Below are 245,956 nucleotides of genomic sequence, written 5' to 3'. Positions count from 1 at the left end.
ACGTTTGTATTCCTTTTTGCCTGTTTCACTTACTGCATTTTTATATTTTCTCCTTTCATCAATTAAATTCAATATTTCTTCTGTTACCCAAGGATTTCTACTAGCCCTCGTCTTTTTACCTACTTGATCCTCTGCTGCCTTCACTACTTCATCCCTCAAAGCTACCCATTCTTCTTCTACTGTATTTATTTCCCCCATTCCTGTCAATTGCTCCCTTATGCTCTCCCTGAATCTCTGTACAACCTCTGGTTCCTTTAGTTTATCCAGGTCCCATCTCCTTAAATTCCCACCTTTTTGCAGTTTCTTCAGTTTTAATCTACAGGTCATAACCAATAGATGGTGGTCAGAGTCCACATCTGCCCCTGGAAATGTCTTACAATTTAAAACCTGGTTCCTAAATCTCTGTCTTACCATTATATAATCTATCTGATACCTTTTAGTATCTCCAGGGTTCTTCCATGTATACAACCTTCTTTCATGATTCGTAAACCAAGTGTTAGTTATGATTATGTTGTGCTCTGTGCAAAATTCGACCAGGCGGCTTCCTCTTTCATTTCTGTCCCTCAATCCATATTCACCTACTATGTTTCCTTCTCTCCCTTTTCCTACACTCGAATTCCAGTCACCCATGACTATTAAATTTTCGTCTCCCTTCACAATCTGAATAATTTCTTTTATTTCATCATACATTTCTTCAATTTCTTCGTTATCTGCAGAGCTAGTTGGCATATAAACTTGTACTACTGTAGTAGGCGTGGGCTTCGTATCTATCTTGGCCACAATAATGTGTTCACTATGCTGTTTGTAGTAGCTTACCCGCATTCCTATTTTCCTATTCATTATTAAACCTACTCCTGCATTACCCCTATTTGATTTTGTGTTTATAACCCTGTAGTCACCTGACCAGAAGTCTTGTTCCTCCTGCCACCGAACTTCACTAATTCCCACTATATCTAACTTCAACCTATCCATTTCCCTTTTTAAATTTTCTAACCTATCTGCCCGATTAAGGGATCTGACATTCCACGCTCCGATCCGTAGAACGCCAGTTTTCTTTCTCCTGATAACGACATCCTCTTGAGTAGTCCCCGCCCGGAGATCCGAATGGGGGACTATTTTACCTCCGGAATATTTTACCCAAGAGGACGCCATCATCATGTAATCATACAGTAAAGCTGCATGCCCTCGGGAAAAATTACGGCTGTAGTTTCCCCTTGCTTTCAGCCGTTCGCAGTACCAGCACAGCAAGGCCGTTTTGGTTGTTGTTACAAGGCCAGATCAGTCAATCATCCAGACTGTTGCCCTTGCAACTACTGAAAAGGCTGCTGCCCCTCTTCAGGAACCACACGTTTGTCTGGCCTCTCAACAGATACCCCTCCGTTGTGGTTGCACCTACGGTACGGCTATCTGTATCGCTGAGGCACGCAAGCCTCCCCACCAACGGCAAGGTCCATGGTTCATTGACGATAACTATAACAAAACATACAACCAAAAGAATACATTTCTGCTATTTTTTTTTAACTGTTTATAATGAAAAGACATAAACAAACACGCTAGGCTCTTACATTGCTAGTAAGAGCCAAACCTGTTTGATGAGATATTTCCATTAAAATAAAACATTACTGATTATTTCTTTAATTATTCCATTATTATTAATTTTAAGTATATTAATCAAATTATTTCCTACCAAAATGTTCTGTTCTCTTTCCTTTCAGGATTTTGGCAATAGGGCCACTTTTAGACACTTAGCATTTGCATTTTGATTTAGAAGATGTACTGTTAACTTGATATTTTAAGACAAGCATTCAGCTGTTATGCTAGATTTTGGACCTGAAGTATGCCACCACCCCAAACACATTCTAGAATGTAGCCGAAAAAATTTACAATTATGGAAATTTCCAAGCTGCATTGGAGCAATAGCCGACCATAATTGCAGACTTAAATGTCCACTGCATAGTGGATTAAGTTATTTCAACTGCCTGAAATACTCTTCTGTAGTTTCAGTGGATATTGTCGATGCTGATAAAAAGTTCAGGTTATTGATGTAGGTGCTAGAGGAAAACAAAGTGATGGAGGACTTTTTACAGCCAGTTGGCTGCATCTACCCAGAAAAGCTTACCAAAAAGCAATATTTCAGCACCACACATTCTCATCAGAGATGAAGTCTCACCATTGAAACCGTGCCTTCTGCATGTATTTCCAGCAAAACATATAATGGCATATCAAGAAAACTTAAATACTAATCTATCAAAAACTAGATAAACAATTAAATGTGCTATTGGGATCTTACAGAAAAGATGAAAATTTTTAGGAACTTGTTGAGAAATACCAGATGTGTCAGAAATAAACAATCTTGTACAAACGACTTGAGTATTGCACAGTATTATAAGCTTTTTGAAAATTTTATGACTGGTTTGATAAAATTATATTTTTCATGTATAACGGCACTATATTTTTGTATATATTAACATTGCAGACTATACAGGGTGAAACGAAATTCGTGCACTTGGTCTTTGCACTATGATTCCTCAGATGCCAGTGACAAAAAAATGTCTCTCTCAAAATTTCCTCCAGCGAGCACATTTGGCAGAAAAAGGACATTAAAGAGTGGCAATCTGGCAACACTGTAACCACATGTATGGTAACTACCTCTACCAGCTCATATTGGTTGTGCTGTACAGTTGGTGCAGCAGTAGGTCGAGGGTTCGATCCCGGGTTGAGGTATATGTTTTTTATTTCGTAAATATAGTCCAGCTGGTACAGTATCTGGTATATTAGTCATCAACAGCGATTGCAGCAGGTCTTCTAGAAAACATTTGCACTTACATACTACAATCGTAGAAATGGAAGGTCAGCTTTGAAGCCCTTTCCACATCATGGGCATGAATTCATTCTCACCACTTCATTTACTAGATGCGAAACCAGTTTTCTTTGTACCCTTCTCCAATGATCCCTTAGATTAGTACTAACTACTATTCTTGCCTTCTTGAGGTCCATTACATTTCATTAGGGCCAGTAGGACTAGCAACATGCTTTGAAAATAATGTCCAAACTCAGTTACTATTAGTATGTGTTATCACTATGGTCCAATTAATTATACCTTTCAACATTGAGTCTGGTAACTGCATGCTGTTCAGTACGTATGTCAATGCATTATTATTATTATTATTATTATTATTATTGATGAGATTGTGGAAACATCACTTCTGTTACCATTAGGGAAACAGTGTAATTCGAATCTGAACATTTCACAATTAGCAGTGTTGAGATGAATCGTGCAGAACAATATCTGTCAGAGGCATAATGCATGTTAGGTGCAACATTGTACAGGAGTGATGACGTGTTTATACTGCATGCGCTGTCCACCAGACAGAGAGTAGTTGCGAGTGGAGTAACGCACCTGTGACAGACTCCAATGTACATGCGTACACGCATTGAATTTTCTCATTGTAAATCTCTAAACCAGTGTGGCAGACATATGGCATGCACAAATGATGAGTATGTTGATATGTTTCTGTTCCTTGGTGCATCTGATAACCGGGCTGGTGTTCCAACTTGTAAATACGCTGCTAGATATCCTCATCGATGCCATCCGGATAAATATGTGTTTCGTCATCTGGAGCTGCACCTTCAGGAGTCAGGTTCTCTTCTTCCACAATCGCGTGACAGAGGTCTTCCACAGACCCACTGTACTCCAGCTACTGAGGAAGCTATTCTGGAGGTCATACACCAAGAACCTCAGCAAAGTACACGTAGTGTAGCAAGACAGCTGTGTGTCTTGCAACACGAGGTCATTAACGTGCTGCACTACCATGGGCTGCACCCCTATTATTATTCTTTCATGCAACACCTGTATTCTGCAGATCGCCATCAGCGGTTGAAATTCTGTGAATGTTTCCAACAACAACAGGAAGCCAACGATGACTTCGGGAAAACTGTAAATATGGTCAGATGAACCAGCATTCGCTCGTGAGGGTGTCTTCAATATGCGCAATGCCTGCCATTGGTGTGAGGTTAACCTGTATGTCACTCATGACCGTCGCTAGCAAGTTTTCTTTGGTATCAACGTCTGGGCCGGAATATTGGACAACAGGTGTTTATGCCCCTACTTGTTGTCTGACCGGTTGACTGCACGAAAGTATCATGCATTTCTCTCAAACTATCTGCCTGATGCACTGGAAGATATTCCACTACATGTTCTGCAGAGGATATGGTTCCAATTTGAAGGTGCATCTCCACACTCTGGAATTAATGTGTGACAGTATTTGAACACAACATTTCTAGGGAAATGGCTCGGACATGGAGGTCCAATTGTATGGCCAGCTCTTTCACCTGACCTAAATTCCCTGGATTTCTTCCTGTGGGGACACCTGAAAGTGCACTTGTACTCTACTCCACCGACGAATGTGGAAGACTTGGTAGCGCGTATTCAATGCTGTTCTTGTTACTGTGGATGCAGCTTTGCTGTGAAGGGTCCAGAGCTGTGTGATCTGGTGGGTTGTGCAGTGTTTGGACATGCAGGGAGGTCACTTTGAGCATCTATTGTTCTGAGGACAATGTGTTCTGTTGTGAAAGTCATGCGGTCATTAATATGGACATTACTATTGTCACTGGTTGCTAATGTACAACGTCTGAGCACTCATATTATATGTAGTATAAATGACAAGTAGATGTTGTGTTATTGCACTGTGCTATCATCTTTAGCATCTTGAAACTGATAATGTTTTTGTAGTTATTCTGCCCTGTAACAGGTCATTTGTTTCAACTGTCTGTTTCTTATCAGTCTAGCCATGTATTTCTAATGTTGAGCATTACAAAATGTTGTAAATTTAGGATACATGTGAACTGAGAAACAGTGTATATTACAGTAGGAAATGTCAGAATGAAATTAGCATATCAAAAAAGTGCACTCCAGCTCAGGATCGAACCCTCGACCTCCTGCATGCTAACCCAAAATGCTGTCCACTGCACCAACTATACAGCAGAACTAGTGTGAGGTGACATAGGTAGTTACTGTACATGTGGTTACAGTGTTGCCAGATTGCCACTCTTTAACATCCTTTTTCTGCTGGATGTACTTGCCGGACAAAATTTTGTGACAGACATTTTTTTAACGCTGGCATGCGAGGAGTCGCACTGCGAAGCCCGAGTGTGCGAATTTCGCTTTATCCTGTGTGTCACATTTCCATGAAGAGACTGCAAATGAACTGAAAAGTTCACTGTATCCCATTCCAGATCAATGTCGAAGGTCATCCATAGAAGCAGTGGATATAACGAATAAATTTGTGACCTACTTTAATCAACAGCTATTATTGTTTGGTAATTATTGGTGACATAATTTAATGTTAAATTAATATTTTTGCTAGCTATTAGTTGAAGTATATCTTATCCAACTTTGGTAGGTAATAATAAAAAAATGATTCATGAATGAATGAAAATATATTCATGAATGAATGAAAATACGAAATATGAATGAAATTCAAACTGGTTAAAATAATAAGTTAACCTTACCTGAAAAGTTTATTGTATGTCCTATTTCTCCACTTGGTTTCTTTGTCACAAAATTATTTTATGAAATCATTATGTCTGTCATTCTACAAACATAGCCTGGATTGAACTTCCAAGCTCAAACTCTCACACTCAAGGTCTGTCAATTTTCTCCTCTGTGTCATCCATATGGCACGAGAACTTCTAAAGAACTCAAAAAGACTGAACGTAAGCAAATATTACTGTCTGCACTGGAGATCAAGCAGTAATATGTCTTGCCCGTCTATTATATTTATGATCAACGTAAATGTGTTGTGTCATACCGTTAATTTTCTGATTGATGTTTGTGAACTACAAAAGGCATGGTCTGAAGAGGGTGGTACTGAGGTGAGAAACGTTTTGAAGTGGATAAATGGACCTGGAAAGGGCTGCTAGTTTTACTGGAATATATCAAGGCAGATTTCCTGACCTCAAGCTGCAGGCATATATTTCAAATCCCATGTATTGTTACAAATGTGAATTCCATAGGCATATTGCTCTCATGTGTAGTTGCGGTAGATCAGCCCATGAAAAAGGAATCGCATGCTCACAACTCTGTCAGTGTGAACTGCTGTGGAAACCAGGCTGTGTGGACCTGTGCATGCTCTGTGTTTCTTGAAGACAAAAAAGTGGAACCAATCAAGGTAACAAAAGTGGCTGCACTGTGCTAATTAAAAAAAAGCAAGAAATTGCAGTCTCTTATAGTGCAAAGTTAAAGAAATATCATAGTATCAAAGCATAAAAATGTCTTATACAACATATTATGTGTAAGGTGTGCCCCAATGACCTGATCATTTATGAATAATTGATTAGAATTGTCCAAAAACCTTTTTTATGTAGTTCTGCCTGTTTATTAAGACCCTGTGCAAAAATTTAAGTGTCCTGCTAATGTCCTATTTCATACAATTCTTCTTCAGAAAATGAGATTAAATGAAGGTGTACAGTTCTCACTCTGACCTACAAACTTCCTGTGCCATACATTAAAACTGTTATAAATCCTATGTGTAAAGTATTCATTCATTCATTCATTTATTTATTCACTCACTTACATACCATGTTCTTTAAGTCCCCATGAAGGAGAGCACACTTCAGGGATTTGGAATGAGTTTAATTATACACTGACAGAGCAACTACTCCAAGCAACTTCTATGAAGACAAAATAATTTTATCATCTAATTACTTGAAGGAAAAGTGCTCCTGTGGCACTACTCTGTTGCTGCTCTTGCCAACTACTTCATATTAAGCATTCTTATAATTTTACTGATTGAAACATATTTTGCAGCATATTCTATTTAACCATTAAATGGTAAAAATTATTTCTAAGTAAACTGATTAAAATATAATAGAGGGAAACATTCCACATGGGAAAAATATATCTAAAAACAAAGATGATGTGACTTACCAAAAGAAAGCGCTGGCAGGTCGATAGACACACAAACAAACTCAAACTTACACACAAAATTCAAGCTTTCGCAACCAACGGTTGCTTCGTCAGAAAAGAGGGAAGGAGAGGGAAAGACGAAAGGATGTGGGTTTTAAGGGAGAGGGTAAGGAGTCATTCCAATCCCGGGAGCGGAAAGACTCACCTTAGGGGGAAAAAAGGACGGGTATACACTCGCGCGCGCACACACACACATCCATCCACACATATACAGACACAAGCAGACATATTCAAAGGCAAAGAGTTTGGGCAGAGATGTCAGTCGAGGTGGAAGTGCAGAGGCAAAGATGTTGTTGAATGACAGGTGAGGTATGAGTGGCGTCAACTTGAAATTAGCGGAGATTGAGGCCTGGTGGATAACAGGAAGAGAGGATATACTGAAGGGCAAGTTCCCATCTCCGGAGTTCGGATAGGTAGGTGTTAGTGGGAAGTATCCAGATAACCCGGACAGTGTAACACTGTGCCAAGATGTGCTGGCTGTGCACCAAGGCATGTTTAGCCACAGGGTGATCCTCATTACCAACAAACACTATCTGCTTGTGTCCATTCATGCGAATGGACAGTGTGTTGCTGGTCATTCCCACATAGAATGCGGCACAGTGTAGGCAGGTCAGTTGGTAAATCACGTGGGTGCTTTCACACGTGGCTCTGCCTTTGATCGTGTACACCTTCCGGGTTACAGGACTGGAGTAGGTGGTGGTGGGAGGGTGCATTGGACAGGTTTTACACCGGGGGCGGTTACAAGGGTGGAGCCAGAGGGTAAGGAAGGTGGTTTGGGGATTTCATAGGGATGAACTAAGAGGTTATGAAGGTTAGGTGGACGGCGGAAAAACACTCTTGGTGGAGTGGGGAGGATTTCATGAAGGATGGATCTCATTTCAGGGCAGGATTTGAGGAAGTCGTACCCCTGCTGGAGAGTCACATTCAGAGTCTGATCCAGTCCCAGAAAGTATCCTGTCACAAGTGGGGCACTTTTGTGGTTCTTCTGTGGGAGGTTCAGCGTTTGAGGGGATGAGGAAGTGGCTCTGGTTATTTGCTTCTGTACCAGGTCGGGAGTGTAGTTGCGGGATGCGAAAGCTGTTATCAGGTTGTTGGTGTAATGGTTCAGGGATTCCGGACTGGAGCAGATTCGTTTGCCACGAAGACCTTGGCTGTAGGGAAGGGACCGTTTGATGTGGAATGGGTGGCAGCTGTCATAATTGATGTACTATTGCTTGTTGGTGGGTTTGATGTGGACGGACGTGTGAAGCTGGCCATTGGACAGATGGAGGTCAACGTCAAGGAAAGTGGCATAGGATTTGGAGTACGACCAGGTGAATCTGATGGAACCAAAGGAGTTGAGGTTGGAGAGGAAATTCTGGAGTTCTTCTTCACTGTGAGTCCAGATCATGAAGATGTCATCAATAAATCTGTACCAAACTTTGGGATGGCAGGCCTGGGTAACCAAGAAAGCTTCCTCTAAGCGACCCATGAATAGGTTGGCGTACGAGGGAGCCATCCTGGTACCCATGGTTGTTCCCTTTAATTGTTGGTATGTCTGGCCTTCAAAAGTGAAGAAGTTGTGGGTCAGGATGAGGCTGGCTAAGGTAATGAGGAAAGAGGTTTTAGGTAGGGTGGCAGGTGATCGGTGTGAAAGGAAGTGCTCCATCGCAGCGAGGCCCTGGACGTGCAGAATATTTGTGTATAAGGAAGTGGCATCAATGGTTACAAGGATGGTTTCCAGGGGTAACAGATTGGGTAAGGATTCCAGGCGTTCGAGAAAGTGGTTGGTGTCTTTGATGAAGGATGGGAGACTACATGTAATGGGTTGAAGGTGTTGATCTACGTAGGCAGAGATACGTTCTGTGGGGGCTTGGTAACCAGCTACAATGGGGCGGCCGGGATGCTTGGGTTTGTGAATTTTAGGAAGAAGGTAGAAGGTAGGGGTGCGGGGTGTCGGTGGGGTCAGGAGGTTGATGGAGTCAGGTGAAAGGTTTTGTAGGGGGCCTAAGGTTCTGAGGATTCCTTGAAGCTCCGCCTGGACATCAGGAATGGGATTACCTTGGAAAACTTTGTATGTGGTGTTGTCTGAAAGCTGACGCAGTCCCTCAGCCACATAATCCCGACGATCAAGTACCACGATAGTGGAACCCTTGTCCGCCGGAAGAATGACGATGGATCGGTCAGCCTTCAGATCACGGATAGCCTGGGCTTCAGCAGTGGTGATGTTGGGAGTAGGATTAAGGTTTTTTAAGAAGGATTGAGAGGCAAGGCTGGAAGTCAGAAATTCCTGGAAGGTTTGGAGAGGGTGATTTTGAGGAAGAGGAGGTGGGTCCCGCTGTGACGGAGGACGGAACTGTTCCAGACAGGGTTCAATTTGGATAGTGTCTTGGGAAGTTGGATCATTAGGAGTAGGATTAGGATCATTTTTCTTCGTGGCAAAGTGATATTTCCAGCAGAGAGTATGAGTGTAGGACAGTAAATCTTTGACGAGGGCTGTTTGGTTGAATCTGGGAGTGGGGCTGAAGGTGAGGCCTTTGGATAGGACAGAGGTTTCGGATTGGGAGAGAGGATTGGAGGAAAGGTTAACTACTGAATTAGGGTTTTGTGGTTCCAGATTATGTTGACTGGAATTTTGGCGTTTTGGAGGGAGTGGAGCTGGAAGTGGGAGATTGAGTAGATGGGAGAGACTGGGTTTGTGTGCAATGAGAGGAGGTTGAAGTTTGCTGGAAAGGTTGTGAAGGGTGAGTGAGTTGCCTTTCCGGAGGTGGGAAACCAGGAGATTGGATAGTTTTTTGAGGTGGAGGGTGGCATGCTGTTCTAATTTACGGTTGGCCTGTAGGAGGATGCTCTGAACAGCCGGTGTGGATGTGGGAGAGGAAAGATTAAGGACTTTTATTAAGGATAGGAGTTGACAGGTGTGTTCATTGGCTGAGTTGATGTGTAGGTGAAGGATTAGGTGGGTGAGGGCAGTGGATTGTTCAGTGTGGAACTGGTATAGGGACTGATGGAAAGAAGGGTTGCAGCCAGAGATGGGAACTTTAAGTGTGAGGCCTTTGGGGGTAATGCCAAATGTCAGACAAGCGTGAGAAAATAAAATATGGGAGCGTAATCTGGCTAGGGCGAAGGCATGTTTGCGGAGGGAATGTAAATAAAACTTAATGGGGTCGTTGTGGGGGTGTTGTGAGGGTGACATGGTATTAGAAGGTGGAAAGTGTAACATGAGGCTGAAATGAAAATGAAAATAAAAGTATATGGGGAGAGATAAAGGTGAACTAGAAAGTAACTGGAGATCTGGTGTGAAAAAAGGCGAAAAAGTGTTGATTAAAGCCTGGCTATGTTGATCCTGTGGTGAACTTGGGTTGGTAGACAACGATGTGTACAAAGGTTAGGTGGTTGTGTTGCCGCCAAAACACGTTAAAGGGTGGAGAAATTTGGGAAGCGCTTAATAACTTCTTCACTCAATAGTCAGCTTCTTCATGTAAAAACATTTTTGCACTACACCTGTTGTAAATTAACCTATTCTTTTTTATAATGTACAGGTACTGAAGCCTTGTATATTCTGTGTGACAAAATGCCCCTCATACAATGGGCAGATTTTTTTTGCAACAGTTTTCTTTAACCAAAATTAGATCTATTACTTAATAACACACTGTGTGGCATTCACTACTTGTAATGTAGCTAACATTTTTTCTATTTCAATAGCTGAATCTAGATACTCCAATAATTTGTAGGAAGTACAACTAATGAAGTATTTTGTTTTTATTCTGAGTGGGCAGAGATACCCATTTCTTGATTTATGTAGGAAGGAGATGATGTGGTTGGCAGGAGAGCCAACACCGTGTTACTAGAGGAGGCCGAAAGGCACGCGTTTTAGCTCACGCAGGCTGGCGTGAGGTCTGGAACAGGACAAGGAAATTAGAATTTAGAAAAAAGGACGTAGCTGGTGGAATACTTAAATTTAATCCATTAATGGTGAACGTCGCTCTTGACGGTACATTTTCTCAGTATCAATAGTAACTGGTAATGGCGCCTTGCTAGGTTGTAGCAAATGACGTAGCTGAAGGCTATGCTAACTATCGTCTCGGCAAATGAGAGCGTATTATTTTGTCAGTGAACCATTGCTAGCAAAGTCGCTTGTACAACTGGGCGATTGCTAGGAAGTCTCTCTAGACCTGCCGTGTGGCGGCGCTCGGTCTGCAATCACTGATAGTGGCGACACGCGGGTCTGACGTATACTAACGGACCGCGGCCGATTTAAAGGCTACCACCTAGCAAGTGTGGTGTCTGGCGGTGACACCACAGGAGATTTTTGAATATATTTCCACTTGAGTTTTTAAGAACCCTAGCCAAGGAGGCAAAATCTACATGAAAATTATTTTTGTGTCTTACATTGTAATAATATATCACAGTACATATGAAGCTGATTTTTATTGTCAGTGAGTGTAAGAATACCAACCTCCTTAAAAAGGCTTTTGCAAGATACGGTTATTTACTTTACATCATATTCTTGCTCACTTCTGCCAAATAAGCAAATGCTGTTCATTTACTTTATGTGCAACAACTCCCAAGATACATCTACATCTATATAGATACTCCACAAACCACTGCATGGCGCGTGACAGAGAGTACCCTGCTGCACAACTAGACATTTCCTGTCCCGTTCCACTTGTAAATACAGCGAGTATAAAATGACTGTCTGTCTGCCTCCATATGATATCTAATTTCTCATATCATACCTCTGTGGTCTTATGTACAATGTATGTTGGCAGCAGTAGAATCATTTGGCAGTCAGTTTCAAACACTGGTTCTCTAAATTTTCTCAATAGCATTCTTTGAAAAGATGCTGCCTTCACTCCAGGATTCCCATTTAATTCCCAAAGCATCTCTGTAACACTTGTTCGAACATACCAGTAATAAATCTAGCAGCCCATCTCTGAATTGTTTCAATGTCTACCTTTAATCCAACCTGGTATGGATGTCAAACACTCGAGCCATACTTAAGAACAGGTCGCACCAGCATCCTATACGCAATCTTCTTCACAAATGAATCACACATTCACAAAATTCCCCTATTAAACCAAAACCATTCACCTTCCCTATTGCAGTCTCACAAGCTCATTCCATTTCATATCGCTTTGAATCGTTACACCCAGGTATTTATATGGTCTGACTGTGTCAAGCAGGACACTACTAATGCTACATCTGAATAGTGTGGGTTTGTTTTTTCTACTCGTCTGCATTAACTTACATTTTTCCACATTTAGAGCTGGCTGCTGTTCATCACACCAACTTGAAATTTTGTCTATTTTGTATCCTCCTATAGGCACTCAACTTTGACCACTTACTGTATGTGACAGCATCATCAACAAACAACCGCAGACTGCCTCCCACCCTATCTGCCATATCATTTCTGTAGATAGAGAACAACAGCCGTCCTGTTGCACCTCCCTGTGGCACTCCTTATAACACATTTGTCTCTGATGAACACTCACCATCGAGGACAACATATTGGGTTCTACAACTTAAATCTTTGAACCACTCACACATCTGTGAACCTATTCCATACAGTCTTACCTTTGTTAACAGCCTGCAATGGGGCACTGTATCAAACGCTTTCTGGAAATCTAGAAATATCAAATCTACCTGTTGCCTTTCATCCATGATTCACATTATAACATGTGAGGAAATGGTCAGCTGAGTTTTGCATGAGCAGTCCTTTTAAAAACCATGCTGATTTGTGGACATTAGCTTCTCAGTCCCACGAAAATTTATTATATTTGAACTAGGAATATGATTCTGCAGCAAACTGAAATTAGGGATATTGGTCTGTAATTTTGTTGGTCTGTTCTTTTACTCTTTTTACATGTAGGAGTAATCTGTGGTTTTTTCCAGTCACTTGGGACTTTGTGCTGGGTGATGGATTCACTATAAATGCAACCTAGGTAAGGGGCCAGTACTGTAGAGTGCTCTTTGTAAAACTGAGTTGGGATTCCGTCCAGACCTGGTGACTTATTTTCAACACTTTCAGTTGTTTCTCTACACCAGGGATGCTTATCACTATGTTGTCCATGTAGAAATCTGTCCAATTGTATGTTTGTGCATTTCTCCTGTGTGACAATTTCTTGAATGCAAAATTTAAAACTTAGGCTTTTGGTTTGCTATCTTCAACTGCTACACCAGATTGGTCAACAAGGGACTGGATGGAAGCCTTAGACCCACTTATCCATTTTACATAGGACCAGAATTTTCTTGGGTTCTCTGCCAGATCGTTTGCTAAGAAATGGCAGTGGTAGTAGTTGTATGCTTCGCATATACTTCTTTTCACAGATGCATGGATCTCTGCTGACCTTTACTTACTGTCATTTGGCATTCTCTTTTGAATCGAGAGTGCAGATAATTCCATATGACAATTAGGACTGAAAATATGCAAAATAGACCAATGCTTTTGTCTTTAGATCAATACAATGAAAGCTGCTTCTAAGGGCCAAATATACTAAACTTAGTTTATTGATTAATTTATCCATGTTTAACTCCAGTTTGACTTATTACCTAACTGGATTGCAAGGAATTTTAGTGTGTTCCATTTGATATATCACAATTACTGTGTACTTCTGTTGTTACCAGATCATTACTGCTTGTTTCAAATCTCATACTAAGAGTCTTTGTGAGAGTAAGACTTAAACTGTTAGCTGTGAACCACTTGTAAGCCTGTTCAGCAATCATCTGAGCGGTCTCTTAAGTTTGGGCTTGGCTCTTGATCTGATCTTTAAAGTCGCAGGAAGATCATTTGTGATGACTAAGAACAGGAGTGATCACATTACAAATTCTCAAGGGACCTCACTTGTTATGTTCCACATTCAAAAGTTTGCTTCATGGCTATGACACTATCTGTCAATGAGACCTTTGCTTTCTGTTGTGAAGGTAATACCTCATCCATGTTAAGGAATTGCCATTAACGCCATAGCATTTTAGACTGCCATGAAGAATTTTATGATCTACACAATCTTAAGTTTTGCCAAGGTTACAAAATATACTATCAGGATAATTTCTCTAGTTTAGTTCTGCCAGGGTGTCATTTGTGAGGTCATGCATGGTTTTCTCTGTAGAGCGTCCATTATGCAAGACTAACTGACAGGAGCTAACAAATTCTGCTCAGTTAAATGAGCCACTATTCTATCAAAGATCATGTTCTCAAACACTTTTGAAAAGACTTGCAGGAGTGAAGTAGGTCTATAATAAGAGGTGGTCTGCATACCTCTAATTTTATAGATGGGCGTTCCTACAGAATTTTTAAGTGTGTCAGGAAATATGCCCTGAGACAGAGATTAGTACCATGTATAGCTTTGTGGAAATCCTATCAAGTCAGCACAAAGTTTAATATGCTGCTAGAAACACCACCATACTTTTTGTGGCCTGATAAAATTTGTAATCTCCTCAGGAGCTGTATCTTTGAAATTAATGCCTGTTGTTGGTACAAGCAATATCTACACAAATAAATGCAATGTATCTATATTTATTTGTTTATTACTTGTGCAATACTTGCTGCCACTGTGAGGAAGTAATCATATTTGTGGACCAAAGATTTGAATGTGCCAACATTTAATCAGAGCTTTTTTCTGATTGTTTAATTTCATTTGGGTTGCCATTTTTGTTGCTTATGTAACAATATTCCAATTTTTATCCGTCTGTTTTTCTTTTTTAATTTCTCTTGTTATTTTTCGAGTATACTGCAGGAGTTTTGCTGCTTTTGTAAAAGACTACAGGATTTTATGATTCTGACCATATGGAGTTTCAGCTCTTGATTACAGCTTGTACTCTGAATTAGGCGGAGCTCTTTCTTCCCAGAACAAGACACTTTAATCCCAGGAGTTACCCATCTCTTTTCTGTGCTTCTGTTTGATTTTAACCATATTTGTTTTGGTTAAATCAAGACTCAAATTGTTCTAAAAAGAGGTAAATTTTCAACTTCATTGTGTACTTTATACATTAGTCTCTCTGTAAACACTTTGATTATGACATTGTTTATAATTTTGTGATATGATCCTTTACTTCTGTGATCCATACTTGACTGGTCAGTACATTTTATTTTTAACATATGACCATAAGGTCAGATAAACCATTGGCTTTTGCGTGTAGAGCTAAGTCACTGCAGTTTGTTGCTGTCGCCCAAAAACAAATCCTCAATGGCTGTTTCACCATGCCCTTCAATCCTTATAGACAATTTTGCTGTTGCAAATAATCTAAAGCTGGACATAAACATCAATACTACCTGACATTGAAGTCTTCTCAAACAATGTTTCTCCAATTAAGCCAGCATAGCCTTGTTAAAACTTCCTCTAGGTGCTTTGTGAAACTTAATTTACATGCTGGTTTTGGTCTTTGAACCCACAGATTATAAAATTGTGTACTTTCTAATTCACTATTGTTGGACAGCATTCAAAGAGCTATTTAGCACAATATTCATTTATCTAAAGGTTGGGACTTGAACATTTTTTCCATATATATATAGCCACACCCCCTTTCTTCATATTGGTTCTACAATAGTATGATATAACTTTGTAGCCATCAGTATGACCTATTGAAATTCTGTGATTTTTATGTGATGTTTTGATATGCAGAAGTCTTGCTGAAAGCTCAACTATCCTTCCATTTTGCTTTATGGCTATGAGAACTCCATTCTTTTTAGCAATGAGGCACCTGATGTGTGATGGAAGATACTAAATGCATTTCCTTTAATATCTGTGACACTGTTCAAGCTACAACATTTTTTTAGTAGCTATCTCTACTGGATCTGTATTTATTCTGTAGCTCTGTCTTTTGAGTTAGTTTACCCTAAACTGCTCTATGGAACACATCTGACATCACTGGAATAGGATAGGTACATATTTAGTTACACTGGGTGCTTCTGCCAATTAGCAGTGGAAGTAATCTCTCACCTAACCCATTCAGATGCAGACCACACTATGTAAGATGTAGCCAAGTGAGGGGCAATATGTCAGTCACATCCCAGAATGAGCATCCCTCGTCTCCAAGTGGTTTCCCAAGCTCTGCATTTAATACATTCCACATGTGCCACACAGTGTGATGGGAGAGTGGAGTGCTGTTTGTTTGTTTCTTTCTTTCTTTCTTTTTTATAGAGTTGGTTGTGCTGAAACAATCTTTTTTTATTCACTTCTTCATTCAGCATGAACTCTGAGCCAGAAGTCAGAACATGACCCAGCTCAACCAGTGCAGTGTTGACAGAGTTGGCATGAACTTCATTGTGGATGGAAGACAAGTGGAAGGCATGAGCAGTTTTGTTCTATAACAGAGATCTGAATAACTGATGTGCTCTATTAAATGTTTTTACTTCCTTCTCACTTAGACCAACAACACAACTGGCTGGCAACATTCACATTTAAAGCACACTTACTAAAACAAGCAACTAAACAACAATTTAAATATTTCATTAGAAATTTGTTGACTGATCACAATTAATTAAAACACTCAAATAAATAAATAAAATGCTTGCATCAATAAATATTAAACATCACAGCAGACAATGCAATTCAAATTGTTATCATACAGTTGGTAATTAATAATATTTGCGTAATTTGTGTATGCCGCCTCACACGAACGCAACCACCAAGTGATACTGATTAATGCACAGGATAACTGGTCAGCAGAGCTTACAATTGACAAACATCATCCACAGCAGAGTTGCTGACATAAGACAGATATTACTTTACGCCCAGTTGATAGTAATGGGTACTGTGAATTAGTAGACACACTTAGTGGCTACTTCTAAGCTACACCCAAGGTGACTCTTAACCTAGGGTAATCATTCAGTGTATGTAAACTTTGATGATGTTAGCATCACTTACAAATAAGGCAGTAGCCATTGGTCATACAATATTACTTAAACTATTGGCCATAACTCTCTTATCCTCCGATGGTGTTAGCCGTAGCTTATCTAAGTTTTGAGTATTCACCAGGAAAATAACCTCTTAATGACCACACAAACTTTAATATGGTCAGTTGTAACAATAGAATACAAGAATACAGCTGTAGCCTCACTAGTAGCTAGCACACTAATGCTGATTTATCACTGGTAGAATTAGAACAGCTTTCACTGTAGTGGTTTGCTGTTAACAGCTTAAGGTATCCACTGGGCAAAATGGATGAAACACAATAAACATACATTGTTCCTTACATCCAGTCTTTAATACTTGACAGTAATCAACACGTAATGCCAAACACACAACAGCAACATTGAAGCTAAACAATGATCAACACAAACCAGCAATTTATATTAGATAAGCACACAAATGTGCAATCAGAACCTATGTAAGAGACACCATCAACAAGATGAAATAAAGTTCATATAATACAATCAACCAAAACTCAATGCTCACTACCATACAGCTTTAGTTAACCGAACATCCTCAGACAATCCAAACAGGAACACACCTGGCCAAGTGACAATTTAAACAACACTGTTGTAGCTGATTTAATTACGACAAAGTCATTCAATTACAGTTGCTTACACACTAAACAGCACAATAAATCAGGTTCCACAAACTAAGATCTCTATATGTAATTAACAGCACAAAACATAAGACAGATAACATATTGGTAACTGATCCTCCATGTGATTCACATGTGAAAAGAAAATGTAAATGTCCCAGATCACCAACAACATGTCATTGAAGAAAGCTCGCAAGCGAGCCAGAACCGATTTTTCTCAATCTGATACCATATTGACTAAGAACACACACATGCACCGATTCACTGCAACCCCATGTGAAAGTCAACTTGTCAGTCCACAGAGCTGGAAGAAAACTCTAAATTATAGCTGGTAGAATGTGACCGACTCCATCCAGTGCTTTCACAACTTGCAAGTGAGTAAACACACCACTGGACAGTTGAAAAACTGACTCAACACTTCCAGGAGGATACTGAGTAGTCTGTAACTCCACTCTCCTACAGACAATAAACACCTGTCACATCAATATCTACATACACCACTCTCACCTCAGCGATTCAAGGAGTAAACCATCTATTATCACAACCACTATTGATGCACAGACTGGTGGTGAGTTCTGCTCTACTCCCCATCCATGAGAGGGTAGATCTTGTCTCTGGCATGCTACAAGTCTAAACTGTTATGGCCTGGTGTACATTTCCCCAGAAAATGATACCGCACTTCAGTATTAAATGTACACGAGCAAAGTATACAGCCCTAACTGTTTCTGCACTAGTATTGTTGCAGAGAATTCTTACTACATAACTCATTTTTGTTAGTTTTGAATTTAGGGCTGTGATATGAGTGCTCCATTTAAGATTTTTCTGGATATGAATCCCAAAAAAATTCAAGTTTCACTGACAGCACTAATGTTTTGGTTATCTATACATATTACAGGTTGTGCCGGATTTTTATTTTGATCAGTGTGGAAATTCATGAGTACCGTTTTTTGGGGATTAACTATTAGCCTGTTTCTGGTAAACCATTCAGACACTCCTTTTGTAATATCTTGTGCAGATGCAGTAAGTTTTTCTTCTTTATTCCCTTCAATCAATAGACTGATTTCGCACATCTCTTACACCATACCATTCAAGCTTCCTCCCAAGTATAGAATGATCAATCACATCAAAAGCATTTGTTAGGTCCAAGAATAAACGTGAGATATATCTGTGTTTGTCCACTGCATTTAAGACATGGTTTATCAGAATGAAAGTGGCAGTTTCAATTGATCGCTGTGGTTTGAAGCCATGTTGTCATCCAGAAATAATATTATTCATGTCGAAGAATGTAATTAGTTTTGAAACAAACACTTTTTCAATAATTTTCAAAAACCCTGACAATAGAGACACAGGCCTATAGTTACCCATACATTGATGATCACCTTTTTTTATATAGGGGTATTACTTTTGCCATTTTCAGTTGCTGATGGAAGACACCACATGATAAGGATGAATTGCATATGTCCAATAAAGGCAAAAGTATTTGTCTTGCTGTATATTTTTATAATATAATCTGGAATATCATCAATACCAGTTGTATACTTACTTTCAGTGAATTAATGGTATGTAGGAGCTCTGTTGGGCTTATTGGACGGAGGAACATGGATATATTATATATTTCAATAGATGAAAGTTCTTTCCATATTGTATTAGGTGGATTTCCAAATTTTTCCTTCACTTCTTTTCCAGCAACAGTTGCATAATAAGAATTGAAACTGTTTGCAACTGCCCTAGGGTCAGTGACATTCTTGCCATCATGTGATATCACAATATACTTGTGAGTTGTCTTCTTCCCTGTAAGATCCTGCACAGCTTTCCACATGGACTTAGTTTTATTGGATGACATCATAATATATTTGTCATTTCCCTTAATTTTTGCCTCTTTTATGACACGTTTCAAAACCAGCTTGTATTTTTTGAAATAATTAATAAATTCTGGACTGCTGTGAGTTTTTGACTGCAGAAAAAGTTCCTGCTTCCTTTTACAAGATACTCTAATGTCTGGTGTAATCCAGTTTTTGAATCTATCTGTGGTTTTGGAAATCACATTCCTTTGGGAAAAGCTATGTCAAAGTTATACTTGAAAATGTTCCATCTTTTTGTTGGTAATAGAGGTATCATATACTTCTCTCCAAGATAGTTCGCTGATTAGCTACTGGAAGTATTCAATATTTTTCCTACTATAAATCCTTTTATGGATAACATTTTCTATACTGGTCGAAATGTGATTTACAGGTATGGTCAGTAATTGCGAAAGGCGGTCACTGTAGCCAGTATCAAAGTTTTCTGATGTACACTTGTCCATGTTTACACATACCTCATGAAGGAGAGTGACACTAGTTTTGGTTACATGTGTTGGAGAGCTAACAGTCAAACAACAGAGACTGCAGTTTATTGGTAGAATACTGGACAGTCAGTCTAGAAATGATATTGCTTACAAATCACTTGTGTGAGCCATTCTTGAATATAACTCAAGTGTGTGGACCTGTACCAGATAGGACTAACAGAGATGGTATTGAATGTATACAGAGAAGGGCAGCATGAATGGTTACAGGTTTGTTTACTCCATGGGAGAGAGTCAAGACAGGCATAAATTTCAGTGAGAAAGTCTATTAACAAAGTTTCTACACACACACACACACACACACACACACACACATACACACAGGCATTCAATCAATCATTCCTCCCACACCCCTTACGTGAATGGAACAGGGAGGAACCCTAATAACTGGTACAATGAGGTGTACCCTCTGCCATACACTTCACGGTGGTTTGCGGAGTATATATGTAGATATAGAATTATCTGACATAAATGTATATGTATGTTCTAAGCCAAAAACTGGCATACCGTGAAGAAATTATGCGAATGGAATTGGATTTGGTAGATGTGATGTACCGGTACATGTATAGACTATCAAATGACTACAGTTTCAGAAAAAATTAGGTGGTTAATTCAAGAAAAAGAGCTTCACAAATTGAGCAAAGCAATAATACATTGGTTCACCTCTCGTCTTTACGCAAGCAGTTTTTCGGCTTGGCACTGATTGATACAGTTATTGGATGTCTTTCTAATGGATATCGTGCCAGATTCTGCCCAGTTGGTGCGTTAGATTGTCAAAATCACAAGGTGGTTGGAGGGCTGTGCCCATAATGCTCCAAACGTTCACAATTTGGGAGAGATCTGGCGACCTTAGTGGTCAAGACAGGATTTGGCAAGCATGAAGACAAGCAATGGATCTCTCGCCATGTGCAGGCGGGCATTATGTTGCTGAAATGTAAGTCCAGGGTGGCTTGTCATGAGGGGCAATAAAACGGATCGTAGAATATCGCCGACGTACCGCTGTGCTATGAGGATGCCACAAGTGACAACCAAAGGGGTCCTGTTATGAAAAGAAATGGCACCGTATGCTCCATAATGTTGGGCCATATGGCAGGCAACAGTCAGGTTGGTATCCCGCTGCTGTCCAGTGCGTCTCCAGACAATATTCACTGGTGATTGGAGCTAATTTTGAAGTGTGACTCATCACTGAAGGTAAGTCTACTCCAGTCAACCAGAGTCCAGGCCTAAGACGTGTCCGGAGATGCTCTATACAGTGGCGGAATTCCAACCTGACTGTCGCCAGCCATATGGGCTGATGTTCTGGGTTGCCATTTTTTTCATAGCAGGACACCTTTGGTTGTAATCTGCAGCACCTTTACAGCACAGTGGTACGTCGACAATATTATGTGTCCCACTTTGTTGCCCTTCATGGCATTCCATCCTGGGCTTACATTTCAGTATGATAATGATTGCCCGCAAACGTCTTCATGCTAGCCAACCCTACCTGAGCCAACAAGGCCAGATCCTTCCCAAATTGAGAAAGTTTGGAGCATTATGGGTAGCGCCTGCCAGCCATCTCGGGATTTTGATGATCTAACTCACCAAATGAGCAGAATTTGATACGATATCGCGCAGGGCTACATCCAACAATATCAAGCAATTACAGGCCGAATAACTGCTTGCATAAGGGCGAGAAGTGGTCCAACGCTTTACCAATGGGTAATTTGTAAAGCTCTTTCTCTTGAATAAATCATCCAGTTTTTCTGAAATTGTTGTCATATGTTTGTCTGTACATCACATCTATCGATTTCCGTGCCATTAGGATAATACCTTCGTGGAGCATCGTAATTTTTTCTTTTTCTTTTAGAGTACATTTGTCAATGAATACCGGTAACCAATTGTGTGCGTTATAACAACACCTATTTTGCAAGGAGTGCTAACAGTTGGTTTGGCTGATGAAATACTGAATACAAATGAATCCTGTGATCAAACACGTGCCTGTGTTAAAACTATATTTTCTGCAACGAAAATTGCTGCTTTACCTGTTGACATTCTGAGCTCAAGGCATTACATACATGCCTTTCGTTCTACAAAAGATTATTTAGTGGAGAAGTACCAGAAACTTTTTCAACTAATAATAGCTATGACGAAAGACAGAACGAGCTCTACTTCCAAACAGCAGTTTAGTTCTCTTTGGCACTGTTTGTGGCGAACTGCCACAACCAGTTATGAGGAAAATCCAAACTGTAATGTATGTCAGTACAATGCAAGCAGCTACACTCAGTATTTCTGATTTATCAAAAGAGGAGAAAACGAAGAAAAATAAAAAGCCGGAAAAACACCCAAAAATTTGTGGCGACGGCGTGTGAAGAGGTGTTTACCACATTGCAACGACATCTTAACATGGAGGAGTGACACAAACGACTACTGTGAATCATCAATACAACTGTTAAATACGTTGTAGTGTTGCACTGTAAAGCTTTTAATATGTGCACGTTAGAATATTTTATCGCGAAGTCCTTTGAAGCATACCACAAGAAAAGGTTGATTCATTTTTCCAATGGGAGAGCGAGAAATCTTACGTTAACACCTGAAAAGATTTACAAACTAAGTAACAATATTAAAAATATTACACATTAGGATGACAATAGTTACTTTGTCAAAGAGAAGACTAATCTGTACGTTGTTCACTCCTCCGTGGTTGTTGATTGTGAAATGTAAATAACTCAGCGCTGTAGGAAAAAAAAAGGGGGGGGGGGGGGGGGGTACTGTACTTACCACATCGCTACATTCATATGATCCAGATCTTAAACAGTTTGCAAAATACGCTCTGAGTGACTAATTTTCAGCGTCATTCTTCAAAAATATAAGGAGTGAATCAAGTGTAAATAATGAAAGCAGCCAAGCTGACTCTATTATACCAGCTGAAGCACCAGATACATTTCAACTTCCAATAAATCGAGAAGAAAGAATCATATCTATCAGTAGTGAAAACTTTAAAGATGCTGCTCAAAATATCAAAACTCTTTAGAGGGGAGTAACTGATATTGTCAAGGCTTTTGTAGCCACTTATTGACAAGATTCATGATGGCTTCCGTCTCGGGTTCTTCGGTCGACATTGGTGTGATGATTTTTCTGATCTTTTGCAGTACGAATGGCTGGTATTATCAAAGCTTTCTTCACGGGAGATAAAACATTTAGAAAGCGCTCTGAGGAACAGTGGGTACGCCATTAGTTACATAAGAAGTGTTACGGAATCAAACACTCGGCGAAATAACACATCGGGACAAAAAAAGAAGTCGAGTACGGCCTTTTATAAGCCAACAAAGAAGGTCTCAGATCGGCAAAGGAGAAAACGGACCCACTTGCAATGTCGGGGATATACCGCATACCATGTACATGTGGAAAAGTCTGGACGATCAACCAATAGCATGAACACCGAACACAAGCAGCATTGCGGCTTGGGACAAATGGAGAAATCGGCAGTGGCAGAGCATGCGCTGTCTAAAACCAACCACGTAACAAAATTCGCTGAATGGAAGTTCTTGCTGTCGAGAAGAGCAGCTACACCCGCTTGTTCAGGGAAGCTATAGAAATCCACAAAAATGCAATAACTTCAACAAGAAATGATGAAGCCTCAAGGTGAATGATCCTGGATTCCCATTCTGCAACGAACGGTTGTTGTGGGCAGCAGGGGAGAATCACAGCAGTTACAGCCACGAAAAGCCCTTGGACATTGGTACCCCAGGTACATACAATCTGTCGCCACAAGCTCGACTCCAGTTCACCATCAGTAGTGGAGGCTAAAGATGTGACAATGCCGGCCACTCATGCTGGCGAAATGTCAGAAAATTTTCAAACCAAAATTAGCCGATGAACCAGAGACAGAAACCAACAGGCCACTGGTCAATCACTGGTATGTTGGAAAGAAATTCAAATGCTGAACATACAAAAATTCTCACAAACTTTGGATATGGTTTGTAGAAGCTGCAGTCTCCAATTAGTATGTATTAAACCAGGGACCTAGAAACGACAGAAAGGCTTCATCCCGCCGTAGCCCTCAGTGGTTCACAACCCCACAGCAGTCCACCCACCCCACCGCCGCTCCACACCGAACCCAGGGTTAATGTGCGGTTCGGCCCTCAGTGGATTCCCCTGGGAACATCTCATACCAGACGAGTGTAACTCCAAATGTCTGCATGGTAGAATAATTATGGTGTACGCGTACATGGAAATGGTGTTTGCACAGAAATCGCCGACACAGTGTAACTGAGGCGGATAAGGGTAACCAGTCCGCATTTGCAGAGGTAGATGGCAAACCGCCTTAAAAACCATCCACAGGTTGGCCGGCACATCGGACCTCGACACTAATCTGCCGAGCGGTTTCGTGCCAGGGACCGGCACGCCTTCCCGCTCGGGAAGCAACGCCATTAGGTATTATATCATTTACTGTCGGAAAAAAAGACAACTGGCGAAGATCTCGAAAAATAAATGTGCAACCTGCATCACTCGCTCAGGAAGGATTCAGTCAGGACGCTCAGCCAAGTTGAACTGCTGAAAAGAAAACTTGTTCACAAAATTGCATCATATATTCATGATAACGAACCTCCTGCCAAAAATGATTGTTTTATGTAAATACATTTTTATCTGTACCTAGTTATGTTGACTGCCTCACATAATGTATACATCTTTGAATATAATTTTATTTTTGTTTTATATATAAGGTGTACAACTTTGCTTCCGCCGTTTTTTCCCCAACATTTGAGGCTTTAATGACACAAATTGGTTACACATGTAGCATTCAAAGTATTTTCCATCGCTGGCCACTACTTTTTCCCATCTTTCGAGCAGTGTACGTATCCCGCGTCGAAAAAATTGTTCATCTTTTGAAGCGATCCACGAATCGATCCTATTTGTGACTTCTTCATGAGATCGGAAGTGTTGGTCAGCCAGGCCATGTGCCATTGATCTAAACATGTGATAGTCAGAGGGAGCAATGTCTGGAGAATATGGCGGGTGGGGTAGAACTTCCCATTTTAACGTCCCCAAGTACGTTTAGACCTTTTTTGCAATGTGGGTGCGAGCGTTGTCGTGCTGCAAAGTCACTTTATCGTGCCTCTCGCTGTATTGCGGCCGTCTGTCTTTTAATGCTCTGCTGTAACGCATTAATTGCGTTCGATAACGAGCACCTGTGATTGTTTCACTTGGTTTTAACACTTCTTAGCACACGACGCCGAGCTAGCCCCACCAAATGCAGAACATGATCTTGGAGCCGTGAATATTCGGTTTGGCCGTCGACGTGGAAGCATGGCCGGGATATCTTCATGATTTTTTGCGTTTAGGTTTATCATAATGAACCCATTTTTCGTCCCCAGTCACAATGCAAAGCCGAAGTCCCTTCCGTTTTTTGCCTCTGAAGCAACTGTTCACAAACACACAAACGCCGTTCAACGTCTTCACTCAACAATGTCTCCAATTCTGCATCTTCGAAAACATTCTTTCTTCCATCACTATGCCGGTCTTCGACATTAAAATCAGCGTTCTTGGAGCGCTGAAACCACTCACGACACGTTCTTTCAGTAATAGCGTCCTTACCATACGTAGGGGGAGAGTGGGTACAGTGAGACATTAGTTTTATCTCTGGAATTTTGGTGTCATTTGTTGGTACCTACTGTGAATGTTGTAACAATTATTATTTAGTCTATGGATTTCCATGTTCCGTACTTGACGTTGATGTTGTGATTTCCTTGCTGATATATTTGTGCTGAGAGGTAAGAAAAGTATCTTTTTGCTAAATTTACGTAGCTGGTTTCTGTGTAGACCAGTGGTATTTTCAAATCATTTAATTAGTCACTCAAAACTATGGTTTTTCCAAGACATATAAATCCCCTTCATTGAAATGTTGCTTTAAGATGAACGTGTTTGGAGCCGTTTTGATAAAAGTTTGCAACTGGGAGGCATGAATAATGAGGGTACAGTGGGACATGTCTCACTGTTCCCAGTGTTTGTTCATAGCGTCTGACAATGCATCTAAACTGAAAGGCTTATCCTTTCAAACAGTTAGTCGATACGTTAAGAAATATGGTGAGAATAACACTTCAAACATGTGTCCCAACTATTCAGTGAACCGCATTTTTCCACCAGAATTGGAGCTTAGTTTGTTTGAGTATCTAGTTGTGTGTTCTAAAATGTTTTATGGACTTACTATGAACGACTGACACACATTAGCTTATGAATTAGATATTAAAAATAACATTGTTTTACCCAAAACATGGACTGAAAGTGAGAAAGCATCTATTGACTGGATGAAAGATTTTCGCCAGAGATTCCCTCAACTGTCTCTTCGAACCCCTGAAGGATGCAGCTTATCTAGAGCTACACGCTTTAACAAATTTAATGTGTCAAATTTCCTTGATAAACTGAAGAAGTGATCAAACATCATCCAAATTTTGCTGATGTATCACATATTTTCAATCTTGATGAAACTGGAACAACAACGATGCAGAAGTCACAGAAGATTTTGGCCTTAAAGGGTATGAAACAAGTTAACAAGGCAACCAGTGCAGAACGTGGAACACTGGTTACGACATGTTGTGTTATAAATGCTCTCTGTAACAGCCTACCCCCTGTAATGATATTTCCATGTCTGAATTTTAAAGATCATATGATATTAGGAGCACCTGCTGGCACATTAGGTCTTGCCGTTAAAGGAGGCTGGATGAACTCAGAATGTTTTGCGAAGATCATTCATCACTTCATTAAAGTTCTCTGCCAACTCCAAAGCAAATCCATCTTTGTTACTGATGGATAATCATGAGAGCTACTTCTCAATAGAGGCAATAGATCTGTGCATAGAGAATGGGATAACGATTCTGACAATTCCACCTCATTGCACCAATAAACAGCAGCCTCTTTATGTCAGTGTCATGAAACCTTTCCATAGAGTTTATGATGCTGCTGTAGACGCATGTATGATGTCTCATCCCGGTGAAACATTTTCAATTTACAATGTTGCTCACTGCGTGGGGATAGCATATCCCCGAGGAATGGCTCCTGTCAATATCATTACCAGATCTACGAAGACAGTAATATTTCCTTTAGATCGCCATGTGTTCAATGAGGATGATTTTCTTCCATCCTCTGTTACTGACAGACCTCTAAATGAAAGCCTGGAAACATACATATCACCCGAAAAAGACCTTAAACCTGAAACTGTTGTGGGACACCCATCACAAAGTGAAGCACAGTCTATGGCATCCAGTTCTTCACAATCACACGGAAAATCTGCACCAATGTCTAATCTCTCTCCAGAAGACATACGAGGTTTTCCAAAGGCAAAACCAAGAAAAAGGAATAACAATGATTGCGACCGACGCACCAGAAAGGAATGAACTACAAATGAAAAGGAAACGAAAATACATTAAGGGACCTAAAGCAAAGCGAGCTTTATTCCTAGTTGATGAAACTGATGCTGACGAAAGTGAATTAGTTTTGCAAGATTCTCCAGATGATGAGGCCTTTGATCAGACACAACTGAATGGTTTCCGAGATAGAACAGTTTCAATATCACTTTTGCACGTTTCTCTTGAATAACTCGAAAACCGCACCCTCCGGCGAAAACGTGCCGTAGTACAAAATTAAACTATATTACGTTCCCCACAAAAATAGTCCTATTCATTTTTTCTCTAGAATTAATAGTTTGAGCGAAGAGAGCGTGAGAATGTTGAAAAACTCGCTCGACGCACAATGCGTTGTAGCTTACGTAATTTTTGTAGGTCAATTTGGGGTAGCATATTGAGGTAGCAAGTTGAGACGAACAGTTTGATACGGGACACTTGTGGTCTATCACGTCGGGAAACTATCTCAAATCTGTATCTCGGAAACCATTCGGAATAGGGCATACATCCATATGAAGTTTTTTGTTCAGAATCCCTAATACTATCACCCCTCAAAGCATGTACCTTTCCTCCTGACTCACAGTATATATTATCTGCATTTATCGTAAATTAACTCTGTCTCCGAGTTTGGTAACAATTGTAATTAATCTCAAAACTTTTAGGAAACTAGTAATTCTACCATAGGTTTCTGTGTAGCCTTAATATAAATCTGGTCATGTGTATTTGCTTCAGTTCTTATACGGAATTAGCAACTTTTTAGCTCAACAGATTAAATGATAATCAGTGGGCTTAGTTTAAAGTTGTTTGTTCACCGCTTTATAATACATTGCTTCAGCCAAAATGCAGCGTCACTGTGAATGCCTGTTTCGAACACAGGAAGAGTCGATTGACATTCGTAAGCAGCTGGAAATCGCCCTGACTGCTGCCAAACGATTGGCAGCTGCTGTGAATCGGTATGCTGGAAGATCTACCAAGAGTCGTTTACCTGTGATACCAGTACCAGGGATACCTCAAATACTATCCTGTCCTGTGGATCCTGTCTCCTCTGCAGAATGTACAGGTTATGTCATTGCTCGTCCACTTGACTGCATGTAGCACGTCAGTGGTAGATCTAGGCATCCTGTACAGGGTGGATGAGGAACAAGGACTCGGGTGTTCCCGTAACCAACAAGTCTGAGGGGCCGTCTTTTACTGAAACTGAAACTGGGTCGGTGGGACTCACTTCGCCTATTTTGAGGAAACCCGTTTTGGCCAGACTCAAGAGGAGGAAAACATGAAAGGGTAGATGTCTATTAATCGTCAGCAGTTGAACTGTATGGCTAATTATTTTGCCCCTTAGCGAAATGGCAGCAAGGGACAGGAATGGACAACAGGTGTACTCTTTGTGTATGCCTGGGAGCTTCATTCAACATGTTGAAGAGGATATTCCAGCAGCCATTGACGGAACAAGATGCAACCAACTGCAGATTGTAGCACACATTGCAACAAATGGTGCCTGTCGTCTGGGCTCTGAGGTCATACTTGGGTCAATCTGACGACTGGCAGAGAAAGTTGAGAAGGCCAGCCTTGTGCATGGCGTTTCAACGAAGCTCACAATTTGTACCATTGCTCCTAGAACTGATCATGGGCCTTTGGTGGTGATTCAAGTGGAAGGACTGAAACAGAGACTTCGAAGGTTCTGTGACAAGCTAGGCAGCAACTTCCTCGACTTGCGACATAAGAGTTGAGAACTGTAGGGTTGCCCTAAATGGGACAGGTGTGCACTGCACATCAGAGGCTGCTGCTTAGGTAGCTGATTATGTGTGGGGTGCACACAAGGTTTTTTTTAGATTAGGCCAATCTCCATCCAATCCAGATAATGAAAGCTGTAGGAAACCCTGAAATATCAGTGCAAGATCAAAAGAAATGCCACCCACAGGTGAGAGTATTCAAATTCTAATGGTAAACTGCCAGAGCATTCGTAACAACGTGACAGAGTGTGAAACTCTCCTGAAAAGCAATGAAGCTCACATAATACTGGGTACAGGAATCTGGTTGAAAACTGAAAATGATAGCAGTGAGATTTTTGGGGAAAATTTGAATGTATATCAAAAGGTTAGGCAAATGGAAAATGGAGGTGGTGCATTTGTCACAGTAGACAAAAAACCCAAATCAGCCGAGATGGAAATTGAAGCTGCATGTTAGATTGTTTGGGAAAGACTCAGTATCAAGGGTGAGCATAAAATGGCAACTGGATTCTTCCGTCGGCCACCAGTCTCATCTCCTGATGTAACCGAAAACATTAGAGAAAACATCAGTTCATTTATATGTAAGTTCCTCAATCACACTGTAACCCTCGGTGGAGATTTTAGTCATCCAATAGTTAACTGGGAAAATTGCAGTTTTGTTAGTGATGAGCATGGTAAGACATCCTGTGAAACTTCACTTAATGCCTTCTCTGAAACTACCTAGAACAGATAGTTAGGAACCCCACTCATGAGGGAAATATGTTGGAGCTTATGGCAACAAATAGACCCGACCTCTTTGAGGACGTCCACATCGAAACTGGTATAAGTGACCATGATGCAGTTGTGAGAACAATGATTACCAAAATGCAAAGGACAACTAAAATAAGCAGAAAGATATATACGTTCAGTAACCTAGATAAGAAAATCAGTAGTGTCATATCTCAACGAGGAGTTTAAAACTTTCAACATAGGGCAGGAGCATGTAGAGAAACTATAGATCAAGTTTTAAAGAATAGCTGATAATGAACTGAATAGATATGCACCCAGTAGAACAGTTCATAATGGGAGGGAACCTCCATGTATTACGATCACTTCTAAAGAAGCAGAGATTACTGCATAATACAAGTAAAACAAAGCGTAGGACTGTAGAAAGAGAGATGCTGTATGAAACGTGTTTGACTGTCACGAGAACAATGCGTGATGCCTTCAATTACTACCGTAGCAGAGTATTATCAAACGATATTTCACAAAACCAAAGAAATTCTACTCGTTAGTGGCACCAAAGTTAGTATGCAGCCCCTAGCAAATGAGACAAGAACTGAAATTGAGGATAGCAAAGAAAAAGGTGAAATCCTTAACTACGTTCTCGAATCTCCCTTTATGAAGGAAAACCCAGGAGAATAGCCCCAGTTTAATCCTCGTACCACTGAAAAAATGAATGAAGTAAATATTCGTGTCTGTGGTGTCGAGAAACAGCTGAAATCATTAAATTTGAACAAAGCTCCAGGGCCCAATGGAATCCCTGTTAGATTTTATACTGAATCTGTGGCTGAGTTAGTCCCTCATCTAACTACAGGGTGATTTTTTCCGCCATGTAGAAACAGGATACGGAACAAAAAAGGACTAATGAAATTATGTCCGGAAATACATGGTTTCCATACTAGAGACCATTTGAAGGGCTTATTTCAATAGTGGTACAAGTCCATTACCTCCACTTTTCTGCCTGTAATGCTTCTGTAACTAATGATCCAAACAAATAGAAAGAAAGGTTCATCTCTAGCAAGAAGCCATATGCTTGAATATTTCTGGTATCTCAATTGATGATTTTTCAGCGCCCATTTAACTTTAGGACTCTGTATCTCACAATGAACAAAAATGGACTTGTACCACTATTGAAAGAAGCCCTTCATTTATTCAGTCACACTTCGTTACAGAGACTGTGGTCTAATCTGCACTGTACCATGCAGCCACAGTTACAGTATTCATGTTATCCTCATAGAGGGTGTGTTCGGACACCACACTCAGAGGAAAATGTGATTAACAATGTGGAAAACGACCGCCGTGTCAGTACTAGGCAGTTGGCCCACCAGTACAGGGTAAGCCAGATGACTGTATGGGACGTTCCCTATGACCATTGTTATTACCCTTATCATTTACCTAACAGGCCAAAATTATTGACGTTTCTTGTGGAGGACGTTGCCTCCCCTGCTGGAAGAAGTGTTATTGATGATTCGAAGGGTTATGTGGCTGTTACATGATGGTATTCCAGCCCACTTCACCATTAACGTCCAGACACATCTCAATCATGTCTTCCCTGGTCGATACATCGGACAAGGGGGTCCGGTTGCATGGTCTGCTCATTCGCGAGTTCTGAACGCGTGTGATTTCTGGTTAAGGACCATCTGAAAAGTATCGTGTATGCAGAGCCCATTCCTAGATGTGGAGACAATGGAGTAGCATATTAATGCTGCCTTTGACACTGTTCCGATGCAGCTTGGCCATGTGAACATGTGAGACAGAACACGCTATGGCGCGTATACGCATGCGTTAGGGCACATGGAAACTATTTTCTACATATACTGTAGCTGTGGGTGCGCGTATTAGACTGCAGTCTCTGTAACAATGTATGATTGAATAAATGGTCTCTAGCATGGAAACCATATGTTCAGTAGACCTTTTTTGTCCCGTACGTTCTCATCGTCAATCCATAGAGTTGGTACACGGTGGAAAATGTCACCCTGTATAATCAATTGTAGATCCGTTTCACGAAAAGACCATTCCCAGTTCTTGGGAGAAAAAGTTCAGGTCACACCCATTTAAAGGAAGGGCATTAGGAGTGATCCACAAAACTGCAGTCCAATATCCGTGACATCGATTTGTTGCAGAATCTTAGAACATATTCTGAGCTCGAACGTAATGACATATCTTGGACAGAATCATCTCCTCAATGCCAACCAGCATGGATTCCGAAAACATCAGTCAGGTTAAATCCAACTTTCACTTTTCTCACATCACACGCTGAAAGCTTTGGATCAAGGCAGTCAGATAGATGCAGAATTTCTCGATTTCCAAAAAGCATTTGACTCAGTACCACACCTACGCTTATTGTCAAGTAGATTTGTGACTGGACTGAGGACTTTTTGGTAGGGACATCGCAGCATATTATCTTGGATGGAGAGTCATTATCAGATGTAGATGTAACAACAGGTGTGACCCAGGGAAGAGTGCTTGGGCCCTTGCTGTTCATGTTGTATATTGATGACTTTGCAGACAGTATTAATAACAACCTCAGAATTTTTGCAGATGTTGAAGTTGCCTCTAATGAAGAACTATCTCAAAGAAGCTGCATAAATATTCAGTTAGATCTCGATAAGATCTCAGAGCGGTGCAAAGGTCATGCTTTAAATATTCAGAAATGTGAAATCGTGCACTTCACAAAACGAAAAAAAACGTAGTATCCTATGACTATAATATCAATGAGTCACTGTTGGAATCGGCCAACTGATACAAGTACCTGGATGTAACACTTCGTAAAGATATGAAATGGAATGATCACATAGGTTCAGTCGTGGGTAAAGTAGGTGGTAGACTTCGGTTTAGTGGTAGAATACTGGGTCATTGTAATCAGTCCACAAAAGAGATTGCTTACAAACCACTCCTGCGAGTCCTTCTAGAATATTGCTCCATTGCGTGGGATGCATACCAAATAAGACTAATGGGGGATACTGAATTTACACAGAGAAGGGCAGCATGAATGGTCGCATGTTTGTTTGATCCGTGGGAGAGTGTCACAGAGATACTGAAGGAACTGAACTGGAAGACTATTGAAGGTAGGCGTAAACTACACCGAGAAAGCCTATTAACAAAGTTTCAAGAACCGACTTTATATGATGACTGCAGCAATATACTACAATCCCCTATGTATCGCTCACATAGTTATCGTGAGGAAGATTAGAATCATTGCTGTACACACAGAGGCATTCAAACAATCATTCTTCTCGCGCTCTTTACGTGAATGGAATGGGAAGAAACCCTAATAATTGGTACAATGGGCTGTACCCTCTGCCATGCGCCTCACGGTGGTTTGCAGAGTATGGATGTAGATGTAGATATGTCAAGGGATTGGATCTCCTTCGCCCTGACATTAAGCTGGTAGTTGCCTGGAAATCCCCTCCGAAAACCCGTAACAGACCGGTGTGCGGTATTGTGTTATTAGCATATGTGGTTGTTGGTACAGTTTGACATCAGGTGGGCAGAACAGTTCGACAACAGCAAAATGGAGTTGTGATTGGTGTTATCAACAGGAAAGTGAGTCTACTTTACCAGATGTGGATCACTGTGAATTATACCGTACAAGTAGACATTACCATTTCATCACAAACAATCCATTGGTTTTGATAAATTTTCTGGGCGCGTAGTCACTGATCTACGGTAGTTGCACAGAAAACATAGGCACAACAGGTGGCAACACAAAGAATATTAACTGTATGAAAACATTATTAGACTAGTGGAATGCAATTCATTCTGCTGACATCAGTATAGGTTGGATACATTTCCGATATGGCGTTTTTAGATCATCAGAAACGAATCTGTAACAAGCTTCTGGAATATTTGTCGTGTCGTGGAGCCAACGATTCAGGTTTTTCCTGAAAATCTTGAGCTTGTGGAAAGTAAAGCAGATCCGGGCCTCTTATATCGAGAAGACTGCAACGACAAGTTGATGGTAGTTTTGTATGTAGATAATGGATTAATATATGCAGTAAGAAGGACATTAAAGTTTTTCTAAGGAAAATTCGAGATGAGTTTAAGATTACTGTTGAGGCTAGGATGTTTCTTAAATATTAACGTTATATATCAGGAGAATAGATCAGTAGATACTAATCAAGAAATTTATGCTAAAGACATTCTTCGACAGTTTAACTTAACAAAGGCAAATCCTGCTTCAAATCCAATCGGGCAGTATCAACAGCCAAATGATGATAAATCAAGCAACCATGACAGCCTGTACATATGCAGTGAATGGTCTGCAAAAGTTCTGTAGGTGCTGCTTCTTTAGTAGTGGGAAATGCTAAAGGTTGAATATTGAAGCCTTCCAGTCCAATTACAGTGGAGATAGTGGGTTGTTTTTCCACCTGCAAATATTTTCTCTGGGAATGCTGTCGAGCAGCAAAGAGGTGATGTAGAATGAGGTCTTTGATATTTATTTTTCCAAAGATTTGATAGCGAAGCGCATTTAATGGCTTTGTTTCATTTTCGCAATATAGGACTGCTATGAACTTTTATCCAACTTCATAGATCTCATCAGCAGCAGTACATGAATTCCTGAATGTCTCTGCTGCTTTCATTAAATGGCTTTCGTCCCCAATGACTTGAAGAATTCCAGTTTTCCTTTTCCAAAAAAACGACGAAGTCGTTCCGCAACCACTTCAGGCATGTTAGAATAGAATGTTGTCTTTCGTTACTTCAGACAACTTGAAATGTCTGTAGGCTACGTCGCATTGTTTGCCTTTGCCTCGTTTCAGTAGAAAAATGTCGGGGGACAATGAGGCTGAAGTGGCGTCCTCAGCAGTTTGCTTAATATTGAAGTGGTCACACTCAAATTGTGCAGTCAGTAAAAAAATGACGTGCTGTTTATTTTGTTCGTTCGACAGAAACAAATCTTTTGCCATACTTAATGACGTTGTACCATTAAAGGTGATTGTTAGTGCAGTTCTTTTGGTGGCTCTGCGCTGCCGCTCAGCTGGTTTTGTTCTCCTATCACGTGTTAACTCAGGGTATCCATCACACACAATCGTTATCTTTCTGCATACCAACGCTTGGTGTAAGCTACAGACTTTGTAATTATGAAAGAAAATAGTTATTTTGCCTCCCATGCCACACTATGCGCCGCGCGGTATTAGCCGAGCGGTCTGGGGCGCTGCAGTCATGGACTGTGCGGCCGGCCCCGGCGGAGGTTCGAGTCCTCCCTCGGGCATGGGTGTGTGTGTTTGTCCTTAGGATAATTTAGGTTACGTAGTGTGTAAGTTTAGGGACTGATGACCTTAGCAGTTAAGTCCCATAGGATTTCACACACATTTGAACATTTGAACCGCACCATGCAGTATAAATCCCCCATCTACAACGAACTCAGCCTTTTGGAAATCAACTGAGTCTTTGAAGACATAAGACACTTTGAAAATCAGTTTTTTTTTCTTATCTACGTAGGCAGGGAATGAATGTGCTGAAAAGTAAACGAACAAGAGTGAACGTCTGAAGTAACCAGTCAACTGAAAGTTGAAAGTAGATGATAGTCATTAACCATGTGATTCTCATATAATTTAATAATGGTGATATGTACTTAACAGCTAGATTTTTTTGTCACTTTCTCTGGCTTTTTGAAAACACATTTTCATGCTCTACAACTCTTCGCCTATAAAATTTTTTTGTCATGCTGACCAATTCTCAGATGCTGTATGTTTTATAGCAACGAAACGAGTGTTTTTCTAAAACCGTGAAAAACTGCCGTTTTTTGGCGTTGCGCTTCCATAGGAAAATTTAATTGTGTAGCAAAGTTTTGGTACTTCGTCCATGCAGAATTTAGTGCTCTACATTTTTGGAAAACTTAGCGTTTTCGATTAAACACTTGGTTTTAGATAGATTGAAAAAAAGAACAGAAAAAGTCCAAAATTTTGGTGTTTTCTTTTCATCAAATCTGAAACCCCACTCAAAAATTGGGAAAAATTCAGATTATTCATATCAGACGCCTACTTGAGTGATTAAAACAGGTTCCAGAATGCCTATAATTTTTGGAAGGCAACTCCCTTTTTGGAGTTAATTTTAACAGCCTGTTTGGCGATCTCGCGAATTATCAAGCGAGCGCCTACCGCAGTGCCTGTTCGTGCGCTCGGAATTGCTATCGCACGAAGTGCGCCTATTGTTTTCGGCGTTGCCCCGACTTATTCCAGCAAATCTAACGTATCAATCGCAACAGAAACTCATCAACAACATAATTAGGAACGACCAGCCTTTCAGAATTTTTGAAACTTCAGTGGGCGACATTTCCTAATACCAATATTTCTCCTTGTTTAAGGGGAGCCGGAGGTGCCTATGCTGCCCATGTTAAAATCACTAAGTTTGAGGAACATTTATGAATAAACTACCAAATAGAAAAATTTGAATTTTTTTACATATACAGTGGTTTAGTATTGCAGTTATGACAGAGGGATTTTGGAGTATCTTTTCTAGTTTTCTTCCAATTATTTTTTTTATTAATGAGCTAAATTTTTTTACAAATAATTGCTTTATAATTAAACTGAAATGAAACTACTGAACATATTGCCAAATGGCTGTGTTACAATGTAAGTTTGACCACTAGGAGTGCTGTATAAAAATTTCATCTCTCTAGCTTGAGTGGATTTTGAGAAAATGTTTCTTATATTCGAAACATTCTAATTTACGGGAAATGGCTATCAAAGTTTCTCAATACATTCCTGCAGTATAGGATGGATTATCGGGGTCTTCTTCTTCATCATCATCCAAAAGCTTCCTCTTCTGTCTTCTTTTCTGGCCTGTTGTTCCATCATACTTCATATGCCTTTCTCTTCTTTCTGCTCCCCTTATCCTTTCTCTGTCAATATTTCTTAGTGCTCGTACAGTGTTCACCCCAGCTGTAAATCCTAATGCCTTCAGAACTTCACACTTCACACTGTTCCCTTGGTTGTAGGTTGCTATTGCATCATAAATGCCAAAGTGCAGTGTTTTTATGCTTACAAACACCCTTTTAGGAATCACTTTCCAAACCAAATTGTTTACGCTTTCATTAGGATTCTGCGTCCTTCCGTGTTGACATTTGTGTAACAATTCTGGCTGTGCTAAGTCATGAAAAATTGGTTTTATTGTTCCCTCCTGATTCTTGTACATACTGCATATTACCCGCTTTACACAAGAAGTATAATACTACCAACAACACCGAGCGAGGTGGCGCAGTGGTTAGCACACTGGACTCGCATTCGGGAGGACGACGGTTCAATCCCGCGTCCGGCCATCCTGATTTAGGTTTTCCGTGATTTCCCAAAATCGCTCCAGGCACGTGTCGGGATGGGTCCTTTGAAAGGGCACGGCCGACTTCCTTCCCTAATCCGATGACCTCGCTGTATGGTCTCTTCCCCCAAACAATCCAATCCAATCCAATCCACTACCAACAACAGGCGCAACACTGAACTAATTCGAAACGGTAAACATCAAAGAGACGATGTTCCGCGCTCTTATTCATTGTAGTATCGCAACGTGGTATTAGTGTTAATTTTCTTTTCCCTACGTTCTTCCTCTTCTTATATACACGGTTACTAAAACGTGGCATCGTAACCAGAACAAAAGTGTACGACAATATTACATGGAGCAAGATGTTCGAAATTCTGAGGAAAATAGGAGTAAGCTGTAAGGAAATACGGGTAATATTTGTCACAGAAAACAATGTAGCCAACCCTTGCACACTCGCTGTATGTGTAACATAAGGCGCTGTATGCGTAACAGGCCGAGAAAATCCCAAGCAGTTCGCCAGGAAGTCATCACGAGAGGGTGTTAGATGCATTCAGCGGCCGCCCATTTCCTCTGCAGGCGTGGGGGAAAATGGTAATAACTCCACTTCTAGGGCGAGTAGAACAATAACTCAAAGTTTCCATTAAAGAGGAATGTTCCAATTAATTTTCGGTAGCAAAAAAAAAACGTATTTTTTTGGATTTGACCACCTCCGGCTCCCCTTAAGTACTTTCGCCGCGCGGGATTAGCCGAGCGGTCTCGGGCGCTGCAGTCATAAACTGTGCGGCTGGTCCCGGCGGAGGTTCGAGTCCTCCCTCTGGCATAGGTGTGTGTGTGTTTGTCCTTAGGATAATTTAGATTAAGTAGTGTGTAAGCTTCGGGGCTGATGACCTTAGCAGTTAAGTCCCATAAGTTTTCAAACAAATTTGAACATTTAAGTACTTTCCAAAATAAGCACGGAGAGTGCTTTCCTTACTTTGATATGTGGCAGGATTAAACACTTCCTTTCGTAATAGTTCTTGATGGCCCTTTGACCAGTATTTAAGTCAAAAACGCACTCTGGAAGTCATCCTACAGTAAAAATTTTTCCGACACTTCAGCAACACATAAGGCGGAATTTTCGTGCACGGCCACGAATTTGATTTTTTTCGTGTCATTCCAGCCATTAGGTATGACACCTCTAAATTATTTTGTGAACACAACTGGTAGTATATAACGGCTTTCTGGGGAAAAAGTTGCAAATTATCGCTGTCGCAGCACGTTTTCCCCCATTAAATATGTATTAATACGTGTCACTGCCCCTATAAAATGTGGTGCAGTGGTTGATCCAACTTGAGTGTGTCCAATAGCACTGTCACTTGTTTCGGGTACCGTGATTGGGTATGCTAGACTCATCGTCAGGATCTAACAGGGACGCGCCAGTTTTAGTTTTATGTTATTTTTTGTCTATTATTTCATGATGAATGGATTTGATTTTTCTTATTTAAACTCCTCATACAATCATCGTGGTTAACATTAATTTTCTATAATCGCTTTGCTAAAACTTTGGAAACGCACACCTTCGTGTCCTGTTAAGTGCTTACGGAGTGTTATTCCGAATTCAGTACTAACTCGTTTTCTCTGTTTTTCGGTCCACGGCACAGTAGGAGCTTGCTCTAGTGAGGAGAATTTTTCCTCAGTATTTGTTTGCTTTTAGAAGAAGGGCATTTCTCTACCAGACTGCGTTGAAAATATTGTATTTGCGCCACTTTGTATTTGTTGAGGCTGTGCAGCCCCCCCACCCCTCCCATCCCCCCCCTCCTCCACCACCACCCCCAGAAGAGTAACAAATTGTACGCTTTAATAAGTGGTCCACTGGGACATTTGCTTTGGCACTGAAGAAACTTTCTCACCAAGCTTTCCTTCGATATCTTAGTCCATCTCGGTCAAAATATTGTCCATTCACTTAGACAAATCTTCAACAGTTGCGTTGATTTTGATCTGCTCTTTAGCAAACAGATTTCAGCAATGACGTGATCATTTTTTTTTTAATTTTCTACCTTTTCAGATACAGAATCTATTGAATCAATTTTGACCCGAGAGTCTTCTTCAGCAGAATCTACTGTATTTACTTTTTTCGCTTACTCTTTGCCAATGCCGTCTATTGCGTCAACTTTCTCCGCAATTGGGGGTTGTTCATGAGACATACTGTGGACTCCTAAGTTTTCTAAAGATACCAGTCATTTCCTGTTCAATAATCTGTTGAGTTATAAACTCACAGAAGAAAATGGAAATATTCGTTACACCACAAAATTATTGAAAATGATCACTCTTGTGTATATAAAGTAACTGGCGAGCGTAAATGCAATGTTAGTTGCATGCAATAATGGCTAATCAAATTTAGAAAACCAATCTTATAGCGCTGCAGGCAAGTTACGTTCACGCTACATACTCTAAATAATTCACTTAAACTTACGGAAAAAATGCAAATTACTATTGAGGCTAAATTTCGGCACGCTATAGGTATTTCCAGATATTAATATAGCTAGAAGAGAATGACTGTTGATAGTACTCAGTACAGAATCGGATTGTGTGAAGTTCAGGAAAATTTTGCATGTCGGATCCAGGCGAATAGATTTGTCGATATATATATATATATATATATATATATATATATATATATATATATATATATTCATCTGCATCCGCAATCTACATGTAACAAAATTCACAACAAAAGAATGAAATATGTATAAGACAAATAACTGAATTTACATTAATATTAAACTATTGACTGTACGTCGTTGGAAATGGAGATCGCCGCGCGGGGTTAGCCGAGCGGTCTTATGCGCTGCAGTCATAGGCTGTGCGACTGGTCCCGGCAGAGGTTCGAGTCCTCCCTCGGGCATGGGTGTGTGTGTTTGTCCTTAGGATAATTTAGGTTAAGTAGTGTGTAAGCTTAGGGACTGATGACCTTAGCAGTTAAGTCCCATAAGATTTCCCACACATTTGAACATTTTTGAAATGGAGATCCAACGTTTACACGATGTCGCCAATTTTCATATATCGATAAAAAGATTTTGTAAACGTCACTAGTTGTGCGCTGGACACCAAGTACGAGATACGAAAACAATTATTTTATCTCTAATCTTCCGTCACTGTTCGGCAAATGACTCTGCGAACATAAATTTGTAAAAGAGTAGTAGATGTTTTGAAATGAATGAAGAGACTTGTTCTTTAATTATTTTTGAGCACTGCATATATTTATTTCCAACACGCACTCAGTACATTCTGATATGATTTTAACTAATACTTGATATAGCACAGTAATATTTCATTAAACTATGCTTTCTTAAAATGGCGGCTAAATGGGGAGCTCTGAGCTTTCCGAAAAAGCTTGTAGCTTATTTGACAAACGAACTAGAACTAATTTTTGATACTGTCTCCGTATCCGGAGAGAGGAAGACAATTGAAATTCCAGAGAGTAAAAACGTAGATCGCTGCCTTGTTAAAATTCGTAGAGAACAACGTACTTAAAATATATCGTAAGGAAAATGTACTGTCTCTGCTGGAGGCGTTAAAAGCGTTAAAATGAGATGTTACACGGTGTTACGGTATGGGCAGTGTTTTTCGTAGTTTTGGTGTGGTTCCCTTATTGCGACCAACGGCGTCCAACGACTTCTCTGGTTTCGGCTCTTGAGGAAGGATGGGCTGCCATTCATCCACAGATATCTAGGCTTCCCATTGCAAGTGTCGCGAACAGAGTTCAAGCCTTCATAAAGGCGAAGGGTGGACGCATCACTTACTAATGTCCACTGATAGGTTTCCAGCTACTTTTGATCAGAAGGTGTATGAGTGAACAGCTTTCGGATTTCCAGCCGATGGTAATGTTAAAATACTGCGACGTTTCCAAGAGTGTCGTATTCGTCATCTTCTGGCGAACACTTTGTCGCGGTATTTCAACACTGGCATCTCCCTGGAAACTGAGATCTTTCCATCAATAGTATACGAAAAAAAGTTTACATTCACATGTAACGTATATTTAGACATTTTGTAGTGCTACTTTTTAGTTACAGTATGAATGGTAGGATACAGATGAATTAAATGTTGGCTTGTGAACAGTTACGGCTACACTTTTCTGACGTTTGAAAACAGATAAGAATTTTATACTTTTACACCTGTATTGCTCTTATTCTTTGTATGAATTCCAGAAAACAGTTTCGTTTTTCTTCTACGTACAAATGTAGATTACATTTCTCGCAAACTGGTGATGGACTTCCCTTGCAGTTCGGCGTTTTGCGTTATGACTTTTCTCTGACACAAATGCCCAATGTCCTACATTGCCCTGGCGAATAACTTTGCTCTGAAAGTTATTAATACAAATACAGTTCTAAATAACGCTACAAGACGAATCCAGCGGTAGGACTGCTCGATATAGTACCCCTATTTGTTGACACTTAACCAACATCATTATGAGTGTCACTAGAGGAGGCACTCAGGAAACCACTCATCTTTACCGCCTGTCACACGAGAGGAGGCACTTCTCTTCTTCCCGTAGGACACTGCAGGACTGGCTTTCCAGAAAAATAAGCTTTCTCGTGGATGCATAAGCTGAAAAATATATATGTTGGCGTAATTTATTGAATTAGGAAAATCGAATCGCTTGGCAACAGCCTCCATACCTTGCGTAGCAGGCTCAGTTTGTAAATTCCTGTATTCAGTTTAGCTGGTAATGTCAAAGGCTTTATCTATATCCACTGATGAAAAAAAATCACAACACCAATACGAAATTGTACGACGTAAACAAAAGATGGTACGCGTGTTTCTACGTCTGAAAGATGATGTCTATTCAAATTTCGCGCGAGTCGCATACGAGTGGCGCTAGTAGTTCTACAAGAATGCGAATAGGTTTGCTCTAAATACATGGTCTAATGATCGTGGTCATTAGCTACCTTTGAGACTGGGCGTGGTGAGCTGATGTTAGTCAATACTGCCTTTAAGGCGACAAAGACGCCATTATCACCACCTCACTGAGTTTGAACGAGGTCGTGTAATAGGACTACAAGCTGGATCTGCCTTTTGCGATATTGCAGAAAGACCTGGCCGGGACGTAGCCAGCGCATGTGATTGCTGATAGTGGTGGTAACTATAGTCGCAAGAAGACCGGGCTCTGGTTGGCCACTTGGCACAATCGATGGGGAGACCACCGTATTCGGCGTATGGCTCTGGGGCATCGTAAGGCATATGCAGCAGCAGCAATAACAGCAGCAGTTGGCACCACAATGACACAACGAACTGTTACAAATCGATTATTTCAAAGATAGCTTCGAGCCAAACACCCTGTAGCGAGCATTCCGTTGACCCCAAACCACCTCCAAGTGCGACTTTAGTGGTGACAAGCGAAAGCTCATTCGTGGTCAGGACTGAGGTCTGTTATGTTTTCTGATGAAAGATGGTTTTGTCTCAGTGTCAGTGATGACAATATGTTTTGGTTAGAGCGAGGGCTGTTGAGGGCCTGGAACCAACTACCTGCGTGCTAGATACACTGGATCTACACCTGGAGCTCTGGTCTGAGGTGCGATGTCGCATGGCAGCAAGAGCACTCTCGTGATTGTCCTACGCACCCTGACTGAAAATTTTTACGTCAGTCTGGTGATTCGACCTGTTGTGCTGCGATTCATGAACAGCATTCCAGGCGGTGTTTTAGAACAGGATAACGCTCGCTGACGTATCGCTGTTGTAACCCAAAATGCTCTACATAGTGTCGACATGTTGCCTTGGTCTGCTCGTTCGCCAGATATGTCTCCGATCGAGCACATATGGGACGTCATCGGACAATTCCAGCGTCATACACAAACAGCAATAATCGCCCCTGTATTGACCGACCAAGTGCAAAAGGCACGGAGCTCATCACACAAACTAACATGTAGCACCTATACAACACGATGCATGCACATTCGCTTGCTTGCATTCAACAAACTGACGTTTATGGTACCAGCATCTCACATTTTCAATGGTGTATCTCACACTTAAATCAATCAGTGATCTTGAAGTGTTAATCATTTATATATGTATATATTACCTTACTAATGTATTTCCGAAAATGCATTATTCTACATTATCTGTTTTTCGCTGTTGCAATTTCTTTTCAATCGGTGTATTGTAAGTTCACTAGAGCTGCAACAAATTTGTTCACGCTAGACTAAAATCAGAAAACTCAACTGCTGAAGTGCTACAAATCCGCGACGTGTTCAGCTGCGGGAAAATGCTTCTCGCTATACAGAAGCTACTGGTAGTGTTACAAAATTGTCGAGCTCTTCCATAGAGGGTTAATAGAGGGAGAGTACGATTTCCTTATGGATGTCAGTGAATTAAGGACGAAGGGGTGAAGTTTGTTCAAGAAAAGATGTTTAAAAATATTTGTCACGCCATTTAATGAGTGCGAAATATTTATAATACATCCATCTAGATCAGGCACAGAGTGAAAAAAAAATGCGAAGCGAAAACTGGTCCATCATTGTTACACTCCAACGTTTTGGAGACTTTGTATGGCTAGAAAACTTTTAATGAGAAAAGACACATTGTTAATACTGCACATGAATTAGCGAATATTTTGTTAGCAGCCATTGACTGTTTACCAAAGCCTTTGACGTTAACAGCGAGAGGAGATATAGCAATTTGCAAATTGAGGCCGGCTGCGGTGGACGAGCGGTTATAGGCGCATCAGTCCGGAACCGCGCGACTGCTACGGTCGCAGGTTCGAATCCTGCCTCGGGCATGGATGTGTGTGATGTCCTTAGGTTAGTTAGGTTTAACTAGTTCTAAGTTCTAGGGGACTGATGACCTCAGATGTTAAGTCCCATAGTGCTCAGAGCCATTTGAACCTTTTTTTTTTTTTTTTTTTTTTTTTTTTGCAAATTGAGCCTGCTACGCGAGGTAAGAGGCTGTTGCCAGACCGTTCGATCTTCCGAATGTAATGAATATACACAGCGCGCAGCACGCCAGCTTGCGAGGCTGATGAGCCAGACGCGGAATAATGGCCGTTAGTCTGGTAAACCGGCGAGCCTGTGTGTGGGTTTCAGGCGGGTTTTACGCTCTTTTAGCATATGCAAGGCTGCCCCCACATCTCCGCCTCAGAAAATACCATCCACAAACAGTTAAAGTACGATTACATACTGAACAAATTTTGTACGATTCGTAGAGAGATAGTGCAAACGACTTCCCTCTCTTAGGTTGACTGACAACTGTGGCGATGGGCATTCGGTCTCATTGTTAAAACAAAAAATTAATTTGCCAAAACAGCGGACCTCATAAGATGGGATAAACACTAGGAATGAGAGAGTAAATACAATGCTGAGCCAAAACATTACGACCACTGTTTAATAGCGTGTTGGTCCACCTTCGGAATGTAATACAGCAGTTATCCTACGTCGCATGGATTCGACGGGTCGTGGTGATTTTCCAAGGTACCGGTTGGTTATAATTAAAGTGCAGCTACTCACGGGTGAGGCTGATGTGGCACCTGGAAGAGGAAGGTGTACTGTCCTGGTGGAAGTTACTGACGAGGTTGCTGTTGCTGTAACTGAAGTGCAGCACGAGCTCCGTGCAATGCTGCCGCTCGTGCAGTGTCACGTAAATTGTCCATCCCATGGTCAATAGTATGGCAAGTTTTGCGGACTGTTGGACACTAGTACTCGTACAAGAGCCAAACGGTGCAGCGACTGTAACCTTATGATTCATTACAACGCTCTGAATTTGCTCTTCGTTTCCTGCCACGGATTGAAGTTGATGACATCTGGCCGGCCAACATTCTATACACTGACAAGGCACAATTTACACTACAAGGTACTGTGAATGCACAGCACTGCCCAATTTGGAGTACAGTTAAACCGCATGTTGTGCGCTCACCGTATGTGACGTGTCGTGAGGATTCTCAAGCACCGTTATATTCGGTCCGTTCTTCTTTGAAGAGAATTCACCCGGAGGGCCTGTCAGGTGTACCGAGACCTCCTTGTACAGCACAGGACGCCTGCTTTGGAAGAGGGCAGCTGAGTGGAAACCACTGTTTTAGGCAAGATGGGGCAACACGTTTTGTCGGTCACCCAGTGGAAAATCTGCTTCATGCAACCTTCCACGAACGTGTTATTTCTAGAGGTTTTCCAGGTGCATGGCCTGCGAGATCAGCTGATCTGAATCTATTTGACTTTTGCAATTTGCATGAAAATGCTGTGAGACGACGCGGCCATTTGGATGCGTTTTTAATAACTTGACCACACTTTTATTTTTCCACGACCTTACGCTTTTCGACTTTCCACCATTTTCAAAGTCAGTGTTATATCAGCCATATAAAATTGTTCACTGGATCACGAGACAAGTGCACAGTTGTCTCGTGATTGAGAATGTTGACGTGATAAAATGTATCTAATGAACAGTTTTATGTGACTGACATAACACTGCATTTGAAAATGACGGAAAGTCGAAACGCGTAAGGTTGTTGAAAAATAAAAGTGTGGTTAAGACATAAGAAAAGTTATTAAAAGTGCATATGACTTTTGGCTCTGGGGATATCTAAAAGAATGAATTTGCCAGCAACACGTTCGGCATCTACCTGATCTGACGGCCAGTATACAGGAACACGTTCCTCAGATTCCACCAGAACTATCGCGAGCAACTGTTGATCAAGCTGTTTTGCGGATGCAGCATCTCGTAGACGTCTCCGGTGCTCATATTGAACAAACTGTGTAAGTGGTGGTTTATACAGGGTGGTCCATTGATCATGACCGGGCCAAATATTTCAAGAAATAAGCGTCAAACGGAAAAACTATAAAGAACGAAACTTGTCTAGCTTGAGGGTGAAACCAGATGGCGCTATGGTTGGCCCGCTAGATGGCGCTGCCATAGGTCAAACGGATATCAACTGCGTTTTTTAAAATAGGAACCCCCATTTTTATTACATATTCGTCTAGTACGTAAAGAAATATGAATGTTTTAGTTGGACAACTTTTTCGCTTTGTGATAGGTGGCGCTGTAATAGTCACAAACATATGTCTCACAAGTTTAGACGAACAGTTGGTAACAGGTAGGTTTTTTAAATTAAAATACAGAACGTAGGTACGTTTGAACATTTTATTTCGGTTGTTCCAATGTGATACATGTACCTTTGTGAACTTATCATTTCTGAGAACGCATGCTGTTACAGCGTGATTACCTGTAACTACCACATTAATGCAATAAATGCTCAATATGATGTCCGTCAATCTCAGTGCATTTGGCAATACGTGTAACGACATTCCTCTCAACAGCGAGTAGTTCGCCTTCCGTAATGTTCGCACATGCATTGACAATGCGCTGGCGCATGTTGTCAGGCGTTGTTGGTGGATCACGATAGCAAATATCCTTCAACTTTCCCCACAGAAATAAATCCATGGTGCTTCGACGACCAATCCACCTGTTATGAAATATGCTATTCAAGACGGCTTCTACCGCATGCGAGCTATGTGCCAGACATCCATAATGTTGGAAGTACATCGCCATTCTGTCATGTAGTGAAACATCTTGTAGTAACATCGGTAGAACATTACGTAGGAATTCAGCATACATCGCACCATTTAGATTGCTATCGATAAAATGGGGGCCAATTATCCTTCCTCCCATAATGCAGGACCATACATTAACCCGCCAAGGTCGCTGATGTTCCACTTGTCGCAGCCATCGTGCATTTTTCGTTGCCCAGTAGCGCATATTATGCCGATTTACGTTACCGCTGTTGGTGAATGACGCTCCGTCGCTAAATAGAACGCGTGCAAAAAATCTGTCATCGTCCCGTAATTTCTCTTGTGTCCAGTGGCTGAACTGTACACGACGTTCAAAGTCGTCGCCATGCAATTCCTGGTGCACAGAAATATGGAACGGGTGCAGTCGATGTTGATGTAGCATTCTCAACACCGACGTGTTTGCGATTCCCGATTCTCGCGCAGTTTGTCTGCTACTGATGTGCGGATTAGCCGCGACAGCAGCTAAAACACCTACTTGGGCATCATCATTCGTTGCAGGTCGTGGTTGACGTTTCACATGTGGCTGAACACTTCCTGTTTCCTTAAATAACGTAACTATCCGGCGAACGGTCCGGACACTTGGACGGTGTCGTCCAGGATACCGAGCAGCATACATAGCACACGCCCGTTGGGCATTTTGATCACAATAGCCATACATCAACACGATATCGACCTTTTCCGCAATTGGTAAACGGTCCATTTTGACACGGGTAACGTATCACGAAGCAAATACTGTCCGCACTGGTGGAATGTTACGTGATACCACGTACTTATAGGTTTGTGACTATTACAGCGCCATCTATCACAAAGCGAAAAAAGTGGTCCAACTAAAACATTCATATTTCTTTACGTACTACACGAATATGTAATAAAAATGGGGGTTCCTATTTGAAAAAACGCAGTTGATATCCGTTTGACCTACGGCAGCGCTTTCTAGCGGGCCAACCACAGCGCCATCTGGTTTCCCCCTTCAAGCTAGACGAGTTTCGTTCTTGTAGTTTTTTCGTTTGATGCCTATTTCGTGAGATATTTGGTCCGGTCGCTATCAATGGACCACCCTGTAGTAAAATCAACATTGCGCTTTTCTCATTTGTTTGACCTATTTTGCCCACATCCCGTCCCTAATCCACTACACATGGAAACGTCTCTATACAATTTTCTTGCATTCACAGCTTCAGTTTTGCATCTGCTGGCCAAAATTGTAATTAATTTTTTTTCCAGCAAGTGCTTTCAATTAGACGCCACTTCGGCGCCATGCACGCCCTCTTCCTGCCCAAAAAATCCTACCGGGGAAAAGGGACATGCTGTTTCAAAAGTGGAGTCTATCGTAAATGCAGATAAAAAAATGACAAGGTCTGACCAGGATTCGACCCCGTGACCTTTCGGTTTTCGGGCTCGCACTTTGACGCCAGAGGACCGAGCCCGATGTAGTGAGATGCGGTATAGCGGATTCCGTGGTTTCCGCGGACGGGCGGTGGCCAGACGACGGCGGGTAGGGAGCCGGCCCGCTGCAGACGGCATAAAGCTGCACGCAGCGCAGCGGCTTTCACTTCTGTGCGCGCAGCGGCGGCAGCAGGGTCCACACCGCAACACAGCACGCAGCTACAGGTGAGGCTCGCGCCGCGTGCGCTCGTCCTAGAGTGACCTTTGTCCTACCCGTGTGAAGAACTTGTCTCAGAATAGGACCTCAACGTGCCTGCAAATTTCTGTATTCTACTGGGTGAAAGTTTCCACATTCAAAATTAACGTACGGGTTTCAAGATTTTGTAGCATTTATTACACTCAACATAAAGTTATAAACAATACATCAAATGAAAGAGCAACTCATACGTTTTTGTTTGTAGACTTATTCACAGAAGGAAGAGTATAGAACGACCAAGAGTGAGTGAAGAACCTGTTGAACGAATGAGAGTCTATCACGCGCAGCCCCAAGAAATCAATTGGGAAGGCTAGTCGTGAATTAGCAATTCCAGTGACGTGTATGTGGAGACTTTTAAGGAGATGCTTATAACTACGTCTTTATCGCTAGCAGTTGTTACGAGCTCTAAAGCCTACAGACTACGCTTTATGTGCCAACTTTGGAAACGAAATGTTTCTGCATGTCGATGAAAATTTTTCTCAACATGTCATTTTCAGTGATGGATCGATATTTCACCGAAGTGGAAATCTGAACACACACAATGTTTGCATCTATGGTCAGCAAATCGTCATGAAATGATACAGTTGCAACGAGACAAACCTGAAGTGAAACAGCATTGATGCAAACGTTACTCCAGACGCGCTGATCAAAGCTTGGGAAGAAGTCGCCTAATGACTTGATGTGTTCATATTGAACAGTTGTAAGAAAAACTGTTTGAGTTGCTCTTTCCTTTGTTGTTTTATTTATAATTGTAAGCTGGACGTAATAAACGCTAATAAACGCTACAAAGTCTTCAAGTCCACGTACTGAATTTTGAAACACACTTTAGTCTGAGAAGTCTGTGCTTTTGTATTAATGTTGTTGCGGTCTTCAGTCTGAAGACTTGTTTAATGCAGCTCTCCACGCCACTCTGTAAGCCTACTGTGCACAACTTTCTTCATTTCCGAATAACTACTGCAACCTACATCTATCTGAATCTGCTTACAGTATTCAAGCCTATGTTCCCTCCCACCGTCCCCCCCCCCCCCCCCCCTCCAAGCACTTACCTTCATTACCAAAACGACTTTTCCTTGATGCTGCAAGATGTGCCCTATCAAGCGATTCCTTCTTTTAGTCAAGTTGTGCTATAAATTTCTTATTTCCCCAGTTCGATTCAGTACCTCCTCATTAGTTACTCTAACTACCCATGTTTCTGTGGCACCACACTTCAATTGCACGAGGTGTGTACTTTGCTAGTGTCGGAAGCTGCACGCGCGAATGACAGACGGCGCATCGAGCAGCCGTGTGTGTCCCGCACGTGGGATGCGCCCGCAAATTCGGCAATCACTACGGTCGATGGATGCCGCGCCGCGCGCACGCTCGGCGCCGCCGTCGAGGCGCTCACCGTTGCGGAAGGACATGCTATGCGTCATTTGTGAGACGATTTCAGTCGAAAATTTCGATTCACTTCAAAAGTTCTAAACTGCTTATAGTCTGCCGTATAAAGCTACACTCCAAACAAATACCTTCATAAAAGGATTCTTGACATCTGAATTTATATTCGATGTTGACAAATTCCTCTTTAAAAATGTCTTTTCTCGATATAACCAGTTTGCATTTGATATACTTTCTACTTTGGCTATCATCAATTATTTTATTGCCCGAACAGCAAAACTCATCCGCCACTTTTGATGTCTCGTTTTGTAATCTAATTCCCTGATTTAATTCGACTACATGCACACTCCTAACTTGTGTATAGGTTACTACCGACTTTTTCAACTGTAATGGAACTATTATTAAGAACAAACTCGTTTCGCTTTATTCTAAAGCATCTTCAGTGATCACTGTAACAATGTGGTTTTTTCTCTTACAGTTTTGTTTGTTAGGATCATGAACAGTTTGGATGCTTTTGCTTACTGCTACAAAAACAGTTTTAATAGTTTTATTTCTTACCATTACTCACAGATTTTTTGTTGTGAGTAACGGTAAGAATTGAAACTTTTTGTAATAGTAATTAAAGCAGCCTAACTGTTCATGATCCTAACAAATTAAATTCTAAGAGAGAAAAAAAAACACATTGTTACAGTGACTGCTGAAGATGCTGTAGAATAAAGTGAAATGCGTTCGGTCTTAACAAGACTTTCATTATAGTTGTACAATATGGTAATTATCTTATACAACATTTACCATACTCTTTGTTTTACTTTTGCTGATATTCATCTTGCTATCCTCGTTCAAGATGTTACCTATTCCGCTCAACTGTCTGCTCTTTCAAGTCCATTGCCACTCTGACAGAATTACGATGTTGTCGGTAAACCTCAGCGTTTCTGTTTCTTCTCGATACCTTAATTCCTTTTCCAAATGGCTCCTTAGTTTCCTTCACTGCTTGCTCAATGTACATATTAAATAACATTGGGTCATGCCGGAACCCTGTTTCACTCTGTGATCAATTACTGCTTCCCTTCGATGTCCTTCTGCTCTTTATCAATACTACTTTAAAAATTTCATAGGTTGTAGTCCATTCCACATCGTCAAAAGCTTTTTCTATAAATGCAAGTTTACGTTTCATCGGCCTTTCTTCTAAGATAAGATGCAGGGTTAATATTGCCTCGTGTGTTCCTACATATCTGCGGAATGCAAACTGTTCTTCCCCAAGGTTGGCTTCTACCAGATTTCCCACTCTTCTGCCAATAATTCGTGTCAATATTTTGCACCCATGGCTTCACTGATGGTCCGGTACTATTCACATCAAAAGATATCCGCTAAATTTCGATTACACTATAACTCACACAAATCTAAATCCTTACGGATTACAATTAGAAATAACTTAAAATGGAATGATCACGTTGATAATGTTGTGGGGAAAGCAAACCAAAGGCTGCAATTTATTGGCAGAACACTTAGAAAGTGCAACAGGACTGCTAAAGAAGCTGCTTACACTACGCTTGTCCGCCATCTTCTGGAGTATTGCTGTGCGGTGTGGAATCCGCATCAAGTGGGACTGACGGATGACATCGAAAAAGTTCGAAGAAGAACAGCTCGTTTTGTATTATCATGAAATACAGGAGAGAGTGCAGTGAATATCATACATACATGGAATGGAGTGGTAGTCATTAAAACAAAGGCGTATTTCGTCGCGGCAGCATCTTCTTGTGAAATGTCAATAACCATCTTTCTCGTTCTATTGCGAAAATTTTCTATTGGCACCAACCTACGTAGCGAGAAATGACCATCATGATAAAATACGGTAAATCAGAGCTCCCACAGAAAAATGTAAGTGCTCGTTTTTCCCGTGCGCCATTCGAGAGTGGAACGGTAAGGAAGTAGCTTGAAGGTGGTTCGGTGAACCTTCTGTCAGGTAGGTGTCTGCGCCTGCTTCCTTTGGAACTGCAGTTATTACATTCTTCTTACAATCTGAGGAAATTTTCTCTGTCTAATGTATTATGCAAACTCGGTGGAAAAGTTATGCCGTAATTGGCTCTACCTAGGATCTCAATAATTCTGAGAGAATGTCATGTAAATGTCATCTACTCCATGGGCCTTGTTTCGACTTACATCTCTCAGTGATTTTGTATCAATATCAGTGTAGATTTAATGAGTACTTGTTTTGTTCACTTGTAATTATCGTCAATCGTGGCATATCTGAGAAAATACTATCAGCTTTCTGCAAGAGGCGTCTGCTTTGTTTACACCACTTCATTTTACGAATTGCAACATAGTATCTAATTTACCGATTACTACTACCTCTCATAGTGTTGCTTCACATGACGGCCGAACGTAAGAGTAACACATTATAAATTTTTGATTAGCTTGTCAACATCCGGATCATACTATAGTTCTGAAATTATACAAAAGAGCCCTCATAATTTTTGTGCTCTAAGTTTTGAAACATTTAATTTTGTTCGCTGTCCAGAAATCCGAAACATCCGATATAATAAGCGAGAGTAAAATCAGAAAGTATATTAACTTTCGCGTCCTACTGACACTTTGTGGCCTTCACATAATAATCTGGCAAGAAACTTTATATGAGGCTACACTTACAACGGATCCGCAGCTTTCCGGTGGCGACAAATGAATGGAAACTAACACCAAAACTACAATGGAAGTTACGGTTACCTGGCATGGTCAAGCAGTGCAGGAAGCGATCTATGAATTTGCACTGTAAAGCAGGGATGGCTAGAGGACAAATGTAAGGATGTAGAGGCATATCTCACTAGGAGTAAGATAGATACTGCTACAGGAAAGTTAAATAGACCTTTGGAGGAAAGAGAACCACTTGTATGAATATCAAGAGCTCAGATGGAAACCCAGTTCTAAGCAAAGAAGGGAAAGCAGATAGGCGGAACGGGTATATAGAGGGTCTATACAAGGGCGATGAATAGGAGGACAATATTATGGAAATGGAAGAGGATGTAGATGAAGATGAAATGGGAGATATGATCCTGCATGAAGAGTTTGACAGAGCACTGAAAGACCTAAGTCGAAACAAGGCCCCGGGAGTAGACAACATTCCATTAGAACTACTGATAGCCTTGGGAGAGCCAGCCCAGAAAAAATTCTACCATCTAGTGAGCAAGGTGTATGATACAGGCGAAAAACCCTCAGGCTTCAAGAAGAAATTAATAATTCCAATCCCAAAGAAAGCAGGTGTTGACAGATGTGAAAATTACCAAACTATCAGTTTAATAAGTCACAGCTGCAAAATACGAACACGAACTCCTTACAGACGAATGGAAAAACTGGCAGAAGTCGACCTCGAAAAATGTTCAGATGTGTGTGAAATCTTATGCGACTTAACTGCTAAGGTCATCAGTCCCTAAGCTTACACACTCCTTAATCTAAATTATCCTAAGGACAAACACACACACCCATGCCCGAGGGAGGACTCGAACCTCCGCCGGGATCAGCCCCACAGTCCATGACTGCAGCGCCTAAGACCGCTCGACTAATCCCGCGCGGCAGCCGACCTCGGCGAAGACCAGTTTGGATTCCGCAGAAATGTTGGAACACGTGAGGCAATACTGACCCTTCGACTTATCTTAGAAGATAGATTAAGAAAAGGCAAACTTACGTTTCTAGCATTTGTAGACTTAGAGTAAGCTTTTGACAATGTTGACTGGAATACTTTCTATCAAATTCTGACGGTGGCAGGGGTAAAATACAGGGAGCGAAAGGCTGTTTACAATTTGTACAGAAACCAGATAGCCGTTATAAGAGTCGAAGGACATGAAAGGGAAGCAGTGGTTGGGAAGGGAGTGAGACAGGGTTGTAGCCTATTCCCGATGTTATTCAATCTGTATATTGAGCAAGCAGTAAAAAAATTTGGAGTAGGAATTAAAATCCATGGAGAAGAAATAAAAACGTTGAGGTTCGCCAATGACATTGTAATTCTGTCAGAGACAACAAAGGACCTGGAAGAGCTGTTGAACGCAATGGACAGTGTCTTGAAAGGAGGATATAAGATGAAAATCAACAAAAGCAAAAAGAGGATAATGGAATGCAGTCGAATTAAATTGGCTGATGCTGAGGGAATGAGACACTTGCCGTAGTAAACGAGTTTTGCTATTTGGGGAGCAAAATAACTGATGATGGTCGAAGTAGAGAGGATATAAAATGTAGACTGGCAATTGCAAGGAAAGCGTTTCTGAAGAAGAGAAATTTGTTAACATCGGGTATAGATTTAAGTGTCAGGAAGTCGTTTCTGAAAGTATTTGTATGGAACGTAGACATGCATGGAAGTGAAACGTGGACGATAAATAGTTTAGACAAGAAGAGAATGGAAGCCTTCGAAATGTGGTGCTACAGAAGAATGGTGAAGATTGGATGGACAAATCACATAACTAATGAGGAGGGTATTGAATAGAATTGGGGAGAAGAGAAATTTGTGGCACAACTTGACTAGATGAAAGGATCGGTTGGTAGGACCTGTTCTGAGGTGCCAAGGGATCACCAATTTAGTTCTGGAGGGCAGCGTGGAGGGTAAAAATCGTAGAGGGAGACCAAGAGATGAATGCATAAGCAGAGGGAGAGGGATGTAGGTTGCAGTAGGTACTGGGAGATGAAGAAGCTTGCTCAGGATAGAGTAGCATGGAGAGCTGCATCAAACCAGTCTCTGGATTGAAGACCGCAACAACAACAGCAACAATCTTTGTGTGAAAACCAACTTATTTGCGGAGCTCGCAATATTAACACAATTACTAGACTGATAGTTTCGGGAATATGTGTTCACATCTTCAGATCTATATAAAGAAAACATGTCGAGGTTACAGGACTACATCCACATAAAAAATGTAGTGGGCCACACACAACAGCTCAACGACAAAAATTATATATCCATAAAACCGAGCAGCGGTAGCTACATCATACAATACAAATTTCACTTATTAGAGGTATTCATTATTATATTTTGACTTTGGATTGTGTTCGTCCATATGAGCGAAATTTTGTGAAAGTTATTATTTTATTCCGAAAGTGACAGCACTGTTTAACCATTGCATCATGTAGCTGCCACTGTCCGGTGTTATGGGTACGCAATTTTTGTCATTGAGCTGTTGTGTATGCCCTCCTAAATATTTATATAGCAGTAACCCTGTAACCTCGGCATGTTTTTCTTTTATAGTACTGAAGATGGCAATACATTTTGCCGAAACTATTAATCCAGTAACTGTGTTAATATAGCGATCTTGACAAATAAATCCGTTTTCAGAAGGAGACTACAGTACGATGTAAATGCCTACAGTGGAAACGGAAGCCCGATATGACAACAACAGATGACGCCCGGTTATACGGATCAACCAGTTGACGCACTAAAAATGTTTATTTCCAGTCCGATATTTCAACCCGACAAAACACAATGATGGCGAAAATTGACAGCAAGCTTTTGATTGGTCCTGTGAGGAATGAGCCTCGCCTGTGAGACTAGTGGATCAAAGACAACAGTAATCTGGACATTAAACCTGACTTGTAAAAATCTATTTGGGAGGAACTATTAGTAAAATGTAAACATCGATCACAATATTTTTAAAAATATTTAATGTAACAGTCCCAGTTGCAATCAGTCAAACTCGATGACTAGTTTCGACCACATTCAGTGATCATCTGCAGATCTAAAAGTTAAATTAAGTAAAACATTAATAAACAACTACTTCATTAGGTAACATAGAGTGAAAATATTTAAAATCTAACATTCCTAAAATGGAACCTGAATAAGTTGTTAATATAGATCGACAATATTTAAAATCTGAAATTTTTAAAATTGTGCCTAATTAATGATGTGTCGTGAAAAGTCAAAATTTTGTAAAAATAACATAGTCACACACTACAACAAAAGGGACAGCACCACGGTACACTTCCGACTTGGAAGGTTGGAGGGGGGAGAGGAAAAGCACTGACACTTTGCAGTTTTAAAATGTAACAAAGAAGCAATTTAGACAGTGTGCCTAATATTAGTGCATGAGGCATCTTGTTAACATTCTTAATTAAACCAACACATATATCGAAACATTGCTACTTGTGTACGTCGCGCTCTGTGTGCCCCCCGGCCATGTTGCCACTCAGCTACGCTATCAGCAACGTGCGGCTGTAGCAAGTCTGGAGAGCTGCCGCTAACTGAACCGTCTGATTACAGCGTCAGATTTCTTAAAATATGCGGAATTATTGACGTCACAATGCAAATTGTGTGTTTTATCTGATTATTGATGATGTCCATATATTTCAATTTCTTCCAAGATGTACAAATAAACTTCCTTAGGTGCTGTGTGTGTGTGTGTGTGTGTGTGTGTGTGTGTGTGTGTGTGTGTGTGTGTAAAATTCGAAGATCTGTCTTTATTGGCCATTACCGACTGTGAAGTTCGGTGGCAGGAGGAACAAGACTTCTGGTCAGGTGACTACAGGGTTATAAACACAAAATCAAATAGGGGTAATGCAGGAGTAGGTTTAATAATGAATAGGAAAATAGGAATGCGGGTAAGCTACTACAAACAGCACAGTGAACGCATTATTGTGGCCAAGATAGATACGAAGCCCACACCTACTACAGTAGTACAAGTTTATATGCCAACTAGCTCTGCAGATGACGAAGAAATTGAAGAAATGTATGATGAAATAAAAGAAATTATTCAGATTGTGAAGGGAGACGAAAATTTAATAGTCATGGGTGACTGGAATTCGAGTGTAGGAAAAGGGAGAGAAGGAAACATAGTAGGTGAATATGGATTGGGGGACAGAAATGAAAGAGGAAGCCGCCTGGTAAAATTTTGCACAGAGCACAACATAATCGTAACTAACACTTGGTTTAAGAATCATGAAAGAGGGTTGTATACATGGAAGAACCCTGGAGATACTAAAAGGTATCAGATAGATTATATAATGGTAAGACAGAGATTTAGGAACCAGGTTTTAAATTGTAAGACATTTCCAGGGGCAGGTGTGGACTCTGACCACAATCTATTGGTTATGACCTGTAGATTAAAACTAAAGAAACTGCAAAAAGGTGGGAATTTAAGGAGATGGGACCTGGATAAACTAAAAGAACCAGAGGTTGTACAGAGATTCAGGGAGAGCATAAGGGAGCAATTGACAGGAATGGGGGAAATAAATACAGTAGAAGAAGAATGGGTAGCTTTGAGGGATGAAGTAGTGAAGGCAGCAGAGGATCAAGTAGGTAAAAAGACGAGGGCTAGTAGAAATCCTTGGGTAACAGAAGAAATATTGAATTTAATTGATGAAAGGAGAAAATATAAAAATGCAGTAAGTGAAACAGGCAAAAAGGAATACAAACGTCTCAAAAATGAGATCGACAGGAAGTGCAAAATGGCTAAGCAGGGATGGCTAGAGGACAAATGTAAGGATGTAGAGGCCTATCTCACTAGGGGTAAGATAGATACCGCCTACAGGAAAATTAAAGAGACCTTTGGAGATAAGAGAACGACTTGTATGAATATCAAGAGCTCAGATGGAAACCCAGTTCTAAGCAAAGAAGGGAAAGCAGAAAGGTGGAAGGAGTATATAGAGGGTCTATACAAGGGCGATGTACTTAAGGACAATATTATGGAAATGGAAGAGGATGTAGATGAAGATGAAATGGGAGATACGATACTGCGTGAAGAGTTTGACAGAGCACTGAAAGACCTGAGTCGAAACAAGGCCCCCGGAGTAGACAATATTCCATTGGAACTACTTACGGCCGTGGGAGAGCCAGTCCTGACAAAACTCTACCATCTGGTGAGCAAGATGTATGAAACAGGCGAAATACCCTCAGACTTCAAGAAGAATATAATAATTTCAATCCCAAAGAAAGCAGGTGTTGACAGATGTGAAAATTACCGAACTATCAGCTTAATAAGTCACAGCTGCAAAATACTAACACGAATTCTTTACAGACGAATGGAAAAACTAGTAGAAGCCAACCTCGGGGAAGATCAGTTTGGATTCCGTAGAAACACTGGAACACGTGAGGCAATACTGACCTTACGACTTATCTTAGAAGAAAGATTAAGGAAAGGCAAACCTACGTTTCTAGCATTTGTAGACTTAGAGAAAGCTTTTGACAATGTTGACTGGAATACTCTCTTTCAAATTCTAAAGGTGGCAGGGGTAAAATTCAGGGAGCGAAAGGCTATTTACAATTTGTACAGAAACCAGATGGCAGTTATAAGAGTCGAGGGACATGAAAGGGAAACAGTGGTTGGGAAGGGAGTAAGACAGGGTTGTAGCCTCTCCCCGATGTTGTTCAATCTGTATATTGAGCAAGCAGTAAAGGAAACAAAAGAAAAATTCGGAGTAGGTATTAAAATTCATGGAGAAGAAATAAAAACTTTGAGGTTCGCCGATGATATTGTAATTCTGTCAGAGACAGCAAATGACTTGGAAGAGCAGTTGAATGGAATGGACAGTGTCTTGAAAGGAGGATATAAGATGAACATCAATAAAAGCAAAACAAGGATAATGGAATGTAGTCTAATTAAGTCGGGTGATGCTGAGGGAATTAGATTAGGAAATGAGGCACTTAAAGTAGTAAAGGAGTTTTGCTATTTGGGGAGCAAAATAACTGATGATGGTCGAAGTAGAGAGGATATAAAATGTAGGCTGGCAATGGCAAGGAAAGCGTTTCTGAAGAAGAGAAATTTGTTAACATCCAGTATTGATTTAAGTGTCAGGAAGTCATTTCTGAAAGTATTCGTATGGAGTGTAGCCATGTATGGAAGTGAAACATGGACGATAAATAGTTTGGACAAGAAGAGAATAGAAGCTTTCGAAATGTGGTGCTACAGAAGAATGCTGAAGATTAGATGGGTAGATCACATAACTAATGAGGAAGTATTGAATAGGATTGGGGAGAAGAGAAGTTTGTGGCACAACTTGACCAGAAGAAGGGATCGGTTGGTAGGACATGTTCTGAGGCATCAAGGGATCACCAATTTAGTATTGGAGGGCAGCGTGGAGGGTAAAAATCGTAGGGGGAGACCAAGAGATGAATACACTAAGCAGATTCAGAAGGATGTAGGTTGCAGTAGGTACTGGGAGATGAAAAAGCTTGCACAGGATAGAGTAGCATGGAGAGCTGCATCAAACCAGTCTCAGGACTGAAGACCACAACAACAACAACCGACTGTTTAGTTTCAGTTAGATGATCTGGAAATACTACCTGCTTATTACGTATTGAAGTGCGTTCTTTAATTGAATTTTCTCATTTTCAGAGCACTGAAGCAGCGATCTGTTCGACTTGATAAAAAGCATTCGCAGCCCGGATCGCATAAAATATTTTGTATTGTACTTATTATGCCCTTATTATATTTATACGCCTTTTAAAGTGAATTTCCACTGTTTAGAATATGTACAGCTTGTGTGTACTGTGTTTTTGTGATGTAACAAGCTTCTGTGAGAAATATATGTATGGACATGGCCTTTTGCACAAGGTGCTTTATGTTTTCAAATATTTTAGTTATGACACATTTTTTGTAATGTACTGACTTTTATCCATTTGACAACTTGGTGTTAGGTTCAACGTAAAAGGAACACGTTTCACAACAAAAAGATTTTTAAGACCTGAAGATGACAGCAAACTCTGTCGAAGACTGTTGTCATAAAATAAAGAAACATTATGTTCAATAGGAAATTTAACTTTTGAATGATAAGCACTAAACTTGGAGTCATCGTCATTGACTTAATTTACATTCCCTTTTAACATTACAATGCAATCGACATGTTGATAATAGAGTATTATTTTCTTAGCTAACTTAGGGTTTTCATCGAAAAATTTCTGTCCTATATGGTCCACAAAAAATTCAGCCATGGTACTAGCGAGCCCGTTAGCCATTGCTAAACCTTCTGATTGGTGATAAATTTTACGGGTAAAAGTGAAATAATCACAATCCAGCGTTAGTTCTAACAACTCTACTAAATACATCGTTTCCCCTACAGATACTTTTTATGTATCAGTAAACTGTTTGTAATTAAATCTGGGGATTCACTGATTGGCAAATTTGTATACAAGTTCACTACCTCAAGTGCCACAAGCAGTGCCTCTGCTGGTATTGCAATATGTCTAACGCTACCAGCAAAGTCGTAAGTTTTCTTAATACTAAATTTTTAATTGAACGTGTGGAAAGCTTTTAATTTTCGCACCAAATAACTGTCAATAGGTCCATTAGGACTCCATTATGTGTTGGAGACTAGCCCCCTGGCCTTGTCTTGCTTGCCCAGCTTAACCTATTCTCGAGCGATAGATATTTTCGGGTTCATAACAAGGAAACCTTAGAAAATTAGACTTTTGAATTTTACTATTCAAATCAATAAGAAGTTTCGCTTTAGGATCCTTATTTACTTCTTTTATTCCAGCGTTTGCGAAAAACTGCAGTTAGATATGTAGCTGTTTTCACTCATAATGACTGGTGTTTCCTTTATCAGCCTTTATGACTAATGCTTTATGCTATTTTAATTTCTTATTCAAACACGTTATTGTTCTCGTATCATGATTTTGACCTATGTCTGCATTTGTTTTTGAATTGCTTTAGTAATTTTATTAGCGATCACGTTTTTTAAGCTACAGGAAGCTTTGCCACATGATTTTCGCATTTCATCTCAGCTACAATTTGCTTTCTAGTTGCTTAATGTAGGCTGTGAATTATATTCAAATCGTTTTGAGAGATGGTAAATATCATTAGCGAGCGTAATGTCTGTTACATTACCAAATTTATCGTAGAACTTACGCACATTCTATGGGACACCATTTCTCATACCTTTACCTCTTGCAGATTTAAGATATTTTTCGGGAGCCATGCCTGATATAGCTTGCCATTTCTCCGTATCGTTGTAGTTCCTTCGTTCTCTGCTGGAAAACAAAGATTTCACAACACCTCCACTTGCAGTATATCACAAGTTCAAGATCACGTAAATTTTATATCTCCAGGCTGATTTTGAGTTACTATCGGCTCGTACATTAAATGTGACACGCAAAATCTGTTCTCGGGCACGCAGCTGGGTCCGTCTCGTGGGGCAGTGTTTGGGTGACGTAGCTCGTAGCTTGTGCGGAATTGCATACTGATCAGTTTCAAGACGGAACCCATGTCTGGAAATTCGTGACTGGGGTTCTTTGGGGCGTCAAAGTTAGAAAATTATTCGGATATGATGATACATATGGTGTTCGACATTTCTTTAAGAAACTCAACAAAAGCGTCATATCGTGTAGTGAAATACAAAATTAGTTCAAAATTGTGACCTCCGTCTTGATTACTATGTGCACAACGTCGATATAGGTGCTCTCCGGTCAAGTTGGAGGTCAAAACTATGAACTTATTTTGTAATGCACTGCATGATGTGACACTCTTGTTGAGTTACTTAACGAAATGTTGAACACCATAACCATCACAATGTCCATACCGTTTTCTGGTTTTAACTCACCAAAGGGCAGAAACTCTGAATTTCAGGACATGAGTTCTGTCTTGAAAATTGTCAGTTTACCATTCTGCTGCACGCACTGACGGTACCGCAGGCGCAACCCGTACGTCCGCTTAACACTAATGGCTGACGGGCTGCATAACTCACTAAACACGGTTCGAATAAGTTTTGACGCCACCGTTCTCAGACTTCAACCCCTCACAGCACCTAAACTGCTCATTTCCAGACATGAGCTTCCTCTTGAAAAATGGCCATTTAGCCGTCCTGCGCAACGTACGAAACGTTGTCGGTGTTTTACTGATGTACGCTGTATGCTCTTTGATTTTGGAAGTACAGTGTGGTGTGAACCCTCATGTGTTGCCCCTATTACTCCACAAAGATAGTTCCTGAGTCCGTAAGGCATCAACAGCGGCTGCGGGAAGACTGTAACGAACAGGTGGGCAACCAGCCATATCGCGGACATGTTCATCGAAGTAAATGTCAAGCGAGCGAGCACGCCTGGAGTAGGAGTGGTTCCTTTCGTTCATCAAAGAAGGCTTTGCACTTTCCACATCACCCATGACATCGGGCATTACCCTGCTGTAAAATGCCACGTAGGGTTGCCTGAAAGGAGGTGTAGCTCTTCGCGCTTCAAAACCTCTCCAGTGTAGCGGTTGCTGTTAATGTTACTATCAATTGATAAGTGTCACATATTGTAAAAATTCATGATGAAACTTTCAGTTGCCATTTATTTTGACGAATCGCAACTATTTTCGGTCAACGACCATTATCAAGCTTAGGTGTCATAAACGGCAGGAAATTTATACCATAATTTGAACATATTGCATCCAGTGAGGCTCCAAATCGTAACAATTAACTTTGGCCGCTACGCCAATCAGCTGTGCCATCTGCAGATTGAAGAAAAGAAGTGTGAAAGGAGTTTAAGAAACTTCCTGGCAGATTTAAAGTGTGCTGGACTGGGATTCACACGTGGAACCTTACCTGCCGCCCGGAGTGACCGAGCGGTTTAGGGCGCCATGCACGGATTGCGCGGCCCCTCCCGCTGGAGGTTCGATTCCTCCCTCGGGCATGTGTGTGTGTGTGTGTGTGTGTGTGTGTGTGTGTGTGTGTGTGTGTGTTGTTCTTAGTACAAGTTAGATTAAGTAGTGTGTAAATCTAGGGACCGATGACCTCAGCAGTTTGGACCTTTAGGAATTCACACATATTTTTTGAACCTTACGTTTCGGGGACAGTGCCCTCAATGACTGAGCTACACAGGCACGCAACATTGCTTCACTTACACTAGTACCTCTCCCTTACTTTACAGTCTCCACAGAAGTTCTCATACATACTTTGCTAGCCTAGCACTCCACAAAGAAAGAGTATTGTCGAAAAATGTTTTAGCCAAACCCGAGAGAATTGTTTCCAGCGAGAATCTTTCTCTCTACAGCCGATTGTGCGCAGTTTTGAAGAAAATCGAGGACAGGTCGTGACTCGTGTCTGCATAGATCAGAGAGTAAGAGCATTGCCAGCAAATGGTAACATTCTGGGTTTGAGCCACGGTCCTCTATACAGTTTAAATCTGCTAGGAAGTCTGCTGCGGCGTAAAAGAATTATTCAGGAAGTTTATACCTGACGTCCCGTCGACGATGAGGTGATTAAGACGGCCCACGGGCTTTTGTTGGTAAAATGTGGGAGAGGAAACGGGTTGCCCTTTCAAGGGATCAATCTCTACATCACCTTGCGATTTAAGGAAAACACAGAAAACCTAAATCTGAGGGCTGGATACGGAGTTGAACCACATACATAATTACATACGTCATGCTTGCATTTTCGCAAAAAATCTACGCTAATGGAATTCCTAAAAAATAATTTTTCTGTATAAGAGAGGTTTAACTTACACTTTACATACTATTTGAATGACTGAAACATAAATGAGCAAAGGAGGCTACTCACGTGGAAATGATCCAATTCGACATCTACCTTGCATTTTTTCCCGCAGGAAGAATTCGCCGAAAGAAATGCACTGCCAAAATTTTAGCTCCAAAACGGACTGCAAGTGCTTTTCTTTTATAAGTTATTAACTTCTGCCGCGCGAGGAACCGCTTATAAGAGCGCCTTGTACAGCCCTTCCTGCCTAACGCACGAGTCGGTGAATAAGCAGCCGCAACGGTGACAAGAGAATGTAGCGCCACGTAGCATGAAGTCCAAAGTGCACACTTGGAAATTTTAAGCACTTAAACAGTACCAAAAATGTCTCAAATCGCTAATTTTCGAATAATTTGCAATTCATTTTGACGGCTAAGCTGTTGCAGATGTAATTGTTACGCAAGTGATTAGAGAATCAAGGCATTGTATGATTTTATATTACGGACGACTTCCATGAATCGGGGCTTTAATTTGTTGACATGAAATATTTTGTAACAATACCTGCAATACAATTTTTATGATAATTTTTGAATAACATAAATATTACTAACAGTGGAAAAGTTCCTTGTTTGTTGCCTCCAGTCGTCACGAAAATGCGAAGTGTCTATTGGATGACGAAAACAAACACTTTCCTCACACCAGGTACACCTGATAAAAGAAATTTATTACACTCAGACACTTTGCTGTAATTATTAGTGTATTTAAAAAAAACTTGGATGGAGAAAGAAATGGGCTTGGCCATTCTGCATATAGTGCTCCATACCAGGCATACTTGATCAGACTCGTAACACGTCGTGATGCAAACTGACAATGCACAAGTTTAACAATATTATCGAAAATTATATATGTCTAATAATTTTCTGAAAGCTGCTTTACACTACGGAAACATTTCTTTATCGAAAGGCTGAAACGTGGTATTGGTTCCGAGTAGAATACGAATTATATTAAGTTTCCTCGATGTTCTTCTAAAGACAGAGGCGCCGTTATGTCCAGCCAAGAGTCCAACAAAAGTAATGAATTTATTTCCGCAACTCGAAAGAGGACGTTCAGACTGCAATACTGAAAATTATATAAAGCTGCGGGAGCATTAATCCATTGATATCACTGGCATTGTTGTATACGAATGTGTTAAAGCATTCATCGACTGCACAAGCGATTCTGTCCTTTTTTCGCTCTAAATGATAAAATGCGATTTGCACATAGATCTTGCAAGAAACCAGACTGATTGTCTTTGTACACAGCATTTTAAGGGATAACAAGAAGCTTTATCTTCAAATTAGCGAAATTTCTATATCGTATTACCTATTAATGATATCTCTGCACATTTACTTTAAGTAAACTTCGTTATTTTGCGACTTCCTTCTCCGTATCATTTCCGGAATCTGTGTAAACAGGGGGACAGTTCCGCAGATCTCCCTCAGTATATACTACGCTCTTCGTATTTGTTCTTTGCAAGGTCTAAAACATTTTTGGTTTCACATTACTTTGAAACTCTGGAACCTGCACTCATTTGTATGGTTTTAACTAGGGCAATGTTTAAGATGAGTCAAGCAGAGCATTGCTTTAAGTTCTTCGTCTAGTTGCTCTCTGGCTTCTCGTAAACCTTCATTAAATAAATTGTCTTCAGAACTCTTGGTCATAGATTGTATTGCAATGTTTTTTACCCATTGCTTTAAGTTCTTCGCCTAGTAGCTCTCTGGCTTCTCGTAAACCTTCATTAAATAGATTGGTCATAGAACTGCTAATTATTATGGGTATTAAGTGATTTGCGTATTATAGTGAATACTAAATGTGAACAAGTGCAACAGAAAGACTATCAACGAAAACTGAAATTCGCTTTACAAATTACGATCGCGTCGTGCCGTGTTATCTGTTTACCAACGTGCCGACAACCAAGGATACGCACAGCAGTGTTGTGCATGCGCTGTCTGCTACAAGAATGGTGGGGTTGTACGTTTCTCCATCCATCTAGCGAGCTACGAATATGGCCATTTTCAGCATTTTTTTAATACTTGGAATGTATCTTAGCAGCTAAAATTTTGACATTGTGTTTCTTTCGGTGTGTTCGTCCCATATAAAAAAATTCAGAGCATAGTTCGACATGTCGGATTGGACCACGTCCTTCTCAGACATAACAGAAACGCGAAATACCTGCAGGTCACGCTAGATGGACCGCTTAATGACAAATAACATCTATTAAGAACAATTGCCATAATCATCACACAAGACGTGTTAACACACAGCTCAGCCATACCATTCGTCTTATAACAGGTGCAAGCAGACACTCATCTGCTTTCTGGCAACCCGTACTTAGTCACGTACCATCTCCATTTCTGCGGCGGGAAAGTGCACTACTACGGGAGTACAAAAAACTACTGAAAAATCCTCCCCTCCTCCCCCCACCCCACCCCCACCCCCATCCCGTGTTCGAATAGACATTACAAGGAAGGCTTCGCCGTCATCATCCACCCCTGAAAACTACAAGGACCTTACTTTTCAAGGGCTTTAGTACTATTGATTGCTGGAGATGCACATGGCAGATTAATGTTATGACGGAACAAATTATACCGTGCATATCAACCAAGTCACCTGGCTTTGAATTTTACTCAAGAACTGACTGTGTCTTAACCCAGTTAAAACCAACGCTGGCAGGTGTGCCGATACTCTGTCCATGTAGAAGAAAACGATTACTTCAAGCTGTGACTTGTGCTGAAAAGCAGACTGTTCTTCATGTAGTTTAAAATGTCTTCTGAGATCTTTCCCTGACGAGCCAACAGAGTTACTGGTAATGACTGAGGGATCAATAGACTACATTCGTGGCCTAGATATTAGTTTGTAATCTGAGATAAATGTAAATATTAGTTTTTAGTGTTGTAACCATACGCCAAACAAATAAATTATGTGATTTCGTAGTCAGACTGATAGCGAATGTTTAGACAGTAAATTCATTTTATCGTAACCATGTCTGGGTCCTGCTAACCGCGATTGACGGAAATACTTGTCTCACTATGTCTAAGCAAAACAATTATTGTAGATGTCATTGGGGAAACAAAACTTCTCAATCATTGCTTTATTATTATTTTTAATTTAGTAGCTTTCGTTACGTGCCCACATAGCCATATCAACTATAGAATTTCAGTTACGACGATGCGAAAGTAAAGACGACAGAACACCTTGTCACCGAGCGGAGAAAAATCTCTGACCCGGCCGGGAATCTGAGGCCCCTTCACTTAGAAATCCGCCACGCTGCCCACCCAGCTACCGGGGCGGACCATTTACGTGCTTTCTTCTTCGTCCTGGACACTAAATCAGATTAACTGCAAACAAACAAAATAGTTTTAACATTGCTGTGAATCGCTTCGTGAAAGAAGGTGGTTGTCAAATTAATAACATAATCTGAAGGACATTTTCTTTCTATATTTGTTCTTGTTTCAATGCACAATACACAAATATTTAAAGTCACACATTTGCAAAAATAGTTAGCTTGCCTGCTTAATTTTCTGCTGCAAATCGCCGGGAAAACTGAATAAACTCTATACAGCCACGTCTTTTAAAGCTGCATATCAGCTCCTGGTCGTAGCATGTAAATCATCGTTACAAATTATGCTGTTTCAACTGAATCCAGTAATCCCTGTGTATTGCGTGTACACATTTCTACAGTTCTGTGCGTGAATGTGGAAACCGAAACTGGAACGTTTCTTAGTGGTGTTATTTGCATTTGTCGAATATAATTTTCTTTAAATTATATTGCGCACATAACTCTTTTATAGAACTGAATGCCGCTTCCTGTCCTGCATCGATTACTGCATCCGTATGCAACACAATTCTTAAAAGTGCTGGTTCAAAACATAAGACACAGAACCACTTGCAAGGTGCATCCATGATCACAATGAACAATTCTGAATGCCTCTCTCCAGTATGGCGGCTGTGTGATGTTTTTGTAGGCAGATAGGCCTTTGCGCTGTCTCTTTAGTTTAGTGCTGGGCTCAGTGGGACAGCATTATATGGAAGAACTGCCACTCAGCACGCCGTCAGTGGCTTTCATGCGTCCAATACAGCCTTGGGTACGTGTATACTGGAGCTCTGGTAAACGGTAGGGGCGTCGAAGAGAGCAGCGTGGCAGCAACTAAAACAAAGTTGCCTATTAACTTTTATGAGGCGTTCGTTACGGAGCTCTGATAACAACTTGGAGCTCAGTAGCGAGCACTGCACTTAAAGGAGGCAGTAATAATACGAGTCTTCTTCTCTCTTCAAACCGGGCGCCATAGCGCAGTGGTTGGCACACAGGGCTCACATTCGGGAGGACGACGATTCCAACCCTCGTCCGGCCATCCAGATTGACATTCTCCGTAATTTCTGTAAATCGCTACTTTGAATCACTTCGATGGTTCCATTGAAAGGGCACGGCCGATGTGATGTACACGTGCTGAAAAACAAATAATTGCAATTCAGAAAAAATTGGAGGAGTTGTTCAAGAGAAAGAGCTCCACAAATTGAGCAAGTGAACAACGTGTTGATCCATCTCTGGCTATTAAGCAGGCAGTTATTAGGCTTGGCATTGATTGACAGAGTTGCTCGATGCTTGCAGACCGATATTATGTCAAATTCTGTCGAACTGGCGTGTTAGATATCAAAATCTCGGGGTGGTTCGCGGTTTCTGTCCATAATGCTTTAAATGTTCTCAGTGATGGAGACATCTGGCGACGTTCCTGGCCGAGTCTAGGTTTGGCGAGGACGAAGACAAGCAGTAGACACTGTTGCCATGTACCGGCGAGCTTTATCTTGCTGAAGTGTAAGTCCACCGTGGCTAGCCATGATGGGTAACAAAATGGGGCGTAGAATATCGTCAACGTACCGCTGTGCTGTAAGGGTGTCGTGGCTGAAAACCAAAGGGGTCCTACTATGAAATGAAGTGGAACCCCAGACCATCACTCCTGCTTGTCGGGCTGTATTATTGATTTGCACAGTTTGAGAAACTCTTTTTCTTGAGTAAATCATCCATTTTTCCTGAAAGTGTAATCATTTGTTTGTGTGCACATGTACATCATATATACCGATTTTCGTTCCATTCGAATAATTCCTTCCTGGTGCATCTTTTGTTTGTATTAGAATGTATTCCGATCATGTGCTCCATCTCTAACGACCTCGATGTCGACGGTTGTTAGATCATAATTTTCACTACTTTCGATCTTCAAATACTACTTGTTATTATTTAACTGAAAGTGTGCAAAGGAGTGGGAATGTGTCGCCCACGCTATTAATTCTGGAAAGTATACGTATGGGCAACTTCAGCATATTTCTAGCGATTTACGGAAACAACCTACAAAATACGCGGAATATATGCGAATTAAAATAGAAAGCTTCGATTACAAACTGCCAGAACTTTCGAATAAATTCCGAAAGCAATGGAAGGCCCATCTTAAAAGAGGAGTATTTAGTGGATAAGAGTCAGATAAAGATATACAGGGTGTTTCAAAGTCTTTGCGACAAATTCTAGGAGTGATATATCACACCATGGAAAACAACTTTTGTTGAGACAAAATGTTTTCTGACGCTTCCCAGCCATGTTAGCCGTCCTCTGGTATTCGCCGGCTATGGGACGATGAGATTTCACCGAACTAGCATGGTCTACACAGCAGGTATGCTGCATAATACCTATTGCAGTAAACTGATGGTGATTTTCAACAAGAAAACCGCAAGAATGAGTGTCTCTAAGAGAAGAAAGATATTTCAGAAGCGAATCAGGAAGTTCAGCTGTGTCCGACCTACCGCCTTTCACGCACAGCAAATGACTGGATGATAGACAACACACATTGCATAAGAGATTGTCTATGCCCTGCGGCCTCTCAGGAGCGTAACCAGTCTTAACCGACACCTGCCGTCGTCGGGAAGTGCCAGCGGACATTTTATCTCCAGCAAAAGTTGTTCTCCGCGATGTAATATATCATCTCTAAACATTTGTTGCAAGGACTTTGAAACATACCGTGTAATTAGTTTACTATTACAAAAACATTTTAGAAAAATAAAGTAATAAAAAGACTCGCCAAAACTGAAACAGTTACCTGGTTTTAAACGATTTGCTTTTTTAAATAATTATTTTTCAACAAAAGAATAATGGAACGTAAACAAACGCTCAACACATGCAACTTCTCAACACCTGACTCAGTTGTGCTTCACTTGACCTGAACCTCTTTTTATGAATTCATTTCACGTGAATCTAATAAGTTCATGTGACTTTCAGCATCATCATAGTCATTTGCAATCGATTTATTCCACTGATGAAATCATCAAATTGTAGCCATGTAGATACTATCAAGCCAGACATTGTGGGTTTCAAAAACTGTTCAGCTGGTTTCGTTGCCTTCATTCTGTGTTCAGTTTTATCTTGAAATGAAAATGTTTGGAAGTGCGACATTTTCGTCTGGTATAATTTTCTCTTCCTGTCCCACATGCAGTAATGCTTCGCGTGCAACTGCTTTCGTCGAGTGTTTTTGCGACTCTCTAGTGGAGGTTGAAGGTCGTTGGGAAGGCGCTGTACCGTTACTTCGTTCCTCCAACGACATTTCTCTTTCGGTTTTATTATCCTTGTCTCTTTTGTCCTGCAGTTCATTGTTGAATTACTTATGAAAGGTACATTGAGTCTGATTCCCTTCGACAAAAAAGCATCTAGACTTTCAAAGTGTGAACTGGTGCTTTTTCAAACAAATACTGTTGAAGTACTACTGTTCACCTCTATAGTCAGTCATCACCACATTTCGGATTTGGAATAGAAGCCAGGTGGTCCTAAATGTATCATCTACTACAGTTGCTGAAAAGCGAAACTGTGCGGTTAGGGTATGCATTCAATTTAACTGCCACTTCATTCCAGAATTTGTCCAAATGGGACCTAGGTGACGACCTTTGTCTTTCTGGCAAAGCGAAGAAAAGTCAAGCAGGGACTACCGGTGCTGTTTCGCTGCTCAGTTGCTATTCCTGGCTCAGACCGACTAACCAATACAAAGACTGCTATTGGGATGCTGATTACACTTTTCGCCCCTTCGTCGCTGGTGTCTTCATTGCAGCTCCAATATCAACGTACTCTTATTAAATTTGCGGGTTTTGTACACTGAAAACCGATCTATGGCAAGTGTGTCATCAACCCAGCCCGCGGCAAACGACGCCGAACCCTCATCACAGTTAGATCTACAACTATATCTACATCTGTACTACGCAAGTCATCTTACGGTGAGTGGCAGGCGAATGCTGCCCGAGAAGGACAACTGTCGCCAAGCTTCCGAGCTTCCGTATGAGCTCTTTGTAATTTCACTGACATTTCCGTCGTAATCATTTCGTGAGATCTATGTGGAGAGACGTGACGTGATCTTGGAAAGTACGCTTCATAATTTTAACAGAAAACCTACGTGTGTTGCACAACGCCTCACTTTTAGCTTCTGCTACAGGAGTTTGTTAAGCATCTCCGTTAACACTCTCGCTCACTAAACGATCGTGTGCCGAAACGCGCGGCTCTGTTTCGCTCTTCTGTATTAATCGAATACGGTAAGAGTTCCAGACTCACAACCAATACTCGACACTCGGTCGGATGAGTGTTCTATAAGTCACTTCTATCAAGGATTATTTACGTTTCCTTAACGTCCTTCCAACGAATCTCAGTCAGCAGTTTTATATCATTCCACTTTAGGTCGATTCAGACTGTTACGCCTAGGTATTTTACGGTTTTACTGCTTCTAGTAGTTTATAACCAATACTGTAATCGAACAGAATCGGATGGCTGCCTACACCTGTTTACACACAGTATATTAGTTGTATTTACATTCAGGAGTAAATGCCAGTCCTTGCAGCAATCGTCAGTCCTCTGCATGTCTTCTCGCATTTTACTGCGGTCTTTTGGCGTTGTAAACTTTCTATAGACAACAGCATCCTTCTCGAACAGCCTTGTCTAGTTTCCGGCGTTATCCGCTAAATCGCATATTGTAAACAGTCACAGCCTGTAGTACTCACGAATTTACTTATATTACTTTTCCATTTGTCGAATTCGTCCTGTTAAAAACGTCGGTTCTGTCTGCAAAGATGTTCTAAATCAAGTCACAAATCTGGTACTATAATAAGATCGTATTTTGTTCAGTGAACGACATTATGGAACTGTGCTGAACACCTTCCGGAATTCAATGAACCCATGTCGCTGTGACTTCCCTTCGACACGCCGTTGTCTGCGGCACTCTGAATGACGTGGACCAACAGGACGAACTGAGTTTCGTTCTGTAAACAAGGCACAGTGCGTATCACATGGTGCAATAGACTGACGTCAGCATGTAGGTCTACGGCTATGTACATTTGTATGACAGTTCCTGAAAAAGGCAATGATCTGTATTTCTTCCCCACTCCTTTGCTACGACACAAGGTAGTAGATCTGCTGGGCCAAGTCAACACTGTGGACGAAGCTGTGCGATCAGTGAGCGCAAGGTGGCAATCCAGTACCTTCTCGCCACGTACAGCCTGTTACTCAATCCACTGGTCTCACAAGCACCGCTGTCAAAAAAGCGCAACATGTGCGAGGTGCAACGTCACGGTATGCCAAACTCGTTTTTCGCGGGCCACCCATTCTACATCTACGCAGATATTCTGCAAGTGCCTGGCAGAGGTTTCATCGAACCACTTTCTCTGTAATTCTCTATTATTCCACTCTCGAATAGCACACGGAAGAAACGAACACCTATATATTTAGGCGTGAGCTCTGATTTCCCTTATTATGATAATCATATCTCTCAATGTAGGTCGGCGTCAACACTATATTTTCGCATTCGGTGGAGAAAGTTGGTGACTAAAATTTTGTGAGAAGATTCCGCCGCAACGAAAAACGCCTTCTTTTTAATGGCGTCCACCCAAATTCTGTATCATGTCCGTGACAATCTCTCCCCTATTTCGTGATAATACAAAACGTGCTGCCCCTCGTTGAGCTTTCTCGCTGTACCCTGTTAATCCTATCTGTTAAGGATCCCAGACCACGCAGGAGTTCTCCAAGGGAACAATATATTTTCGCATTCGGTGGAGAAAGTTGGTGACTGAAATTTCGTGAGAAGATTCCACCGCAACGGAAAACCCCTTTGTTTTAATGGCGTCCACCCCAAATCCTGTATCATGTCAGTGACACTCTTTCCCCTGTTTCGCGATAATACAAAACGTGCTGCTCTTCGTTGACCTTTCTCGCTGTACCCCGTTAATCCTATCTGTTAAGGATCCCAGACCGCGCAGGAGTTCTTCAAAAGAAGACGGACAAGCGTAGTGTAGACAGTCTCTTTAGTAGATCTGTTACATTTTTTAAGTGTTTTGTCATTAAAACGCAGTCTTTGGTTTGTCTTCCTCCACAACATTTTCGACGTGTTCTTTCTGTTTCAATTGTTGGTAATTGTAATTCCTAGGTATTTAGATGAATTTAAGGCTTATAGATTAGACTGATTTATGGTGTAACCGAAGTTTAACGTATTCCTTTTAGCACTCACATGGATGACCTCGCACTTTTCATTATTTATGATCAGTTGCCAATTTTGGCACCATTCAGATATCCTTTCTAAATCGTTTTGCAATTTGTTTTGATCTTCTGATGACTTGACTAGTCGATAAACGATAGCATCATCTGCAAACAACCTAAGACGGCTGCTCAGACTGTCTCCTAAATCATCGTTATCGATAAGAAACAGCAAAGGGCCTATATCACTACCTTGGGGAACGCTAGAAATCACTTCTGTTTTAATCGATGACATTCCGTCATTTGCTACGAACTGTGACCTCTCTGACAGGAAATCACGAATCCGGTCACACAACTGAGGCGATATTCCATTAGCACGCAATCTGATTACAAGCCGCTTGTGTGATGCAGTGTCAAGAGCCTTTTAGAAATCTAAATATACGGAATAAGTTTGAGATTCCTTATGAATAGCACTCAGCACTTCGTGTGGACTCGTTCGAACTCACTCGTATACTTGGAGTTGCTTTTTTATGTTTGCGCTTCGTCTGACGGCTCTTCGTTACCTCATATGTAACACTAACCTTCCCAGTCACAGCGGAGCAACGTACATCCCATCTTTCTGCCATATTAATCATTTATTTGTGGTACATTGTTTCACATATCTTTCTAGTTCCGATTGAATTGGGTCGTAATTATAGGTCTACCTACTGTTGACGGCAATCTTTTGTGGAAATTTGAAACGTGTTCTGTGCTCACGTATTATGACGTTTTTGGTGAACGAAAATCTCCTCTTCAAAAACTAACACGGATTCTGCAAACGGAGATCCTGCGGATCTCAGCTCGCTCTGTTCCTCCAGGAGATCCACAGCGCAGTGGACAACGGCGCTCACGTTGATGCCGTGTTCCTTGACTTCAGGAACGCATATGACACCGTTCCGCACTGTCATTCACTGAAACAAGTAGGGGCTTACCGAATATCAGACAAGATCTGCGACTGGATTTAAGATTTACTTGCTGATAGAATTCAACACGTCGCTCTCAACGGAACAAAACCAACAGATGTAAAGGTAATTTCGGGGCTACCCCATGGAGTGTGATAGGATCGATACAGTTTATAAGTATACAGATGACGTAGCAGAATGCGTCAAAAGCTCTTTAACAGTGTTGGCAGATGATGCGGTAGTCTACAAATAGTTATCAACGCCAAAAGACAGTAACGATCTGCAGAAGGACCTCCAGAGGATTGATGAATGGTGTAGGGTCTGGCAGTCCCCCTGAACGGAAATAAATGTAACATCTTGCACATACACAGATAAAGAAAGTGCACTATTGATGAGAAACTGATGGAACCAGAATACCACCATAAAATATCTGGGATTAACTATCCGGAGCGACTTTAAGTGGAGTGACCACATCAAACGAATAGTAGGAAAAGCAGATGCAAGGCTGAGATTCGTGAGAACAATCATAATAAAATGTATCTCATCCACTAAAGAAGTTGCTTACAAGGCGCTTGTGCGACCCATTCTTCAGTATTGTTCTCCAATCTCGGAGCTTCACCAGGTAGGATTGATAGAAAAGATTCAGAAGAGTGCCTCATTTCGTCACGGGATCATTTAGTCGGCACGAGACGTCGTAGAGGTGTTCAATGAAGTCCAGTGGCAGACGCTACAGGAGAGGTATTGTGGCTCACAAAGATATTTACCATTGAAATTTACAGAGTACATTCCGGGAAGAGTCGGACAACATATTACTTCCTCCTACATACGTCTCGCGAAATGACCACAACGAGAAAATTCGAAACAATAGAGCTAATGCAGTGGCTTACCGACAATCCTTCGCACGCGTCATTCGTGAATGGAACAGGGAGGGTGGGATCAGCTACTGGTAGTATAACTACTCTCCCCGACACACTGTCAGGGGGTTTTCGGAGTACTGGTGCAGATGTAGATGTATTTACTGTCCACCGAAGTACTCGCCATTTTTTGTTACAAACTCGCTGCGATACCCCGAGCCACTTATGAAATATTAAGAGTCTCCATATTACGTGGAAAACGCGGTGATCTACCAGGAACACACACATGTGTGCTTGTCTCACTGGGTAGATATTTCTGCAAGTGTCTCCTGAAGCGATATGCCTGATGTTTAGCATACCGGTCATTTAAGATGATCATATGTGATTTCACTACAGAGGCGTGTCGAAACAACTCAGTCGCCGAAAGTATCTAATATCTCGCAATATGCATATCATGATCACCCAAATGCGGCAACTTTTTATCCAGAAGCAAAATAAAAAGAAAATGTATCAAGTAAATGATCTATAGTTATCTGGGGGGACATTAACCAACACGATTTTCTTCCTTCTTTGTTCATTAAGAAGACATAAACAGCAGTATGTCTTTCTTAAATAGTACTCTGCCTCAAGTCCTATTCAGAAACGTATCACAGTCCCATTCATGTAATCATGACGTTATTAAGTACGAAACAGAACACTTACATGGATTGTTCCTGTACTAGTACATCGTTAACAGGAGTAACGAAACTTGTCCACTAACTGGAGTTGACAGTAAATGGAAACAAAGAAAATGCACACTGGTAGTCAGTCAATAGTTTCCATTTGAAGGTTTGTGTGAATACAATGTACGCCAACAAAAGGAAGATAGGAATGATACTCATCTATGGAGAATATCAGTTAGCAGAACAGTAACTGCTGTTTTTCTTATTTACAATATGGGTACATGTATTACAGTACTTAAGTGTTGTTAAAATATATGTTGTTACGGTACAGTCAGTCAATATTGGCTTGATTTTTTTCTTTTTTTTTGACAAAAAATCTCTTCAGGTAGTCAAGACAAATGGGGCACCCTATAGTACTTCTGAGCAAAATCGGAATCTTCATAGTCTTTCAGGCAAGTAATTGTAATTTAATGCCAACAGTGCGGCGCTCTTCAACCTCGGGCATCAGCGTGTCGAAAAAGCTTTGTACCGTAAGGAGGGGAGGTTTGCGTGCCTCAGCAATACAGATAGCCGTACCGTAGGTGCAACCACAGCGGAGGGGTATCTGTTGAGAGGCCAGACAAACATGTGGTTCCTGAAGAGGGGCAGCAGCCTTTTCAGTAGTTGCAGGGGCAACAGTCTGGATGATTGACTGATCTGGCCTTGTAACAATAACCAAAACGGCTTTGCTGTGCTGGTACTGCGAATGGCTGAAAGCAAGGGGAAACTACGGCCGTAATTTTTTCCCAAGGGCAATCAGCTTTACTGTATGGATAAATGATGATAGCGTCCTCTTGGGTAAAATATTCCAAAGGTAAAATAGTCCCCCATTCTGATCTCCGGCCGGGGACTACTCAGCAGGACGTTGTTATCAGGAGAAAGAAAACTGGCGTTCTACGGATCGGACCGTGGAATGTCAGATCCCTTAATCGGGCAGGTAGGTTAGAAAATTTAAAAAGGGAAGTGGATAGATTAAAGTTAGATATAGTGGGAATTAGTGAAGTTCAGTGGCAGGAGGAACAAGACTTCTGGTCAGGTGAATACAGGGCTATAAATACAAAATCAAATAGGGGTAATGCAGGAGAAGGTTTAATAATGAGTAGGACAATAGTACAAGTTTATATGCCAACTTTCTCAGCAGATGATAAAGAGATTGAAGACATGTATGAAGAGATTTAAAAAAAAAATATTCAGATAGTTAAAGGAGACGAAAAGTTAATTGTGATGGGGGACTGGAATTCGTTAATAGGGAAAGGAAGAGAAGGGAAAATAGTACGTGAATACGGATTGGGAGAAAGGATCGAAAGAAGAAGCCCGCTGGTAGAATTTTGCATAGAGTATTATTTGATCATGGATGACAATTGGTTTAAGAACCATGAAAGAAAAGCTGTATACGTGAAACAGACCTGCAGACACCGGAAGGTTTCAGATTGATTATATAATGGTTGGACAGAGATTTAGGGACCAGATTTTAAATTGTAAGAGATTTCCAGGGTTAGATGTGAACTCTGACCACAATCTATTGGTTATGAACTGTAGATTAAAACTGAAGAAATTGCAAAAAGGGGGAAATTGAGGAGATGGGACCTGGATAAACTGAAAGAACCAGAGGTTGTAGAGAGCTTCAGGGAGAGCATTAGGGAACGACTGACAAAAATGGGGAAAGAAATACGGCAGAAGAAGAATGGGTAGCTTTGAGAGATGAAATACTGAAGGTAGCAGAGGATCAAGTAGGTAAAAAGACGAGGGCTACTAGAAATCCTTGGGTAACAGAAGAGATATTGAATGTAACTGATGAAAGGAGAAAATACAAAAATTAAGTAAATGAAACAGGCAGAAAGGAATACAAACGTCTCAAAAATGAGATCCACAGGAAGCGCAAAATGTCTAAGCAGGGATGGCTAGAGGACAACTGTAAGGATGTAGAGGCACATATCACTAGGGGTAAGATAGATACTGCCTACAGGAATATTAAAGAGACCTTTGTAGAAAAGAGGACGACTTGCATGAATATCAAGAGCACAGATGGAAACCCAGTACTAAGCAAAGAAGGGAAAGCAGAAAGGTGGAGCGAGTATATAGAGGGTCTATACAAGGGCGATGTACTTGAGGACAATATTATACAAATGGAAGAGGATGTAGATGAAGATGAAATGGGAGATATGATACTGCGTGAAGAGTTTGACAGAGCACTAAAATATCTAAGTCGAACAAGTCCCCGGGACTAGACAACATTCCATTAGAACTACTGATAGCCTTGGGAGAGCCAACCCTGACAAAACTCTACCATCTGGTAAGCAAGATCTATGAGACAGGTGAAATACCCTCAGACTTCACGCAGAAATTAATAATTCCAACCCCAAAGAAAGCAGGGGTTGACAGATGTGAAAATTACCGAACTATCAGTTTAATAAGCCACTGCTGCAAAATACTGACACGAATTCTTTACAGACGAATGGAAAAACTGGTAGAAGCCGACCTCGGGGAATATCAGTTTGGATTCCGCAGAAATGTTGGAACACGTGAGGGAATACTGACCCTAAGACTTATCTTAGAAAATAGATTGAGGAAAGGCAAACCTACGTTTCTAGCATTTGCAGACTCAGAGAAAGCTTTTGACAATGTTGAGTGGAGTACTCTCTTTCAAATTCTGAAGGTGGCAGGGGTAAAATACAGGGAGCAAAAGGCTATTTACAATTTGTACAGAAAGCAGATGGCAGTTACAAGAGTTGAGGGGCATGAAAGGGAAGCAGTGGTTGGGAAGGGAGTGAGACAGGGTTGTAGCCCATCTCCGATGTTATTCAATTTGTATATTGAGCAAGCAGTAAAGGAAACAACAGAAAAATACGGAGTAGGTATTAAAATCCATGGAGAAGAAATAAAAACTTTGAGGTTCGCCGATGACATTGTAATTCTGTCAGAGACGGCAAAGGACGTGGAAGAGCAGTTGAACGGGATGGACAATGTCTTGAAAGGAGGATATAAGATGAACATCAATAAAAGCAAAACGAGGATAATGGAATGTAGTCCAATTAAATCGGGTGATGCTGACGGAATTAGATTAGAAAATGAGACACTTAAAGTAGTGAAGGAGCTTTGCTATTTGGGGAGCAAAATAACTGATGATGGTCGAAGTAGAGAGGATATAAAATGTAGACTGGCAATGGCAAGGAAAGCGTTTCTGAAGAAGAGATATTTGTTAACATCGAGTTTAGATTTAAATGTCAGGAAGTCGTTTCTGAAAGTATTTGTATGGAGTGTAGCCATGCATGGAAGTGAAATGTGAACGATAAATAATTTAGACAAGAAGAGAATAGAAGCTTTCAAAATGTGGTGCTACAGAAGAATGCCGAAGATTAGATGGGTAGGTCACATAACTAATGAGGAGGTATTGAATAGAATTGGGGAGAAGAGAAATTTGTGGCACAACTTGACGAGAAGGAGGGATCGGTTGGTAGGGCATATTCTGAGGCATCAAGGGATCACCAATTTAGTACTGGAGGGCGGCGTGGAGGGTAAAAATCGTAGAGGGAGACCATGGGATGAGTACACTAAACAGATTCAGAAGGAGGTACTGGGAGATGAAGAAGCTTGCACAGGATATAGTAGCATGGAGAGCTGCATCAAACCAGTCTCTGGACTGAAGACCACAACAACAACAACCTTAAGGAACCGTACCTTGTAATTCGTGTGTGTTAAATTCCGTTCTACATTTAAGGAGGAAGGGGGGGGGGGCGTATAGAGTGCTGCGCGACCCACTTGGGAACACTACGGTAACGGTTTCCACCTTGTCAAATACGTTCCATGGCTCCGCGACTTGCCGGAAGCGCGTGTTTGTAGAAAGTGTTTACGGGGCGGGCGACGGCTTCTGAGACTCTCCGTTTCCACTTCGAGAGCGACTAAATCGTAGGCTACTCGAGTAGGCTAGAGCAGGATTTCCCAAACTGTGTTCCGCGGGAAGTGAAAGAGTACTCAGCGAAACACTATTATTAGCACGGAGTTATTTTTTACATTTTGCGTCACTAACTATTTTTTTAAATTTTTTATGACTTCTGTGTTATTAGTTAAAATTTAAAATTGCAGTAATCATTGAATAAAAAAGTTTTTCTCATTTTTTAAAATTTTATTAACCTTCAAAATAAAGAAGGTGTTCCACTGAAGTACCAGGATACTCAAAGTGTTCCGTAAGGGGTAAAGTTTGGGAACCTCTGGGATAGAGAAATAGTGGTGCTCGCTGCAACGGCTATTATTTTATTTGTTTAAACTGGTATCTGGTTCCTTGAAGTACACAGATATCACGGTAATACTGCAATCTATTCATCTTCCTACACTCTACGTTGTGTTTACCTACTAACACAGTTTTCCGTGTGTTGAAATTCGTAGTCTGTGTATCAGATCCCTTCCTCTGCCATGTTAATGGAGAGAGCCGATATTTCGAATGTCTTTCTGTACTTCATATAAACCAAATAGCAACATTTTTATTAATGTGGTATTTAAATAGAATACACAACAAAAATTTATTGGGTTGACGCATAAGTTCGTAGCATTTTTCCATAAGTTTAATGAGCAGAACGGATACACATAACAGAGACATTAGTTATGAATAATATATTTCCCTTCTGTATTTATTATAGTGCGCCAGCGCTTTTCGATTCCGCGGCTGTGGAAATCACGTGGTTTTGAGGCGAAGAACTCGTCCAGCCATGTTCGGAGCGCATTTTCATCTGGAAAGGAAGTTCCATGAAAGTTGTTTGACAGAGAGCGGGAAATATGATATTCTGAGGGCGCAAGATCAGATGAATTATGTGGTTGTGGAATGACTTTCCAACCCAACTCCTGTATAGCGTTTTTTGCCAGTTTAACAGAATGCAGGTGTTATCGTGGAGTAGCATCACTTCACGCAGTCATCCTGGCCGTTGTCCTTGGACTGCGCCTGCAAGACGTCTCGGTTGTTGCCAACAAATGTCAGCAGTGACGGTTACAACTCGGGGAAGCAATTCGTGGTACATCACAGCGTCGCTGTTCCACCAAATGCACAACATTATCTTTTGTAAACGCGCGCAGGTCTTTGTAAGGGGAGTTGCTCCTTTGTTTGGGCTCAACCATTCCTTTCTTTTGTTATTTTAGCATAGAGACACCATTTCTCATCACCAGTAACGATACAGGACAGGAAGGTTCGGTGCTGTTCACGAGCCAATTGATGATGGCCATCAGAGATATACATATGACCAACTGCTGATTTTTGTGATTTTGTCTTAGGGCATGCAATACCCTTATACCGCTTTTTAAACCTTCTCACTGCATGCAAACATCGCACGATGGTTGAAGATTTCAGTTCATCACATTTGTCAGTTCTCGAGTACCGTGATGTGATCATTGTGGATTAATGACTTTAAACGATTTTCATCAAACCCTAAAGGTCTTCCTGAGTGTTACTAAGAATAACAAAATTAATTAAGGTACTGTACCAATTATCTGATAATAATGAGTATGTAGATTCGAGTCTTACGATAGTAAAAGAATAATTATTAGTATGATATCATATCACGTCACAGACACTACAAACATAATTTTTCATTCATTGATTTCACATCGTTTTCTGTGTATGTATACAGGTACAGTTCTTATTCCGAACATGCATTAAATACCACCCCTAGAGAGAGGGACTGGACACAGAGAGATGTAAACTTTTCTTTATCGCATTTTTCATTAGCTCTTCTTGCTGAATCCTTAACAGCGGGCAAGCAAACAGGAGGTGCTACACATCGCCAGCTGCTTCATTTCCCCACTCACAACTAGGTGTGTCATGAAGACCACGGCGGTACAAATGACTTGGAAAATTCGTATAGTTTAGCCCCGCCCTTACTAATCCAGTGACATCGCATTTAAGTACACGCTGGTTGCTGCGAAATCATATTTAACACGTATCAGCTATTATAATTGTTTTACATATCAGCTAGTATGATTCTTGGGTACGGTGGACATCAAAACAGTCTTCTAAATGTAGAGCAACTCTGGCATGCGCTTTCACTGTTTTTTCGCCTTGAGTAGCACACGACCCACCTTTCTGTGTCATTCTTTTTCTTCTCGCTTGGGTGTATGTTCATTTGGAAATGAGCCCATCCTTCTGACTGAAATCTCACAATGGTGGCACCCCCTGATGCTCGCTCGCGATCAGAGTACTCAGGTAGCTGTGCACTTCTAGTAGTTGCCGTAATCCCTCCTCGTCATCACCACCAAGTATCTTCTTGGTTGTTTATAATATCAGCTACCACATGAGACATATGACCTGTGCTTCGTTTTAAAATGAGTTTAAGAGACATCTTTTAGAAACAGATCTCCATTCACTCACACGGTGACTCGCGCATTAGCAGCCGAGCTCGTTATAGGATTTAAATGGCATAGCAATTCATGCGACTACCCGCTCATTTTAGCGGGTGAGTTAAACTGGAGATATTTCTCCTGTATTTGGTTTTGTGGAACAAAGATTTCGATGGTATCTTGTGATTACAATGCTGAATTAGCGTGCTCCAACTCGAATGTAATCGCTGATACCACAAAATAACGAATGAAAAGTACCGAGAAGCGAATGTAAGACTTCTTTTCCCATATGGAGAGATGCAGATACGTGTACTGTCAAACATATCTCTTTCAAGTACATACAGTAACGAAAAAATTAAAATTTGCGTCCATGTTCGAAGTGGGAAACGAACGGGGTTGCTATGTTCTACGAGATAGGAAAACGCTGACTCTAGATAACGACAGCATCGAGAAGCACGGACTAGTTATGGAAACATATGAGACACTAGGGGGGGGGGGGGGAGGGGTTAAAATAATAGTTGCCAAGACGTAATACGCTGGTGTCCAAAAATAAAGCAACAAAACGAAATTTTGCAAGGTTGAGTTTATTTTGCCACAAGGAAGTATAATCAGGTGATAGTAAAGTAAAAACAATACAAAGAATACAGAACCTAAACAACTGCAAAACATGTGTAACGGTTCTTCGTTTTTTGCCAACTTAACGGATTTACACGCACATTCCGACAACTGGTTAATGCGCTCAGTATGCGGTGTAATCACCTCTGGCAGTAATACAGGCTTGACAAACGACGGGGCGTGCTGTGAATGATGTCATCAATCTCAGGTGAGGCAATAACGCCCATTCTTCTTGCAGCGCTGGTCGCAAGTCTTGGAGAGTGGTTGGTGGATGCTGACGTGATGCATCCCGTGTCGCTACTGGATCCCAGACGTGCTCTGTGGGATTGAACTAGAGAGAGCGAGAAGGCCACGCCATGCGTGCAATATACCCATTTTCAGGAAAACATCAGCCACCTGTGCTCAATGAGGTCGAGCGTTATCGTCTGGACCCACAGCACCTCACAACAACCGCACATGGGGTCCCAAGATCTCGCCACGATACCTGATAGTAGTTAAATCTTGCTGATTTAACCATACAGTTTCATGAAGAGGTGTTGGACTGGTCTACATAATCCCTGCCCACACCATTAGGGATCATCCTCGATATCAGTGTCTTTCCATATTGGTTGGGTCCCAAAATCTGATCGGGTTCCATGTTCCCTCCTGATGCGAGTCCGTCGAGAATCACTGTCCAGACCAAATCGGGGTTCATCTAAGAAAAGAACAGTGGCCCATTGTTCGACCGTCCAGGTGGCATGTTGACAGTTCCACTCTAGACGTTCTCTTCCGAGAAGACGCGTCAGAGGTATACATACAGCAGGTCTTCGACAATAAAGGCCATCTGCTGAAGCCTTCTGTACACCGTTTGCCTCGCTACAACACGTCCAGTGGGTGCTGTGAGGTCAGATCCAGTTTCCGTGCAGTACTAACGCGGTTACGTCGTACCCCTACAGCCAAACAATGGTTACACCTGGTCGTCCCCGCTCTGGGCTTCAGGGTACAGTTTGTATCTCTATAAACCGTCGCCACATTCGAAAAGCAAGAGAACGATTCACATTAAGCCATCAGGCCACATCAGTTTGTGACTGCCCTGTTTTTATTCTTGCCAGTGCCCTGCATCGCAGAGAGCCTGGTAGGAGTCTTCTCTGTGCTATACTGCACCGTCTGTGAGTGTGTATAGCGATTGTGGATGTGGGACTACCCGGCAAACACTACCCCGTTTGATAGGTGCCCTGACGTCATCGTTGGCGTGGTTGTCCGTTGACCAGAATGCCACCTTCCGTGCACACGATCGTACGGATATTCGTTGACAGTTTGTATGATTATATCGTAAATTAGACACAGGACAGGGAAATAGTGGTTTGTTGCTTTGATTTTGGACGTGAGTGTAGTTCACAGGTGGACGGCCAGATGTCAGTGTTCAACAGACACGCTTTTTTCGGCAAGCGACCGCGTCGTTATCATCAGGCGGCATCCAGCCGTTCACCAGTGATCTATACTGACAGAAAAAAATCGGAGCACCAAAAACTTGTTAAGTAGAGTAATGAAATTTCGTGAATTCATTTGTCTAGGTAAGTTATTTAAGTGATTAAAACTGTAAGATCACAGGTTAATGTAAGTACGAGATAAGAAATTGCAAATGTGACATCCTGGTACATTAATCACCGGTGTAAACGCCAGAATGTTGAATGCGAGCATTCAAACGTGTATGCACAAGTACCGCATGTCAGTTTGTGGGATGGGATTCCATACCTGTAGCACGTGGTCGGTCAATACAGGGATGACTAAAGCTGTTTGTAGATGACGCTGGAGCTACGGCCCGATGAGGTTTCATATGTGCTCGACTGGAGACAGATCTGGTAATCTAGTAGGCCAAGGCAACATGTGGACACTCTGTAGAGCATGTTGGCTTACAGCAGCGGTATGTGGGCGAGCGTTATCCTATTGTAAAATACCCAATAAAATGCTGTTCATGAATGGCAGTACAACAAGTCGAATCACCAGACTGACGGACAGATTTTCAGTCAGGGTGCTTGGGATAACTACGTGAGTGTTCCTGCTGTCATTCAAAATCGCACCGTAAACCAGAACTCTAGGTGGAGGTCCAGCATGTCTAGCAGTTGGTTGCAGGCCCTGAACTGGCCTCTTCTAACCTACATACGGCCATCACTGACACCGGGGCATACCTCCTTCCTGCCCTCCAAAGAGCTCTCGCTTGAGACCACTGAAGTCGCACATGGCGGTGGTTTGGGGTAGACGGAATGCACGCTTCAGGGCGTCTGGCTCGGAGCTGTCCATGAAGTAACTGATTTGTAACAATTCAGGAGTTCATTGTGTCACTGTGGTGCCAACTGCTGCTCAAATTGCTGTCGCAGCTGCAGTACGGTGCGCCAGAGCCATACGACGAACACGATGGCCTTCCCTCTCGGTAGTGCTACGTCGTCATCCGGAGCCCAGTCTTCTTGCGACCGTCGATTCTCGTGACACCGCTGCCAACAGTCATGTACAGTGGCTACATTCTTCAGTCTTACCAAGTCTTTCTGCAGTATCGCAGAAGGAACATCCAATTTCTCGTAACCCTATTACATGACCTCGTTCAAACCCTCGAAGTTTTCATAACGATGTCTTGGTCGCCTTAAAGGCATTCTTCACTAACACGAGCTCACCTCGTCCAATCTAAAAAGATAACTAACGCTCACGACCATTACAGCGTGTACTTAAAGCAAACCTGATTTGCATCCTGTTAGTTCCGCTACTAGCGCCACTCTTACGCGACTGGCGCGAAATTTGAATAGACATTATCTTTCACGTGTATAAAAATGCCTATCAACTTTCGTTTATGTCGCACTACTACTTCTTAGTGTTGCGATTTTTCTTCCGTCAGTGTATTTCGTCATGAGGTACGCCGCGAGAAACAAGAATCCCGGTTGTTGTCAATATGATTTAGTGATAGATTTCTGAATGTTTAGCAGCGCCACGGTGTAACATTCCGTCACACAGGCAGAAGACTTTTTCCTGAATTTGACGTGTAGGTCTACTGTAACTGATAGTATTTCAACTTCGCAGTTCCTTTGTTTTGCACTTTATTCACTTTTCTTTGCTCTCCACCTAATTTTAGAGCAACAACAAGGCTGTTGCGTAATTTATTTATTTTGAAATTCATAAATGGCATAGTGAGAACGAATTAGAACGTCTCTATGATTGCATATTTTGTCGCCCACGTACGCAACTGTTTGAATAGCAGACATTTTTTACCATTTTACCATTTCTTTACCATTTTGCTTTATTAGACGGGTCAGGGCGCTTCTTCACTTGTGCGTGAGTTTTCTATTTGAAAGCGCTTGCCCTGCCTCTAGTAGAAGTCGCACTGTAATCATCTGTTGCGAGATCCACAGCGCTCCGGATGTTATAATCCATCTCCATCACAAGGAAATGGTTACGTAATACAGGTAGTCAGGAACGAGTACGCGCGATCATTAGCCCCTGATGGTCTATTTGTTCCGATGTAGCTGCTTGGAAGGAGGAAGGGAGTGGAGTGTACCCGCTTCTTTGCGTCACATTTCCGCGAGTCAGGTCTCACGCGGAAGGAATTTCTTGTGTCCGCACTATGGTGACCAAGGCAGGAGAAAGCGCATTGAGGGCAGAAAGTGTGAAGCTCTGGCCCTTTCTATTTCTCCGAACGCCTACTTAAGAAAAAGCGATTGTAAGGGGCCACGCAGAAGTCGTATGAGGGTTTTTTTTTTGTTTTTTTTTTTTTTTTTTTTTTGCCAGAGTATTACGTGACACGTAGCATTGCTGCGCCGTCAGAAGTTCGTCTGCAGTATTTGCAATGAGTTTCAGAATATGAACAGTTCAAAGACAAAAATCTGGTCTCCAGTCTGTTACTCCAAATTTTTGAGTATCTTCCTTAACTGCTACATTCACCAATCTTCATCGTCAATGATTGGTACAGCTACGTCTGCAGTTCACGTCTAGTGTTTTGCGCAGAACCTGCGTTCCCCGATTCGATTCTCGCTAGAATCGAAGATATTCTCCACTCGGGGACTGCGTGTCTGTGTTGTTCTAGTCATTACATCTCATCATCATCATCAACATCATCATCATGATCATCATCATCGACACACAAGTCACCGAAGTGGCATCAAGTAGAAAGACGTGCCCCAGGCCAATGATGGCATACTATCATTTCATTTTGTACAGCTCGTCTACGTAGGAACTACAGAAAGTCAGTTACAGACGTCGTCCCACACAAAAATGACACATTGTCAGAACAGAGTATATGTTCCGTGTTTGCTGCAGACACAGTTCTGCTGCAATTCGGGTAACGGGTGCATCGCACAGTGCGATTGAAATGGCGCGGCGACTGTAAACATAGTCCAGAGTTGAAGTATGCGGGACAGCACGATTCTTGGGGCAAAATGTCTAAACTGCTCTCAGACTCACCATGAAATGCACTGGCCGGCCGTTGGTGGCCGAGCGGTTCTAGGCGCTTCAGTCTGGAACAGTGCGACCGCTACGGTCGCAGGTTCGAATCCTGCCTCGGGTACGGATGTGTGTGATGTCCTTAGGTTAGTTAGGTTTAAGTAGTTCTAAGTTCTAGGGGACTGATGACCTCAGATGTTAAGTCCCATGGTGCTCAGAGCCATTTGAACCTTTTTTTTTTTTTTAATGCAGTGCCGCGTCTGTGGTAAGTAAAATGGTGCCAACATTTTAACCAAGGCCTCGCAGACGTAGATTACACTGAGGTGAAAAAAGACGTTTGGTACCTCCTAATATCGTGTGAGACCTCTTTTTGCTCGGCGTAGTGGAGCAGCTCGACGTGGTATGGACTCAACAAGTCATTGAAAGTTCCCTGCAGATGCACTGAGACGTGCTGCCTCTACAGCCGTCCATAACTACGGAAGTGTTACCGTTGCAGGATTTTGCGCACGAACTGACCTCTCCATAATGTCCCATAAATGTTCGATGGGGTACAAGCCGGACGATCTGGGTGGCCAAATCATTCGCTCTAGTTGTCCAGAATGTTCTTCAAACCAATCGCGACAAATTGTGGCCTGGAGACATGACGCATTACCATCCATACAAATTCCATCGTTGTTCGAGAAAATGAAGTCCGTTAATAGATACAAATTGTCTTCAAGTAGCCAAACTTAACCGTTTCCAGCCAATGATCGGCTCAATTCCATGTAAACACAGCCCATACCATTATGGAGTAGCCACCAGCTTTCACAGTGTCTTATTGACAACTTGGGTCCATGGCTCCGTGGGGTCTGCGCCACACTTGAATCGTGTCATCAATTCTTACCAACTGAAATCGGGACTCATCTGATCAGGCCGCGTTTTCCCAGTCGTCTAGCGCCCAACCTATATAGTTACGAGCCCAGGAGAGGCGCTGCAGGCGATGTCGTGCTGTTGGCAGAAGCACTCGCGTCGGTTGTCTGCTGTCAGTAGCCCCTTAGAGCCGAATTTCGCCGCGTGTCCTAACAGAGATGTTCGTCGTACTTCCCAGATTGATTTCTGCGGTAATTTCACGCAGTGTGGCTTGTATGTTAGCACTGACAACTCTACGCACATGCCGCTGCTCTCGGTAGTTAAGTGAAGGTCTTCGGCCACTATGTTGTCCGTGGTGAGAGATAATGCCTGAAATTTCGTATCCTAGGTACGCTCTTTATACTGTGAATTTCGGAGTACTGAATTCCCTAACGATTTCGGAAATGAAATGTCCCATGCGTCTGAATTACCATTCAGCGTACAAAGTCTGTTAATTTCTGACGACCATATGCACGCCGGAAACCTTTTCATGTGAATCACTTGCTCCGCCAATGCACAGCCCTTTTATGCCTTGTGTACACGTTACTAACGCCATCTATGTATGTGCATGTCGTTATCCCGTGGCGCTTGTCACCAAGGAGCGGATTTCTGTCCTCAAGGGACTGCCCGGCTGGTAGAACGTTCCGATCGTTGTTTACAGGGATTTCGTGACTGTGTTGAAAAACTATGTCGTCTATCTGTGTCACGTTGAAGTATAGTGCAGCAGTCAATAAAAGTTACTTGTCCTGCCATATCAATGTGTAACGCACTTTTTGGAGTCCCGTTGTACATCTACTGCTATGCTTCGCTGCTACTGTGAAGTGCATGGCAGAGAGTGGTTCCCATACTACCGTTGCCTGGGGTTGCTTATTTCGGTCCGCCGGCCGCGGTGGTCTAGCGGTTCTAGGCGCGCAGTCGGGAACCGCGCGGCTGCTACGGTCGCAGGTTCGAATCCTGCCTCGGGCATGGATGTGTGTGATGTCCTTAGGTTAGTTAGGTTTAAGTAGTTCTAAGTTCTAGGGGACTGATGTCCACAGATGTTAAGTCCCATAGTGCTCAGAGCCAATTTTTTTTCGGTCCATACGTGTTTGCGTGTGCCTCTATGCTCTCCGTAATTGGTGTAATCTTGTCTTCGTAGGGGTTGTAGTACGTTCCTGGATTTCTCACTTAAAGCTGGTCCTTGAAACTTCGTAATTAGGCTTTCGCGGAATCGTTTGCGTTTATATTGAAAGCGTCTGATAACACGTCTCAGCATGTCCGTGACGTTCTTCCGTGGGTCAAACGAACCGGTTTCCATCCATTTTGACCGCTATAGAAACCATTAGAAGAATAGACATTCAGTACTCATGAAGATTCCCACCTGGGGGCGCAGGTCCGGTACAAATTTTCATTGTCGTCATCCAATTCTACAGCTGATGGTAGTCCTTATTCGCAATTGCTAATTCATTTGATGTGTTACATAACGGCTGTGGTCCCGCAGTGCTTGTTCCATTGGACATGCATGCATGTACAAGGGAACTTTGCATAGTATTTAGAATAACACAGGCATTGCAATATCGTATCGTAAAATAGGATTTGTTTGTACCGTGATAATCGCAGACAACGTGTTTGGAGACAACCTGATAATATCGAACGCCTACTACACACGTGCAACACGGTGATGGTGGTGTTATGTTCTGGGGCGGCATTACATGGGGCCACTGTACACCTTTCGTGGTTGTCAAGGGTATTATCACTGCTCTGTGGTACAGGGACTAGATTCTGCAGCCAGTACTGCAGCCATATCGCCAATTCTTTGGTGACAATTTCCTCTTGATGGAACGTTAATGCGCGTGCTCATCATGCTGTTCTCGTGAAGAAGTTTCTTCAACGTGCTTGTATTACCAGAATAGAATGGCCTGCCTGTTCTCCGGACACGAACCCAACTGAAAATGTGTGGGATCGATTGAAACGAGCTGTTTTTGGTTGGCAATGACCACACATTGAAGATGAATATATACGTATGTCTGAGTGCCAACATTTGTTTTCTGTGACGTGAATTTCGGAAAAAATTGGTGATGCAATACTTCTGTCGATGTGTGTAATATTGGTGCTCTTACCCCTACACATTTCTAACAAACTGCAACGACCTTTGTCGGTAATTTCGCTGCTGTCCAATGTTAGGAACAGGTATAAACGGAAATTAAGAATATGTTTTTAAATTGGCATTGTCGGTTTTTCCAGACCCTGTTGCATAATATCATCCAAGAAAGAGTTATAAAGGAATTCATTTCTGGAAATTAATGTAGGACAGTTACCAATAATATTTATTGATTTATCTATGTGGATGTTAGCATACAAGTAGTTGGGGGTAAGGTTTTACGAACCCAAACCGAATTTTAAAAAATTAAGAAATTTGAATAATTTCTAATTTAGTGGAAAACTCACATCGTGAATAGAAACTAGTGTCGGAAGAAAAAGCACGTTCAACACGTAATGAAAAATGCAAGTGAAGCGTTGTAACAAATGTGGGTGAAGAAACGCTAGAAATCTACCATCTGGAGTATGGGGACCGAATAAACAAATCTTCAGGACCACACATATGGACTAGCAACACTGAATATCGTAACTCCAAACGATAATTTAACCTCACGAAACGTCTGCTGCAAAAGTTGCTTCTAACCTGAAAACAATATAATAACATGAGGAAACGTAACATAGGAACATACTTGTAACTATTACATTATCTAATTAAAAAAAAAACTGCCTTCCATTTAGTTGCACAGACGGAACATACCTTCATGCATTTTGAAGCAACTATGAAAGCAACTATGTCATCAAAAGTATCCGGACACCCCCAAAAACACACGTTTTCCATATTATGTGCAATGTGCTGCCACCTACTGCCAGGTACTTCATATTAGCGACCTCAGTAGTCATTACATCGTGAGAGAGCAGAATGGGGCTCTCCGCGGAACTCACGGACTTCGAACGTGGCCAGGTGACTGGGTGTCACTCGTGTCATACGTCTGTACGCGAGATTTACACACTCCAGAACATCCCTGGGTCCACTGTTACCGATGTGATGGTGAAGTCGAAACGTGAAGGGACACGTACAGCACAAAAGCGTACACGCTTACCTCGTCTGTTGACTGACAGAGACCGCCTACAGTTGAAGACCATCACACAGGAATTCCAAACTGCATCAGGATCCACTGCAAGTACTATGACAGTTAAGTGGGAGATGAGAAAACATGGATTTCGCCGTCAGGCGGCTGTTCATAAGTCACACATCACGCCGGTAAACGCGTAACGGCGCCTCGCTTGGCGTAAGGAGCGTAAACATTGGACAACTGAACGGTAGAAAAACGTTGTGTGGAGTGACGAATCACGGTACACAGTGTTGCGATCCGATGGGAGGGTGTGGGTATGGCGAATGCCCGGTGAACGTCATCTGCCAGCGTGTGTAGTGCCAACAATAAAATTCGGAGGCGGTGGAGTCATGATGTGGTCGAGTTTTTCATGGAGAGGGCTTGCACCCCTTGTTGTTTTGCGTGGCAGTATCACAGTACAGGCCTACATTGATGTTTTAATCACCTTCTTGCTTCCCACTTTTGAAGTGCAATTCGGGGATGGTGATTGCATCTTTCAAATGGCTCTGAGCACTATGCGACTTAACTTCTGAGGTCATCAGTCGCCTAGAACTTAGAGCTAATTAAACCTAACTAACCTAAGGACATCACACACATCCATGCCCGAGGCAGGATTCGAACCTGCGACCAGAGCGGTAGCTCGGCTCCAGACTGTAGCGCCTAGAACCGCACGGCCACTCTGGCCGGCAAGCATCTTTCAACACGACTGAGCACCTGTTCATAATGCACGGCCTGTGGCGGAGTGGTTACACGACAATAACATCCCTGTAATGGACTGGCCTGCACGGAGTCCTGACCTGAATCATATAGAACACCTTTGGGATGTTTTGGAACGCCGACTTCGTGCCAGGCCTCACCGACCGACGTCGGTACCTCTCCTCAGTGCAGCACTCCGTGAAGAACGGGCTGCCATTCCCCAAGACCTTACAGCACCTGATTGAACGTATGCCTGCGAGAGTGGAAGCTGTCATCAAGGCTAAGGGTGGGCCAACACCATACTGAATTCCAGCATTACCGATGGAGGGCGCCACGAACTTGTAACTCATTTTCAGCCAGGTGTTCGGATACTTTTGATCACATAGTGTAGTTAGTGACTCACCCTGTATAGGATTACGCCATGGTCTGTAGATCAAAAGCCTTCCTAAAGATACAAAACATTTGTAATGGCCGTAGCTTTTTACTCCACTACCATCCTCAATATGGTGCAACTAGACAACTGATGAGTCATTTCCAGAACCAAACTGCGAAAGTGATAGTAAGTTGTGCTGGGAGAAATAGACAACTATTCCACTGTGTATTTTCTTCTCAGAAACGTTTAACAATATAGGCAACAATTATATGAGCTTGTAGTAATCATCATGACCTTTTCGGTCATTCTCGGGAACTGAATGTTTAAGTCCCTCTGGCGAAAGATATGCTGTAATATACAATTATACTGTTAATGTAAGGTGCATAAATCTTCACAATTCTACTTGAATCTGCTTCTAAACGTATCAATCATTACTTCATAAACGCCTCAGTTGCCAAACTGTTGTTCTGTAATAATTCCCTCACTGCACATTCTCTTAAAAACCGCTCTTGTAAGTAATGTACATAAATGGTGTTGAGAACGTATTTGGATTCAGATCAACCACAAAAGACAACAGATTAGGAGAGAAGATCTTGTATATCTAAAGTGCTTGCTTACTTCATGCGTCCAGGCCCAGAGGACCGTGCAACGTCATAGTAAAGATTCTGTCTTCTGCTACCTATCTTCAGTTCTCCAAGACTCACAGATACGGCAAGTCTTGCCTTACACCGTCTATCCGTCTCATCCTGTATTCTCATTGGTCTGATGCCTGTTGGATCCAGTCCATTGCAATTTTAGACCATCTCGTTTCTCCCATACTCACTGCGTTTCCATCCCATTGAGTTTTTTGCTTCTCATCACTCCAACGACGTTAGCCTACTTGTACTGTTCTTCTAGTTCTGTATTGTGGCACCTTCTCCATTCTCCAGGAATTGCGCCCCAGACTGATCAATATATGTTCCTGAGGACCTTTCTTTCGAGTGTAAGCACTACTGGCGTTGTTGTTGTTGTGGTCTTCAGTCCGAAGACTGCCTTGATGCAGCTCTCCACGCTACTCTATCCTGTGCTTGTCTCTTCACCTCCGAATAACTACTATAACCTACATCTTTCTGAATGTGCTTACTGTATTCATCCCTTGGTCCCCTTCTGCGATTGTTACCCTCCACACTTCCCTGCAACACTGAATTGGTGATCCCTTGATGTCTCAGAATGTGCCCTTTTTTGGTCAAGTTGTGCCACAAATTTCTTGTCTTTCCAATTCTGCTCAGTACTTCCTCATCTGTTACGTGATCTACCCATCTAATATCCAGGATTAGTCTGTAGCACCACATTTCGAGAGCTTCTATTTTCTTTTTATCTAAACTGTTTATTGTCCATGTTTCACTTCCGTACATGACTACACCCCGGACAAATTCCTTCAGAAAGGACTTCCTAACACTAAAATCTGTATTTGATGTTAACAAATTTGTCCTCTTCAGAAATGCTCTTTTCAGCATTACTAGTGTACATTTTATATTCTCTCTACTTCGGCCATCATCAGTTACTTTGTTGCCCAAATAGCAAAAATCGCCGGCCGGAGTGGCCGTGCGGTTATAGGCGCTTCAGTCTGGAACCGCGGGACCGCTACGGTCGCAGGTTCGAATCCTGCCTCGAGCATGGATGTGTGTGATGTCCTTAGGTTAGTTAGGTTTAAGTAGTTCTAAGTTCTAGTGGACTTATGACCTCAGCAATTGAGTCCCATAGTGTTCAGAGCCATTTGAGCCATTTTTAGCAAAAATCATCTACTACTTCAAGTGTCTCGCTTCCTCATCTGGTTCCCTTAGCATCACCTGATTAAATTCTACTACATTCCATTATCCTTGTTTTGCTTTTGTTGATGTTCACCTTATATCCTCCTTTCAAGGCACTGTCCATTCCGTTCAACTGCTCTTCCAAGCCCTTTGCTGTCTCTGACAGAATTACAGTGTCATCAGCAAACATCAAAGTTTTTTATTTCTTCTCCCTAAACTTTAATTCCTATTCCAAATTTTTCATTGTTTTCCTTTACTCCTTGTTACGTATTAAATAATATCGGGGATAATCTGCAACCCTCTCTTCTAGGATAAGTTGTAGGGTCAGTCTTGCCCCGCGTGTTCCTACATTCTTATGGAATCCAAACTGATTTTCTCCGAGGTCGGCTTCTACAGTTTTTCCATTCGTCTGTAAAGAATTCGTGTTACTATTCTGCAACCATGATTTATTAAACTGATAGTTCGATAATTTTCACACCTGTCGGTAACTGATTTCTTTGGAGTTATAATTACTACACTCTTCTTGAAGTCTGAGGGTATTTCGCCTGTCTCATACATCTTAAACACCAGATGGAAGAGTTTTGTCATGATTGGCTCTCCCAAGGCTATCAGTAGTTCTGACGGAATATTTTCTATGCTCGGGGCCTTGTTTCGACTTAGATCTTCGAAAGTTTTCCCAAATTCTTCTCGCAGTATATCTCCCATCTCATCTTCATCTACGTCCACTCCTCTTTCTATACTATTGCTTTCAAGTACATCTCTCTTGTATAGGCACTCTATATGATTTCGTCTTTTCATGAGTTAAATACAGTATCTCTTGTGTCATCCAAGGATTTCCCCCAGGCCTTGTCTTTTTACCTATTTGATCCTCTGATACCTTCACTATTTCATCTCTCAAAGCTACCCATTCGTCTTTAGCTGTGTTCCTTTTTCCGTTTCTAGTCAACCGTTACCTAATGCTCCCTCTGAAACTCTCAACGACCACTGGTTCTTTCAACATATCCACGACTCATCTCCTTAACTTCCTGCCTTCTTGATCGTCAGTTTTAATCTACAATCCATAACCAATATATTGCGGACAGAGTCCACATCTGCCCCTGAAAATGTCTTACAATTTAAAATCTGGTCCCTAAATTACTGTCCAACCATTATATAATCAATCTGAAACCTTCCGGTGTCTGCAGGTCTCTTCCACGTATACAACCTTCTTTCATGGTTCTTAAACCAACTGTCAGCCATGATTAAATAATACTCTGTACAAAATTCTACCAGCGGGCTTCTTCTTTCGTTTCTTTCTCCCAATCCATATTCACTTACTATTTTTCCTTCTCTTCCTTTTCCTACTATCGAATTCCAGTCCCCCACCACAATTAAATTTTCGTCTCCTTTAACTATCTGAAAATTTTTATTAATCTCATCATACACGTCTTCAATCTCTTTATCATCTGCGGAGCAAGTTGGCTTGTAAACTTGTACTACTGTGTTGGCGTGGGCTTCGTATCCATCTCGGCTACGATAATGCGTTCACTATGCTGTTCATAGTAGCTCACCCTCATTACTATTTTCTTATTCATTATTAAATCCTCTCCTGCATTGCCCTATTTGACCTTGCATTTGTAACTCTGAATTCACCTGACCAGAAATCCTGTTCCTCCTGCCACTGAACTTCACTAATTCCCACAGTGTCTAACTTTAACCTATCCATTTCCTTTTTAAATTTTATAACCCACTTGCCCGATTAAAGGATCTAACATTCCACGTTCCGATCCATAGAATGCCATTCTTATTTCTCCTGATGACTACATCTTCCTGGGTAGTCCCCGCCCCTAGATTCAAATTGGGGACTATTTTACCTTTGGAATATTTTACCCGAGAGGACGTCATCATCGTTTAACCGCGCAGTAGAGCTGCATGTCCTAGGGAAAAACCGGCCGCGGTGGTCTAGCGGTTCTAGGCGCTCAGTCCGGAGCCGCGCGACTGCTACGGTCGCAGGTTCGAATCCTGCCTCGGGCATGGTGTGTGTGATGTCCTTAGGTTAGTTAGGTTTATGTAGTTCTAAGTTCTAGGGGACTGATGACCATAGATGTTAAGTCCCATAGTGCTCAGAGCCATTTGAACCATTTTTGAACCTAGGGAAAAATTACGGTTGTAGTTTTCCATTGCTTTCAGCCGTTCGCATTACCAGCAGAGCAAAGTCGTTTTGATTGATGTTACAAGGCTAGATCAGTCAATCATCTAGACTGTTGCCCCCATAACTAAATACGCTGCAGCTCCTCTTCAGGAACCACACGTTTGTCTGGCCTTTCACAGATATCCCATCCTTGTGGTTGTTGCGTGGTAAAGTAATGGTGGTGTACGCGTACGTGGAGAACTTGTTTGCGCAGCAATCACCGACAAAGTGTAACTGAGGCGGAATAAGGGGAACCAGCTCGCATTCGCCCGCCGAGGCAGATGGAAAACCGCCTAAAAACCACCCACAGACTGGCCGGTTCACCAGACCTCGACACAAATCCGCCGGGCGGGTTCGTGCCGGGGACCAGGCGCTCCTTCCCGCCCGGAGTGCCGTGCGTTAGACCGCGCGGCCAACCGGGCGGGCTAGTTCAATAATTCTAACCCTGTACAAGACGACTTAGACAAAAGTTCCAGTTGGTATGATGAATGGTAGCTAGCTCTAAATGTGGAAAAATGTAAGTTGATACCGATGATTAGGAAGATCAAACCTGTAATGTTCGGATACAGTATTGCTAGTGTCCTGCTTGACCCAGTCATGAGATGGATTGGACGTGTAAGAACTGTGGTTGTCGACTTCGGTTTAGTGGGAGAATTTTAAGAAAGAGTGGTTCACCTGTAAAGGAGACTGCATGTAGGACGCTGCTGCAACCTATTCGTGAGTGCTACTCGAAAGTTTGGGATTGAAGGAGTATCTGATTGAAGGAAGACATCGAAGCAATTCAGAGACGGACTGCTAGATTTGTTATCGGTAGGTTCGAACAACACATGAGTGTTACGGAGATACTTCGGGAACTTTCCTGGAGGGAAGGCGACTTTCTTTTCGAGAAACACTAATGAGAAAATTATAGAACTGACATTTCAAGCTGACTGCCGAACGATTCTACTGCTGCCAACAAAAATTGCGCGTAACGACCACGGAGATAAGATAGGAGAAATTAGGGCTCATAAGAAGGCATACAGACAGTAGTTTTCCCTCGCTCTATTTGCGAGTGGAACAGGAAAGGAAATGACAAGTAGTGGTACAGGGTCCCTTCCGCCGCTTGCGGAGTATCTATGTATATGTGTGTATGTAAGTCGTGTATTTCAGATCGAATACATTGTTTGTAAGAAGCAATATGAAAGTTCAGGCCCGCCGCCATTTTGATACTCTCCCTATTCATTTAAATAAATTCTCTGTTTTCTTGCGAATTTGGTCTAGAGACAATTGATTATAGAATTAATTTTCTCTCTGCGGCGGAGTGTGCGCTGATTTGAAACATCCTGGCAGATTAAAACTGCGCGTTGGACCTTTGCCTTTCGTGGTCAAGTGCTCTATCGAGTGAGCTATCCACTCACGACTCAGGACCCACCCACACAGTTTTATTTCTGCCAGTATCTCACTTCCTACTTTCCGAAAGTCTACTGTGTACCTTGCAGGAATAGTACTTCTGCAAGAAAGGGTATTGCAGAGGACTGGCGTAGCCACAGTCCAGGGGATTGTTTCTAGAATTAATTTTCACTCTTTAACTCAGTGCCCGAATTTCTTGTCAGGTGAAAACTGCGTACCGGACCGGAGCTCTAACTTGGGACCGTTGCCTATTGACAGGCTGAGTTATCCAAGCATTTCTGTGCAATACGCTTTCTTACAGAAGTTCTAGCCCCGCAAGGTATTCAGGAGAACTTGGATGAAGCTTGAAAGATAGGAGAAGAGGCACCGGCTGGAACAAAGCTGCAGTGGAGGGTCGTGAGTCGTGACGGATAGCTCCATCGCAAGAGCGCTCGCCCGCGAAAGGCAAAGGTCCCAGGTCCACGCCCCCGTCTCGCGCACGATTTTATTCAGCCAGGAAGTTTTAACTTGTTATAGCTCGCAACAAATGAAATACCTGAAACCGTGTAGTGGTTGCACTATTCAGCGTCACGTTCAAAATTTCTTAGCATCGGGGCACCAGCGATTGCGCAAGAGAGTCTCACATGTCGCAGGTGCTTGCAACCCGGTGAAAGCTACCGTGCAAAAGGAGGACACTGCGGGAAAACAAAACTCGTTGCTGTTCCTGACCAAGGCGATGCAGACCGCCGTTACGGGATCGACACCCGAGACCACCAGAGAAAGCGGTCAGCAGCTGCTTCTACACTGCACTCGCCTCAAGCCAATATATTTCTCTTCTCAATTTAGCGAACAAAGCAACACCGAGAAATAGCTAAGTGTCCAATCTATGAAGATGAGATAAAGTTCCTTTTCAGTTGCAATACTCCTCGCTCACTTCACTGGTACCACAGCCCCCTCCGTCACATGCGGAGCTGACGCATATGAAAGCTGTCATTCTGTGTGAACCACCTTCCAAACCGACAGCGATTCCTGAAAACGAATATCACGCTTATTCCAAAGTGCTATCCAATCCCTTATTGCGAGGAAAGAAGTAAAGAAATATATAAACAAAGTGTGGCAATACGAAATTAAAATTATATTTTTTCTAGCGATCTGACCAATAAACCTAACGAATTTTGGTATCAAAGTTGTCTATACCGTCGCTCTGTGATCATACTGCACATAAACGGTATAAATGGGAGAAATGACAGATATTGAGAGATGAAAGGTTGCGGAATAGAAAATCAACTAAATCAACAGAGGGAAGTCAAGTGGATCTGAATGGATTCCTGAAAGAGTTGCCATGGATTTTACCAAAGAACTTGCTCCTCTTTTAGGTACCATTTATTGTATAACGCTGGAATAGCGAAATTTTCCAAGAGTGTGAGTTAAGCAACAGATCATTTCCGCAATCAAGAATGGTCAGCTGACATCTACATCTACATGGATACTCTGAAAACCACACTTAAGTGACTGGCAGAGGATTCATCGAACTGCCTTCATAACAATTCTCTGTTATACCATTCTCGACAGCGCGCTGAAAAAACCGACACCTATATCTTTCCGTGCGAGCTCTGATTTCCCTTACTTTATTAAGATGGTCATTTCTCCCTGTTTAGGATTCCTTTAGCACTCATGTGCATGACCTTACACTTTTCATTATTTAGGTTCAACTGCCAATTTACGCACCATTCAGATATATTTTCTAAATCGCTTTGAAATTTGTTTTGATCTTCTGATGAATATACTAGACGGTAAACGACAGCATCATCTGCAAATAACCTAAGACGGCTGCTCAGATTGTCTCCTAAATCGTTCGAATAGACAAAGAACAGCACGGATCCTATTACACTACGTTGGGGAATGCCAAAAATCATTCTGTTTTACTCAGTGACTTCCCGTTAATTACTAGGAACTGTGAACTCTCTGACAGAAAATCACTAATCCAGTCACATAACTGAGTACGCAATTTCACTACAAGCCACTTGTGTGGTAGAGTGTGAAAGGCCTTTTGGAAAGCTAGAAATACAGAATCATCTTGAAATTCCTTGTTAATAGCACTCAACAAATGGCTCTGAGCACTATGGGACTTAACATCTATGGTCATCAGTCCCCTAGAACTTAGAACTACTTAAACCCAACTAACCTAAGGACATCACACAACACCCAGTCATCACGAGGCAGAGAAAATCCCTGACCCCGCCGGGAATCGAACCCAGGAACCCGGGCGCGGGAAGCGAGAACGCTACCGCACGACCACGAGCTGCGGACAGCACTCAACACTTTGTGTGAATAAAGTGCTAGTTGTGTTTCACAAGAACGATATTTTCTAAATCCGCCTTGAGTGTGTGTCAATAGAGCGTTCTCCTCGAGGTAATTCACACAGTCCGAACACAATATATGATCCAAAATCCTGCTGCTGCTTATTGGCGTTAATGATATGGACCTGTAATTTAGTGGATTACTCCTACTACATTTCTTGAATATTGGTGTGACCTGTGCAACTTTCCAGTCTTTGGGTACGGATCTTTCGTCAAGCGAACGGCTGTATACGATTTTTAAGTATACTCTGAAAGGAACCTAACTCGTATACGGTTTGGACCGGAAGACTTATTTTTGTTAAGTGACTTAAGTAGCGTCTCTACTCCGAGGATATCTGCTTCCAAGTTACTCATGTTGGCAGCTGTTCTTGGTTCAAGTTCTGGAATCTTTACTTCGTCTTCTTTGGTGAAGAAATTTCGAAAGGCTGTGTTTAGTAATTCTGCTTTCGCAGCACTGTCGTCGATAGTATTCCCATTGGTATCTCGCAGAGAAGGTATTGACTGTGTCTCGCCTTAGCATACTTTGCACACGATCAGAATCTCTTCTGATTTTGTACCAGGTTTCTGGATAAAGTTTCGTTAAATGGAAATGCCGTGTGGCTAGGGCCTACCGTCGGGTAGACCATTCGCTTAGTGCAAGTCTTTCGAGGTGACGCCACTTCGGCGACTTGAGTGTCGATGGGGATGAAATGATGATGATAACGACAACACGACACCCAGTCCCTGAGCGGAGAAAATTTCCGACCCAACCGGAAATCGAACACGGGCCGTTAGGTATGACATTCCGTCGCGCTGACCACTCAGCTACCAGGGGCGAACGAAGTTTCGTTGTGTAAACTGTTGTAAGCATCTCACATTGACGTCCGCGCTAAATTTCGAGCTTCAGTAAAAGATCGTCAGTCTTGGAAATTTTGCATTTGCTCGAATTTGGTATGTTTTTTTCGTTCTTTCTGCAACAGTGTTGTGACCTGTTTTGTGTACCACGGGAGATCAGCTCCGTCATTTGTTCATTTATTTGGTATAAATCTCTCAATTGCTGTCGATACTATCTCTTTGAATTCAAGCAACGTCTGGCCTACACTTACATTGTTAATTTGGAAGACGTGGAGATTGTCTCTCAAGAAGGCGTCAAGCGAATTTTTATCTGCTTTTTTGAATAGGTGTATTTTTCGTTTATTTTTGGAGGATTTGAGGGTTACAATATTCCGTCTCGCTACGACAACCTTGTGTTTACTAATCCCTGTGTCCGTTTCGATGCTTGTAATAAGCTCAGGATTATTTATTGCTAAGAGATCTAGTGTATTTTCGCAACCGTTTACTATTCGCGTGTACTAATGAACTAACTGCTCGGAATAATTTTCAGAGAATTTCTTAGTACAATTTCGGTTGATATTTGATGCCTATCTCCGTATTCATACATGTATTTTCGACAGCACTTGCTTCTTATGAGTCGTCTACTGTGTTTCTATTATGGCAAGCACTTGACAAGCAGAATAGCTATAGCAGGGTGTGATTTTTATTCTCAGTAGCAGCAGCATTATCACAGACACAGAACAATTCTATTGGCAATTGCAGGCGCATTTCCTTAGGCCAAATAATTTGTAGAAATATTGAGCATGTTTAATGCTCATGTGTTATTACTTTTTAGTAGACAGAACATCTCCTCCGTTGAGTGAATAAGGATTGAGGACAAATTATGTAACATGTCCACGTGTTGCCCCTGAAAAGGGTCCATTAATGTTGTATTCCGCGCTGTGTCGTAAGCTCTTAACTAAAAGTCCATATTTGCTCTTCGATGACGAATAAGGAAAGAACTCGTGACAACACAGCACTTCCTGTTTTGGAAAAAAAAACGGCTCTAATAGTACTGCAAGTGTAAACATACACTGATGTCTATTAAATTACAGCACCAGGAAGGATAGAAAGTAAGGAAATATTACTTTTTGAGAATATACAGTATTGTAGGAAGGATACATGACTAAATTTGTTGGCGACTTTGGGGTAAGTGGAGTGCGACATTTATTGCGCAGAGCTGTCACCTCTGGCAATAACTAAGACTCTAACATGGCTTGGCATCGACTGCAACTGAGCTCGGATGACGGAACGTCATTCCATGCTGTTTCAACTGTGTGGGAGAATTCATCAGTTTTAGTGGCTGACAAGTGGTGGTGTGCCAGTCTCTCCGCGACCTCTGGCCAGATGCTTTCAGCAGGTGAGAGACCTGGAGAACATGTTGGCCATGGCAACAGTCGAACGCCCTTTACATCGAGGTCGGAAAAGACAGCACGAGCTGTACACAGTCTTGTGTTATCTTGTTGAAAGACAACGTCACGGAGATCTTGAAGATAGGGCTCACCACCGGCCTTAACACATCATAAATGTAACGGCTGCTCTCCAGATCACCGGCTATGTGAACCTGAGGTAACTGTGTTGTGTGTCCAACGGCACCCCATCATATTGACAGGTGCTACACCCGTGTGGTGATGAACGAAGTCTCTCAATGTGTGTTCTCCTCAGAGCCCCCACAAAGGTATGCTGTATGCAGATCCAGTACATGTCTCAAGAGACAACTGGATGCCGCTCCAATATCCAGTGTTGTTGGGTGCACTACTGTTCTCGCACCTCTTTCTGCTTCTGTCGTAGGGAAGCTGTAACAGTAGCCACTGTGCTTACAGAGGAAGTGCACTGTCAGCGTAGATGCTTGTCTTGCCGCAAACAAGTCCATTTACCACCACAAAGTACGATCCTACACTGGCAATATTTCTGTCCTCTCGGGCACTAGTCGCCTGGGGCCACTGCGTAGCGTGGAGTTGTAGAGTATAATTCTCTTGAACCTACTGATTCCATATTCATGTAACAGTCGTGGGATCCTGATCAACACGCTAAATTTCAGTTTCGATAGAGCAGGATTCTGTCGCTGTCGAATTCCGACAAGTGCTGGTAGAATTTTTCCTTCTTACCCGTAGTATTACGTACGTTTTTCTCACAAACAAACAACATTCAAATGCGATTTGTTAAAGAGAAACTTGTTCCGTAATCTTTCGTTATATACAGACTATAGATTGTGTTACTCCTACACATTTCACTATGGTTGCACTGAAATGCTAATAATTTTAATATACAAGGATGTAGTACATTTCAGAACAGTTCGATGTTTGTTGCATGCCATCTTCATGGTGTTGTATTTTTAATGGTCAGCAGTCTACGCACTGTTTGAAGTAAATGTTTACCCTTTTGCCAAATAATATTTCATCTGAAAGTTGGCACCAATTCTGGATTATTGACCTTCTTTAACTATAATAAATTAGTTGTCTTCTGCCCGCCCCCTTAGCTGAGTGGTCATCGCGTCTGACTGTCACGCAGCGGGCTCAAATTTGATTCCCTATCGGGTTGTCCTCATCATCATTTCCTCATCATCGACAAGCAAGTCGCCCAGTTTGGCGTCAACTGAAAAGACTTGCAACTCGGCAGCCGAACTTCCCCAGATGACCTCCCGGCCGTCAGTGCCATACAATCTTTTCATTTCAGTTACCTTGCCCGCATCTCGTGGTCGTGCGGTAGCGTTCTCGCTTCCCACGCCCGGGTTCCCGGGTTCGATTCCCGGCGGGGTCAGGGATTTTCTCTGCCTCGTGATGGCTGGGTGTTGTGTGCTGTCCTTAGGTTAGTTATGTTTAAGTAGTTCTAAGTTCTAGGGGACTTATGACCACAGCAGTTGAGTCCCATAGTGCTCAGAGCCATTTGCACCATTCAGTTACCTTCTTTTATTATTTTCTTCGAAATATCTTCCATAAATTTCAAATAACGGTTAACTTTTATTGCACGAATCAGTACAAGTGTGTATTATGAGCTAGAGCTAAAGTTAAATCCGACTATCTGTTTTTTACGTAAATTCCAAATTTATTTTCTCATTGTCATGATGAACTTGCTCCTCCATCGTTTTTCATAGAACAGAGCACCCTGAGGTGTCTCTTGGCACTCCGCAGGCCGGCTGCAGATACGTGCAGCACCTGCTGTGACGTAGGGCTGGCTGCTGACAAACTCCATTTGCCCCTCGCCACCCAACTAGTACCTCAAACAAACAATAAAATACAGAACAAATATATGAACACATCTAGGACATAAATTATATACTAGTATAATGTTTTGAGAATACGTTCAGTCTGTTTAATAAATATTAGAACTATAATAAAACCATTTGTGTACAAGCTTGCTCATTTGTCGAAGATGAGGGTACAGAAAATTTCGCATCTCAAATGCTTTTGGGGAATTTCGAAATTTAACTCGCCCTAATTCTCTACTGTCACACATTATGACTCTTGTGACTCTGCTGCTCCTGAGTGTCTGTTACATAGTATTGTTACTTCAGTCACTTGTGCTTTTTTAGGCTTTCCATTTGTTAGCCTACAAACAACGACTGTATACAAATACGGGGTTTTACAGAGACACGACCTCGATGGGTATTAGAACAGATAACGCTCCGTATTTTAAAATAATTTTTATTCGGTTTTATCTGCTCGACGTGAAGTGACTCCCTTGTGAGATAACTTTACCGATCAGCCACAAATGACATCAAACAGATCACATTTTTCATATCAGTCTCAAGTGTGCGCCCCTTTGGATTGCTTTGCCTTCTTTTGCATCTTCTGGGACAACAGTTACCCTCCGTACCTGCCACTGACCATTGGCATATGAAACTCTGCCGATGATGGAAACTGTTACTGTTCACTCACACCCCTCACTTCCGTCGTACAGGGGAATGTCTGTCCCTCGTGCCCACCACTCTACTCCTCCCCCCCCCCCCCCTTTTGCTCTCTTTCGGCCTGCCAGTACGCGAGGTTTCATCAAAACTGAATTCTAGACCAAACAGACAGTCTTTAATTATGTCAAACACTTGCTTCACTTCGCACGCTGCTTATGGAATATAAAGACGTAGCCTTCGAGCTATGCACAAAAGGCGACCTCGTACAGTAAAATACAAAACCAGCATGAAACGAATTGGAAAGAAGCTTACCTTAAAATGACTGTTCTCTCCTTTTTTGTCATTTGTTTTCAATATTCCACTCTTCAGTCATACAATTTTAACGTAAAAAAAATGATATTATTAATGACAAATATTTACAAATATTTAATTTTTTATTGACAATGTCTCATTGCACAACATTTAGACTAATTTATAGCATTTACTGTAACATACTTTAAATTTACTTCCAGGCTTATATACAGATGAAGCAAGCAGATTATTTATAACTGTTAACAAACGTAATCAAAGAACTCGGAAGCCCGAAATGCTTCTATCGATCCATTTGGTGCTGAAAATCGATTTTCTGATACTAAGACGCCACACAACAATGCTCGCATTGATCGGCTGAAAGCCACTCGATTATATTACACACTTTAATCTGCACAATCGCACTGAAGGAGTGTATTGTGATAATCGGGACGTTAACATGTAATCGAGACGCTTGACTCGTTGGTTGAAGTTCTGCAGTGACGTGTGAAAGTGGCTTCTAAATAAATTGCATGCCTGTGGAGAAGCGATTCATTTGGGCCACTAGATTCCTGATTTCCTATCAGAAAGGTCACAGTTCGTAGCAGTTGACGGAAAATCATCTAGAGAAAATGGAGTGATATCTGGGGTTACCACGGAAGCGTTACAAGCCTTTGCTGTTCATAATCTGCATAAACGATTTAGGAGACAATCTGGGCAGCCCTCTTCGGTTGTTTGCAGATGATGCTGTCGTTTACTGTCTTGTAAAGTCAACAGAAGATCTAAACGATTTGCAGAATGACTTGGACAAGATATCTGCATGTTTCTTTAAATTTCAATTGTCACTAAACAATAAAAGGTGTGATGCATTCCAAATGAGTACTAAAATTATGCCGTTAAATTCCAGTTATACAAGACATAAAACAAATTTAAAGAATGTCGATTGAGAATGAGAAAAAATGGTTCAAATGGCTCTGAGCGCTATGGGACTTAACATCTATGGCCATCAGTCCCCTAGAACTTAGAACTACTTAAACCTAACTAACCTAAGGACATCACACACATCCATGCCCGAGGCAGGATTCGAACCTGCGACCGTAGCAGTCCCGCGGTTCCGGACTGAGCGCCTAGAACCGCTAGACCACCGCGGCCGGCTCAGAATGAGATTTTCACTCTGCAGCAGAGTGTGCGCTGTTGTGAAACTTCCTGGCAGATTAAAACTGTCACAAACAACTTAATTTGGAGCCGTCATATATAACAAGTTGTAGGAAAGGCAAACGAAAGACTGCATTTTATTGGCAGAACACTTTAAAGGTGCAACAGATTTCCTAAGGTGCAACAGACTGCCCACGCTACCCTTCTGGAGTACTGCTGCGCAGTATGGGATCCTTACCAGATAGGCTTTTATAGGACTGACTGAGAATATCGAAAAAGTTCATGGAGGTAGTTCGTTTTGCAAGTTCACGGCGGTAATTCGTTTTGTATTGCCACGAAATAGGGAGCAAATGTTACGGATATGATAAGCGAGGAAGGATGACAATCATTTAAGGTAGTTTTCATTGCGACAGTATCTTTTCAGGAAATTTCAATCATCAGATTTCTCCTCCGAATGCGAAAATATTTTGCTGATCCCCACCTACTTAGGAAGAAATTACCATCGTGATAAAACAAGAGGAACCAGAGCTCGCACAAAAAGATTTAGGCCCGCCGCACACTGCACGCAGCAGAGGGAGGCAGAGCAGGAGCCGGCCAGAGCAGCAGAGTTTCTGCAGGTCAGCAGCAGAGCCACGGCACAGCTGAGTGAGTACTCGTCCAGCACTCGCGAAGCACTGAGCACCCTGCTATGTCCACCGTGGCTCTGTCTGTGCAGTTACATCAGGAGCCTTTTACGTTTTCGTAGGTGACGAAACATTTCCGTTATTAAAACACTCAATGGGACGTATCCTAAATGCAGAGTTACTGTTAACGACAAAAATAAAGCTCTTATCTACAGACGTTCTCGTACTCTGTGTGCCTTTGGTATACTGAGTAACAGATTCCGTCTGTTTAAACGGCTTTTCGAATGTAAGCTAGAGACAATAGGTATAACTGTGATGGCTGTTTGTAAACTGCATAGTTAATTGCGAACTGAAAACATTATGTCAAGGGGTCTCGCCAAGGAGGTGGAAATGGGAGCACTGGCTACTAACCAGATTCTGTGGAAGGTACAAATGCTGTGCTGTGGAGTGACCGGCGTGGTTGAAAATGAACACACATCATGCGTCGCCATCGCAGTGTATACACTGCTATTGCTTCAAGATGACTGGTTTCAACAGTCTTCTGCTGCCATCGTCTAATCTTGTGGAACTTTTTATAAAATTACCATTTTACATAACACGAAGTCAAAGCATAAAAGGCACTCCCCACGCATACATGTCTTGATTAAAATCCAGTCGATAAAATACACACAGCTGGTAAAATGCACAAATGATAAAAAGGACACAATTAAAATCCATGCAAGTTGGCGGCAACCATGATTCTCATAAGCTTGCCGGCACGAGGATTTTAACTGTGCGTCTTTTTATCATTTGTGTGCATTTTACCAACTGTTTGTATTTTATCGACTGGATTTTTATCAAGACATGTAAGGGTGGGGAGTACCTTTTAAGCTTTGACTTCTTGTTATGTAACATGGCAGTTTTATAGCAAGTTCAGAAGATCGGATGATGGCAGCATAAGACTCTTGAAACCAGTCATCTTGAAGCAATAAAAGCGTCCACACTGTGGTCGCGGCGTATGAAGTGTGTTCATTTTAATTAACTTCTGTCACTTGCTATAAGCAGGTGTAGCAATATGAGTAGAGCTTCTCTTGGAAGAGAAAGATTTTTCGAATGTTTCAACTTACCAGTAGGTTCAGATCACTGGCACGATGCAATCATAAAAGACGCCATTACTAAAGTGAAGAAGTTAACGTAGTTAATATTAAACGTTTATTGTGAAGGTGCATATAAAACAAATAAATAAATCGAATAATAGCCGCGCGGGATTAGCCGAGCGGTCTAGGGGCTGCAGTCATGGACTGTGCGGCTGGTCCCGGCTGAGGGGGCATGGGTGTGTGTGTTTGTCCTAAGGATAATTTAGGTTAAGTAGTGTGTAAGCTTAGGGACTGGTGACCTTAGCAGTTAAGTCCCATAAGATTTCACACACAAAAAAAAATCGAATAATAAAGAATACGTACATTGCTATGATGCAATGCCTCTGCAATTTTCTCCCAGTTTCATCTTTCATTATTTCACTGAAAAAGTCAGTAGTTTCTTGAATATCGCCATACACATGGAAATTTTGCATATTAATCAATGGCAAAATACTTTCGTCTTTGTATGCGAGCTTTTACCAAAATCTTGTTTCGATATCTCAAACTGTTTGTGAAATACGAGGGATTTGTGAATATTTCGCTCTGGCTTTCTTGCTGGTACGCACGATTAGGACGGAGCGCTTTAAATACGATCCATTTTCTTGAGATTGGAGACGGGTAGCGATATCCTTCCAAGTTCAAAGAATAATTCAAGACGTTAGCTGCATTTCATACGTAGCAACATTAATAGCGAACCCTATTTTTCAATGCAAACTTCAAGAATTTCTTGTAGTACAGTACCTAATCTCGAAATATCACGATCTATGACCATTAACGAAATGACGGGCAGTTCATTATGAAGCTGACAAATGACGCTTTGGAATCTGCACCTAGAGGGTCGTGTGAAGAAAAACAAATATTCTCTAGACAAGATTCTGAGAGCAAATGAATATTCTCTGAGAAAGTTTACAGTTTCGTATCAATAAAAAAAATTTGAAGTAGTTCCTTACTACCGCCCTTCCTTCTCGAGAAGATTCTTGGTTTGTGTCGTCTGCCGTGTCCGACTTAGAACACTTGAGTAATGTTACATTTTATTCAGCTCGCTCAAACATGCAAACTATTCAGTGTACAACTATGGAACTGGCATCGGTGTGTTCCGGAAGAGTGGCACAACGTTTCGATTTTATTTTTATGTGCGGCAACAAATTATTAAGTTAGTTACGGACAGTTTACGAAAATGCATTGTCTTGCGATGTTACCGAATTTTCCGCGTGCGGAAACTTTTTTGTTATTGAAGTTAGATGAACACATTATCCGAACGAAATCTTAGAATTACATGACATTTTCATCTACTCCAAGTCGAACTCTGTCGGAGTATTCTAACGCGATATAATTTTGGCTAAATACGACGCATACTGGTCCTCTCGCACATCATGTACGTAAGCGGTCACCAGTGCGGCTCGTTACGACCATCAGATCGTTAGATTCGTAATAAACCAGTCCGAAAACTTGTATATGCTGAATAGAACAAAAATATTTTAATTTTAACTTCTTTGAAAGGGCGCCTCCTCTTTCATGGTTCAAATGGTTCAAATGGCTATGAGCACTATGGGACTTAACTGCTGTGGTCATCAGTCCCCTAGAACTTAGAACTACTTAAACCTAACTAACCTAAGGACATCACACACATCCATGCCCGAGGCAGGATTCGAACCTGCGACCGTAGCGGTCGCGCAGTTCCAGACTGTAGCGCCTAGAACCGCTCGGCCACTCCGGCCGGCCCTTATTCATGATTTTCGGAAAGTAAGTTCTCCAGGTACATAATGTTTTTATTGTTAAACTAGTATAAAGTACTACAGTTTCTGTCTTCAGTATTTCTTCTGGTTAATCATATCCATTTTTACCTTCCAAGTAATTCTGACATTTTTACTAAAATAAAAGCTCGGTGTAACTTAACGTCAACAGAACTTACTCAGCTCGAAGTATGCTACAGAGCTCACTTCAAAAAACGGAGATGTTCTCCGTTTGTGAGGAGCTACTCTAGTTTTATTCACACGAAATCGGAGAATATTCACTGTTTTGAGCGACCTTCTCAACCCCTTTACTCACTCTGAGAACATCCCCGTGTGAAATATATTGTCTGACTCGCTTTATTCACGCGAACCTAAGAATGTTCTCTGAAATTTCGTGCCTGAAGTATATTCTCCGTTTTATTTATACGGCCCACTGTCCTGCCCTGCGCCACTGTAGCGTCCAGAGTGCGGCGCTTCATCGAAAAGAGTGCCTTACGAGTGCCGCGCCGCCTCCGTTCTGCCACTGCTGCGTGCACCGTGCGGCGGGCCTTTTATGTGTTGGTTTTCCCCACGTGCTATTGAAGAGTGGAGCGATCGAAAAATAGTTTGAGAGCGTGTTCATGAACCCTCTGCCAAACAGTTAAGTGCGAACTGCAGAGTAATCTAGTGGATGTAGTGTCGCCGTAGCTCGAAATGGGAGTCGGCTCGCCAGCACCACGCTTTGGCGGTTGGTCGCGGCCAAAGATGACGGCCGGCCGCGGCCGGGAGGCTGTGCGGTAACACAGCGGCCGCGATTATTATTGCGTCATCGTCTCTGGCGAACCCACTTTCTCCCGAGAGAGTGTGTGGGCAGGCGTTCCCGCTGGCGCGAGACTTCCGCAATCACACTTCTTCTTTTTACCTCCGTTTCTTACTTGCGCTTTTTGTTGTTATGCAACGACGTGCGAAAATACGCAACTAAGATTGCAGTTCCACATTCTCTTAGAGGATATTGCCAGCGAGCCATCTCTCTAATGGTCTCATGTAATGTCAGCTCTTTAAGGGCCGAGCTACGCCGAGTGGCCATTCTGCTGCCTCGAGGTTTCCTTGGCGATCTTCTCATTTCTATTGGCAACTAACACGCGGAGCAGGAAATCTGTCGTAAATGTCGGTAATCATTGTGTAAGAAACAACGAATTAACTCTGTATTTGACCTTAGTTTGTACTGTATAAAAGTTACAGTAGATCGTCTATAAAGATATTACAATCTCTGACTCAGCTTGACAGGGCAGGGGGAACGGAAACGGTCTCTAAATGAAACTTGCACGTTTCGGTATCGTCGCCTTCTTACGTTCGATTATTAGACATGTACCTGTTCCCTGTTCGGGTTCTAGTTCAGCGCCGCGCGGGATTAGCCGAGCGGTCTAAGGCGCTACAGTCATCGCCTGTGCGGCTGGTCCCGGCGGAGGTTCGAGTCCTCCCTCGAGCATGGGTGTGTGTGTTTGTCCTTAGGATAATTTAGGTTAAGCAGTGTGCAAGCTTAGGGACTGATGATCTTAGCAGTTAAGTCCCATAAGATTTCACACACATTTGAACATTTTTCTAGTTCAGCAACTTCATGTGTAATCGATCATCTTTCATTCCATGCATACGTTAAAGTGACGAAAACCATGGGATAACGACATGCACATTCACAGACGGCGATAGTATAGGTACAGAAGGTTGGAAGGACAGTGCATTGGCAGAACTGTCATTTGTACCCGGGTGATTATGTAGAAAGGTTTCCGATGTGATAATGGCCGCACGACAGGAATGGTTCAAATGGTTCTGAGTACTATGGGACTTAACGTCTGTGGTCATCAGTCCCCTAGAACTTAGAACTACTTAAACCTAACTAACCTAAGGACATCACACACATCCATGCCCGAGGCAGGATTCGACAGGAATGAACTTTGAACACGGAATGGTACGCATGACACATTCCATATTGGAAATCGCTAGGGAATTCAGTATTCCGAGATACACAGTGTCAAGTGTGTACCGAGAAAATCAAATTTCAGGCCATTGCCTCTCACCACAGACAAAGCAATGACCGACGGCCTTCATTTAACGTCCTAGAACAGCGGCGTTTGCGTAGAGTTATCAATGCTAACAGAAAGCAACACTGCGTGAAATACCCACAGAAATCAATGTGGGACGTACGACGAACGTACCCATTTGGACAGTGCTGCGAAATGTGGCGTTAACGGGCTATGGCAGCAGACGAGCAACGCGAACGCCTTTGCTAACAGCACGACATCGCCTGCAGCACCTCTCCTGGGCTCGTGTTCGTATCGGTTGGACCCCAGAGACTGGTAAACCGTGGCCTTGTCAGAGTAGTCCCGATTTCAGATGGTAAGAGCTGATGATAGAGTTCGAGTGTGACGCAGACACCACGAAGCCGTGGACCCGAGTTGTCAACAAGGCACTGTGCAAGCTGGTGGTGGCTCGATAACGGTGTGGGCTGTGTTTACATGGAGTGGACTGGGTCCTCTGGTCTACCTGAACCGTTCATTGGCTGGAAATCGTTACGCTCACCTACTTGGAAACCATTTGCAGCCATTTACAGACATCACGATATGGATGTCACTGCGTCATGCCACCGGGCCACAATTGTTCGCGACTGGTTTGAAGAACGTTCTTGACAATTCGAGAGAATGATTTGGCAACCCAGATTGGCCAACATGGATCCCATCGAACATTCATGTGACGTATTCGAGAGGTCAGTTCGTGCACAAAGTTCTACACCGGCAACACTTCGCAATTATGGGCACCGATAGACGCAGCATGGCTCGGTATTTCTGCAAGGGACTTGCACGGCTTGTTGACTCCGTGCCACGTCGAGTTGCTGCGCTACGCCGGGCAAAAGGAGGTCCGACGCGATGTTAGCAGGAATCCCACGCCTTTTGTCACCTCAGTGTAAGTTATTGCCACCTCTCTCTGTATTACGTTATTTCTTCAGTAATAGTATGTACATTCAAATCATTTCTAACATCTGGGTTCTTTATTAAATCTCGTCTTGTGTAGCCCCGTACTCTCCTCAAGAATCTCATCTAGCTGCTTGCATTTTTCTGTCATCTCTCCTTTTATCTATGCAGTTCTAGCTTCCACAAAATATTAATCGTGCCGCCGTATTTTTATAAAATTTAATTTTTGTGTCCTTGCGGGTTTATAGTTAAAGTGTTCTGTTTATTGTTCCGCAGATTGCTTGAAATTTGTGCGGTTTTTCACCTCTTCCCTTATCGTAACCAAATATTTAAAATGTGAGACTTGCTCGATTACTCTGTTGCTAATTACTAGCCATAACTTGCATCTAACGTAATGAAGCAAGAGTGGGTGAAAGGTAATATCCGTGTCTCACTCCTTAATTATTTTTTCATCTCATTTATTTTCTTTCCTGTATTTATTACTATTTTGGTTTCAGAATATAGTCTTTTGATTTCCCTTGTGGGGTGTGGTGGGTAGCCAGTGTCATTAATTATTGCCCGTAATTTATTTCGATCAACTTGATCGAGACTTTTTTTTCAAAATCTATAAAAGCAATGTGGATTTCAAAATTAAATTCACTTTGTTTTTCTGTGGGGCGTTTCATTGTAAAAATATTGTCATTACACGAACGTTCGTGTCTATATCCACTTTGTTGCGGGTGGGGATGAGCGGTGTGATGACAGGAAGAGCACCCGGCCACCCCTTAAATTAAACATGATAAATCCGCTAATAACCATTTCGCTAATAACCGTTTGATGCGGGGAGAAACTCAAAAGAAAAAGAGATAGTGGTTGTTGCAATTTGTGCCCTTGCCAGTACAGCAGTGGAAAATGTTACAACTGATTAAGAATACATTATCTTGACATCTGGTGAAGAAAGCATTAAATAATTGCATTATAACATCTTTTCGCCTGAAACACGTTTTTCCAGTTAGCTACAAGCCATAGAATGTTGCGAACGGATATATCCGTCGTACCAACTTAATGGGCTTAGTAAATCTTTTGCGATTTTAAAATCAAATTATCCATATCGGATAGGCTTCCTGATATCTGAACACAGTCAGTTCCACATGAAAGTAGATGCCATAATTTTAAATGTAACGTCCTCAGCGATATCTCTGGTAGTGGTCTCGAACCTGTAACCAGTGCGCTTTTGCACAGTGTACAGATAAACAGTGTGAGAGCTGAATGTTTTGTTTTGTCGGTTGCAGTTTAAAATGAGTGCAAAATATCTGCAGCGTCACGAGGCAGTGTTCCTTGTAAATCATCCAAAGGAACCAAAGCTTTCACCAAAGGAACCAAAGCTTTCATGTGGAGCTGCTGCTAAAATTCTTAGAAAGTCAAACACATTCGTTGCGAAGTGGGTCAAACGATATTTACAGGTTGGAAACATGAGTGATTCACCGGAGAGAGGACTAAGGTGCCATGCTGTAATCGATAATGACGGCGAATGGACCAACTGTTAGGTAACTGTGCAATTAGTAACAACATGCATTTTCATGTAAATACATATTTATAATAGTGCCTTTTATTTCATACAGATAACGGCTTACACTTTCTTGTGGAACTGACTATAAGTACTGTATACACTACCGAGCCGAAAGCTACTGTCAGTTGAACTGATAAATCACGGCTATTTCTCTTCTATCGCAAATGCCAAACCACCGTAGCAGTTTGAACCACTCGTTTTATGCAGAGCAAAGCCTTGGTGGCCGTCTGCGTGGTCTGCTCAACGGAGAAAGGATGACGTAACCATGACTCGTCGCGCCGTGAAAGGAGAAGCTATCAGCGCTTTCGTAATATATTATAACTGGGGCATTCTGTTCATTTCCGCCATGTTATTTTCCACAACGGGTGCGAACTTCTTTCGTCAACTGCAACACTTACCCTCTTGAAACCCGTTGTGACTATACCATAAGGGGCAGTGAAAGGAAAAAGAGACAAATGGAAAAAAGGAACTAAGCTGTTCATTATTTCAAAAGTATTCGCCATAACTGTTAATCCATTTACCCCACTGCGAGACAATACGGTCAGTGCCTTCATGGAAAAATGTTTTCGGTTGCCTACGAACGATAATTGTATGCAGACGTACACCACTTCGTCCGAAGCAAATCGACGGCTACGAATGACATTTCGAATAGGCTATTAGAGGGTTTACAGCTTTTGTGTAAAGGCATCAATGCGGGCAAAATAGCCACCTCGACGGTAGCTTCTGGCCACTTTGTGTAAGGGGAAAACGTAAAAGCACCAGCCGAAAGAAGGACTCCATGACCATAGGCCTACTGATAGCGAGCACTTATAACAGTGACCTAGCAGCGTCAAATAAAGAAAGGGAAGAAAAAGAAAGTAAAAAGAAGGAAAAACGGAAAGCAGCCGAAGAGCAGAAAGGCTGTAAAAAGGAAGAGTGTAAAAAGCAGGAAACCCAACCCTAGAAGAGCTGTTTTTGGCTGCAATGATGAAGATAGAGAGTGCATGTACTACGAAGAAAATTTTTCAAACGCAAGGCCAGAAAAACAGTTCATTTAGTGCCAAATGTGCTCCCTCTGTGCCCACGAACTCTGTATATGAGTTGAGGGACATAGTTTGACTTTTATTTGTGAAATGTGTAATTCGAACCATGTTTCAGCGTAAAATGTACACTCCTGGAAATTGAAATAAGAACACCGTGAATTCATTGTCCCAGGAAGGGGAAACTTTATTGACACATTCCTGGGGTCAGATACATCACATGATCACACTGACAGAACCACAGGCACATAGACACAGGCAACAGAGCATGCACAATGTCGGCACTAGTACAGTGTATATCCACCTTTCGCAGCAATGCAGGCTGCTATTTTCCCATGGAGACGATCGTAGAGATGCTGGATGTAGTCCTGTGGAACGGCTTGCCATGCCATTTCCACCTGGCGCCTCAGTTCGACCAGCGTTCGTGCTGGACGTGCAGACCGCGTGAGACGACGCTTCATCCAGTCCCAAACATGCTCAATGGGGGACAGATCCGGAGATCTTGCTGGCCAGGGTAGTTGACTTACACCTTCTAGAGCACGTTGGGTGGCACGGGATACATGCGGACGTGCATTGTCCTGTTGGAACAGCAAGTTCCCTTGCCGGTCTAGGAATGGTAGAACGATGGGTTCGATGACGGTTTGGATGTACCGTGCACTATTCAGTGTCCCCTCGACGATCACCAGTGGTGTACGGCCAGTGTAGGAGATCGCTCCCCACACCATGATGCCGGGTGTTGGCCCTGTGTGCCTCGGTCGTATGCAGTCCTGATTGTGGCGCTCACCTGCACGGCGCCAAACACGCATACGACCATCATTGGCACCAAGGCAGAAGCGACTCTCGTAGCTGAAGACGACACGTCTCCATTCGTCCCTCCATTCACGCCTGTCGCGACACCACTGGAGGCGGGCTGCACGATGTTGGGGCGTGAGCGGAAGACGGCCTAACGGTGTGCGGGACCGTAGCCCAGCTTCATGGAGACGGTTGCGAATGATCCTCGCCGATACCCCAGGAGCAACAGTGACCCTAATTTGCTGGGAAGTGGCGGTGCGGTCCCCTACGGCACTGCGTAGGATCCTACGGTCTTGGCGTGCATCCGTGCGTCGCTGCGGTCCGGTCCCAGGTCGACGGGCACGTGCACCTTCCGCCGACCACTGGCGACAACATCGATGTACTGTGGAGACCTCACGCCCCACGTGTTGAGCAATTCGGCGGTACGTCCACCCGGCCTCCCGCATGCCCACTATACGCCCTCGCTCAAAGTCCGTCAACTGCACATACGGTTCACGTCCACGCTGTCGCGGCATGCTACCAGTGTTAAAGACTGCGATGGAGCTCCGTATGCCACGGCAAACTGGCTGACACTGACGGCGGCGGTGCACAAATGCTGCGCAGCTAGCGCCATTCGACGGCCAACACCGCGGTTCCTGGTGTGTCCGCTGTGCCGTGCGTGTGATCATTGCTTGTACAGCCCTCTCGCAGTGTCCGGAGCAAGTATGGTGGGTCTGACACACCGGTGTCAATGTGTTCTTTTTTCCATTTCCAGGAGTGTATTTATTTCTTCGTTACGTATTTTATCCCTATTTTTAAGTTTAAAGCTAAGTGATAGCTTTCGCCGTTAATGTCTGACAAAGTGGTCGTTCTGCCACTTCGTGAAAATTGAATTGTTTAAGCCGGCCGAAGTGGCCGCGCGGTTCTGGCGCTGCAGTCTGGAACCGCGAGACCGCTACGGTCGCAGGTTCGAATCCTGCCTCGGGCATGGATGTGTGTGATGTCCTTAGGTTAGTTAGGTTTAACTAGTTCTAAGTTCTAGGGGACTAATGACCTCAGCAGTTGAGTCCCATAGTGCTCAGAGCCATTTGAACCATTCTTTTGAATTGTTTAAACACTTAATTTGGTGCTGAAATAACTACACTGTTGCGTACTATACTTCGATAATTGTAGACTACAAACAGTCATTTCCAAGCATTTCGGTCCATTGCTACTCAGCTTAAAAAATAGGAATACCTTTGTCCGGCTTTCCCCTACATGAGACACGAGAAGTCTCAAGCTGTGCACTCTGTTGCTTGTCATGGTCGTTATTTCGTACGAATGAACTAGGGAAACAATACTTTCAGTCTGTTATGTGTACGAGTAATCGATGAACAGGGGAAGCGATAAAAAATTTCCGTTTGAGGGCGTTGCTGCAGCATATAAGCAACCCAGCGAGTCTCTGACGCCGATGTATAAGCACCGACTTGTAGGCAAGGGATTAATGTGATATTCGAAAGGAAAATTTTTGACCGGCCCTTATATAACCGCAAACTAGAAAATCTGTTTCAGTTTAGCAGAAAAGTTACATGAGACGCCTCAACTTCAGTGACATCGCTAAAAGAAAATAGCGAAAATTAACAAGGCTGATAGTATACGATAACAGTAATACAAACGAAAACTTTCCAGAAAACACAGGACTGAAAACAAGCCGTTTGCGAGATGTGTGCTTAGGAAATGATTTCGCTATAAAACATTATCCTAGTTACTACAAATGCATTGTAAAGAAAGAACAGTTCCATTAAGTCTCCATCTGATTATGCTCAAATTTCACACCTGACCTATTTTATTAAGATATGTAGTATTACCTCAGTAGCCCGCACGGTTAGCCGTGCGGTCTAACACACGGCTTTCCGGAGTGGGAAGGAGCGCCTGGTCCCCGGCACGAATCCGCCCGGCGGACTTATGTCGAGATCCGGGGAGCCGGCCAGTCAGTGGATGGTTTTTAGGCGGTTTTCCATCTCACTCAGCGAACGCGGGCTGGTTCCCCTTATTCCGCCTTAGCTACACTATGTCACCGATTGCCACGCAAACAAGTTCTGCACGTACGCGTACACCACCATTACTCTACCACGCAAACATAGGGGTTACACTCGTCTGGTGTGAGACCTTCCCCTAACCCTGAAATAGTGGTTCGGTGTGGGGCGACAGAGGAGTGGGCTGCGGTAGTCGACGTGCGGTTGCGGACCACTGCGGCTGCGGCGGTGACGGAGCATCTGTCGTTTCTAGGCCCCCGGTTAACATACAATACAATACAGTACGATTGCATGTTACTCTTTACTCTACATATGTAAGTGTTAAAAGGAGGTGTTCCGGGTGTGGTTCTCGCATTTGAATGCAACATTGCTTTCGTCTCTGTGCTTACTTAACAAATTCCTTCAAACATATAGTAAACCGTGACAAGCGCATGTTGTATATCTTGACAAGACTGTTCAGTTAGCTGTTGCAGTTCTTCAACTGTGTCAACGGGAGTGTTGTACACTTCACTTTGCGCTGATCCCGAGCAGAAGAATCCATAGGATTGAGGTCAGGTGACGTTGTAGGCCAGGGTAGTGCACCTGCTCAACTTATCCATCTTGGACCAAACTGGCGAGTTAGATGTCATCTTAAAAGGGAAGGCTCTGACATGTTGGACAGTCATTTGATTCAGATTTCGCAAGGACGTTCTAGATTGAAAAGAAAGAGACGTGTGTTTCTTTTTTTTTTTTCTTTTTTTTTTTTTTTTTTTTTTTTTTTTGTTAGACACACTTATGTTTTTTAAAAAAAGAAGGTCAAAGTTGATGACCGAAAATCGTATTTTCAATGCTATACATCGAAAGTTTGTCTAAAAACAAAAACTCTTTATTAATATACACTCCTGGAAATGGAAAAAAGAACACATTGACACCGGTGTGTCAGACCCACCATACTTGCTCCGGACACTGCGAGAGGGCTGTACAAGCAATGATCACACGCACGGCACAGCGGACACACCAGGAACCGCGGTGTTGGCCGTCGAATGGCGCTAGCTGCGCAGCATTTGTGCACCGCCGCCGTCAGTGTCAGCCAGTTTGCCGTGGCATACGGAGCTCCATCGCAGTCTTTAACACTGGTAGCATGCCGCAACAGCGTGGACGTGAACCGTATGTGCAGTTGACGGACTTTGAGCGAGGGCGTATAGTGGGCATGCGGGAGGCAGGGAGGACGTACCGCCGAATTGCTCAACACGTGGGGCGTGAGGTCTCCACAGTACATCGATGTTGTCGCCAGTGGTCGGCGGAAGGTGCACGTGCCCGTCGACCTGGGACCGGACCGCAGCGACGCACGGATGCACGCCAAGACCGTAGGATCCTACGCAGTGCCGTAGGGGACCGCACCGCCACTTCCCAGCAAATTAGGGACACTGTTGCTCGTGGGGTATCGGCGAGGACCATTCGCAACCGTCTCCATGAAGCTGGGCTACGGTCCCGCACACCGTTAGGCCGTCTTCCGCTCACGCCCCAACATCGTGCAGCCCGCCTCCAGTGGTGTCGCGACAGGCGTGAATGGAGGGACGAATGGAGACGTGTCGTCTTCAGCGATGAGAGTCGCTTCTGCCTTGGTGCCAATGATGGTCGTATGCGTGTTTGGCGCCGTGCAGGTGAGCGCCACAATCAGGACTGCATACCACCGAGGAACACAGGGCCATCACCCGGCATCATGGTGTGGGGAGCGATCTCCTACACTGGCCGTACACCACTGGTGATCGTCGAGGGGACACTGAATAGTGCACGGTACATCCAAACCGTCATCGAACCCATCGTTCTACCATTCCTAGACCGGCAAGGGAACTTGCTGTTCCAACAGGACAATGCACGTCCGCATGTATCCCGTGCCACCCAACGTGCTCTAGAAGGTGTAAGTCAACTACCCTGGCCAGCAAGATCTCCGGATCTGTCCCCCATTGAGCATGTTTGGGACTGGATGAAGCGTCGTCTCACGCGGTCTGCACGTCCAGCACGAACGCTTGTCCAACTGAGGCGCCAGGTGGAAATGGCATGGCAAGCCGTTCCACAGGACTACATCCAGCATCTCTACGATCGTCTCCATGGGAGAATAGCAGCCTGCATTGCTGCGAAAGGTGGATATACATTGTACTAGTGCCGACATTGTGCATGCTCTGTTGCCTGTGTCTATGTGCCTGTGGTTCTGTCAGTGTGATCATGTGATGTATCTGACCCCAGGAATGTGTCAATAAAGTTTCCCCTTCCTGGGACAATGAATTCACGGTGTTCTTATTTCAATTTCCAGGAGTGTAATAAGGTTAGTAATGTTCGAGCTATTAACGTGTCTGTATTTCGTGTTGTAGCTTGGGTACCAGTCATTCTACGTATCTAGAAGAGTGGTCGAGCCATAAGCTGCTGGTGTGTATTCGATACGCGGTCGTAGTTTTTTCCATTCGATATTTTTTTCGGTGAATCTTGTCATATTCTGATAACTGAAATACTTTTCTTTGCCTTTTTTTTAAGTAAAACATCGGGATGTACTATTAATAACCAAATAAATATATAATGCATTGACAGTTATTTTCATCGTGATACTTAGTACAAAAATGCACCCACGTATTATTACGTAATTCTAACTTATCGCTTATTCGTGAACGTTTTCGCAATCAATGGGTTGTAACTTATCGTAGAAACAGACAAATCATAAATGTTTCTCGCACCATGCGCAACACACAAACAAAATCTCGCCGCAATGTAAATGTTTTGCGGTACATTGTTTGTAGGAAATATATATGATTCACCTTGCTGAAAACAAATCTATCAGATATCAATTTGGACGCGTACCAAGCGTGTAAAATCATATCTTGAAAGGCAGGCGCGGACAACTGGTTATGGACCAACGCATGAATTTTGAAAGTACGCGACCTATCTAATAATCTCTACTCTGCTGTGATTTCGCAAGATTTTGAAGTCATGTGATGAAATTCTTCACCTGCCGGAAAAAAATTACGTCACACGGTTGACAAAGAGAAGTGCATTTCGGTGGTATCAGTTTCACGCTGCAGGCCATCATCTACAAAAGTCTTATCGTAGCTCATCATGTATCACTATTAAAATAACTTTCAATACATTGTATTTACTTCTTTGGTTATTTGTCAGACATCACGATGGTTTACAACAAAGAAAGATATTCACATTATCACAGTTTTATCAGATACACCGAAAAGAAATCTCTGACAAAAAAAGCTACAACTAAAAATCGAAAACGGACCAGCAGTTTGATGGTCTCATGCTTCGACCACTCGATTGCTAACCTCGCTCTGCTATGTGCGTAGAAAGACGAGTACCTACGCTACAGCATGAAAACATAAAAGCGTTAATAACTCTCACATTATTAACTTTGGACCCCTTGTTATACTAATACAAAATATTTGTTTTTAGACAATCTTTCGATTTATACTCTTAAAATACGATTTTCCATCATCAACTTTGATCTCCAGTTTTTCAAAAACTTTGGAGTGTCTATAAAAGGCCGAAACACGAGTTCCTTTATTTTCATTACTGGATCTCCTTTCAAAATCTGATCAAAATCGATGACCCACGTGTAAGACCCTTCAGATTTTAAAGCCGGCCGCAGTGGCCGAGCGGTTCTAGGCCCTTCAGTCCGGAACCGCGCAACTGCTACGGTCGCAGGTTCGAATCCTGCCACGGGCATGGATGTGTGTAATGTCCTTAGGTTAGTTAGGTTTAAGTAGTTCTAAGTTCTAGGAGACTGATGACCTCAGATGTTAAGTCCCATAGTGCTCAGAGCCATTTGAACCTTCTCGTTTTAGATTCAGCAACAATATGTACCGTTACCCAAGCATGCATGTACCACATTTCCCAACCATGGCCCATGGGCGAAAATTGACAGCAGTTAGACGGAGATTTACATTTCATATACATTTCTACATTACATCTACATGACTACTCAGCAATTCACATTTAAGTGCTTGGCAGAGGGTTCATCGAACCACAATCATACTATCTCTCTATCATTCCACTCCCGAACAGCGCGCGGGAAAAACGAACACCTAAACCTTTCTGTTCGAGCTCTGATTTCTCTTATTTTATTTTGATGATCATTCCTACCTATGTAGGTTGGGCTCAACAAAATATTTTCGTATTCGGAAGAGAAAGTTGGTGACTGAAATTTCGTAAATAGATCTCGCCGCGACGAAAAACGTCTTTGCTTTAATGACTTCCATCCCAACTCGCGTGTCATATCTGCCACACTCTCTCCACTATTACGTGATAATACAAAACGAGCTGTCCTTTTTCGCACCCTTTCGATGTCCTCCGTCAGTCCCACCTGGTAAGGATCCCACACCGCGCAGCAATATTCTAACAGAGGACGAACGAGTGTAGTGTAAGCTGTCTCTTTAGTGGACTTGTTGCAACTTCTAAAGTGTCCTGCCAATGAAACGCAACCTTTGCCTCACCTTCCCCACAATATTATCTATGTGGTCTTTCCAACTGAAGTTGTTCGTAATTTTAACACCCAGGTGCTTAGTTGAATTGACAGCCTTGAGAATTGTACTATTTATCGAGTAATCGAATTCCAGCGGATTTCTTTTGGAACTCATGTGGATCACCTCACACTTTTCGTTATTTAGCGTCAACTGCCACCTGCCACACCATACAGAAATCTTTTCTAAATCTCTTTGCAACTGATACTGGTCTTCGGACGACCTTACTAGACGGTAAATTACAGCATCATCTGCGGACAATCTAAGAGAACTGCTCAGATTGTCACCCAGGTCATTTATATAGATCAGTAACAGCAGAGGTCCCAGGACGCTTCCCTGGGGAACACCTGATATCACTTCAGTTTTACTCGATGATTTGCCGTCTATTACTACGAACTGCGACCTTCCTGACAGGAAATCACGAATCCAGTCGCACAACTGAGACGATACCCCATAGGCCCGCAGCTTGATTAGAAGTCGCTTGTGAGGAACAGTGTTAAAAGCTTTCCGGAAATCTAGAAATACGGAATCAACTTGAGATCCCCTGTCGATAGCGGCCATTACTTCGTGCGAATAAAGAGCTAGCTGCGTTGCACAAGAACGATGTTTTCTGAAACCATGCTGATTACGTATCAATAGATGGTTCCCTTTGAGGTGATTCATAATGTTTGAATACAGTATATGCTCCAAAACCCTACTGCAAACCGACGTCAATGATATAGGTCTGTAGTCTCCTACTACCCTTCTTAAACACTGGTGCGACCTGCGCAATTTTCCAATCTGTAGGTACAGATCTATCGGTGAGCGGGCGGTTGTATATGATTGCTAAGTAGGGAGCTATTGTATCAGCGTAATCTGAAAGGAACCTAATCGGTATAAATCTGGACCTGAAGACTTGCCCGTATCAAGCGATTTGAGTTGCTTCGCAACCCCTAAGGTATCTACTTCTCAGAAACTCATGCTAGCAGCTGTTCGTGTTTCAAATTCTGGAATATTCCATTCGTCTTCCCTGGTGAAGGAATTTCGGAAAACTGCGTTCAATAACTCCGCTTTAGCGGCGCAGTCGTCGGTAACAGTACCATCGGCACTGCGCAGCGAAGGTATTGACTGCGTCTTGTCGCTTGTGTACTTTACATAGGACCAGAATTTCTTCGGATTTTCTACCAAATTTCGAGACAATGTTTCGTTGTGGAACCTATTAAAGGCATCTCGCATTGAAGTCCGTGCCAAATTTCGCGTGTCTGTAAGTTTTAGCCAATCTTCGGGATTTTGCGTTCTTCTGAACTTCGCATGCTTTTTCCGTTGCCTCTGCAACAGCGTTCGACCTGTTTTGTGTACCATGGGGGATCAATTCCATCTCTTACCAGTTTATGAGGTATCTCTCAATTGCTGTTGCTACTATATCTTTGAATTTGAGCCACATCTCGTCTACATTTATATTAACTAGGACAACTTAAAGCAATAGAGCAGTCCGCGGGGTTGGCGACATACTCAGACAACGATAATTAAACATACTCTACAGAATAGATAATTCAATACAGATAAAACTAACGACAATCAATACAAACACAAATACAACATGCCTTGTATTTAGCAACTGACTTGTCAGGCCTGAAAATCAGTTTATATTGGACAGTCGAAATTTCAGTGTTAGGTACACTGAATACAGAAGAGCACACTGTAAGGTAATAGCTTCCATTATGCATTCTCCAAACACCTCATGGACAAGGAACACAGACCAACAGATAGCGGCACTGACATATAAATTGTCAAGTGCGGCAACAGCCCCTCAAAAAAACTAATTAGTGAAGAGAGCTACCAGATACAGAGAGCCAGTGTTGAAGAAAAAGAAATGATAAACAACACACAGGTCTCAGCAACGGAACTCTGTTCTTTGCGCTCAAAGAACTGTCAAACAACACTAACCCATAATCTCTCTCCCTCTTCTTCCCCCTCTCCCTCACCCTCTGCCTACCCCTCCCTCGTTCCCTACGTCTCTCTCTCTCTCTCTCTCTCTCTCTCTCACACACACACACACACACAGTCTTCTGCATAGAATTTATTAATATAAGGCTAAAGCCAGACATTCCTATTCGTAAATTTTCAATGTAAATAACTTTTCTATACAGGGTGGTCCATTGATCGTGACCGGGCCGAATATCTCACGAAATAAGCGTCAAAAGAAAAAACTACAAAGAACGAAACTTGTCTAGCTTGAAGGGGGAAACCAGATGGAGCTATGGTTGGCTTGCTAGATAGCGTTGCCATAGGTCAAACGGATATCAGCTGCGTTTTTTAAAATAGTAACCCCCATTTTTATTACATATTCGTGTAGTACATAAAGAAATATGAATGTTTTAGTTGGACCACTTTTTTCGCTTTGTGATAGATGGTGCTGTAATAGTCACGAACATATGGCTCACAATTTTAGACGAACAGTTGGTAACAGGTAGGTTTTTTAAAGTAAGATACAGAACGTAGGTACGTTTGAACATTTTATTTCGGTTGTTCCAATGTGATACATGTACCTTTGTGAACTTATCATTTCTGAGAACGCATGTTGTTACAGCGTGATTACCTGCAAATACCACATTTTTTGGTGAATGACGCTTCGTCGTTAAATAGAACGCGTGTAAAAAATCTGTCATCGTCCCTTAATTTCTCTTGTGCCCAGTGGTAGAACTGTACACGACTTTCAAAGTCGTCGCCATGCAATTCCTGGTGCACAGAAATATGGTACGGGTGCAATCGATGTTGATGTAGCATTCTCAACACCGACGTTTTTGAGATTCCCGATTCTCGTGCAATTTGTCTGCTACTGATGTGCGGATAGCCGCGACAGCAGCTAAAACACCTACTTGGGCGTCAGCATTTGTTGCAGGTCGTGGTTGACGTTTCACATGTGGCTGAACACTTCCTGTTTCCTTAAATAACGTAACTATCCGGCGAACGGTCCGGACATTTGGAAGTGGTGTGTGCCTGTGAAATCTTATGGGACTTAACTGCTAAGGTCATCAGTCTCTAAGCTTACACACTACTTAACCTAAATTATCCTAAGGACAAACACACACACCCATGCCCGAGGGAGAACTCGAACCTCCGCCGGGACCAGCCGCCCAGTCCATGACTGCAGCGCCCAAGACCGCTCGGCTAATCCCGCGCGGCCGGACACTTGGATGATGCCGTCCAGGATACCGAACAGCATACATAGCACACGCCCGTTGGACATTTTGATCACAATAGCCATACATCAACACGATATCGACGTTTTCCGCAATTGGTAAATGGTCCATTTTAACATGGGTAATGTATTACGAAACAAATACCGTCCGCACTGGCGGAATGTTACTTGATACCACGTACTTATACGTTTGTGACTATTACAGCGCCATGTATCACAAAGCGAAAAAAGTGTTCCAACGAAAACATTCATATTTCTTTATGTACTACACGAATATGTAATAAAAAATGAGGGTTCCTACTTTTAAAAAAACGCAGTTGATATCCGTTTGACCTATGGCAGCGCTATCTAGCGGGCCAACCAAAGCGCCATCTGGTTTCACCCATCAAGCTAGTCAAGTTTCGTTCTTTGTAGTTTTTTCGTTTGACGCTTATTTCGTGAGATATTCGGCCCGGTCACGATCAATGGACTACCCTGTATGAAGTTCTATATGGTTGCAGATGATAAACAGTGGAAGGAAAACAACTGGAACGCTAAACATAAAAAACCACGAAAGACAGAGCATGTCGTTACAGGGTATGTCTATAGCCGGTAACAAGAAGTTTTTTTCAGTTGCTTATCATCATCATCATTTAAGACTGATTATGCCTTTCAGCGTTCAGTCTGGAGCAGAGTCCCCTTATAAAATTCCTCCATGATCCCCTATTCAGTGCTAACATTGGTGCCTGTTCTGATGTTAACCGAATCCAGGTACCTTCTCCTTGGTCTGCCCCGACGCCTCCTACCCTCTGCTGCTGAACCCATGAGCTCTTGGGTAACCTTGCTTCTTGCATGCGTGTAACATGACCCCACCATCTAATCCTGTTCGCCCTGACTGCTACATCTATAGAGTTCATTCCCAGTTTTTCTTTGATTTCCTCATTGTGGACACCCTCCTGCCATTGTTCCCATCTACTAGTACCTGCAATCATCCTAGCTACTTTCATATCCGTAACCTCAACCTTGTTGATAAGGTAACCTGAATCCACCCAGCTTTCGCTTCCATACAACAAAGTTGGTCGAAAGATTGAACGGTGCACAGATAACTTAGTCTTGGTACTGACTTCCTTCTTGCAGAAGAGAGTAGATCGTAGCTTTGCTACACCTCGTTTCCAGTTCTTTCACTATGTTGCCATCCTGTGAGAATATGCATCCTAAGTACTTGAAACCGTCCACCTGTTTTAACTTTGTTCCTCCTATTTGGCACTCAATCCGTTTATATCTCTTTCCCACTGACATTACTTTCGTTTTGGAGATGCTAATCTTCAATCCATAGTCCTTGCATTTCTGACCTAGCTCTGAAATATTACTTTGCAAACTTTCAATCGAATATGCCATCACAACTAAGTCATCCGCATATGCAAGACTGCTTATTTTGTGTTCACATATCTTAATCTCACCCAGCCAGTCTACTGTTTTCAACATATGATCCATAAATAATATGAACAACAGTGGAGACAGGTTGCAGCCTTGTCTTAGCCCTGAAACTACTCTGAACCATGAACTCAATTTACCATCAACTCTAACTGCTGCCTGACTATCCATGTAAAGACCTTTAATTGCTTGCAAAAGTTTGCCTCCTATTCCATAATCTCGTAGAACAGACAATAACTTCCTCCTAGAAACCCAGTCATATGCCTTTTCTAGGTCTATAAAGCATAGATACAATTCCCTGTTCCACTCACAAAACTTCTCCATTATTTGCCGTAAGCTAAAGATTTGGTCCTGACAGCCTCTAAGAGGCCTAAGCCCACACTGATTTTCATCCAATTGGTCCTCAACTAATACTCGCACTTTCCTTTCAACAATACCTGAGAAGATTTTACCCACAACGCTGATTAAAGAGATACCTCTGTAGTTTTCTGTTTCCATGTTTAAAGATTGGTGTGATTACTGCTTTTGTCCAATCCAATGGAACCTGTCCCGACTCCCAGGCCATTTCAATTATCCTGTGTAGCCATTTAAGACCTGACATTCCACTGTATTTGATGAGTTCCGACTTAATTTCATTTACGCCAGCTGCTTTATTGCACTGCAATCTATTGACCATTTTCTCCACTTCCTCAAATGTGATCTTATTTCCATCATCATTCCTATCCCATTGTACCTCGAAATCTGAAACATTACTGATCGTATTTTCACCTACATTGAGCAACTCTTCAAAATATTCCCTCCATCTGCCCAAGGAATCCACAGGATTCACCAACAGTTTTCCTGACCTGTCCAAAATACTTATCATTTCCTTCTTACCTCCCTTTCGAAGACTGCTAATTACACTCCAGAATGGTTTTCCAGCAGCTTGACCCAAAGTCTCCAACCTGTTTCCAAAGTCTTCCCAAGATTTCTCCTTGGATGCTGCAATTATCTGTTTGGCTTTGTTTCTTTCTTCAACATAACTTTCTTTGCCTACTTGAGTTCTAGTATGTAGCCATTTTTTATACGCCTTCTTTTTCCTTTTACAGGCTGCCTTGACTGTGTCATTCCACCAAGCTGTTTGCTTCATCCTACCTTTACACACTACTGTTCCAAGACATTCTTTAGCCACTTCTAGTACTGTGACCCTGTACCTTGTCCATTCCTTTTCCAATGACTGTAATTGACTACATTCAACTAGCTGGTACCTTTCTGAGATCGCTGTTATGTACTTGTGCCTGATTTCCTTACCCTGAAGTTTCTCCACTCAGTTGCTTAGTAGAAAGAAAAACCTACCGATGAAGTTGCAACAGCAGTGAAAAAAGCATATGTGAAAGAAGAAAAAAGAGTTGTGTATCGGTCAAGGCAGATCCCATCTAAAAACTAATTTAACTAGAACAATGTTTCATATTAAAGTGATTGGCAGCTCGTAAACCCAGGTTTATTGGAACGTTTTTGCTTCTTTTCATTTTCGTGCCCGGAAATCATAAACTTTTTAAAGTTTTTCAGCCCATTACTGAGCTACATTACTGGCACATTAAACGGCCATGTTCCATAAACGGCGGCTGATGTTACCATTCTTCTTGAACGTGGCGCAACGTCGGCTGCTTCGTAAGATGTCAAGCAGCTACACAGAAGACGGACAGGACCATATCGATCAATTATATGGATGCGTGGAATCCGCAGCTGTGATACATTATATGTAAATTGAAGGTGGAGGGGGAAGAAAGGAAAGGGAAGGGAAGGGATTGGAAGAGATTGGATGGGATTATTGATGCCAGCTGCATCGGGACTTCACGCGGAATCAGCGGCGACTAGTTGCGTTCACCAGTGGGCCAACCGAACGCAGCATTTGTCGAACTGTGTGGACTATCTCGGTACAATCCCAGCTAGCACCACCTATTCGCAGTCGCCTTCCATGTCCTTCATGATTGCTACTTCCAGATTCCTGCAGAAGGTGAGACATAATCGTGCATCCGCACTGAAGAAGGTGGATTCGCTGTCCATTGAGGCAAGGTGTCATATAATTGCCCCGCCTCGATGGGCAACGAACCCACCTGTTTCAGCGCGGATACACGATCACGTCTCACCTCCTGCAGAAATCTGGAAGTAGCAACCACGGAGGACATGGAAGGCGACTGCGGATAGGTGGTGCCAGGTGGAGTGTACCGAGATAGTCCACACAGTTCGATAAATGGCCCAATGGTGAACGCAGCTGCCTATTAAGCAGGAGATCCCGGTTTCGGCACACATTTTCACTCGTCGCCGCTGATTCCGCCTGAAGTCCCTATACAGCTGACACCAACAATCCCTTCTTCCCTTCCCTTTCCTTTCTTTCTGCCCCCTCCACCTTCGGTATACATATAACATATCGATTAAATTTTCTTACTGTTCCAACGTAACGACAAGCGCCTGCACGAAGATCAAGGGCGATACAGCGGAGAGGGCTGTGAGACGACGTCAACCACTAGCGCGCTGACCAGGACGTCACCACGGCTGGAGCGGCCTCTACACCAAGAGAATAAAAGCGGCGCGCCGCCAGACCTCGGCCACACTAGTAGACCCGGACTAGAAGAGAGCACTAGAAGTGCCGCAGGGATATAAACGACAGCAGTGACTTATGAACTTGTGTGATCAGCTTGCATGGAAACTGTATCTATCAAAGGTCACTGATTATTTGCATGTCGCCCATTGCTTGCGTCCCATCATATAGAAACGAAAGTTAAGTATTGTCAATTCAATTACTGCAATAAACTCAATTAATATGATTTGCTTGTATGTTGCCTAGTTATCCGAAAAAACAGCTTCCTAGACACCCTATTATAGACGAGTGGGCAGGATCCCACACTTATCCTTAGGACTAAACCCCACCCGAACAGGCCTCGGAAGGCGCAACGGTACTGGGCGACCTCAGCCTAGCGGCATCACTGGGTGCGGATATCGACGTGCATGTGGTCAGCACACCGCTCTCCCTTCCACAGCCCGTGGAGTTGAGGTAGCGTTCTCGCTTCCTGCGCATGGGGTCCCGGGTTCGATTCCCGGCCGGTCAGGTATTTTCTCTGCCTCGTGAGGACTGAGTGTTGTGTGTCATTCATCATTGTTTCATCGTCATTGACTCGCAAGTCGCCGAAGTGGCGTCAACTAAAACGGACTTGCAATGCGGCGGCCGAAATTCCCCGTATGGGGCTCCACGCCAACAATGCCATACGATCATTTCAATTTTCGTGGAGTTGAGGTAGCGTTCTCGCTTCCTGCGCATGGGGTTCCGGGTTCGATTCCCGGCGGGTCAGGTATTTTCTCTGCCTCGTGAGGACTGAGTGTTGTGTGTCATTCATCATTGTTTCATCGTCATTGACTCGCAAGTCGCCGAAGTGGCGTCAACTAAAACGGACTTGCAATGCGGCGGCCGAAATTCCCCGTATGGGGCCTCCACGCCAACAATGCCATACGATCATTTCAATTTTCGTGACCGGAGCCACTACTTCTCAGTCCAGTAGCTCCTCAGTTTGCCTCGAAAGGTCTGGGAGCACCCCACTTGACAACAGTGATCGGCAGACCGGATGGTCACCCATCCGAATGCTAGCCAAGCCCAACAGCGCTTAACTTCGGTGATCTGACGGTGTTACCACTGCGGCAAGACCGTTGGCTTACCCTTACGACAGTAGTAGTTAATCTGATCCCTATCTCCCACTAGTGGGCGCTGCATTTTTCTTGGTGGGCGGTAGGGACTTTGAAAACAATATTAACAAGTTTTCATAAAATTTTGACATAAATTATTTGGTACGTAATTATTAGTATCATGTGCTTCTACTTGCTGTGATTCTGCTGTAAAATTTTTATAAAAGTAAAGTTACTTTCCTATTTTATGAATTACCATTACTCTAGAACCAGAGGGTTATCTTACTTATACAGACATGCAAAATTGGGCAGTAGATAAACAAAGGTTAACCGTCCCTGACTTACGAGCTATCTCAACAGAGGCTGTCAGAAAATAAAATATATGACGTGAGAATAGAAAACGAAACACATGGTCAACGACACATTTTCTGAAACAGCGATCAGAACACTCCACACACTAGTGGGCTTCTAGCCATCCTCGAATTGTGACAAAGAATGCATGTTATTTTAGTGTTACCCAGCACTAGGAAAAGTCGCAGTGTTTTGATCCGGAAATTTTTCACAATACCACTGAACAGTACACGACTGGTCCTCAGAAAGAGTTTCACTTCCGTCTACGTGCTCTGCCGAAACAAAAGTCCTGCCCGTAGTGGTGGTAAGTTCCTATGGGACCAAACTGCTGAGGTCATCGGTCCCTAGGCTTACACACTACTTAAACTAACTCACGTTAAGGACAACACACACACCCAGGCCCGAGGAAGGGCTCGAAACTCCGACGAGGGAGCCGCGCGAACCGTGACAAGGCGCCCCCGACCGTGTGCACCGTGACAAGGCGCCCTAGACCGCACGGCTACCCCGCGGGGCAGTCCTGTCCGTTAAGAGAACGAAGACATGAGAGACAAATGTGCCACAATCTGATGCGGTCTCCTGGCAGCGTGCATTTCGGCACTTTAGAATCTGTATTAGACCATCAAACTCAATGTTAACTTCCTAATAGCTGTTGTCAGCGTCTAAAATTTCAGTCATCGCTTTTATAAAAGGCATATTACTCTAGGGGATTCAGAAGGCGAGAATTACACATGTCGGCGGCTGCAGTGCATTTTTACATTCCTGGTTGCACATTGGTTCGTGAACTGCATACTGGCTTTTTTTTTCCATTCCACATGCCACAGCAACAAACTGCCTCTTCTACGTCTACACCAACACTTTGCAAACCACTGCGAACTGCATGGCAGAGGGTACATCCCATTTTATAGGTTATTGGAGGGTTTTTCTGTTCATTCACGTATGGAACATGGTAATAATGACTGTTTAAATGTTTCTCTCTGTCTTATAATTAATCTAATCTTGTCCTCATGATCCCTATGGGAGCGTTATCTTTGTGACATTCTCCCATGGGCCAAACAAACCTGTGACCAGAATGAAATTTTCACTCTGCAGCGGAGTGTACGCTGATATGAAACTTCCTGACAGATTAAAACTGTTTGCCGGACCGAGGCAAGGGTCCCGAGTTCGAGTCTCGGTCCGGCACACAGTTTTAATCTGCCAGGAAGTTTCATATCAGCGCACACTCCGCTGCAGAGTGAAAATCTCATTCTGGAAACATCCCCTAGGCTGTGGCTAAGCCATGTCTCCGCAGTATCCTTTCTTCAAGGAGTGCTAGTTCTGCAAGGCATGCAGGAGAGCTTCTGCAAAGTTTGAAATATAGGAGACGAGGTACTGGCGGAATTAAAGGTGTGAGGACGGGGCGTGAGTCGTGCTTGGGTAGCTCAGTTGGTAGAGCACTTGCCCGCAAAAGGCAATGGTCCCAAGTTCGAGTCTTGGTCCCGGCACACAGTTTTAATCTGCCAGGAAGTTTGAACCGTGTGACCTTTCGTGCTGTCCTTCTCTATACAAGTTTTGTATCATCTGTTAGTCCTATTTGCTACGAGTCCCACACATTCCAACATTATTCTAGAAGGGGTCGAAAAAGTGATCTCCCATGTTGACTAATTGCACTTCCCCAGTATTCTACCAATAGATCGAAGTCTGCCACCTGTTTTACCCACGACTCAGCCTATGTGACCGTTTCATTTCATGTCCCTACAAAGTGTTACACCCAGGTATTCGTATGAGTTGACCGATTCCGAGTGTAACTCACTGATACTATAGTCACAGGACACCAAGTTTTTTTTTTCGTTTTGTGAAGGGCACAGTTTTACATTTCTGAGTATTTAAAGCAAATTCCAATCTTTGCACCATTTTGAAATATCTGCCTAAATATTTGTGCAGTTTCTTCGCTGAAGATAGAGTTATCAAAAAAGCCTGAAGTTGCTATTAATATTGTCTGCAAGTTCATTAATATATAACATGGATAGCAGGGGACCCAACATGCCCGAAGTTACTTCCATAATACATCTGTCAGTGACTCTCCAGCTGAGATAACTTGCTACGTCCTCCCTATCAAAAAATCCCCAATACGACGTCTACTCAAAAAATTGTCCACAAAATTTGTCTGCACGTGGCCTCCTTCACAAAACTCCCCTCCACAATTAATGTACCGCTCCTAACGCCGTTTCCACTTCCGGTACCAGGCTTCGTAAGCCTCTTGGTGGATCGCGTGAAGTGCCGCCTGCAAATTTTCTTTTATCTCGTCTGTCGCACATCTTCGTCCTTTCAACGGGCTTTTCAACTTTGGAAATAAAAAACGTTCGCAGGGGCCAGGTCTGGAGAGTACGGAGGATGAGACAGCACAGTGATTTCGTTTTTTGTGGAGTAGTCACTCACCAACAGGGATGAATGTGCGGCCGTGCCCTTTCAAAGGATCCATCCCGGCATTCACCTGGAGCGATTTAGGGAAATCACGGAAAACCTTAATCATCGATTAACAGCCAAAGAAAACTCTCAGCACAGCTTTGACATTTGACCTGACCTGACGACCGATGGCGCAATGGTTAGCACACTGGACTCACATTCGAGAGGACGACGGTTCAATCCCGCGTCCGGCCATCCTGATTTAGGTTTTCCGTGATTTCCCTAAATGGCTCCAGGCAAATGCCGGGATGGATCCTTTCAAAGGGCATGGCCGACTTCGTTCCCCATCCTTCCCTAATCCGATGAGACCGATGACCTCGCTGTCTAGTCTCCTCCCCCTAAATAACCTGACCTGACGAGCCTTTTTGGTCTTGGAGAACCTTTCCCGACCCATTGTGAATAATGAACCTTAGTCTCGACCTCACAACCGTAGACCAACGTCTCATCATCAGTTACGATTCACTTACGGAAAATCTCGTTCTCAATTGCGCGATCCAAACGCTCTTGACAGATTGCAAGGCGAAGGTCTTCCTGGTCTTGACTCTTCAGCCGTGGGACGAACTTGGGACCAACACGATGCATTCTAAGACGCTCTGTCAGGATTTCATGACACGATTCAACTGAAATGTTACATTCTTCTGCAATCTCTCGGACAGTCAGTCTTCAATGGACATGCACAGTTTCGTTGACGTTCCTGACATAAGCGTCGTCGGTAGAGGCCGAAAGGCGTACTGAACGAGGGTCATCTTTAGCTTCCACCCGGCCATTTTTAAACCGCGTGAACCATCACAACATCGTGTGCGCTTAAGCACTCATCACCACCACTGCAAAGGCTTTCTGAGTTTCACGCAGAATTTAATGCAGATGCGTGGCACCTCTACTCTGCCATCTCGAAATTCGCAAAATGTGGGACACAACGTTCTTCTCAGTAGAGCTCTGAACGATAACTAACAGACATACAGAACTTCCGGCAGTTACACATTAAACACAGGAATGCACGGATGCAAACTGCATTTCCCTCAAACATACCATTGGCGCGAAATTACGAATGTCCCGGAATTTTTTAACAGATCTTGTGCAGTCACAAGTTTCGCTTGATATCCCATACGATCGTACTTCTGATAATAAGCGTAGACGTCGTACTGAATCAAATATTTTTCTACCTGAAGTGCGAGTTGGTTTTCACATGATCGATGTTTTCGAAATCCGTGATGGTTGGCATGGAGGCGGTTAATCTGTTTGAGATACATCATTATGTTTGAACGCAGAATATTTTATAGTATTACACAACAAATAGATGCTAAAGACATTGAACAGTAGTTTTGTGGCTCACTTCTGCCATATTTCTCGTAGACGGATGTTATCTGTGGGTTTTTCCCAACTGTGGGGCATGTTTTCTTGTTCGGGGGCACTACGAGGTGCATTCAAGTTCTAAGGCCTCCGATTTTTTTTCTCCAGACTGGAAAGAGGTAGAAACATGCGCATTGTTTTTAAAATGAGGCCGCATTCATTGTCAATACGTCCCAGAGATGGCAGCACCGTACGGCAGATGGAATTTTACCGCCAGCAGCGAGAATGAGAACTGTTTTAAATACTTAAAATGGCGACGTTTTCCTTACTTGAACAGCATGCAATCATTCGTTTTCTGAATTTGCGTGGTGTGAAACCAATTGAAATTCATCGACAGTTGAAGGAGACATGTGGTGATGGAGTTATGGATGTGTCGAAAGTGTGTTCGTGGGTGTGACAGTTTAATGAAGGCAGAACATCATGTGACAACAAACCAAAACAACCTTGGGCTCGCACAAGCCGGTCTGATGACATGATCGAGAAAGTGGAGAGAATTGTTTTGGGGGATCGCCGAATGACTGTTGAACAGATCGCCTCCAGAGTTGGCATTTCTGTGGGTTCTGTGCACACAATCCTGCATGATGACCTGAAAATGCGAAAAGTATCATCCAGGTGGGTGCCACGAATGCTGACGGACGACCACACGGCTGCCCGTGTGGCATGTTGCCAAACAATGTTGACGCGCAATGACAGCATGAATGGGACTTTCTTTTTGTCGGTTGTGACAATGGATGAGACGTGGATACCATTTTTCAATCCAGAAACAAAGCGCCAGTCAGCTCAATGGAAGCACACAGATTCACCGCCACCAAAAAAATTTCGGGTAACCGCCAGTGCTGAAAAAATGATGGTGTCCATGTTCTGGGACAGCGAGGGTGTAATCCTTGCTCATTGCATTCCAAAGGGCACTACGGTAACAGGTGCATCCTACGAAAATGTTTTGAAGAACAAATTCCTTCCTGCACTGCAACAAAAACGTCCGGGAAGGGCTGCGCGTGTGCTGTTTCACCAATACAACGCACCCACACATCGAGCTAACGTTACGCAACAGTTTCTTCGTGATAACAACTTTGAAGTGATTCCTCATGCTCACTACTCACCTGACCTGGCTCCTAGTGACTTTTGGCTTTTTCCAACAATGAAAGACACTCTCCGTGGCCGCACATTCACCAGCCATGCTGCTATTGCCTCAGCGATTTTCCAGTGATCAAAACAGACTCCTAAAGAAGCCTTCGCCACTGCCACGGAATCATGGCGTCAGCGTTGTGAAAAATGTGTACGTCTGCAGGGCGATTGCATCGAGAAGTAACGCCAGTTTCATCGATTTCGGGTGAGTAGTTAATTAGAAAAAAAATCGGAGGCCTTAGAACTTGAATGCACCTCGTACAATAGATTATGATTAACAGACTGGCTAACCCAGCTACATTTGGGCACGGTATAAAATCTGATAAGGGTTCCATCATCCCCTGAGCCTTTCTTCAGTTTTAACTATTTCAGCTGTTTCTCAAAGCCCCAATGTCACCCTTCTTCTCAGAGATAAGAGAATTAAATTTGGGCAATACTTCTGGGGTTACCTTTGTAAAGAAACGTTTGGAAACAGTGTTAATAATTACTGTTTTTTCTTTGCTTTTCTCAGTTTCAGTTCCAATCTCGACCGTAAGTGGACACTAACTTTTCTGTCACCAACAGCCTTTACACATGACCAGAATTTCTTCAGGTTTTGTGAAAGATGATTTGACGAGATTCTGCTATGGTTGTCTTTCAAAGCTTTCCGCAATGATCTCTTTACAGCCAAACGCGTTTCACTCATCACCTCTCTGTCTATAGTCACATGCTTGTTTTACACCTACTACGTAGTAGATTGTTTCTTTACACTGCGTGTATACCATAGAGGGTCCCTCCCACCATGAACTGTTCAACTAGGTATGTATCTATCCAATGCATGGTCAACTATTCTCTCCAACTTGAGCCATATGTAGTGCCCTCTACTTGGTTCTGTCCTGAGCTAAGAGTTTCAGATTAAATATTTCTTCCTGTAAAACTCAAACTGTTGCACCTCTTTGAAGTTATTTTTACAATTGATTTATTTACAGTACTGGGCTATGCATGACGAGAAAACAAAGGAGTATTGCGAACAGCTGAGTGACGAAACAATTTGAATTACCTAGTATTACATAGCCGTTGACTTCGAGTTATAGTGTGTTTGCAGGGCAGTCTGTCATGATAATCGCTTACGTTTATTAATTGTACCAAAAAATGTAGGATTGTGTCGATTTTTGTAGTTTTTCAAGAGACTTGATAAAAAGATCGATTCATCAAGATTCGAATTAGTCGACTACTTTTTTATCACTACTATGTTAAAACATTGCCACTATATAGAAAGAAAGCGAAAGCATCGTAGCGGACACGTGATTTGGTTCTAGAGGGGTTATAGTTTGTTACTGCCGTCCCCTCCCCCCAATACAGCTTCCCGTCACGTATGCATACGGTTTTAATATTATTAATAATTAATATAGTAATAATTTCTTTTTTATAATAGATAAAACGGAAACCATTGGTACAGTCACAGAAAATGCTAGCGATCAACTGTTTCTCGCCTGGAGTGACACGTAGTGATTGTTGATTTGCTGTTCCGCAGAATGGCTCGCGAGTGGGTGCGTCCCGCGGACGAGTACGTCTGCAGCTTATCGGAGGAGACACAGGAGCTGGCGCGTGTCGAGCTTCGCGAGGACCCCGCTACGCGGCAGCATGCGCTGCAGCAGATGCGCTCCTGGATCACCTCCAACCCGCGCATCGTCAACTGCCGGCTCGGTACGTTTACCTCACAGCGCACTATAATGGCGCATGGTACACTAGCCCACGTTGTATAAACATTTTAACAAATGACAATATTCTCGCAATTATTGAACTTATTCCTCTTTTCCTCGCTATCAGGAATCAAACCTGGATTGTCTCCGCATTTTAACTGAGGCTGGTGCTATTCTTATGAAAACAGTACATCAGCCAGCCACTATTTCATCAAATGATCGATTCATTTACATCTGAGGCTCCTTTTTGTCTTGACAGCATGATTTTTTTTCACCAATGACCAGCTTCGCCTAACATATCTTGACCATAGCCCCTTTAACCGTCGCTTTTTCAGGTTCCCATAGGGCCCTACCTTTTCGGGGCACAAGAAATCCCCCACAGACAGTCACGTAGTTCATGCCACTACCCATCACCCACGACTTGGACGAGTAGCTGGGCTTACAGGTCGAAAAGTGTGACAGTAAGAAGTGCACCATCTACAAAGATGTAGCTCTGTTAGCCACTAAATCTCAATCAGACCATCCTTTTAGTCAAAATAAGGAAACCTGTTGAGTCTGCAATTGAGGATGGGGAGGAACATGGTTTTAGATTTCATTGATCAGATACTGACCTCGTTTTTGTCACAAGAAGGCTGTATGAGAAGTACTGGCAGTAAAATAAAAAAGTGTAACTTTTTTATTTAAAAAGAACTAGGGCATATACCACACATGCATATATGAAAATGAGTCGGGTATAAGAAATTTCATGATAACAGTATAGCATGAGTAGGGTGGTGATGGCACATGATGAAATGAAGAGCTGAATAGTAAGCCAGGCTGGATGGAACCAAGGAGTCGAGTCAATAAGGAAGTTGATTTTCACTACTTGTCATACAGAATTCACAAAAATGGGTCTTAAAATCAGCAAAACTTAGACAGTTGGTTCAGTGTTGAAGAGAAACTCTAGATGTTTCATTTAAGAACTGGAGACAGATATGGCTAATAACTTCCAATACTGTAGCTGGGTTGTATTGATTCCTCAGAGAAAGAGATAGGGGAAAGAATAACAAAAGCTTCCAAGTTCTACTACACAGTACAACAGATACTTTGGAGGGGTCATCATCATAACCTTCTAAGATTAGCCTGTTCAAAAGATATGTCTTACTTATGCCTACACTAGCATATAGACTAGAAGCAACAAATAAGAACTGTCTCCAGGCAACACAACTGAAGTTCCTTAATTCTTGTTTGCATTAAACCAGATTAGAAAAATAAGGAATGACATGTCCAAAAACAGCTGGGGTTGGAAAGAAACCTGCAGGAGACCCTCAAACTGAAGATATTGAAATGGTATGGGCATACAAAGAGGATGGCCTCATGGGACACCTCAGGTTTATTTTGACAAAGTGTTCCAGGGAAGGACCAAGAGGAAGTCCTTCTAACTATTGAAAGGAGGACATCCTCACAGATTTCACAATTCAAAATACCAAATGGTATCAAATAAACAAGATAAGTTGGAGGCGTCTTATCTACAACTAACTCTTTGTTGCTGGAGCAGAAATATTAAAATAATGATAATGAATCAGTCAATTTAATCATAATTGGCTCTTTATGTAAATTCACCTTAAAGCAGCAATATGAAATTTTCAAAAAATTTCTGATGCAAAAAATCATTGTCTCTCTATAATAATACATATTGCCTTCTATATATCATGTTGCCTCCCTGTGATCCATGGTCCTTGCCATTTGTAGGGGAAGCTTGCGTGCCTCAGCGATATAGATATCCGTACCATAGGTGCAACCACAATAGAGAGGTATCTGTTGAGAGGCCAGTGTGGTTCCTGAGGAGGGCAGCAGCCTATTTAGTAGTTGCATGGACAATAGTCTGGATTATTGACTGATCTGACCTTGTAACATTAACCAAAACAGCCTTGCTGTGCTGGTACTGCGAATGGCTGGAAGTAAGGGGAAACTGCAGCTGTAATTTTTCCCCAGGGCATGCAGCTCTACTGTATGGTTAAGTGATGATGTCATCTTCTTGGATAAAATATTCCCTCATTCAGATCTCCGGGTGGGGACTACTCAGGAGGATGTCGTTATCAGGAGAAACAAAACTGGTGTTCTATGGATCGGAGAATGGAATGTCAGATCCCTTAATCGGGCAGGTAGGTTAGAAAATTTACAAAGGGAAATGGATAGCTTAAAGTTAGTGAAGTTCAGTGGAAAGTGGAACAGGACTTCTGGTCAGGTGAATACAAGGTTATAAATACAAGGTCAAATAGGGGTAATGCACGAGTAGGTTTAATACTGAATAACAAACTAGGAACATGGGTAAGCTACTATGAACAGCATGTGAATGCATTATTGTAGCCAAGATAGACTGAAGGCCACACCCATCACAGTAGTAAGAGTTTATATGCCAAGCAGCTCTGCATATGAGGAGGAGATTGAGGAAATGTTTTATGAGATAAAAGAAATCAGTAAGATAGTTAAGAGAGATGAAAATTTAATAGTCATGGGGGACTGGAATTCAATAGCAGGAAAAGGAAGAGAGGGAAAAAGTAATAGATGAATATGGCCTGGGGGAAAGGAATGAAAGAGGAAGATATCTGGTAGAATTTTGCACAGAGCATAATTTAATAGCTAACACTTGGTTTAAGAATCATGAAAGAAGGTTGTATATGTGTAAGAGACCTGGAGACACAGGAAGATTTCAGATTGATCACATAACAGTAAAACAGAGATTTAAGAACCAGGTTTTAAATTGTAAGATATTTGCAAGGCATATGTGGACTCTGCCCACAATTTACTGGTTATGAACTGCAGATAAAAACTGGAAAAATTGCAAAAAGTTGAGAATTTAAGGAGATAGGACCTGGATAAACTAAAAGAACCTGAGGTTGTAGAGGGTTTCAGAGGAAGCATTAGGGAACAACTGAGAAGAACAGGGGAAAGAAATACAGTATAAGAAGAATGGGTAGCTTTGAGAGATGAATTAGTGAAAGTAGCAGAGGACCAAGTAGGTAAAGAGACGAGGGCTAATGGAAATCCTTGGATAACACAAGAGATACTGAATTTAATCGACAAAAGGAGAAAATATAAAAATGCAATAAATTAGACAGGTGCAAGGGAATTCAAATGTCTAAAAAATGAGATCAACAGGAAGTGCAAAATGGCTAAGAAGGGATGACTAGAGGACAAATATAAGGATGTAGAAGCACATATCACTAGTGGTAAGACAGATACTGCACACAGGAAAATTAGAGTGGTGGTGGTGGTGGTGGTGGTGGTGGTTAGTGTTTAACGTCCCGTCGACAACGAGGTCATTAGAGACGGAGCTCATGCTCGGGTTAGGGAAGGATTGGGAAGGAAATCGGCCGTGCCCTGTCAAAGGAACCATCCCGGCATTTGCCTGAAGTGATTTAGGGAAATCACGGAAAACCTAAATCAGGATGGCTGGAGACGGGATTGAACCGTCGTCCTCCCGAATGCGAGTCCAGTGTGCTAACCACTGCGCCACCTCGCTTGGTGGAAAATCAGAGACCTTTGGAGAAATATCAAGAGCTCAGACAGAAAACCAGTCCTAAGCAAAGAAGGGAAAGTAGAAAGGCAGACAGAGGATATAGAGGGTGTATACAAAGAAGATGTATTTCAGGGTAATATTACAGAAATGGAAGAGGATGTAGATGAAGATGAGGAGGGAGATATGATACTGTGTAAAGAATTTGACAAAGCACTGAAAGACTTAAGTTGAAACAAGGTCCCAGGAGTAGACAACATTCCAGTAGAGCTACTGATTGGCTTCGTAGAGCCAGTCATGACAAAACTCTTCCATCTGGTGAGCAAGATGTATGAGACAGGTGAAATACCCACAGACTTCAAGAAGAACATAGTAATCTCAATTACAAAGTAAGCAGGCGCTGACAGGTGTGAAAATTACCAAACTATCAATTTAATAACTCATGGTTGCAAAATACTAACACAAATCCTTTACAGAAGAATGGAAAAACTGGCAGAAGCCGACCTTGGAGAAGATCAGTTTGGATCCTGGAGAAATGTAGGAACATGTGAGGCAATACTGATCCTATGACTTCTCATAGATGATAGGTTAAGGAAAGGTAAACCTATGTTTATAGCATTTATAGACTTAGAGAAAGTGTTTGATAATGTTGACTGGAATACGCTCTTTCAAATTTTAAAGGTCGCAGAGATAAAATACGGGGAACAAAAGGCTATTTACAATTTGTTCAGAAACCAGATGGCAGTTACAAGAGTTGAGGGGCATGAAAGGAAAGCAGTGGTTGAGAAAGGAGTCAGACAGGGTTGTGGCCTATCCCCGATGTTATTCAATCTGTATATTGAGCAAGCAGTAAAGGAAACAAAAGAAAGACTTGAAGTAGGAATTAAAATCCATGGAGAAGAAATAAAAACTCTGAAGTTTACCCATGACATAATTCTGTCAGAGACTGCAAAGGACCTGGTAGAGCTGCTGAACGGAATGAGCTGTGTCTTGAAAGGAGGATATAAGATGAACATCAACATAAGGAAGACAGGAATAATGGAATGTAGTCAAATTAAATGGGATGATGCTGAGGGAATTAGATTAGGAAATGAGACATTCAAAATAGTAGATGAGTTTTGCTATTTGAGAAGTAAAATAACAGATGATGGTCAAAGTAGGAAGGATATAAAATGTAGACTGGCAATGGCAAGAAAAGCATTTCTGAAGAAGAGAAATTTGTTAACAATAAGTATAGATTTAAGTGTCAGGAAGTCCTTTCTGAAAGTATTGGTATAGTGTAGCCATGTATGGAAGTGAAACAGGGATGATAAGCAGTTTAGACAAGAAGAGAATAGAAGCTTTTGAGATTTGGTGCAACAGAAGAATGCTGAAGATTAGGTAGGTAGATCACATAACTAATGAGGAGGTACTGAATAGAACTGGGGAGAAGAAAAATTTGTGGTACAACCTGACTAGCAGAAGGGGTCGGTCAGTAGGACACATTGTGAAGCATCAAGGAATCACCAATTTAGTACTGGAGAGAAACATGGAGATCAAGACATGAATATGGTAAGCAGATCAGTTTTCACAATGGACACCTATTAATATTTGGTCATCATTCACAAACAAAGTGATTTTATCATATCTGAACTTATAAAAATGTATTAAATACATTAAACTATTTTAGCTTAATGTTTGCTTGCTTACAAAGGTATTTTAAAGGAATTAGTTTCCAACAAAGTAAACACAGAGTCTTCTTTATAACGTATTACTTCTTATCCTGCAGGTTTAAAATGAAGGTGCTACTTGCCACATAGGTAACAGAACTTTTCAGTACTTGAATGTAATAGCTCTCGAGCTATGTTTTTAATTTTCTTTTGAACTCCTCGGGATTCCCAATTCTTGCTTTATGTTAGATGTGAGATTGTATAATAAATTTGCCCCAGGTACATAACTCTGAATATTAAACAAGAAGGAAAAGGTCAGCAGTTACTGCCAGTTACTATCAAATTAGTGGTATATGATATTATATTTGCTGTATATGATATCATAATGAATTAAAAGCTTTTCTTCAAATTATACATATCTCATTGGATGGTGGTGTTGCTTTGACTAGGGAGCTGTGATCTAACATTACATTATCTAAAGAGTACCATGATGCTGCCAGTACAGTATTGCTTCTCTGCTATTAGTAAACCTTGAGCCTCGGGGGGTGCCTAATTCCGAATCTGGAGAAGTGGGAAGACTTTGGGCCAGAAGAGTTTTACATATATCCACTGTCAGCAATATGTTGTGCAGTAGCACTACAGAAGCCACTGTGGAATGTCACATTACAATTTTGCTATGCTGCCTTTGTACTAGAATGAGTGACGAAGTAGTTCCTGGTTAATCGTGGGTGCTATTTCTGACTTCTTCTTAGAAACAGAAACCCACTGTCCACAGTAAGGACACACACACTACAGAGAGCAGAAACCATGGCTGTAGTGACAGCATTGTGTGAGGGACGGTAGGTCTATCCTCCCTATGTACTGAAGTACGCTTTCATCCTCAGCTCCCTGAACATGCCTCTTCATCTACTCACAAAAGATATTACAGGTTGTGCACATGACATCATGGATCAACATGAGGCTATAGAGATGTATTTTACTATCCTTATTAGCACCCAGAAGAAGGTTCTTCCTGGGCTCTGTCATTTCATGTTCTTGTCATAGGTGCAGGCATAATGGATATAAACTTATAACAAATATGCAATGGAACATTTATAAGCAGCCTAATTACTGCTGTAGGGTGCAGATTACAGGATGTGGCCTGGTGATCAGTCCCATCTCTCCCAGAATCATTTCTAATAAAATACTATGTACTTAAAATTGGCAACAACTACATTTATTGATTTCTTGAGCATATAGTTTTTGGCAACCCAAGTAAATGGAGGCCATGTAACAAAGAACTCTTAGAAGTTATTTTCACACATTATTTCAACTGTCAAAGATTAAAATTCTCCACATGCTCATCTGATATGTTGATTGGTTTGACATTCATACTTTTCAGATGCAAGTTTTATCCTCTGTACAGTGTCCCCTCATTTTGCATTTTTTTTCTGTCATTACCCTGCACATGGTATTCATCTGAATTCACAGACAATAGGATAAATTTTGCCATGTGTATAATATAAGTGCAGTAATTATTAATGTTTAGCAGTTACATGTTGATGTGAGCAGTGTCAAATCTACTTCATGAAGGCTGGTACATATTTGACAACATGTTTCTACTGGCTCAGAACATTCAGTTATAGGCAAAATTACAAATGTACACACTGAACTGAAGAAATTGCCATAGACTCAAATTGTAATCATTCAATTCAGCAATTAAAAGAGAATATTTTGTCCATTACAGTACCTTATGGTCAGGATTTTTCTAAGACTCTAAGCCAAGATTTCTGAATGACTTAAAATTAGTATCATAATCTTCACACTTATTTTCTTTTCATAATTAGCTGCCAAAAATAGGATCATTTTTAATGCTTGCATTGCTGTCAGCTTTATCGTTGTCCTACAATTGGTAAGTGTACTAATTTTACCTTTTTTAATTGTATCTGTGAAATACTGTCATATTAATTTATTCCCATTTTTTGTTTCAAGAGAAGAACAAAGATTACAAATGAATTTAAAATCAGTTTAAAAGAAGACATATGTGACTTGGAGGAGACATAATCAGAGTATTAGGAGGGAAAGTATTGATAGTTATATTTTTACTATTACTGGAAATCAGTTTATCCACAAGTGAAAGTACACATTACAGATCTTACTAAATGGATATACTTCGATAATTTTATTTCAGTATTACACTAACAAGCTACAGATTTGTGTTTGTATGATAAGAAGCTAGCTTTAAATTAACAAAGTCATTTGTAGTTTATAATTTGTTTGTATAGATATAAATGATTTGTATAAGTGATACATGTATCTTAACAGAAAAAGTTATATTTGTGCTCATGGATCAAAGTGGTGTGAACACAATTTTCATCTTTCAACCTCCACAGATGCTAATTTCTTACTTCGCTTCTTGAGAACAAAGAAATTCAGTTGTCCAATGGCCCAGGAAAGTTTAGAGAGGTATCTACTTTTACGCCAGACCTTCTCGCATGCATTCCGAAACTTAGACATTAACAACCCGAGAATGGACTATCTTATTTCTGCTGGGTAAGTGAAATAATTACAGAAATATCCACATGCACGAGCCTTGTTGGATTTATTTAAATGATCTTTAAGTTACATCTGATTAACAAGTAAAAATGTATAATCCTACTAATGGTAAGCTCTTGCAATACAGTATTAATTTTGGCCACTTTCATTGCAGGTATGTTTTTGCAACACCACAAAGAGATAAACTGGGGCGCCGTGTTGTTATTTATCGTCCAGGTAAATATTACAAACTTAGCTTCATTCTATTGGACAAAGGCTTATTATGCTTGAGACACCAAATATATAAGAAGGCTTTACATTCGAATGCAGCTTATTTTGTGTGGCTGGTGTGCTATATCAGCTGGCTTGTAATCTAATTGAAGAAACTGATAAATATATTTGACACATTGTTTTAAAGGTTAATAATTTGTTAAAATTGTGTTACATTTAGTCTCTTTCTACAAATGCAAGGCCAAAGAAAACATTCAAACAAGACATATCATTTTACATTAACATCATGTTTCTCCATCTTCAACAAATAAGGGATTTGAAATACAGTATGATGTGTATTCGAAAGTTCTTCGTACATAGCCAGTTGTGAATGACACCATTTCATATACAAATCAGTTCTTGTTGATTACAAGATGATTTGTGAGTGAGTGCTTAATGGTATCACATTTGTTTCTCATAGGCTGGGTATCCAGCATACTAGGAGACCAAGACATCAACCGGAATTCAAACGTATGAAACATGCTTGGCTGTGGTCTTGTAGGATGAACAACTGTCACATATACTGGAGAAGATTTCAGTCATCAAGGGGATTAGGTGCTCAACAACAATGACAACAACATTAGCATGATAAAGTAGCCATTGGTCCCAGGTGATCCAGTCAAATGTCTATCAAGCATAATACTACATCAGAAGAATGTATGCATTCTGTGTGCTCTTCAGGAAAAAAAGCATCTTCTGCAGTGACCTCACGTAACAGGAAGCTGTATTTAGCTTACCAAGCAACCTGTACCTGTGTTTCACAACTCACTTTACTGTATTTTCATATATTTTTAATTGGTGGTATTACAGCATAAATGAAGCCATAAACTACCTGCTGTAAAGACCCATTTGCTACAGTAAATGATGAACAGTGTACTGTAAGATACTTGTGCCTTCCAAAACTTTTACTCAATCTTAAGCTGCACCACAGACTGCCACCAGTTGTAAGATGTAAGAGATTCCAGGCCATCACAATGTACCCTTAGTTGAAATGTGCAGCTTCCCCCTTTCTCTCCACATTGAAATGGATGAATGATTTCATTCAGAAGATCTGTTGTTCTATTCAAAGTAAGCAGTTCATAAAGCTGTATAAAACTGCTGTACAGTAGCTACAGAGCAAAACATAAAACTGCAAAATGGTAGACATTAATCAAAATATGCTTGGCTTCCACAATGCATTACCCATGACATCTACTGTCATATCCCCAAACTTTTCCCAACACACTAAACATTTTTGTTAACACTTGATGATGTGACTGATTTCAGTTATGAGTGATCAGCTGTAAAAAAATGGTAATGGAAAGTCCTGGTGGAATGTATATAACTTAAGGAGTAAAGGTAATTACTAATCAGAAAGCAGCAGCATGAATTCATCAAAAGGCACCTAAATGAGATTGAATCCATGCCTCCATGTCACTGTGCAGTGTGTGAGCCCACACCCCTCCCTACCACATTCGTATCTCGTGAACTGGCTGCTTTCTTCTCCATTTGTCACTCACTCTCCTCCATCCTTCTTTCACTTGCCCATTTCTCTCTACACAAACCCACACCCCCATCAAGTTGCAGAGTTGCAGTGCCGGCGTGACATTTTCTTTGGTAGTACTTGCATATATCAAAAAGACTCAGAACATAAAACTAAAATGGAATAAAGGCCTTGCAGTCCTCACAATACAATCAGTTAATTCCTAAACACAAAGTACTGGTTTGAGACTGAACTTTATTGACATTTTGAATTAAGGGACAGAAATTAATATCCAAAAAAATCAAGTAATGATTCTAAGTTTAAAATACATACTTCAAAAAAAGTTTTGTATCACCTCGGTTCCGAGAGTTCCAGAACCTGCACAGAAAATTGGAATAGAGATCAACATAAACATCATTTCCGCCCATTTTATCGTTCATGAAAACCACACATTGCATGTTGTACCACCATACAGTGAGACCTTCAGGGGTGGTAATCCAGACTGCTGTACACACCGGTACCTCTAGTACCCAGTAGCACGTCCTCGTGCATTGATGCATGCCTGTATTCATTGCGACAAGTTCATCAAGGCACTGTTGGTCCAGATTGTTCCACTCCTCAATGGCAATTCGGCATAGATCCCTCACAGTGGTTGGTGGGTCACGTCATCCATAAACTGCGCGTTTCAATCTATCTCAAGCATGTCCGATAGGGTTCATGTCTGAAGAACATGCTGGTCACTCTAGTCGAGCGATATCGTTATCCTGAAGGAAGTCATTCACAAGATGTGCACAATGGGGACATGAATTGTCATCCATGAAGACGAGTGCCTCACCAATATGCTGCCGATGTGGTTGCACGATCGGTCAGAGGATGGATTCACATATTGTATAGCCATTATGGTGCCTTCCATGACCACCAGTGGCGTACATCGGCCCCACATAATGCCACCCCAAAACATCGGGGAACCTCCACCTTGTTGCACTTTCTGAACAGTGTCTCTAAGGCATTCAGCCTGATTGTTGCCCTAAACATGTCTTCGACGACTGTCTGGTTGAAGGTGTATGCAACACTCATCGGTGAAGAGAACATGATGCCAATCATGAGCGGGTCCATTCAGCATGTTGTTGGGCCTATCTGTACCACACTGCATGGTGTCATGGTTGCAAAGATGGACCTCACCAGGGAACTGGGGAGTGAAGTTGTGTATCTGCATCATGCAGCCTATTGCGCACATTTGAGTCATAACACGACATCCTGTGGCTGCACGAAAAGCATTATTCAACATGATGGCATTGCTGTCAAGGTTCCTCAGCCATAATCTATAGGTAGCAGTCATCCACTGCAATAGTGGCCCTTGGGCAGCCTGAGCGAGGCATGTCATAGACAATTCCTGTCTCTCTGAATCTCCTCCATGTCTGAACATCATCATTTTGGTTCACTCTGAGATGCCTGGACACTTCCCTTTTTGAAAACACTTCCTGGCACAAAGTAACAATGCAGACGTGATCGAACCATGGTACTGACCGTATAGACATGGTTGAACTACAGACAACACTGGCCATGTACCTCCTTCCTGGTGGAATGACTAGAACTGATCGGCTGTTGGCCTCCCTCCATGTAATAGGTGCTGCTCATGTTTGGTTGTTTACATCTTTGGGCAGGTTTAGAGACATCTCTGAACAGTCAAAGGGATTGTATCTGTGATACAATATCAACAGTCAATGCCTATCTTCAGGAGTTCTGGTAACTGCGTTGATGCAAAACTTTTTTTGATGTGTGTATAATTCTAATATAAAGAAATCAGTGGATTTTACAGTTACTCGAAATTAAAGTATTAGTGTTACCCAGTGCTTGTCATTTCCTTTCCTGTTCCACTTGCAAATAGAGAGAGGGAAAAACAACTGTCTGTATGCTTCCATATGAGCCCTAATTTTTCAGTTCTTATCTTCGTGGTCCTGACATGTAATGTATGTTGGTGGCAGTAGAATTGTTCGGCAATCAGCTTCTAATGTTGGTTCTCTAAATTTTCTCAATAGTGTTTCTCGAAAGAACGTCACCTTACCTCCAGGGATTCCTATTTGAGTTCCTGAAGCATCTCTGTAACACTTATGTGTTGTTCGAACCTACCAGTAACAAATATAGCAGCATGCCTCTGAATTTCTTCAATGTCTTCCTTAAGTCTGACATGGAACGGGCCCCAAACGAATAAGCAGTACTCAAGAATAGGTCACACCAGCTTCTTGCATGCTGTCTCCTTTACAGGTGAGCAACTCTTTCCTAAAATTCTCCCAAAAATCCAAAGCTGACCATTTGCCTTTCCTACGACAGTTCTCACATGCTCGTTCCACCTCATATCACTTTGAAAGTTATGCCCATGTTGTGTTAAGCAGAACGCTAGTAATACTGTATCCAAACATTAGGTTTGATCTTCCTACTCATCTACGTTAACTTACATTTCACCACATTTATGGCTAGCTGCCATTCATCACATCAAATGGAAATTTTGTGTAGGTCATCTTGTCTGTTCCTACACTCACTCAACTTCGACACCTTACTGTACACCATTGCATCATCAGAAAACAACTGCAGATTGCTGCCCGCTGTGTCAGCCAAATCGTTTATTTGTATACAGAACAGCAGCAGCCCTATCACATTACCCTGGGGCACTCCTGACGACATCCTTGTCTCTCATGGACACTCGCTGTTGAGGTCAACGATTTGGGATCTATTACTTAAGAAGCTTTTTGAGCCACTAACATACATGTGAACTTATTCCACATGCTTGTACCTTCATTAGCAGCCTGTAATGGGGCTCTGTGTCAAATGCTTTCCAGGAATCTAGAAATATTGAATCTGCCTTTTGCCCTTCATCCACAGTCCTCAGTATATAATGTGAGAAAGGGCAAGCTGAGTTTTGCATGAGCGATGCTTTCTAAAATCATGCTGATTTATGTACATAAGCTTCTCAGTCTCAAGAACGCTTATTATATTTGAACAGAGAATATCTTCAAGAATTCTGCAGCAAATAGAAATTAGGGATTTTGGTCTGTAATTTTGTGGGTCCATTCTTTTACCCTTCCTATACAGGGTGGAGAAAAATTGTGACACGAAATTTTAACCCTCGATAGCTGATGCTAGTAGAAACCAAAATTACTAATGTGTAGGTCAACAACACACCATTCTTAAACTATGGAAACTTGGCATCACGTGCTCCGATTGGCCGTGGGATTGCCTTGCCATTTGTCAGTTGACGAGCAGTGCTATGGTTGTCAGTTCGTACATACAAACGTCACTCACCCCGTCACTGCCCCAAGGTGATACGCACATGTGATGAATAGCTCTTAATGTTGGTCTCCACCTCATTAACACGTAAGCTTCACTTCGGAGCACACACTTGTCACCTGCGATTTAGTCATACAGTAAGCATGGCGGCACAGCATTTATTTGAAGAACACTGAGACATGGTTTTGTTTATGGACTAGCTGACGGTAATGCGCATGAAGCTCAACGGTTGTATGAGGAACAGTACCCAGCAAGACACCATCCACACCTGCAAACATGTAGCCACAAACGTTTACCCGTAAATGTTTACAGCAATTCACCAGCGACTTGGCTAAACAGGCTCATTAGATGGATTTCATGGTGATGCTGGAAGACCTCGAACATGACAGGATGCTGCATTTGAAGAGAGCTTCAAGGAAGCACCTATGACTAGTACTTGACATGATGGACATGACATGATGGTCATTCATCGGTTAGTCTGAGATGTTTTGAGGGATGATGGCCAGCACCCATTTAGTTTCCACCCTGGCCAAGACCTAAATCCTGTGGTGGATTATGAACATAGGTTACAGTTTTGCCAGTGGTTTCTGCGAGGGGCTGCATGAGATCCTGACTTCCCCACTATTGTGTTGTTCACTGATGAGTGCACCCTCCATCAGGATGGCCTTTACAACACTCAAATGTTCTTCATTACTGGGCAAGGGGAAATCCTCATGTCACATACATCCACAGACACCGGGAACGTATTTGCTCAACATTTGGGCAGGCACTGTGGATGACCATCTGACTGGGTCGGTCTATCTACCTCCTCGACTTATAGGGCAAATTACCTTCACTTTTTGCAAGAAACTCTACCTGGCCTGCTGGAAGATGTTCCCCTGGACATAGGCTACGCAATTGGTTGCAGCATGATGAGGCACCTGCACATAGCAGTCGTACTGTGCACAGTTATTTAAATGAACTCTTCAATGGCTGGTTAAATGGCAGAGGTGGTCATAAGACATAGCCCCTGTGATCACCAGACCTCATGCCACCGGCCTTTTTCCTGTGGGGATTCTTCAAGGTTCTAGTTCACCTACTAGGACACGAACCACCTAGAAATGAAGAGGAATTAATGGATCCCATTCAACATGCCACCAATCACATCGGGGCAATCCCAGGAATCTTTGAAAGAGTTTGGCTAAACACCATTCGATGTTACCAAGCTTGTGTTGCATCAGAAGGTCACCATTCGAGCACCTGATTTAAGTAAACAACATCCTAGCTACAAAAAAGACCCTTTTCAGGGCCGACACAATTTGTAAAAGACTTTCTGTATGCCAACTAACAGCTGTTGATGGGTTTGTTCCCAGTACATCTTATCATGAAACTACAATGGATGTTTTGGGACCCCAGCAGATTCGCCCCCAGGCCTCCAGAGTGGAGGGCTGGCGCACTACCACCGAGCGTGCGGGCCACCTTGGATACATCGTGATCTCCAGCAGGCAAAGCATTCACGGTCATGTGTTGTCCAGAGCATCGCAACAGGACAATTCTGCAGCCAATTGGAGCACGTGGCGCAAAGTTTCTGTAGTTTAAAAATTGTGTGTTGTTGACCAACACAACATTAGTAATTTTGGTTCCTATTGGCACCAGCTATCCAGGGTTAAAATTTTGTGACAATTTTTCTCCACCCTGTATACTGGAGTCACCAGTGCTTTTTTCCAGTAGCTTGGGACTTTGCTCTGAGTGAGAGAGTCATGATAAATGCAAGCTAAGTAAGCAGCCAATGTCGTAGAGCAGTCTTTGCAAATCAGAAATGGGACTCCATCCGAACCTAGTGATTTATTTGTTTTCAAATCTTCCAGCTGTTTCTGTATGCTAGGTATGCTAATTACTATATCATCCATACAGGAGTCTGTATGATGGTATGTTTATACGATTCTCCCGTGTGAATGATTTCTTGAACGTGAATTTAAAACTTCAGCTTTCGTTTTGATATCTTCAATTGCCACACCAGACGGGCCACCAAGGGACTAAATGGAAGCCTTAGACCCACTTAGCGACTTTACATATGACTGGAATTTTCTCGAGTTCTCTGCCATATCTTTTGCTGAGTTGTGGCGGTGGTAGTTGTATGCTTCGCACATAGATCTTTTCAAAGACGCACAAATCTCTACTAACCTTCGCTTGTCATCATTTATGCATTCCCTTTCGAACTGCGAGTGCAACAACCTCTGATTCCTCAGCATCCACTTAATTTCATTATTAAACCATGGTGGGTCTTTTCTATCTTTGTCCACTTACTAGGCACATAACTCTCCAGACCACAATTTACAATGTGCTTAAACTTTGCCCATAATTCCTCTACATCCATCTAACTGCAATTAAGTGATGCCAATTCACTGTCTAAGTGAGGTGTTAATAACTGGTTATCTGCTCTAAACAGCAGAAACACTCTCCTGGCCTTCTTGACTGACTTATTAACTGCCGTAATCATAGTTGCTATAATGACATCACGACTGCTAATCCCCATTTCCATACTGACAATGTCAATAAGATCTGGCCTATTTGTAGCTACAAGGTTTGAAATATTTCCATTGTGCGTGGACTGCTGGGCTAGCTGCTCAAGACAATTTTCAGATAATGTGTTCAAAAGTATTTCGCAAGACTGTCCCCCCCCCCCCCCCCCCCCCCCCCGAAATGAATCCCTAGACACCCCAGTTTGTACTCCACACGCTAAAGTCACCTCCGACCAGTATTGCATGATCTGGGTATTTAAATCCTGTTGACCGTAGACTTTCTGTGAATGACTCCAGAACTGCCACAGCAGAATCGGGTGACAAGTAAAAACATTCAGCAATTAACTAGGTTTCACCTACACCTGTTATACATGACCAGATGACTTCACTGTCACACTCATCTTTGACCTCAATAGAGAGAACATTTTTGTCAACAGCAATGAACACTCCTCCTCCTCCTATGGCCTCTAATCTGTCTTTCCGTTATACGTTCCACGACTCATTAAATATCTTAGAGCTTTCCACTTCTGGTTTCACCTGGCTCTCTGTTCCCAGGATAATTTGAGTACGAGAACTTTTTTGAAGGGTAGTAAATTCGAGAACTTTACGATGAATACTTGGACAGTTTACTGCTAAAATTGTGACAGTCAAAATGTCTTTATTCTGAATGCTAGTTGACTTCCCTTGCTGCATATCGTCTGGCGAGTGTTCATCAGAGCCTAAAAAACCCCCATGTGCACTCCATTAAGTTTCCTGTTACCCAAATAGCTGCTTCCTTTTGGTAGTGCGCCACTGCCTTATCAAGGGGAGTCCTGCAAATCCCCACACGATAACACAAGTCTAGAAATCTGCACCCAAAACTGTCACAGGGTCAACAAAGCTTTTGGTTGAAACCTTCCACTCGGTTCCAAACCAAAGGACTCTGATCATCTCTGGGTCGCAAATTGTGAGCTCTGCTTGCACCTGTGCACGAGGTCAGCAGTTCTCACCACCTCTGCCAGCCACCTGTACGAACTGGGGATTGCCTCAGAACCCGTGTGACAATCCTCATCAGTGCGGCTGTGAGCCACAACATGCAGACGAGTGCACCCAGCACACTCAATAGCCACAGTCAATGCTTCCTCCACTTTTTGGATGAGGCACCTGGCAGACATACTGAGTGCACATTGGCTTTCTTTCCAGCCCTGTACACAATCTCTCTAAGGGGCTCTATAACACGTCCAACGCTAGAGCTCCCACGTGCCTGCTTGGACCCTGCTGAAGTAGCAGCTACCTGCCCACTCATAGGATGAATGGCTTGCCTCAAGCAGCACGAATGCTTTACCACCAGCCACTCTGTCAGCTATAAGGGTGAATCTACCGCGTCAGGTGCACTAAGAGGTGCCTCGGAAGCAGAGCCCATGGGCAAAACAAGTGACACCTGAGATGTCCCATGTGATGCATCAGATTCTCCGACGCCACCACTACACCCCGAGGCAGTAGCCTGAAGGTGACTGACTGTAGCAAAAAGTGCGTTCAGCTGTTCACAAACTGCAGCCAGCTCTTTCTGCATCCGCACGCAGCTTGCACACGTCCTAGCCATTCTAGCAAGACTAACTGAGGAAGTGAACTATGAAAGCACAGAAAATCCTAGATATGCAAGTTGCTACCCTCCTGATGCATTACCAATGGATGCTGATGTGCTAATAATCTCATAGCTGACTGTTCAGTGAGCAATTATTGCGCTACAGACTGAATGAATTTATACTTACAAAAACGCAAGATTAAACCTCTTACAAAGAGAAACACGCGCAAAATTTAATAAATATACTACATGGGAATTGCAGAAAAAGATAAACCCTTAACTTGCCGCTCTGTAGACATGTATCACCTGAGAGCTAGAGTCTTAAAAACTGGCGTACTAAACAAATGGATGGTTGCTTTCAAAGAAATGAGCAATTACTGTGCTACAGACTGACTGAATTTACACTTACTAAAACACCAGATTAAACCTCTTAAACAGAAAAACAGGAAAAAAATGTAATAAATGTACTAGTTGGAAAACACGGAAAGAGGTAAACACTTAACGTGCCACTCTGTAGACGTGTATCAGCTGAAGGTGTTTGAAGCTGACTGCTGAACAATTCTACTGTTGCCAACACATATTGTGTGTAACAACCATGAAGATAAGACACAAGAAATTAGGGCTCATATGGAGGCATACAGACAGTCGTTTCTTCCTCTCTCTATTTGCAAGTTGAACAGGAAAGGAAATGACAAGTAGTGGTACAGGGTACTGTCCACCACACACCGAATTGTGGCTTGTGGAATATCGATGTAGTTGTAGATGCAAGAAATGAGGTTTTGATACTGTGACGTTCTGTGGGGGTGCACTTGAAATTTACAATTTTTAAATTATTATTGTCATGCTTTTCTAAGCATTTCAAAAGTGTAAATACAACACACCAAATAGGCATCTCAATATCTGCAGCTCTCTCTCTTTCTTTTTCCATCAGAGGTACCAGTACAGCATACCGGTACGATCCATCACAAATCAAGCACTGTTGTTACCACTTAAGTTTTGTTCATTGAGACTAACCTGCACATAATACAATCAGATAATATAGGGTGCATTTGACATATTCAAAGTATATAGACAAGATAACTATGGATTATAAGTCACCAATGTTTTTTCCTGTAGGTGTGTTTGACCCATATAAATTCACAAATGAGGACATGTGTCGTGTTCATGGGATTGCATGGGAAACTTTGATGGAATGTGAAGAAAATCAAGTGCGGGGATACGTACACTTTGGTGATGGAGCTGGTGTTGGCCTCCCATATTTGACATTGTTCACGCCCCGAGAAGCTGTTCGGATAGTTAAAAATGGAGAGGTAAGTTTGGATACCTGTGGATCAGTGTTTATATTTTTATGTATGACACATATTAATAAAATATAAATATATTTTATTGCAGCGCACCCTTCCAATGCGACACAAGGAAGTTCATGGGTTTAATATTCATCCTTCACTGAAATATGCATTGGACTTTGGATTTTCATTGATAACAGAAAAGATCAAGAAACGAATCAAGGTGATATGATATGACTATTATTCTTTTGCTCCTTGGCACAGTGATAATATGGTTAAAGATAAAAAATAAAAATGTTCCACTATGTTACAATAACATGTTCATAGTGGGTGTTGTTTTTATATAATATATATATATATATATATATATATACACTCCTGGAAATGGAAAAAAGAACACATTGACACCGGTGTGTCAGACCCACCATACTTGCTCCGCACACTGCGAGAGGGCTGTACAAGCAATGATCACACGCACGGCACAGCGGACACACCAGGAACCGCGGTGTTGGCCGTCGAATGGCGCTAGCTGCGCAGCATTTGTGCACCGCCGCCGTCAGTGTCAGCCAGTTTGCCGTGGCATACGGAGCTCCATCGCAGTCTTTAACACTGGTAGCATGCCGCGACAGCGTGGACGTGAACCGTATGTGCAGTTGATGGACTTTGAGCGAGGGCGTATAGTGGGCATGCGGGAGACCGGGTGGACGTACCGCCGAATTGCTCAACACGTGGGGCGTGAGGTCTCCACAGTACATCGATGTTGTCGCCAGTGGTCGGCGGAAGGTGCACGTGCCCGTCGACCTGGGACCGGACCGCAGCGACGCGCGGATGCGCGCCAAGACCGTAGGATCCTACGCAGTGCCGTAGGGGACCGCACCGCCACTTCCCAGCAAATTAGGGACACTGTTGCTCCTGGGGTATCGGCGAGGACCATTCGCAACCGTCTCCAAGAAGCTGGGCTACGGTCCGGCACACCGTTAGGCCGTCTTCCGCTCATGCCCCAACATCGTGCAGCCCGCCTCCAGTGGTGTCGCGACAGGCGTGAATGGAGGGACGAATGGAGACGTGTCGTCTTCAGCGATGAGAGTCGCTTCTGCCTTGGTGCCAATGATGGTTGTATGCGTGTTTGGCGCCGTGCAGGTGAGCGCCACAATCAGGACTGCATACGACCGAGGCACACAGGGCCAACACCCGGCATCATGGTGTGGGGAGCGATCTCCTACACTGGCCGTACACCACTGGTGATCGTCGAGGGGACACTGAATAGTGCACGGTACATCCAAACCGTCATCGAACCCATCGTTCTACCATTCCTAGACCGGCAAGGGAACTTGCTGTTCCAACAGGACAATGCACGTCCGCATGTATCCCGTGCCACCCAACGTGCTCTAGAAGGTGTAAGTCAACTACCCTGGCCAGCAAGATCTCCGGATCTGTCCCCCATTGAGCATGTTTGGGACTGGATGAAGCGTCGTCTCACGCGGTCTGCATGTCCAGCACGAACGCTGGTCCAACTGAGGCGCCAGGTGGAAATGGCATGGCAAGCCGTTCCACAGGACTACATCCAGCATCTCTACGATCGTCTCCATGGGAGAATAGCAGCCTGCATTGCTGCGAAAGGTGGATATACACTGTACTAGTGCCGACATTGTGCATGCTCTGTTGCCTGTATCTATGTGCCTGTGGTTCTGTCAGTGTGATCATGTGATGTATCTGACCCCAGGAATGTGTCAATATAGTTTCCCCTTCCTGGGACAATGAATTCACGGTGTTCTTATTTCAATTTCCAGGAGTGTGTGTTTTTTATATATATATATATATATATATATATATATATAAGACAGTTTATTCATATAAACAAAATTTTATGCCATCTCTTATGTTTCTGTAAATATGGAAGTAATATAGAGTTCATTTCTTTTCAGCTATACACTTGTGTTGAAGACACACTGGACTTCATAGATCGCAAACTCCTCCCTAAAGAATATGGAGGTGTTATGCCAATGGCTGACATGATAAGTATGGCTTAAAACTGGGAGTTATATATAATTACTGTACTTAAAATATGTGACTATGTAACAAATCATTCAAAATCTTATTTCAGACATTGAAACAATTCCCATTATCTGTCTGTAAACTAAAGAGTGAGCAACACTCATGCTGGAGGAAGTGAACTTTCCTAATGAGTATCACAGCCCCAAAAAATCAATTTCCCCTATAGCAAGGTAGTGCGGCATGCAGTGATTTACGTAGATTCTATTCATGTGTGTTTGTGCATTAGTTATGTAAGTTACTAATTTCTGTATTCCATACAGAATTAACATTTTTGTGAAAAATAAACATCCTCCAGGATGTATGAGCACTGCATTGCTATTGGTTTAAGAGGCACACTGTTGAATGGCTGATACAAGTTGGTGAATCAGACCGTATTCACTCCTTGTGGTGTAGTAGGCAGACAGTATGGGGACTTGGCTGCTCAGTCTCCAGTCTGCAGGCAAATTATAAAAACATGTGAAAGTAATTTATGCAATTGAAAAACTATTTAACCTTGAAGATTTATTTAGTGATCTTTATTTATGGTTTTGTAATTTTGATGGCCTTTTGTTACTTGTATTATAAATTATACGCAAATTTCAAACATATGCACAATAGATACAATTTTCCGCAATTCCTTTCACAGCTTTATGGAAAGAGGAGCTGAGACAATCCAGAGACATACTATTGGCCAATGATGAGATGAAGATCCGAGAAGAAATGTACAGTGCAGCAGCAAAAGAAGGTGCAGTGTCTGCTCTCAAGAAGGGGATGTACTGTGGCAGAGAAAATGACATGTTTGGTATAACAGGAAGTTTTCGGAAACTAGAAGTTGATTAATAATGAAACTGCATTCATCTACTGCAGATTGGCGACATGTCTTTTCAGCTTCAAAGTGTTGTCCAGAACTGTTTCCTCATATTACAATAAAGAAAACTGGAAGAACAAGAACAGTAGCCAATCAGCAATTACATAAACTAATTGTTTATTTATGTGGCTTCCAGGAGATATGCAAAATTAGTACTGTGAAACAGAACTTAGTTGTAAGACTGGTCACACACAAATTGTTATAACTTGACTTCACAAAACTTTCCAAAGATGATGAAGCACACATCAGAAGTGAAAATTTACTTGTCATATAATAATTTGAACTATGCAATTATTTATAAATACATATGTACCATGTTTAATGTTAAATACTTTAAAAAAATAAATTTTATATATACATAATATAAAATTATTTTTTGACACACCTATTAATAATCTTTTGTGCACATTAACATTACTGTGAATGTCAGTAAAGTTCCTACTAGCTTTAAATTTATTTAGATGATGCAGTGTCGCATTTAAATTGGTGAAAAATTTGTGGTGTTTCCCAGATGGTATAGAAGACAGGACTCAATAAAGTTTTCACCAACTGTTGGCTCTGCCTATCTGAACGTAAGCCTAATGAAACAAATCACGCTTCAGTTATTCACAGTCATTCCCAAAAATGAGGAACATCCTACCCACAACCCTTCCCACCCCTCTCAAAGTAGTATCTGACAATCTCCTAGCCAATACTTATGCTACACTTACAGCCACCACCTTGCCACATGGGTACACCCCTATAAAAGACCCAGGCACAACCTGTCCAACACACAAAACTGGTACACCCAACTCCACTACCAATCTACTCCTCCACAACACAATTCCCCCCACCTGTGGCTGAAACAAGATCTCCGGTGTCACATTTTGATCCTGTGCACTTTCTTCCTTTCCCTCTCAGTCATCAGCCATCCTTCACCAACCCTTCCTCCCACTCCCTGCTTCCTTTCACCCATAACAACCCAGTGTCCTAATCGAGTTGCAGTGCTGGCCCAATGAAGTCAGCAGACGTAGAGATGCAGATGTACAGATGCATGTATGGATGTTAAACAGTGGAAAGCCCAGGATGGAACAACAAGAATATCACAAAAAGCATAAATTGCAACTAAGCAAAAATTGCGACTCACCATATGGAGAAGATATTGAATCAGACAGCACAATGAGAAGCCTGTTATACATTAAAGCTTTTGGCCAAAAGGCATTCTCCAAAATACAACACAAATACATATTCACACAAGCACAACTCTCACACACAGCTACTGTCTGTTGCTGCTGTGGCCAGACTGCAGATAGCAACTGCACCTGATGGAGCAGGAATCTGGCATGGGCATTGGAAGTAAAGAGGCAGCAAGGGGCAGAGGGGGAGGGGGGAGGGAGATAGTATGGCAGGAGCAGGGGAAGGTATAGTGCTGCTTGTGGGAGTGAGCAGGTATGTAGTGGGGACACAGTAGGACTGTCAGGTGCATTCAGGAGATTAGGGAGGATGGGGGGGGGGGGGGGGGAGGGGGGGTGTTGGGAGGCAGAAAAGGAAGGAAGTAGAGTAGAGGAAAAAAGACTAGTGGGTGCATTGGTGGAATAGAAGGCTGAAGGCTGTGTAGTACTGTAGGGGGAGCAGGAAAGTGGGTAGGTAGGTGGAGGACAAAGGTTGAGACCAGGAGAGTTACAGGAACATAGGATACATTGCAGTGAGAATTCAGAAAAGCTGTGTTGGTAGGAAGGATCCAGATGGTGCAGGCTGTACAGCAGTCATTTAAGTGATGCACATTGTGTTGGACAGCATGCTCAGCAACTGAGCAGACCAGCCATCTCTTAGCCACAGTCTGTCTGTGGCCATTCATGCAAATAGACATCTTGTTAATTGTCATCCCTAGGTAGAAAGCAGCACAGTGATTGTGTGAAGGGTTTGGGATTCTGGGTGGTTATAAACAATTTCTCTAGACAGCCCATGAATAGTTTAGCACAGGATGATGCTGTGTGATTACCCAAATCACATCTGTTGTTATGAGCAGTCCCACTTGAAATATACCAAGAGCCTAACTGAGGTCTTCTCAGACCGAGAAGCCCAGTTTGTGGATCACATGACTGCTTTCACAGGTAGTGCAACCATTGCTGGGATAGGAGATACACTAGACCAGAGTAGGTGGTCGTGGGAGGATTTACGGGACAGGTCTTGCACCTAGGGCTATTGCAGCGATATGAACTATGAGGCAAGGAGTTGGGAGCAAGGGTGGAGTAGAGATGGACAAGAATATTGCATAAGTTCTGTAGGTGGTGGAATGCTACTGTGGGAGGGTTGGAAGGATAGTGGGTAGGATATCCCTCATTTCAGAGCACAATGAAAGGTAACCGAAACCCTGGCGGAGAATGTGATTCAGTTGCTCCTGACCTGGGTAGTATTGAGTCATGATGGGAGTGCTCTTCTGTGGCCAGGCAGTGGGTATGTGGGAAGTGTTAGGTGACTGGAGAGACAAGGCATGGGAGACGAGTTTCTGCATAAGGTTGGAAGGATAATTTTGGTCAGTGAATACCTCATTGAGACCCTTAGGATATCTGGGGAATCACTACAGATGTGACGACCTTGGGTGGCTAGGCTGTATGGAAGGGACTTCTTGGTATAGAATCGGGGCAGCTTTTGAAATGGTAGTGATGTGGTCATCCTTGAAGTGGAGGTCAACATTGAGATGGCTAGTTGGGTTTAGGAGGACCAAGTGAAGCAATTGGGGGAGAAAGTGTTGAGGTTGTAGAATAATGAAGATAGGGTGTCCTCACCCTCAGTCCAGATCATGAAGATGTTATCAATGACTCTGAACCAGGTGAGGGTTTGGGATTCTGGGTGGTTATAAAGGATTTCTCTAGACAGCCCATGAATAGTTTAGCACAGGGTGATGCTGTTTGAGTACCCATATGAGCCACCACATCTGTTGTTACGAGCAATCCCACTCGAAATATACCAAGAGCCTAACTGAGGTCTTCTCAGACCAAAATTACCCTCCCAACTTTGTCTAGAAACAGATCTCCCATACCTTATCCCTCATCATATACCACCTCCCACACCTCCATATACCCACCACCTGGCCACAAAGGATGCTGCATCTAGCAGCTCATTACCTGTCCCCACCATGTCCCTGCATACTTTCACAAGCAGCACTACACCTTCCCTAACCCCCTACCCTGCTACCCTCCCCCCCCCCCCCCCCCACCCATACCAAATTGCTGCTCCCACCAAGCACAGTTGCTGTCCGCAGTCTGGCCACAGCAGCCAGAGACAGTGATAATGTGTGAGAGTTGCGCGTTTTCTACTTTGGAGAAAGGGCTTTCAGCAGAAAGCTTAAATGTATAACAGACTTTTCATTGTGTCAGTCGGCAAGTAAAAGTCTCCTCTATATGGTAAGTAGCAATCTACCCTTTTCAATTTTTGCTGTGTACGTATGTTAGTGTATGGGTACTCTATAGTTCTAAAGAAAGATATAGCCAAAAACTAGCATTGTTCTCAATCTTGTGTTTGTGCCAGACAGTGACTCAGCATTTCATCCTTCTAGCGAGTTGTAACTCCCTTTGACTCAGAATCTTGGCTACGGAGGCAAAGTCTACAGAGACATTATTTTTATTTCTTATATTGTGGTTGTGTAAATTACAGCATTAGTTAAACTATAATTGATTTAAAATAAGCAATACCTTTTGAAATTCTCATTGGACCATTTAGCAAATAAGGGGTGGGAGAAATATGTGCTTCAAAATTGTGAAGATCTTGAAACTTCTTGAAACCTATGCCTGAGATGCTGGTGCATCCTATCAATGTACTAATATTGATTAACAAAACTGAGTAATGTACTACTTTTTTATTTTAGGAATGATTGAGCCATTATTATTCAATTGACTGACTTCTATTTCATTTATTTTCATGTAAGGTAGTACTGACACAATTAAAAAGCATTTTGAATAGATGGCTGCATACTTTCCCCTTAACCTGATGACCATGTGCTCAGGCAGATCCTTTAGTTTTACCAATATGTAAAAACTTAAATAAATCAGCTGTAACTTGATAGGTATTATCTCTTTCATGAAAGGAAGAAAAACAGATCACATAGTAGTAAATACATATTCATTCTTAGATACATGCATATTCAGTACAAGTCAGAAAACAGATAACCTTGTCCCATGTGTATACCCATTTATATAAGCAATAATAATTGTACATCACTCCAATTAAAAAATCCCCCACCCCAGTATTCTAAACAGCCATTAGATCTTCCCAGTTAGAGTGTTAAGTGTGGTGTGATGTAACATTCATTCATTCATTCATTTGTTCGTTTACTACCGGACATGTTTTAGGTGCATTTAGAAAAATACACTGATGATTGACAACTCTCTCACCAAATTAATTTTAACACCACAGCATATCAAATCAGCTATTTGTTTTGGCCTCAACTGCAGTCCTGTAACCGAAGACTTATCTTTCTTACCACTTGAGGTGCTGTTACACAGAAATCTTAATTATCACACCTATGAAACAACAGGTTAGTCAAATAAAAACATTGTAGGTGTATTGACTTATCTGGCATAAAAAAAAATGTTCCTATAATTAAATGATTCTGTCTATGAATTGTACAAGTATTTATTTAAATAAAGAACTTCTAACACAAAAGAAAATTTTATTGTTTGTAAATTAATTGGAACTACAAAAATAGAGTAACAGTTTGATAATAAGATAAGTGAAACTGTTGTTGTCACTAAGTTATGAAAATCACTGTTTTAAGAAATCTATATTAACCTTAGAAATACCTACTGAAACCACAGGGAATGGGCAGGCAGTACTCTGGTTACAATGACTCCATCTGGAGATTAGTCATGCAAGTAAGTTATTACTGGAAACATTGATATGTAGATTATGCTGTGTCTGATGCATGACCACGAAAAGAATGACACACTAGCCACACCTTCATGTGATTTTGGATCCTGTTGAGCTACTACTAATGACCTGAATTTACATGCTCAACTAACACTTTGATGAGGGCTTGTTGACTCACATTAACGTGAGGAACAGTTTCAATAATTTGTCTGACAGCATCCTACATTGCATAGCTTAAGCTTATGGTCCAACCTGTTATTTTCCTGGCACCAATAGTGACTACATCAGCTTCACCAAGATCTTTCCCCCAGAAAGCCTAAACATCATGTGACACTTCCAAAGGATGCACTTAAAAATACTTGGTATTCACAACAAAAAGACTTCTGTATTAGTTGACATCCCTCTCCCATGACTACTTCTATGTGGGACTTTCATGATGTTTTTAGCTCTCTGAATATTGTTGGCCTCAGCTTGCACTTCCCCCCCTATCTTATTAGACTGTTCCTGAATTCTGCAACCTGCCTGCATACTCGTGTCTGCAGTCTCCTGGGCACTGAAGCTTCTGAAGACAAGTAGACTAAAACACAGATACTTACAGCAGCCCTTAAATATCTTGCCTATTTTGGCAGGTTTTACTACAGTTTTGTCATCTATACTGTTCCTAACCATGATGCTGTTAATTGAGTCCTGCCCGTGTTACTTCCAGGTTAGCTTTGAGTTTATGGCACCAAAATCCAGTCACATCTCCTCTGAAACAGGTTGTTCAATTGCACCCTATAATAAACAGCATAGACTCTTCATACTGTCAAATGCTGCAGTTTCCACATTTGTCAACAGTGACGATACCTCTTTTGCCTACAGTGATGAAAATGCAATTATGCAAGGTCATTAATTTTACAAGAGAACCACACGTATGAGTTATCAAATAACAATGTATCTGGTTAATAAATACTTTTCTTCGGAAGATATTTAATGGGAAGGTGTTTACTGTATGTTATTTAGCAACTGGCTCTACAGTAGACTGAGATTACGTTAAATTGTACTTAGTAAAGCAGTTAATTGTTCTCTTCTATAAACAGACAAGAAAGTTATGCTCTTTATTAAATATTAACTACTTAGACTTTTCTGTGTTTGGTGACAATGCACATTGTCAATAGCTGAACCTAATTACTGCAAGCATGAATATGCTAATACTTCCACAGCTGCAGATGTACTAAAATTAAACTAGTAGTTAACTATTACTACATCCTGCATTGTCCCCCACTCGTGGTCTAGCGGTAGAAACACATGTAGGCACAAAAATTGGATTCTGATAACCTGTACATTAAAGGCATGAACACCACTCTTTTTACACACACACACACACACACACACACACACACACACACACGTATTAATTGTGGAATCTTTCTATAGCAGAGCTGTACCATGTAATGGATTCACATCCATGGGCTTTGCAGAATGTTATCAAACGAAGATGAGCTCAACATAGAACCAGTGAAGGAATAAAAATATACTGGTTTATGACACCCAAATTTGACAGTGTTACCTATGTTGCCATTATTATAATCACAAAGTTTTTCTAAATTGAATATTTTCAATCTCTGATATTTTCTATACACTAATACTCTTTGTGTTTAAATCAGTCACATCATAACATTACTCTGTTTCTCCTTTTTCAAAAAATTGATAAATATGTACAGATTCCTAGTATCAAGCATGGCATTTAGTCTGGAGTGGTATTCATCTCTAACATTAACTGCACTGAAAAATTGCAGCAAAATTTGTTTGACTTGCTCATTAATACTGTTTCATAATGTATGTGTCAGTTGTTACTCAACTGTTTTATGAATGTGTTGCCATTTCTAGGTAAAAGCTGGTGAATAAATTGGATACAAAATATGAGAGTGCCTTCTAGATGGTAATAATATATTTCAAAGTCTTTGCCACATCTAGTGATCTAGTCTCTTACAGTACATTCTGTAGTAGGTCATTCGCTGTGACTAGCTTTCTCATCAGAAATGTGTTCATGGCTGTAATTATCAGCAACTGTAGTATTATTTGTTCAGGATAAATTTCAGTCACGAGTTGCAAATAAATTTTATTACCTTTATATAATAAAATGTATTTGCAACTGATGACTGAAATTTATCTTTAAATAATATCCAGAAACATGAAACTTCCATCACATATCAAAACTGTGAGTGATGCTTCCTGACCCTTCTCTTTTGTGTGTACTGCTTCGACACACTGATGTATCCAGGCACACATCACAGCTGTCTCCTACTTTCCAAACTCCCAGAAAGCTCTCCAAAATACCTTACTGGACTGATACTTCTTGGAGATGGGAATGGTTATGTCACACCTTGGTGTTCATTTCAAGAATGAATCAGGTTGGATTCAGGAACATATTTCACCACTCAGATTATATTTTGAGCGTTAGAATTCAATTTTTTTTATGAGGTAGATCTTTCTTTGGATGTGAGGGCACGCATTATAAATATAGTCCAATCAAGTATTACAGTTGCTCAACATATCCACAATCCTCTCTTATCACTAAGCTGTCCAAGAAGAAAAATCCATGACTCAAATGCATCACTTTGGTTAGCTGCTTGTTTCATGATTAACATTTTTGAAGTTTTACTATTGAAGAAGTAAAACCACTTTTAAGGACTGTTGGATCAGCTGCACAAACATTGCAATGTGACATTTTGTAAGTGAAGGCTTATTTACAGTCCGATATAAACTATGGTAGTTTATGTGTGAACATGAAATCCACCTTTTCTACCAAGTAAAGTCCTGTAACAAAGCATGTGTCCAAGTCATTATATGTGCAAGGGTAACTCAAATTACGAAAAACAAGGCAGATTTATTATCATTACGTTTAAGTATGAGGTTGTGTTTGTAATTACACTTCTTGACAACTGCTAAGGAGCAATTGCCAGTTACTACAGAACAACCACCAGCGATAGTAAAAGGAAATGTAGAGGGTGGAATGTGTTAACTGCAGCAACGCCTGTGCAAAAATGCTCTGTATTCTTTCAACAATTCATGCAGTATGGTGTTTGATGAAGGTGGTTGTGGAACCAAGATTCCATGTTCTACAGCAACATGTCTGCAAGACACGAGTTGAGCACTTACAATCGTGGACTAGCAGTTGGGTGGCTTGGAGCTGATCAAAAAGTCATTACTGTGGCCAAAGTAATGGGTTGTTCTAAAGTGTCATCTTACAATTTAAAAAAGCCACTGAAGAAGGAAATTCAATGCAAAATCATGCCAGAGGTCATAGACAGACCACCATTCCACAACAGGATCGATATGTAGTCCTAGTGGCAAAAAGGAACAGACACCTCACTCCTAGACAGATTGCTGCAGACCTTGCAACTACTACTACTGGTACACATCTCTGCCAGAACCATTCCACGGTGATTAAATGAGGCTGGTTTGTATGCTTGGAAGCCTGTTAAATGCATCCCACTTCAACCACACCATTATCAAGAAGGAATTCATTGGTATAAGGGCATGCTGGTTGGGGTCAGCAACAGTGGTCAAAAGAGTTGTTGTCTGACGAATCCTGGTTCACTGTGGCAAGTGATTCTGGCACCAATTAGTGGGGAGAGAGAGAGAGGGGGGGGGGAGGGGGGGGGGGGAGGGAGAGAGAGAGAGAGAGAGAGAGAGAGAGAGAGAGAGAGGGGGGGCGGGGGGGCACGACTACAGTATACATCACAGTACATTCATGAATGTCATTGGTATGGCCTCGACCAGTGGCTGAACACCACTACCTAATCTTTGCTTGAGGTAATATTACAACACAGCACTACTATAGGGAGATTATCCTGGATTATGTCCACCTCTTTAGAGGTCAGTACACTATACACCACAGAATGTTCATGAATGTCATCAGCATGGCCTAGGCCAAGGTGTTATGATGTAGGCAGGCATTATGCACAATGGCCAAACACTGTCGTATATCTTTGTGCAATGCACCGTTATAACACAGCACTACTGTACGGAGATTATTCTGGTTCATGTAAATCTGTTTAGGATCTGACTTTCTGTTTATGGACAGTGTCCACCGACACAGGACTACTGAGGTGTTGGACACACTGGAAATCGAAGGTGGATGGATGAAGTGATGGGGTTAAAAGGACAAAACTATGAGGTCATTGGTCCCTTAATCATTTATGCGTCAAGCCGGAAATACCCCCTAGAGAAGAAGTACACAAGTAGCTACATGGACATGATAAAATCTCAAGAAAGATAACCATGACAATGAGTCTGTCAACCAATGACAGATATAAACAAATAAGAAGAATCAAAAAGGTGCGAAGGTCAGGAGGCAGGCCAGACCACAAAGCAAGGGCAGCCATGAGACTCCCCATGTTCAGAGCAAGCAACAAGGCACCCTTCCACTTCCTCAATCAGCTGATCGATGGCGCCACAATGGCCTACAATGCAGAGAGGAGTAAAAACCACTTTCATCGGTAAAATGTAAAACCAAATCAGCCACTCTGACATTGACCGCTAGCACCAGAGGTATCATGTCAGCAAGCTTAAAGTTTTGCCTTAAGGTGGCCAAATTAGGCCAGTCCAATAGGATGTAGGCCACCACGAGAGAGGTACCATACCAATAGCGGGGATTCTCGCATTGGAGGATGTCTCCATGGGCCAGCCAAGCATGGCCACTGCAAAGCTGACAGAGGACAGTAGATTCCCTGTGAGAGGCATGAAGGGAAGACTACACATGGTTGAGATCTCTTTAATGATCCACAGTTTATTGAGAGAAATGAGGGTATGCAAATGCATTCCAAGCCTCCTACAAATGTTGGCACACAATCAAATGAATGTCCAGTTCCAGTATCCCTATCCCCAAAGGCAGCATTCCATGGCCAACTTGGCCAACCAGTCTATGTTCACATGTTCATTCCTTGGGATCCCAATGTGACCAGGGGTTTATACAAAAACAACTGACCATCCAGCATGGTGGAGGTCATACAGTAGAGGGAGGATAGTCACAACCAACAGGTGTCGAGGGTAGCACTGGCTGACAGTCTGAAGACAAGGTTCACAGTCTGAAGACTACTCAAGGAGTCAAAGCCGATTAAGAAAGATTTGTCAGTGCAAGAATGAAGGGTGCTGAGGGCTTAAGCAATGGCCACCAATTCTGTAGTGACTGCACTGCATCCATTCAGCAGGAAGCATGTATGTAGCCAAAGCAGTACATCCATTGACCACAAAGCCATCAGTGTACACCACATCAGAGCCTGGAAATGCATCAAGAACATCCAGGAAAAGTTGGCTAAAAACCATAGGGTCCATTGAGTCTTTCAAATCAAAGGAGAGGTTGATGCAGATCCAAGGACAGAGCACACACAATGGTGGTGCACACAGTTTCTCTCTGACAAGAGGCAACAATGGAAAAAGATGCGAGTTCAGAGCAGAGACTTTGTTTCCAAAGTGCGATCGTGACTCTAGACCTTGGCCTCTGTAGTGTAACATAGTCCTTCCTATCAGGAAAAACTACACAGTAGTTCAGATGCAAAGGGCTGCAGTCAATGCATATTGCATAATTAAGAAGCAGTTGTTGGTGACTGATCAGTAGGGGAGGGAGGCCAGCCTCTGCAAGTAGACTGTTCACAGGGTTGGTCCAAAAGCCACCTATCACAAGTCTTCCCCACAATCTTATATCGGCTCCACTGTCCACAAAGCTGAAGCCGATGCTGAGCCATGCGCTAAGCTCCCATAATCAACACCTGACATAATCAGAGCTTTCTAGAGCCGCAAAAGTTAGAGTAGTCTACACCCCAGCTGACATCACTAAAACTGTGAAGAGTATTACGGAGTGAACAGCATGTTGGCTTAGTTTGGCAAAGATGGGGGAGCCATATCGACTAGGCATCAAAGACCAATCCCATAAAATGATAAGACTTGACCACATTGAGCATCTGGTCCTCAACATAGTATTCAGGTTGAAGATGAGCAATACAATGGCGACAGAAGACATGACCCACGTATTGGTGGTAGAAAACCAAAAGTTATGGGTGAGAATCCAGGACTGTGCCTTTCATTTGGCATCCTGCAACTTAGCAACACCCAAGCTGAAGAGCAATAGTAGATGCAAAAGTCATCAGTGAACAGGAAGGTTAACACTGTAGTTCCCACAGCTGTGGATAAAAGATTGATAGCCACTAGAAAAGGGGGAACCTCAATACAGACCCCTGTGGGACATCACTCTCTTGTATATTGGTAGTACTGTGGGAAGCACCAACTTGAATCTGGAAAGTGTGGCAAGAGAAGTTCTGGATAAAAATTGGGAGTTGACCCAAATACCCCTGTCATGGCTGGAAGCGAGGATGTGATAATGCATGTGGTTTCGTAGGCCCTACACAAGTAGAAGAAGACAACAACAAGATATTGATGCTGGACGTAAGCTGACAAAATAGCAGACTCCATGTAGACCGAATCATAAGCAGTAGTATGGCCTTGGTGAAAACCGCCCTGGGACATAGCCAAAAGCCCTCATGACTAAAGGTACCAGTACAGTTGTTGGCTCACCATATGTTCAAGCAACTTGCAGAGATCATTAGTGAAGCTAAATGAGTGTGAGCTGTCCATCTCAAGGGGGTGTTTATCCAGTTTCACTGCTGGGACTATCACGCTTTCTCACCAATGAGACAGGAACTCAACCTGTTGGCAATCCACTGATAAGTGTTTGAGCATTTGGCTATGGATGTGGTACGGCCATGGAGCTGTTGTCAGGACAAAGGGTTACGACACTGAGGAATTCTCATTCACTGAACAAAGCATTATAAGGTTCCAGGTACAAGTAGTAAATGTTAAAGAAAGTCACTCTACCCACTGGTTGCGAACATGAAATGCAGATCGATAATTCTCAGACATAGAGGCTCAAGCATAATGAAAAGCAAAATGTTGAGCAATAGCATATGAATCAGTGTAGACATCACCATTCACAGAGGTACCAGGTTCACCTGTGGGATACTGGTGTGCATAGAGGTGTCTGACCTTCACCATAATCTGCAAGGAGGGTACATGGTCCAATGGTAGAAATTTACCACTCCCAGCATTCTCATTTCTGTTGTCTTATGAGATGTTGGATGTGGGCATGGAGCTGTTTAAATGCAATGATGTGCTCCATTGGCGGATGTCATTTATGGTGTTGGAGAGCCCACCTCTGATCTCTAATAGCCACGGTGATTGTGGGGGTCCACCATGGTACTGTCTTCTGATGGACAAAATGCACTCTCATTGTTCCAAACTAGCACACAACTCATCAGTCTGTAAAAGGAGATTTTGGTGTAAAATGATACCCTGTACCATGTTCAGGCTTTTATATGGGGCTAAAGTGACAGGAATATCGACCAACCTGTCAACAGGCGAGCAGCACCTGTGACTGAGCAGGGGAGGCCATTTTAAGCTGAATGGAGCCACTTTCCATTTTTGAACTCATTGTCACTTCCCGAAACATGTCCTTGAGATGTTCAATGTAGTCAAAAAGGAGTCCTAATCCATCCCAGAACAAATCAAGAACTGGAGGAGCATTTCTCGCCTTGTCTCTGAGCACTATGTTCCTCCCATGGTGTAGCCAGGGGAGGCAACATTTTGGGGTCATGCGTCTCTGCACTGCAGTATATCTTATCTTGAGGAGAAGCTGCTGGGGCTGTGTGGCCACAAATACAAGAAAGTTTGACTTGCTCCATGGGCGAATCATCAGGCACAAACTCCTTGGCTTGTGTCGAAAGGTTCCGGCTCAGGCACCAACAGTGTGATCCCTATGTGGTCAGGGGGTTACCACTGTGTAGGTACTCACAACGTCCCACTCCACAATGGAATGGCTATATGCTGGGTTTTGGGTGTAGCACCATTGCAAGAATAAAGGGCGCAAAGAGAGAAAGGCACAAAGGTGGAATATTTGCCACACTGAGTGACCTTCCCCACATGATCCACACTTTTGTAAAATTTAGAAAAAAAGTATCAAGTCAAACCCAACAAGGATCACATAATTAATAATGAAGAAGTTTAGAAGGTTGGAAGGGAAGAAAATGAGTTTCAAAACACAAGCCACATCCAAGCACAATCGGCACCAACAAGACCATCCAATGGAGAGGTAGAGAGGAAACAAAGACAGACCTGCAGCACAGAAAGCGAAATAGTGTTGCAAGGGTTGGGGACCTGTGGTGGCCAGGCATGTACTCACAAATGAGATGTGAGCCCCTTCGGGAGGGGGGGGGGGGGGTAGCCCACATGCTCCCCAGATTTGATTCCTATACAGCACACCTGGGACACTCTTGGGGCAGATGTTTGTCTCAGTGAACAGCCATTCCACAAACTGTGCAAGAATTGAAAACCACCACGAGAGAGGAGTGGGGAAATATTCCCCCCCCCAAGCACTCAACAGTTTGGTAGCCAGCATGAATAACATGTGCAAGCTGTGCATTAGTGCCCGAGGAGGGTATGTTCCTTACTGAGAGTCCAATATCGCCTTTTATGTTGGGAGTCTGCCCTGTACCAAACATTGTTCAAATGTGTGTCAATTCCTAAGGGACCAAACTGCTGAGGTCATTGGTCCCTAGACTTACACACTACTTAAACAAACTTATACTAAAAACGACACACACACCCATGTGCGAGGAAGGACTCGAACCTCCGGTGGGAGGGGCCGCACAATCCGTGACATGGCGCATTAAACCGCGCGGCCACTCTGCGCGGCATCAAACATTAATGTTATTTATTTCTGTTATCCACTTCCCATGTGGTCAAATCTGTATCATTTTTCTGTTACGCATAAACCACTTTACCCATATTATGTATCATGTTTCATGTCGTCCACCACTGCCTGTGATTGTGTGTCTCTTCCTTAGCACCTGTCAAGCAGTGTAATTACTTCTTATATGGTTCAGTATTTACACAAAGGCACTAGCTGCACTACACAAAATGAAATTTTTTGTTGCTCACTCCACACAATCCTGTAACTCAGAAGAACAGCTGTATAACTTGGTAATAATAGACCTGGAGCTGCGAACCTGCTTGGTTGCACAGTTGAGCATTGCGGCAAAGCCATGGCCAGTGTCTCAGAATTCTAATAGTATAATAGAGATGAGAATTATTAGTAGTTACACTGCGTGATTAGGTTAGCATAGGCCTAAATATCTGCATCATTCTAAAATCTGTAGTTACCTGCTGAAACAAGATTGGCCATGATACGCTACACTGCATGCGAGCACAATGTGCGAGACTGTGTGCGGGTTGAGGCTTGGCCTGCCTCAGCTTTACCTGGTATTTCTTGGAAGTAATCATTACAATGTGACATTTCATTTAGCATTGCAGTTTGGCATTTTTTGGTTGGCACAGCTTTCTTCAGTTCATCAGAATCATGGTGTCAGTGCTGTTTCTCCTTCACTATTTGCTCATTCTATAACAGAAGTTCATAGGTCCAGTGGCTGTTTCCACAAAAAGAAGCAGTCTAGTAATCTATCATCACAAGCATTTAAAAATGAAAGTGAATGACATAAGATAGGGATAAGAATTCTCAGCATCTACCATGCAGAAAAAATTTAAAGGTTTAGTCAATAATGAAAGACCTAAAAATTACACACATATGGGATTCATTGTTCTGAACATCAAGAAGTACTCTGTGCTAAATTTGCAGGCATGGAGCACATGATGAAACTGGTGGTAAAAATAGTAAATTTTGTGAAGTCAAGTGTTTTACTCCACTGTCAGTTGCAACATTTTCGATAGAATTGAACAACAAGTAAGGAAACTTTATACCTTACTGCAACTTACGTTGGCTAAGTCAAGGGGCATGCCTGGAATGATTTTTTGATTTAAAATCTGCTCTTGTGTAATTTATGAGGGAAAAGGACAGCTGGCATTTTAATTGGGATTGATTGCACATTGCCCATATTAAGACACGGCAAGGTGAGAAGCAACTTATTTCCGATTTGATGGGGATGCACTAAAAAGAAAATCACACTGTGGAAGCGGCAAATTCTGACAAAGAACACTGTTCATTTGCCTAAGATTACCGGCATTAAAGAAAACACATGGTCTGAAGAATTCATTGTAGTCCCAAACTAATTACAAGGACAGCTGTCTAAACATTTTGAGGGCACTACCAGTCTCACATGTTTTCAGGTTTTTTTGAGAAGTTCGCCATTTAAAGCACCCCTGAGCATGTGCAGGTAGAACTGACTGATCTTCATTGTAACTCTCTTTTAAATGACAGATTCTTTTATGTTAAAATTGTCCAAGTGGTCTGCATAATGTTCCTCAGGAAGAGTTTTCACGTCTCCATAATGAGGTTGGAAATGTGATAAAATATTTCGTTCGTGTGTGTGAAAGGCATTTTTATTACATAACTAAATAACTCACGAATACCTGGAATCCTAAGCCAAAAATCTGTGAAACTGCTTGCGTCTGTCCATATGCTGACAGTTTATACTAGATAAAAATGATGTCTTTAGTGTGCCAAAAATAATTAAATAATATTGTTTTGTTTGTAATCGTTGTTGCAGAGAAATTTGAAATATAAAACCAAGTCTTACGGAATCTGATTGCATTGCCATTTAAATAGAGTGCATCCCCCCCTCCTCATCTTCATACTCAGACAGTGTGCCGTGGTGGTGGGGGAAGTGTGTAGCCAGGCCGAGTGCTATGGCAACCATGATAGCGCACGGCTCATTTGCTGAATTCTCAGCCATCCCTGTGCTAGACTCTTACTAAGCAAAACTCACCAGCTACTGTGAAACTGGTGACAGAGAAGAAAACATTTAGTGTAGAAATCTATGGAGTGTAATACGCTGTCTCTTTCACACCCATCACCATTTTCTACACATGGTGATTTCTTAATTTCTACATAGTGCCTCCCTCACCTCTCACTAAAGAACCTGTTGAATATTCTGCTGCTCTCTCCTTTTTTATTTTTGTTTTTAAAGAGACACTGACTACTGAAATCAATATAAAGGTACCCATGCTCTCAGATTATTTTATCACTTGCAACTCCAGCTGCACAGCGAGATGTAACCTTTCTTATCTACAATTACACATGTAGCTCATCAAATTTAATGTTGGTTGGTTATCATAAGAACATTTTTGGTGAGAGGTTGAGTTCTCTAACACCACGGACAGACATAGATACATTGATAGGATGTGGTAAGTCAAAACTTAATTCCTGACCAGGACTTGAATTCTGATTACTGCATTTCACATGTAGTCTACATTTGGGCTGGGATCTCAGTTTGAGCCCCAATTCAACACACAGTTTGTAATTAGTCATATTATTTTCTTTTTTACGTATTTACACATTATTTTTATACATAGAGAAAAGTGGGCAAATGTACCTGTGCCAACCACAAAGAAATTTTTCACCATACTAATGTTTGATGTCAACATGCACTACAAAGTTTCTATCTACAGTTGCCTAATTGCCACATCGTAAGGAACACGCTACGAGCAAAACATATTGAAAAACTAATGAAGGCAAAGTATAATTAAGAAATAAATATAAAAACAATTTAAAAAATATTCTTTTTATAATATATGCCACACATTTTACAATAAGCATGTGGATTACTGTAGACTATGTTTCCAGTACTTGTTCACATTTCATTAAATCACTGTTTATTTTCTTTTACACTAACATTTTGTGAGAGACGCAGCTTGCTAACTGATGTTAGTGCACTTGAGACCTGCAGCCAATATAAAAACACAACAGCTTTAGGCATGAATAATTATGTTACAAGATATCCCAGGCCAAAATGAGAGATATTTTTATTATTTAAAAAGAAAACTCCATTTTTGTTTGTCGACTTTCCACTGATGCAACAATAATAAACCAGTTCAGGCCACAATAGGCCGAATCATCAACAGCAGTCTCTCTGCATATCAAATCACACCTCAGGATCACGTGACTTGCGAGGCAGAGTGCTCTCAGAACCGTAAACACGAAACGGAGCTCTCTTTCGTGTTGTGTCAATGTGCAGCAAATATAGTAAACAGGTTAGTTTTCTTTACCTTGTTCCCTGTTTTTTCAAGATAGGTCCGTCTATCAGAGTTACTTTCTCTCGACCCTGGTAATCTGCACTGTGGAATCCCCATGAGAAAATAAACAAATACAGATTCGTTTTTGCGAAAATGAGCATGTTATTTACAAGCCCACACTGCTTTTAAATCCTGACTACACATCTGCCCACCATGTGAGTATACAGGGGAAGGAGCTAGCAGCATCTATATTGAGTACCACTCAGTACCAAAACAACTGAAACAACAATATAGTTTATCTCACTTAATTAAAAAATAGTAAATATCTGACTTTTTTCCTCCCATACTTGCATGCAGGTCACCCTGTAAACCACTAACCAAGCTCATAAAAGTCTGTGGTGCAAGGCTATCGGCCGAACTGCAGGTAGACTACAGACTTTCTATTCGCTGTGATGCTAGGAGAAGGAGAGGAGAGAAGGAGAGATGGTGGACATCTCACCCTGGTTGTCTTTTGCCCCCAAGGCTGAATAGGCCTGGGGCAGTCCCTCCAAGACTGGGACAGTCCTGGAGGGACTGGAATGAGGAAAAATAACCTATCCCTAACTGGGATTGAACACAAGACCTTCAGGGCTGGAGTCTAGTGCTCTGCTTGGGGCAGACCACAACAATCCTCAATAAAGTTCTTAAGAAATTAAAAATAACTTCAGTCACTTCATAACATTGCAGCTGCTTTGTGACTCATAACTGTCAACATACATTGAGAAATATTTAAACAAATTTCTCACTTTATGTTAATGACACAATGTAAAAACATAAGAACTTGTCAACAGCTGTGTGGTTGACACCCTGGGAATACTTTTACGTATTTGTGTACAGAAAAAGACATGGTTATAATCAACAAAAATATATACATTAATGGAATACAGCTCACCTCTGCCACACAGTAGTTATACTGTAATCTCTAGTAATAGATAAAAAATGACAAAAGTCTTATATTCAGGAAAGTTAAATGTTTCATTAAACAAAACAATGAATATATATGAGGATTGGAACTTAAATAGTAGCAACTATTTATTCACAACCAATACAAAAGAGTCCTTCAAAGTAGTCACCAGTGTCGTGTAGAACCCAACCCGTTGCCAGTGATGTGGAAGACGTAGTACTGTTAGCATTGCCTGTTCTGTTGATGGTGCGAATGGAGCGGTCTACTGCCTATCGAATCTCTGGAACAGTTTTGAAGCGAATGCCATGAAGTGGTTACTTCATCTTCGGAACCAAATCAAAGTCACAAGGACTTAAGTCTGGGGAGGATGGTGGATGGTACAGTACATCCCAGTCCCATCGACTGAACAGAGCAGCCACAGCTTGCACTGTAAGTGCCTGCGTATTGTCATGCAAACCGATAGATTGGTTGCTCAGAAAGTGTCGCCACTTCTTTTGCAAAACTGTTCGCAGGAGATGCTCCAAAAACAAACAGTAATACTGTGCACTGACGGTCTGTCGTGGTGGAATGTAATACATTAGGATAACACCATCCCAGTCGTCCACGAGAATCACCATAACTTTAGACTGCTCCATTCGCACCATCAACAGAACAGGCGCTGCTAATGGTACACTACGCTTTCCACATCACTGGCAATGGGTTCTACACAACACTAGTGGCTACTTTGAAGGACAGTAACAGGTGCAAACATGTAAGTGTTTTGTATTGGTTGTGAATAAATAGTTGCCACTATTTAAGTTCCAACCCTCGTATAATGGTTGCTGAAACCAATCATAAAAAGGCTACTTGGCATAAAACCGAATAACAGGTTTTTCTTAAAACTGGCTGATACTCTGATGTAAGTTAAATTGAACATTGTTTCGGTTTACTTTGGAGAACTTAGACAAGTGAACAACCACTGACCATTTCATTTACCGCATGGCATTCATTGAGGGATTCAAGTATAAAGATCACATGTAGCTTTTGTTATGTGAGCCAGAACTACTACTTTCTGCTCTTACTTGACATATTCAATTCTGGAATATATGATATAATGCAACAGGTGTCACAATTTTTATCTCCAGGTCAATAACATAAATATATCGATATGAAACTAATCATCCCTGTATTGGCTTAGTGTCATAGAATTTACAATACATAACACACTAGTTACTGTAGTTTATCATTATTTCCAATACTTGCTTAAGATTTCCTGCAAATACACTTCATACAGCTTTATTCATGTCAACTCTAGTGCTTCCCTTTTTGTTTTTATTTCACTTACATGAGGGCATATATGAGAGAAACATTACACTGTTAATGGCACTTGCTTGTACAAAAAATTATACAAACTGTTGCACGTAACTAACATTTGTTTTTTATATGCATACTTTTCACAATACTGGTGACAATACTGACAAAATTATTCCTAAATATGTTTTGCTAGTGTGGATATTAGGCTCCAAAAAACTTTTGAAATCTAGGTAGACATTTAGAGTGAACAGTACAAGTAATAATATCAGTTACACAACAGTACCAGAAATAACAAAATCATTTTTCTCTGTTCATCTATTATTCAAAATGTAGACACATGTTAAACTGCAGTGCCGCACTGAAAAGGATAAGTTTTGTTTGGAATGATTGTTGTGGTTAATTATTGCCACATTAAGGACACTTCTCAGAATGATATTGAAGGAATTTGGGTGCTTTTTCCAAACCTCTTACCAAGAAGTTTTCCTACAATCACAGATTGCACAAGAATGCACTTGGAAAAAAAAAAAACTCTAATTAGTATATGAAAATTTATATACTTGATCGAGTACAGGAGAAGAAAATACCAACTCAGGCTGTACAGACAACACCTCCTCACCACCTCTCCACACCTAGTAAGAGTCCAGCTGTATAACACACTTATAACAAATATTAATACTGTCTGGAATCACAGACAGTTGCATGAGCTTTCCAACATTGCTACAAAATCTGGCAGTCAGTTCAATCGAAAAGCTCAGAATCATCCATCTCCTGCTAAGGTTTACATTCTTCATGATAGGGTTCTAAGGCCCTGAGATCTCTCCATGTTGGAGGCAAGGCATTATGCAGATGGTTTCCACATCGCTTGCACGGATCACTGAACAGTGTGCTGTAGCTATGAAACCAAGTCTGCAAAGAGAAACACAAAAATGAAATCACACCTGACTTGAGTAAAGCAGCACTAGTAATGTAAGGTTCAGACTACAGGTATTATGAAAATAATACAGAGGGCCTAAGATTGAGGTAGTTATCTCAACCTAAACAATTAATATCATAAAAAAATCATAAAAATTTAAAAAGGTAATTCTAGAGGGTTTCCCAAAAAGAGTGATCTGATTTTAAATATAATTATTTATTAGGAAGAAGGGCTTAACACCAACAAATTGCATACTAAATTACTCAGAAAACAGAAGTTTATAAAAATCCATCATAAACATCCTCCATTGGCTGCACGGACGATATCTAGCAGGTAGCCGAATTCATCCCAGACTGAGAATAAGGTGTCTTCTGTCAATGAAGCTACAGCAGCTGATTTCTGGTTTTTAGTTCATCAGTGTCACGAGGTAAGGGAGGAACATAAACACACTGTTTAACATGCCCTTACAGGAAGAAATCACATGATGTTAAGTCAGGGGACCTAGGAGGCCAAGAATGTAAAGCCTGGTCTCGAAGTCCTGCATGCCCTCTCCAAAGTTGAGGCACGTTGGCATTGAGGGCACTGTGCACATTGTTGTGCCAGTGCAGTGGTGCTCCATCTTGCTGACAGATGAAATTGTCAGAGTCAAGTTGTGGGAATAAGCAGTTCTGTAGCATTGCAAGATATGACTGTCCTCTTACGGTTTCTTCCTCAAAAAAGTAGGATCCATAAACCCTGCTTTGCAAAACAGCACAAAAAAAACACTCACTTTTGGTGAGTCATGTTCGTGTTCAATTGTTTCATGAGGACTTTTGATGCCCCATGTACGCACATTACGATGGTGAACCTTACCGCTAATATGTAAATTTGCCTCATCGCTGAATATCAACCGTAACATAAAAGTGTCATCTTCCATGTCCTCTAGAATAGCACTACTAAAGTCCACTCGCTTCACTTTGTCAGTATCTCGAAGAGCTTGTACCAGTTGTAATGAGTACGGTATGAGGGCTAAACGACACCGTAACACACGCCCCACTGTCATGCACAGCAACGCAAGTTCTCAGCTAACACAACGCGTAGACTTGTGGGGGCTCTGCTCAAACGCTCATTGGATTTGTTACATTGTTTGTTCAGGAATGCGTGGACAGCCAGGACTTTTGTCTTTACAGAGGCACCCTGTTTCTACAAACTGTTTATAGCACTGTCGAATGTTCTTTGGTGATGGTGGTTTAGCACGAAATCAAATATGAAACGCCCACTGAACTGCGATCACTGATTGAGTACGACTAAATTCAATAACACAATATGCCCTCTGTTGCGCGGACGCCATATTGCACGAGACTGGCTGCACGTTCCAGGTCAGTGCACAAAGCGACATCTAGTGGATTTTTTATGACGCTCTAGACCATGCTGATTACATCTAGTGCTGTTTCAGTTACCTAGTTACATTTGCCTCAATATTATTACAAGTTAAAATTGGGTCATTCTTTTTGGGACACCCTGTATTTTGGTGGTCAGTTCTGTGGCTCCATGACAAAAGAAATCCAGTCTTTATTATTACCTCTGATGATCCCCTGTCATATGTTTTAATGGTGTATATTAAAGTTTAAAACTGATAATAGTGTCTTTTCTTTGACACTCTACACAGCCAAGAATAGGCTGGTTACAACATTGTCAAAACAGAAGGCTTGTTTTTGCTCTTCTCGTCTGGTGAAAAGATTTACAATTACATCCGTATTATGTTTGTACTCTTTCTGTGACTGCAAGAATATTTTTGGTTCTGACTCTTTTTTCCAACAATGCACAACCTGTTTCCATTAAAAACAAAGTTTTTGACTATGGGTGACATAACCAGTAAATTAAAATAAAAACATAAAGAATATGATAAGCCCATGGGGGAAGGAGGTGCTCACGTCTTGACCAAGGTACTACCTGTTCATTTTACAACTGCCTATGGCAGAATGCGGAACTAAGCTTTGTTTACATACTGATGGGACCAAAGGTGCCTGACAATACTCAACAATATACAAATGACACATGTGGCTCATTATACAGTCTCATTATTGTCATAGTGTGTTACTACCACTGTGCATTTTTAGCATCTGCTAAAATGGATTGTGATCACGCCAATATAAGTTATCGAAGAGTATGCTCAGAAGGAAAAGTCTTGATTAATAACGTAGTTCAGTTTTGTCAAGAAGAAAAATGGAAAGGTTTCCTAATACTGTTAGAAAGAGCTCTGGATAGAGCAGCAGCCACAGTAGGAAAGAGTGTAAGGACAGTATGTAATGTTGTGAACGATGTTAAAAAAGCCAGACAGAGTGGCCAGAAAATTGTCACACCAAGGAAGAGGAGACTCAGGAAGAAAAAGAAGTGTCTCAAAGACTTTGACAAATGTTTACTAAAAAGAAAGTTCTTGAAATATTATGATGTTAAAAAAGAAATACCCACTCTTTGAAAGCTTTACAATCGGGTGAAGGATGATACAGACATTAATTTCACAGGGAAATGAGCCACTTCCAAGAAAATTTTGAAGGATATTACATTTTGTTTTTTTAAAAAAAGGTAAAAATAGACGATCATTTCTGGTTGAGAGGGAGCACACCGTAGCATGACATGCAGACTTTCTTAGAACTTTGAGAGAAAATGAGAAAGGTGCGGAGAAACCTGTCTTGTATACTGATGAAACATGGCTGCATATACATTATATTGTCAGTAAATGTTGGTAGCATAGTGATGTACCAGGTGTGCAGAAAAATTAAAGTTCTGGACAAAGAGCAATAGTGGTTCATGCAGGAGGAGGAATGGTGTTTATTGAGGGTGCAGAGCTCATCTATGATTCGAGATCAACATCGGAAGATTATCTCAATGAAATGCAAAATGAAGATTATATAAAATGGTTGCAAGAGAGCCTTACCAAATATTGTAGGTGGAAACATTGTGGTATTAGTTAATGCACCCCACCATTGTGTTCATGAAAATAAAGCGAATAACATATCTTCTCCTAAAGCAGATATACAATCATGGCTGACTATGCATAAAATTCCATTTGGGGTGGATTTGACATGCAACAAACTCTTGGAAGTTGTGAAATGTCACAGACCTGAGTCATAATACACAGTACATACAATAATAAAAGAATATGGGAAAAGACTTACAGTGTTGCAACTTCCACCCTACAACTGTGATCTGAACTTGTCGAACCTATCTGGTATTTAATGAAACAGAAAGTTTCATCGAACAATGTCAGCAGTATTACCCTTTCCCAACTTATACAAATGACTAGTGTTGCAATACAGAGCATTACAAAAGATGATTGGAAGAATGTGTACAATAGACAAAGTTAAAACTAGTATGGATGAATAACGACACACATAAATACCACAAATGGACAAAGCTACTGAGTGACAGTGAAATTTTGTTGCATTGTTCTGAAGATATATTGGATGAGGTAGATTCAGACTTGACAGAAACATATACATATGAATTAAAGGTTGTTGAAAATACTGTACTAACATTTTTCACTAGGTCACATTTTCTGTTCCTGTCTGTTTTCTCATTTGGAATCCTTGTATATGTGATTTCAATAATTTTTATTTATCCATCCACATATTCAAATTCTTGAAAATGCTGATGCATTGATTAAAAAATAAAAGTAGAACGATCTGTTTCTATTATTAGGGGCAATGCAGTTGAAAATGCATTTTTCACTACAAGATTTAATAACATAGCGATCAAAGCCATTTCGATAAGAATTTGAAAATTAAAAAATAAAATGTTACAGCATCTGACAAAATTTGATCATCACAAAACCTCTTGCATAATAAGCTGGCTTCAGCTGACAGTATGTGCTCTGTATTTTAATAGTACAGATTCGCGCACGAAATTCTGAAACTTTTTTTTTTTTTCTTTTTTGTCCATTACTTGCAAATGAGGGACCACTAGGGTGAATCACTCCATGATAAGAAATCTGGGGCTTTGACCTACACCACTTTATATATGACTTCAAACATCGATTCACTCCTCCCTGTGGGGACCTCTCTTTGTTAGTTATTAAACCATACACCAAAATTTGTCTCATTTTCATTCCTTATGCTTTCCTGTAGAATAATGTATTAATAACAAATCCATTTTCATCTGCTGCATTCCCAACTCAAGTTATAAGATCCAAAAACAACAGTTTTATTTCAATTTTGCACAATTCTCGCTAGAAGAATGCGCTAATAGTAAATGTATTACGCATTCAGCTCAGTTATTAGGTCGTAACACAACAGATATTTACTTATTTATTTATTTCCTCCCTATAGAAGAATATATTAAAAGCAAATGTACTGTTGCCTTCTAAACACATGCACAACTGCACTGTTCAACTGTAAAACAACAATTTTATATTATTATTGTTCACTTCAATTGTTTTTCTGTACAAGAATGTGTTAACAGAATGTATATTTGTTTTATCTGCTGCAGGTATACCAAGTACAGTTCATGAACCATGTTGCATTTTCATCGAGTGCAGTTATACTGTTTGTGCATCAACCAAAACAACCAACAGCAGGGCACGTCAACAGTTCGCAGCAATCCAGCTAAAATAGCAATCGTAAACTGAACGGGTAATACAGGCGTATGAATATGTATAAAAATATCACATATAATAAAAACACAGGGGGCTGCAACTGACCGCAATGATAAGTTTTGAATATGTTTTGTAAAACAAACATTTATATGATACTGCTGCTTTCTGCAACAAGTAATCTTTCACAGCTGGAAATGTCACGTCCATTATAATATTCTGGGCTATTATGCTATGGTTGAATGAATTTCTTGGAGAAAGCCAACATTTTGTCCCCATCTGCAGAGCACATCTCTGGAGTGCGCTCTTTCGTAGGGGTGTGGCTTCAGGTTTTCAGAACTCTAGTTCCACTGACTGTTGTCAGTTGTCCATTATTGCAGTTGCCTCACAGAGTATTACCGCTACACATCATCTTCAGCAACAGACTCAAGATACCATTCAGTTTCAAATCCTCCTGCTTTCAGTTAAAATTATTGGTGTGTTTCCCTATACAGTCTTCTGTAAAACTCGGTCGTGGCAGCCAAGGCATGGGAGTTATCAAATCAAACCTGATGCGCTTCTGGCTGCACAGCATGTTCTGCAACAGCTGATACATCTGTTTCTCTCCCCCCCCCTCCCCCCCCCCCCCCACACACACACAGCCACAGTTGACTGTATATTGTTCCATTCACAAACATGTCTCCAAAACTACCTGTTAAATTCCAGCCCCCCCCCCCCATCCCCCCCCCTCAGCAGTCAGCAAGCTCCCTTGGCCAACCTTTGGTGCTCCTGTATCTTCCAGGTCGGTTTGTAGACTATAGCAATATTCTGTTTCTTCAAGATATTCCGTTTGTGGTCTACGGCATCTTTAGTGAATTGTAGGAAAACTTTTGATTTCAAGGATAGCTGTATATCACTCTGATCTTTGCCTGTCAGTCTTAACACTCTATTATAACAGAAGAATACCTATTTTTCAGCACTGCATTGGTGAGATGTTTTCAGTTCTGTGACAACTGGAATATCACCATGGGACAGCAGCAGACGATAGCAACCTGTAACTGCTAAATGCAGTTAAGTTTTGAAAATATGTACCATCACATCTCTGTGTGGGAGCAGGCAGGAAACTAGTTTACCACAGTCAGTAGTGAGCCAGGGAGTCAATCAGGCATTCATAGAATGCTACGATCCCCCTTGAAGATGTCCTTTAATGATGAGGACAGAACATTGGGTTCCTCCCAGAAATTCATTGATCTGTGCAAGATAGCCCAGAATAGTATAATAAATGTGATTGTTGCTTCCACATAACAATGGTTAGCAATGAGCACTGTGTCAAGGAAATTAACCAAACTTAAATTAAGTATAAAAGTTATATAAAAATAACACATGATTAGAAGAACAGTTGCGTAATCTTCAAAATAGAAGTTACTGAATGCTGAAAAAGGGATTCCATGCCTATTTTAAAATTATCTGATTTAAAGTTCAGGACCCTCTACTCTTACACAATCACCACTCTTAACATGTGTACATATTTCATGTGTAAAATCAACAGTGTCACTGCCATTCTTATGATTAAAGTGTCACTGCCATTCTTATGACTAAAGTGTCACTGCCATTCTTATGACTAAACCAAAGTAAACCTTTTACTTATCTACAATACAGCACAACTTACCATGAAAGAGCGGACTGAAATTTCAAGCAAATTAGGTGAATGGAAATGAAGCATAGCAGCATGGGCATTTTCAGTCACTTTTTGGAATACTTTGTATCGGGACTCTGTCCACAAATCCAATGTTTCTGTATACCCTTTAACAACAACCCATTCAATCATTAGACCTTTGAAAGCCACCAGAGCTTTCATTATTCTCCCTAAGGTAACCTGTGAATATTGACAAGACATTAGTGAACAAAATTCAGCTACATCACAATAATTCCTCAAATACAAGATATTTTCAGATGTAACTGTTGTTCAAGAGAAAATTGTTTCAGTCACATTAAAAACTTTATGCTGGATCTTAGATCAATCCCACAGACAGCCTTTTCCTATAGATCCATCTGAGCCAACTTCACAGTCTAACTCACAGTTTCTGTCTGCTTGAACATCCCTCTTATTTCTTCAACCTCTATAGAGACTCTGCTGTATCTGCTGCTGGTCTACCATTTTGACAAAGGATAAGGGATTCAGTGGCTCAGTAGTCAGACAAAAGTTGAGTACAGAGTAAAACTCTCACTCTGCAGTGAGGGTGAGAACAGAAATGAACCTTTGCGATAAATTAAAACTATGTGCCTCAGCAATAGTTCGGAAAAGCAGCAGGAAAGCTCCAATTCAGTGTTATCAGGTGGCTGAAGAATCAAGGAAGACTATAGTTTAATTTCTCACTAACATTAATGTATTAAAATGGAGTACAAGCTTAAATGAACAAGAATTGGGCAAGTAGTAACTTGCAGACTTCTTGAAGCAACAATCTTAGAATTTACTTTGAGTAAGTATACTGCAGACGATCTACATCAGTATAATCATGGCATGATTCGAACCGTGATTCCCTGAGTACAATGCTGACTCTACAGTGCCATTTCACACACTAACACAGAGTTAAGTAGATAAAGCACTGCCCACAAATGATTAAAGTAGCGCCAAACAAGTTCACCTGAATGTGGTCTCCCACATTATCAGATTATGTTCTGTTAACTTTTCTTTAATTAGAGCACACTATATGACTGTCTTCAAAGCAGCTGTTTATTACTGCTATTTGTGAGACACCAGATACAGCCAATATCACAGGAAAAGACTTGGAACAACAGGACAATTCCATGCTCTACTTTTACTTTGAACAAGCTCAGTCTTGTTTTGGTCAGTATAATTGTGATTTTTTTAGTCTCATAAAATACAGAATCCAAATCTTTTGATTCAGGTACACAAGACATCTGCAAAAAGAACTGGTGGTGAATTTATATTTATGGTAAGCCATTTATGTAGAAAAGGAACTGGAACAGCTCTAAAATGGAGTTTTGTGATAATGTGCTCCATTTTGAATAACAATTCACTGCATTTGAAATGACAGTTACCCTTTGTTTTCAGTTCTGCAGGTATGATGCAATCCATTGCAGGGCATTTGGCTTAATCTCATATTTATCTAATTTGTAGATAAGCAAGCCATGTTTTATGAAGTCAGAGGCTTTTGTAAGAGCCTCTGATCCAAGGCTTTTGTTTGTTTTATATTACTTATAATATTTGCTAAAATAAAATTTTGAACCCAAGTTGCAGCTAATTTCTCCAACACCTACAACAGGATTGAAAGAATTGAAATTGGATGGCAGTTCTCCATGTCTTCTCTCAACCCTTTCTTGAACAGAGTTCTGACTACTGCATACTTCAGTACATCCAGTAAGGAGCACAGTTTTAACAATTAGTTTATTATTTGAGTTAGAGAAGGTATACATCACTTATATTATGAGATACACTGCTTTAATTACTTTAGTGGATATGTGGTCCCACCCAGCAGAGTTTTTGTTTTTTAATCATAGTATAACATTTTCCACATTATTTATCGATCTTTTTTAAATCTGTTACTCAGCTACTTGATGAAGTCCAAAGGGATTTGCTTTACTCTGATACTCTGCTACATCAATGTCTGCCTTTGCTACATTTAAAACAGAATGATATTTGAGATGAGTTTACAATAAGGTTGTCATCAAGTTTAATCCTAACTATTTCCCAGCTAATAACTCTAACGCCTGAACAACACTTGTCTTTGTTTTCCTTTTACACTTTAAAATGAACTTATTGTGTGCCATTTGTTTGGTTGTCTTCGCAACTTCTTAAAATACAGCTTTATGACAGCTAACACACTCAATAAAATGCTTCTGTCTGTTATGTTTTAGTTCTCTGTGCAGTTGCCTTTTACTGGCACTATAAATTTTTGTCCTTTGAGTTCCCTATTTAAGTATACTAGTCATTCTGTTACATATGGTTCTAAGTGGATATATTTCATTGAACTTTCAAGAAAGCTATTTAAAAAATTCTCAAAGTTACTACTACAGCTGCCAAAAGGCCAATCAATCTCTCTCAATTTATTACTAAAATAGTTAAACTTCTGTGATTGAAGTTCTTTCCCACATGGCTTTTCTTACATGAAATTTTTTGATAGTTCTATGAACCATGCAGACTAATCAGATATTCCTAAATCTAAGGAAAATTTATAAACATCTTCAAAAAGGCAATTACTTAAAATATCATCAATACAAGCTGCTGACTGTGCATTTACTCTAGTGGTTTGAGGGAAGCTTACTTTGAAGCCAAAGTGTTTATTATGTCAATGAATTTTGATGTATCATTTCTTTCAATTACAATATTAATACTCTGTAAGTAGAAACTACTATGGCATTTAGGTACCTTAACTTGATACACCAACTCTGAAATATATAATCTTCATTCAAATAATTAAAATCTTTTTTTATTTCCCATTTTTATATCCGAACACCTAATTTCATCTACAAAACCTTTCGGCCAGTTTGAAATTTCCAAATTTATTTACAACAAGCTGTTATCAGCCACGTGTTGCTTTGGCTCAATCTGGTAAAAAAAAAAAAAGGGGGGGGGGGGGGCACGTTTCTAATATGTATGGAACTGAAATCAATCAATGGAAAATCCAGGATGGAAAGTAACAATATTATGAAAGGATAGCTGCTACTCACCATACCCACAGTGGAGATGCTGAGTTGCAGATAGGCATAGCAAAAAGACTTCCACAAAATAAGCATTTGGCCCACAAGGCCTTTGTCGAAAACACACACACACACACACACACACACACACACACACACACACACACACACAAATGCAACTCTCGCACACATGACCCCAGTCTCTGGCAGCACATGATGGGAGAGGCAACCAGGTGGGAATTGGGTATACAACCTAATCCTCCATCCAGTATCTGTCCATATCGGCTAAGAACATTTGAAGATACAGAATTCCAAACAAACAAACATTTACATTTTGATTTGCACAGAATATTTCAATACTGTCATATGCAAGCTGAATTTCACTGTAACTTTGATATTTATACATTCAGAAATAATAATTTACAATTTGTCAATTTTATAACTTCTGTTTTGAAAGTCGGCTTCTAGACATTAATTTTATGGTAGCACAATGTAGGGAAATCCTTTCATATTTATGGTTTCAAGCACATTTTTTATAAGGGAATATATTGGTCTTACTGTTTTTGTTACATTTAATTCTGTCCTGACTCACCTTTGCCTTACGATAGGATCCGCAAAAAAAATTACATAACAGTAAGGAACGAAAAGAATGGTTCACTGTCCCAGTGAAATTATTAGACACTGGACAAGGGTGTGACATGAAAATTGGTCATACTCTTTCTTTCAAATTTGCTGATGAAAGAATAGCAATAACAGAAATGATATTATGTGCTTGGTCAAACTAAAGCATTTTTGCTGACCTTGCAAAGCATTAATTTATTTACTCTAATCAGGAGACATACAAAATTCTGCATCACATAACTGAACAATATTATGAGTGGCCACCGAAACAACAATTTAATAATGTAATGTAATCATATAGTTAAAAAAATCTACTCACTAAGCAACAGCAGGAGAAAACATACAGCGATTAAGTAAATGTGAAAAAATTTTCGGAGCCAATGGCTCCTTTTTCTGGCAGAAGAATTTACATAGTGAACTTAAATGATCTTTGCCCATTTCTCAGCAGCAACTGTACAGCCTTCAGTTTTCATCACTTCTGAGTGACTCAGGGCAGCATGGACACTAGCAGAGGTGATCCATTGTATATTCTCCTCACCATCACCTGATTCAGCCGTCTTCAGGTGAGCCAGTCTAACATAGCTTCAGGTGGTAGACACTCAGTAGGCTTCATCCGCATTTGAGGTTGGTCACTGCTAGCTGCCCACAGCTCTTCTCTGTCACTGCATAACACACGTCAGTGCTGACAATGAACTGCGAACACTGCTTCTGGATTTCAACCTAGATCTTGATGGTTGATGACCATGGAGAGTTAATTTAGCTTAACCTTTCTCCTTTCAATGTGTGCAGCTACTTTCTGGTGTATATCAGGTGGTGCAATACCTGCCAAGCAATATACCTTGTCTGAAGGTGTTGGTTTCAGACAGCCAGTGGTCAGTCAAGCTGTTTCATTCATTCAGTATGATGTCCACTTGCTTCACATGGACGGAGCTGTACCACACAGGAAATGCATACTCCTCTGCAGAGAAACAGAGTGATAAGGCAGAGGTTCTGATGACTTGAGGATAGGCTCCCCAGTTACTGTCAGTGTGTTACCAAGTGATGTTTTGGGTAGAAACTTTTAGCTTGGTGTTGAGATGATGTTTGTGGTGTGTTAAAGACACATCTAAAGTAACACCAAGGTATTTAGTAAGTCAGGGTTTCAACTCTGTGCCCTCCCAATTAACTTTTAGTTTACCATTTGTCTGTTTTGGAGGTGGAAGGCACACATCTGTGTTTTCTGAAGATTAGGGTGATTCTTACTATAATACTCTGTGAAAGTTCTAGGTGCTGTCATAAGAACTTTTTCAACCTCCTCAAACATCTATGCTTGGGTTGGTAAAGCAATATTGTCTGCACATATGAAGGTTTTGCACATGATAGGGCTTGGTTTGTCATTGGTGTAGGCCTATATACTGAAGATTACAAGGAATAAAACACTTCCTCAGAGCAAGCAATTCTTTCAGTTTCTCCTGTAGCTTCACCTTCCTTGAAACTCAACTTTTAACTGCCAATAAAGTGCCAATTATTTCCATGAATCCATAATCATATGTCATGCTGTAGATCTTGTGGAGCATTACATGGTGTTAAACAGTATCAAAGGTTGAAGATATATCAATAAAAACAATTCCAGTGATGTCACCTCTTTCAATCCCACCCTCTTTGTATTGAATTAAACTGGCTACTTGTGCTGTGCAATTCCTCTGAAGTCTGAGGCCAGCCTGCTCAGTTATTAATAGAGCATCAATCATAGTGGTCAAACAGTTCAAAAGAAGCCTTTCAAATACCTTATGAAGATGACTTAGGAGTTAAATAGATCAATAAATTTTGAGGTTGGACAGTTCTTTCCCAGGTTTCAGGATGGCAACTACTTTGATTTTTCTCCATACTTTAGGGATCTCGTTCTGTTGCACTAGTTGTTAAAGAATTTGACAAGCTACTTCACGGTCAATTGCCCAAATCATTTTATTTGTTCAACCTGTACATCATCCATGCCACCTGTTTTATGGTTCTCGCATTATTGAACAGCTACTTGAAAGTTTGCGAGAGTTCATTAGTTTCCAGCTTAGCTTGTCTCTGTATATTACATCCAACACTTCGTTTTCCCATTTTTCCACTCATCAGAAACTGATGAATAACCTGATTTGGAGATACATTTGTAAGAGTTACCGTCTGAGTAGGATCATTATTCAACTGATGTAGTAGTCTTTGACTGCTTTTTGTCTTTTTACTGGCAGAATTGAAACTGTGAGGGTGGGTCGTGAGTCGTGCTTGGGTAGCTCAGTTGGTAGAGCACTTGCCCATGGAAGGCATAGGTCCAGAGTTCGAGTTTCGGTCCGGCACACAGTTTTAATCTGCCAGGAAGTTCCATATCAGTGCACACTCCGCTGCAGAGCGAAAATCTCATTCTGCTTTTTGTCACATCTAGACTTTCTTAGTTTATTGTGTTTTCTTCGTTTCTGTCAGATAGTTGGCAAGTTTCAAGTCGGCATCCATAGTTTGCTCACTGAATAGATTTTCATCAAAATGTTTCACATATTCCCACAAGATTTTGGTATTCTCTCTTTTAAAACTGTGAATATACTGGGTGCAGTAGCCACAAGGAACTGATTTGCTACATGATTGCTGCACAGCAACCACCATCATTGAATGATCCAGGTAGTGGATTTATCTTGGATATAGGACTATCCAGCATCTCAGTAAACTTGCTCATATTTCCTTTCTTGAAGCTATGGCATCTTCTGAATGATACTGTTTTAGGTCGTACCATGGAAAACGTTTGACTATCCTAAGCGTTTAGTATTGGAATGCTGATGTCTTTAACACACTATGACAATACTGCCTTGCTGACAAATAACAGATCAGTGTTCTAGCCCTGTTTCCAGCGTTCACTATTAAAAGACGATGATAATTTGCTTCATGTATTAACTGCAAATCAATAGAATCAGTCCATTCTATCACTGCTTCACCATTTTCTTTGCCATCTTCATAACCCAAAACACTACTGTGACTACTGATGTCCCCTACAATAAATTGAGTGCTTTGGTTACATAAATTGTTTAGTTCATAAGAGAAACATGGCAGCATAGTACATTGGGTTGGTGTACAGGAAAATGTGTAGATTACATGATCAGTGGAATTACAGTGGATGTACATTTTGTTTTATTTGCAAAGCAGAATTTCAGGGAAACATTATAGATTGTGTTCTTCAAATTACCTGCATAACGGCATTGGAACCAAATGGTCTTGAAACAGTCAAGTTCATATCAGCAAATTGTCTGTCAATACCAGCTATCAGCGTGTCTACTGCCCTGTAAAATAAAAAAGGATGTTTATCTACCCGTATCTCACAAAATCTTGTATGAGTGATAGCTGTAGTCATATGTACACATCTTGAATAATAACCATTTTGCTGCTCTTGTAAATATTTTATTTAACATTTGGTTTTGTTGCTTTGAAGCCACATCATCAGGTAAGATCTTTTAAATTAGAAAAAGTGTTTGCTACAATTGTGATCTATTACAGTTACAATCAATAGTGAGAACCAGAACAAATTATTTAAATATCAGATCATCACATTAAACCTGCGACATGGATGGGACCAAATATTTCTTGTCTGTGAATAAATTAAGCAATTAGCGGTTCATCAGGTAAGTAGAAAGCATGGGCCCATGATTTTCTAGGCACCCTGAGGAATCGTGGACTCATGCTTTCTGCTTAGCTGATGAATCGCTAATTGTTTCATTTATTCAGGTTATGTTTCGTCCCATCCATATTGCAACTTTTAAATCGGGATTTAACATGTAAGTAATTTGCTCTGGTTTCCACTATTGATTGTAACTATAATAGTTACCTTACAAGATTTGCCAGAAGTAAAATTCACATCAGGAAATATTAATACTTTGACCCTGCTTGAATCAGTGACCTGTCCATCCACCACTAAAGTACATCAGTGTTCATTCAAGCAAGTTCAGTGACGTGTCAGAGTACTCCACTGATTCATTACTTCAGCTGTTATCTACAACATATTGTGGTTTCTGGTTTTTTTGTCTATTTCCCTGTCGGTTTTTTCATTCTAAAGCCCATTTGTAGTGTCGCAGGTGGTTATATCCATAGTTTTCTTTTGGCACCCAACTTATTAATAAGCACTATATCATTCAACAAAAACTGAACTTATCTTCATACAAGTATCTGCTGTAATGTTGGCAAGTTTCGTCTGAACCAAAAGCACTACATGCTGATCTTAGAAGGTTCAGAAATAGGAGGAAAAAATTTAGGCGTTAATACCAAGTGTAAAATGTAGTACATCACTAATACAAATGAGTCTTCATGGGTGTTACTATTACGTTACCACTTTCCTGCAAATTGTGTAAATCAGTTTCTGTTGCTGAACATGCAGCTCTATATACAATAAAATTCAAGATATAATCAGTCTGGCTACCAACAACCCTTAGTTTATAAATCAAATTGGCTTTATTTCTTTGGAAACAACTGCACCAAAGATAAACATCGTTAAAACCAATAGGCTTTCATCAGTAAAGATATTTGTTATGGATGAAATTGTGAAAGTTCAAACTTCATTCAATAATGGCAGAGTTATCATCAATTCATTCAATAATGGCACAGTTGTCATCAATGAAATGAAATATTCTCAAGAATGACACAAAGCTATCTCAGGGCTTGATCCTGACAAAACTGTAATGTACTAAACTCCATATCTAAACCAATAATTGCTAATTTTCAACTCATTCTCTCAAGATGTAAGAAGACAAATTACAATGAAGTAATTAAATTTCTCAAACACTGTATTTTTCCCCTTGTACAATTGAGAATGCATGAGTTCTCATGAATTAAACATGTGTTTCAATGCTACTTCTAAACTTTTGAGGTTGTGAAGACCTATTTAGTACAATGCCTGTAGAAACAACAGATTCGTGTGAGATACAGGCTAATCTCCATGGCTGGTAACCATTACTTTAGGAAGTAGATGAAGATGTAGATTCGCAGAAGAGGGGTTGTGGCATTTTCTTCAAAAACTGAAAACTACTCCACCTACCAAAAATAGAAATCAGTGAGAATCATCCTCTGGTGGCCATGCTGACTCGTGATTATTTGTAAATCAAAGTAAAAAACAGCAACAGGAGATCAAACATCACAGACACCCCAACTAAGCAATATGAACATTGAAGAGCTGCTATGGGATGATGACAGCAACTCTGTTCTGCACGTTAACACAGAGATATCTGAAATATAGTGTTTCTAATAGCCTCCATAAAATTCAGGGATTGACAAGGAAGTGCAAGGAAATATAAATAGCAATCAAATGAAAACCAAGATAGGTGGGAAAAAGTAAGTAAACTCTTTGTTATTTCAAAAGTAATCACCATGCTGTTAAAACATTTATCCCATTGTGAAAAAGAGACAGTCAATGCCTTCATGGAAAAATGTCTGTGATTTTCTATGGGAATTTGATTGTACACAAGCGTTCACCTCTTCATATGAAGCAAATTGACAGCCAAAAGTGTTTCTTCAGGACTACAAAAATGTGAAAATTGCACAGTGAGAGATTAGGGCTGCTTGGAGGGAGTGTAAGTGCTGCCCAGCAGAACTACTGCAGTGTACTTTATGCAACCTTGGCAACTTGTGGGCCCTTACATATCCTCCAGATACTCACAATCTGCCCCCCTTGTGATTTCCATATTTTTGGAGCCTTAAGAAAGACATCTGGTGACTGTCAATTTGCTTTAGATGAAGAGGTGCATACCTGGGTACAATCATGGTTCCAAAGGTAACATCAAACTTTTTTATGAAGGCACTGACTAACCATCTTGTCTCTCAATAGAGGAACTATATAAGATGAGCTTAAGCAAACACTTCTCTAATGAAGAGTTCTACGAGGAAGTTAAAATAATGTTCAAGACAAGCCCGAAAGGTAAACAAACAGCTATCATCATTCTGGGAGTCATGCCAAGGGTTCATCTTCTGCTGCTGAAAAGGAAAAAGATCCTACATTCAGTTTGAGGCCTTACACATCAAAGATCTTGTAGCTGTTCAGAAATGCTTCAATTGCTGGGACCTAGAATATCCGCCAAAATGTTGTGATAAAGGATCAGTCTGTGGAAAATGTGCAAAACTAGGCCACTAGAAGTCAGAATGCTGATAGGAAGTCACAGTTGGAAGCACACCATGCAAATATAGAAACAGACTACGTGATACAGTAGGGGGGCACGACTGCCTATCTACAATCAGTTGCACGAAATGCAAACAGAGTGCATCAAATATGACATTACGGACAACGTTCACTAATGTGGGTTACAATAACAATGGTCAGATATGAACCACCGCCTTACACACACTGGTATAGACATGCAAATTAACAAAACATGCAGGTGCAAATATAAGTCTCCAATAACTAAAACAAGAGATTGGCAACGTGTGGTCGCCTGGCTACAACATATGGGTATAGCACAATTAACAGACCTAGAAACAATCTTCCATTGCTGCAAACTTGACATATTACAGCAAAGATATTTTAACATCACTGATTAGGTAGATGACATATATACACAGGGCGCCATTGACAATCGTGTAGCAAAGGCAGTTGAAGCACGACATGTTCCAGCAGGTGATCTCCCAGACCAGGCTTCTGTTAAGAATGGAGGAGCTGAAAGATGATTCTTCCACCAATGTAGCACGGAATGTAACAAAACAACCAAAAACATACATAAGAGGATGCCCTAAGGCATGAGTGAAACTCATCTCATGGCATCAAAAAATAAGGAACAGATAAACATACTGACACAGCAATACAAGAGAGAGAATAAGATACAACATGTATAAGCAGTTTACTAGGTCAAAACACACAATTAAAACTACATTCAGAATATGACTCTAGCAAATGCAGACTACATTCAGAATATGACTCTAGCAAATACAGACCACCTCCCCCCCCCCCCCTCCCACCCCCCAATGAAGATTGAAGATCTTACATTTAAACTGCAATAGGAGCACTTTGGTTGAAACAGAATCAGGTAGACTTCTGAACAAAGTACAGGCAATGTAATCCATCTCCAAGAGCCTTACATGCAAGGTGGGAAACTCCCATGCCTTCCCAACCATCTCATAACAATTATTGGGACTCAACATCTTATGGCTGCGATTGTAATAGCGAATATCAATTACACAGTCACAAACAAACCCACACAATTTTGCTTTGAACATGTAGCCACAGCTGAAATTATGCATGGACAAGAATCTTGGATTATCATATCCATGTATGCATAGTGTTCCTATCACATAGCCTTCTGCTGACCCAATAAGAGGTATAGCACAATTTTCTAGGGACAAAAGACTACTCACACTTAGTGACATCAATGTGCATCGACACTATGACATGCAAACATAACAGACAATAGGGGGACAACTTGTAGTTGACACAATAAATGAATGCAGCCTCTTTGTTCTATACAACCATGACAAACACCTACATACTGCAACAGTGCAAGAGGAACCACCAAGACTGACACCTCACTAGCAAATGCGAAGTCCGTAATATATTCCAACAAATGGGAAGTACTAGAAAATGCCGCACACAGTGACCATAACACCTCACTCAATCACAAAGACATGTAAGAAACACAAACTCTCACACTTCACATCAACATAAACAATGGCTGCTTCTGAACAAGGCTGACTGGCAAAAATTATGGACATGTTGAATTTTCCTTCCATATGGCTAATGGTTCCCCGGTCCACAAAGTTAATAAAACTAAGGAAAGACTCTAGAGACAAAAGGAAACATTACCTCTCAAAGGAAAAACAGCACAATAGAGGGAAGAAAGATGAACTATAACATGATGCAAAGCAAAACTATAAAAGCAAATTATACAAGACCAGACAGGATCACGAACAGTTTTGTCAAAACTCAGCTACAATATAGTACACAGAGGGAACCATTCAGACTCCAAACAGATAAGGTAAAGATGCCAACAGTACTGTCAACTTAGGTGCACAGACAGCACTACAAGCGGCTGGAGATGTTTGATAGAATACCCACTGGACAATCTCATTCCTGATGACAAAAAGACAAATGACCAGCTACATCTCACAGACTTATGATGACAAATAGATGACAGCTAAACAAATGGCCCCATTACTGTTCCACTTGCCCATAAAGTAGTAGTATTAGCAAATACACAATTAAAGAATAAGAAGACTCCCAGTCCAGTTGGCACACACAGAAGCCCTCAAAAACACAGTTATGCAAATGACCCCTGTTGCACAGATCACCCCTTTTCTAACAGTGTTACTGAATGGACCATTGCTGCAAGGTAGGGTCTCTGCCATGTGGTAAACAAAAAAAGTAGTATTCATAAAAAAAACAGAGGATTGGAACCCAACAGACCCAAAGACTTAAAGCCCTATCTGCCTCTTGAACACTTTAGCTAAGGTACAGGACAGGCTCCAGTGTAATCAAGTACAGTCACACAGGAGGCTCTTTGGCATTAGTCTACATCAATATGGCTTTACACCCAAAAGCTCCATAGATGATGCAGTAAACCACACGCTGGAAATAATACAGGATACACAAGAAAATTATGCAGTAGCAATAGCAATACACAAACCTGGCACCTTTGACAATCTCTGGCGGCCTGCCTTGTTCGCAAAGCTATGAGAGGTGCGGACACAAACTCTCTTATTTTATAAAGAGTACTCAATGGCTTTGGCCATTTACCAAGCTTACATTTACCATGAATCTCTCACCCAGAGCAAAGTCCCAAGCTACTGGAAAAAGCACAGGTGACTCCAGTATATAAGAAAGGTAAAAGAACAGACCCACAAAATTACAAACCAATATCCCTAACTTCTGTTTGCTGCAGAATCCTTGAATGTATTCTCAGTTTGAATAAAATAAACTTTCTTGAGACTAAGAAGCTTACGTACATGAACAGCAGGGTTTTAGAAAGCATTGCTTCTGTGAAACCCAGCTTGCCCTTTTCTCACATGATATACTGAGAACTATGGATGAAGGGCAATTGCAGATTCCTTATTTCTGGATTTCCAGAAAATATTTAACACGGTGCCCCATTGCAGGCTGTTAACGGAGATATGAGCAGATGGAATTAGAGCACAGATATGCGAGTGGCTCGAAGACTTCTCAAATAATAGAAACCAGTATGTTGTCCCCGATGGCAAGTATTCATCAGAGAAAAGGGTATCGTCAGGAATGCCCCAGGGAAGTGTGATAGGATCACTATTGTTCTCTATATACATAAATGATATTCAGCGGACAGGGTGGGCACCAATCTGCGGCTGTTTGCGGACGATGCCATTGTGTACGGTAAGGTGTCAGAGTTGACTGACTGTAGGGCGATACCAGACAACTTAGACACAATTTCCAGCTGGTGAGACGAACAGCAACTAGCCCTAAATGAGGAAAAATGTAAGTTACTGTGGATGTTTAGGAAGAAGAGACTTGTAATGTTCTGATACAATATTACTAATGTCTTGCTTGACCCAATTAAGTCATTTAAATACCTGGGTGTAACACTGCAAAGTGATATGAGGTGGAACAAGCATCTGCAAAATGTGATAGGGAAGCCAAGTTGTCGACTTCGGTTTATTGGGAGAATTTTAGGAAAGGGTTGTTCACCTGTAAAGGAGACCATATGTAGGACATTGGTGCAACCTATTCTTGAGAACTGCTCGAGTGTTTGGGATCTGGACCAGGTTGGATTCTAGGAAGACATCAAAGCAATTCAGAAGTGGGCTGCTAGATTTGTTACTGATAGGTTTGAACAACATGTGAGTGTTATGGAGATGCTTCGGGAACTCAAATGGGAATATTGTACACAAAAATACATATGCAGCATAATACGAATCAGCTACACAAACATGACTACGCAACACGCATAAGAAGTGCCCTTCAGAGAGAGAAGGCTTGAGGTCAACCTTCCGAGGCTTCTCACCCATTTATGGTGCAGGCAAGTGGAGGAAGTAATTGCAGTAACAAGCAGTACTGTCATATTTCGTACACAAACCATGTAGAGCTAATCTCACTACATACATACATACATATAGTAGTACCCAAAGTAGAATAGAATATGCTAATTCAGCTGAGACAGGCTCAAAGTGTTTACTAAGGCCTTACACTTTTTATAGGAATGTAAAGGGATCTCTTTTATTATCTAAATCTTTCCTTTCATCTATAGTGTACTTCTTAAGAATATAGTAAAATTTGTTTTCCTGTTCCAAAATGTACGTTATGTATCACATTTTTAATTAACAATGTAGTTATGTAAAAGACAAGAAAAATAACAGCCCTGAGAGAAGCTGTAGAAAAAGACAAAAGGTCTGTCTGCAGCTTGTTACTAGTTTTTAGTAGTGAACGACCCACCATAGTTACCAAGGTGGTGGGTCACTCTGTAATGTTAATAAATGAATGAATAAATAAATAAATAACTGATTGTCTTGTCTCACAATGAGATAAATATATTAACAGTTATGGTGATTACTTTTTAAATAATAAAGAGTGCACTTACTTTTCCCATCTGTCTCATTTTCATTTGACTGCCCCTTATACAATCACATTATTGGGAGATAGGTGCAACAAATATCCAATGGCACAAATACTTTCAATAATTGGATGACAGATTTTTTTTAATCCAACGTGCTACAAAAACGTCAATGGATTCCCTTTTCCTCCACACTAAACTCCAGTCAAACACACATACTATTACATCTACATTTAAACTCCACAAGCATTAACTATCACAAACACTTCCCACTTTTTCTGTTCCATTCACAAAAAGTGCTTGGGAAGAATATCTTCATCATCCTGTGGGTTATATAAGGGAGAAAGTAATATATTGCCAGACCCCTCTCAGAATGCTTCTCCATGATGCAGAATATCTGTTTTGCATTGTCTACCAATGTAGGTTGATTACTATCTCCATGATGATGATGATGGTTTGTGACGCACTGAACTTCATGGTCATCAGTGCCAGCACAAGTTCCAATCTTTCCATTTCCAGTCTCACCACTACCCAAATGATGATGAGGACAACGCAAATACCACGTCCCTGGGTGGAGAAAATTCCCAACGCGGCCGTGAATTGAGCCCAGGACCCTGTGATCCAGAAGCAACAATGCTAGCCACTAGATCATGAGCTGCAGACCCATCTCCATGACGCTCTCGCATTTACTAAATGAAACCATGACAAAAACCACCACCTTCTTTTATCTTCCTTCTCTCTTCTATTTCTCTTAATTTGTATGGGTACCAGACCAACAAGTAATTCCTATAATTGGCTGGACTGCAGTCTTTTATACATACACTTTCATGGGCAGTGGTTAAAATTCTTCCAACATATTTCCATCTGATATCTACCTCTCCTATACTCGCATGCGATCATTCCACTTTCGGTCACATCAGTTGATTAAACGCAGATATTTTACAATTGTTACTGTTTATAGTGATATACTGTAATTAGTGTAATCAAATATTAATGGACTTCACTGCCTACTTATAACAAGGATCAACTATCAGTCCTTGGACTAATACTTTCACTACAATTTTGCAGTGTTGTAGCTTTCCTATGTACAACAGCACCAACCGCAAACAGTATCACAGAGCTTCCAGGTCATTTATACATATAATGAATACTAGTAGTCCTATGAACACTTTTGGGTGTGTGGAAAGTCACACTTACATCTTACTATTTTGCTCTATGACGAAAGAGATGGTGAGTTCCGAAAAGGTTATACAAATACCCAGGGACGGTTTCTGAGGTAGTGCCACTGTGCTGTGGCACCACTTGTATAAGAAAAGAAAGGGAAATCTATGTGATCTGCGCATAAAACATTGTTTTTGAGTACGTATTTTCTGATTTGAAGAGGTGTGTTATGCCGCAAGCACTCTCGTGGTAGTTTTCTGAAGCTTAGAGCCAACTGCAGATTGGCACTGTCTGCCTTCATAAGTGCTGTGTGAAAGGCTCAGCCATTGATTTCTACCCACTTCTTATGGTGGAGGTGTAGCCACAGATATTCTGACTCAGAGCTTGACATTCCTTCCGCCAGAGAGCAGTAGAGTAAAGGACCTTTAGAAGCTCGATCTGCCATCTAGCAATCATACATCAGAGTGCAGATTTCTTGTAATCCAGTTTTACAATCTTTCTTCAAGTTTATGCTAATGCATTCCTCAACACTAATTAATGCTTAATTAAATTGAATACAGAAATAATACACTTAAATAGTATTATAAAAAGCTATATGTAATTTGAATATAATTATGCCCTTAGATTTTGAAACTAAGAGGCATTATTTCAATATTGGTATATTTCACAATAGCAGGGCTATTGCTACAGAACAAAAAACTAATGTATTCATCAACTGTTGAGGATCTGTTTTCCAAACAAAGATGTAGTATTTCTGTTTATACTCATTATGTTCATGTAGTACAGTTCTGTGCAAACATGTTGAAGTAATTGCGAGATCAGGTAATTGACCATATATAGCTGTCTGTACAGTGTTATCTGGAAGGGAAAATTCAGTTGACTGTGAAAATAGCAAACATGAACAAAGTAAATGAGTTGTTAAAAATGACATTTAGTGACAGGACACTCAGATAAAAACATTAGGTACGCCACTCCTGAATTTGAATCTGCAGCAGCAACAAAACATTGATGCTGTAAGTTCAATCCAGAAATTTACCAAAAGAAGAAATGGATTTGTGGTTGTGAAGAAACCAACGCTGTTTTTTATTTTCCTTGTGTGTTATTTGGGGGAAATTTTCATTGGTGTAAGACCGGAATAACTGATATTTGGCATATATGGTCTAAAATGAAATTACATAAAATGTCAATTTTCACAAGCTAATTCTGCTCAGCGTGGAACTGGATAAAGATCTTCAAGTTCATCTCATTCAAGCATCAGTGTTCAAAGGCATTTCTAAGACAGATCAGAACGAACTACTGCGATGCATGTTGGAAGTGCACCATGACAAAGTTCGTAAGGAAATAAAATAAGCTGATTATGTTGCAATAATTGCGGATGAAAGCACAGATGTGTCTTGTGAATTCCAATTGGTTATTGTTTTGCATTACGTTGTTGAGGGAAAACCTGTTGAAAGATTTTGGAACTTAGTTAATTCAGAAAGTCAGAATGCTCATACTAAAGCTGAGAGTATTCTGAAAGAAACTGAACCATTAATGGGCAGTGATCGAGCAAAATTAATAGTTCAGAGTTACAATAGTGCAAACATTGTTAGTGGCAAACTGAATGGGGTTCCGAAATTAAAGAAAAATATCCAAATGCAAACTACATCCATTGTTATCTCCACCTGTTCAACCTTATGTCTATGGCAGTCTCTGTTAATCGCAAAGCTTGCATCTTTTTTGCACACCTTTCAGTTAATTATTCTGTCTTTTCTAACTCGTCACAGAGATCAAAAGTATTGCATAGCATTATTCAAAAAAGCTTGCCCGAGTGTGTGACGAGATGGAATTACCATTCGCGAATAGTAAAAGATGTTTTTCAAAACAGGGAAAAAAATCTTATTACTGTTGTGAAAGTCACTGAAACAAGTGAGAGCATAAAACTATCTTCTACTATTCAAAAAGCTGGTTCATACAAACAAAGACTGCAAGATAACGGATTCATTTTCTGGCTATCATTTTTCTATAAGATAATGCCTCATGCAGACATACTTTTTAATCAGCTTCAGAAGAAGATAACCAAACTGACCACAGCAATGCAAGACAACCAGAACTTTGAAGCAGTAATGCAAAACATCAGAGATGACATTGACTCCACCTTTAATGAGATTATTTTCGAAAATGACGAAACAATGCCTGTCAAGAAGCCAAGAATTCTGGATGGGCATAAAAAGAGAGATGCTTTGGAGGTGTGCAATGCCGTCCTTTCTGAAATAAAATTACATTTTCAGTTAACTGGACACCTCACTGCAGCCAAATTATTTGATGTAAATCAGTTTGACAAATACACAACAGATTTTTCAGATAAATACTTTGAAATTAAAAACACACATACATTTCTGGAAAAAAGAAAGTTGTAGGGTGAGCTTCAAGTCTTCTATGCTAGGCCTGAGTTGAGAGCAGTTGCTGACACAGTTCCATTTCTTTCGCTGATTCTAGAGGATGAACTTCGTGACACATTCGACAAAACTGTCAAAGATTTGAAACTGCTAATCACGATCCCTATCTCCACATCAGAAGTTGAGTGGTGTGTTTCAATGCTCAAGAGCATTAAAACGTTCCTACGAACCACCATGAAAAAAGAGTGTGAGTGCCTTAGGGATGCTGTCCTGTGAAAAGTCATTTGTGTGTACACTAGAACATTTCAATTTGAGACGACAGATTTATTTGCCACCAAGAAGGAGCGATGAATCAATTTATAATATCATTCCAACTAATTATTTTGAAACTGTCTTCCCAAAGTTATGGAGTTGCTGCTTTTGATGAGTACAATACTTTTAGTTTTAAATGTTGGTAATCTGATTAAATTTGCTTCACAAAATCCAGATTACAGGTTTGAATAATTTATACATTCTGTATCATTTCTCGTACTGACACTCATGTTGTAGCGGACACTTTTCTGGCAGCCAGCCATGAACATAAAACAAATTAGGAGTTCTGGCTGTCGAGGTGAGAAGAGCGGAGTGGGTGGACAAGCCATACCTCCCTCTCACTGGGCTGGCAGCCTACGACCGAGTTCTGTGCTCCTGGGAAGGCAGAACCGATGTAATAATGTACATATGGAATGCTGATTCCATCTGGTGTTGCGAGAGTCATATTCAAACCCTGTGATGGAGCAAGATTGCTCTCTGCACTCATTTCAAAATAAGAAAAGGAAACAACCCGTAAGCACAATTCAAAGCAAAGTGGAGCACATAAATCATTTGGTAACAGCTAGAGTGCAATTGTTAGCCGAGACTGTTGGTATTATTTAGTGGTAGTTCAGGCCCAATCTCCACCGGTATCTTAAGCAAATATACATGAAAACACCCCCTCCTTACAACTACCACATAAAAGTGGCTGAACATACCCTGTGAGAAGTGAAGAATTGGCTGTTGATATGTGAGCGAGAGGGGGGGGGAAACGCGCAGACTGTGACAAGGCACCTCAGGCCACGCGGCTACCCCGTGTGACCATAAACACACAAACTAAAATTAATAATTACAGACAAAATCCAGTATGTACCACTTAAGCCTCTCTACCAAGTATCAAGGAAACAATTACTAGTATATGTATAATAGTAGACACAGGCATACTTTTACACGTTTCACATCCTATGCTGTACTGCGTTATCAGTCGTGTCACTTTGGAGTCTCACGTTAGTAGACAGACATTGCAATTCAAATATGGACCTAAATAAATATGGTGTTTTTGATAGCTTAATAGAATATTAACTTTAAATATAGTTTTAATGAGAAAAACTTACTGTGGAAGAACATTATGACTGCTCTGTACATTACGTCGTCTCTTCCCACTGCTTGCAATCACGTATGATCGTTTTAGCTGGTTCTGGCTCAGAAGTGCAAAAGCAAGATTGCTGTATTCGTGCACCTGAAACATACAAGTTATGTCAATGTTCAGTTAAATATTACATCTCAGCAGCATCCAACATCATAACTGCAGTTACCTTATCTGTCCATTTATAGCTGTTCACCAGCTGTGGGTACAAGGCCTGCCTTTCCTGAGTGCTTTCCTGACTGAGAAACGTAGTGTTACCAAGGCTAAAGGGTCCTGGTGGTGGTGTTAGGCTGTTCACGGCCTGCTCAACTTCTCTGCAAATAAGATTTGGACTTATTTTATTTTGTTGTAGTGTGTTTTATAATTAAAGCAGAGTCAAGTCAAAGAAGGTTATATAAGATTTACAAGAGAGATCACATTAGAACAATTACAGAAGCAGTGGACAGCTCTCGTAGAACACTGATAACAACAGACTGGGTAAGAAAGGTGAACGAACAGCTTTCCATATAGTGTGTACTTTATTACATATATGGTACATCTGATAATTAAAATATGTTTATATACATACAGAAAATGTAACAGCAGGTAACAAACAGTTTGCTTAGATAACTGGGGAGCGGGGAGGGGGGGGGGGGGGGGGGTGTATGAAGAAAAGTTAAAAATTAACTTAGTGTTGATGAAAATCTGCTACCAGTTACTTCTGGTGGTTTATTTAAAAGACACTTGGTTCCGGGCTTATGAACATCCTCATGTGATTACATTCAGTTTCACCTTTACACATTCAGTTGTTGACTTAAATACAGATTGAGTTTATAATCACCTGAAGATGGGTAAAGTCCGAAACCAGCTGCATATTAAACAACTTCCTTCAAATGTGGCTGGTGGCAGGTTTTCTTCAACATTATTGTCTAACAGAACAGTCATGGGCCCCAAAAGGATCCATTATTAATAAACTGGTACTGAAGTCATACGGCAAAAAACCTTCTGGTTATACAATGGTTCCCATATCTACATACATACTCCACAAACCACCATACAATAATGGCAGAGGGTACCTTGTACCACTACTAGTCATTTCCTCTCCTGTTCTATTCACAAACAGAACAAGGAAATAATGACCATCTAAAAGCCCCCATACGAGGCAAATTTCTCACATCTTACCTTCATGGTTCTTACATAAAATACACACTGACAGCAGTAGCATCAGTCTGCAGTTGGCCTCAAATCCCAGTTCTCTAAATTTGTGCAACAGTGCCTAACAGAAAGAGCAACTTCTTCCCTCCAGGGATTCTCATCTGAGTTCATGAAGCATCTCCATAATACTTGCATCCTGAACGAACCTGTTTAACTTGACTTTGTAGGGATCCCAAACATTCAAACGGAACCCAAGAATGGGTCGCACTTTTCATATCACTTTGTAACATTACACATAGATATTTAATTTGAGTAACTGTGTTAAGCTGCAACCTTAGTAATGCTGTATTTGAACATTACAGGACTTTTTTTTCCTACTACTCTGCAATAACTTATATTTTTCAGCATTTAGAGTAACCTGTCATTCATCCCACCAACTAGAAATTTTGTGTACGTCATCTTGTATATTTCTACAGTCACAAAACGACTGCAACTTCTCATACACCACAGCAAATTGTGATACATTGCTAATAATCCTGTCTGTCAAGTTATTTACAAATATGGAGAATAAAAGTGGTTCTGTCACACTTCCCTGGGTGCCCCTGACAACATCTTTGTCTCTGATGAACATTTGTCATTGACGACCATGTACTGGGTTTTAATATTTAAAAATGCTTCAATACACTAACATACCTGGGAACCTAAGCCATATGCTCGGATCTTCATCAACAGTCTGCAGTGGAGCACAGTGTCAAATGCTTTCTGGAAACCTAGGAATATAATCTGACTGTTGCCCTCCATCCATGGTTTGTAGGCTATCATGTGAGAAAAGGGCAAGTTGAGTTTTGAACAAGCAATGTTTTCTACATCCATGCTTTTTTATGGACAGTCACTTTTCTGTCACAAGAAAATTTATTATAGTCAAACTCAGAATGTGTTCAAGAATTGCACTGACAGTCATACAGTAAAGTACGGGAAACAACTATGTGTTTTCTTTGCTGACATCATCTAGTAGTCTGTTATTTTCATCCTTGATCTCTTCTATAATTATCACAGAATAAATAGTCCTGATAATGTGTGTGTATGTGTATGTGAATTGCACTCATTACTAAGTCAATTTTATAATGTGTTAAAGGACTGACAGGAGTCAATATAAAAAAGGTTATGTTCCCAAGAAGAGATAAGTGAAGTTTCCATTTGTATAAAGTACCACTTGTTCAGAAACTGATAAATCAAGATCATTAGTATCCAAGTTGCATAAATTTTCATTGCCTTTCCTCATGATTTACTATTTTTATGCATGTTCACAGTGGTGTTATCGAATTTATGTTAAGTAAAACTGAAGATTTATTTGTGGGAGTAGCTGACCATATCTGTCTTTGGACAGACAATCAAACATTGATGAAGATACAAAGAACGTATAGAGTATTATCTAAATTATGTTCAACTGTAAATTCATCTGTATACCCAAAACTTCTTGGACCAAACTGCTAAACATGCATGGTAAAATTTATAATCAGAATTCAAAAATAGGAGTTTATTTAACTGTATCAGCCTACAACAATGCATCTGAATTTCTGACTGGTTTCTGCTAAAAATACGGAAATGTATTTGTGAAAAATTCTGTTACTTGCTCAACAAACCTGAAGCACTGGTAAGAAAATGGATGATGATCTGGTAGCTGTATTATACTAACAAGGGACTATTCCCTAGTGTCAATAAATAATCTTGATGAAACTTGGCAGGTGTGTAGAGGGGGCAAAATAATGCAATACATATTTTCTGCCTGTGCCCAATTTCACTTTATATTAGGTTTGGACAGAATATTTTCGAAATTATTATATATAAAAATTTTTCTTGTATAAAAGTTGATACATAATTATGTTGTTGCTGTTGCGTTCAGTTCAGAAACTGGTTTGATGCAGCTCTCCACGCTACTCTATCCTGTGCAAGCTGCTTCATCTCCCAGTACCTACAGCAACCTACATCTTTCTGAATCTGCTTCTTGTATTCATCTCTTGGTCTCCGTCTATGATTCCTACCCTCCATGCCGCCCTCCAATTGGCCAAACTGGTGATCCCATCCCTTGATGCCTCAGAACACGTCCTACCAACCGATCCCTTCTTCTAGTCAAGTTGAGCCACAAATTTCTCCTCTCTCCAATTCTGTTCAATACCTCCTCATTAGTTATGTGATCTACCCATCTAACCTTCAGCATTATTCTGTAGCACCACATTTCGAAAGCTTCTATTCTCTTCTTTTCCAAACTATTTTTCGTCCATGTTTCACTTCCATACATGTCTATACTCCATACAAATACATTCAGAAACGACTTCCTGACACTTAAATCTATACTCGATGTTAACAAATTTCTCTTCTTCAGAAACGCTTTCCTTGCCATTGTCAGTCTACATTTTATATCCTCTCTACTTCACCCATCATCAGTTATTTTGCTCTCCAAACAGCAAAACTCGTTTACTACTTTAAGCGTCTCATTTCCTAATCTAATACCCTCAACATCACCTGATTTAATTCGACTACATTCCATTATTCTCATTTTGCTTTTGTTGATGTTCATCTTATATCCTCCTTTCAAGAAACTGTCCATTCTGTTCAGCTGCTCTTCCAGGTCCTTTGCTGTCTCTGACAGAATTACAATGTCATCAGCAAACCTCAAAGTTTTTATTTCTTCTCCAAGCATTTTAATTCCTACTCCGGATTTTTCTTTTGTTTCCATTACTGCTTGCTCAATATACAGATTGAAAACATCAGGGATAGGCTACAACCCTGTCTCACTCCCTTCCCATCCACTGCTTCCCTTTCACGCCCCTCAACTCTTATAACTGCCATCTGGTTTCTGTACAAATTGTAAATAGCCTTTTGCTCCCTGTATTTTACCCCTGCCACCTTCAGAATTTGAAAGAGAGTATTCCAGTCAACATTGTCAAAATCTTTCTCTTAGTCTACAAATGCTACAAACATTGGTTTGCCTTTTCTTAATATATCTACTAACATAACAAGCAACCACAACGGAGGGGTATATGTTGAGAGGCCAGACAAACGTGTGGTTCCTGAAGAGCCTTTTCAGTAGTTGCAGGGGCAACAGTCTGGATGATTGACTGATCTGGCCTTGTAACACTAACCAAAACGACCTTGCTGTGCTGGTACTGTGAATGGCTGAAAGCAAGGGGAAACTACAGATGTAATTTTTCCCGAGGGCATGCAGCTTTACTGTATGGTTAAATGATGATGGCGTCCCCTTGGGTAAAATATTCTGGAGGTAAAATAGTCCCCCATTCGGATCTACGGCAGGGACTACTCAAGAGGATGTCATTATCAGGAGAAAGACAACTGGTGTTCTACGGATCGGAGTATGGAATGTCAGATCCCTTAATTGGGCAGGTAGGTTAGAAAATCTAAAAAGGGAAATGGATAGGTTAAAGTTAGACATAGTGGGAATTAGTGCAGTTCGGTGGCAGGAGGAACAAGATTTTTGGTCAGGTGAATACAGGGTTATAAATACAAAATCGAATAGGGGTAATGCAGGTGTAGGTTTAATAATGAATAAAAAAAGTAAGAGTGCAGGTAAGCTACTACAAACAACATAGCGAACGCATTATTGTGGCCAAGATAGACACGAAGCCCATACCTACTACAGCAGTAGAAGTTTATAAGCCAACTAGCTCTGCAGATGATGGAGAAATTGATGAAATGTATGATGAGATAAAAGAAATTATTCAGGTAGTGAAGGGAGACGAAAATTTAATAGTCATGGGTGACTGGAATTTGAGAGTAGGAAACATAGTAGGTGAATATGGATTGGGGGTAAGAAATGAAAGAGGAAACTGTCTGGTAGAATTTTGCACAGACCATAGCTAACTCATCGCTAACACTTGGTTCAAGAATCATGAAAGAAGGTTGTATACATGGAAGAATCCTGGAGATACTAGAAGGTATCAGATTGGTTATATAATGGTACGACAGAGATTCAGGAACAGGTTTTAAATTGTACGACATTTCCAGGGGCAGATGTGGACTCCGACCAAAATCTATTGGTTATGAACTGCAGATTAAAACTGAAGAAACTGCAAAAATGTGGGAATTTAAGGAGATGGGACCTGGATAAACTGACTAAACCAGAGGTTGTACAGAGTTTCAGGCAGAGCATAAGGGAACAATTGACAGGAATGGGGGAAAGAAATACAGTAGAAGAAGAATGGGTAGCTTTGAGGGATGAAGTAGTGATGGCAGCAGATTATCAAGTAGGTAAAAATATGAGGGCCAGTAGAAATCCTTGGGTAACAGAAGAAATATTGAATTTAATTGATGAAAGAAGAAAATATAAAAATGCAGTAAATGAAGCATGCAAAAAGGAATACAAACATCTCAAAAATGAGATTGACAGGAAGTGCAAAATGGCTAAGCAGGGATGGCTAGAGGGCAAATGTAAGGACGTATAGGCTTATCTCACTAGGGGTAAAATAGATACTGCTTAAAGGAAAATTAAAGAGACCTTTGGAGAAAAGAGAACCACTTGCATGAATATCAAGAGCTCAGATGGAAACCCAGTTCTAAGCAAAGAAGGGAATGCAGAAAGGTGGAAGGAGTATATAGAGGGTCTACACAAGGGCGATGCTCTTGAGGACAATATTATGGAAATGGAAGAGAATGTAGATGAAGATGAAGTGGGATACACGATACTGTGCGAAGAGTTTGATAGAGCACTGAAAGACCTAAGTTGAAACAAGGCCCCGGGAGTAGACAACATTCCATTAGAACTACTGACAGCCTTGGGAGAGCCAGGCCTAAGAAAACTACCATCTAGTGAGCAAAATGTATGAGACAGGCAAAATACACTCAGACTTCAAGAAGAATATAATAATTCCAATCCCAAAGAAAGCAGGTGTTGACAGAGGTGAAAATTACTGAACTATCAGTTTAATAAGCCATGGCTGCAAAATACTAACACGAATTCTTTACAGAAGAATGGAAAAACTGGTAGAAGCCGACTTCGGGGAAGATCAGTGTGGATTCTGCAGAAATGTTGGAACACATGAGACAATACTGACCCTACGACTTCTCTAAGAAAATAGATTAAGGAAAGGCAAACCTAAATTTCTAGCACTTGTAGACTTAGAGAAAGCTTTTGACAATGTTGACTGGAAAACTCTCTTTCAAATTCTAAAGGTGGCAGGGGTAAAATACAGGGAGCGAAAGGCTATTTACAATTTGTACAGAAACCAGATGGCAGTTTTAAGAGTTGAGGGGCATGAAAGAAATAAAAACTTTGAGGTTCGCCGATGACATTGTAATTCTGTCAGAGACAGCAAAGGACTTACAAGAGCAGTTGAATGAAATGGACAGTGTCTTGAAAGGAGGATATAAGATGAACATCAACAAAAGCAAAACGAGGATAATGGAATGTAGTCAAATTAAGTTGGATGATGCTGAGGGAATTAGACTAGGAAATGAGACACTTAAAGTAGTAAAGGACTTTTGCTATTTGGGGAGCAAAATAACTGATGATGGTCGAAGTAGAGAGGATATAAAATGTAGACTGGCAATGGCAGGGAAAGCATTTCTGAAGAAGAGAAATTTGTTAACTTCGAGTATAGATTTAAGTGTCAGGAAGTCGTTTCTGAAAGTATTTGTATGGAGTGTAGCCATGTATGGAAGTGAAACATGGACGAAAAATAGTTTGGACAAGAAGAGAATAGAAGCTTTCGAAATGTGGTGCTACAGAAGAATGCTGAAGATTAGATGGGTAGATCACACAACTAATGAGGAGGTACTGAATAGAATTGGGGAGAAGAGGAGTTTGTGGCACAACTTGACAAGAAGAAGGGATCTGTTGGTAGGACATGTTCTGAGGCATCAAGGGATCACCAATTTAGTATTGGAGGGCAGTGTGGTGCGTAAAAATCATAGAGGGAGCCCAAGAGATGAATACACTACACAGATTCAGTAGGCTGTAGGTTGCAGTAGGTACAGGGAGATGAAGAAGCTTGCACAGGTTAGAGTAGCTTGGAGAGGTGCATTAAACCAGTCTCAGGACTGAAGACCACCACCACCACCACCACCAACAACAACAACAACAACAACAACAACAACAACAACAACATAAGTTGTAGGGTCAGTATGGCCTTACGTGTTCCAAAATTTATACGGAATCCAAACTGATCTTCCCCGAGGTCAGCTTCTACCAGTTTTTCCACTCATCTGTAAAGAATTTGTGTTAGTATTTTGCAACCGTGACTTATTAAACTGATGGTTCAGTAATTTTCACATCTGTCAACATCTGCTTTCTTTGGGACTGAAATTATTATATTCTTCTTGAAGTCTGAGGGCATTTCGCCTGTCTCATACATCTTGCTCACCAGATAGTAGAGTTTTGTCAGCACCAGCTCTCCCAAGACTATCGGTAGTTCTAATGGAATGCTGTCTACTCCCAGGACCTTGTTTCGACTCAGGTCTTTCAGTGCTCTGTCAAACTCTTCACGCAGTATGATATCTCCCATTTCATCTTCATCTACATCCTCTTTCATTTCTATAATATTGTCCTCAAGTACATCACCCTCATATAGACCCTCTATATACTCCTTCCACCTTCCTGCTTTCCCTTCCTTGCTTAGAATCAGGTTTCCATCAGTTGTCTTTTTTCCAAAGGTCTCTTTAATTTTCCAGTAGGCAGTATCTATCTATCTTACCCCTAGTGAGATATGCCTCTACATCGTTACATTTGTCTTCCAGCCATCCTTGCTTAGCCATTCTGCACTTCCTGTCAATCTCACTTTTGAGATGTTTGTATTCCTTTTTGCGTGCTTCATTTACTGCATTTTTATATTTTCTCCTATCATCAGTTAACCCTTTTAGTGCCAAATACGATCTGATCGTGATCCAGATTTTCGGCGAAAAATGCCAGTAACGATCTGATCGTGATGCCTTTCTCATTTTTCCGTGCTTGAAGGCAAAGTTGTTAGTATTTCCTAGGGAATGAGAAAGGCATCACGATCATATCGTTACTGGCATTTTTCGCCGAAAATCTGGATCACGATCAGATCGTATTTGGCACTAAAAGGGTTAATTTCAATATATCTTCTGTTGCCCAAGGATTTCTACTAGCCCTAGTCTTTTACCTACTTGATTGTCTGCTGCCTTCACTATTTCATCCCTTAAAGCTACCCATTCTTCTTCTACTGTATTTCTTTCCCCCATTCCTGTCAATTATTCCCTAATACTCTACCTGAAACTCTGTACAACCTCTGGTTTAGTCAGTTTATCCAGGTCCCATCTCCTTAAATTCCCGCCTTTTTGCAGTTTCTTCAGTTTTAATCTACAGTTCATAACCAATAGATTGTGGTCAGAGTACACATCTGCCCCTGGAAATGTGTTACAATTTTAATCCTGGTTCCTAAATCTCTGTCTTACCATTGTATAATATATCTGAAACCTTCCAGTATCTCCAGGCCTCTTCCAGGTATACAACCTTCTTTCATGATTCTTGAACCAAGTGTTAGCTATGATGAAGTTATGCTTTGTGCAAAATTCTACCAGGCGGCTTCCTCTTTCATTCCTTACCCCATTCCATATTCACCTACTATGTTTCCTTCTCTTCCTTTTCCTACTCTCGAATTCCAGTCACCCATGACTATTAAATTTTCGTCTCCCTTCACTATCTAAATAATTTTTTTTATCTCATCATACATTTCAATAATCTCTTTGTCATCTGCGGAGCTAGTTGGCATATAAACTTGTACTACTGTGGTAGGTATCGGCTTTGTATTTATCTTGGCCACAATAATGCGTTCACTATGCTGTTTGTAGTAGCTTACCCGCATTCCTATTTTTTTATTCATTATTAAACCTACTCCTGCATTACCCCTATTTGATTTTCTATTTATAACCCTGTATTCACCTGACCAGAAGTCTTGCTCCTCCTGCCACCCAACTTCACTAATTCCCACTATATCTAACTTTAACCTATCCATTTCCCTTTTTAAATTTTCTAACCTACCTGCCCGATTAATGGATCTGACATTCCACACTCTGATCCATAGGACATCAGTTTTCTTTCTCCTGATAATGGCGTCCTCTTGAGTAGCTCCGCCCGGAGATCCGAATGGGGGACTATTTTACCTCCAGAATATTTTACCCAAGAGGACACCATCATCATTTAACCATACAGTAAAGCTGCATGCCCTCGGGAAAAATTATGGCTGTAGTTTCCCCTTGCTTTCAGCCATTCACAGTACCAGCACAGAAAGGCCGTTTTGGTTAGTGTTACAAGGCCAGATCAGTCAATCATCCACACTGTTGCCCTGCAAGTACTGAAAAGGCTGCTGCCCCTCTTCAGGAACCACATATTTGTCTGGCCTCTCAACAGGTCTGGCCTCCATGGTTACACCTACGGTACGGCTAACTGTATTGCTGAGGCACGCAAGCCTTCCCCACTAACGGCAAGGTCCATGGTTCGTAATTAACGTTCACGAAAACTGTATAATGAAATTTTGTAATAACTTGAAATTTTGCAAAATACTCTATTACCATTAGTTAATTTTGAAAAATGAAAACTTTTGTTACAAAATAAATTAAAGTAGTTTTCATGCTGCATACACTCATGTGTAACAAAGCTGGTTTCTGGAGTATCTTTTTTGGAAAATAAGCTGTACAGAATGTGCTGTCAATGTATTTTCAATTTACCTGATGAAAATATGTTAACATTCATTAGTAGTCTAGTTATTTATTTTACTTATGTTTTATGTTTAAAATTAAACAATGGAAAATCCAGGGTGGAATGTCACCATTTAGCAGAGATGCTGCATTGCGATAGGCACAACAAAAAGACTCACAAAATAAGCAGCTTTCAGACAACAAGGCCATTGTCAAAAACAGACAACACACACACACACACACACACACACACACACACACACACACACACACACTCACACATGACAACAGTCTTCAAAAGCTGAAGCCACACTCAGAATCTCCACTATATGGTTAATATGAGTAGCAACTATCCTTTTAATAATATTGTTATGTTTAAAATTGTTATTTAACATTTTTCATTCATTTTGTGTTTGTTTTTTAGTTTACCATTTCACATACACGTATTCCCCTAACTGAAAATAGTAAGTAACTCATTACTATGATACAAAATCATTACAATAATGATAATCTGTAAATAAATGCTTAAAACTTAACGTTTTCTTTCACTAGGCACATTAAATGCACAACATTTCACCGCATAATATACACGACAGAGAACACAATACAAAAAAAAGTTCAGCAAGATTTCAAATTGTCTTGGGTGATCCTCTAAATATCCTGATTCAGATCATGCATACTTCAGTACAATGCAAAACCTTGGTGAAGAGAGTTGTTTATGTACTAGTGACTGCAGCTTAATTATATTGTTTCTCAAGGGAGACAGACACCAAAATCATTCAACAGAACTAGACTTGAAAATCTTCACATAAAGTTCTTTAAACATTGAAAACCATATACATCTCATGAATTTACCTGTGCCACTGAGTCCTTTGGGTTCACAGAAAAAATTCCCTATCCTTAGGTACAATGCTCTATATGGTTTTTTCACATTGATAGCCTTAAAAATCCAGCAACACAGATTATTCTCCCTCACTGGGAAAGAAAACATCTTTCAAATATCTTTTGACCTGACCAGATGTTCGTTTACCAGATTTTGATGCTGCCGCAAAGTTTGGGCTTAAAAAACACATTCTCGAAATCTTGGTCCAAACACACCATTAGTTTCTTTTAAAACTGTGAAAAGGTGGGTGGTCAGTGTGAGAAAACTGTTTTGACCATCATACCCAAGGATGAGAAACTTATTTACCTAGTGATCAATGGCACAAATACAGATGTGGTACATATCATGTATGTATGTATTTATTAAAAGAAGAAATGGCAGATGGTCCGAACTGGATGAACATCAATTTGGAGCCACATATTTCTTGCATAAAAGGAAAACAGTCTCAACAACCTTCTCCTAAAACATACTCTGCAAACCACAATGTAGTGTGTGGCAGAGGGTATCCTGTACCACTACTAGTCATTTCCTTTCTTGTTCCACTTGCAAATAGAATGAAGGAAAAACAACTATCTATATGTCCTAATTTCTCATATCTTATCTTTGTGGTCCTTATGTGAAATGTATGACAGTGCCTGTAAAATCATTCTGCAGTCAGCTTCAAATTCCGGTTCCTTAAATTTTCTCAATGCTGTTCATCAAAAACAATGTCATCTTCCCTACAGAGTTTCTCATTTGAGTCGCAAAGCATCTCCATTATACTCTTTTACGTTGAACGAACCTACCAATGACAAACCTAGCACTACATCTCTGAATTTCTCAATGTCTTCCTTTAATCAGACCTGGTGGGGATTCCAAATACTCAAGAAATGGTCACATTAGTGATCTACATGTGGTCTCCTTTATAAATGAACTACACTTCTCTAGAATTGTTCCAATAAATTGAAGTTCACCATTCACCTTCCTTACCACAATCGTCACATGCTCGTTCACATTCATATTGTTTTGCAACATTATGCCCAGATATTTAAATGATGTGACTGTGTCAGGCAAGACACTACTAACGCTGTATCTGAACATTACGGGTTCATTTATCCTACTCATCCTTATTAACTTACATTTTCTACCTTTAAAGCTAGCTGACTTTCATCACACAACTAAAAATTTTGTCTAAGTCATTTAGGACATTCCTACAGTCACTCAACTTCAGACACCTTCCCATACACCACACCATCATCAGCAAACAACTGCAGATTGCTGCCAATCCTGTCTGCTAGATCACTTGTGTATATAGAAAATAATAGCAGTCCTGTCACACTTCCCCGAGGCACTCCTGGCGATACTCTTGTCTCTAATGAATACTCACTATTGAGAGCAACATACTGGGTTCTATTATTCAAGAAGTATTTGAGCTACTCACATATCTGGGAATCTATTCAATATGCTCATACCTTTGTTAACAGTCTCCAGTTGAGCACTGTGTCAAATGCTTTTCAGAAATCTAGAAATATGGAATGTAAGTGTTGCCCTTCAGTCATAGTTTGCAGCAGTATATCACGTGAAGAAAAGGGTCAGCTACATCTGTACTCTGTAGACCATTTTGAAGTGCATGGCACAGGGTATGTCCCATTGTACAAGTTGTTAGGGTTTCCTCCAGTTCCATTTGTATATGGAGCGCAGGAAGAACGATTGTTCAAAAGCCTATTTGCTTGCTGTAATTAATCTAATCTTGTCATTATGACCCCTACAGCAGCAGTATGTTTCGGGTCATAACATATGCCTAGAACCATCATTCGAAGCTGGTTCTTGAAACTTTGTTAGTAGGCTTTTTTGGGATAGTTTCTGTCTATCTTCAAGTTCAGTTCTTTCAACATCTCACCGACACTCTCGTCTGTTAGTCAAATAAACCTGTGACCGTCCACACTTCCTCCTCCTATATGTTCAATATTCCTTGCCAGTTCTATTTGAGCAATATTCTAGGTTGGTTCACATGAGTGATTTATAAGCAGTCTCCTTTGTAGGATGATTGCACTTAACTAGTATTGTACCAATGAACCGAAGTCTGCTACCTATTTAATCCATGACTGAGTCTATGTGATAGTCCCATTTCATGTCCCTACTAAGTATTACACCCAAGCATCTGCATGAGTTTATAAATTCTAGCTGTGGCTCATTGATATTACAGTCATAGGATACTATGGTTTTTCATTTTGTGAAGCAAACAATTTTACATTTATGAACATTTAAATAAGAGAGCAGATTACCATGAGAATAAAAAGGAGAAACCATCTGCTCTGCAACACATTAAAACCTCCAACCTAAACACACTAGGGTGGTGGACACAGAGGGACAAAGGACATGCGCTAAACTTAGATCAAATGATAAAACCCACCCATGCGAATAAAACATAAAACTAAAGCTGCTGTTGAGGCACTGTCACCCAACACTGAACGTAGGGTGCTGGGAAAGTTAAAAGTCCACCGCAGAGCAGTTAAAAGTGAGCAGTACAGTAAGAGGTGGATATCCGTCATTTGTGAGCCACAACAACAGCGAGGTGGGTCCTCGCAATGGAGGAGGTAACCATGCGTTAGCCATGTATGGTCAATGCAGAGCTGGCAGATGACAACTGAGTCCCTGCGAGAGGACTGTATGGAAGACTTCCACACATTCGTAGTTTCCTTAATTACACACAATTTGTTGTGCATAGTGTTATGCCATTCTGTCTCCCAAAGCCAAAAAAACCTGCGGCGTAAGACATAACGCAGGTCAGTTTCATAGATGCCCATCTCCAGAAGTGGTTTCCGCATAGCCTGTTTGGTCAGCCTATCCGCAAGTTCATTGCCTGTGATTCCAACATGTCCTGGTGTCCACACAAACCCCACTGAACGATGGGACCATTCCATGGCATAGATGGACTCCTGAATGGACACTACCAATGGATGGCAAGGGTAGCATTGGTCCATAGCTTGTAGTCTGCTCAAGGAGTCAGTACACAGAAGAAATGACTCGCCAGGGCATGAACGAGATATGGCCACCAGCTCTGCAATGAAAACACTGCTGCCATCAGGCAAAGAGTGCTGTTCAATATGTTCTCCATGAACATACGCAAAGCCTACGTGATCATCAGCCATCGAGCCGTCGGTGTAAACCACTGTATGGCCCCGGTACATGTCGAGAATTGAGAAGAAGTGATAGTGGATAGCCTCAGGGTTAATAGAGTCCTTAGGGCCATGGGAAAGGTCCAGAAGAATCTGCGGCCTAGGTGTACACCATGGAGGTGTACGTGAATGAACCTCGAGGAGAGGTGGTAATGAGAAGGACTCCAGTTCAGACAGAAGGGACTGGACACAAGCCGCAATCTTAAGCAATGACCTGGTCTGCCGATGCGGGAGATGAACCGCCATGTTTGGGAAAAGGAGGCAGTAATTCGGATGGGCAGGAGAACTACAAACATGTGCAATGTAACTGGTAAGCAGTTGTGCACACCTAATCTTCAATGGAGGGACTCCGGCCTCCACCAGGACACTGGTCTCTGGACTTGTTCTAAAAGCTACCATCGCTAGGCAAACGACACAGTGGTGCACTGGATCAAGTAAACATAACGCTGAGGGCACTGCCAAACCGTAAACCAGTCTCCCATAGTCAAGGCAGGATTGAACAAGCGCTCTGTAGAGATGCAGCAGTGTAGAGCAATCTGCACCCCAGTTGGTGTTGCTCAGGCAGTGGAGGGTATTGAGGTGCTCCCCGCACTTCTGCTTGAGTTGACGAAGGTGAGGTAGCCAAGTCAATTGTGCATCAAAAATCAGTCCTAAGAACTGATACGTCTCCACTACAGTGAGTGGATCGTCATTAAGGTAAAGTTGTGGTTCTGGATGAACGGTACAATGCCGACAGAAACGCACGACATGCGACTTCGCGGCTGAAAACTGGAAGCCGTAGGCTAGAGCCCATGACTGTGCCTTGTGAATGGCTCCCTGTAGGCGTCACTCAGCAACACCAGTACTGGAGGAGCAGTATGAAATGCAGAAGTCATCCGCGCACAGAGAAGGCGAGACTGACGGTCCTACAGCTGCCACTAGACCGTTAATAGCCACTAAAAATAGAGACACACTCAATACAGCTTCAAGAGGGGTTTGAAGGAGCAGTTTCACTACAGACTGAGTTTAGGACATAAACACAAACTCCACCCGATAGCCGCAGAGGGCAGGGGTCCACATTGCCGGGAATCTGGTTTCCTGGAGGGCAATGCAAAAAGCAGGTGTAAAGCTAAACAGTTGCCGTAGCTCAGCCAGGTGGTGGAAAAAACTGCCACAGTTACCCTGGAGGATTACATGATCGTGAGACTGGGAAGGCATGAAACACTCAATGAGGCAGTCTACACCTCAGGGTCACCTGCTGCCACCAGATGAGTACCTGTGGGATCGACATTCATTGTGTTTGAGGGCCCAACGAGATCTAGGACCTCAGCGGACATCAGAATCTCCAACCCATCCTCAGACACAGAGCTTTTAGGTAGTGGTGGTGTGGGTGCCACTGCAGTGCCTTGATTATTGGGGGTCTTTTTCCTTTTAGGTTTCTCTCGTGTCCGGCAGGGAGGACTTCACTGATTCAGTCTCAGGGACTGAGGAGGACCATGAAGCCCTACGACCAACTACCTGTGGTTGCTTCAGCCACTGGCAGGTGTCAGCTTTGCCACTGGTAGGAACCTGGGAAGGGAGCGACACAAGGGATCCCTTCCTGGCGAGAGGAGATGAAGAAGACTTCTCAGAAGTTGGGACTGACGTCCCCAATGGTTGAGGGGGAGGGAGGGAGGGGGGGGGGGTTGCTCCTGAATTAGGTTGTGCAGGAGCAACAGAGGAAAGTGCCCCTCACTATCAAGGGGGCAGGTGGAGTCTGACGGCTCTGAGAGCCAACTGTACGCGGTGGAACGGAACATGGTAGAACCATTGTCATAGCGGCAGCTTAGGTAGTCTTCATATGCACAGGATGTAGCCTCTCATATTTTCTCTTAGCCTCAGTGTAGGTTAGTCGGTCCAGGGTCTTGTATTCTGTTATTTTTCTTTCTTTCTGGAGAACCCTGCAGTCTGGCAAGAAAGGCGAATGGTGCTCTCTGCAGCTGACACAGATGGGAGGCAGGGCACAGGGGGTTTTGGGATGAGAAGGACGTCCACAATTCCAACAGGTGTTGCTGGAAGTACAGCGGGAAGACATACAGCCAAACTACCAGCACTTAAAAACACCGCATCCAGGGAGGGATACATAGCTTTATGTCACAGCAGTAGACCATCAGAATGAAGGCTTTCACGACTGGGTGACATGGCTGTTGATATACTTTCCGGGATGTGAGGTCGTGGTCCAAGAACTTTTCTGCTCCTTACGTTTCGTCCAGGATTGCGCTGGACTTCCTCAGAGGCGCTGCTCCACTGAGTCTTGCCGACTGCGGAGCGGAGCGGAGCAGCGCCTCTGAGGAAGTCCAGCGCAGTCCTGGACGAAACGTAAGGAGCAGAAAAGTTCTTGGACCACGACCTCACATCCCGGAAAGTATATCAACAGCCAGTAGACCATCACCTTGACCTTCTCGGGTAATGTGTCACCCTCAAAGGCCAAGATGAAGGCACTGGTGGCAACCTGATTGTCTCTCGGACCCCGGTGGATGCACCAGACAAAATGGACACCTCGCTGCTCTAAATTGGTGCACAGCTCATAGTCAGACTGCAAAAGAAGGTCCCTGTGAAACAGATACCCTGGACCATATTTAAGCTCTTATGGGGTGTCATGGAAACAGAAACATCCCCCATCTTCTCACAGGCGAGCAGTGCCTGTGACTGGGCAGAGGATGTTGTTTTGATCAAGACCGACCCTGACCGAATTTTGGGCAAGCCCTCCACCTCCCCAAACTTGTCCTTAGAATACTCCACAGAAAACTGTGGTTTGATTGTTAAGAAAGATTCCCCATCAACTCTTGTACATACGAGGTACTGGGTTGAATAAGCTTCACTGCCATCCTTAGCCTGGTGTTCTTCCCACGGTGTGGCCAGGGGGAGGGGGGAACAATTTGGGATCATATTTCTTAACATTGAAGTTAGACCTTGACCGCTTAGAGACTGCTAGTGTTTGAGCACCAGCAACCGATGACGTACTATACTTCATGGCATGCCATCCACCCTGATGTCACCCACTCCGAACAAGGGACCTCCCCCACAGGCGCCACCCAGCCGCAGCAAAGGCCACCTGGCAGGATGGCCATTGACGGGAGTCCCGATGCCCAGGATGACAGGCATCTACTCCTTGGCATATGTGGGGAGTTAACGGTGCAGGCATCAGCAGAGCTATCCCCGTGTGGTCAGGGGGCTACAACAAACAGGGTACATGGTAGCCCCGATACAACGTATTGACTACCGTTCTGGATATCAGGTACAAGCGAGCTAAGACGTCCATTATCGTCTCGTCGACAGTGCAGAAAGCGATACTGCACAGAGGATGGAGGAAAACACACCCAGGAGGGTGATCTTGCCCAACAGCTGGAGAATGAGTGGAAGTGCAGATCCACTTCGATGAAGGATGCAAGAGGTCTCAGCGCATGATGGACACTACACACCGGTAAGGCGCCCTTCCCCAGTTGGCTCCCTCTTCGGGAAAATTTTGAAAAATGGAGGTCAAACCCTACAGGGGACCATCACATAAAGGCCGAAATGTGTGAGACTCCCTTTAGTTGCTTCTTACAACAGGCAGGAACACCATGGAACTATTCTAACTCCTGGACTCCCATGGGGGCTCAATCCAAGATAACAAGTGTCCTCCCTACCAAAAAATCCTCAATCCAGTCACAAATTTTGCTTGATACTCCATATGATTGTACATTAGACATTAAGCGTGGGTGTGGTACTGAGCCAAATACTTTTCAAAAATCAAGTAATACTGCATCTATTTGACTGTCTTAATTTAAAGCTTTCTCTCTGTCATGTGAGATAAGTGGGAGCTGGGTTTTGCAAAATTGACATTTTCGGAATCCATGCTGGTTGGTATGGAGGAGGTCATTCTGATCGAGATTCCTCTATGTTTGAGCTCAGAATATGTTCGAAGATTACACAAAAATCAATGTCAATGGTAGTTTTGTAGATCACTTCTACTACCCTTCTTGTCGACGGGTGTTACATGTGCTTTCTTCCAACTACTGACTGTGGCTTTTTGTTTAAGGGATCTACGACAGATTATAATTAAAAGAAGGCTAACACAGCAACAAATTCAGTATAGAATCTGATTCCATTGGAGCCTAGAGTTTTGTTCAATTTTAACAGTTTCAGATGTTTTTCAACAGCCCTGACATTTATTTCACCCATTTTCTCAGTGGTATGAGGATTAAAATGGGGCAATTCTCCTGTGTTTTCCTTTGTGAAGAGACAGCTGAAATCAGAGTTAAGCATTTCAGGTTTTGCTCTGCTACCCTCAATTTCTGTTTGTCTCATTCACGAGTGTCTGGACCTAGCTTTGGTGCCACTAACAGCCTTTACAAACAAGTCAAATTCTTCGACAATATTCTGCTCCAGTAATCATTGAAGGCTTCAACATTGCTTTATTGGCAGCCAAATCTGTTTCATTCAGCATCTCTCTTTCTATAGCCATATGCTTTGCTTTATAGCTATTATGCAGTAATCTGTTCCTTTCCAAATTTACTTACAGTGACTGAAAACCATGGAGGGTCCCTTCCATTATGAACTGCTCAACTGGCACATACACTACTGGCCATTAAAATTGCTACACCAAGAAAAAATGCAGATGATAGATGGGTATTCATTGGATGAATATATTATACTAGAACTGACATGTGATTACATTTTCACGCAATTTGGCTGCATAGATCCTGAGAAATCAGTACCCAGAACAACCACCTCTGGCCGTAATAACGGCCTTGATACGTCTGGGCATTGAGTCAAACAGAGCTTGGACGGCGTGTACGGGTACAGCTGCCCATACAGCTTCCACACGATACCACAGTTCATCAAAAGTAATGACTGGTGTATTGTGACGAGCCAGTTGCTCGGCCACCAGTGACCAGAAGTTTTCAATTGGTGAGAGATCTGGAGAATGTGCTGCCCAGGGCAGCACTCGAACATTTTCTGTATCCAAAAGGCTCGTAAAGGACCTGCAACATGCGACCATGCATTATCCTGCTGAAATGTAGGGTTTCGCAGGGATCGAATGAAGGGTAGAGTCACGGGTCGTAACACATCTGAAATGTAACGTCCACTGTTCAAAGTGCCGTCAATGCGAACAAGAGGTGACCAAGATGTGTAACCAATGGCACCCCATATCATCATGCCGGGTGATACGCCGCCAGTATGGCGATGACGAATACACGCTTCCAATGTGCGTTCACCGCGATGTCACCAAACGCGGATGCGACCATCATGATGCTGTAAACAGAACCTGGATTCATCCGAAAAAATGACGTTTTACCATTCGTGCACCCAAGTTCGTTGTTGAGTACACCATCGCAGGCACTCCTGTTTGTGATGCAACATCAAGGGTAACCACGGCCATGGTCTCAGAGCTGATAGTCCATGCTGCTGCAAAAGTCGTCGAACTCTTCGTGCAGATGGTTGTCGTCTTGCAAACGTCCCCATCGGTTGACTCAGGGATCGAGACGTGGCTGCACAATCTGTTACAGCCATGCAGATAAGATGCCTGTCATCTTGACTGCTAGTGATATGAGGCCATTGGGATCCAGCACGGCGTTCCGTATTACCCTCCTGAACCCACTGATTCCATATTCTGCTAACAGTCATTGGATCTCGACCGACGCGAGCAGCAATGTCACGATACAATAAACCGCAATCGCAATAGGCTACAATCCGACCTTCATCAAAGTCTGAAACCTGATGGTACGCATTTCTCCTCCTTACACGAGGCATCACAACAACGTTTCACCAGGCAATGCTGCTCAACTGCTGTTTGTGTATGAGAAATCGGTTGGAAACTTTCCTCATGTCAGCATGTTGTAGGTGTCGCCACCGGTGCTAACCCTGTGTGAATGCTCTGAAAAGCTAATCATTTGCATATCACAGCATCTTCTTCTGTCGGTTAAATTTTGCGTTTGTAGCACATCATCTTCATGGTGTAGCAATTTTTTTGCATGCTCAACTATTCTCTAAACTTGAGCCACATTTTATCTAATTGATCCTGTCTCGTGCTGAATGTTTTAAGTTCCTTGCAGAGATATGACACTACTTCATTTTTACTCAGTTTACAGAGCATATATATCTTTGTTCCTGTTTTAGTTGTCCTTTGTACTTTGGCAATCATTGTTGCCATATCAAATAGATGAGCAAAAGATCTAGTTGACAAACACATTCTTATGTTTGTGGACCAATGAGCTTGGTTTCATGCAGAGGAGTATGTTCTATTCTCACTTTTACAGATGATATATCAAACCAGCAAAAATGGTTCTGAGCACTATGGGACTTAACATCTGTAGTCATCAGTCCCCTAAAACTTAGAACTACTTAAACCTAACTAACCTAAGGACATCACACACATCCATGCCCGAGGCAGGATTCGAACCTGCGACTATAGCAGTCGCGCGGTTCCGGACTGCGCGCCTAGAACCGCTAGACCACCGCGGCCAGCTATCAAACCAGCCATTAGATTATAATACAAAATCAAGTGTGTGATACTTTCACTGAGTCTTGTGCATGTGCAGAAATTGAAACTGGTTGAAAAATTAAAATACATTGAACAGATGATGAAAAAGATTTTGTCAGTCAATTTATGAATGGGATTTGACACGAGGTGACAAGTTTTATACATCAGAATAAAATAGGTTTGTGGAACACCTGACCGACAATAACTGAAAAGGTAAGATCAAATTTGACAGATGCTGGAATAAGTCCTTAGCACAATGACTCATCTAAAGAATTGATCTCCAACAAAAGCTGTTCAAAGTGTCACTTCTGAAGAATTATGGATCAGCTGTTGAATACATCTGAAGTCACTTGCAAATCTTTGAATGCTGAGCACTTGTACATGTCGAAAAGAAAAATGAACACAGTTAGAAAACAAATTCGAAGAACTTATCTTTGTTGGATATTGTGAGGATTATTAAGCATACCATCTAACTGATTCAAATTCACCAAAGACAGTTGTGAAGCATGTGACAGGCAATCCAACAAAAATTTTAAATGCAACTATAGTAACATCACAAAGGATAATGTGACTGGAAGTAATGGTACAAGCATAGGCTGTGCTCATTTTCCTGGCTAAGTCAACCTTATAATCTCTTATAGGTCAACAATGATATGGCAACAATGATTGCCAAAGTACAAAGGACAACTAAAACAGGAACAAAGATATATATGCTCTGTAAACTGAGTAAAAATGAAGTAGTGTCATATCTCAAAATCCAATATAAAGATTAAACAGTACATAAACTATCTGATCAAAGTATCTGAACACCTATTAGTGGACATTAATGTGGAGTGTGTCCACCCTTCAAATTATGATGGTTTCAGCTCTTTTGGGGACACTTTCAATGAGGCAACTGAATGTCTGTGGAGGAGTGGCAGCCAATTATTCCTTAAGAGGAAAAACCAGGGAAGGCAGTGTAGTTGGATGCTGGAGAAGGTGGAAGTTATCATTCAGATTCATCTCAAAGATGTTCCAATTGGGTTCAGGTAGGGTTCTGGACAGGCCTGTCATAAGCCACTGCCTAGCAGTTGTTCCTTTATGATAGGGTGCATTGTCATGGTAATACAATCAATCATAATTTCCGAACTTTTGCTCCTACTATATACATGACACTGTGCTATGAAATATATTCATATCCTTCAGCTTTTCACAGTTCTTAGGCGCGATTACAGGATCACACCATAACAATAAAAACACCCCCATACAGAAACACCACCTGTGCAGTACTTTGTTGTTGGCACTGTACATAATGGCAAGTAATTTCTCCAGGCATTCGCCAAACCCAAATCCTTCCATCAGACTGTCGCAGGGTATAGAGTGATTCATCACTCAAAATCATTCATTTCCAGTCATCCTCTGCCCAATGGCATTCTTCTCTATACCACCTCAAGTGTCACTTAGCATTGGCTACAGCAATGTGTGGCTCATGAGGAGCTACTTGACCACTGTACCCATGCTTTTTAACTCCCTATGCACAGTCACTGTTCTAGGTGGACTGATGGCACCACTTTGGAAGTCACAAATGATTTTTTTCTTCATATTTGATTCAATTTTTACAACCACCTTCTGGAGCACTCAACTGTTTCTGTCCATCAGTACAATGACGTCTGCCTGATCTTGGTTTAACTGTGGTTGTTCCTTTACACCTCCACTTCAAAATCACTACAGCAACAGTTTACCTGGGTAGCTTATGAAGGGTTGAAATGTGCCTGACGGATTTGTTACTCAGGTGACATATAATACTAAGTCCATGTTCAATGTCACTGAGCTCTCCTGACTGACCCATGTTGTTGTCACTGCTTCTCTACGGACAACACGATGTGCCTCATCTTTTTCTATATTGGAGGGTCCACCTCTTTTTGATATCTAGTGTTCAATTCCACATTACACAATGGTGTTCAGATACTTATCCATTTAATTACATGTGCAGTTTACAATATCTTCAAATGTTCATGATGATCCTGTCAGATGTATTTTCTGAAGCAAAGATGATGGTGGTATTAGAGGGAAATTGGATAGTCAACCTGTCAAACCTGTCACTATTACAGGGAAGTGTGGTTGTCTGCAGAAATTAAGATAGAGGAGGCAAAATACTAAAACACATTTTTTATGTAACTGCTCTATTTAGCTTGAAGATGTATCATGTGGAAAGAATGAAATTTGACAGCACTTCACAAAATGTTCAAATGACTGACAGCCACCATTAAAAAAAAGACTGACAACTAAATGGAAATCATATTTCATCAAGATATGCTAACTTCCAAAATTTTACAACATTAATCTGAATGCCCTTTTTCGATTCAACAGCCTGAAATTACATTCTTCTTACGATTAAATGTAGCGTCTCCAACATGTTATTCACAAAAAATATTATTTATTCATAAACCAATAATGTTATGGTTTACACTTAAAATTGCAAACCTGAAACAGCAAACATCTAGACATATTGAGGAATTTCTGTTGCATAACAACACAAGTAATTAGTAAAAAATGTTCCATAAATTTTTTTAAAGAAATACTTATTCAATTATGATGACATCTTTAACACTTTTGTTTGGTTACAAAATTTCCTGCTTGATCATGTTAATGGAGTTACTGCAATATTTTCAAGTGTTCTTTTACTTAATGTTGAGTAGCATATTTGAAGATGAACATAATGTGTTTTAAGAGTGTAACCCAGAGCCAGCACTTGACTAGATAAATGTGGGAAACCTCTCAATACCACCCTCAAATTGGTCAATAGGACCAACTTTCAACAACCTAGGATTGAACAAAAGTGGTCTTCTTCTCAATAGTTCAACACATTATTGAGCAGCCTTGTTAAGAGGATGGAGACCTCATAATTCTATGATTACATGTTGCATCATGTTATCATCCAGATTGTCTGAAAAAGCACCAATTTCTAGAGAAGACGTCTTTTAGACCTTAAAATTTCATACTTTCTCCCATTTCTCCTCAGCAGAGGCATGCGAGTCCATACATGTATAGATGTACATACGAGGTGTGACAAAGTAATGAAACTGATGTGAAAAAAAAATAATAAATAAATAAAATGTTGCTTACTGTTTTTGTTAAGTTTAGTGTTGTCTCTTTCAAAGCAGTTCCCTTCTGATTGCACACACGTTTTCCAGCACTTCTGCCATTGATAGTAACATTTCTGGAAATCATCTTCTCTAATATCCTCCAAGACCCTCGTCACAGGTTTTTGGACATCTTGTGTTGGTTGAAAATGGTGTCCCTTGACTGCCATTTTGACTCTTGAAAATAGAACAAAGTCGCATGGAGCAATATCTGGTGAATAACGTGGCTGTGGTAGTACTGAAATTTGTTGAGGTTAAAAATTGCTGTACTGACAGAGCAGTATGGGATGGTGGTTCGACAGAAGCATCCGATCCCATGCGTCGGCCTTGACCTGTGACGCAAGGGTGTTGTCATGTGTGACATCATGACGGCGTGGAGTTTGGTTTGTGAGTGTGACGTGTTTGTAGATGTCGTTGTGTTGTGGTTTGTTGGGCTCTCTGGTGGTATGCTCAGGGTTTTCGTTTGTGTGGTGTAATGGGCTCAGTTTGCTTTTGATCATTATCCACAATTGTTCGAGTGTCGGCTGTGTTTGTAATGGAATTCGTTTCAGTGAGTTAACGATTTTGTGTGAAGGTTAATTTAGTGTTGTTCGTTGTACATCGTGTGGCAATTTTAATAAAATTAATCGGTTGTTGTTTTTGTTCAGGAATGGATATGACGGATAAAATTAACAGTGCGCACGTCAAGGGAAGTGTTAACATTCCAATGTGTGGCTGTGTCTGTTGATATTGGTATTGGGAGATGTTTTTAAGCTATATAGGCCAAGGGAAGTGTTTGAACCTAATTTATGGGATCGGGAGCTGCTGTTGAGCTATATAGGTCAATGGAAGTGTCCGATTCCAGATGATATTGTGTTTAGTGGTATTTGGGGAGTTTTGTGATGTCGGTTTTTTCGACTTGTGTGGTTTTGTATGGGGGTAGGTGTCTAAATTTGTTTATATTTAGTTTGCCCCCACCCAAAAACACCCCATTTCCTGCGCTTGTTCTGTTAGTGTCATTAGGCTTTTTGTGGAAAGTGTGTGTGTGTTTGTTTTTCAATGTATTTTCGTTATAATGTGTATGTACCAACTTTATATGTGCCATATTGGAATCATTGTTTATGTTCGTTTCCGCCATATTTGTGACGTCATGGGTCAAAGCAGACGGGCGGGATCGGATGCTTCCGTATTTACGGGATGGCACATCATCGTGATGCAGAATCCAACTATCAGCAATGTTGGCACGGACACAAAGACTCTTTTACAAAGTCTTTCTAAAATTTCTTTGTACTAATATTGGTTAACTGTTTGTCCAGGAGGCACCCACTATGAACAATTCCCTTGGAATCAAAGAAGCACACAAGCATGCATTTCACTTTTGACTTTGACACTTTGACATGCAAGCTTTTTTTTGTCTGGGTGACCACTTTGAGCACCATTGCGAACTTTGGTATTTTGTCTCTGGATCGTACTGAAAAAGTCAACTTTCATCACCAGTGATAATGTGGCTCAACAATTCAGGATTGATTTCCATTTGCTCTAACAGATCGGCTGCCACATTTCTCCGTGTTTCTCGCTGTTGTGGTGTGAGATTTTTGGGGACCATTTTTGCACAAATCTTTCTCATACCAAGATCTTCAGTTATTATTAGACGAACCCTTTCTCGATTGATGTTCAGTTCTTCTGCAATAAATTTTCATGGAAAATCCTCGATCAGATCGTATGAGTTCACGCATCCTGGTCAAGCTGACATGCGTCCGTGAGGATGATGGTCGTTCACTGCGGTCTTCATCTTCAACATTCGTTCTGCTTTCACTAAACATTTTATGTCAATGAATAACTTGAGCTCTTGACATAACCACCTCTCCAAAAGCCTTCAGAAGCTTACCGTAAGTTGTCGTCACATTTTCGCCCAATTTAACACAAAATGAAATGGCATACTGTTGCACAATATTATGCGGTTCCATTTCCGTGACGAGAGACACAAACACGTGTTAACTTATTTCAGCACAGCTCAAGACTGAGCAATAACACACAAAAATGAAACAAACAACAAAAATAATTACAAAATCTACAGGAATTGGACACTTCCCTTGATCTATATAGGTCAACCGCAGCTGACGATACCAAAACATAAATGCCTACAGCAAAAACTATGAAAATTAGAATCAGACATTTCCCTTGACCACAGCTGACAATACCAAAACACCAATACCTACATACAAAACTATACGAAAATTGTAATCAGCTATTTCCCCTGACCTATATAGGTCAACCATAACCACGGATACGAAAAAACCAACACCTACAACTACGAAAAACAGAACCAAAATTACAATGCCTCAAAAATCCCTCATTTGATATACAATAAAACCGAGAAACATAACAATTCGAGAAAAATAAACCCAAAAAAACCAATTACTTACCATCAACAAATTTTGGTGCTGCAAAGTAGGTCGGCCAACCGAAAAACACACACACACACACACAGGGCACCATCAAACACAACAAAACTACATCTACAAACACAACCAGCTCATAAATTACGTGCCGTAATGACGTCACACACCACAACACCATTACGTCATGGGTCAAAGTAGACGGGTGGAATCGGACGCTTCTGCTGACTTTGCATACTTTCATTCTCTGATGGCATACTGAATAATATTTTGGGGTCACTCAACACTTGGACAAAAAGTATTCACTGCTCAAAAGAAAGTGGTTAGAATAATGTGTGGGGTTCGTAGTCTCACATCATGTAGGCATCCTTTTAAAAGATTGGGAATTCTTACAACAGCCTCACAGTACATTTACTCACTAATGAAATTTGTTCTCAACAACATGGACCAGTGTAATAACAACAGTGACACTCATGATTATTATACCAGAAAAAACGAAAGACTTACACTATCCTTTACTCACTCTATCTTTGGCACAGAAAGGGGTAAAATATGCTCATAACGGTTACTGTACTGTGTGACTGATCAATGGAACACGCAACCAACCAACTAACTAACTCTACAACATCGCAAGACTGTGTTTCTCCAAGTCTGCTATAACAGCTCTTCCATGTAAAACTGCATGCAGAGTTGTACATAAAGTAAGGGAAACGCAACCAATCCCCTATAGCTGAAAAATTTGTGGTGTATAGACACGCACAATAGAAAACACTTTTCATACTGGCTTTCGAACTACTACTCTTTCTCTAGTAGAAATACACACACCACCCGACAGACACCCAAATAAAAACGCTCATGGGCACAACAAGAGTAAGTATGCAAGAATTTCCGATCCCATCCATTAGCTCTGACCAATGACAAGAGTGTTGTGTGTGATATCATGACGGCGCGAAGTTTAGCTTGTGAGTGTGGGGGTGGTTTAGTTGTTGATACTGTTGGGTGGGGGGGTGTTGGTTTGTGATTTAGTTGTGGAGGATCTATATTTTTAATTTTTTTATGGGTATTTTAATTTGGGGTGAGGGGGAAGGTGGGTTGGGGTGTGGGTGGGTTGGGTCTCTCATTTGGTTGTGTATTTTTCGTTCGTTTGTGGTTTGAGTGTGTGTGTGGGGGGGGGGGGGGGGGGGGGGCTGGATGTGTGCCTGTGTGGGATTGTGGTGGCAGACCTAGGTTGCGTCGCCAGAACTTTGTTGTGGTAAGTTTTTATTTTTCTTGTTCTTAGTGTATTTGTTGTGTGTTGGGGTTGAGGGAAGTGTTCCATTACAATGTGTGGTTGTGGTTGTGGCTGTGGGTGTCCCAGCATCGGGAGATGCTGATGAGCTATATAGGTCAAGGGAAGTGTCCGATTCCAGAGGATATTGTGTTTAGTGGAATTTGGGGAGTTTTGTGTTGTCAGTTTTTTTCGTCGTTTTGGGTGGTTTGGTATGGGGGTGTGTGTCTAAATTTGTTTATATTTACTTTGTCCCCACCCAAAAAACCCCAATTTCCCACACTTGTCCCGTTAGTGTCATTAGGTTTTTTGTGGAACGTGTGCGTGTTGGTTTTTTGATGTATTTTCAGGTTTGTTATCATGTTTACGTAATGACGTCATAGGCGCCATATTGGAGTCATGGTGTATGGTCGATTCCGCCATATTCGTGACGTCATAGTAGAATCGGACGCTTCTGTGTTTCCCAAATCAAAATCATATATCAATTTCTAAAGCTAAAAATATTTCTGTTGGCTCAGCAATGCTAGATGTGGAGTTTCGTAGTCTTTCAGACGCTGCTAGAAATGCCTGAGAATTATTTAATGAAAGAAAGTTCTAAAGCCCCAGAATACACCTCTTGTGTAGAGAAACAAGATGCAGTCACCACAAACCCAGAGAAAAGTAGGGACGTAACCAGTAGAAACTGAGGAAGAACTAGCTGGGAGGGTCCTAGCTACCTGTTTCGCTGCACATCAAATTGGTGAAATTTTATGTTTTGGTATAATGCAACCACTGAGATTAGTGGTTGCCACTTTGAACAGTTGCTAAGGGGTTCAGTTGTTGCTATAAGGTTTAAGATATTAATGTTATCAAAATCCAAATATTTATTTCTGATCATTAGATCCTTATCTCAAAGTACGCAGTTTAGTAACCTCTAGTAGCAATAGGTCCTCTAGTTTTGACCCAAAGCTTTGGGAAACCTTGTACACGAAAGAAAGATTACCATCAATTTTGTGCCAGACAGCAAAAATTGTAGTACTATAGTGAAACATTCTTTGAGTGAAAAATTGGATGCAGCACTCCAAAATTAACTGAAGTGTACTAACACAGATAGACCACGAACGGGACTAGTGTAGCAGGGGATACAACCCGTTGGCTTTGGACAATGACGTCACAAGTGGCTAATCGAGAAGCGATTCTTCTTAGTGTTGTAGCTCCCTTCAGTGGCTGATAAGTGTTTTTTGGCTTTAAAAAAAAAAAAAATCTCACGAGATAGAATAAACAGATCCACTTTATTAAGCAATCAGTAAAAAAACGAAACTGAAACATAACAGCAAAAGCGAGAATGGTAAACTGCTCTCTGGCGACTTGTGACGTCATTGTCCAAAGCCGACGGGTTGTATCCCCTGCTGCACTAGACCCCCCACGAACTGCAAGTTCTACCAATTTACATTATATTAAAGAGAGCTACATGCATAAAAATACCAATGGCAAGACAGATGTAAACAATAAAAAATGTTGTAAATAGAAGTTTATTTTTTTACCAGCAGAAATATTGTATTTGCACTTTTTTACAAATCAAGCACAGATCATTATAATATACCAATAATAAATATAATATAACCATTACACAGGATCAAATTTTGTAACCATATCTCCACAGAAGAATATTGTAACCAAATTTGCACAGAAGCAACTAACATTAATACTACCCTAGACTAGTAATTAGTCTTCATAAACGTTGTGTTTAATATAATATGTGAAAAATTTTTAAAGTCCACAAGAAAAGAGAATTATTCAAAAGTTTCGAAAAGACAAACTTCATAATCCCTACAATGTGCATTGCAAATAAATGCACAAATGTTGATATATAACCAGTGGAGACTAATATGTGTTGTGTGTCATTAACGCTGGCTTTTTTGGGAGGAATCTGCGACACTGCGCGTTTAGTCACATGGAGCAGGGAGCACACGAGTCTGAACATGCTTTTCCCACTTCTTAAATACCAATAACTTAAAATAATTGTCACAAATACGTCACTGAAAAGATGACGCTCAACATTCGATATGCGACTTAGGTGGTATTTCATTCCACAATTCCAACAGAACTTTAACTATTCCTATAAAATACGACAGCTAACAGGAGTGCAACACTGCATAAAAATAATTACACATACATACATGCGAAGGCGCATGTCTAAATTACTGTTGTAACGAAAATCTTAGAGGTACATACCGGAAATTAACATTCACTGTACTAAGCAATTCTTGAAGTTCAAGTAGAAATTTATTGTCCTTCCCTTCTTCTCCATGGTCACCTCTGAGTCCATTTCCTAAGGTGTCAAACACTTGGCCAACGCTAGAACGGAGAACTTTAACTGAATTTAAAGCTGTGTACAATGGTTCAATGAGGCGATCTAGCTCTTGAACATTACTCTGAGCCATAATAGGCACCATCTTCCTTTCCTCTTGTGAACGCAGTTAATGTTTGTTTGTAAACATGGCAAAGTTATATTATACATCAGCCATCGTCCATAGATATAATTTATTTTCATTTATTTACTTTTTTTTAATTGGCATATTGCATACAAACGTTTTAGCCATGACAAATAAATATATTGCCCTACATAACAAGGTAACATTTTAATCTTCGTGGATGTTGTGTCGTTTGAAAGATAATTCAATATTCAATATTTTAACAACATGCTGTCCCGTCATCGTCAATTGTGTGTAATATTATGTTAATAATTATCACTTTCGGTTTTGTGATTATTACAACTCAATGAAATTAATTTTTCATGTCATTCGCAAACCGCTTGTATTGTTTGATAGGCGTTATCAATCGTAAATTTCGAATATGCTGCTCCACATATTTTCTTGGTCCTGTTTTGCAGTTGTTCTTCTGCTTGTTTATATTTGCAGTTTCGTTTGCACAATCACCTACAGTGCAACACCTGGCAAACAGGAAAATTGATAGAACTATTATCAAACGTTACCTGAAGAGCAATATCGTCAACTGTACAAACAAATTTATAAAGGCATTTCGATATTTGATTCAGTTTATTAATACAAAAGTTTATTATGTGTTATGAGGCTGACCAGGTCCCACCAAAATTCGAGTTCAACAGATTTCAACGTCCAGAACTCCAAGCATGTCAAGCCATTGTTCCAGATTTATCAAATATTATAAAATCCAAACGTGTACAACTTAAAAAACATCATGATCTCTATCTTAAATATCTGTATGTGATTGTCATGTGTGATGAATGAGACGTGTAGGCCTAATTATGCTTATCACATTAATTCAGTTACAAGATTAGTTTATTGCATTGTCAAAAGAACCACTGAAAATATAGATTTGATAAAACCATGATTATAGAAGTGAGCTGCAATACTCTCATGTTAGAAGGTGTACCCTTGCATTGTAGACATATCATCGTTTTATCTTGGTTTGCTCTTCAGTTTAGAGCCATTGCACCCACACACCACATTCAAATAGCAAGATGAGTGTTGGAGTGCTGGGCAGAAGCAGTTGTTTTCACGAACTGTGAGTGTTGGAAGAATGGAATTCTTTCCCCGTTCCATTGGAGGTGCCCATTTTTAGCAGGAATTCTGAAAAATTCAACAAACTGAGTTTTTTGCTCATTGATATTCTTACTAATTTCGGTTTCTGACCAACTCTACATAAAAAATTAATCTTGTGGTCATCTAAAGACAAGCAAAGTGTGTATCGCATTGTCAGTGATGAAAACAGGTAAACAATGTACTTATAGAGCCCATTATATCTACAAGCTCGTTGCACTTGAGAAGATAAATAAACCTGTCACGCATTATGAAGATTTGTAACACTACAGAAGAACAAGAATGTTGGGTGGCTACCCATGTGTGAAAACATTCACTATTCAAGCACTGATACTGTGCCCTCCTTTCATACTTGCAGTCCAGTCAGTACCTTTTATGGAGCTTTTTTTCCATGTGTGCAAATATGAGTATGCTATTTGCAATATGGAAATGATATGGGTGAGATTATGTGAAGAAATATGTGTAATTATTCTATTTCATTTATTCATTCATAGATCTCATTACTCAATATTTCTGGGGTTTACTGTGAGACTTTTATGGAAGTCTAGAGCGCTAATTTGTATGTTTGTAAAAAAAAAAAAATCCCAGTTATTTGCTGATACAACAGAAACACTCTTTGGTTCAAGGCAGACGTGGCCAAATCTCACGTGTGTGGGTTGTGGGCTTTCCAAGACCCGGCTGTCACTTGCGTTTCCTGAATCCTTGGAAGTACTCAGAACAGCGCGACATTGCATTTAGCATTGTGATGCGGCAGTTTTCGGTCTGCACTACCCTCTGAGTTCGGCAGAATTGAGATGTCATTACTGTTTACCCTTCGGTTATTTGTTCATTGTATAGACGTTCGCAGGTCCAGCGGCTGTTTACACAAAAACAGGCAGCTGGTGATCTATCATCAAAATCCTTTAAAATGAATGGGAATGACAGAAGAGAGGGATGAAAATTCTCAATTCGCATTAGCATTGGGTACTGCTTTATTACTATGAAATGGCATTACAGAACCATGCAGAGAATTTAAATATTTGGATGACAATGAAACTGCGAAAAATTACAACGATCGACGGATGGGATTCATTTTTCTGCACATCGAGAATTACTATGTACTAAATTTGCAGGCATGGAGCACTTGAAGAAATTGATGGAACGAATAGTAAAATTCCTGATGTTGCATTCGTTATTCCATTGTCAGTTAAACCAGTTTTCAATGACGATGAACAAAGAGTATGGAGACTTCGAATAATACTGCAAAGTACCTTGGTTAAATCAAGGAGCATGGCTAGAACTATTTTTCGATTTAATACTCGCTATTATTGAAGTTATGAAGGAAACAGAAGCGCAGGAACGAAAATTAGAGCATCCATTACACATTGCAGACTTCACATTTCAAGTGAACTCGACTGCACACAGCCCACAATAAAACATAGCAAGGTAAATTCTTTCCGATTTAATAGAGATGCATTGAGAAAGATAATCGCGTTCACATGGGGGTAAATCAGGGGACACAAACACATTTATAAAATAAATAAAACTATGAGAGACAAATATGCTGTCTTTAATGGCAAACTAACCAACAGCTGACAGGTAAATATCATCTGCAGAAACGCCACTCTTCCAAGATTTTATTGTCTTATTGTATTTAGCCTGCAGCTCGTGGTCTAGTGGCTAGCGTTGCTGCCTCTGGATCACAGTCCTGGTTTCGGTTCCTGACCAGTTTGTCCCCATCATTTCATCATCATCATTATTCGTGAACGTGGCTAAAATTGGACTTGGACAGGTTGGGACATTGTACAGGCGCTGATGACAGCGCAGTTGAGCAACCCACAAATCAAACATCGTCATCATCATCATTATAGGCATTTAGAATAATTAATTTTTAGTTTAACAGCTGCTACGTCATCCTCTGGAACTATTTCCTGCATATAATCCACAATTTATATAGTACTTGGTCTCACAAATTACGAAGTTTATACGACTCGCTTTTTTGGTTACATTATTTAATACTCGCGACAATAAAATCGACACTCGGCGCGGTGGCTGATGGGAGCGACTGTAAATGGGAAATGCCTCAACTTTCTTCGCGCATGTAGTATTTATTTGTGGGATATGCCATTAGCACACACACACACACACGCACACACACACACACAGAGTACAGCCAAGCTGAAATTTTTTTGGTGTGACAAAAGTTGCGTCTCGTAAGTTGTGCCACTAAAAAATGGGCGTTGACACATGTGGCGGCACTTTTGTTGCGTGTGTGAGCCCGGCTTTAGAAAAACAGTCCAGTTCCCCAAGTCCACTGGCGTTAAATAATAAAGTGCAATGTTTGAAGAATCTGCTGTGGCTTGCAAAAACTGAAAGGATACATTTATAAAATGTTTGAGGGCAGTGTCACTCTCACATCACTTTTTGAGCTGTTTTCTAGAGCATTTGCCATTTCAGATGAAAGCACCCTCTGTATGTGCAGACGAAACTGATTCCATTTTCAGTGACAAATATTTTTACATTAAAACTGTCCAGGACATCTGCATTGCTTGTCTCAGGTATATTTTAAAGTCTCCATGATACGGCTGCAAAAGTGCAAGAATATTTCGATAGACATATTTATGTGAAATACCTTATTTCGATTATGAAACTAATAAGTCACGATCACATGGTAACTTGAATGTAAAACTCTGTGAAATTGTCTGTGTCTGTAAATATGCTGATAGCTTCTACCAGATAAAAATTATATTATGTCTGCAGCGCGCCAAAATAAATAATTAATACTGAAAACATGTTTTGTTTGTGAAATATAAAACCAAGTCGTGTGCTGTGCGGCTGCATTGCCATTTAAATGCGGCGCGTTCGCTGTTTTCCACTCTTTACCCTCCTAACGCTCAGACAGCATGGCGTGATGTTGGGGAAAATGTGAAGAGAGGTTGAGCGTCTTTGGCACTAGGAACCGGGCATGGCTCATGAGCCGAAATCTTGGTACCCCTGGTTTAAGGGCCACCAGATATCAATTTATGACATCTAAAATTATAACTATGAAGCTTCAACATAAAGAAAAATCGCGCAACTGGGTGGAACAAAGAAATCAGGAAATCTTGCAGGGAATAGAGGTAAAAATTCTAACGTTAGAAAAATCTGAAACTGAACAAGTCAAGCTAATACTTTATAAAGTAGGAATCTTTCTTGAAATCCAGTTGATGGAAATGGAAACATGTGTAGTGGATAAAGAGTCAAAACATGACTACTGTGTGGGCTGCATCCAAAAAGAAATCAGTACTGTGAATCAAGAAAGAGTGGAGCTAAAGAACAACTTAAAGTAATTAGATGCAGGTGCAACTATCTTCGATGAAGTGGATAAAGCTGGAGCATAATAAATTGTAGTCTACGTGGCGCTAGCATGCCAAACGCTAATGGACCACCCAACATGTCTTGTCCCTTGGGAACAGCTCCTTGTTTTCTCATGGTCATTAAGTGCTGCCTACGTATGAAAAGGTGTGGGGTGAGGGGCACAGTAACTGTAATGGCATTGAAAGCAGTTCCCACGAGTATAAAAATGAGGGATGCAAGAACTGCAAAAACAGGTAATACCACTCATTTTACCAAAGTAGGGAACACGTTCAGGATCATCGATCTGATGAGACCGTTTATCAGAATACATAGGAAAACTAACTGTAACTGCACAACTTTTGCACTATGTGCCAGTCAGTAAGGGAGAGTCGGACGCAGATTTTGTTGCAAATATTCTGTGATATAACAATGATGTAGTCATACATTATGACCTAGAGGAAGTCCATGAAGACTGTTCTGTGTTAGAGTCAAATAAAAGGCCATTGGTCACTGCAGTTCAAACAGAACGCGTAGTCACAGTGGAAATAATAGAATCTGGAGCTGATATATTAATTTAGATAGTCTCGTTCAAAATGATTTCTGAACAGAAAAAGGAGTGCATATACGAGTAACGTACTAAGTGCTACTGGTCTTGTTTGGAAGTAAGACTTAAGGAACAAGCTATGAAAACCCCTTCCTTAGTGTTGACAGCCTGATAGATGACTGTATGCTAGGCGTTGATTTATTGGTAGAGAACAACTCATTGACAGACTTCTTTGCAGGAGAATATGTCTCATGACTGGCCGGTAGGAGGTAGACCCGCTACCTTCAGACGAAGGCAATGGCTGATTCTGTCCTTAGGTACTGGTACAAATAGTAGGGACCAAGCCCAGACAAATGCGTATTCACACCGCAGAGGCTCAGTGTGTCGAAGATTTAAACACAGTTATTAGTAAGAAAGTTACTGAAATGAGCCACATCAGTGCTGAAGAGGCAGTCGATCTGGAAGACATTCTAACCGTCTTATCGATGTTTTTAATGAAAATCCAGGCTTAATAAATTACTTCGAGCACAAACTTGATGTTGTGCCACAAAAATTATTCAATCTGCCATCGTACTCTGCCCTTTCAGTGCAGATATATGTTGTATTTAAAGAAATAAAACAGACACCCAACCGGACTGTAGAAACATCGACGAGCTCTTACATCAGTCCATTTCCAGCAGTAACAAGACACAGTGGCAAGGTACATCTAGTACTTGATGACAGAGTCATTACTAAAATATTGGTATCAACCAGGACAAAGCCCATACACTTAGAGCAGCAGCTGCAGAAGTTTCACTGCATCGAAGTCCTGAGTAGTACTGATTCAAAGATTTCTTACTAGCAGATTCCGTTAGAAATCGGTTCAAACGGCTCCGAGCACTATGGGACTCAACATTTGAGGTCATCAGTCCCCTAGAACTTAGAACTACTTAAACCTAACTAACCTAAGGACATCACACACATCCATGCCAGAGGCAGGATTCGAACCTGCGACCATAGCGGTCGCACGGTTCCAGACTGAAGTGCCTAGAACCACTCGGCCACTGCGGCCGGCAGATTCCGTTAGAATATAATTCTAGAGAGTATAATGCGTTTATATTCGCCAATAGAAGTTATCAGTTCACAGTTTTTGTGTGTTCAGACATATTTATAGCTGACCTTGATAAGGTTCTTGGTACCAAAATTTTGAAATAGATAACGATTTATGTGGATGATTTATTACTAGTTGCTGACACTTGAGCTAAGTTAGTGAATCCTATCTGGAAATTTATACAAGCTTTCAGGAAAACAGGTGTTACAGCAAATCTACAAAAATCTAAATTTGGGCAGATCGAAACCAGATTTCTCAGACATGTTACTACACCATAATGCATCCTATTACTTAAAGAAAAATTAAGTTCCATAATCAATTTTCCATGTCATTAGACAAAGAAACAAAATCATTTCTAAGATTATGTTCATTCTAAAGAATACTTCTTCATAAACAGACTCTCAACAATTATGTGTTGACCAGTCTACTTAAGATGGATGCTCAGTGGTACTGATTTACAGATGGTAAGGCAACTTTTAAAAAAGATAAAAGCCAGTCTGTCTGAAGATAGTGGTTCACCGTCTGGATATAAGTTCAGACTTTCTTCTAGCAACAGACGCTTCACAGGTTGGCTTGATCTGCCGTTTATTCAAAACCAGGACAGTGGATTACAAAATTACAGTATGCACCACAGGCTTTACAAGCCACCTTCTAAATAGTTGTGAATGTGTATGCTCAACAACTGAGATAGCTATAGCGTGGAAATTTAAACAATTTTTTCACTGTTACCTTGGTGCCAAAAAACGTATATTGCGACCATAAAACTTGTACTTCTTGCTTAGCTGCCGACTCCTGCACCCACAACTAGATCAGTGGGCATCATAGCTGGAAGAAAATGATTTTAAGGCAGCACAAGGTTTGCAGAATGGACTCCCTAGTTTCAAAAAATCACTGAAGAGCGTGCAGGTGCAGCAGCGGAATGGAAATAGTGGCTTTAGATGGGGGAACCGACATCATTTTCAGTAGTCACCATGCCGCCGTCTAGTGAGCATCGAGGCTTCGTCGTAGAAATGTTCTTTAAAACTAATGATAGTGTGGTGGCGATGCAGAGGGCTTTTCGTACGTAGTTTGGTTCGGATCGCCATGACAGGGTTCCTGATGGTAAAACCATTAGGATATGGATTACTAGTGTTAGGGCGACAGAATGTGATGCTAAAAACATTAGGATGTGGATTACTAGTGTTAGGTCGACAGAATATGCACTTCCTAGAAAACTAGATGGCTGACCTAAAAGTGTGAGGACACCTGAAAACATCGTGGCAATGAGAGCGCCCATTGAACAGTCTCCATCGAGGCTCTGTGGGAAAACATGCTGCTGCTCTTGGAATATCGTCCAGTATGGTAAGACGAATTTTACACTTTCACCTTCACTTATACCCCTACTAGTTGATGGTTGTTCAAGAACTTAGTCCAGAAGACTCGGCGAAATGTACAGATGCTTCCAATGCAGTTTAGCCACTGTTCAACCCGCCGCTATTCTGTGGCCTAGCGATGAAGCACATTTTCACCTATCTGGTTCAGTAAATAAGCAGAATTTTCGTTACTAGGAAACTGAAAACCTTCGTGAATTTCACCAAAGATCTCTGCACAGCCACAAAGTGATAGTTTGGTGCTCTGCGTCCTCCATAGGTATTCCCATGCAGCAGGATATGATGGTCTTAGTCTGGACACTCTTAAGAAATGTATACATAAAATTGCATCACCTTAATCAACAGTTATCAACTCTCATATGGAAGATGGTCTATTTCCAGATGAGTTGAAAATTGCTCGAGTTGTGCCTATTTTTAAAAAAGGAAATAGGAATCTAGTAGAAAACTTTCGACCCATTTCTGTTCTTCCAATAATATCCAAAATCTTTGGGAAAGTAATATACATAAGAATCTGGAACTTCCTGGTATCTAAAAAAGTGATTTCTAAGGGGCAGTATGGGTTTGTCAAGGGGTCGTCCACTACTACAGCAGCATCCAACTTAATCGAAGGTGTCACTCAAGCAATAGATAATAAAGAACATGTATGTGGCATCTTTCTGGGCTTACAAAAAGCATTTGACTGCGTTGATACAACCATATTGCTGGACAAACTGTGAACTATGGCATTCGAGGCACAGCCCATAATCTGATGAGGTCCTACTTGACAAATAGGAAGCAGTTTGTGTCTATTAGCACTACAGAGGGAGCATACAAATCAAACACCACCGACATGAATTTTGGTATTCGACAGGGGTCAATATTAGGACCACTTCTTTTTATTATTTATGTTAATGATATTCAGTCCATAACAAACCATGCAACAGCTATCTTATATGCAGATGATACCACGTTAATATGCCGCAATCCAAGCTATTCGCAGCTCGAAGTAGAATCCAATACTGCAGCAGGCTTAATTCTGCAGTATTTTAATGAAAACAAACTAAAATTAAACACAAATAAATCTGTCTATATTGAATTTGATCTTGGGAGACAAAAAACTCATGAAAACCAAATCTTAATGGGTGACGAATACATTAAAAAACAATACTCGACCAAATTTCTTGGCCTGACACTTGATGCGGAGTTAAACTGGTCTGATCATGTGAATGATATTTGCAAAAAGCTAAGTTCTACCATATATGTCCTAAGAAAACTGACACCTTTTTGTAACATCACCACTCTGAGGCAAATATATTTTGCACTATTTGAATCCCATCTAAGGTATTGGATAGAGGTATGGGGATCCAGCAGTAAAGGTAATACGAAAAGTGTACTTATCTTACAAAAGAAGGCACTTAGAATTATGGGAAAGAAATGTGCCAGGGAGTCCTGCAGAAATTTGTTTAAAGAATTTAAAATACTAACTGTTCATAACCTGTATGTGCTGAAGATAATCATTATGGCAGTAAACAGTAACAAAACACTTAATAAAGAAATACATGATCATAACACTAGAGGTAGAGAGAGACCCCACATCATCTCTCATTGAACAACACTCTACGAGAAAAGCCCTCACTATGCAGGCATAAAACTACTGAATTGCTTCCATCCTAATACCTCCAAATTGCCCATTACAAAACTAAAAATGAAATTAAAATTATGGCTCCTAAACAATCCTTTATATTCAATAGACGAGTTTCTAGATTTAGTAAACTCGTATGATGGAAGACCATCTATCTAAAAATATATGTTATCTCAGATCTTAGACTGTGTCCCAAACTGTAAATATTTGAATGTCAGATACGAATACTATGTCACAAACTGTAGATTCCTTAATCTAAGTATGCAATAACAATTTTTTATGTATAGTCCATATATGTAACTCTGTTCTCTCAACTAAATTTAGAAAAAGTTGTGTAGATAAAAGTGCCAGCCAATAATATGTAACCCTAATAAGTAAGGCTCTGACTTATCCAGAAGACTGGAAAAAAACCTTTTTTGTAATCAGTTGATGTTGGATCAAAATAAATAAATAAATAAATAAATATTGGGCCTTATTTTTTTGAATCTCGAGGTGCAACTGTTACAATGACTCTGTGCGTTATTGTGAGATGCTGGAGAAATTTTTACTCCCCAGAATTAAAGTGTGTGGAGAGGAATATGACACAGAAGCCCTTTGGTTCCAACAGGATGGTGCGAAGTCTCATACTGCCTGTTGTTCTCGCCAAATTCTGCAAGAACAGTTTCCCAGCCACCTGATCTGCTTATGATGGATTGTTTGATGCCTCCTTGCTCCCCAGAATTGAGCACCTGCGATTTTTTGCTTTGGGGACAGCTCAAAGGAGAGATTTGCAAAGGTCTGTTGCATTATACAATATTTTATTCATTGAAGAAACGCTTAAACAGATTCCTTATCTCGATATAAATCTGTCTATATTGAATTTGATCTTGGGAGACAAAAAACTCATGAAAACCAAATCTTAATGGGTGACGAATACATTAAAAAACAATACTCGACCAAATTTCTTGGCCTGACACTTGATGCGGAGTTAAACTGGTCTGATCATGTGAATGATATTTGCAAAAAGCTAAGTTCTACCATATATGTCCTAAGAAAACTGACACCTTTTTGTAACATCACCACTCTGAGGCAAATATATTTTGCACTATTTGAATCCCATCTAAGGTATTGGATAGAGGTATGGGGATCCAGCAGTAAAGGTAATACGAAAAGTGTACTTATCTTACAAAAGAAGGCACTTAGAATTATGGGAAAGAAATGTGCCAGGGAGTCCTGCAGAAATTTGTTTAAAGAATTTAAAATACTAACTGTTCATAACCTGTATGTGCTGAAGATAATCATTATGGCAGTAAACAGTAACAAAACACTTAATAAAGAAATACATGATCATAACACTAGAGGTAGAGAGAGACCCCACATCATCTCTCATTGAACAACACTCTACGAGAAAAGCCCTCACTATGCAGGCATAAAACTACTGAATTGCTTCCATCCTAATACCTCCAAATTGCCCATTACAAAACTAAAAATGAAATTAAAATTATGGCTCCTAAACAATCCTTTATATTCAATAGACGAGTTTCTAGATTTAGTAAACTCGTATGATGGAAGACCATCTATCTAAAAATATATGTTATCTCAGATCTTAGACTGTGTCCCAAACTGTAAATATTTGAATGTCAGATACGAATACTATGTCACAAACTGTAGATTCCTTAATCTAAGTATGCAATAACAATTTTTTATGTATAGTCCATATATGTAACTCTGTTCTCTCAACTAAATTTAGAAAAAGTTGTGTAGATAAAAGTGCCAGCCAATAATATGTAACCCTAATAAGTAAGGCTCTGACTTATCCAGAAGACTGGAAAAAAACCTTTTTTGTAATCAGTTGATGTTGGATCAAAATAAATAAATAAATAAATAAATATTGGGCCTTATTTTTTTGAATCTCGAGGTGCAACTGTTACAATGACTCTGTGCGTTATTGTGAGATGCTGGAGAAATTTTTACTCCCCAGAATTAAAGTGTGTGGAGAGGAATATGACACAGAAGCCCTTTGGTTCCAACAGGATGGTGCGAAGTCTCATACTGCCTGTTGTTCTCGCCAAATTCTGCAAGAACAGTTTCCCAGCCACCTGATCTGCTTATGATGGATTGTTTGATGCCTCCTTGCTCCCCAGAATTGAGCACCTGCGATTTTTTGCTTTGGGGACAGCTCAAAGGAGAGATTTGCAAAGGTCTGTTGCATTATACAATATTTTATTCATTGAAGAAACGCTTAAACAGATTCCTTATCTCGATAGCTTCAGCAGGAGCTGCATTGTTTCTTCTTGATGGCTGAACACCAGGAAGTACGTCTCTGTACTCCACATTGTTCAGTACATTCTCTTTGTCCACAATCACATTATGTAAAACGCAAACAGCTTTCACAATCAGTTCTGCAGTCTCTACTTTCGTTTCAGTTGGTTTGTTTAGTAATCGCCACTTTGCAGCCGCAATTCCAAAGGTACATTCAACAGTTTTTCTAGTTCGTGAAAGAACTTTGTTGAATTTTTCGTTCGAGCAATCAAGATTTCTCCTGGCAAAAGGTTTCATCAGGTGTCTGAGAAGGGGGTACGCTTCATCTCTTATGAAGACAAAGGGGGATTTAACAGCAGTACCTGTTAGAAAGTCGTCTTCAGGAATGTGAAGCATGCCTTTCACCATTTTATCGTACAAAACAGACATCCTGAAAGTGCCTCCGTCACTTTGTTTTCCCAATGCTCCAACTTCAATAAAAGTAAATTTACAGTCTACATCACACACAGCCTGCAGAACTATTGAAAAGTATTTTTTATAATTGAAAAACATAGAACCAGACCATTTAGGGCTTACAATTTGTATATGCTTCCCATCAATAGAACCTAGACAATTTGGAAACCCCCACTTCTTGTAAAACATTTCAGCTATTTCTCTGAATTCTTCTTCCGTTGGTGGCTTCATATGCAATGGTTGTAGTGTTTGCCACAACACTGATAGAATCTGTTTTACAATTTGAGAAACAGTAGTTATTCCTACTCTAAACTCTCCTGCTAGGCTTGCATACAAGTTCCCTGTTGCCAAGAACCTGAAATTTAAAAAAAGGCGTGTTACTTTCCACTGTGTATTTATGTAACTACATTGTGTACTTAATGGAATTGGTTATTCTTTAATGTTTCTGCAAAGATATTTTTCCTCTTATTTCAGCAGTCTGCGATGTTAAGAAAAAATGGAAAAGTCTTCGACAGCAGTTCAAAGAAAGGCTGAACTCGCTTTCTAGACATGCCTCAGGCGGTGCTGCTCACACGGCTCCAGTACAGTGGCCGTATTTCGAGGCTATGACGTTCTTACAAGATAATTTTGAACCTAGAGCGACTAGTGGGAATTTGGATCCTGTGGATACCAGTGATACGACTGAACACAACAGCGAGTATAGTTCTCATTTTGATGAAGCTCATAGCCAACCAACATCTTTATCATCATCACTTTCACCAGTGTCTTCTAATCGCGCTGAGACACCACCAAACTCTACACCTGCTGAACGTAGGGCCTACAGGAAGAGACCATGACCTGTAGGCCCAATTGCAATTCAGTTGATAGAAACTGAAAAAGAGAAGTTGCATATGCACAAAGACAAAGAGTTGCTGTTATCAGAAAAAAATGATGAAGATGCAGTTTTCTTCATGTCTCTTCTTCCTCACGTGAGACGCATGACTCCTTTCGACAAAATGTCGTTCAGAATAGATGTGCATAAACTAGTTAGGGATCTTCAGATCGAAGTTACAGAGCATACGATGAAGCTTCGCAACAGTATATACATATTCATCCACCTACTTCAAATATTAGCACTGAGAATGGATCCATCGGATTTGCACCGGGAACAGCACTTAGTAACCAACATTGCACAGTTAATGGTGTACAAACATCAAGCCCAGGTGAGAAAATAACTGGTGGTACAGAATACGATCGCCCAGATGAAGTGGAAGTAAGTTTTGTGAATGTCAAGGACCTGCATTACAACCGAGCTTAAAAAGGGGACTAAATAAACCTTGTTACATTATAAAGCGCTTTTGAAATGTAGTTAGAATTGGTTAAAATAAAATAAAACTATCAGAAATGTATTTATTATTGTTTTCATTTGTAGCTATCATGTTAGTCTTTCGTATCCCTGTAATTCAAAATCATGCAACAGAAAAATATGGTATAGGATCTGTCATTAGTAATTAGGTATAATATTTTTTAAAGTTATAGTTACATCTAAGTTATAAATTTTACTATTAGGACAACCCTAAGCAGATGGCAGATGTAGTACATAAAGTAGACATAAATAAAATCTGACGAATATTACCTCAGATTGAGTACCAGGCACTCCTCCACAGAAATTGCATTAACAATGTTGGGCCGAATCTTCATCTGTTTAGCTATACCTGGCTCGATGAGATTTAGAGTGTACTGGAAAGTTTCTTGCGACATTCGTAAATGTGTGAAAAAGTGATCTGGATAGTTTTTGAGCTGTTGGTAATACTTGTGAAAGTATCCGTAGTGAGGACATTCAGCATTCAAAGGGTGCACTCCGTACTTCCTCTTCCGTCTCCTTTCCAACAAGCACATTT

General features: G+C 41.3%; 3 protein-coding genes across 3 annotated transcripts; 1 reads left to right on the top strand and 2 right to left on the bottom strand.

The window, feature by feature from the left end:
• Positions 1-48,007: 48,007 nt before the first annotated feature.
• Positions 48,008-157,795, top strand: LOC124624497 (alpha-tocopherol transfer protein-like). The gene is made up of 8 exons (XM_047149110.1): positions 48,008-48,056; positions 136,387-136,559; positions 144,076-144,235; positions 144,393-144,454; positions 154,416-154,609; positions 154,692-154,808; positions 156,511-156,604; positions 157,266-157,795. The coding sequence occupies exons 2-8, from the start codon at positions 136,388-136,390 to the stop codon at positions 157,457-157,459; spliced, it is 993 nt and encodes a 330-aa protein (XP_047005066.1). The 5' UTR covers positions 48,008-48,056; position 136,387; the 3' UTR covers positions 157,460-157,795.
• A 19,310-nt stretch (positions 157,796-177,105) lies between these two features.
• LOC124624481 (mediator of RNA polymerase II transcription subunit 27) lies at positions 177,106-232,368 on the bottom strand. The gene is made up of 6 exons (XM_047149109.1): positions 232,097-232,368; positions 202,956-203,100; positions 202,755-202,879; positions 190,513-190,606; positions 183,703-183,909; positions 177,106-177,477 (listed from the first exon to the last, which is right to left on the bottom strand). Exons 1-6 carry the CDS (start codon positions 232,315-232,317, stop codon positions 177,343-177,345), a joined length of 927 nt encoding a protein of 308 aa, XP_047005065.1. The 5' UTR covers positions 232,318-232,368; the 3' UTR covers positions 177,106-177,342.
• Positions 232,369-243,584: 11,216 nt separating this feature from the next.
• On the bottom strand, positions 243,585-244,031 carry LOC124569597. Its single transcript, XM_047131092.1, has one exon. It carries the CDS (start codon positions 244,029-244,031, stop codon positions 243,585-243,587), a length of 447 nt encoding a protein of 148 aa, XP_046987048.1.
• Positions 244,032-245,956: the final 1,925 nt, after the last annotated feature.

This window comes from Schistocerca americana, chromosome 1 (genome assembly GCF_021461395.2).
Source record: "Schistocerca americana isolate TAMUIC-IGC-003095 chromosome 1, iqSchAmer2.1, whole genome shotgun sequence".
Lineage (NCBI taxonomy): Eukaryota > Metazoa > Arthropoda > Insecta > Orthoptera > Acrididae > Schistocerca > Schistocerca americana.
This window is presented reverse-complemented; position numbering and strand designations above follow the sequence as displayed.

Bases quoted from the DNA above. Each gene is read 5' to 3' on its own strand.
- LOC124569597 (XM_047131092.1), bottom strand. From the start codon at position 244,031: ATGGTGAAAGGCATGCTTCACATTCCTGAAGACGACTTTCTAACAGGT.
- LOC124624481 (XM_047149109.1), bottom strand. From the start codon at position 232,317: ATGGTGCCTATTATGGCTCAGAGTAATGTTCAAGAGCTAGATCGCCTC. The intron at 203,101-232,096 runs GTATGTACCTCT...TCTTATTTGCAG, and splicing joins ACAGTGAATGTTAATTTCCG to AGAAGTTGAGCAGGCCGTGA. The intron at 177,478-183,702 runs GTAAGTTGTGCT...TTCTCTTTGCAG, and splicing joins TTTCAGTCCGCTCTTTCATG to ACTTGGTTTCATAGCTACAG.
- LOC124624497 (XM_047149110.1), top strand. From the start codon at position 136,388: ATGGCTCGCGAGTGGGTGCGTCCCGCGGACGAGTACGTCTGCAGCTTA. The intron at 144,455-154,415 runs GTAAATATTACA...TTTTTCCTGTAG, and splicing joins TGTTGTTATTTATCGTCCAG to GTGTGTTTGACCCATATAAA. The intron at 154,610-154,691 runs GTAAGTTTGGAT...ATTTTATTGCAG, and splicing joins GGATAGTTAAAAATGGAGAG to CGCACCCTTCCAATGCGACA.